Raw genomic sequence first — 288,358 nt, forward strand, 5'->3', positions numbered from 1 at the left:
AAAGTCTACATATGTATGATTCTGACTATGTAACATTCTGGAAAAACTATGAAGACAGTAAAAAGATCAGTGGTTACCATGGGTTGGGGTGGAGAAGGGATGAATAGGAGATGCACACAGGATTTTAAGGGCAGTGAAAATACTCCGTATGATACCATTATGATAGATACAGGTCATTATACATCTGTCCAAACCCATAGACTATATGGCACCAAGAACAAACCCTAAAGTAAACTCTGGGCTTGGGTGATAATGATGTGTCAATGTAGGTTCATCAGTTGTAACAAATGTACCATTCTGGTGGGAGGTGTTGATACTGGGGGGAGGCCATGCACGTTGGGAGGGTATGTGGGAAATCTCTGTACTTTCCCCTCAATTTTTCTGCGAATCTAAAATTGCTCTAAAAAAATAAAGTCTTAGAACAAAAAATGCAAGGAGGGGCCTACCGGATCTGGGGGCGAATTTATTCTGAAAAACAAGTATTAAGTGTGATTAGCCAAATTCAACAACAGGGCTGTGAAGGTCCTTCTCTGGTGGCCTGGCTGCTACCTGCATGCAGCACCCCAGTGGAGGCAGTCTCTCTGAAGAAGGACGGCTGTGTGTATAGTTCAATCAGCTGTGACACGGCTTTGGAATACCTCTAAGATATAGTAATGGAGGGGAGGACAGCTGTTAGATAGCCCAGCATACAGTGACAATTACAGGGACCCAGGGAGTGTGATTCAGTCAGTATCCAAGGGGTGGATGATGATGGCGGCTTGGGCCGTGCTCCGGAGGAGTGTGAAGATGGGCCTCAGAGATATGCAGTGGCAGCTGTGTGGCATGTGGGAAGCAAACAGGATTGAAATGGGAGTGCTGTGGGCTCTCCCCCATCCCCCCAGGGCATTGAGAATCTTGAAAGTGGGCCTTGGGACCAACCAAGTCTAGCTCTACTATATTTAGTAGAACTTAATTTTACCAGAGGGTAAAGGCCATGGATATCCTTCCCATTACTTCGGTAATTATGTTCCCAGCCAATCCAGCCCAACTGTTTCAGACAAACAGACAAGAACCTCAGGGAGTGCTGTTGGGACATCATCTAAGAACCCATAAGACGGTTGTATTAGTTATCTATTGCCGTGTAACAAATTACCTCAAATCTCAATGGCTTAAAACAATAATATATATCTCACTCAGTAGGTCACAAACATGGGAGTGGCTTAGTTGGGTGATTCTGCTTCAGAGACTCTCATGTGGTACGAGTCAAGAGGTTGGCTGAGGCTGCAGGAAGACCCACTTCTAAGATGGCTCCCTCACAAGGTTGGGGGCAACATCCTGGCTAGCTATTGGTAGGAGGTCTGAGTTCCTCAACATGAGAATCTCTCCATAGATCTGCCGTCATGATGGCAGCTGGTTTTCCTCAGAGTGAGTGATCCAAGAAGAAGGCTGCAGTGCCCTTTATCACCCAGCCTTGGAAGTCACATACTTCCCTTTGTTAGAAGTGTGTTACTAAGTCCAGACCACACACAAGGAGAGGAGTATTAAGCTCCATCTTTTGAAGAGAGAAGAATTGAAGAAATTGTAGACATATTTTAAAACCACCACAATGGTGGTTCACTTGTATTTAATCCCCTCAAGAGGTTAAAGGGTTAACAAGGACGTCAGGAAGCCTATGAGAGAAGGACTTTATTTGGAGAAAGGTGTGGATAAATTTGCTGGCCTGCCCAGAGGTGAAATCTATTGTGAGTCATAGAAATTCTTTTTTATTTATTTTGAAATCAAAAGATGGGCTCCAGACATGACTGCTTGTTAAATTGGATGAAATTAAAAATAGCTTAAATGTTTGAGAAGAGGGGGGAGCTGATTAGTTCTCAGGATATATTAAATGTCCTCACATGAGAAGGGAGTCAGCTATTGGGAAGGGCTGCTTTGGAAAACATATGCCGTGTCAAACTCCGCCAGCAGATGCAGAATCTGCTGCTAAAGTTAGCTCCCTGAGAACAGAGCTGGATGGGCTGCCATCACAGATGTCTCTGGAACCAGCACCCGAGACAAATATAATTCTTACCACTGGAAAGCAAGGCCTCACACAAGAGCCTTCTCGCCCTGGTGGAGGGCTTGGAGGGAGGTGCGAAGGCAGATTTATGACCCCAAATGTTGACTCTTCTGTGATTCTTCAGGATAACAGATGATTTTGAAGCCACGAGGCGTCCTGGTATTTTGCATTTCTAAATTTGAGAATCCCTCATAAGGTGAATTCACGTTACCTTAAGCAGAACCCATGCTATGTAAAAATCCAAGGCCTGATTGGAAAAGTTTTGAAATGTGTATTTTGAGATTTATAGTCTGAAATGTTGGAAGCAGAGGAGTGTTCCAAATGCCTAAAACAGTAGAGGGGGAGTTAGAAAACCACAATAATGAGAAATGATTTAAATTATTTCATTAGCACAAGAACCAAATGCTTTCCCCAAACAAGAAGGGGACCCAGTTTCACGGCCGATGATAGATGGATGATGTCATGTGCTGAGCTTCTAGTACATTACAGAGCAGGATTTCTCCAAAGTGGGTTTCACAGAATTTAGTCTCCAGGGATGCCTCACAAAAGAAGGATTCTCTGATAAATAATGCTGGGGAATGATGCAAACAGTCCCCCTCTTGGAGGGCACGGGGCACATCAGCCTTGTAATGGCCCTGAGAAGCCCTTAAATGAAGACATCTATTTAATTTTGTTTAGCTCCTTCATTCCCAAACATATAATCAGGGATTATATCGATTTTTTTCCTCCTCTATATTCAATTGATCTCTAGCTCCTATTTCTACCTTTTTAGAATATCAGCTCCACATGGGCAGGTCTTTGTTTTATTCATGATTATAACCCCACAGCCTGAAACAGTTCACAAAGGCACAGTGAGGTAATAGAGTTTAAGCTCTGGGATGCCCCTTCCAAGGCCCAGAACCTACTTTTGTATTCACAATTCTGTGTTCTTTCTACTAGAAGGGACCTCCGTGATTGTTAGCAGTTTCAGGTCCCACAAAACCTAGATCTGCCCCTGTCTGGAACACAGGAGTGCTCAATAAATCATTATGGAATAAAGGAATAAACGACTGGATGCTACAAAACCAGTGTTCCTTGGAATACACATTGGGAAGCACCTTCGTAGAGACAGGAGACTACGGCAGGAGGGCCCAATGGTTACTGTTCACATTAGATCGAGGAGGTGGGAGACAGGAATAAAATCTCACCTGGGAAAGAAAATTACTGCAAAATATTGGAGTTGGAAATAAAGTCCAATTGATTTACGATGGATGATAAGGGCTTACTGATGTCTTGTGTTCTCATCAGTTAGGATTTAACTGATACGGCGTTAGAGAATTTCATTATGAGGGCTTCGAGGGCCAACAAAAATCACAATGCAGTATTTAGTCATCTCACTTAGCCATGGAGTTTCCCGAGAAGCCAAGTCCTGGTGCTCCTGAACAGAGACCCTCGGTAACTCCCCGTGCAGGCCACTGCCTGCCAGCCGGCAGCGGGGTCCCTTTCCCATGCGGCAGCTTGGATTCTGACAGTGTTGGATGGTGACCAGAGTTCCACAAAACCCAGGGGCTGTCCTGTTCTGACCCTTCCACCAGTTTTCCCCCATTTCAGTTCTGAATGTAGGTTTGACCCTTAAGGAATGAGGCAGATTTTTAATAGTTCCACCAGATCTCACATGTCCAGATGAACATTGCCTTTTAAAGACGGTACTTTAGGGAGCAGTGCACAGGCTCCAATACAGCTGTTACTAATAAAAATGTTGGGGCCCTCTTTTAGAATTGCCACTGTGTCGGTTTTGAGGCGCATGAGATAAATCCATCCCCTCGGCCATATGTTGTTTTTGACCAAAAATGGTCTTACCCAGCTTATCTTGCAAAATGGCCCTGCATATTCAGCTGGCTTGATTTTAGAATCACTTTAGGATTTTTATTCAAACTCAAATCCACTGTCAAAAGACAAAAATTTGCCAGTACTGAGATCATTCCAAAATATATGCCATGTGGCCTGAAAGTAACTCCCCAAGAGGAGACCAAAACCAGTTTCAGCAAGGACAGTGTGGAGAGCTTCTGGGAGGGCTAGCATCACGGGGATAGTCTTTGCTGTCATTTGTCAAGTTCTAATAGAGTTTTGAAAGTTCTGATTCTGAATCCTGGCTACTCATCAGAATCACCTGGAGAGTTTTAAAAACCTCTCCCCAAAGGTTCAAATTCAACTGGTTTGATTTTGTATTTGTGTGTGTGTGTGTGTGTGTGTGTGTGTGTGTGTGTGTGTGTGTCTGTGATTTGAATGTGCAGCCAGGATTAACCTCTTTGTTAAAGAATCAATCTTATTAACTTTAGTCACAGCTGTTCCTGTTTAATTTTTCTGTTGAGATAAAAATCTGTTGTGACTAGGCCAAGAGGCACCACTGAAGGTTAATCAGATGGGGGACGTTTGGGGGGCTGAATTGTCATTAGCAAAACTGGCACTGTGTGCCACAACCACTAGAGGGCAGACTCTAACACTTATTGATAAATGTGCAAAGAAAGTAGCTTTCAAGAAAAACAAAAACCAAAAAAAAAAAAAAAACAAAACTCCAGGAAACAAAAGGAAAAGTGGTCTGAGTTTTTCTTTGTGATCAGATCCTCCCCTTAGGTGCCTCATTTTACCAAGTCTCCTAAATGCCATGATTTCTTCAAAGGTACCGGTCATGGACCTGCCATTGCTAACTATGGAAAAGGGACTGGCAGAGAAAGAAAAGCTACTGATGTATTTTGAGCTCTGTGGTGTGTCAGACACCATATTGAGTGCATTGCATCCATTATCTCATTTAATCCTGTATAACCCTATGAAACAGCAGATGAGGAAATTTTTTATGGATTTCTGAGGCTAGAGAGGCAAAGTCACTTGCACAGCATTACACAGCCATGAGGTATTTAAAAAATATATCCTATTTATTTGAGAGAGAGAGCATGCAAGAGAGAGCACAAGTGGTGGAGAGGGAGAAGCAGGCTACCCATTAAGCAGGGAGCCCGATGCGGGACTTGATCCCAGGACCCTGGGAACATGATCTGAGCTGAAGGCGGACACTTAACCAACTGAGCCACCCAGGTGCCCCACAGCCATGAGGTATTAACAATAGATCATAGTTTCAAATCCTGGTCTTTTTGGTTCCTAAGGTCATGCTCTTTCTTTATTCACACAACCTTTCTGGGGACAGATGGTGTTTAGGTGTATGAATTTTCGTTTTTGTTTTTGTCATCACAGATCAGATGGATTAAAGTGAGTGGTGGTGCTATTGTCATTCTTGTCAGAATGACTGTAAGTGATGTGTATCTCAACTGTAGATGTACCATCTTCTATAGATGAGGAGAGTCAAATTTGTTGTCCAAATACCAGCTGTGAGATTTAGAAGAAGAGCTCTGGGCTGTAAATCTTTGTGGAAATGGTCCACTTATGCCCTATGTGCCCTGAGAGAATAAAAGCTCTGAGGGCAGGGCTCTATCTTAGTTACCTACTGCTCAGCAGGTCATAGATACACAAAAATATTCATCAAATATCCTAGTTAGGGAATGAATGAATGCAAACATAATGAAAGTTTTGAGATCTAAATTGTATTCTTGGATCTAAATAGCCATTGTATAAGTCCTGTCTCCTCCCTGGACCACAGCTTCCTTATCAAGTGAGCTGAAGTGATGGTTCTAGCCGATATGTAAGATTCCTTCCAGATCCAACACTTCTAGGACTCAGCTTTTATCCCCTCGTTGGACAGACAAATATGAGGAAGGGCTCTAGGCTTCAGCTCTGGTGTCAGAGATCTCCAGACAGGGAAGTGGTGGGAGAGACCCTCAGAACGTGATGTGGAGAAACCCCACCCTACTTGCTGATGGTGAGGAGGCCTGAACATGGGAACAGGAAGCAACAAAAGAGGAACTGGGAAAGCATACTCACAACTTTAAATGAGTATTTGTTGCTTTATCTTTTAAAGTAAAAAAGAGATGGTGGGGCTTTAGAGGTTGAATTCTTTATATGAATTAATTTAATTACCAAATTTCACCATGACCTGAAGGAAAGGGGATTGGTTTCATTCTTTGCTTTATATATTAAGTCATGGTAAGGGAGGCCCAATTTCTCCCATCATTGGCTTCCCTGACTGCCATCTAGGGCTGAGCCATCTATGTGGGACTGTCAGTGAAGGTAGAGCCTGGAAAGAGGGACAGGGAGGGCATCGCTTATTACACTGGCTTAAAAGAGCTATTTCAACAAGTTCTCTACACATTCCTCAGCCTCCAGAAAGCTGGTTTCTGCAGAGTGTGCAGCACATACTGCGCCTTCATCATGTTCAAAGGGTCTGTGTAAACACACACTGATCACCAATAGACACTTTTGAAAGATTAATTTAGTTCTTATGGACTTTCTGATTTGTCTCCAGACACACCAAAAATAACTTCACTTCTCATCCTGTTAATGAGCATAATCACAAAAGCACATGGAGCATGGCTTTGCATCATCAAGGGAGGAACCTCCCAGGGAGATACCCCCAAACCCAAGTAGAATATAATTGAGAAGATATATTGGTCATTTTTTTCCCACCCATGGAGGAGAAGCTTAATAATTCAAGACCAGCTTTCTGAATTCAGCCCTTGTTTCTGCCACAACCAGCTCAACTTTCATTCATTCAGGTAAAAGTCATTAGTTCCTGACTATGTGTCAAACATGTTCTAAGCACTGTGAAGCTATTAATTAATTTAATTATCACAACAATTTTATGAAGTAAGTACTATTATTGTCCCTATCTTATGGATAAAGAAACAGGGAAAAGAGATGTCAAGTAACTTACACAAAGGCACACAGTAAGTGGTGGAGCCACTGGTTTCAGGGTTTGTACTCTGAATCGCTATACTAGAGACCCTCTCAAAAAACATTTAGTAAGCACCATTGTACAATGGACCAGGACAGCCTTCAGAGTGTTAGCCTTCAGAGTGCCAGGCCAAACAGGCTGGAGTTTAGGTCAGTGTCCACAGTATGCCGGGAGGTAGGAGACACGAAGAGTGGAAGCAGAAGCCCAGTTGTATGGACTAGGCATAGGAGATTGGAGATAGTTGTGAGAGGTCACGGCTCCGTGGACATGCAGACCTTTAGAAGCTCTCTCCAGGAGTAAGGCATAGACTACCCCAGCTCCCTGTAGATTGAGACTGCCCCCACCTCTGCTGCCTACCACCATCTCATTGGCTCAGGCCTTGGGGAGGACGCCTGTGAGGTGAAGGTCTTGGTAAGGTCAGCTTGCCATGCTGGGATAGGCAGGGACAGTTTTCTGTCCATGAGAAATTCGGGTTGCCCAGAGTTCCTGGGGCTCCATGCCTTCTTGACCTTCTGGAGCTCATGTCATTCTTCCAGTGCTGGGAGATCATGAAATAAGAGGAAAACTCAATGTCACTCCTTTCCCTGCAGCTTTGTGTCAGGGGCAGAAGATTTCATGGATTAGGGTCCCTTCTAGAAGCCATTGATGTGGCTGGGCTAGATTTTTTTTTTAAGATTATTTATTTATTTATTTGACAGAAAGAGAGAGATAATGAGGGAGAACAAGTAGGCAGAGCAGCAGGCAGAGGGAAAAGGAGAAGCAGGCTCCCCAGTAAGCAAAGAGCCTGACACGGGGCTCGATCCCAGGACCCTGGGATCATGAGATGAGCCGAAGGCAGATGCTTAACCGACTGAGCCACCCAGATGCCCCTCTTTTTTTTTTTAAACCAAATTAGCATTAGTTTTATTTAAGTTGATAAGGGAAAAAAACATACTTTGTAAACAAATATATTAAATATGACATACTAGACACTGTCTAGTGTGGTGACAAAATATATTTCAGTGTAGATTGAAATGTATTTATCCATTATGGCCTATAAACACACACACATTTTCTTGATCTGATATTAGAAATTTTTATATATTACATATGAAAATAAACTTAAAAAATAATTCCAGTGTAGTTAACATATAGTGTTACATTCATTTCAGGTATACAATATAGTGATTCAACAGTTCCATGTATTACTCAGTGCTCATCAAAATAAGTGTACTCTGAATCCCCTTCATCTATTTCACCCCCCACCCTGTACTAGATATTTAATTCTTTCCTCCAGATCTCTGCCTTCATCTGTGTCCTCGGAAGGCAACCTTGGCTGACTGATCACCTGGTTCCTTTGTGCTCTAGTTTGGCCAAGAGGAGTCACGGGTAGGCAGTCAGAAAGCTGGAGGACAGAGCTCTGGTTTGGGTAAGGGTTGTATCCCTCTGCGAAGTTAGCCCCAGCCAGGGGACCCCTCCTTATGTGGGGCCTCCAGTTCTCATTGGCTTTCAGCAATTCCTCCCCTGGCCCCTTGAGGGGAGGGATGGAAACCGCTGCCCTCTCTGGCTGCAAGCTGGGGCGTTCACACTCATTAGGGTTCCCTTACCTCTGATTACACCTCCCTAAAGAGGTCCTTCATTCAATGCTTCAGTCAAACCCTTCTAAGTGGCTTCTGATTCCTTCCAGGGCCCTGCCTGATATCTGGTCCTTGCCCTTTCTACCACAGTTGTCTTAACTCCAGGTCTGATCCCTGATCTGCTGAAGCTGCTTGGCCTGCTTCTGGCTGCTGGTGCACTCCTGGGAACACCCACACTCTTATCCTGGGACTTCTCTCCTCTGGCCTGCCACACAGTTCCATCTGTCCCCAGCCATCCCCCACTTTACTGGCTTTCTGCTCTGAAGTTTCTGTCCTGACTCCTGACTCTAATTCCTTATAATAGATCAAATATATCTATGAAGCTCCTGCTATGCCTGGCATTATACTAAATGCATTTATACACGTTATCTCATTTAATTCTATAATTGTCGGATGCAGTTAGTATTATACTAAGAAATGAAAAAAAAAACAAGCTTCTGTTGCTTCTGCCTGACGAGCATAATTTCCCCTTTTTCTGCTAATAGCATTCCCAGTTTCCTTTGGGAAACCACTCCTCCCTCACTCTCAGCCTTTGTGATTTAGGTGATGCCAACCTCACCCAGCTCCCTGACCAGTTAGAGACACTGTGATGGGCTCGGACATGTGCAGATCACCTATGTTGGACCAATCAGAGTTAACTCTGGGTCTCCGGTTAGGAGAATCAGAAAAAGGGCTCTCCTTCTCTGGGGGAGTTGCTAAATAGGCAGACTATAAGCCCTGCTGGTGAACTTGCTGCTCCTGATGAGAGAATCCACCTGGGACAGATGCCAACTCTGGAGGGAAGCAGAGTCAAAGACTGAGACGTAGCCATGTGGTTGTATACAGTCATTCTTGAAGCTAGTCAACATCTTAAACTTCTGGGTTGGGGCAAATCAGTAAATTCCATTTGTAATTTAAGCTAATTTGAGTTGAGTTTCCATCGTTTGCAACCATAAGTAAGTAACCCTAGCATCATACATCTGGTAACTGATGGAGCTGGGCATTGAACCCAGGTTTGCTGGAGAAACCTGAGCTAGGTCCTTCAAGGGCCTGAGAATACTAATGGTGGTGAAAGCTGCAAATGTTCAGCATTCCTCCCCAGTGATTTTCATTAAGCCTTGAGGCAGGTTGCATGAAATGGATCGTTTCTTGCCTGGCTGTGATCCTGCTTCCAAGTGGTAGAGTCATAGCTATCATGTCCATTTTTAGGACCTCACTGGGAGCTCTACAGTTTTCCTCAAAGAAACTTGAGTTCTGTGTCTAATTGATTCTTAATATACATATCCCCTCTTTCCTTAGTAATAGAACCTTTTACATTTAGTTGTTTGCATGGTTATCCTGAATAAAGACCATAGTTCTTGCTATGGCCATGTGACGAAATTCTAACCAATGGGAGGCAAGCATAAAAGATATGTGCAACTCCTAGGTACTATCCTTCAAGAGAAAAATATGCATGTCCTCCAGCGGTTGATCCTTTATGTTGGCTATAGATGATTGCTGGACCCAAGCAGCCATCTTGGGCCATGAGGCAGAAGCCATGTGTTAAAGTATGGTGGAGCAACAAGATAGAAGGAGCTTGGGTCCTGGATGATCATTAAGTTGCCATGTAAACCAAACCATCTACATTTGTATGGGGAGAAATAACCTTTTCTTTCATTTATGCCACTGGTTTGGTGTTGTTGTTGTTGTCATCACTACTGGCAGCTGAACCAAAGCCTAAGTAATACAGATCTTTTTTGTAAGTCAGATTCTGGGGAGGACAGGAGACTTTCACAGCTTTAGAGACGGATCAGCAGATGGTTTCTGAAAAGAGTCTGGGTCCTTATGAATGTCAGTGACTGACCAGAGGTGGGTTTATGTGATGCTAAAGATTTTTAGGGGCCTATCCCAGAGGGTCTGGGGTATTTTTATGTTTGTAATTTGTATTGTTTTTCTTCAATATTACAAATTTCAGACTCCACAAAACCTGGATCTAGTGATGGCACCAACTGTTGTTTTTGTCTTGACTTACAAGGGCAGGATTTGGGGGCACTTCAGGTCATTTTAGGGAGGAAGGTCTGGCCTTGTGCCTAAGACCTCCTCTTCCCTTTCTCTGACTCCCATCCATCCTGTAGGTTCTCCCCCCAAATCTTGTCTCTTTCTGGAAGCCTTCCCTGAATGTCAGAACCAGCTTGTGTCTTTTTCTCCCCTCACTAAATGGCCTCAGGATTCACCTTTTCCTTTTCTGTTCTCAGCTGGGTATTGCAGAAGGAGCACTGACCTTGGAATCAGAAGCCCTGGACTTGAGGCCTGGCTCGACTTCTAACTAGACCTAACACTTCAACAAAGTAATGGGCTCGCTGAGCTTCAGGTTTTTCATCTTTTCTGAGAGAACGGTAGCACTTGCTTCAACCAGTCAGCCAGAGGATTAAATTAGATAAAATATGTGTAATTGCTTGATTGATGATGAAGTGTGATAATATTATTTGATTACTAGTATCATAATACTAATCCCCAAGGGTTGTGCTCTTCTTTTAGCTTTAATGGTATCTGATGAGCCATACAGACACTCAATCACCTGCTATTGTATATTGTTATCTAATTGTTTTGTGTGTCCAATTTAATTTTTCCAAGTAGATTGGCAGGTATGAGACGTCAAGGACAATGCTTTACAACCTCTGGGCACCTAGAGTAGGGCTGGGCATGTGGAAAACATTTTAGACACAAAAGGGAGCATAGAGGGGAGTCAGAGTTGCTATCCGACCAAAAGATAATTTGTTGGTAAATGTACTGTTTTCTTGGGTCTGGCTCTTCACTGTATTATTATCAGGAGCTGATTGGACTTGGGGAGGCAGATTCACATCAGAGAAGCTCATAGGAGACTGATGTATAGCAGCCAGATGTCTTCTTAATAGTTTAAAATAAAGAACTGCTTTTAGATCACTGATGCTCGAGCTTCCTGCCCAGCCCCTTCCTGACATCTGTGCTTGGGAGGCCAGATTTGTCTTAAAAAGTCTGTTTGGTGAGCCTGGAATGATGGTGTGGAGAAGTGGACTGTTCGTGGGGAATATTCAGTCTTGCCCACTGTGTGGCTTCATGAGCCACTTCTGCCCCAGAGTCCACTTCTCCAGGTAATAGGAAGTTCACATTCCCTAGACTTAGTGCCTCTCCCACCTGAACACCCAATGAATAAACAGAGTCAATTTCCCACTCCAAAGACTTCTCTTCCTATGTTCCAGGCTTTCTCCTAACTAGGTACAATGTCATTGATTTTTGTGTCTGCTTATTAAATCACAATTGTATTCAATTCTGCTTCCCCAAGTGTCTTAGTCAACTCGGGCTGCTACAACAAAATATCATAGACTGGGTGGCTTAACAGAAATTTATTTCCCATAGCTCTTGACCCTGGGAGTTCAAAATCAAGGTGTCAGTTTGGTTCCCAATGAGAGTCGTCCAGGATGCTGACAGTCTCCCTGCTGTATCCTCAACATGGTAGAGAGGGAGAGAACCCTGGGGTTTCTTTCTCTTCTTATAAGGACACTAATCCCTCCATGAGGGCTCTCCTCTCAGGACCTCATCTAAACCTAATTACCTCGAAAAGACCCCACCTCCTAATACATCACATTGGGGAGTTAGGGCTTCAATATAAGAAATTTGGCAGGGAGTCGGGGGAGGAGCAAACATTCAGTCCATATCAATTATCAATTGGGGTTTGAGAGTCCCAAACTTCTCAATCCCTTGGCTTTCTCCCACAGGTGGATAACCATACCCAATATGTGCAACTTAAAAAAATTGTTTTAACTGTTTTAACTCTTTCAGAGAAACCTGATTTTAAGTTCTTAAGGATACCTCATTGCCATCCCTCCTGGAATCAGGGATTCTGGGACTACTCGTACATGGGATAACTGAATAACGTTTGTGGTGTTGGTCACTGGACTCTGTCCTGTCTTCTAGACTTATTGGCAAGGAACAACTTGTTGATTTTTATTGCCACCTGTTTTCAGCCCACCTGAAATGGATCTTCTGAAAATTTACCCAGTCCTGAGCCATAATCCAATGCAGTTAAAAGGCACTTTTTCTCCTGCTGAGAAATTAACACCTTCTCTTTTGTCCCAACTTTCTGGGATCATTTCCAATATGTCCTGGCTGGGAGTTAATTAAATCTGTGTTGACACATACTCAATTTCAAGTGGCTTTGCACATACAGGAAACCTGTTGAGATTTTCCCTTTTGAGTCCAAACCCACTGATCTATCCCTTTATCCCAGTTTTCGGGGTAAGTGTTCCACTTGTGAGGAAAGGATGGAATTTCAAGTGGGAAATTAATGGGATTCCCCACCTTAAGAAAATCATGGTTTCCTACTTTCCTATAATGCTTCCCGAATTTCGAGACATGTCTTCTGTGTGAAACTTGCTCTTTTCTATTAAAACAACTGGATTTATGATTACAGGAAACCCTCAGAGGCAGGGCAGAGGCAAATAACAAGCAAGGTTAGAATCCTCAACTCCACAGCAGCTGTTTCAAGAACACAGTACTCAAAACCAGAGTCAGAAGATCTAAATGTAGGTCAAGTAATTTTAAATTCCGATTGGATATTGCAAATGCACAGCCGGGAGTTTTTTTTTTTTTTTCTTCCCATCAAGAGTTAGAGATTTGGGTGGCTTACAGGAAAAGCTATTAGCAGCAACATCTAGAGTCTTTGGTTCACCCCAAGAGGCACATGTTAGTCTCATCTGATGCTATATGCTTATTTTAGTGTCCGGAGCATGGTTGGTGAACATCCAGGGAGAGAGCATCTTTCCACGCTGAGCTGTGGCCACCGTGCTAAAATTCCTACATATGTTGGTCCTCACATAGCTAGTTTGTCAATGCTGCTGTGTTATACTTTGGGGCCGAGGTTGCAAACTAGCCGCTGTGGGCTGTATTTGGACTGCAGGGTATTCATTCTTTTTAGAAAATGAGCTAACTTAAAAAAAATTAGAACGTTTTGTACAAAAATCATTATTTGTGGTTTTGTTTTGTTTGTTTGTTTGTTTTGAAAATTTGGGTGCTCTGGTCCCCCTAGCATCACTGCTTGGTAACAAAGAGCTGTTGCTGAGTGGGGTTGCCCACTTTGGATGGGATGTGTATCTCCGGTTTGCCAATTCCCATATGGCTTACTTCATTCATTTACATTTTCTGCTATATATAAGAATTTGCCACTCTGCCATCAAGTAATGTTCTACACAAATGGCCTGATACTCTTCAACAGCATAGGATAGATGATCATGGCCCCTGTTGGATCGGAAGATGCAAGTTATTCTCAGTTATTTACATGTAAGTCCAGAAGGAGTGTGTCAGAACAGTTGGCCTTGAGAAAATGAGTCAAGAATTATAGAGTAGGTTTTTTGGTGAAGTGATGGGGAAGGAAGATTGAGGTGTAGAGTAAGGGTGGGAAAGAAAAGGGGTGCCTCTGAGACCTGGGGAGGGTCATACCAGAAGGGAGAAAGGAAACTGAAACTTTTGCAAAGAGGACTCTGAAAAAGCATTGGGTTGTCTGGGATTATGCCAAGGAAGAGGTTATGACCATGGGATGTTGTGCATCATTATTTGAAACAGTCTCTTCTCAGGAGACTGTATTCCTCCAAGTCCAGAGCCATGGGCAGAGGCCCTGTTCCATTCATTTCTGTGTGATAGTGTCCACACTAGGGACTCAGTAAATGGCCTTCAAATGGGACTGAAACCTATGCCTGTGCATGTGTGCACATGCATGTGTGTGCATGTTGTTTGCATGTGCGTGCACATATCTGAGTGTGGGAAGGGGCAGGTTGAAGGGGTGGATGAAGGGGGGACATTAACAGAGACAGAGAGGAAAAGAGGAAAAGCATCTTGGGAATATATAATACATGCCAAGAAATACAGGGCTTTGTCATCAAGATGACAATGGTTCATTGAGAAATATTTCTCCTCCCTTCCTAAGGACAAGGAGTGGTGACGGTTAGTGGATTGCATTCTTGCCCCTAAGGCCCAGGAATGCACAGTGACAGCTCTGAGTAATGAAGGCTGGGGTGAGCAGCCTCACTTGGTGAATCACTGGATATTCACATTCACCAACCCTCCTCTGACATTCATTTTCTTTAAATCTGTCCCTGTTTCTAACTCCTAATACTCTCAGCACATCACGTGGCACAGAGGGGGCAGTGAAAGGCAATGTGGCAGTGTGGGTAAGACCATTGGACCTGAAGTCAAACAGACCTGGGTTCAAGTTTGCCCCACACCACCCCTTCCTTGCCTCCCCTTAGCTGTGTGGCCATGGGCAAACTGCTTGATAGCTCTGCTTTGGCTTCTTTGCTGAAAGTGGGGAGAATCATACTCTTTACACTCTTAGAGTGGATGTAAAGAGGAGACGGTGCCTGGGACTTGGTGAGTGCTCAATAAATATTCCCTGTCATTATTCTCAAGTTCAAAGCTAAGGGGACTTTCCAATCTCTGACTGTCCTCTAAGATGATTTCACGCTGTTCTGCACCATCAGAACACAATTGGCCTGGATGTTTTCAGAAGAAATGCAATAGTTGGTTCCCCAATACTGCAATTACTTTCCGTGTTTTGGGGTGTGGATGTGCTGTGGTGACCCATGGGGATATGACAGAACAGACTTCTATTTGTGTGCTCTGACCTTCTTTACCTCAGAATAAGGAGTTGGCTCTGGTCCCTGCTGTGTCATACCAACTCTCAGATCACTTACCCTTGTTAAAAAGTGCCATCTGCCTCAGTCCTCTTTGCAGAAAGCTTCCCTGACTCCCATCAGGGTGTCCCAGGGAGCTTCCTGACCACACTGCTCAAGCCTAACCATGCTGGCTGCCCACATCACAGCAGGAGGGGTTGGCTCAAAACCTCACACCAATTTTCCCCTCCTCCTCCTTTAGAAACCTGGGACTTCCCCCAAGTATAGACAGATACCCACTTTGGATCTGAACTAGAGAAAATGCCCTATAGCCCAACATACGAAATTGAAGACTCTTTTATGCTTTGCCCATCTCAGCCCCTCCCCCGCCCCTTCCCTATGGTAGAAAGGGAAGATGAAATGCGGCATTAGCCCTGTTCCTACAGCCCAGCTCCTTGGATGAGCATGTCAGGCTGGATACTGTAGCTAAACATAAATGAACGGTTATTAATGATGGGCATAATGTTTTCTAGCAGTTAGCTGGCTGTGATTCTAGGATTTTTTTTCCACTGTGTTTTGAAGGGTTAGGTTATTTAAACTTACCATCAAATAGAATCAAATCAAAGTGAGCTAATTTTTCTTAAACACTAATCATTTTAAGGCTATTGAACTAAATATAGAGGCAGTTCATTAAATCATTAAAACAGCCTGCAATAATGCTCACAAAGTCATTATGGAGCTATTCCCTAGCCAGAGAGGTAGTGTTGCCTTAAGCACAGTTTAATCAAATTAGATGGTGGGCTATGTCATGGGGTTTCTCCTATTGATATTCATTAAAAATACATGATTTATCACTAATCTCTGTGAGGTAGATCCCACTCTTCCAAATGAATTTTATAAATGTCAAGGGGAAGAAAACAGAATGGCGTATTGTTATAATAATTTAAGAGTGGTGTGATCACATTTACATTTTATATACTATGCAGTTTAGGAACAGATAATAGCTTTAACAAGGCTAAACTTCTTCTCTTAGTTAAAGTTAGAACAGAAAGGCTGAACCCTGAGGATTAGCCATTACGTTTTGTCATAGAATGGACCCCGACATTTGAATGATTTTTTAGTAGAATGGTAGCATGTCCCATTGTCCCATGCTTTTCTCACCTTCTTTGGTGGAGGGATTTCTACGTAAATGTATGCTGTCCTGTTTTCAGATCCTGTCCTGATTCGGCAGCTGGGAGAGGCAGGTTGTTTTCTGCCCCTGGGAACCCTCCTTCTGTGTTCACACTTCATTTGCTCCAGAGTTCTCTGGCTTCCAGACCTCTCCTCACAACCCTAGCGAAATTTGCCCGGATCCTTCCTTCTCAGTGGACTGGAAAGGGCTGATAACAGTTTAAAAGTGTTACCCCACCCAGAGGTATTTGCATTTTAACTGGGATCAAAGCTGAAACTAAAGGGATTAAGTCCTAATAGTAGAATTTTAAGCATCAACCAGAGTGGTTGGTGGTGGAAGAGGATTTTCTGCTGCTGGAAGAACCCTCCCTCTGGTCTTGATGGGAGAGAAGGTGGTCCACAGTGGGCAAGTTCAGACCAGAGATGGGTGGAGGGAAGTTTGGTGGTAGGCGGACTAATACTGCTTTATCCTTTTCCATGTTGTGCCTTTTCTTTCCTTTCTTTCTTTCTTTCTTTCTTTCTTTCTTTCTTTCTTTTTCTTTCTTTCTTTCTTTCTTTCTTTCTTTTTCTTTCTTTCTTTCTTTCTTTCTTTCTTTCTTTCTTTCTTTCTTTCTTTCTTTCTTTCTTTCTTTCTTTTCTTTCTTTCTTTTCTTTCTTTCTTTCTTTCTTTCTTTCTTTCTTTCTTTCTTTCTTTCTTTCTTTCTTTCTTTCTTTCTTTCTTTCTTTCTTTCTTTCAACTGGTAAATGAGCTTTCTGTGTTTCAAGAACTTCCTTCTGAAACAGATATCTTTCTAGGCGGTACACTTTGAAATGTTGATATTCTGACCTGTCCTCTAAGCATTTTTTCCTCCCCAAACTGAGGACTAACATTTGAAACTCAAAATTACAGTTTGGTGTAAAACTCTCAGCCTTGCCTTGAAAATACCCCGGAAGGAAGAAAGACACTTACAGAAGGAGCAGCAGTACCTTTTCCATATGAAAATGTGCCCGTTCTTAGCAAGACACATGAGATGTCTCCCTACACTTAAGACACTTATCAAAAGCTTTTCAGAATATGACTAACAGCCAGAATGGTCAGAATCAGCAGATAGAGGCACTCGATTTCTGGACGATAGGAAGCTTTTAGCATCTTGGCCATTTAACCTAATCTAAAAGAGAAACACAGCTTAAATGAAATCCTACTTAGTTTACTCTGCTATATGGCAGAATAATGGAATGCCCACCCCTTTTCTGCACAGGAGATCTCTAACTTGACTCTTGGCTCAGTGGGAGCTCTCAGAACCATTTCCAATGCCAAACTCAAGATACAATAGGGTCTGGCCGTTAGCCCTGGAATCTCCTGCCCGTGGAGTAATGGAGATGTGAACAGGACGGTACTGAATTATTGGCAGGAACTGACTTAACGTCTCAAAATAATAAACGAGGGTCCTAGCAAAGCCTCTTGTTAAGTAGCTAAATGTCTAATTCACCTGGGATATTGTTTCAAAATTTATTTCATCTTCAGTAATTTGATGAAACGAAGCTCTGTACTGGTGCTTTCTCTCATGCAAGGCTGCACGCACCTAAGGGCAGGGCACATTTATTTTGATGATTAATACCTGCAAGTTTCGTGGCTTAATGGGAAAATGCTAGATATATTTGAAATGATACTGCCTTCTCCCCCCTCTTCATTCATCAGGTAAACACCTTGATTACTTGCCTTCCAAGTTTGAGCTCAGTAGAACTTATGTTATCCACTGACACTCTGGAAACATTATTCTTGCATATTTGTGGTTGGAGAAGCCTGGGAGTCACATGGTGACTGATTTCAGGTGGGCAGTGTTGGGTGTGCATTGTTTAACTCACAGCTCTTTGCAGAGATGGATAACAGGAGGCTGGGAGAATAAACAGAATGCGATAGAATACTCTTCCTCCTGCTCTCTTGACACCCCTGAAATCTCACCCAGAACCACAGGGGTAGCTTCACTGCCAGTCACTTAAAGGATCTCGCCCTGATTTTCATAGGTGTATTAGAACTCTGTTAGAAATGAGAGGACTAAAATTAGAGGTCATGGAATGAAGAGGGTGGAACAGGACGAGCGTGAACAACTCATCCAGGTTTTAGCACAGAAAGTCCTGCATCTGGGGACAGCCCTCCGTCCTAGGCAAACCAGCATGAAGGGTGACCTTCAACACTCTTCTGCTTTTGTCCTCCTTAAACTCCATTTTAAACAACCTGCAGGAGCTGAGTCACCTGCATTTTAAATATTATGTATCCAGACTGAGAACATCTCCTTTTAAAACCTTCCACTCTTACCCTTAGTAAGTTGAAACATTTAAACAGAGAGCTAACCTATTAATAAAAATTGTTTACATCCATGCTCCTGTTAATAATTGAAAAGTATTTTCACGGTTATTGTCTCATGTAATCCTCAAAATTAAGGCAACAGCCCCATTTTAGAGAAAAGAAAGCTGAGACTGAAAACAATAGGCCGTTTCCCCACGGCCACACTCCTCCTGCCTTTGGGTAATGGAAGGCAGCCTTGCCCATTTTTCTTACATTTGAAGAGTCTTCGTTTGGCAAGTACTCACAGAGCACGCATTTCACTCCTGGGACATACTGAGGCGGACACAGTTTTCAAACCTGCCCTGTTGACTTCTTGCCAAGACTTCCCCAGTTCTGATGCGGAAATTATGACCTTGCTTTAAAAGAGAATCCTAAACCCTCTCCATGCTAGGCTGCCGCATTTTGGTATCTTCAAATGGGTTTCACACAACAATCAAAAGTTAAGTTCTCCCGGGGTGCCTGGATGGCTCAGTTGTTAAGCATCTGCCTTCGGCTCAGGTCATGATCCCAGAGTCCTTGGATGGAGCTCCCCATCAGGGTCCCTGCTCAGCAGGGAGTCTGCTTCTCCCTCTCCCACTCCCCCTGCTTGTGTTCCCTCTCTTGCTGTGTCTGTCAAATAAATAAAATCTTTAAAAAAAAAAGTTAAGTTCTCCCCATTTTAGCTGATGCCACAGTCATTTGAAAACCCAAGACAGTGGAATGAGTCTCCTTGGCAAAGTGCTTGGGGTGTGCACAGACGCATGGGTGTATGCGTGTATAGGGCTTTTTTTTTTTTTTTAGATTTTATTTATTTATTTGACAGAGAAAGACACAGTGAGAGAGGGAACATAAGCAGGGAGAGCGGGAGAGGGAGAAGCAGGGACCCTGATGGGGAGCTCCATCCCAGGACTCTGGGATCATGACCTGAGCTGAAGGCAGATGCTTAACGACTGAGCCACCTAGGCGCTCCCGTGTATATGGCTTCTAATAACTACCCCTTTCCACAGCTGTATCTCAGTGCACCCAAGGAATGGTTATGGTCGATTATGTCATTGTTAAAAAAAAATCTTTCTCTTTATTGATACAATATAGACTTTTCAATATATAATAGTGCCATTAACCTTCATGTGGTCACCTGGCAGTCCCTCCCCATAATGTCCCTGAGTGCAAGCTCCCTGGGATGTAATTAACCTTAGACCCATATCTGCCTCTTTTTCACACAGTGAAGCTTCGTCCAAGGCCCTGACCCCACACTCACCATGGGCCTTCGAGCTGCAGTTTCCTGTTAAGTTTGGTGCGTGCCAAGGTCCTGCAGGGAGAAGAGACACACACATGTTATTAGCAAGAGCATCTAGCACAGGGCTATGTACAGGTGGCAGCTTAATAAGTACTCTTGGGTGACAGAATTGAGTTGTCAGGCCCTCTGTTCTCCTGGCTATTAATCCTTTTCTGTCATGGTTTAAAAGACAGGATGAGACAGCCAGAAAAATAAGAAACCAAAAGCTCTTAAATCCTGGCCTTCAATTGACCAGAATAGAAAAGAGTATTTCAAAAAGATGAGTGAGGTTTGAGTCATTTGCATAGAATGAATGGCCAGTAGACTCCCAAAGCCTGGGCATGGTCTCAGAAGGCAAGTTTTTAAACTGAAAGACAGGGATTTCCTTTCTAAAATTTACCTCTTCCCCTTTTTTCTTACATGTAATAACTAGCTTTCATGGTCAATAGCATATACCCCCCTCCAGGATAGCAGGGATTTGTCTGTCTTTTCAGTGCTAATTCTTAGTGCTAACCAGTGCCTAGCACATAGCAGGTGCTCAATACATATTTGTAGAATGAATGAATGAATGAATGAATGAATGAATGAATATCATAAGCCCTGGCAAAAAAAGAAAGGAGTCAAGGTAGTATCTGTCGCTTAACTACCTATGCAATCCCACACTGACTAATGCTAGGCCGTAGTCCTAATTACAGACTACTGTATGCTATCGCAGGCAACAAAGCTGCATTTGTATGAAGCAAATTTAATGAAATCTTGACTGTTGGATGGTCACATTAACCACTGTTCACACTTCTTTATCTGCTCTAATTAAGCCTTGAAATTTCTTCTACTAAACAAATACACTCTGGGGAGCAGCACACGGATTCTCTTTAGCATTTGAACTACAATACAAATATTTACTGATGGACATGACATGGTATATATTCCTAGAATGTTGAGGGATAGAGAAAGACAAGTTGGTGAGTAACCTTTGGGCCAGACTTGATGAGGCAGGCAAGAAATCCTTAGCCAGGCAAGTGCCAGCTTCCTGGAATAAGGCATAAATCCATGCTTTCTACATATGTCTATCAAAAATAAGGGCCGTTTTTTCTCAATGTGGGCTCTCTTTATAACCTCCTGAGCTATTTTGACTTCCAGATCAGAATCAGTGTGTCACAGATGGAACCCTGACCAGAGGCATCCGAACTTGTTCTATTGGAAGGGGCATGGGAGAGTCCCCAGGGACAATGGTTTTTCAACGTCAAGTCTAAGAGATGTTTTGTGTTCCTGGCCTGAGTCCTTTCAGAACACAGCCTCTCATGTTCCTGTTTTCCTTTAGATGGCGGCAAAAGATGCGGTGAAGAAGAATATAATGCTGAATATTCAAGGGAAAGAGCAGTTGTTAAAGGAAGATGGAAGCAAGAATTGAATTTAGCTTAAAGGCCAGAGGGAGGAGAACCCAACCCAGAGGGTTCCACATCTTTGAAATTAAACACACAGAAAATGCAGTCGACCCAAAACAGACAAGGCCAATTTGGAGCTTTCTTCAACTACAATGTGTATGAACAACATTCTGAATTGCATCATCTCCCCCCCATTTTTTTTAATTGCATCCTTTCTTACCACCAACATCCCTCCTGTAGGTTAGAGTCTACCACTGGATTTGAGGCTGGGTGAGATCTGCCTACAAAGACAGTGTCACTTTTGTCTTCCACCTAATGAGACGGCAGTGTCAGGGAAGGTGAAGATGAATTCCTTCACCCAAAGGCACAAAAGCAATAGACAATCATGGCACCCCTAAGAGGACATCAAATTGTGGCTGCTTTAAATCTCCCTTCTCAAAAGGGAAGCCACGGGTATAACAGTGGAGCTGAACTCGAACCTTTCTAGAAAGTCTCTAAGGTTTATCTCTTTTCCCCTAGAATATGAATACAAGAGAACAGAAAGCTGCCATCCTCCATGGTCAGATCTCTCTGAAAGACGGACAATTTCTTCATCATCACAAGTGATGGGCAGGTGAGTCAGTGAATTTTCATGTCAGTTTGGAGAGAAGTTTTATACTAGATGTGATTCTTGCCATTCATAGAACGAAGAAGTTTACATTAATTGAAAATCTGAACTATGTATTTTTACTCAGTGAAAGCTCATGTCCTGATGTGAACAAATTTCTTTATATCCTTAATTCAAAAAGTTGGGAACAATTTATCAATGTGATGGAACTCCTTTATGGCATGTGAAAAAGATACATTAGTGTCAAAAACCCAAAGAACAGACACAGTTTTCGTAATCATTAAACATCTTCGTTCATAAATCTTTTTTCCTCCTAACCCTCAAAGCTGAACGAAAATAAATGCAATAAGGTCCATGATTCTTGGAACTTTGACACTAAAAACAAATGCATACACTATAGCCTTTCCATATTAAATATCCTCTTGGTTTCTAAATACATTTCCTTGAAAATGGGAGCAAAACGTGTCATCCACTGAAATAGAATCTTGTTTGCTTTACAAGATTACTCATTGAGAGTAATTAAAATATACTAACTTAGAAAAGTCACCACATAAGAACTATTTTTATTAATGTGTCTAAAATATAGGTTTTGTCTTTCTATATAGGAAGGCATTAGAACAACAAGGATAGTATAATCCCGCTCTTGTGAATTTAAATAATTACATGTGTGTTTAAAATGAGAGGAATGATCTACACCAAAGAAGGTACTGAGAGCGGTTGCCTAGGTGTATGGGATCATGAGCGTTTTCTGATTTCTTCTTCTTTTCTTGTTTTCTCTTTTATAATGAACATGGATTGCTTGCAGTAAAAATAAATCAGGATTTAAAAAAATAATACTCATAAATAATACTAATATTCATAAAAATTGAAAAATAATACATCATGGATTTGATATGTGTGACTTTTCTTCACTTACCTCCTGAAGTTTTCCTTGTATTGCCAGCCATTCCTTCTGCCTCATTTTCCTGTGACAGCAGACTTTGATGCTTCAATCTTCTCTAGTAGATTAGGAGGCGGGTCCCTAGAAATGGGAACCAGGACCTGGCCTGGGACAGGGGACAGCAGTTTACTTTGTGTCTTCATTTTGATGGTATTGGTACAAAAAGATAAGCTAAATCCAGTCTCCCTTTCAAAGCTTCACTGACACCAGTTTTTTGTTTGTTTGTTTTTTGTCTTTCTTTCTTCTCTCTCTCCATTTTCCCCTCCCTTTCATTATTTTTCTCCTACTAAATTTGAAGCTTCTTTAGGATAGGGGCCTCCTCATAGCTTGTTGTCATGATGCTTCATACAGGGTAGATAGGTAGATACTCAATAAGTGTTTGTTGAATAAAGGCCCAGAGATGTTAAGTGATTTATCCAAGGCCACACAGCTGGTTAATAGCAAGGTCAGGACTAGAATTCAGGCTAAATCAGGAAGCCCACTGGCTACAGAAAGCATACTATGCCAAAACAAAAGAATGTTGGTGTTGTAGGCAGTAGGGCTATGTTAGTAAACTGACAAGGACGTGGGTGAGATGACATATGTCATCAGGCTAAAGACAGAGATAAAGGGAGTAAAGGCAGGAATCAAGTTGATATACTTTGATGCATGTTTGCCAAAGCTCTGGTTATTATTACAATTGTGCCTTCATGGAATAACTACATTTAACTATTGTTTTCAACTTCTCATAGACGAGAAGGTATATGGCTTTGTAAAAAGTGCAGGCAGAACGAGCATTATATTTTTGCAGAGACCATTCATGATAAATTTATTCAGCAAAGGGAAAAAAAATAAATCCATCTACATTGAAATCACAATGAACCTATTTCCATTAAAGGCCCCCAAGAGACAGAGCGCCAAGTGCAAAAGCAACACGAGTATAGATGAGAGATTTCTCCCCACTGAACTGTCTACCCCAGGAGGCAGCCAGTGCAACCTTCAGACCCAGGAGGTGAGAAAAAATCATTTTGTTGGGTGAAAGTATTCTGAGTAACTGCCTTCTTTGGAAATGGAAGAATTTCATTTTTCTATCTGACAAATGGAGAAGAACCTGTTTTCAGTGAAGACACTGGAGTTAATCGTCCCAGGATAATGGCTACCTTTGACCAAAGACACAGCCCCAGGAGTTGTGGCTTCATTCCCTTCAAGTGTTGATCAAGTCTCAATCTTCGGGATGGTTGTGACATATTCTATTTCTGTAACTCCCTTTGAGAAAAGCATCCTATAATTTTTCTCTACTTCTTGTAGTTGCTGCTGATGGTGATTCGTATCTCCACTAGAACCATGCTGGGTGGAATTGACCCTTTGCAAGCATCCCTTCATGACACGATGAATAGGAAAATAGAGGGGTGGAAAGAGGAGAAAGCAAGCAAGCAAAGGGGGAGGTGAGAGAGAGCCCTGGGATGACAGAGCCAAGAAGAATCAGGATCTCTCAACAATCTGACCCTCACATGCCTCTGCACCCACATCCAACTTGTTTTATTAAAGACATGTTGTTTTTAAAAGCCTCTAAATACCTACAGAGCTGTGTTTAGGGTCATGAAATCACCCCAGGCATGCCGGTAATTTGATTTCCCTTTAGAATAATATTTTTTAAAAAATTGCTTACTTTGAATTTAATAGGATGTGGAAGACACTGATTTTCCAGAAATAAAAATTGTAGTCACAGGCCAATTTTCTTACTAATTCATTTCTACTGGCTGAAGTAGGAGCAATGCTCTGAAAGAAATCCAGCATAATGTTTTCTAACCTTTCTATTCTTGTCCTCTTTTCTGTTTTCTTTTTAGTGATTTTCTGAGCTTGACAACTTTCTGGAGGAGTCTTAAAGTGTTTAAAATTTAGATAAAATATATCATTTGTTCCTGAGTAGCACTGTGCTACTGTGTGCTATTACGTAGTTTTAAAACTTCCCTGAATATGACCATCAGCTGACTGACCTTGGGGGTGTCTGTGTTGGTGTGCTGCTTATATGGGAGCAGAGCAAAAATACTCAAGAGAACAACATCGGTAAGAAATGTCATTTTAAATACTTTTTTCAAAATCTTTCATTTTGAAATAATGACAGATGCCCAAGAATTTGTAAAAACACTAACTATCCTATGTACCCTTCACCCAGCTTACCCAAAGGGGATATCTTATGCAGCCATGGTATAATATCAAAACCAGGAAATTAACATTGGTGTATTTCTGTTAACTAGACTACAGACCTTATGCAGTTTCCACCATTTTAAAAACCTACACTCATTGAATGTGTGTGTGTGTATAGTTCTATGTAATTTTATTCCACATGTAGATTTGTGTAACCACCTCTATAATCAAGATCTGGAACTGTCCCTTCATCCCTATCAAACAACTCCCACATGCTACCAGGGATTTCTTTTAAAATTTCCTTTCCAGACAATTGTCTATTGCTGCGGGGATTAGTTTGCTAGGGTGGCCTTGACAAAGCACCACACACTGGGCAGTTTAAACAACAGAAATGTACTGTCTCGGGGGCCTGGGTGGCTCGTCGTTAAGCGTCTGCCTTTGGCTCAGGTCATGATCCCAGGGTCCTGGGATCGAGCCCCTCATTGGGCTCCCAGCTCAGTGGAAAGCCTGCTTCTCTCTCTCCCACTCCCCCTGCTTGTGTTCCTGCTCTCACTCTCTCTCTCGGTCAAATAAATAAATAAGATCTTTAAAAAAAAAAAAAGAAATGTATCGTCTCACAGTTGTGGAGACTGAAGTAAAGGTCAAGGTGTCAGCAGTGTTGGCTTCTCCTGAGGCTCTGAGGGAGAATCTGTTCCATGCTTCTCTCCTAGCTTCCTAGCTACTGGTGGTTTGCCAGCAATCTTTGGCCTTCCTTGGATTGTGGATGCATTTCCCCAATCTCTGCTTTCATCTTCATGTGTTCTTCTTCCTTTGGGCATATCTGTATTCAAATTTCCCTTTTTTATAGGAACACCAGCCATAATGGATTGCTCACCCTAGCGACTTTGTTTTAACTTGATCACATCTTTAAAGACCCTATATCCAAATAAATTAGGACTTCATATAAATTTTGGGGGGATACAATTCATCCTATAACAGGGACTAATTTATATTTCCACAAGCTACATTGAGTTCTGGGTGAAATCTGAGTTAACTGACATCATATTTCCAGAATATTCTGTGATGTTGAAATGCCCTATACAGATTGGTATTCTAAGCCATTGCCTGGAAGGCCTGATCCAAGTATCTCAATGAAGGAATTCTCTGGGATCTATGAAAATTCCAACACTCGAATAAATAAAAACAATATAGAGAAAATGATGTGTTTATTTGGGAGCTCAATAGTAAATGGAAACTTTCCATACTAGATTGCTGGTTCTCACCAAGCATGAGGTAACTTGAGGTCATTTCTATATTGTATGTTTCCAAGACACCTTTTTAAAAAAGAAGGCACTTTTTAGAAAAAGTTTACTTATTTTTTTTAGTAATCTCTACACCCAACATGGGGCTTCAATTCACGACCCCGAGGTCAGGAGTCACATGCTCTTCTGACTGAGCCAGGCAGGTGCCCCAGAAGACACTTTCAACAATAACAAAACAACAACAACAAAAAAACAAACAACCCAATTCAAAAATAGGCAAAGGACTTGAATAGATATTTCTCCAAAGAAGACATACAAATGCCCAATAAGCACATGAAAAGATGTTCAACATCATTGGTCATTAGAGGAATGCAAATCAAAACCACAGTGAAATCCTATTTCACACCTTCTAGGGTGGCTATAATTTTTTTTAAAAAAGGAAAACAACAAGTGTTGGTGAGGATGTAGAGAAATTGGAACCCTTGTGCACTGCTGTTGAGAATGTAAAATGGTGCAGCCGCTATGGAAAGCAGTTTGGCAGATCCTCAAAAAGTTAAACATAGAACTACATATAACCCAGAAATTCTACTCTTAGATATATATTCAAAAGGACTGAAAGCAGGGATTCAAAGAGATACTTGCACACCAGTGTTAATAGCATCATTATTCACAAGAGCCAGGAGATGGCAAACATCAACAGATAAACAGATATACAAAATGTGGTATATACACATGATGGAATACTCTTCAGCCAAATAAAGGAATGAAATTTTGACACATGCTACAACATAGATGGACCTTGAAAACATTATGCTTAGTGAAATAAGCCAGACACAGAAGGACAAATAGTGTATGGTTCTACTTATATGAGATAATGAGAACAGGCACGTTCATAGAGACAGAAAGTACAATAAAAGTTGCAGAGGGTGGAGGTTGGGAGAAGGGGAAGTTATTGTTCATTGAATCCAGAATTTATGCTGAGGATGATGAAAAAGCCTTGAGTGTAGACAGTGGTGATGGGTACATGGTATTGTGAATGTATTTAATGGCACTGAATTGTACACTTGCAAAAGGTTAAAATGATAAATTTTATGTTATATAAAGGTTTTACCACAATAAAAAAAATGTAGCAAACACATTAAGAAGAAGGCTTTGTTTTGGGGAAAACAGCTCATAGCCTAATCTGTTTCTGCCAAATTGGTTAAATGGACTCCTTGAAGTCCTATTTAGACATGGCTTCTCTTCTCTTCATTAATTTATTGTAACTAAATATAACAAATACTTATTCAGCACCTATTCCATACAAGGCACTGTCTCTGTTCCTAATTAATTCACTAACGGATGGGGCTGGGTGGAATAAGAGAAATACTAGCAAAGAACCATGGAAAAGAGAGGCTATCTCCAGTCCTGGGATAGAACCAGTTCAGGGGGGCGCCTGGGTGGCTCAGTCGTTAAGCGTCTGCCTTCGGCTCAGGTCCTGGTCCCAGGGTCCTGGGATCGAGCCCCGCATCAGGCTCCCTGCTCTGTAGGAGGCCTGCTTCTCCCTCTCCCACTCCCACTCCCTCTGCTTGTGTTCCCTCTCTCACTGTGTCTCTCTCTGTCAAATAAATAAATAAAATCTTTAAAAAAAAAGTTCAGGGAATCATAAAAGTTTTGAAAAGAAATTGGTCTTTTTTTTTTAAAAAGATTTTATTTATTTATTTGAGAGAGAGAGAGAGAGAGAATGAAAGATAGAGAGCACGAGGGGGAAGAGGGTCAGAGGGAGAAGCAGACTTCCTGCTGAGCAGGGAGCCCGATGCGGGACTCGATCCCGGGACTCCAGGATCATGACCTAAGCTGAAGGCAGTCGCTTAACCAACTGAGCCACCCAGGTGCCCAAGAAATTGGTCTTGAATGGTGGATAAGATTTTACTGTGCAGGGGTGAGTGGAGAGAGCGTTTTAGTCTAGAGAGAGTGAATACCATGAGCAGAGACCTGGGGAACAGCAGTCAGTGTGACTATGATTAGGGTGTACTGAGGGAGAGCGAGGAGCCGAGCCTGTCAAGTGTGGTTGGTGGCCTATCATAGAAAGCCTGGTCCCTGGGTTGAGGACATCATACTGCATATGGTAGCCAGTTGTGAAGATATGAAATGATTCTGCAAGACTCGGTGGAGTTTGCCGGGCTTAATGTGGTAGTTCAGGCAAGGGCCTCAAATAGGGTGATGGCAGCAGACACAGAACAGCCCAGAGCGAGATGACGGATGTTCCTCAGAGGAACATGACTTTGGGTGGGGGGTGGAGAAAAGGAAGTAAGAAAGTCTCAGGAAGAAGGCATTTGAGGAGAGAAATCAGAGAGTCTGATTCCCCAGCAGATGGATTGTGAGGGCTTCCCATATTGGAAGCACTACAAATGCATACTTTTAACCTTAACAAGGCCTTCGCCCTTCAGTTCTCTCTCATTCTCTGAAGAGCTATTTCAGGCCTTCTCCACCTTCCTCAGATTTCCTCCTGTTCCGCCATTTTCCTCCTCACTCTCAGCCTCCGACTTTGCCAAGAATCCTTGAAATCATCAAATCAGATTTCCTTCAGCTTCTTGCCATCCTGGCGACAAACTGACCTACATCTGACCCTGCTCTCTCTCCCTTCCCTCCTCCTGCCCCATGCACCTGAACCCTGCCCACCTCCTCTGGAACCTGGAATGATCAATTATTCCCACTGTCATATGAACATTGATCACTTCTCTTCTTACCTGACTACACTTGGGTTTCTTTTTTAACAGATTTATTGAGATATGATTTACATACCATACAATACATTCATTTAAAAGTGCAATTAGTATATTCACAGAGTTGTGTTAACTATCTCCACAATTAATTTTTTTTCAGTTATTGCTTATGTATCTTTTTTATTGTGGTGAAATACACAAAACATAAAGTTTACCATCTTAGTCATTTTTAAAAATATATTTATTATTATTATTTTTTAAGTAATCTCTACATCCATCGTGGGGCTTGAACTCACCACCCTGAGATCAAGAGTCCGATGCTCCACCAACAGAACCAGCCAGGTGCCCCATCATCATAGCCATTTTTAAATGTACACTTCAGCACGTCACATTGTTGTGCATCACCATCCATCTCCAGAACTCTTTTCGTCTTGTAAAACTGAAACTCTGTATCCATTCAACAATAACTCTCCACTCCCTTTTCTCCCTAGCCCCTAGCAACTACAATTCTATTTTCTGTCTTTATGAATTTGGCTACTGTAGGTATCTCATGTAAGTGGAATCATAAAATTTTTGTCCTTTTACGATTCACTTATTTCACTTAGCATAATGTCCTTAAATGTCATCCATGTTTAGCATGTGTCAGGGTTTCTCCTTCCTTTTTTAAGACTGAATAATATTCCAGTGCAACAAAATAGATATCATATTTTGTTCATCCATCCATTCATTGATGGGATCTTGGGTTGTTTCCACCTTTTGGCTATTCTGACTAATGATGCTGTGAACATTGGTGTACAAGTAAATTGCCATTGCCTAGTCTTGTTTTTTTTTTAAAGATTTATTTTATGTATTTATGTATTTAGAGAGCATGAGCCGGGGGTGGGGGGTGTGCAGAGGGAGATAGAGAGTCTCAAGCCGGCCCTGAGCTGAGCATGGAGCCTGACATGGGGCTCGATCTCACAACCCTGAGATCATGACTTGAGCCGAAATCAAGAGTTGGATGCTTAACTGATTGAGCCATCCAGGCGCCCCTTTATTCTTGGGTTTTTGACACTAATGTTATTCCTTCCTTAAAGAACTCTCTTGCATTGGCTTCTAGAAAATTACCCTCTTCTGGTTTCTTTCTACTTCTCTAGTTGTACCTTTGCTCCATTTCCTCTGTCATCAGTTAAACTTTGACATTTTTCAGAATTCCATCCTTGACCTTTTTTCCCTCTCATTCTACACTCTCTCTGGGTGGTCTCACTCATTTTCATGATTCCTATGGTGATTTCCAAATCTCTATTTCCAGTCCCAATTGCTTAAGACCACATCTAATTTGTTTACACTTCCTTGCTGGCTCTCTTTTATTCTTTTTTTTTTTTAAGATTTTATTTATTTATTTGACAGAGACACAGTGAGAGAGAGAACACAAGCAGGGGGAGTGGAAGAGGGAGAGGGAGAAGCAGGCTTCCCACGGAGCAGGGAGCCCAGTGCAGGGCTCCATCCCAAGACCCTGGGATCCTGACCGGAGCCAAAGGCAGACGCTTAACGACTGAGCCACTCAGGCGCCCCTCACTTTTTTATTCTAAATTCACTGGCTTCTCTCCATCTCCGTTGCACTCTCTGGTTCTCAACCATCAGCATCCATCATCTCTTGCCTGGATTACCTCATTGCCTCCTAACTGGTCTCCCTACTTCCTGTCTTGCCTTTTTCAAATATACATAGTTCCCAGAGAGATTTTCTACAGTGTGAATCTGATCATGGTGTTCCACACTAAACAACTGGTTCTACAGTCACTTCAGTGAGTTTTCTCTTGCCGTAAGGTCACTACACAGGCTGTTCCTTCTGTTTGAATGCTTTCTAAACACCCCCCCCCCCCCACCGCAACACCTGGTTGACTTGCCCCACCTATGTCGGCTTATACCTCACTTTCTCTGGAAGGTTTTGTCTTACCTCCCACCAAGGCAGGGTGGCTCTGCTCACACCCTAGTCACCCACTTATTCTTCTGCATCTCCTACCACAATGTAAGCTCCCTGTGTGCTTGAATGGCACACAGTAGGTCCTCAATATATATTTGCTGCATGAATTTGTGATAACTGTTTTCTAGCACAGAGTTGGGACTACTGCTCTGGAACTTGATGGAGAAGGCTAGGTTGAAGATCTAAATGTGAATCTGAGAACTAACTGCATGCAGGGGACAGTTGAAGCATTGAATTATATTCAATGTTTATTGAATATGAATATATATATCTTACTAAAAATAAGTATGTCAATATACTATTAGTACATATTACTAGTGTATGAAGGATATACTATAAATAGGTATGTATGTATAAAATAAGTATATATGTTATTATTAAGAATCTGAATATATATTTTACTATATAAACTTTGCTATAGTCAGATTTTTTTTAAGATTTTATTTATTTATTTGACAGAGAGAGAGACATAGCGAGAGAGGGAACACAAGCAGGGGGAGAGGGAGAGGGAGAAGCAGGCTTCCCGCTGAGCAGGGAGCCTAATGCTGGGCTCGATCCCAGGACCCTGGGATCATGACCTGAGCCAAAGGCAGACACTTAATGAGTGAGCCACCCAGGCGCCCTGCTATAGTCAGATTTTTAAGGCAATTGCAAAGAATTCTCAAGTCTCTCTGTTTTCAAAATTTCTATATTTATGTTTTAAGCCCAGAGTCATGAATAGCTATTTGGGCAGCTCCACATATTCCATGATCAGAATAGACTTGTTCAGTGCTAAGACTTAAGGCGTCCATTGCAGTGAGCTGCATGCTCACAAAATCACCTTTGCCTGTTGTCCTGGGGCACCTGGTGGCTCGGTCAGTTAAGCGTCCAACTCTTGATCTCAGCTCAGGTCTTGATCTCAGGATCATTAATTCAGGCCCTGCACTGGGCTCCACACTGGGCACGGAGCCTAATTAAAAAAAAAAAAATCTTAAATGCCTAGCCCCCAAAAGTATGATGATGATATTCCTAAGTCCTCACTGGGTATACTTTGTGTCCATGACTCATGTGGGCCTCCCAACAGCCCAAAGAGATAGATATCATTATGTACATTTCACAAATGCAGCTGCTGAGAGTTAGAGAGGTTATGTAGCTTGCCCAAGGTCACTCAGCTTAGAAATACGGAAGGCAGGATTTAAGCTTCAAGCTGGTCGGACTCAGTGCCCAGGCTCACCAGCCCTGTATTGAGCAGCTTCCAAGTGTGCTGTGAAGCAAAGCCAGGCTGCCTGGTGTCTGATGGCGGCATGGATAAAACCATATGATGGCAAGCACATGGCAAATGTACAGCGCTCCTAATTCATGATGGGCTTCTGCTTCCATCACTGCTTTTCGTCTTTGCAAGAACCCAGGAGTGCAAGGACAGGGCCATTATCCCCATTTTAGAGATGAAGGAACTGAGACACAGGCAGGTTAAGCGACTTGCCCACTGCCTCACAGCGAGGCAGCAGTACAGCTGATATTAGAACCCAGGTCTCCCAGCTTTTAGTTAAAAAGCTTTTTTCCATTACAGCACAACCTTGTGGCCTTCAGCTTTCAGACTCCGATTGAACAGCAGCATATGAATTAACTGAGGTTACTGTATTATCCCCTAAAATGACGGTTTCCCATTAAAAAAAAAGAAGAAGAAGAACAGCAAAAATTCACCAATGGAACATGTGCAAAATACATTTTCACAAGGTCATTCTTACCCAGAGCGGTTTTAAAAAAATTATTATTCTCCATTTGGGCTTTTGGTCTATGATCCCATGGTAGGTGCAGTTAAATGGTAATTTAAAATTTTAAACAAACAATGTTTCAGAATTGATTTCTGGTTAACAAGACTGGTTTGGAAAGATGGTGGGTTTGGAAGATGTATGCTAAAAGGAATTGAGAAATTGGTTGACCTGCACAGTTAGGGAATTTAGAGATGTTGATTTGGAAAGAACCACCCGAGGAGTTCTAGCCGCGGTTGGTTTGGTGGGCCTGCACGCCATCGCGATAGACACTGTGTGTTGGTGACATGTACTTCACAGGACAGGCACGCACAACGGCCCACAATGGGGACAGCGACAGTGACATGGTTACCAAGTACTGTATATAATGTGCACCCTTAGCACACTTGTTGGGATTGGTGTTGGTTTTACTGAACAACATTTTTGTTTATGGAAAGTACGATGTCTTTAAAACACCAACAGGTATATCTGTTAGATTATGATTCAGCAGATACTGATTGGGGCCCTGTTCTGTTCAAGATGAGGTGCCAGGTCTTGAATCAGGATTTTTGATGTTATGTGAGTCTGAGCTTCAGGCGGGGTGCAGGAGCTGCCCCGGGGCTGCCTGTGCCCCATCTCCTGCCCTCTGCCCTTTGCGGGGAGCCTAAATCCTCACTTCATCCATAAAGGTGTCTGGGGGATTCCCAGTTTCTGAGCTCCCAGCAATCCAAGAAGCAGATGTTGGAGGGGAAGCCCCACCTACCTTTCAGCTTTGTTCCCAGGCCAAATAAAACCAGAAAAGTCTTTCTATTTTGAGAAAAGCAATTTATTCTGGACTCATGTTTTCTCCCACACTTGGGCAGGTGAGATAATCTTAATGCAGTTTTATCAGCCTTAACTCTTGAATTCTTGGCTGTTAAACTTAAAAAAAAAAACCCTCAAAGAAGCATAAACCCCCCATTTCCATACCAAAGAGCACTAGGCTGTTCTTGGAAACCTTTATCTCTTTCATGGCGGTGCTTGTCTCATATTCTGTCACAGAATGGTGAGAAAATCAGCTATAAGAAGAGAAAATAGTGCGACAGAAACTTAAAACTAACTCACTGATAACAATGAAGCAATAAGCATATGTTCTTTCCTCCCCTTTCTTCAGCAAATATATTGAGAAGAAAACATGTCTTACATAAAGCAATCTTTCACATCTCCATACATGAAGACTCAAAAACGTAGATAGCCTTGACTTCACAATGTATGGATTCAGAACCACTTTTGTTTTTGATGTTTGCTCAGGTTCTTAAGAAATGCCTCTCCAGATGGATTTCAATACAAAACAGGAAAAATTAAAAGGTGCGTCTGAGGAAGTAGAACACAAATCAGGGTTCATCTCCCACCAGAAAAGCATGGGTGTTTGCGTGTGGTGAAAGTTTTATGGATGCTCCGAAGGTCACCCAGATGTTAAGGGAAGTCTGCAGTTACAATTTCACGTCTGTGCTTATGTGCTATATGATAAATCACATTTATCTCTCCAAACATTTCAGCCACTTGTTATCATTTTTCAATTATTTTTACTCTGTTCTAGGGGGCTTTCTCAGGGATAATTTGTCTCTTAAATCTCCTGTTTTTTATTTGCCCCCAGTGAGAGAAGCAGGAAGTACACAGCAGATCTTGGAAATGAAGGAGTTGGCTGTTCCCCACAAACTCTGAGCTGCTCTTAACCCCTTTCCCCCCACGAGGTTTTTTTTTTTAACCTGATGAGAGAATGGCCAACAATTGAATGGATCAAAGAATGGGAATATGAGTTCAAAAACCACATACTTTCCCGAAGAAAATAGTTTATACTTGGGGAAGAATCAAATATGCCCCCTACCCTGAGAACCCCAAGTACAATAAAACTAAAAACACATAAGAGAGTATGTGAAATTTATATTTATGATTTTCTATAGAGTCACAGGATTTAATTTCTATTTTTAACTATTTAAATGAAACTCTTTCCTTTCTCTCTGATTTGTGAATATCAATATTGTCATACTTAATATGTAGGAGATCAGTCAACTCTATTGAAAGTGGTAAAGTAGGATAAAAATAGGACCTCCATGGGGCTGTTGAGAGGATTAAAATATGTAAAATGCCTGTAACAGAGTAGCACAAAGTGTTCAATATTTATTATTATTATTGTTATTGTTATTACTTCTAAATGTATTCCCATATTCATTTAGCACACAATGGGGATCAAGTTATATGTACTCTTTTGCCATCTACTTTTTTTTTTAAATAATAGCTTTTAGACAACTTTCCATTGTTAACAATTGTAAATTTATATTTTCTTTTAAAAGAAAGAAACAACAAAAAAGAAAGCAGAGAATACTGGATATTTGTTGGACTCCACCAGTCTTATGAATGCCACAAATTCACCTGGTCATTCTCCTCTAGATTCCTATCATATGATTCAGTGTTGCCCAAAAAGATTAAAATAAATACCTCCAGGCTCTGTGACCTGACCTGGCAACCAGACCCCAAGTGAACAGAAAGCAGGTGGTCTGTAGGAGCATCTAAGTGGCTCATCTACACTGTGGCAGGCACAAGCACCCCCTGAAAATTTTGTGATATCCTAGGGTGACAACATGGTGGGATTACTTCTTAAGCAGAATTCACATTTCATTATTGTTTGGGGACTTGAACTTTCAACTCAGGTCCCATCCCCAGATGTAAGCTGATTCTGAGTGGTGGAAGCAAGATAATTTGGAAGCCAGCTAGCCTTGCTGCTTGTCATGTCCTCGACGCTGGTTTTGATCTGAGAGGCTTCTAGAAGGAACCCATGGCATGGAGCAAGGGGACGGACTACATGCTTGATGGTAGTTGCCCTCTGCCTGGAGTTGAATAGTGTCCCCCAAAAGTTAGTTCATGTCCACCTGGAACGTGTGAATGTGACCTTATTTGGAAATAGAATCTTGGGGCACCTGAGTGGCTCAGTCGGTTAAGCGTCTGCCTTCAGCTCAGGGTATGATCCCAGGGCCCTGGGATCAAGCCCCGCATCGGGCTTTCTGCTCAACAGAGAGCCTGCTTCTCCCTCTGCCTGCCACTCTGCCTATATGTGCTCTCTCTCTATCTCTCTGTCAAATAAATAAATAAAATCTTAAAAAAAATAAAAGGAAATAGAATCTTTATAGATGTAATCAAGTTAAGTTGAGGTCACGTCGGATTAGTTTGGGCCCTAAATCCAGTATGACTAGCGTCTTCATAAGAAGCAGGAAATCTAGACAACAGGAGTGCCATGTGACAATGAAGGCAGAGATTGCAGTTATGCTGCCTCAAACCAAGGAGAGCTGGCAAGGGACTTCTGGTAATGACCTGAAGTTAGGAGAGAGACATTGAACACAATCTCCCTCTGAGCCCCCAAGAAGGAACCTTCGATGATGACACCTTGATTTGGGACACCTGGTCTCCAGAACGGCAAGAGAATACATTTCCATTGTTTTCACCCACCAAATTTTTGGTAGTTGTGATGGCAGCCCTTGGAACCTAAAACACCTTCTTATGAATACATGCATATTGGAATGGAAATATGCAAAGAACATACCCTGTTTAGATAGACAAGTAAGAAAGGAAGGAAGGAAGAGAGAGAAGAAAGGAAGGGTAGAGAAAGAGCAAGTGTCAAGTTGGCCAACACTGTTCAATCAGAGGATATCAGATACTGCTTTGTTAAGATGCTAAGGCTCGGGGCACCTGGGTGGCTCAGTTGGTTAAGCAACTGCCTTCGGCTCAGGTCATGATCCTGGGGTCCCGGGATCAAGTCCCACATCGGGCTCCCTGCTCAGCGGGGAGCCTGCTTCTCCCTCTGACCCTCTTCCCTCTCATGTGCTCTCTATCTCTTTCTCTCTCTCTAAAATAAATAAATAAAATCTTTAAAAAAAAAAAAAGATGCTAAGGCTCAATTAACTCCTAAGAATCTGGCCCTGAATCCACAGCTGATGGAACACACAATCTGATGGGAACACCAGCCAGTGATAGTCAATATGTTTGATTAGCAGGGGATTTACCTGCAAGCAGCACGCTACTTAGATGCTATATGTAAGTTCACTCTCACACTGTTCACCCACAGCCCCCTGTCTTGAAGACCTAGGCACAAGTCTGGTGGCCAGGAGGAGGCCTGACTCTAAAATTACACGGAGCTCTCTTCTTTATGCAAACTGGGGGGACTTGACCCTGCTGGCGAGTGTGTTCTGGAAACATTGGCAGCCTTCCACCCAACCTCAGTGGAGTCGCAAACTTACCCTGGGCCCTGCTGCTGCTGCACAGGATCTGGGTGCACACTACTCACCCTTGCATAAGAACACTTTAGCCCCTGTTAGTTCAGACCCTGCAGACCTAGGATTTAAGAGTATTTGAATGAACCCCAGGCAGATATATGATCACATTTTCAATGAGAAACCAAGAATTTTTGCTAAATGAATTTTAGAGTGTCTTTGCTTTACAATGAGGATCAGTGACACTGTTATTTTGCTAGGGCTTCCCAGACAAAGTACTACAAATTGGAAGCCTTTGACAACAGAAATGTATTGCCTCACAGTTCTGGAGGCCAGAAATCTGAAATTAAGGTGTTGACAGAGTTTGTTCCTCCTGAGGGCTGTGAGGAAGAATCTGTCCCAGGCCTCTGTCCTTGGCTTGGAGATGGCCATCTTCTTCCCTGTGTCTCTTCATATTATCTTCTCTCTCTGCATGTCTGCCTCCGTGTCCAAATTTCCCCTTTTTATAAGGACGCCAGTCATATTGGATTAGGACCTACCCCAGTGACCTCACTTTAACTTGGTTACCTATGTAAAGACTTTATCTCTAAAGAAGGTCATATTCTGAGAGACAGAGGGTAGATTCCAACATATCTTCGTGGTGGGGGGGGTGCAAATTCAGTCCCTAACACTAACCAAGCTGAGCTAAGAGCCTGTACACTGCCCAAGTTCACATCCTGACTGCTCTTTACTCACTTTGAATGTTGAGGCAAGTTATTTAAGCCCACTGGGCCTTGTTTTCCTCATTATACATGGGATGGTAATAATGGAACCTCCCTTTTAAGGTAGCTATGAAGAGTACCTGTAATAGTATTGTCACATGCTTAGTGCAGGGCAGGAAGCTACTAAACACTCGATAAACAGATATCAGTATTAGTATGAGGGAGGTGACAGAAATGGACTGAAGAACAAGACATTAGTATGAAGACATCAGGCCAATCCGATGCAAGCTGACTTACTATGTGACTGTTTTCTAAGAGGGTGGCACCTGTAGGATCATCCCAGAGTTCTTAGGGCCCCAAGATCCTCGACGTGTCAGTGTTTTTGGAAGATTCCGGCAGGTAGTCATACTTACTTCCCTGAGGGTTTGACCTGAGTCCTAATTTTACAATCCCGAGCCTACGTTTGGGCTTTGAGGTGCCATTGGCTGTCTTAACTAAAATCCCCATCAAATTCAAAGCAAAAGGGGTTCTGTGTGCGTTTGTCCTCTTTCTTCTCCAGAAGATGACTGCGTGCCCTGCGTTGATATCAGAAGAGGCTCTTCCACACTCCAGCACACAAGGCACTTACTCTACGTTCCACCCCTCCATTTCTTTAAAATATATATAAACAGACAACACTTTAGATGCTAGGAAATGATGTGACCTAGAAAGTGAGATGACAGATAAAACAAGAGAAGGATCTCCAGGAACACAATCTTGTCGAGGTAGATCTTGTCAGAGCAGATTTTCTGTGACCATAATAAAGGGCTTTTAACACGAGCTGGGTTGCCTCATTTCTGAAGAGTAGAGGCTAGAGAGATTCTTAAAAAGGAAAAATAAATATTGCTCTAATTGGAGCCAGAGGTGAGGCAGGGTGGGACAATGAGCAAGCAAGGACTGTTTATGTTGGAAAAGGGAAAAGTTAGAAACGATGTAGCTGAGGAATTCAGGAAGATGAAGGGCTTGGTCAAAACCAAAGCAGTCCCTCTTGTTTGAGAAGAAAGGACGGGGTCCAGGAATGAAGAGGAAGAATCAAATTACAGGGCAGCGGACGTAAGCTAAATGAAAAGAGAAACCACTGGTTTCTGCAGGTATTGAGGCCAGGAAATTCAGTGTTAGGACAGTTTGAATCTCCAAAGCTTTGGGAAAATTTCATGCCAATGAAAAATGTGCGTGGTTAATAAAGATTAGATAATAGTTATCTGAGCAGAGGCCAGGAGTATTTTAAAAGAACATTGTAGACAACAGTGTCCCCCACCTGCCTGGAAATTTCTAGAAAGTTTATCCAATGTCCTATATTTTTCTTTTGTATTTCCTCATCCATAGGGAATGACACATTAGTCATTGCTACCTTTTTTTTTTTTAAGCAGATATTTTACATGTTTTATTTCTAATTCTTACCAACAGCCCCCTTTTATTTTTAGGGAAAATGAACAAAGCTCACAGAGCCAAAATGAGTTACTCATGGTCCTTGGGAGGCAGAACTGAGATTCAAACCCAGGTCTGTCCTATGTCTAAATGAGCACAATTTCTCAGTACATTTCTTAGAACTTAGAGAACTTGAGACATGAAGTAGAAATTAGAAACCATACAATCTAGCCACCTTTCCTCCTGTTTTACAAATGAAGACGTTCAATGTAAACGTGTGAAGGGATTGGTCCAAGCTCCCACAGGAAATAGCAGAGCAGAGTCATTTGCTGATTAAATTAATTCATGAATCTGTGGAATTTCTAGCAATTAGAAGAAAGATATTTGTAAACCTCACAATTGCAGGTTCCCTCAAAATGTCTAGGTATTTTCACATTTCCTAGGTTTCAAATAATCCATGTCTGGGCAAATAAGAAAGAAATTATGCCCTCCTACTTTTAACAAATCTCAAATAATAGCACTGGAGGAAGTAAAAGTTCTTTTGATCTTTCTGCCTCTGCTAGTCTCAGTTTACCAGGATTCAATTTATATCAGGATTCCTCTTGGGAGTAGAACTAGATTAAAGATGTAATGTTTGAATCAAACAAAAGTGTGAATTATAGAAATTTTAAAAATATTCAATGACTGGAATCTCATTCAGCTAGCACACTTGGTCACCAATGCTCTATACGTCATGCTAAGTGTTAGGGATACTAAGTGGAATGGAAGGAGATTTCTGCCTTCAAAGTTCTTGTAGTTTAATACAGATCTTTAGTACAAAGAGATAAGTTGTCACGTGGTCTGAAAAGTGTTATTTTAAAAAGGAGAGAATATACACAAATAAGAATTTAACCTAGTAGATGTCCTTAGGGAATCTGTCAAATGAATACAAAAATATTAACAAAGGTATGTTTGTAAATTAGTGCTCCAGAAGCTCTTCAAATGTGCTTGAAATTTTTCTTCTCCTTTTCCTTGTGAATATTACCTTATCTTGCTTATTGCATTGGTTGGCTATTACTGTATACCAAATCACCACAAAGCATATCTCACAGTCTCTATGGGTCAGGAATCTGCATGTGGCTTGGGTCTTCTGGCTCTGGTCTCTCACAAGACTGCAAGGTATTGGCTGGGGTGATAGTCACCTCAAGGCTTAACTGGGGCAGATCCACTTGCAGCCCACTCAAATGGTTGTTGGCAGGATTCAGTTGCTACTTTGGTCTCTCCCCATGTGGGTTCTCCATAGGGCAGCTTACAATATGGCAGTGACTTCCCTCAGAGTGAGTGAGTGAGTGGGAAGGCAAGAGAGAAACAGTGAATGATACCAAGACAGGAGTCACATGGTCTTTTATAACCTAATCTTGAAAGTGACATCCCATATCTATTGCCATATTCTATTCATTACAAACAAGTCACTAAATCCAGCCCACACTCAAGACAGGGGTATTACACAAGGGCAACAATGCCCGGAGGTGATCACTGGGGACCATCTCAAAAAACTGCCTATATACTTATCCTGTGAATTTATTTTCTCTATTAACAATGCTTACAACACCATCCTCCCACTGGCCCAAACCAGAAATACAAGACTTGCCCTTTACTCCTTTACCTCACCGTTCACCCCAGTGAATCCATCACGATGCCTTGCCATTTCTATTCTACCTCCTAAATATCTCTCAAGGTCATACAGTCAGGAGGTTCATTATTCCTATTGCCACTACCTTGGTTCAGGCTCTCATCGCCTCTTGCCTGGATCTAGGATGGAGACAAAAACCTCAGTGTTTTGCCTGGCTCCAGTCTGGGTTCCTAGAGCCATTCTGCATACAGGGCTGGTACCATCATTCTAAGGCACAAATCTGGGTAGGACAGTCCAGCTTAAAGTCCCTCAGTGGCTCCCACGGCCTCCAGGATAAAGCCAGAAGTCCTCAGCATGGAGAACAAGGCCCCTCATTTGGTCCTGCTGACTTCTCTGAGCTCTCCTCTCCCTGTACTCCAGCTTCTTGGAACAACTGTCATCTTCCAAACTGGCAGTGTATTCCCTGAGTCCTTGGGATAGCAGCTCCTTTTTCATCCTCTGAATAATTCTCGCTCAGGGCACTACTCAAAGAGGGTGTTCTCTGAGAAGCCTCCTCTGTCTTCCCAAAGCAGGTGAAGGCTCCTCCCAGGGCTCCCATGGTCCCTGGGCTGACTTCTCCTGATATTTGCCACCCTGCACTGCAGCGACCTGCCTTCACATATACCTGCTCAGCCCTCTCCAGTCTCAAAGTTTACTGACTTCCCCAACTGTTGAGTCTCTTTAGTCGTTTATCCCCAGGGTCTGTTAGGTGCTTGATAACTATTAGTTGGGGGAAGAGTGATGAAAACTCTGGGAAACTCTGCTTCTTGATTCTCTCAGCTTCTTTTGTTCCAGTCATTAGGGACAGCTGCATGATTTGTGGGCCTGATGCAAAATGAAAATGAGGGGGCCCTCGCTGAAAAACCGCAAAAAAGCCATTTCCTTTCTTATTCCCTCTCTCTTGATCCATTGAGGTGTTTTCTATTTGCTAGTTAATGTTGCACACCCTCATGCATGGGGATAGTTGCAGGGAGAGTGCAGACCCTTACAGGCAGCTGAGGGTGTGCACCTGACCCCCCCTCACTGCTTGCCCCCCCCGTCCCCCCGCCCCGTGCCCATACCCTCTCACTCACTCTCTCTGGGCCAAGCAGTACTTTCTGGGTGGGGGTGAGAGGGAGGGGCCAAGAGCCCATCCTGGGGAGGCAGTGGGAGGCAGGACAGCATTTGAGCCAAGGCTCCAAGCCCTTGGTACCTTCTCCATTGTCCCAACAAACTTCACTTACAAAACATAAAGCCAAAGATAAAATTATTGACAGTTTTATGACTGTGGCCACAGAGCATTAAGCCCCAAGCCCAGGACCCCTTCTGAGCACAGGGTGTTGTGTGACTGTATGGGCACACCCATGAAGCCAGCCCAGCCGGTTATCCATATGCTATTGAACGCCTTCCTATGGAATTTGGGTCATTCCCACTGTTTTTGTTTCTGCATCCGTCAGCTTTTGTAGGACCAGGCTTTGGAAACTTCCTAAGGCAGATAGATCTGCATGCTTGGGAGGAAGTAGCAGTAGCTTTTCAGGGAATAACAGAGAAAACCGGAAGCCTTCCTGCACTGGTGCTCCCATCATATCCCTGAACACATCCAGAAGGCTCAGAGTTCTCCTCCACATTAATGAATTATTAGCAAATATTATCCTCAAAGTATAATAAGATAAGATTAAGGCAGAATAGAATGGAAAAACCTATTCCCTCTGAAAGTCACTTTCCATTAATTTCTTCTGCCTTCTTCCTCATGTCTAAGCTAATCCCCCCCCCCCCACCCGCCCCCTGGGCTCTGGACTCTGTCCCCTGTTCCCTTCTTAGTAACACTCCCCTGATGTTACCCTGCACCTTTAATCTCAACCCTCTGTGGGCTCCTCTCAATGCTCCGGTCCCTTCCATCTCAAACCCCCAACCCCCTGTCCACCCAAAGTCTCCCTACAGCTAGCCATGTGTTTCTTTCTTTCCTAACCAGTGTCTTGTAAGATCTTCTGCTCTAGTGCCCTCTGCAGTCTACCTCTGCCCCCCAACCCCAGCAGCTCCAAGTACTCTTGCTTCTCCTCTTTCCTCTACAGTGCGCCTCCCTCTTTGCCTTCCCCGTCAGCTGCTTTTCCTCTCTATATTTTAGAACATAGTTTCCCCAGGGTTCTTGCCGGGCCTAATCTCTTCTTGCTCACTCTCTGGACCAACAGCCTGTATATCCTGCTTCCAGTTTTGCCGTGATGTTCTTAGTGCTCTTGTGAATCACTTAAACTCTTTGGGCCTCCATTTCTGTATCTTTAAAAGAGGATTCCTGAATCTTGGCAATATTGACATTTTGGCCAGACAATTCTTTGTTAGGGGAGATTGTTCTGTGCATTGCAGGATGTTTAACAGCATTCCCAGCCTCTAGCCCCTGGATGCCAGTAGCACCTCCAGCTGTGACAACCAGAAGAAATGTCTTCAAACATTGCCAAATGCTCCCTGGTGGGGGGCAGACTTCCCCCATTGAGAACTACTGCTCTAAAATGAAGAGTTGAACCAGGCCATCTGAATTTGTTTGCTACTGCTCCCATAGCAAAGTGACACAAATCGGGAGGCTTAAATGACAGGAATTTATTGTCTCACGGTTTTGGAGGCTGGAGTCCAAGATCAAGGTGTGAGCAAAGTTGGTTCTTGAGGGCTTTGAGGGAAAATCTCATCCATGTTTTTCTTCTAATTTTTGGCAGTTTGCTGGCTATCTTTGACATTCTTTGGCTGATCTCTGACTACATGTTCATGTGGTGTTCTCTCCTGTCTCTGTCCAAATTTCCCCTTTTTATCAAAACACAAGTCATATTAGATTAGGGGCACACTCTATTTCCGCGTGACCTCAATTTAACCAATTATATTTGTAATGACCCTATTTACAAATAAAGTCACAATCTGAAATACTGTGGGTTAGGACTTCAAATTAATTTTGGAGGCACACAATTCAGCCCATAACATCATCTTTTATACTCCTCGTGAGCTCTAATGTTCTATAATCTAATGAAAAGAAAGGAAATATTGGTCTTTGTGGACCCCAGCGTAGATTCAGATTCTTTCTGCTGAGTTTCTTCTTGCACCACCTACATCTTTGGACACTTCTCTTTGGGCAAACCATTCCTTCTGACTTCAGATAAATTTCAAAGGAAGCGATGAGGAAATGGGAATTTCAACTGTAGCTAGTCTACACGGAACCTGGTAGGGTAAGACTGACATGGACCTCAAAGAACATGATTGGCTACCATTACAAGGCTCATCTGCCATCCTTATGTTACTGTAAACCCACAGCACAGAACTAATAATATGAATTAGTCTGCATAGTTATAGAAACTATATTATTTTGGAATTACTCAATGACTTCCCTTCACCCCTCTAACCTGCATCCTCTCTCTCATCACAAAAAGGATACAGCTACAGATCTGCCCAGTCTGTCCAAAGAGACACTGTTTCTAGAGTAGAATGATGAACAACTTGGTGGAGGCATCAACGTTTGGGGACTGGTTGTGCTTATGTACTAATCACTCCTTTCTGCTTAGTCTAATAGGGGCTGACCCCAGGAGGTCAGGATCTTCAGGGGTGCTGATAGCCCTTAAGACATCATGAGCCTCAGACAGACTGCAAGTAGTTATTGTGGGAGGAAGCGTAGCATCCCAAACCAAGAGGCCTTTTCAAGTGGATCTTCAGTGTGATAGGGCTCCAACAGTTCCTGCTCAGATGTCAAAGGCATCAGGATGTCAGATCCACAGCCGTGTCTCTGACACTCTTTGTGAACACAGGATTTTCCCAAAGAATAGTAGCTCTTTCCCTCACCCATAATCTGTTCAGCTTGCTACCCTTAGTTGGCAAGTAGTATTTTGAAGGACTTTGAGCCATTATGATCTCATAGCCACGTCTCAAAGGCCATAAGATAAAATATTTCTGCTTTTACATTCTGAAGTATGCAGTTGAGCAATCATTTGAGTAAAGTCAGAAATCTTCCCTTTCAGTTGCTTTTGCCCTGAGTTGTCTGGAGAGTGCCCCAGACCTCAGCTCTCCTCCCTCTGTTGCTGTCTTAAAAACCAGAATACAAATAGCATTACAGGGGAGTAGAGAAGCAGGTGTCCAAAAGGGTGGCCTGGATATGAGGTGCTGGCACTGTTCATAAAAGGAGGCATCAGCTGAGGGCGAGCAGTCCCTGAGAACGTGAGGAAAGAAGGAGGGCTTCCAGAATCTTGCTGGAAGTGATAACTGAACTAAGAAAGGTCAAAAAGGCTCTTTCTAGTCTAGGTCAGAAGGAGAGAAGGACATATGAGACCATATAAAGGAAGCTGGGCTCCCTGGCAGTCTCCAGAGCCCACTGGTCCTCTCCACTCTGTGTGGATTTATGCCAGGCTTCTCTCACATCTACGTGCCCCGAAAGGACCCTACCCACTTTGGAGTTATAGGAACTGAGGTCCACACAAGGTCATTAGCCCAGAGTTAGACAGCTAGTTAGGAACAGAGCTCAGCCTAGGCTGGGCTGTCTGTCTGGCCCTATATTCTTAGGCACATCTTCAAAAGCAAGGAGGGTAAAGCCAAAAGGGAAAAGAAAGAACTACATGGAGGCATGGGGTGGAAAGGGCCCCTGACCATGACTTCTGTTATTACCTCCCACTCTTGTTTGTCTATGACAAACTTTATTGAGAATCTATGACCCATGTTCCCAGCCCTGTGCTAGGCACTGTAGAGGACACTGAAGATGGTTTTGATCCCCGAGGTGCATACACTATAACTGAGGAGGTAAAAAGATTGAACCAGTTAGGGAATAACACAAAAGATAATCAATCCACAGGTGATCCTTACCCTATGTAAGGATCACTTCTAGCTCTCAGAGTGCACCCTTTCGAGACCTGACATCCCAGAGAGGGATGACACTCCAGAAACATAAACAGTATACGTCAACAAGATAACTTCACATACAGAGAAGTCCTATGAGGAAGACAAACTAAGGTAATGCAGTAGAACATAACTGGGGGAGTGGAACTGGAAAGGATCTTTCAGGGAGGGTGACATCCAGTTGAGACCTGAACAGTAAGAAGGAGGGAGCCATGTGAGGATCTGTGAAAAGAACAATCAAAGCAGGAGGAAAAGCAGGTGCCAAGGCCCTGGGGCATGTACAGGCACATCTGAGAGTGGTACATATCTAAAGATAGACAGTAAGTGGGTGAGCATAAGGACAGGGAGCATCAGGGGCCAAACTATGTAGAGCCTTCTAGATTTTTGGATTTACATTTTGATTGCAATAGGAAGCTATGGGAGGTTTTAAAAGGCAGAGGGGAGAAGGTGTTGTGATTTAAACTCTAAGAAGATTCTCTGGTTGGTTATTGTGTGGAGGATGGACTACAAGGAATGGAGAGAGACGGGGGCTGGAAGTATAGTTGAGAGACTGTTGCAGTTGTCCATGTGAGAGATGGAGGTGGCTAGAACTCGGGTTGTAGCAGTGAGTGTGGTGAGAAGCAGTCAGGAGAGCAATGTAATTTGGAGATAGAGCTAATAGGACAAATTGATGGTTTCGTTCTGTGGTTTCCCTTGTGTTGACTGGGAAGGAGAAAACTGTGGGAAGCAGAATGGGGATGGATCATGACACAATTCTGCCTGGGCCACATGATGTCTGAGGTGCCTTTTGGACATCTGTAGCCCTCAGAGTTTAACCAGAGAAGTAGAGCCACTAGAATATGTATCTTCTATAGTAGGTATCCTGCAGAAGCTGGGGCCCTTTGTCACAGAGCTAAACAGACACCTGACTCAGGATCCAGAGAAGCTGAAGGAAGGTCAGGAGGAAGGTAGACCAGGTGCAGGCCTCATTCCTTTTTCATGCCAAAAACTGAGCCAGCAGATCAGCAATGATCCCTGGGAATTACAATGGGGTTGCTGCTTTCCTGCCACCCTCCAAAATCTTCCAAGAATCTCCTCTGTAGCCCAGCCTACCTGGAAATATACAAGGAGAGCCTGGGAAATTAGCTCAGGCTCGTCAATATGACGCATTACAGAGCCACCACCATATCCACGTGGACCGGTTGAGTGAGAGGTTGAAAATATGAGTCTGGAACTCAGGGGAGAGGTCTAGGCAGGAGGGAGACATTTGGCAGTTATCATAAAGCCAGGGTTCTTAAAGCCATGGGGCTGGAGAAGGTCCTCTAGGGAAAGAAGGTGGACAGAGAATAAGAAGAACAAAAGACAGAGCCCTGAGGTACTTCGACATTTAAAGGTTAGAAAAGGAGGAAACATCAAAGGAGAATGAAAAGAAGCCAGTGAGGTGTGAGGAAAACTAGGCAAGTAAGGTAGCACAGAGGTCCAGGGAAGAGAGAAGGAGGTGGTGGAGCACATCACGCACCTCCGACAACGGAAGTCGAATAAAGACTGTCAATACAACTCTGCAAACGTAACATCCAAGGGTTACTTAGGATGTCATCTGCTATGGTCTGTATGTTTGTGTCCCCCCACCCCAAGCATATATGGTGAAATCCTAACCCCCGAAGATGATGGTATTAGGACCTTTAGGAGGTGCTTAAGTCATGAGGTGGAGCCTTCATAATGGAATTGATGCCTTATAATCAAGGCTCCAGAAAGATCCTTAGCCCCCTTCCATGTGAGGGCACAGCAAGGAGGCACAAGCCATGAACCAGTAAGAGGGCCTTCAGCAGCATAGGACCATGCTGGCACCTTGATCTTGGACTCCGCAGTCCCCAGAACTGGTAGGAGTAGATTTCTGTTGCTTATCAGCTACCCGGTCTGTGGTATTTTGTTATAGCAGCCCAATGGACCAAAACATGATCCAAGTATAAGTACAGTACTGAATAAAGGGATCATGGGTGGTCAGCGGTGGGAAGGATCAATCCTCATTGGCCTCTGAGTTACTGGGGAACACCTCAGAAACTAGTTCACGTTTAAGAAGGGCTCAGAAGGTCAGGTGAAATTGGAGCATCTGTGACGAACAGCATCTGCAGGGGCTTGTTCATCTCCAAACAATTTCAAGAGCCGCTTAAAAGTCACAAATCCCTAACCATTTCCCAACAACCCACACAGAGACCTCTCAGCCTCCTATGCACATCTAAGAATAGCCTACTTGGCTGCAGTTGGCCTGAAATTCTTGCTTTTTGCGTCAAAACACTTGGCCACTATTTTCAGGCTGACGCTCCCGTCTACAAATGAGAAGAGGTGCCATTGCTCATTGGAAGTGTTCTCACTTATTTGTTGTTGGCAGAGGAATGTGTCAGAACCTGGACAGTAAGTCAAAGAGTTTGCTGAAAGGAATCACTTTGGTTCTCTGCCTGTGGGAGAATCTTGATTTCAGTAGCTCAAGAATAGGCAGAAGCAGGATTAAAAGATTAAAAAAAACAAAACAAAACAAAACAAAAAACCCTCTTAGTTTATTTAGCTTCCAAGTAATCCAGAAATGTCCAACAGGGCCTTTCAAACAAAAGGAATCCTCACTTATAAATGTGGAAACACCACTAATTTTTTGGGCCGCCCACTTCTGCACAATGGAAGACTATATGAGAAAGAAGGAGGCAGACCCAGCCTCCCTTATAAATAAGTCACTTGGATGTGTTTTGGTGAATAAATTTAGCACATTTTAAAATTCTATTTAGAAATACTGGTTTTTGATGGATTTATAGTAAGCAGCCAGAATGGCTGTTTCAAGATCAGTGGTCAAATGGATTGTTTAGTTCTGCTTCAGACTGTACTTTCTTATAGGTCTTATAGGTCTAGAATTGCTAAAGGAGGGGGGTCCTCATGATCAGTGCTACTTGAATCGAGGTTGCTTGTGACTTTAGTGGGCCCCTGACACTTTTGCCTTTGGGGACCCCTTCCTCCATTAAAACAAAAATCTGTTTTATAACTGCATTGGTATAAAGACAACTGTGTTAAGATTATGTAAAAATAGGGGCGCCTGGGTGGCTCAGTCATTAAGCGTCTGCCTTCGGCTCAGGTCATGATCCCAGGGTCCTGGGGTCGAGCCTCGCATCAGGCTCCCTGCTCCACGGGAGGCCTGCTTCTCCTTCTCCCACTCCCCTGCTTGTGTTCCCTCTCTCGCTGTGTCTCTGTCAAATAAATAAAATATTTTTTTAAAAAGATTATGTAAAAATATTTTCTTTAACCTAAAGAAATTCATTTTTTTTGTTCTTCTGAAAAGAAACTAAAACATTTTTTGTGGGCCCTGTGTTAGTTTCTTATTGCTGCTGTAACAAATTACCACAAATTTAGCAGCTTCAAACAACACAAGTTTATTATCTTACAATTTTGGTTGTCAGAAATCCAAAATCCATCTCCCTGGGCTGGAATCAAGTTGTTAGCAGGTCTGGTCGCTCCTCGAGACAATCAGGGAGAAACCATGTTAGCTTTGTCGAGCTTCTCGGAGCTGTCCACATTCCTTTGCTTGTGGCCTCTTCTTCCATCTTCAAAGCCAGCAGATTAACATCTTGAAACCTCTCCCTGACTCTGAACTCTGTTTCCATCAGCACATCTCCTTCTCTGACTCTTCCCCTCCCGCCTCCCGCTTCTAAGGAGCTTTGGGATTATTTTGGGCCCACCCAGATAATCCGGGATAATTTCCCCATCTCAAAATCCTTAATGTAATCACACCCACAAAGTTTCTTTTGCTGTGTAATCTCTACAGGTTCTGGAAATTAGGATGTGGACATCTGGGGTGAGGGGCATTATTCAGGCTACCCCGGTCCCTAACGTCATTGTGGGCCCGAGGCAGCATGCCTGCTGTGACTAAGGGATAGATTGGTCCTGACCCAAAATGCCGATCCAGGAACTGTCTGCCGCAGAATGTAAAATGCACTGCTTCCTTCACTGAGAAAGTGTTGCGATGAAAAAACCGCTTAGTGACACAGTCTATTTACAGTCTGGTGCAAGCTCCTCATCTCTTAGCAGGCCAGTAACCAACGATTAGGGGGCTGACAGACTGACGTAGGTGGATGAGGACTATGTCAAATAGCTACAGGAATCTTCCCATTATTTTACTCGTTCTCTTTCTCTACGGTGGTTTGGGCTATCCTCGGGTGCACCTGTGGGCACACTCTGTTTTCTTCCCAGCAGACTGCAGTGGCGATAATTCAGAATGTTGCGGAGCAGGCCTGATCTCTGGTAGGTGCTGGACGCTCGCTGGGGGTTCCACTGAGGCTTGTGGAAATGGGTGAGTGAATATATTCAAATGAATGGAATTCATGTATCCAGTGACTCTGGGCCCACCAAGGAAGTGGTCTGTTTACAAGCTGGTCCACAATGATCTTGAGAGAGAGTAAAGCTCTGTGCAGATGCCTTAGAGGCCATGCATTGGGGGAGAGGGCGAGCTTCTTGGTTGCCTGGATCGGAGGCTTCCAAGTGGTGGTGCCCCTGCCTCCCGGCTGTATCTCCGCGCGCACATGGGGAGAGGGCTCTCCGGAACCCGAGGCCAGTGGCGGCGGCCTGCAATGCAGTGGGGGGCCGGGAGGAGAGGGCGCGGTGGCCGCGGAGGCCTAACAACACGTAATTTTCTTCTCACTTCACGCGTCCTCCATCCGACGTGGCAGGTGCGCTGAGAAGGAACGGTGTGTGAATCGATTCGGAGAGGGTCAGGGACACGGCAGCGAGCCCGGGCCGCGCCCCGAGCCATCGATCGCCTCCAAATCAATTTGCACACCGCTCCCACTTAGGTCACCTGCCATTTCAGACAGGGACGCAACGGTGAAGTGAGAAGGAAATTATGCCAGGGAGTCCGGGGACCCTCTCAAGAACGTGGGGGTCAGCCTTCAGCTGCTCTGGCATCTGCAGCCTTCGGAGGGGACAGAGCTCCCCAGCCCAGGCCCCTTGCTGTTGCTCAACCCCGCCCTGAAGGGAGGGGAAGCTGGAAGGCTGCAGCAAAACGGGGCCACTCCGAAAATCTATCAGCCTTGAGCTCACCGCTGGGGTTTGGGCTGCCACAGTCATAATCCTAAGAGCTATTTCAGAAAACCCAAATTGCCAACAGTAATAATCTCTCCGCCGCGGGACTGGTTTTCATTTGTGCCTCTCAATGCACTTTACAATTAATTCTCACCAACCTCTGCCTCCCACGAGCCAGGCGCCCAAGGGGAGCCCAAGGCAAGGCTTGGAAGCTTCATGGCTCCCCCATTGAGAGGGCAAAGGGCTTTCCCACTGGGAAGACAGGCACCAAGGCCCAAGTCTTCCTCAAGGAGCCAATGACAGCAATCTTTTTAGAGGGGAGAGAAGGCAAGGCCATATGGGGGGTGGATAAGGAGCTGGAAGATGTCTCTGGCTCCTGGTGTGTCCAATCGGCCTCCAATCAGTTGAGGCAAGAGACATCGTAACTACTTACAAGGTGGAAGACCTGATCAGTAAGCGATTTCCAAGGATGCTGTCCAGCCAAACCCCGACTGTGCTGTGGCAATGCTATCTTCTCCAGAGCTATGGAGAGAGTGGGGTCCACTCCACCCTGTTAGATCACAGGAATCCCAATAAACAAAATGGAAGATGATTTCCTGCCTGCAAGTGCTTAGCACAGTGCGGGACACTGGGTGGGTACTCAAGAAATGGACACTGAATCTGAAGCTGCTTCATGTTGACTTGGTCCCCTTCCCCACGTGGCTGGTTTAGATTATCAGTACATCCCAGTTGGCTAGGCCGATTTTCCAGGCAGTGGGCTCCTTACCTTTACTAATTCCTTTTGTTTATCCCATCGGAAGCAGGACCAAGGCAGGTCCACGAGAGATCTTGTGGCAGGAGCAGAGAAAGTGCAAGGATGCACCCACCTTGAGTTCTAAGAACAAAACAGGAAAACCAACTCACCTGCCTTGTGCCTCATGCAGTGCTGAGGTACATCTGTAGTGCTTTCCCTCGCTATGAAGGAAATGCTGATCAGGTTCTCACTGTCCTGCCAAGCCCCTCCTGCTTGTGCTTCGGATTTGTCAGAGCTCCAGGAGAGGGATGGAAGTTAGGTTTTGCATTTTTGGAACTTGTATCTGGGGGATAGAAACAAAGCAGTAGAGACTGTGACTCAAGAAGTTCTCACTCACCTGCTCCCCAAATCAGGCCATTTGCTGCCAGCAGGTTGGTTTGGCGAAGCAGGGTTCCTGAGTGCTCACCGCCTAGACCCAGACACACTGGCATGCTAGCATGCACACGCACACACACACACACACACACACCCCTCTGCTCAGCCCAAAGTCATACTTTCCCAGCCCGGCTGGATTCTCTCCTGGGTGAGGACTTCTCTCTGAAATCCCTGCTCTCAGGACTCTAGCTGTTTCCACTTTGCATGGAGATTAAGTCTTCTTTATAATCAGGAGAGACTCATTCAGACCCTAAAGCCAGCCCTGCTGCCCAACATACTCTGTCCAGCCCAACTGCAGGGAAGCTGATCTTCCTGTCCCATCATTTCTTTGACCTCACGGGGCACTTTCAGGGTAAATAAAGAACAAGCTTAGAGTTTAGTGCAACGAAATTAGACTGGGCCCTGGGATCACCAAGAGGTTGCTGGTGTGGTCCCCGCCTGGAAGAGCTCTACTGGTCTGGTGCATATACCTGGACTCCTTGGCCAGATGTAATGGTCTTGGGGGCCAGGCTTGTCTGCATCCATGTCACAAGGCCCAATTCAGCAAATATGTGACAGAATCAAGGCCGTGGGGATTGGAAGCTTAACTGTAACCAATTCTAACTTGCTAAATGACCTCGTAGGTTAAATTTGTTGGAATCCATGCTGGAAGATGGAGTTGGAGGGTTAGGAGAGAAGACTGAGTTGGAAAGAGATAGAGCATCATTTCTTAGAGCTTCAACTCTATCCCTGCCTTCTAAAGGAAGCCAGGGGGTAAATGCTCCTCTTCTGATCTTCCCCAGTGAGCGTTTCCTGAGGCAAAAACCATGTAAGAGGCGTTTGGTCAACAAAGTGAAGACAACAGACAGATAGGTTTTGCATCCCCGCCAAGTAAGACACAAGAGCCTCACCCGCTGAACAGGGTCACCAACGCAGGAAAACCTCTGCTTGACCAAGGGCCATCGGACATGTGGGTTAACTCCCTTTCTGTGACTTGTTGGCTTGTCTGTGTAGACTCTGGGTCCCCAGAGGGCAGGAAGCTGGCATGTTTAACTATTTCCTCAATCTTTGGCTCCGGCAATATTTGCACATTTTATTAAACGTATCTTTCTTTATGTTACTAGACGCTTTCGTTTTGAACAGGAAACACATGCATTTGGCACAAGAGTCGGAACAATCAGGAGCCACCCCTTCACATTTGTTCCCTAGACACGCGGCTGGCTTAGGTCACCGGGCAAGTACTACACCCAGCTTCTTCTGTGACGCTTCAGAGACACTCCACACATACGCAAGCAACTGTACTAACAAGGATTCTTGATCTGACTGGATTATTTTTATTCATTCTCCATGGACAAGTATGTCCACTTCCGTCTACTTTTTCTGTTGGCATTGCCTCAGATGCCTTTCCTAGAAGAGTGATCTGTTTACCTCACGCACAGCACACCTAGTAGAACGCACGCGAGCCGCTGAAGCAGTCGCCGTCGCGAGGACACCGCCGGCCCCGCGAGGATTCCGGCCAAGCTTGGCGGTTCCGGCCGCGCGAAGGTCGCGCCGCGCCGCGCCTCCGGGGGTGCAGTGCCCAGCTCCGGCCGCACGATGGCGCGCGCTTCCTGCGGACCCGGCCCTCCGCGGTGGCGCAGACAAAGGCGGGCGCCGAGCCTCCCCCGCCGGGCGGCGGAGGCGGCGGGCGCTCCGGGTGGCCGCGGCCGCCCCTTGCGCGCCGATCCCGGCAGCTGCCGCCTGAGCCTTTGTCCTGCGCTGCCCGCCCTTGTGCTAAAGGACGGGCGAGAGGACGCCGGGCGCACGCGGCGCCGGCGGGCGTCCGCCCGCGTCCCGACCCGGCTCCCACGCTCGGAAGCTCGGCCCGGCGGGAGCTTGGGTTAAGGGCAAGAAGCTGACAGCGCCCGAGTGGGACCCAAACGCCTGCCCAGGAAGCTTCACCTCCTTCCACCCCTTAGCAAAGAATTTGCCCCAGAATTCCGCTCTGTGGAGGTTTTTCACCACGGCCCCGTCTCCCCAGTTGAAACGCTACAGGGTCTGGGTGTCACAAACGCAGGGGAAGTACTAGCATTTAGATTTAAGTGGAAACTAGTGAGCGCCTGGGTCTGGCTCCCCAAGCTCTTGTCTGCAGGGTCCAGGAAAACTTCCCTCCTCTCCTGTCCTCTAGTCTCGCGATCTCATAGAACTTTCTGTGATGGACATTAACTGTATCTTCACGGTCCAGTCTTTGGTAGCCATGAGCCACATGTGACTGTTGAGTGCTTGAAGTGTGGCTGAAGAACTGAATTTTTGATTGTATTTAATTTTCATGAACTTAGAGTAGCCGCGTGTGCTTGCGTGCGCGTAGGTACATAGCCGCCCCCTTTAGACCATGCAGCTTTAAGGACTCAAGTTCATCTGGGCGGTTGAATATGTAGTTATGCTGTTAACAGCAAAATTGTATAAAGAGTCACAAAAAGGATGGAGCGTGTGCCTGTTGCACCTGAAAAGATGCCTGAAAGTAGCTGGCCTGGGAGAAAGAAAAAGTGGTGTTGGTTGAGTTTATTCTGGCTGTTTGGGGAGATGAATAGGGGGTGAGCTCTGTGCAGGGTAAGGTGACCTGGGAAAAAAGCTGAAGAGGACATGAATCTTTAAAAGACCTTGCTACTATTGCAAGTGGGACTGGCCCAACTTTGATCTGTATTTAGAGAAAATTGGGGGACATAATCACTGTCATGTGACTGAGCATACAACTCTCACATGCTGGGCTTCCTGCAACAAGTGAATCAAACCCAGAAACAACTTGGACAGAACTTGGGTAGAACTTGGGTTCTTCTTTAGTACTGTGTGCTTGTAACCAGGCCTGGAGGAGGGCCTGTGCCTGCATCACTGGCCAGTGGCTGTTGGGGTTATGTTGCTGCTGTACTCCCTGGATATGTGATAAATATTGAACAAAGACAGTAAGACAGTATCATTGTAGGTTAGGAGAGCATGTATCTGTGGGATAGAAGACATTCCCTGATAGGGAAACTGGAGGATTAGAAGTGTTTCTTCATGGGCAGAATGTCTTAGGTTGCAAGCTGACTTCTCACTCATCATCGTCCTTTTTATGTTCAAGGAGGTAGTGAAATGTAAAATTCACAAGTTACCTGCAGCCCAAGACTGCCTAATCACCAGTCTCCTCCAAGAGTGTAAACCAGTAGATAACTTCCATTCATTTTATTAAACATAAACATGTACACCTCAGTAGGTTCCCTGGTCTAGTTTATTGAACATTTCCAATAGCAATCCAATGCTGTGGATTCTAAAATCTGAAGTAGATGCTTCCTTTGATCTTTTAAGTAACACTGGGGTGTGTGTGTGTGTGTGTGTGTGTGTGTGTGTGTGTGTGTGGTGGAGGTAAATGGGGGGAGGGGCAAAGATGGACCAAGAAATCTTGTATTATCTTTGCGGATTCGGCATGCCCTTCAACCTATTCTAAAGTATCCAGAGATCGACCTGTGGACGCTGACATCTTGGTAGAGGGAGAGCTGGTGGAGGTCTCCTGGCAGGGCTCCTTGCCCGGAGTAGACATTCAATAAATATTTGACGATTTTTTTCTGATAAGGGAAAATGGGCTGTGATACCATATCCAAGCTATCTTTGTGGGTTGTCCATCCCTTTTTGTTTTGTTTTGTTTTTCCCCTGGAGATGTTCCCGACCACAAATAAAGGACAAGGGGGAAAATAGTTAAGCACACCTAGAGCTGCGTCCAAACAAAAGAGGCAAGAGACTAAACAAAACCAAGGTTTTCTATTTCTCCCTGAGCCACGTAATCCCTTTGATTACATCTAATACCTGCCAAAACCCAGATGGTGTGCCCACCCATCTCCCGTGTGATAATGCCACATTGTGAAATCTACCCATTAATATTAATTGTCAGCTAGAGAATCTGTCTGAACTACTAAAGCTTGAGATTGCCTTGAGAAAGCAGGCCCTGCTTTAGCAGGGATTTTAAGATAATTCTCATTCTTTCATTCTGTATCTCACATATGTAGAATGTTAAATAATAGCCAAGAGAATGCTTTTCTAATTTTGGCACATGTCTGCCTCTCACAATCCAGGTCTTAAACCACTGTTCATTTGGGGTCTACACCTGCTGACCAAAATATTACCTTAAACTGCTGTGGGCTTGCCAGCGACATGTAGGCACCCACTGTTCGCCATATAGAGAGAATTTTAACTCCCTGGGAGCTGTTTGAATTGAATGTGCCCTAGCATGCGATGCTCAACTAGTTCCCCTTTATTTTTCTCCAAGTAATTGACTTGGTAATCCTTGAAAAGTATTACAAAATCTCGGGTTTTTTTTTTTTCCCAATTATTGCCTGGGCATTCCTGAGGAAGGAAGGCAGGGGTAGGAGAGAAGGCCTGAGAAGAGAATTTAAGGTCCAGGTGCCTTTGGGGTGCCACTCCTGGCTGATAATCCCATCAGTGGTGCGTGATATGGACTATGACCATAAACATTCCCAGGGAGGCTCCACCATCCGATCGGAGCATCCAGGTCTCTAGGTTGAAATGTCTCAGCGTTGCAGTTTCTGCTGTGTTCACTGAACTTTTTTTTTAAGCCACAAAATTTTAGAATCCATTTATGCCTGAAGTAGATATGAAAATTTAGTAGGTGTGAGATTGAGTTTTTCCTCTGGAGTCTCCCCCCCTGCTTAATTCTCATGGGTTATGGTACAAATGCCTTTTGACAGTCGTTCTTATAGCCAACACCTTAAACTTTATGAGTAAATGCAGAATCCAGCCCACACACTGCCTTTGTTTTTGCTAGGAGCATACAGGGCTGGTAAAAGGAATGAATTCAATATTCTGTGTCCCTTGTTCAAGGAGGTAGCTCCCCGTCCTCTGGAGCTTGCTGCCCAGCTCCGGCCAGTGCAGCCGCCATGCTGATCGCTGATGGACTGGGACGGAGGCACAGTGCACAGATGAAACCTGGTGCCGTTCTGTTCTTTTGGGTACATAAATGAATGTTTACTTCAAAGCCCTGACAGTTCTTTTATTAGCAAATATTAATTTCAACTGAAAAAACCAGAAGACCTTCCTGGAGCAGCATGTCTAAATAGACATTGAGATAATTTTAAAAACACCTATTGGTATGTAAAGCAACCTTCCTCATGAAAAGAACTAACCACGCAAGTGGCAGGAGCCAGTTCACACAGCTAAATATTTTGATTATTTAATTTATTGCCATTATTTTACAAAATGTAAAAAAAAAAAAAAGAAAAAGCTTGAATTGCGATTTCATTCCCATTCCTGGCCAACTTCCGCAATTCTATTTTGTATGAATGCTGATTTTGGAAAGAGATGAGGGATGAGGGAGCACATGGCTTTCTGTAGAGAGAGGTGAGTCCTCTTGGCCACTTACTATTCTGTCTCCATGGGACTGGTAAAGGTGAGTTAGGGTCCTGCCGTGAGGAGATACAGTCGCTGGGTATTCATCAGAAGGCACTGTGACATAGTGGTGTCCCTCCACGGCTGTCCTGTCTGTGGTGATTTCGCCAAGAATTCTCTGCCTCCTTCAGGTGGGAGGCACGTGTACAGGGTGAGGGGGATGGCTCTCTCTCTCTCTCTCTCTCTGTCTCCTCCCCTCTCACTGGAAAGTCGTTCTCTGATGCCAAAGATGGGGACAAGTTGTTCTAAAGGCCCTCAGAAGGCAGAAATTAACACTTTTAAAACTGAAGGTGAATCAGAAGGCCTATTTCTGCCTTATGTGCTTCTGTTCAGCCATTTAAAGGGACCAAAATTAACTTCTGAACACATCCATTCGTTGCACAAATAATAGTGGGAGGTGGACCAAATCGCTTTGTGAAATAGAAATCCTCTCCGAGGGTTTGTTTCCAGAGTATATGTTTTCAAATGATCAAAATTCAGATTCTTAATGGTGTTTGAAAGAATTCACCCGCAGGAGCAGACCCTAACATTTCAAACTGAGCTTTGAGCAAATTTTTATGGCTGGCTTAGAGGCCTTTGAAAAATACACTTAATTATAACAAGGCGGCATTGTGCAAACATGCGAGGGTGATGTTTACACTACTCCATTCTTATCAGTTAGAAGAAACACAACAAAAATATTAAAGAGCAAACAAGCCAAAATCAATGTGAAAAGAGATGAAAGTATACTTAATTGAAAAAGAGAGTGTATGTGAAAATACTGTAAAAATTGTAAAGTATCATGGCACGTAAGGTAATATCCTATTATCCTAATCATCTCTAAGCCTTAAGAGAGAGCACACAGTGCCAATACAACATGTTTCCTAATGTGCGGGGGTTGTCTGCTGTTTATACATTTCAGTTGCCGGACACTGAGCCATTTTAAACCTCTTGGTAGACCGGTCTGTACCTTCGTTTTATGCTGTGCCTTCTCAAAGGAATTTCCTGAAACCTGCAAACATTTCCAATGCTCCTCACGAGAATTCTGTATGGCCAAGTCCAAATACAAGCATAAGTGGTTCTAACTAAACATTCCTTTTTAGGGAAGAGCATATCTTGAGATGAGAAGGTCAATTTGAAAAACAGTGTGAAGAGTATTAGAGGTGCATTATGTCTGAGTCTATGGATGTCATTTAACACCACCCTCCTTCACCCCCAGGCCAGTTTGTTTGATTTTCCCTGTCGAGGTCACCTACTGAGGTAGAGTTAACCCCTACCCACACACACCCACCGTCCTAAAGCCAGAGCTGAAGACTGTAAAATTCAAATGTCCTGGAGGCCTTGGGTCTTTAAAATATTTGCAGTTCCTACTCTGGTTGGAACAGAACCCAAGGCAGGGCCTCTGAGCTGATACCCTAGGAGTTCTAGGGGCTCCCCGCTCCCGCTCTAGAATGGAGCTGCTGATATGTTCTTATAAATCCAAATGAAAAGAAATCTCTTTGATGTCTAATCTATAGTATCTGAAGCCAAGTTTTCTTTTACATTGAGGGGTAAAAACTTTGAAAAAAACCTACTTCCTCCCAAATCAGAAAAACAAACAGACATGAAACAGACTTCTATACTTCATTGCCTAGGACCTTGACATTTTTAATTGGCTGGCAGAAAGTTATCTAATTATAATGGGCAGGGCAAAATAAATATGTAATTTGATAGTCTGTTAGCAACTCCTTTTACTTACCACATGCAGAACATTTTCTAATTTTCCCTTTGATTGTAAATAGAAATCTAGTTTATTAAGCAGAAACATAGATTATTAATAAATAAACCACTTGATGCCTGTAAAGCATTTTGAGGGTGAAAAGCCCCTACTAAATGGCAAATATTATTATTTTTATTGCAAGCTAACAGGAGGAAAGTAAGCTAATGAATGCTTACAGAGCCCAGAAGTAGTCAGCACACTTAAATTGCCATATACTGTAAACTATTAAACTTGTTTCTTAGATAGAGATGGGTTTAAATTTTAAGTTGATACTTTTTAATTTTTGCCAAGGATGAAAAGCAACACTTATGGGTCTGTAATTTAAAGAAGAATAACTCAAGGGATTAATCAGCTTTTACATTTAAACAGAAGTTGCCTAAAACATATACCACTTTTGAAAGTACAGCTAGCAATAAAGAAAAATAAAAGACTGAGACTAATTTTCTGAGTTAAGTTGTTACCAAGGGATATAGCTCTTTATAAGTATCACTTCTTTTGAATAATATCGTATCCATACACCAATCTACATTAAAATAATACCCTAAACAGAGAAAGTGAAACCTGATGTCTAGGGTTCAGGCTCAATGCTTTCTCAGGCTATCCTCTTTTGCATTTGGCCTTGACACTATGGTATATATGATATGGAAGATGAATGAAATCTTCCACTATCTGATATTTGAAGTAGGGAGCCATATAAAAATAATACCAAGTCACAATGGAATAGTTGAAAATGGAATTATGGATGTAAGTCTGATTTTCCTCCTAGCATTTTTCAAAAGTCAGACCATAATTATTCACTTTTGATGTTAAAGTGGACATACTGTATATTTTAATGTATTATGTTAAATTTGCTAATACACATATGAATATGTGTTTACATAACTGGAATCCACACTTTTTGCTCATTCTTATTGACAGTAGATTTAATTTAAACCAAAACACAAAATTTAACAGAGAAACCGATAATAATTGTAAATGTTACAATAGAAACGACTTTGTTTAAATCTCATATAAATATATATTTTGGCTAAATCCTGCATGAGAAATCCATATGGGTTACTTGAGATTTTCCTCACTGAAAATGTCAAAGCAAGTCTTCAATCTCAAGAGAACTAGGTTCTGATCTGGGATCACAGCGAAGGTGTGCTGAAAGGAAAGCATTTAAAGACAATTTTCTTGTCTCTCCCCCACCTCCACACACACACACATTCCAGGCATTTTAAAATGACACCATTATGCTCCATGTCCAGGACTGGAAAACAAAGTCTCCTCCTGTTTGACAAGATTCAGCCTGCAGTGATTTTAGCAGCCAAGATACAAGATTTTTAAATTAGGGCCTTCAGAATGGAATATTAGCAGACCCGTATTAAAACAATGCTGGCAGCCCTTATGATGAGACAGGGTAATTTGCTAATTAGCAGAAGGCTATTTGAAATTCAGCATGGTGTCCCATTTTTCATACTGGTATTTTCTACTGGGTGGAACTAGAGAAATGAAACAAAAGCCACGAAACCTCAGAGTCAAAGTTCTATAAATTGGTCTCTCCAGCCCTGTAAAGACAGAATCTAATTTTAAAGGGTTTTTAATTTACAGAACTCAGCTTTGCTGCACTAGGAATGTTGTGCTAAAAACCAGAGCACCATTTGACCAGTGATCAGATCACAATAGCTACTCTCCTGTTATTTGATTTTAGCGTTTAAAAAAATGGATAATGGCCTGTATTATTCATCCTGTTTCCTTAAAATCTGTGTTTGGGTTCATTTTTTAAAGGAGGTTTAGCAAAGGGCTGTGCATATAGTGGATGCCGAATAAATATGATTGGGTGGTTCAAAGGCTTAGATACCTTCCGCTCTTTATTCTTTCCAGATAGAAAAGAAGAGGTTTCCTTCATGAGTTTGGGTCTTCCTTTTTGACAGATTGGGTCAGGGGAAGGAGTAAGGGTTGGAGGTAAAAACTTTTGGGACTCACACGGGGAAAGGCAAATTAGATTCTTGACATTAAGATTTCAAATATAGAAGCATTCAAAGAACAGATTTTTATATGTGAAGATTTCGAAAGTCAGTCATCCTGTGCATGTAAATAGAAATCACTGTCGAGAGCATCATCTTCAATTATGAAGGAGAAAGCCACGGTAATGTTCCATCCAAGTTGCATCATTTGCATATGGACCTCTTCTTCTGCAGATTGGCGAACGGGAAAATAGGTTCAATGGCAGAGAACAACTTGCTTCAAGCCATCCTCCAAATTGCCTCCAGGTTTTATTTCTCCAAAGAGCATGTCACCCCCACCCTTCTCAAAAGCCTCAAATGGTTTTTCACTGCTTACGGAATTCGGTCAAGACTGTGAAGCCTGACATTCGAGGCCCCTCCCAAACTTGCCCCAACCTCTCTCTCCAGACATCTTCCTGCCACACCACTCTATGCTCTAGCTACACCAAGTGAACTACAGCCCCAAGCTCACCGCTCCTGTTTGTGTGCCTGGTCTTGACTCAGGCCAGTCCTTCCTCCCTGAGTGCTCTTCCCACATCTTCCCACCAACCAGAGTCCTGCTCGCCCTTCCCCAGGAACTGAGCAATCCTTTGCTTTGGGACCCCCTCCTTGATCTCTTCTTTATTTCCTTAAGTCAGTCTGACTTGTTTTGTGGCCACATGTGTGTCAATTTCTCCCCTGGACTGTGAAGCACTTGAGGACATGGGGACGTGAAACTTTTTTTTTTTTTTAAAGATTTTATTTATCTGACAGAGAGTGAGTGGCAGGCAGAGGGAGAGTGAGAAGCAGGCTCCCCACGGAGCAGGGAGACTGACGCAGGACTCGATCCCAGGACCCTGAGATCATGACCTGAGCTGAAGGCAGACACTCAACTGACTGAGCCACCCAGGTGTCCCTGTTTTGTTTTGTTTTTTGTTTTTTGTTTTTTAATTTGTCTTCAGTCCCCTACACACTTGGTACAGGAGCCTGGGTGTGGTAGACAAAAGACCTGATATTACACTGACTCTAAATAAGAGGACTGCCTACTTCACATCACGCATAGCATTCAATATTCTATAAATTAGAGAGATCGGTTATGAATCAAAAGCAAAACGAAACAAAAGCAACAGCTGCTGTGTCCCAGGAATCACACTTGAAGGAGAAAGAGAGAGAAAGCAGCTGATGTTGAGGGTTATCTGGAGCCCCTTCTTCATGCCCTTCCATCTCATTCCAAGGGGATGAAAGCAACTTCTCCATCCTTCCCGGGGCCTGGGGATTCACAGCCTGACTTTTACCTGCACTGAACCTGGACAGATTTGGCCCATTCTTCCCTCTGCCTGACACAGTCCCACAAACGCAGACACCACTTAGGAAGTTTAGGCTTTGAGATCATGGTGCAAATGTCTCTGTACAATAAAAGGGGGCGCTTCCCCTCCCACCCCCTGTCCCAGAGCAGGCAGGGTTTAAGAAAAGAAAAAACAAAAAAGAAAGGAAAAAGAAAAGTGATCATAGTATTCTATGATTAACTGAACAGAATTGGAATTCTTTATTCTTAGGATGATTAAAAATCAACGTGCTTATCTGTCATGTCTGAGCCTGGGATATGGTTTAAACAGCAGTACATTCAACTCTGTGCTGGATCTCCTGTTCGACTCCTTGCCCTGATGATTCCTGCTTATTCTCTTCCTTGCTTGAAAGCCAACAACTCTGTCCATCCTAGATGATTTTTCACAGTTTCTGCTGGTAGAATAGTAAATTCCACTGGATCCTGTTTGCCGGGCTGTCAACAATTGCTTTCAAAAGCCATGGATGGCAGATCTACCCGCCAGCTTTCTTTCCCACAAGTAATAAGCTAAATTGTTTATCATACTTTGTTGTATTTATGTCTCTATTTGATGGGTTACCCCTTTTCCCTCCAGGTCTGGGTTCATGGAAATTTGTTTCATTTTTCTCCCTACCCTCAGAGGATACTGTGAGTGTTCTCACAGGTCTCTGATGTAGTTGACATCTATGACCAAGTTGGGGTTGTTGCACATTGCAGTCTACTTTACCCCATCAACTCAGGGGCTTGCTTGTAATCTAATAGATAGAGCTAAACAGATTTGTACAATATGCAGGAAAAGCACAAGAACCTGCATCTTCTGATAGAACATATGTAAGTAATTAAGAAAAAAAATAATTGCACGTTTGAGAAGGTGGACTCACCAAGCAGTTGTTGAACTATAAAAATGCATTAAGTGTAGTCAGTTTCTTTTTTTAATTATTCAGGAATGTTGTTTATGTTATCATGAAAAAAAGAGGTGAGAAAATATATTCGGCAATTTTTGGTTTTTCCCCATTTGAGCAGATGGCGATTTGTAGTTCAAAATTTGTAACTCAAATTATTTCACATTTTTATTAATCAGTACAATATGTTTTTAAAACAACAAACTGCACTTAGAAATATCAGTGTAAGTTCCCCAATTTGCCGAGTTCCAACAGAGAGCAGTTTAAGAATTAGAGAATTTGTTAACAATATTGGGGAAAAGGACATTCTAGTTCAGTATTTCAATTGTAATTATTTTTATTCCAGTCTTCAGAGTATCTCATAAGGGGGAGGGGGCAGTTGAAAATAGTACAGAAAATTGCAATGGGGAGCTGTAAAAAGCTGGGAGAATCTGTTTCAAGATGTTTGCTTTTTTGGTAGAACAAAAAGTGCATTTTGTTAGAGACAAATATTTTTGTGATAAAAAAACATTTTATGTGAAGTGTAGATTGGACTTTTAATATAAAAAAGAAATGTTAAGCCATTCTATTTTAGGAAGCTTTGCCGTCTTAGAATGAAAGCTGTTAGAACTGCATATATTGGAATGTTCTCACAACTGTTGTCATCCTATGTTCCTCTTCAAACCTGTTAAATTACATGAGTGTAGGAATAAGGGATCTTTTTTATTATTATTAATTGACACTCATTTTTAGCTGGCATGTGCTGGCAGGTCTTTCCAGACAAACCTCAGACCGTATAAGGCAGAGCTTCAATCTGAAAGTTTGGGAGTATTCTAAAGCTCTGTAATATGGAAGCTAGGAAGTGTAATATTAAAGTGATAAACATCTTATATTCAGTGTAATTCACAGTTTCTTTCATTCTTTTTACTATCTATAGATCTAAATCAAAACAAATTCCATAAAAGAGGGGGTTATTTTCAAGCACATTTTCCTTCAGAGAGCTCTTGAATATTTTATCATATCTATTTCTATACATATGCTATACATTTCTAGATCCCTGTTGAACAAAATCCAAGGTGATGATTAAAAAAAAAAACAACTATGACATTAGAATTCCCAGGAGACATAAAGTTAGCCTTTGTAAATGAAATAAACTTTGGGCAATTAAGGAATACACAGGGATATTAAGTCAAAGAACAGTATGTCTGAACTATTAAATTGTTTTTTTTTTCAGGAGGTTATTAAAAATGTATTTCAAATTACCAGAGTGGCAGGAAAAAATAAAAAATAACAACTTAAAATGGTTACATTTTCCTTTGCTGTTGAGAAAGCAAAATGGATTTCATACAGTTTGATTTCCAAGTAGAATATTTCCAAATATCCACTTTAGGTCGCGGTGGAGAGGTTCACCCCCCACATTCCCAATAGTGAGACCTTTTGAGCTGTCACTGCAGCTAAGTGTGAATGGGTGGGCACTTCAACTGTCATCTGGCTGTGGGAATATATGGATTTTCTGGGCGTCCCTCGAATTGTGCAGAACCCCGGGTTTAGACAAGCTCTTCACAAGGTCAAACAAAAAACCAGACCCGGATCACGGTGCCGCCCAGCCTCAAATGGGGCAGGAAGTATAAGCTTGTGATGTGAAAAGGCAATCTCTGGTGCCTGAACAGCGTCTGTGTCCTCAAATGGTTAATTCCCCCAGGCTGTCATATTGCATAAACAGATCCTCCTTTAATAAAATTAATTAGGTTCTGAGCTTTATAGGGTGATGCCCACTGACCCTTTACATGCCTATTGTTCCCAGATCCAAGCGAAAGAAAAAAGAGAGGCTGCCCAGTCGACAAGAGAGAGTTCCAAGTTGAAAGATTAGAAATCTCAAGTAGGAGCCGCGAGAGGGGGTGGCGGAAGCTAGGTAATGGTTGCTTCTGCACCGAACTTAAAAACAAAACAAAACAACACAACACAAAAACCGGCGCGGTAATGGGATTTTGCTAATTTCGCTTTTGTAAGCGCCACGAAATTCAGGCTGTGTCGAGCTCCTGAGAAACATCCAGAGTAATTGCAGATTGCAGGGATGCGCTGCTTTAGTTCAAAAAAGACCCGAGGCATAGGGGCAGGGTTAGGTGGAGGGCACCACAGGATCTGCAAAAGAAAAGCAGGAACCTGCAAACCCACTTAGATTCCCCCTACATCCCTCCCTTTTCTTCTGGCTACCCCCTGGCGCTATCCCGGGCATTTCATGGCACAAGTTGCTTCTGATATTCTTTTAAGTTTGCTAAGGGAACTCCTCGAGGGTGGGAGCGGGCGCTGGGATGGACAAAGGTGAGAAGAGGACCGTGTCTTTCTTTTTTCTTCATCGCAAGGGGCTTGAGGTCCGGGTCTTGAGGACTGAGTGAGCGCATCCTGGGCGCCTGTGGTTGAAGAAAATCTGAGGCACGACAGCAAACACTGCCCGATGTTGTTAGAAAAAAAAAAAATTAAAGGGAAAGAAAACAATCGTCGTCGACCGGATGTTTCCAATTACAGGGGAGCCAGAGAACAGAAAGTGGGGGGGGGTGGCGTTTGGCGAGGATGCGCCAATATTTGGAGAGGGTGGGGGAGGGTTGCAGGTGAGAAGAGACGCAGGAGGGTAAAATACAAGAAATGAGGCTTCTGTGAGAAGAAGAGGAAAATAGGAAAATGAAGCAGAACTAGAAAAATGACAAAGTGTTGAGTGCTGATTTATTGCAGAAGCCTCTGGTCATTTCCATATATTGAAATGCGCCCAAGCGGCCAGTCAGTCAATTTCTTTTGAGCTGCTGCCGCCGCTGCCCACGGGCTGCCCACGTGACTCCCCCTCAGTCAGCCTCTTTACCACCCAGCCCCTGAAACAGACAGAAGAAGAGGAAAGAAAGAGAGTGTGAGGCAGAGGAGGCATCTGTGTACTGTAGTGGGTGATTTGAGAAGGAGCCATTTGGGAGGGTTTTGGGGAAAGGAGGAATGTGGCCTGGGGAGGGGAGAGGTAGGTTTCAAGCTCCATTCAAGTGTTACATCCAGTTACCTCTCTGTTTGGCATCTTTCCATCTCTCTCTCTCTCTCTCTTTACTCTATCTTTTTTTTCCCTCAGTCTCTTCTTTTCCTCTTTATCTCTCCCCTATTAAGCAGTTAAAGGGGACAGAATACACGGATAGAAAAAAAAATCTATCTACAAATACATAATGGAGATGGGTGTGGAGATGTAGGATATTCCAGTCGGATTTGATTTGGGTGTCTTTGATACTGTCCGTTGCTTCGGTAGATTTTTCTTAAGGAAGGGCGCGCACGCGCACACGCACGCGCGCGCGCGCGCGCGCACACACACACACACACACACGTCCTAGATAAAAGCCAGTGAGTTGTTAAAAATGAATTTGCAGCATTAGAGCTGTTAGCATCATTCAGCAAGCAGCAAGCTTGATAATTTCCAGGTGTTGGGGAAAGCCGTTGTCCGGGAGCTCTTACAGAGCTTATAAATCCCTGTTGGGAGGGAGAAAAAAAATCTTTAGAGGTGAATGAAATATCAAATCACAAGACTCCTATGTAGATTTATGATTGCATAAGAAGCTTGATCATTTCCATATACTGAAATGTGCTGTCCTCCTGAGCCTGCCCAGCCCTTCCAGGAGACGAGGCGCTCCGTTCTGCCTTGATCAATGTTGACTATGAAGCAAGAAAGGGGGGTGTGTGTGTGTGGAAAGCAGGCTGGCACCAGATGGAGCGGGGTCTCGGGAAAGGTCAAGGTTAGCCCAGGCTGCTATTGAGTCGGTAGCAGCCTCACAGATAGATCTCTGCCTCGAAGGCACCCACTGGGGCTTCTCAAAATCAAATCTAATAGAAAAGGCAGTCACAGAATGAAATCGCTTCATCTGAATGCTAAAATTGTTATTAGGCTACATTAGAGAGATATCAGGCACGTGGTTACCAAAAAAGGGAGCATGCCTAGTAGTTTGTGTCTGAAAGAAAAGCTATGAATATGTTGATAACATCAGTAATGGGCAAGTAGAAGAGATGGATATCTTTTTTTTTTGTCTGAAGACCAGATTAACATATTAAATGAACACTTTTTTCTCTTTTCAGCAGAACTACCTTATATTTTGAATTGCTTGGAATTCTTCTTTGGGAGGGGGGTGTGTGAAAACAAAGCCATTCAATCCAGAAATAGGTGATTTTTACTGATCAAGAAGTTTGACTCACTTAAGGAAATTTGTTAGCCTCTTCCGCCAGGTGTGTGACTTCGGAAATTTATTCCTCAGGCATTACATTAGGGGTTGACACTACCATGGAAATCAGTCTTTCTGGCTTTGGCCCCCTGGGAATCTATCAGAGGCCTTCCTCCTCTCCCACTTCTTCCTCATGCTCTTTGTCCTTTTGCATTCTCTTTAGAGACAGAACTGTTTCTGGAGAAAATTTCATCTCACAGGCAAACCCAGCCTAGGAGTGCTTGGGACCAGACATACATGGCCTGTTAAGGTAGCTGCACTGGCATTTTTCAGACAGTCTCTCCCCCCAATTATCGTAATGAAACCCACATTAGCTGTTTTTAACCTACAGCACAGCCATATCTTAAAGAAGGATTTAGTCTTGTAAAATAAATGTGGGCTACACTAGATTAAACATGATGACTGCACTCCAAGGGTTAATAAATTTAGAATTAACAGATCATCCCAGCTTGATACAGCTACTATAGATGATTTAATATGCAGCCTAAGTAGGTTGACAGTCAGCTCACAGATGCAGATAAGATCAAACAGTCTCTTGATTCAATAGATTGAATGGTTGTACTGAGTGTCTAGAAGGTGAGTGACAGAACATATATGGCAGGGGTTCTGGTAAAGAGGAGCTTCGATTCCCAACCGCTGTTTTGTGCACTGGTTTTCTTTTTTTCACAGTTCACCTTCTGTAGCAATAAAGCCCAGAGCAGGGGCTTAAAAATGCTCCTCATCATATGGAATAATGGGAGCTTGTTTAAGTTTTGAGTAAGGAAAAGATGGATACCTTTAATATCAAGATCTATTTCTAATTAGTTCTTCCTGGTAACTAATATCCACCAGTTCCTCTCCTTCTCTCTCCTCACAGGCTCTCAGGTCAGGGCTCCACAGACAGGATACAAGATTCCTGGATGATGCAGAGAAAGGCAGACTCATTGCTAAAATTATATAGGTAATTTCCCCAGTCCTCTACTGTGCTCTAGCTGCGAAGATCTGAATATGGAAATGAAGTGCGAAGCTAAGGTGAAATTCAAACTCCAGTACATAGCCCCTGTAACATGTTTACACTAGGAGAGAGCCTACAGGTCTGAAATTGATGGTAAAAAATAGCAAAGCTTGGGGGTGGGGGACTTTGGGGCGTTGGGGAAGATTGGGGAGTGTCCAACAGAAAAAGCATCTGTGTCATCACGGCTTGCCCCGGTGGCTCTATCTAGAGATTCTAATACCTAACTGAGGGTTTTGCTTTTTTAGGTTTAATTTCCTTTATGTATTCTGATTCTAGTATTTAAACAAGACAAAAACAGTTTTAAAAGAAGTGTGTGTGACCTGATGTGATAGACAAGTTTATAACAGTTTTTATGATTTATCAAGAGCGGGGGCTCCTCCTAAACCCATTAGATTCTGTCATATGAATACATATTCAGGCAATTTAAAAATGCATATTATGTATTCAATAGACCGGCACAGGTCTGAAATGTATCGTGTTATTCTGTTCTATGACCCCCCCCGCAAAGTCTTCATATGAAAATCTGTAACAGAGTGACTATAGAGCTACGGCAATCAGTTTTCCAATGTTCCTAACCTGGTTGTTTTGTTTATTTTATTTCATTTTATTTTTGAATATCAAAATGTCCAGTCCACCCTATGAGTTAATGTCCCACAAAATTTCCTTCAATAAATAAAGCCATTTAAAACTGAATAATAGCTCTACACACTGTTAACACGTTAACTTTTCCCTTCCTACTCCAATCTCCTAGTGGGTAGTGTGATATTCTTCTCATTCAGAATTTATTATCATTAGGTAACCTCCAGAAAATTCTTAAAATATTTCATTCTTTAAAAAATGCAGTGGCAGATCTTGGGGTGGTATGCTTTTTTGAGAAATAAAACCTATTCCTATGTAAACTGCATATTTAAAGGTTTTGAGATAAAGGGAAATCTTCCCAATTTTAGGCCGGGGACAGTGTTTCAAGTGTATTTGTGACTGGCAGAAGGAACTCTGAACGTGGGTATGGCTATTTCTGGAGCAGGGGTGGTGGGCATTTATTTCACATATTAACCAGACCTAAATGCTTCTGCATTTTATTCTCCCTTTCTTGGACAACCTGTGATTGCAGCAGGGGGCACTACCAACATACGAATTACTTGGAAGTAGGCAGCTCCAGCTCTCCTGTTTCCCGGACTACTTGGAGGCATAGCCACTGAAAACAGTTATCTCTCAGAAATTTGCATATTTATGGTGCCTCCTGCAGGTTCTTGTGATTGCTTTACAGTCAGGAAAGGTAACAGAAAAATATATATCCTCCTTTAAAACATGAAAAAGGATCATATAGGAACAGTGACTCTAATAGGAGACTAATCCTTGCAAAGCCTGTAGCATGAAATTTGTTTCTGGAACATTTTTGTTGTGGTTTTGTTTTAGGATTTAAAGGGAATATTTTGGAAGTTATTGGACTAAGTCCCTGATTCCTTGAAAATAGATATAGGAAAATACTTAACATCTTGAGAAAAAAATTAGCATAGACTTACTTATTCATTGAATGAATACCTCTAAAGAACAGAAAATTCCTTACAGACACAGAAAAGCCACCCAATAGATCATTTCAAAGCCTGGTTCCATGGCACATATATTTTCTTCGTCCTAGTCATAAGCAATGAACAAATGTGCAGTGTAGCTTTGGATATAAAAGTTAATTAGGTCTCAGAAGAGAATAGTTTCCTTTTTATTGGCTCTGAGTTCCAAGGATACCTTTGATACACCTTTTCTCGCAGCCCTTTTTGACCTTCTTTGGGGAAACTCTACATGGGCCACTCAGACGTGTTTGGTTCTGGATGCCAGATTTCTGTTACTCTGTTCACTTCTGAAAAGCATTCTGCCAAAGTAAGCATCACAATTGAAATTACACTCAGAAAGACCTAATGTTATCTCCATCTCAGGACCAAGAGGCAGTCCGTGTGATATTTGATTAGGGGTTTTAGTTCAGTGAGAGGCTTTGTGCAATCTTCAGTTGGCAATACCTGGACACAGGAATATGGGGGCTGAGACTTGAATTCCAAGTCGTTCGGTTTCCATGGATCTTCATCAGGACCTCATCCTGATTTTATCACAAGTCTGTTGGACTTAATTTCCTTCCCTCTCAAAAGGCCAGTAAACAGGGCTCCGAGAGCCGTTATCCCAATCATCAGCAAACCTTACTGATGGTGGGACTCCACAACACACAGCCTTCTCTGTAGCCTGTCCTTTCCTTTCGATAGCCTGAAGTGTCTATCAAAATCTCAGGGATGAAAATAATTTTTCCTGCAATTCGGCTTTACAAAATAAAGAGGCCATGTAGTAAAAGTAATATGTGTTATCAATAATATGTGGTGACAAAAATGCCCAAAATGCCGGCGGAAGGATTCTCTTAGCACACATTACTCACCACGGCGGTATGTGTACTTAGGTACTACTTTTCAGCGCAACATTAGGTGAAATATCTGTTTATTATTCTGGATAGGGAAATTCTCCTTAAAATAATTACTGCCGTCATCTTATTATTTCAGCGCTAGTGTATCCACAATGTTAAGGCATTTGGTATTATGTTGAAAAAAAATATATATATATATATACACCTCAGGATTCAAATTTATTTACTTGGTACTGGCGAATCCCTAAAAAAGGAAGAAAAGATACCACCTGAAATCAGGGCTCTTTTGCCCCTTTCAGCTCCCATAGTGAAAAGTGTCTTCCTTCCAGAATATTTAAAAATTGGAAGTAATGAATCACAACTTATTAGCATTGTCAGAAGTATATTAACTTGGAATGTTTCTACAAACAAGATATCATGTTAGTCTCACTGAGGATAAATTAGCTAAAAACACAAGCCTGAACTCAGCTTAAAATTTTTCTCTTTGTCACATTAGCTTTAAAGAGATTGAAACACTTAAATGTGAAGACCAGTGGAAATAAAGCAATCCAGCTTTGGAATTCTAAAGATGTTAGTAGAACTAAAGTTATATCAATTTTTTTTTAAAGAGTAGTTCCGTTTTGGTTTGCAGCTGCTTTTCAGTGTGATTTATTTATGCTAAAATAAAAGAAAAAAACTAAAAGTTGCAGGTTTCCATGAAGAAGAGTTGACTTCCTGTAAAACATGTTATAGAAGGAGCATATTTAAATTTTCTAGAATCTTTAAATCAACACAGGCAAAAGACCTATAATCTTTAGCAAAACTCCTTAATATTCAAATAATTAATATGTATGCTTTCCCCCCTCATGTTTACAGTCCCAAATGGAGTTTCTTTTGAAAATCCACTAATCTTGTATTTTTATCTACTAATTAAGCTTGGAGTTCAAGATTCAATCTTTTGAGGAGAGGGTCATGATTCTTTTTCCCATCTTATGTGAAAAGCACATGCTGATATTTCCCTGTTCCCTGAGCAAGACCACATAAAATCACTGTTTGGAATAGGTAAGAGGGTGGTGCCAATATAAGGCTCTATGAGCCTTGCTTCCTTCAGGTTAGAACCAGCTAGAATAGGCCTTGATATTTGAAGAAGGTAGTATGTGAAGAATCAGGCTCCAGAATTAATCTCACAGAATTACTCTGTGTTACAATGCACTTGGATTTGAGCTGTTTGAATATTTTATTGCGTTTCAAAATCTGAGAACTGAGAACAATGAAGAGGACATTGTAATTCAGGGTAGATAGGATTTTGAAGTTCCTGAAAGTTTGGTCTACTTTGTAAGTCTTTATTCACGTACCAGACATTTTCCTAAGGTCCTTCTCTGTTTTGGGGGGTGGGGTGGGGGGAGATGATGAAAATGACAGAGGCTCTGCCCTATAAGCACTAACTGCCCAGGACCTGAGTGAGGTTTTTATGACATAAGTTATTATGTGAAATATACACAGAGACATGCAATTGTTTCCACCTGATACAAATGGGCTTGCAGTTTATGTGTCAGTTAGATAGTGCAAATGGCCTATACTTCTTAACTATTTAAAAAGTAAAATAATATAATTTTCCACTGTATGCATATTTAATTTATTAGTGAGCAGACACAAATACTTGTATCTTTCTCACCTGCAGCAGCATCTGTGGAAAAGGCATTTGTGGAATTCATTCCTTGATTCAAGAAATGTATTAAATGCCCACTCTGTGTTAGGGAAGTGAAACAGTGTCATTTTAAAAAGGATACTTTCACAAATGCATGCTAGAAATAGCTTATAATATTGCCTACAAAACAAATGTAGTACAGAAAACTCATTTCTCAAAAGTAACTAGTTATTTTATAACATCATAAAAATTGAAAACAATAGATTATCACAGATATTCATGACTAGACCTCATTATTTACCATTCTTGTTTCTGGGAAAACAAGTTCTTTCTCTAGAAAGTAAAAATCTTATGTCAGAAGTGACCAGAATGGTGTTCCCTCAAACAGGTCCTTGCCAAAGGTTTAGAACTATTCAAATCAGCAATGTGAAGCCAAGGCTATATAAAGCAAGGATAATAGTGTGCATCAGTATGGCTTTGGCGTGTGTGACTCATGAACTTTATGTGATATGCTTGTGTCTGTGTATGTGCATCCTAGTGCCTTAAAAATAAAAGCCATCCAAGAGCAGGAACCATGTCTCATGTCTCGGTGCAGTGCTCCATAAAAGAAAGAAAGAATAACAATTCTTAGGACCAGATTCTTCATTTTATAGGAACCTGGAGGCTTAGATAATTGACCTTGTGCAAAGAATTTTTTTTTAAGAGAAAGAGAGAAAACAGGCAAATTTTATACAAGCAGAAATGGGAGACTAGAGAGATTTGTTTATTCTCTACTGGGCTGCCAAAGAAAGATGAAATAAGAATCGGCATTTTCTACCAGAAAAGTTCCCTTTGCTGAATTTGGCAGGAAAAACAAATACTGATGATTAACTATTAGGAAAAAAAGGTGTCTTAATTTCTGGAAAAGGGACCAGAATAGTCCCAGCTATTCAGTGATCTCTGGGAAGGGTTGGTACACATCTGGAGTGGTTGTGGGGCTAGGCATATGCGGGGTTTATGAGAAATTGGCAGAGAAGGAACTTGAGCTCGGTGACATGTCTTGATGACTACTTCTGTTTTGTCACCTAACTAATGCCAGAAGAGACTAACTAAAGCTATTGTGAGGTGAGAATTATCAAGGCTGTAATGATAACTGATAGCCTGGTTTGGTGGTCTGATTTCCATAAGAAGGAACAGAGAAAAACTGCTCTTCTTCTGGATGTGAAAAGATTTCTGAATGCAGACATGGTGGCCACACTGTTCTTGGTGGGTCCTTCAGTATGAAGTCAGTGACCTTAGGGCCTGCCAACAATACCCAGCCATGGCCACATCTTGCTATGTGTGTGGGAGGGGCACATTTGAAAACTTCATTTGAACTCATCGACCACCTGCTCTTCATGGAACAGCTAAAACAACAAGAATTGGAGAAGCAAGGGCTTGAGCTTTTTACCTTCATCTTTCATCTCATTTTTACTGCCCTCTCATGGACATGTTAACTAGAGAAACCACCACCATCCTTATCTCTCACCCCCATGATCATCACTAATCTCCACCACCATCACCTCCATTACCACCCGCCATCCTTGTTTTCCTTATGATAGAATCAGCCACATCCTCACTAGCAAACTTAAATTACATATTATATTGGTGGTATACCAGGTTAATAGAACATACTGCACAACTCTGACCCATTAGATAATCCAAGGTATATCCTCCATTTATTTGTGAACAAAGTCAAGCAGAGAAATATCTCATGTTTGTGTATACGTGGTCCTTGGGTAGTTCAATGCTGACTGCTACTTTCTGAGCAAATCAATTGATACCAGGAAGACACAACTTTCCGAAATAAGATGTTGTAAATACCTCTTTTATTTTTACCACATAGTTGATAGAATAGATAAAGAAGATCTTAAGTGCTTTATTTCTCTTTGGTAAATTTATACTTTTTATCAGAATGTAACACAGAATATATACATCTGTGTATGTATCTGAGGTTTCAACATTCCTTCATATATAGTCTGAATTTTAATTGTTTCTCTCCATCTCTCTCTTCCTCCTCTCTCTCTCCCTCCCTCTCTCTCTGTATGTTTGTATGTATATTCTAGGATAATAAAATAATAAAAACTTGTAATAACAGCAAAGAGTACTTGTCCAAATAAAGGACTAACTGCCTATAAAATTTCCTTTTAGACAGTGAAGTCACAGCTAGAAGTTGGCAATAAGACCATCTGAAACCACTAAAAATGATTTCTGTGATGTTCTCCGAGGTAGAGAAGGAGGAGAAGAGGGAAGGAGTGGGGTGGGGAAGAGGGAAAGGGAAAGAGAGAGAGTTCTCCAAAAGCTTTCTCAACTGAGTTATCCTGTCTTTTATAAAACAACCTCACATCTGGACTGATAACTTGAATTCCACCCAGTGCCATTTAAATAGCCCAAGTTATAAACCTCTTAAACTTGAGGTTTATAATAGAAACACTGACAGACCCTTAACTATAGTGCCTCTATAGTAATGAAAGCACAACTATTTCATTATAGCAGTGTCTGGCAGGGCTGCTATAATTAAGAGTCTGTCAGCGTTTCCATTATAAACCCAAATTTTAAGAGGTTTTTAACTCACATTGTTTTAAATCACATTGGGCTGAAACTTGCTGTACAAAATGTCAGACCAGATGTGTGTGTGTGTGTGTGTGTGTGTGTGTGTGTGTGTGTGTGTGTGATGTTGCTTTTCCTCTTATTTAGCTCTCCCCCTGCCAAAAGAAGCAAATAGGTGAGGCTTGTTTTGTGATTGGGCGTGACTGGGTGTGAAAAACATGTCCTGAAAAAAATTATTCCCTAGTTAAAAGGAATCAAAGAGGGGGGAAGAGAATTAAGTTTGAGATACTTTTTGTTTTTGGTTGTTCTGATAGTATTTTTTCCTTTAGAAGTGCTCTCCTTTGGGAAACCAGATTTGTACAGATTCAAAAAACAGTGTTAAAAAATGAATCTTTTGATACTGGATTCTTGATACTGGTTTATTTGGAAGATATTTGATAATGTAGACTGCTGGAGATGATGGAAATATCTTGCATTATATCCTGAATGATTGTTCAGTTCCTCTAATATTTGGGATGATCTTTTTGAACTCACCATCTTTGCTGGGAATCACTTTTAGGCTATAATAGCTCTTATAATAGGGTTGCCTGATCAAAGCCTTATTGGTCTCTGGGGAAAACTAGTAGAATTTGAATGGTTATGTGGGTTTCATTCACATGGTAATAGGATTTATTCACTTATTCACTCCAAAACCATTTATTGAGCATCTACTGTATGCGAGTTTTGTATGTTTTTAATGCAGTACATTGGACTGGCTTTATTGCCCAACACCTATGTGTCTTTGATGTCAATGTGAGGGAACTGAATTGACTATTTTACCTAGCAGTGTTCTAACTAGAACTCCTTCTTGTCTTCAAAGGGGCCTCTTATTTAAATGGTGAGACTCCTTCCCCGGACCCATACATTATTGACTCAGCACACAGCAGCCCAGTGTAGAGGCAAGTAGAGACTTATTTAGAGCAGATTCAGCTTTCTCCTTCTTTCTTTTCCTCCCTTTCTCCCTTCCTTCCTCACTGCCTCCCTCCCTTCTTCCCTCCTTCTTTCCCACCCTACCTACCTTCTTTCTTTTCTTTCCTCTTTTTGGACAGACCATCCAGGTAGGTGAGGTAGCCTGCCAGCCAGCTAAAGACCCAGGGAGCCTCTGGAGAAATGCCAGACAAACTGTTCCCCCAGGAGCCTCCTGGGGGATGTCTGCCCTTGCATAAGGTGTAGACACTCCCCCCCCCCCCACCCCAGGGCCTCCTTAGGTCCTCAGCTCTGGATCACAGTGGCAGGAGAGGGGGAAGAAATGTTATAGAGAGGTGGAGGCTGAGGGAGGCTGGGGAGAGGAGGGGTCCATGGCCCTTCTTTTCACCTTTCTCTTTAGGGTGCCCCCATAATGCCCACCCCCTTTCTCACACCCAATCCCCTTTTTTAAAATTAATTTTTCCTTTGTCTTAAAGACACCCTAGCACTCCCACCGTCAAGAATCCCAAATGCAAAGCCTATGTCAAGTATAGAATCTAAACCCAAATTTTATTTTTATGGAGATGACTGCCCATTCTCTATTTTCTGAACTGCTATTAGGACAAAAAAAGAAGAATAAAAATAAGAAGAAGAAGAAGAGAAAGAAAGAAAGAAAGAAAGAGAGAGAGAGAGAGAAAGAAAGAAAGAAAGAAAGAAAAGAGAAAACAGAAAAAAAAAAAAGAAAAGAATGAAGTCAAAAGTAAGGTGGGACTGACGGTAACAATTTTCTAACCATTCAGTCATTCATTTATTTATCTTTAAGCCTATAAAGGTGTTTCCCCCTAAAGGCAGACAGTGAATATTTTATTTTAATCTTGTAGTTTCCATCGAGACAGACCTTTAACCCTTCATTCTCCAGCTCTGCCCGAGTCCCCCGTGCCAGGCGATCCTCCGCACGAGGGCTGGGACTGTAACTCTCCCTCTTGGAGCTGTTTGTTGACCACATTCACGTTCAGAGCCCTGGAGCTAAAAGCACTTTACACCATAAAATAAAAGCACTGTCTTTTTTTCTAAAAGGTTACGTCTGGAGGCCACGCGGCTCATACTTCATACCGAAAACTACTGAAAGGACTATGAAATCCTCTATGATTTACACTCTCTCACTGCATTAGGGTATAGATCTACTCGACTCTAAAAATACGGTGGGTTTCTAACCGACGTGAATATATGTGCATTATTTCAGAAAGTCTGTTAGAAAACTTGTCAACACATTATAAAGCATAAACCAGGACTTGGCTATTAAGTACGGAGATCAGAGGCAGAATATATACTGCAGGAAGTCCTGGGGAGTCTCCTCCGCGGGCAAGATAAAAAGGGGGAGGAGGGGAGGGGAGGGGTCGTCTGTTGGCCTGGAGTTTACATTCAATGTCGTCACCAAAGGTTTGGGAAAGAGCCCACGGAGCGTAATTAGCAAAGGTTCCACAGCTCCAAATTAAGTTAACTGAACGGCCAGAAAATAATTTTAACGTTGTCATAATTTATTACTTTCTAAAAGCCACTTTGGGAAAGGTAAATGTACTTATTGTGTATCCAAGTGTGCGCGTTTAAGGTGACCTTTCACCCCTCTACAAAAGCACCTGCATCATTAATCAGTACTTATGTAATATTTTTAAGCCTTTTAAAACAACACATTTTTCTTTCTTTAAACACACGTACAACCTTCCCCTCCCCCCACTTTTGAGCGCTTTAGCGAGCATCCAGCAGGAATGAGGGAGGGGGCGTCACTCTTAGGGGCGAGCACGAGGGACCGGCAGTGGGGGTCTGCGACGAGGAGGGATCAGATGCCAATACACAGCCCAGGTTCTCTGGACTGGGTGAAATCAGGCTGGGGGAGGGGCGGGAGCGGAGGGCAGTTCCTATTTCACTCTGGGCATTTTATGGTGGTGAAATTAAATATATGTTAATGGTGGAAACGTCGCTGCTTACTTCTCCATTGGCACCCAGGGAAAGCAGCTGCAAAACTGGGTTTTTAAGGTATGTTTTAAGATGTGGTTTCGGAAGGAACCCCCTGGAATCTGAAACAAGTGCAATAACATAGCAGACCTACTTGTAACTAAGTGCTTAATTTCCTATGATTTTTTTTTAAAGAAAATCAATAAAATGTTGCCAGTTACTTATTGGAAATAACCACAGATAGCGGCCCTGATAGGGTGCCGGTTTTAGAGAGCACACAATTGTGTAATGAATTGTAATTCAGAAGACTGTTAAATGTGAACCACAGAACCTTTCAGAGGTAATAAAGTCATTACTTTTTACACTACAGCCAACCCTGAAAAGCTTTATACACACCATTATATATAAATCATACATATATATTTCCATAACACACATTCGCCCATGTATATGCCTTCCCTATATATGGACTTTTATGGATGGATGGGGGAAATACTTAAATTTGAAAAACTCGGTTCCGAAAGAATCTGATTCACTATTGTTACCTGAAGAGGCTGTTATTTTATTTATTTTTCAAAAACCTCCCAGTTGCACTTTATTCTTTCTCTCCTCACCTTCCCTCCAACCATTCTTCTCCACGCAGCCCCCCTCCCGTGCAATGACACTCTTTTGGTCGTTCTAAAGCTAGTTTAAATGGACGACGACGAAGAACAAGAAGGGGAGGAGGAGGAAGGACAAGAAGAAGAGGAAGAAGAAGAAGAAAAAAGACAGTAGTGGGAGATGCCGACCTGCTCTGAAGAACTCATGAAAAAGGGGAAATGGTGTAACGCACACACTACAGAGCTTTACTGCAAGTGACTCTTCCTGCTTCTTAAACAGGATTTGAGTGCCCCCCCCAAACTGGAGAGAAACAATAACAACAAAACACATTTACACAAACCCAGTTCAGCACACATCTCTCCTAATGTTGAGCATCAAAAACCTCTCTTTCTTCCTTAGTGGGGCCCGAAGCTTCGCGGAGCCGGGCAAGCCAGTCATTTTCTAATAGGTTTGAAACTTTACTAAGACAACACGAGAATAAACAGCCGCTTGCCGGCACCGCAGGGAGGTGGGTGTGCGCTTGCAAGCCAGGGGCTTCAGCTTAAAGCAATAAAGCCCCCAGCCGGGTGGGTGAATTTACGGAAACGACGTCCTTTAGACTGAGGAGGGGGAAAGAGAAGACGCGAGCGGTTGTGGAGCCGCTTGGAGGAGAGGGAAGGAAGGCTCCTCGTTCTGCAGACACACACTCACACACGTCCACCTGCAGCTCGGAGTCTCGCGGACCGCAGCGACCCGCCTCCACCCTGCACCCTCCGCGTCTCCTTTAGACTTGAGTCCGTTTGCCTCCCCCCCCGCCCTTCCTGATTTGGAATCGCAGCGCGGTCTAGGCGGCGGCGGCTGAGGCTACAGGGTGGCGCAGGCAGGCGGGGAGGCTGGGAGGCGGGAGACGCCGGGGGACTTTGCAGACACGTTTCTGAATAAACTTTCCAATCGCAGGGGGTGCTGTTGCTGTACATTTTACGTAAAACTGAAAGTATCCCACGCCAGAGTGAAGCCCGCTTTTTGACAGCGGCAGCACGCGCGCGCGCGCGCGGGTGTGTGTGTGTGTGTGTGTGTGTGTGCGCGCGCGAGCGCGTGTGTGCATTAAAGAGACAGGGGTTTATTTCCAACAGGTCTTCTTTAATTTCCCGGGAACGTCTGTAGAAAGGCCGGAGGGGCCTGCAGGCTCCAGGGTGTGCGCCTTGGCTCTGGGCGTCTGAGCAGCACGGCGTTGACCCAGGGCGGTCACCCCACCACCGTGGTCTCCCCGCCGCTCCTGCGAGCCAGTCGCTCTCTCTCCATTCCCCATTTTCTTTCCCCGGGTAACAGCACAGGCATAGTTGTGCCCTGCCTGTAAGAAACATTTTTCTTTCCATGCCTCTATGCTTTAGCAGTTGCTCTTGAGTGGGAGGGGGTGTGTCCATCCCTGGGACCCGGCCCGAGGACCTCCCGCGGCGCCGGAGCACGTTCCCAGGAACTGGAACGCTCGGGACTACCCCTGCTTTGTCCTCTGGCCCGCGGCCGCTCGGTGAGGTGGACGCCTCGGCGCCTTCCTAGCCCCGGGCCGCGGCGCTCCCCTCTGGGGGCTGGAACGTGCCCCGAGTCTGGCTCCTCATTCTTTATTCCTTGTCCTTTCTATTTTCGACCCTTGGGAGCCTCAAGTCCGTGCTCCCAGTTTCATTCAGACCCAGTCACTTGTCAGGGCGCTCAGATCCCAGCTTTCCCCCGGCCTCGCCCTCGGCTCGGCCTTGGGGGTGCCCTCCAGCCCGGGCCTGCGCCGCCTCTCTCGCCCTTGCGCCCTCTCTCCAGGCTGCCCAGGCACCTAGAGGCCCTGGAGCTGCCTTTCCGGACCCGCAACCCTCCAAACTTGGGCTGGACTCCGTTTTGCTGCGCGCTTCCTCCCGCCTTCCCTCGCCCGCTGCGGAACTGTAACTTGGAGGCTCAGTTCTCAACTTCGGGTGATTTTTCTTTGCTATCCTCTCCTCAGGCAAAGTTTCCCGAGCGCAGCCCCGAGCTCAGGGCTTTTAGTGCAGCCCTGGGCGTCCGCACACGGGGAGCGAGCGCGGCAGCCGCGCGGCGGTGAGGGGAAGTGGGTGTGCGCACAGAGGAGGGTGTCCGGGAGCAACTCTACCTGGCTTCCCTCCGCCCGCGCTTCCCGGGACCCAGGCTGCAGCCTCGCCGTACACTCTTGCCTTTTTTTTTTTTTAAGTAATCTTTCATTTTGGGGTCCGCGTCCGGGGGGGGAGCAGGGCGCACGTCTCGCTCCCCCCACCCTGCTCCCCCCCAACCCCGCCGCCCCTTTCTTCTCTCCCGGCCACGCTGCCGCCGCGGCGCTAGCTGCGGCCACTGGTGAGCCCGCGGCCCCAGCGCCCCCTCCCCTCCGCCCGCCCCTCCCCCGGGGGCCGCGTCTGGCGTCTGCGGAGCCCCCCGCCCCGCACCTCCCCCGCCCCGCACTGGCCATTGGCTTGTCCTGGTCTCTTTTTCATGTCCAGCCCCTGATGTGTGTCCATTGGTGTGAGCTTCCCCTTCCCTCCTCCCCTTCTCTCCTGCTCGCCCTGCCCATGTTTTGTGTGTCTCTGTCCATCCAGACTCCTGACGTTCAAGTTCGCAGGGACGTCACGTCCGCACTTGAACTTGCAGCTCAGGGGGGCTTTTGCCATTTTTTTCATCTCTCTCTCTCTCTCTCTCCCTCTATCTCTCTCCTCTCTCTCTCTCTCTCTCCTTTTTTTTTTTTTGCTTAAAAAAAAAAAAGCCATGACGGCTCTCCCACAATTCATCTTCCCTGCGCCATCTTTGTATTATTTCTAATTTATTTTGGATGTCAAAAGGCACTGATGAAGATATTTTCTCTGGAGTCTCCTTCTTTCTAACCCGGCTCTCCCGATGTGAACCGAGCCGTCGTCCGCCCGCCGCCGCCGCCGCCGCCGCCGCCGCCCGCCCCGCAGCCCACCATGTCTCGCCGCAAGCAAGGCAAACCCCAGCACTTAAGCAAACGGGAATTCTCGCGTAAGTAACCCAATAATAGTAATAATAATTATTAATAATCACGAGAGCGCGCAGGACGAGAAGTAAGAGCGAGGGGGAGAGAGGGGTGTGTGCATGCATTTTTTAATTTTTTCACGAGATGAACCTCCGAGAGTCGGGGTAAAAGAGCTTAAAGGGAGAAAAACAAACAAACAAACAAAAAACAAACCTCATCCTATCCCGAACCACAGCCGTACGTACACTTTTGGGATAGCACGCACCTTTTAATTTTTATTTAATTTACAAAAATTTGACTCCTCCTCTTTCATGCTTTCCGCTGCTTTATTTCGCTTTTCGAAAAGGAATGCAATGATTTCCCCTTCAATTTTGCAAAATAATGAACAATGCTATGGATGCGAACAACTCTCTTGCAAACCTAGAGGAGGGAGCTGGAGGGGATAAGGGGGGTTGCTTCCACTCACCGAAGGAAGGAAAACGGGGCGGGAGGAGGGAGCCCAAGCCAAAAAAACAAATCCCTGGGAGAAAAGAGGTGAGACTGGCCCTCGGATAGCAGCGCGCTCACGGTCAAGTGTGCCATCAGGAGGAAAGTAGTCATCTCCACAATAGTGAGAAAGTGGGATTGTGGGAGGGGGCCCCCCGGCGCTCTGGAGTCTGCCGAGTGTGGAGAGGGGCCGCGGCGGCTGGGAGAGCTTGGCGACCGGGAAGGACGGGAGTCTCGGCCGGCGCTGCCGCCTTTTGTTCCGGCCCGAGGTGGGTGTTTGTCCCGCTGCCTTTTGTGCCGGCTCCTCGCGCTTGCCCTTCCGCGCCTCCGCCGCCGAAGTGCAGGAGCAAGGGCCCAGGGCGAGCGGGAGATGGAGGGAGGGCGCTCGGGCCGCAGCCGCCTGGGTTCCCGCTGCCCGCACATCCCAGACAAACCTCAGTGGCGGCGAAAAGACGTGAAAAATAAAATAAAAATAAAAACAAAAATAAAACAAGGCAAGAGGATGTAAAATTTCTTGCCCCCAAACAGAAGCCAAACGCTCAGCCAGCCGTTTTCTGCAACGCTCTCCTCTGACTCCCCCACCCCCCCTTAAAAAATCTCAATCTTTATTAGAGGGGGAAAAATACAATTACCCCCTTCCCCAAAACCCCTTTGATTGCAAAGTTGGAGCGCCGGCGGCGTGGAGAGGGAGCGAGGAACTCCCTCCTCTTACTATTTTTTGGAAGATTTTCAAAAAAAGTGGAAGTGGATTTTGATTGGGAAAAATCTCGTGTCTGAATGTTTACAAGCACCGCGTGTGCGGGAGCCTCCTGCCAACAAACAGACAGAGGACCGAGCGCCGCGCGGCAGCCCGGGAGCGGGCGGCGGCGGCGGTCGGGCCTCGCCCGGGCCTCGCCGGGCCTCGCCGCGCCCCCGCCCTGCTCGAGATCGCCCACCCCGCGCCAGCCGTCTGCCCGCCCGCACAGCGGCAGGCCGAGCGGCGACTCCGCGCCAGCCGGGTCCACAGTGCACTCTCGCCCCCAGCACAATGCCTAGACCTTCTCCGAGCCCACCAGACTGCGAAATCGGCTGGGGAGAAACTCAGCTTTGCGAAGCATTTTTATTTTTCAAAGCAATTGAAAAAGCGCGTCTGCCGCCCCCTCCCCCCGCCCCCGGACGTTCTTGTCCACTGCTCCGGACCGCGGGGAGGTCACCACGTGCTTTCCTTGCCCCCCTCCCACTGGGTCTGGCCACTAGCCCCCGCCTCCCAAGCGCTGCCAGACCAGGTGTGGGGGGGGTGAGATGGGGGGGTGGGAGGTGGGCATAGTAGTATGTGCGAGTGTGTGTTTGGGGAGTGCTGGATCCCGGTACTCCGTGCACCCCACCCTTGAGTTCCTACTCTCTAACCCGGGCCTGTCTTGGTCAGCGGTGAGGGGATGGTGGTGGTCCTTTTGAGTCTTTATGGGGTGGCGGGTGGGTTACTGGGTCCTGGCTAACAGAGTGCGTCTGGAAAGGCGGGCGGTGGGCACTTAGGAAAGTTTGGCAGCCGGGGAAAGAAAGGCGTGAGAGGGCCCACATCCCTTCCCCTCCTCCTTCGTGACCCTTACTTTAATTTCTGATGCAATTTAAAAACACCACCTATACCCAATTTTGTATTTATTAAAGGGTTGGGGGGTGCGCATAGGGAGTTGAATTTTTCACTAGGCCCTGGAACTTGTCACACACTTCGGAAGCTCCCCCGCCCCGGCACGTTGCGGGGCCCTCCCTCTCCCCACCCCCGCGCATCCCTCCCTCGTCGCTCTCCCCCGCCCCCCACTCCCCCGGCCGCGCCGGATGCGGAGCAGACGCGGCGCGCGGCGGTGTGAAGTTACAGCCCGGCCAGGTACCGGCGGGAAGGAAGGGCAGTGTTCGCAGGACTCGGGAAAGCCCGGCCCTTCTTCGGAAGGATGCACTGGGGGCTCAAAGGACCGACTGAGGCGTGCAGTCCGGGCTGCTCCCCTGTCCCCCACCCACCCGCGGGTCCATCTCGGGACCCTCCAGGCTGGGTGGGTTTAGCCGGCCTCTAGCCTTGTCTCAGTGCGGTCTTTGGGTTAAGGGACTAGTATGGAGGGGGTGCGGGGGCCGCTTCTTTCTCATTCTCTGGGTGCGCAGAGGGGGCGGGAGCCATTCCGGTCTTCAAGACCCCCCCTCCCCCCCAATCCTCCGCTTCTTGGGCTGACTGAGCCATTCGGTCGCTAGGAGGCAGAACAAGATCAAGAAAGCTCAGCGAACTTGAACCTGTACCAGAGCCTCCCCCACTCCCTGCTCTGCGTTTCTCGGCCCGGGAGGGACGAGCTTTGCGAGGGTGGGGGTGGGGGAAACGGACGGTTAGGCAGAATTCCCTTTCTCCCCCCATCACCCCTTATGTCTTTGTTCTTCATTTTGACTTTAAAAATGCTCCTGGCCAGGGCTGCGGAGAAGCGCTCGGGAGCGCGGTGGACAACCGGGTGCGCCGGGCGCTGAGTGGGGTGCAGTTTTCGCTTTCTTTTGGGGCGGGCATTTTTGGTAGGGGGGAAAAGGGGAGTACGCACTTTCAGCTTTCGAGGCAAGGCCAAAGGGCGGTATCCAGCAAGTTTGCATTTAGTCTCCCGGTTCACTTCTTCTACCCCACACCCCCGCGCAAAGCACGGACAACGGCGGCTACGGTGGGCTTGCACGGCGTCTCTGCAGCCCGACCTCTGGCTCCCCCGCCTCCTGCAGCTCTCGCCTCGGAGCCCGAAATCACAACAATAGTAATAGTTATCATCATAATGATGCGGGCTAGCAGCATCATTAATAATGAATAACCGCAGCAGCCACCGCCGCCGCGCTGCGCACACTCGTGCCCGGAATTGCGGGAGAAATGCATTTGCAGAGATTCCCCCAAAGTAAAAAAGTGTAAGCCTGGGGACACAGAATGAATTTCGGGGCCCGCGCTTGAGGTGTGTGTGTGTGGTGATACCGAGACTGCACCAGGTTAACCAGCCGAGTTTTCCAAGCCTCACTTCCCATTTCTCCAACTGGCGGGGCCAGGGAACGGTGGTCACCCTGAGGCCGGGCTGGACGGCGGTGGAGGCGGCAGTAGGGGCCCCTGGCTGCCCGTCGCCTCCCGGCCTGGCCCGGGCCCCACGGCCCGGCAGCCGCCGCTGCACGTGTTTGCAGCCAGCGCGGCCGGAGGCTGCAGCCAGCAAGCTGCTTGCTTTGTGCCTCAGAGTCCCGGCGCCCAACTTCACTTTCGGCAAAGCCCGCCCCCGCTGGGCCCCCTGTCCCGGGCCTGTCGCCCTAGCCTTCGCTTTTGTTTCTTTGCTTTTCCTCTCCGCATTTCAGACTTGGTGTGCTTCCTTACCCTGTTAAGACAATCAAAAGGAAGGACTTGGAAAGCAAACTTGAAGGCATAGCTCCTTTTCCCCTCCCCCTTCCCCAGCAGCCCTCGTTTCCCTCGCTCCTTCCCTACATTTCTTCTAAAGCTTTTTTTTTTTTCTTTAAATTTATTCCTTTGCAACTGCAGAGAGGAAGGAGATCTCAGTCAGCCGCTGGGGCATTGAGACGTTCCAGTCTGTTTTGCTGTTTCAACGCAGAAGCATTTTATTTCCTATTTCTTTCTCCTCTTGTAGAGAATTCGCGGCTAATTATTATGATTATTTGCCCACTCCCTTCCACTTCAATCCTGGACTCCCCGCTTTGTAGCGGGAGGTTTAGGCCAGAGCTTAGAAAGGATGGTATTGTGGGGGCGAAAGAGGATGGAGTTGAATTGAGGGAGGGGGTAAAATGGCTGAGGTTAGGAATGTTTTTAGGGAAAGAGGAATTTGCATTAAAATACAGAGAAATTATCAGATGCCCAGAAAGGAAATGTTGATTACCACTGAGAAAAGATGTCAATGCAAATCAGTAGACTACACCAAGAGAATGGTATTTTCATATTTTCTTTGTGCCTCACTTCGTCTTATTTTTAATAATATAGCAGCAATAATAAGAACACGTTTTGGTATTTCTCTGAACATTACTAGCCAAATGTTTTGCAAGAAGCCCGATGTTAGACGTATTTCATACATTAGGATATAATTCTTGTTAATTAGCAATAATTTACGTTAAGAGCATAGAAAATGTTGAGGTTACAGGTTTTATATCTGTACATTTGATCATCTTGTTATTTTCAAGAACTTTGCCTCCTATAAAATTAATTAGGTGAAATGTGGAGGTGTAATCAGCAACCTCTGAATTACCACTTCATTTCCTGGTTTTGATTGTAAATCAGTTCAGTCACTACATTTAGAAGACTTTAACCAAGTCTGTTTGCACCGCATTACCTTTAACTATTTGATACCTAGGAGAATGTTTCCTTTTGTTCCTAAATAATATTTCCACATTCAGAAATATGTCAGGCCTTGGGGATAAAAAAAAAAAAAGAATCTTAATGGTGGAGTTTAAAAAAATGTTTGTTTTTTTTTTGGAAAGGTTCTACGTAGTACTAACTTTAATAAAGCAAAGAGTCTTTCTTTAATCTCTGAACCTCAGAACTTGTAGTTAATGCTGAACAACAACAAAAAGCCACATTTGTCAATGTGTCCTTAAAAATCCTTAATTCAAATATCAGTGATCTTGGAGATGACTTCCCTATTCAGTTCCTCACTTGGTCAAAATGAAAGCAAATGTAGGAGAAAAATGACATAGAGGCATAATGCAAAAGCACTTCCGTTTATCTCCTTTTATTTAAAAAGCGTGCATGTGTATTCTGTATTTGTCTTTTGGTCAGTATGTTGGGCAAAGAAACATAAGTGCTTACCTTGCTGCCTTTATTAGTGGGAATATAACCTTCATATTCCTGTGGTGACCTTATGTTAAATTAGGAGGAGTACCAGAGGCTAGAAATTATGACATGTCCTACTTGAGCACAGGTGCAGCTAGGCAGGGCTCTCTCAATATTATTTCACCCAGCACATCTGGGAGTTACTCCAGATCTTCCCCCTCAATATTCAGCCTGGGTAGGGTTGAAATAAATTTAACCTGAGTTCACTGGATTTTTGCACTTTATCAAAATCGGTTCCAATATTCTACACTCAAATTAAAATCTATTTTTTGATTCTCTGTGGCTTTAAGTTCATTAAATGTGAAATTGGCAGCTTGCTAAAGAAGGTCAGACTGATTAACTGTTTAAGACTTGTACATTTTCTGCTTCAGTTTTATTAACTGGCAGCATCCTGGATGTGTTTTGTATTTTGTGATTTTTTTTGATAGAGTAAGCATACGGTTTCAGAAGCAGAGACTTAACCAACTCTCTTTTCCCCTTTGGAAGGTTAAAAAATGATAGAAGCTGTTCAAATGAGATGCTGAAGTATTTTGGTGCAAAGTTAAAAAAAAAAAAGGAAACAGGAATGAAAGACATATCTACCTTGTTATACCATCCACTGGTGATTATGTGTGTAGAAATAGTCCCATAATGAAGCGTTTTGGAGCTCATTCAGAAAATTAGTCAACTTTGACAACATTAGGCGAAGTATTTCAAGTCTAAAGAAAGGACTTCTCAGCCTTGTTCTGAAATGTGGCGTTTGCTTGACCATTCTGATTTTTATGTGATGGAGGCCACCAAGTGCAAACATGTTTAGAATATTTTAGGCATTCCTTTCTTCAGAATGAAAAAATGACTAATTGGCTTATTTTCTTAAGTACTCAAAAGTATCCCATTTAGCTAATGTGTCTGAGAAGAATTGTCAGTGAATTTGGTATTTCTTTGATTTTGTGGCACTGCTGAGAGTGAGATCAGAAAGGTTTTTGGCAGTATGAATTATGCTGCGTTATGATTATTATTTAGATCCGTTTCACAGGTGAATGCAGTCGTTTTCTTATTATGACGGTGTAAATGTGGCACATTTTCTGTGTGATATAGTAGCTTTCTAATTTATGAAGCTATGTCTCTGTATACTTAGGAGTATATACATTCACACACAAAGGGTGTGTGTGTTTATTCACCTCTCTTTTATTCTTTGGCACAATGGACAACTTAGTCTATAGGAAAAAAGAAACAAATTTGGTTTCAGTACATGTTTTTACCAGTTTGGGGGGGTAGTTATTATTTAAGCTTTCTTTATATTCCCTGCGTGAGGATTTATTTAACAGTCAACATTGTTTCTAAACTCGCAAACCAAACACAGTTTATAGTGTGTGTGTGTGTGTGTGTGTGTGTGTGTGTGTGTGTGTTCTCAGGAGTTAGGCAAGTCAGAGAGTTTTCTTTAAATATATGATGATTTGCCTCATTGATAAATTTGCTTTCTTGTTGATCATCTTCACATCCTTACATGTTTTAGGTGCTCATGTTTTCTGGGTATTATATGAAGGAGCCTAGAAACACTTTATATAATGTGGTGGGATGGGATGGGGTTGAGAATGTGTTTCCCCCTTTTCTCTCTTCTCTGGCGCTCTAATAATTGTGCTTTTGTTTCTCCAACCACAGCCGAACCTCTTGAAGCCATTCTTACAGATGATGAACCAGACCACGGCCCTTTGGGAGCTCCAGAAGGGGACCATGACCTCCTCACGTGTGGGCAGTGCCAGATGAACTTCCCATTGGGGGACATTCTTATTTTTATCGAGCACAAACGGAAACAATGCAATGGCAGCCTCTGCTTAGAAAAAGCTGTGGATAAGCCACCTTCCCCTTCACCAATCGAGATGAAAAAAGCATCCAATCCCGTGGAGGTTGGCATCCAGGTCACGCCAGAGGATGACGATTGTTTATCAACGTCATCTAGAGGAATTTGCCCCAAACAGGAACACATAGCAGGTAAATGAGAAGCAAGGAGAAAAGCTGTTTGCATGTTTTCTTTTCATTTTCAGAGGTGCTGTAGCCAAGCACTAAGGAGTGGTGAAGTGCTTTCTGTATTTCTCCATGTGACTGTCCCTGACAGCCCTGTAATGTTTAAAATAATCAGTCCTATTGCTTACATCCAGAACACAAAAAAATAAATATTTTCCACTTCACTGAGTCAGATGTAGGGTGGTACACACCTGATGCCCTCTCTCTGGATCTACTGATACTGAATTTCTTTTCTTTTTTTTCTCACCTTATTTTTAAGTGTTGAACCTTACTCTACGTGGCCCAGTTTCCACCGTCCATTTCCAGTCATGGTGACGAGTCAGAGGCAAAAGTGGCCATACAGGCATTTGGTGGTTCGGCCGATGACCTCTTTGAGTCTGAATACCTGGTCAGACCTCCCTAGGGTTACAGTTAGTTCTCAAGGCTTCCATGAAGTGGGGTGGGCTGGCAGGATGTTTTGGAGTGGCTAGAAAGAGTTAACTGAGCTTCAGGGCTAGCCTTGGATCCATATTGGCTGTCAGCCCGTATGGGGCTGTAATTAAACACAGCCCCGTGGTGGGATGACACTGTGACCTTGACTTTAAGATGCCATTTTCGACTGGCCAGGCCAGAGTAGAGAGGGCAGTTGCTGAAGCGCACAGACATGCTTACTCGAAAAGTTTAAGGGCATGTTGGAAATTTCAAAAGGTTGGTTTGACAGGAACGGCTGCTCCCTGCAGCCTGCCTCCTCAGCTAAATGATAAATGCTTCTCTGTGCTCCCTCTTGTCTCTGATGTGGTTTTGACAGATGTATCTTGATTTTGTTTGTGGTTTACACAACCACATGTCACCCTTACAAATGTCCAGTCCAGACTTCCCCTGTTTCTGCTATAACACAACGTAAAAATTCTATTGGAAAAACACATACCCATATTCAACAGCTCTCCTTCTTTCGGTTAATTTTAGCAGAGAGGTAGCTAGGTGTGTGGGTTTCTCAGCAGCTCACGGGGAAAAGGAATTAGCGGGCTAACAGAGGGACTTAAATCCCTACTCTAAGCGATAAACAGCAGCCCTATATAGTGACCCTTAAAATGTGTTTTTGTGAAACAACAGTGACTTAGCACACAAGACAGAGTGAGTGCAGAGTCTGTGGTGACAAAAATACCAAGGCTGTTGGTGGACCCCTTTCTTCTGTTTCCCCCTGCCCCCTTCCCTAAAAGGCAGAAGGTTTGTTCAGTTTTAGGAAAGAGTGCATATAATCAATTGATTCACTGAAACTTGTCTTTCTGACCTAGTTTGACCATAGAGTTGAACTGTAGTAGGTCAGTGGTCCAGAGGGGATTAAATGTCGTATTATTTCTCCTTTTCCCCTCTGGAATTTGATCATTAAAATGAAACGTGGCATTTTCTTTCTTTCTTTCTTCTTCTTTTTTATTTTAATGTTTCCTGCAATAACACTCAGATACTTTTCATTTAGTGAAATGAGAAATCTGTACCAGAGGAGCTGCATTTACAAAATATTTTTCTAGACTCCACCACATTTAGCTTAAGTGACATGTAGGTTAAGATTTTATACCCTCGCTCCCCCCACCCCCCCAGTAGGATATGGCAATGACCATTTCCATGTGCTGTCTTGTGACTGGAAGGAAAACGTAAGGCATGATTAATGAAGCAAGAGCCGGCAGAAGGGGATTTGTCGACTTCGGAGATCCAAAGCCTTTCTAAATCACCAAATATGGAGTAACACTTGCGTGATGTAACATCATATTTACATATCGAGCTGCTCGTTTAAAAGACAAAACACAGTGTCTGTCAAGCAGGAATTAAAACCACACTTCTTACTGAGGTCCCAAATAGGTTATTCACTCTCAGATTAACCAGCTCCAAAATTCTGTGCTTCTGTACTTAGAAGAGGAATCTAAAAGCTGGGGGGAAGGCACTGTAGTGAAAGCTTTTTACTGTGATAGTTGTGAATCTACGTAAGGAAAGAAAAGATATTTTCTTTAATTTCTGGTTGTCATAAAGGTTTTTTTTTTTTTCTTAAAACCTGGTACAATAGCAGAGCCCAGAGAAGCACCCCGCCCTGCCAAAAACAAAAACAAACACAAACACAAAAGAAAGCAAAAAGAAAAGAAAGCAAATTTAAAATATGTTTTAGAGTGCTAATACTAAATAATTTCACTGAGATGAAAAGCAGTGTAAGGTATCTAAGATATTCAATGGGTGCACCAGCGCTGCAACCCAGGTGAGGTAAACCTTTCATGCACAAATAATTACAAAGTCTTGATTCCTTTCATTGTGTTTAATCACCTGTTCCCACCCTGGAATTGGCTGAACATAAATAGCGTGGTCACATCTCAAAGCGAGATGTCAGTAACTAGAATCACGACTTCTCATAATTCACAGTAATGAATTAAGAGTTTCCTATGGTGAAATTAACATTCTACCATTGCACATAAATTAAGATGCCCTGGCCCTCAGGTGCCTCTGAACGGAAGTTCTGGAAGACGGCTGTGCACAACTAGCCCATTTCTCTCCAGCCCACGTCTTCCCAGTTCCAAGTCTGCTTTTCTTTTTATGGTGAGGAAGGAAACAAGAAGAATAATCATTCAGTAGATATTTGAATTGTGTCACAAAAAGAAAGGAGAAGCAATACTCCATATTAGGAGAGAGATCTATTGATGAATCTCTAGAAGAATATGTTTGGCAACCACATAAAAGGTAGTCATTTAAGTGCGCTGTGTAGGATAGGCTTTATTAAAGTGATGTAAGTTGGATTTGAGCTCAGTGTGCTCTGTGCCATTTTATAGGCAGGAAGCAGGAATAAAACAATGACAGATTTTCCTGAGATAAATAAAGCTTAGAATTTGGGGCTTTCAGATAGGAGAATAAAGTAGAGTTCTTTAAATCCTTAGTAAAGTGATATGCATTTTGACTGTACACAGGCTTCTCCAAGATCAGTATTTTTTTTTTTTTTTTTTAGGAAAGGATGGTTTTTACCTGGCAAATAGATGGGTCTGTGCTCCAGCACTTCACCCACGTACGTCTGTTAACACATTGACGTTAATCAGTTTGGTTTTTCATTTCATTCAAAATTAAAAATATTGCGTGACTGTGATCCATTGAGACCATTGAAATAGTATTCACTTAACTGGAAATGAGCAGGTTATATTGCGTGGGGTCCAGTGCATGTATTTGTGTTTCAGATACTCACCACGAGGTATGAGCAGCCTGTGTGTGACTGGCAGTCAGGGCTTTTAATAGGAGTGTTGTTGTGTTTTCTAGTCTCCTGTTTTATGATGGGGGAAATACTCATCAAAGACTAGTGAATGGGAAACTGCTGTTCACTTATAGAAAAGGCCAAAAATATAATCCCACAGTGTCAGATTTGAGGTTTTGGCTTCTTACACACGAAATCTTCAAATTAGGGTTGGGCTGTCATGAAGTTAGCTTTCTAAGAGAATGGGAGAAAATATGACCAGTGCTATAAAATGTAGTCAAGTCTACTGCCATTGATAAATATTATTTTTTTCTCCTTAAAATTGTGAACATAGGCCTTTATATCAGATATTTCAAAATATTTGCTTAGGCAATATACCTCATCACTGGATAAAAATATGTAAGACAGTTACTCTAATGGGAGGGAGAAATACTAATTCAAAACAAATACATCAGCATGTTACTTAAAGGTAAATCAAGTATAACATGCTTTTCAGAATCTAGAAAATCAACTTGCCTTTTCCTTTTGTACTCATTCTAATTCTCTAGCTCAGACTGGATTTGGAATGTATTTGTATACTTCATGGTGTAACTGTAAATGAGACTATAAATTGTAGTATCCTAGTATGACTACTTATTTTTAATTTCTCTTTATTCAAGTGATTGTGAATAAAAACCACTGACTTCTGAAGTGAATTTTTAGCATGGCAGCTGAAAAAGAAAACAACAAACAAAAAAAACCCCAATGTACTGGTGAACATTTTACTTACCTTCCGAATCCAGAGAATAGAGAATATTGTTTCCTTATATATATCTAGGATTTTCATTGGGAGCCTGTGTTTGTGAGGCCACTACCCAAAGACTCATGTTCATGAGTTTGGGAGTCCTGTATACAAGCTGTATTTGTAAATAAGACCGAGAAAGGTTGTGAACTGGCAGCTTGGATGTTTTGTCAAAGTACAATGTCAGAGAAACTCTCTCTAAGACAAATTGTAAATAGAACTGTCACAGTGATTGCATGATTGAGCCACAGAAGTGTCTTACAATTGTTGGCATTGTCAGAGGACTTTTGAAAGCTTAATTAAACACAGTGGCCCGCATGGATGCTAAATTTACTTCAGAAAGCCAAAAAGGAAAAAAAATTTTTTTAAATGTGGAAGATCCCAAAGATCCCAAAGTTCTTCAGACACTACCCTTTCAGTGACACAGAAAAGAGGCATTGTGCATTTTCCTACTTGTCTTTTATAAATAATAGTTTTGAGAATAGGGCCACGTGATATGAAGATCATCCTGTGTGTGATGTAGAGATTGTGTTAGTTTTTCTGTCTCCTGCTGTTACAGACAGTTAATGTAAAAATGGCCTTTTATTGGAAACACAAATATGTATTCACTTCAAGAACAGGAGCAGAGGGGGAAAGTTTCCCTCCCATTCTCTGTGTTCATTTTGTGAAAGCTTAAAAAAACAGTGCTGTAATTTCTTAAATCACCCCATTCCTTGTGTTGCAAGTTGTGCCTTTTACTTTAAAGGATCTGAAATCTGTTTTGCACACCTTTCTCCGAGTGAATGTGGCATTTAATTGTGGAGCTGCCCATGGGCTGGAAAATGCAACTGGGTGTAGAAATGTGCAGGCAATGTCAGGACAGCGAAACTTAAGCTCAGGGAAGAGGAGAGTTGGATGCATATTAATGGCACATTTTCGAGTCCTGGAAAATCATTAATTTCACACCATAGCCTCAATGTAGTTTGGCTAATGTGGGAGGACTAAATTGGAGTATATAACAAACGTGCAGATCCTAGGGAAGCATTTTTCAGAATTTCGTGATTTCTTAAGTGAAAGTATTTAAGAAAGAAAAGAATAGATGAATGGTGGCAGTGCACACTAGTCAGTAAGAAAGGAAGAAAAGTTTGGCTTTCCTTTGGGGGAAAACATGAAATCGAACCAAAGTAGCACAGCTAGCGAGATGCACCGAGACTGCGGCATTCAATGTGAATTTAATGTACTTTGGTTGGTCTGTTCACACCCTTTACTGCACAAAGGAATCATTTGACAAAATTTACCCCAAGCCCAAGTCTGTTTTTACATACCATAGTACTAGCTTCATGCAATAAAAAGCACTTAGCATCAAACTGGACCCAGCCTGGCACCTTGCCACTTTTTTAGAAACAGATTTAATCACCAAGGATCTTTAGTACCTTTCTGCTTGTTCAGATTTCATTTGGGTCATAGTTATGTCAGCAGTGTTGTTATTACAAGGATTAAAAAAGAAAAAGATTTTAACTTAGTGCCCATTTTTAAAATTGTCTCAAATCAAGCAGGTTTTTATATTATGTGTCAATTTGGAGGACATTAATAAAGTTCATAAATATGTTCAGACCATGTAATTTAATGGATAATAACCAATACTTTTATTTGTAATGACAAATAGAAAATTGGCCCTTGTATCCCTCCGTCCTCTGTTCTTTCCTCCTACCCAGGTAAATAAGCATCCTTAAACTGCTTCTCCCCTTTACTTCCAGGGTATAGAGGCTCTGGCCAATATCAGTAAATTTACTTTTGTAATTTGCCATGTAGTTTTTACAACAATGACCTAATTAATTTGAGCACGAACCATATTATTGCTACTAGAGTCATTTTCTGTCACAAACTTAATTTCCAGGAAATGTAACCTGACGAATAAGAATGCTTTAGCTCTCCACATGTGCTCCTAGAGACCAAAGGCAAATTTAAAATAATAATAATAATAAAAAAATGCCAGCGTTATTAAAGCCAGTATGCTTGATGCCAAACTCAATTTGAAGCCAGTAAACATAAGACTGTATTTCTAATCAGTTTTAGAATGTAACGTATTCCATATTGGGTTCACTGGAATCTGTCTCTCTGCTTTTTACTGGCCAGCTGCACTCCCTATGCATTTTTAAAACATTTCAGCAAAGGCTTTTGCCGTTCTTAGCAGGGTTAGTAACTTGGGGTCTATTTCTGAGCTCATTCGTCATTCTGCGATGGCATTGAGTTAGGTTGGCAAGGGAAGGATTTGAAGCATGGGGGGTGGTGAGGTCACTTCTGACCCCAGCAGGGAATAGGTGAGCTTCATTTGCCTTTACAATAGGCGCACAGTTACTGCACCTTGGAGGAGCACTCAGGTGCTGCTCAGATGGGCGCATGTAAATGCCCTGTCAGATGCGGAGCCGGAATATTAATGCTCCTTCCACCACCGCACCATAATAAAGCTGTACACAGCAAGCTTAATATGCAGCTAGTCTGGGGAATTGTGTAAACTTAGATAGCCCAGTGTGAAAGACAGCAATGTAAAAATGCTCGATATGCTACAGTTTCCATTCTTGTTCTCCTTTGATCTATAGCAAAATGAAAACATCATCCTTTCCTCCTCTTGGAGTTGTCTCCCCAACTCTGCCACCTCCCAATCCACCACCAGAATTTTTTGCATGTGTGGTATGGAGAAGTGCGACATAATTTGTTTCATATGGTTAATTACAGGCGTTTGAATATTTAAAATTTTAAATAGCCGCAGTTCCAGCTTTTCCTGTTAAAAGTATGTGATTTGAACAAAGGGAATACAGTGTAAATATTTGTGGTGATTTGCAACACCCCTCTCTCCCCATTAAACACATACACACACACGCGTGCGTGCGCACACAGACATTCAGTTTAGATCTAGTGCTGACTTAAAAGACTTCTGTACCTTCATTTATACTTTTTTTTTTAACCAACTCTCAGTTGGAACTCCATTAAAAACATTTCGCCATTATTTTTGAGTCCACTGTTGCTTGAGGTTTTTAAAGAGGATTTTTATAATGTGTTCATTTAACAGAATCAACAGCTGTCAGAACCAGTTGTGGTAAATCCACAAAACGTACAAAAGAAAATACACACGTTTCCTGAAACAAAACACTTGGAAAAATAAGCTGCCAAGAACTGGCGAATGAGAAGTTTGCAGACAGGGAACCGGAGTGTTTCATCTCTGGGTTCACCCTGGAGACTGATGTGAGCGGATCTGATGCAATGCCCCTGGAAGGCTTACCTGACCAGGTGGCTGCGCTGGGGTGGTGCTCCCCATGCACGCAGGCTAGCTGGGGCTCCAACTTGCTCCTTCTGCCCTCCTTTTTTTCCTTTTTGATCTCTCTACAGAGATAAAATACCAAGTTTGTAGAGTGCTAAGCAACAAATTCTATCCACTAAAGGTGAGATGATCAGATTTAAACATCCTGTAAAAGAGGTGAGAAGGCACCCAGCACACCCTTTTCCAGATAGAGTTGGCTGTGTGTTATGCCGAATGGAATCGGCCCCGCCAGGGAATTCCCAGTGGGAGCGTGGAGCAGGCCTGCTGATGAAGGGGATACCTGGGGACCTTGGGTCACTCACAATGCGTTTCTGTTTGTATCTTCACTCTTGTGAGCATTGGCGATGAACAATTACACCTACAATTTGATCTGAGTTTTAGATACAGGTGAGTCCACTGATTAAAAACTCCCATTAAAATGAAGAATGGAATTATTGTGAAGCCTTCGAAGGTGCTTTTGCAAAAAGAACACAGGTGCTGTTGTGTCCCCCGCCCTCTGGTTTCTGTTTTCTTTTTGAATTTTCTACAAAACACAAGGAAGCCTCATGCTAAGCATCAGGGCACTTAAATTCATATTCATCAGTTGTTCATTTTCTTGATATGTAATGATGCATAAAAAAACTGCAAAAAACATCACATCTGTTAATTTTTAGAGAAAGAAGGTGTAGCTTGGATTCTTACCTTAGTTGGAGCACAAGGCCCTACATGCCATGTTTGATCTTTTTACGTTTTTTAAATATGGAGTTTCTCTTTGGGCCAAACAACAACAACAAAAAAACCCCAAAACAAAACTCTGAAGCATTTCCCTTTACTGACTCAGGGGATACCACGATTTCATGATTGGTTTACATTTAGGGGGCAGCTCACAATGAACCATTTACGGCTCCTTTTAGCCCCCTTCTCCACAAGTCTTTGAGTTCTCAGTTAAAACAATACATTAACCAATGTTAAATTTTAAAACTCATGAGTTTCTCCTACTCCGTCCTATCCTAAGATTAAAAAAAAAAACAACACAACTATTCTTTTACATTTAAAAGTGAACATTGGCTACTGAAGAATGAGTTAAAGGCTGCGAAAATTTTTAATAATAAATCGTAACCTTCTCATGTTATGTTTTTGTTATGTTAAGGGGAAAAAATCAATAAGGAAAAATTTAATTCTGATAAAGATACTCTTGGATCTTTGAAAACAACTGCTGTCCTTTTAACTAAAACATTTGAGCAGCTTCAAAGACTATGTATTTCTTCTGATCTTGGAACTGTGTGACTGGTAGCAAGAAAGAAAAAAAAATCTTATTCTACATACAAGTGGATTGCTTAACAAGTCTGCACAGACACGTACTTGTTTGTACAATAGAGATAAAAATTCCTGTATAAAAATAATTCAGCTGCTGACAGCAGGCATTGTTGTTGGACCTGTCTTTTGTGCTTGTCCCAGCTCTGGGCCCCCTCTCCCCCCTATCTGCTTGGGACAGCTTGCTGCCTGCAGACTCCTGACGAGAAGTTAATTGCTATATATTAAATGTATAGGTATCGTATCTAAAGAGGAACATCTCAAGCCTTCCTGTATGCATTCCACTCTCCTTTCTGATGTGATTGCGGCGCTGCCAGCAAAGGGGTGGCAGGCAAATGCTCTAATAGGGAAAATGACTTGAAGGCAGTTAGGGGAAATTTGGCCTTCAGGTCCCATTTGCTCTGCAGTGTAGCATCAGTTTCTAAACTTTTGTTTTTAATCTAATTCTGATTTACTCTGTCACATCCCATATCAACCCGCATTGAACTCTACTCATGTAGAGTAACATTAGTGTCAAACGGAATTGGTCAGGACTGTGGACCTGTGGCTCATACAGATGGTTGTGAATGTGAGTTACATGCAGCTCTGCATCCGATTCTTTCTAATAAACGTTAAGATGGGGCATGTTTCTGAGCAGGGCCCATGGATAAGCGCGCTAAAGAATCAGGGATAGTACCTGGGTATTTTCCCCTTCTCTCTTCTCTTTTCTACTTCCTTGGTATACCTGCCTTTCAGGTAGGAGGATCAGTTCTAGGAAAACATCTGAGGCTGGGGGTGGGAGGGGGGAAAGAGTGGCAGAGGGAAGTTACTGGAGTATTTTCCGTAGGGGTTCAACACAATCACCAAAGCAGAGAGTCTTTTGGGTCCAGAAGCGGAGCAATAAGCACGGGCACGTGGTCCTGAGCTGTTATTCTCAGTCTGACTTGCACACTAGCCGAGATAGGACTTAACATGTGCTTTCATCTGGGTTGGGTGTATGGGATGGGGGAAGAGGAGACATTCACTGGGAATTCTATCACTAGAATTTCTTAAATATCATGAGGTTAGTAAGGTGTGAGTTAGCATTCGAGGTGTGAGATAGATTCTTCTCCATACTTGTCATTGGGAAGCATGAAAATTCAAATACCCACTATGTAATAACGGGTGGGGGGGGTGGACACAACGACTTTCTGAATGTCAGCTGATGTCTGCATGACCTGTTCTTCTTGAATTAAATGCTGCCAGTGTAGGATGGGGGGAACCCCCAGGAAGATAAATACCCAACGATAGGATTTTCAGTCCTCAGAAGTAAACCAGATCTCGCTCCTCTGCCTCATATCCTCTCCTTTCTTGTTCTTTTTCTTTTGGAAGCAGAAACTTCTAAAACGAATGCCACTCCAAGGCGATGAAAAAGCTGTTTTTATACCACAGTGGATGTTTACACAGGAGACTCAACTTGAGGGGAAAAAGGCTTTTTGGGAGGGTGGTGGGACTCGTGTTAATCTGTTTTGTTGGAGGCCTGTGCAGTATATTGCCTATGAGCAACTCTGGGCTGTTTTTGATAAATTACCATGTTTAGAGATAGGTTTGGCTCTTAAGGGCTTAGTTTTATGAACAAAGTCCGTAACGATGTTTGCAGCCTCTGTTTGTCTCTTAGCCCCTTTGGCTTCACTAGAAGCTCAATGTTTAGTTTAAGCTCAGTCTGGAAGATATAACAATTTTGCATTAAAAAAATGAGGAAATCATAGGAAGAAAAACCCTTTGCTTTTTGGATGAATCTTACTGATAATTTGCTAAAGCTCATTTGAATTTTAAGCACTTCTTTAATCTTCAAAGGCTAAATTGCTTTATGAATATGCATGGTGTGGGCAGACTTCAGTTCATTACCTAGTTGTAAATTCTAATGACCATTAGGTCCTTCCAGTAATTGCGAATTGTTTTGCATTTTTGATTGGCCTATTAACATGTACATTCGGTGCACATCAGGCTGGCCTGTCAGCCTGCTGAAGGAGAAAAAAAAGGTGAAAATTGTTTATAGCACCAAGATTCTTAGATTTTCAATCTTGCAAAATTGATGATGTAAAAAAATTAAAGCAGTGTTTTTTCTTCTCAAGATTGAAAGTTCACCAAGAGATTTGACATATTTAATTTACATGATGACTTTGCACTCCTTCATTAATGCAATTTGCATATGAAGCTGTTGTTAATCACTTTTGATCATGTTTTGTGTATTAGCTGCCTCAGTGGCTCTCCTCCTAGGATGCCCCAGTAGAAAGGAGCAAAATGATGCATCTTCTTGCCAAGTTTCCTTTAGTGAATTGAGGAATTAGAAGTCTAACCTTGAGTAATTACATATGTTTTATCCGTTTTCTTTTAACATTAAGTACAGTTTGTGGAAGTGGTGGCTGGAAGTTGTTCTCGTTTGGGGAGAAGACTGTAAAATTCAAGTGTATGATTGAGGCATATCCAGATCTGTGCGGAAATATGTGCTGCCTCTCCCTGTTTCCCCCGTGAAAGTTGTCGGGCAGTTTCATTGTTAAGCGGTTTGATGTCAGGGAGACTTGAATTTTCCAGCGTATTAAGACATCAGGCTTCTCCTTTGGAAGAGAGATGGCTACAAAGTACGGACAGACCTTTGCAACAATGCTTTGGGTTTCTTCTTTCAATAAGTGCCTAACACCCACAGCCCTCCGTCTTGGGCCTGGGCTTGGCTGACTTCTTTACCTTTGAGCTCAAGGAAGTTTTCCTGTGGCCTCGTCTGGCTTCTGCTCTCCGCTGCTCTGTCTGTGTCCTCCCCTAGTCACGAGAGTAAATCTTGATCCCTGGGCTCCCGGGTGCCTCCTTCAAGGTACACAAGTGCCCTGGTTGTGAAAACAAGCTGCTAACTAACGGTTTCCGATTTTTGAGAGCCTGTGATTTTGGTATTTGCCCTTGCTGTTGAATAGCCCGTGCTGTATTATTGATGCTCATCTTTGGTCTATGAGTTTATCACTGGTTAACAAGCAGAATCAGAACACGGAAACTGATATTCTGATTAAAAGGAATGTTTAATGAAAGAAAATAAATTGTGATGGAAAATGAACAGTGTGTAAGAAACGTAACTACAATTTTAACCTCCGAGGGACCCTAGCACTGCCCTACTGTGACTTCCATCCATACCATGCTAAAAGCATGCTTCAGTTCAAAGTTGTTAATATTCAGCTGGGAAACAGTATCCAGAACACAAATAAATTATTAAGTGCATGAACTTTTTAGGCAGTAAGATGAACTGATGGGGTCCATCTGTGAGATCCAGGGGCTTTTTATTTGTGTGTGTCGAGCGATTCTGCCCTCTCCGACTTCACAGCCTTTGGTCTCCGGCCAACTGCATGCATAATTGATTCCACACGCACTATCATTTTCTTGATGTAATTGCTTTACTAAGATATGATGAAATCTAATGGATAATTTGCTATTTGAAAATGGGCAAAAAAATGTTCATACTTTTTATTGGGGGGAGGGCAACAGAGAAGGGCGTATTCAGATGACCGGCTATTTAAGAAAACACAACAAAACGAAACAGGCAAAACTAACTCATGCACTCTGCTTCAATCATGTTGCTTGTGGGTAGGAAGGTCTTTGTGACATATGGAAGCCAGTGTGTAAATCTCTCTCTTTCTATCTCATATCACCCTCCTTCATTCCTTCTTTCTCTGTCTCTCCTCCAAACTTTACAAGAAAGGGATCCTAACAAGGTAAAAAGTAAACAATTTAGTCATCACAAGCCTTATTATTCAGTCTATCCAGGAGTTTTGCCATGTCGGTTTATTTAACTTCCAGGAATGTAAACACTGACACAGCCCTAGAAGCAGCCAGAAAGATTACAGTATTAGAGTTAAAAACCGTGAGCACGGAGTAGCTGTGCTTTATACTCAGCTATAATAACACTTTACATTGAAACATAATGGTAAGTCAAAACCGACTGGAAACTTCTGCTTATATGGAGTACAAATTTCATTCTAATAGATTGGCATAATCTAGTGTACCCGGAGTAGATTGTTATATAATGGAGAAACTGTATAAATGTCAAGTACACAAATAATTCTACGGGAAGTAAATGAAAAGTATTAGAATTTCTTAAATCACCATTAAATTTTGTTGGTGGGACAATCTCATTAGGTCCCTCAAAATCATGTGTGGCTTTGCATAAGTCTTTTAAAAATGTATTTTGAGAGAATTTATGGACATTGAAACATTGTTTTAATCCAAACCAGTTCATGCTTTAAATATACCTTAAAAAAATTGTACTGTTTTTCAAAGTACTTAAAGGGAGTGGAGGGGTAGAAAGCATATAAAGTGAATCCATCTCACTGTGGCAAACTGTTTTTCAAGTAAAGTCATAATAATGAACAACACATGATCTGAAATTTGATCAGCAAACATGTACTTATGCCAAGGAATTTCCTTTCTTTCTTTCGTTCTTTCATTCTTTCTTTCGTTCTTTTCTTAATTTCTTTTTTCTCTCTTCCCTTCCTTCCTTCCTTCTTCCCTTCCTTCCTTCCCTTTTTCCGTCCTTCCTTCCTTCCTTCCTTCCAACATTCACATACCAAGGTTCTGCAAATCAGTAAAGTAGGGGGAGATCAAATCATAATACACAGAATGGCACAGCTAAGCTATCTTTTGGAAGAAACATTAAATTCACCACCACTAACAACAACAACCACAAAAAAACCTTTTTACAAAACTGGAAATGACAGAATAGTTTTAAAAAGGAAAAAAAAACCCACCCCACCTTCTGATGCTCAAAACTTCAAACTATTAATAGACCACCAGTAAGATAGACTGTCTTTGTGCCTTGAAATGCAAAATGAGGGAAATAATTAGCAGAGGAACAAAATTCTCAAAATTTGAAGAACTTCTGTGATTACTGGGGGTACAGTGAAAAGAAAATGCAAATTTCTTCCTGATCTTAATTAGATTCGATTGTGCGGTGGGTGTGTTGGATTTGGGGGGAGAGGCGGGGGCAGGGAGTGGGGGAGGAGGGAGTGGGGGTTGAGGCGAGGGGCTGTGTGATGTGGAGACAGGTTAACAGGGGCCTGGTGGTGTGTGTGGGGGGGAAAGTGGTTTCTGGCACTTGTGCAGTAAAGGGTGCTGATGGGGTGAGAATCCTGAGCCCTTAGTTTAGCTGGGCTCATTTCCCTCGGGTGTAGGAGATTCATTTGAGGGGAGGGGTGGGCCCTGAAATAAGAGCCAGGCTGCCTTAGGAAGGGGAAGCTGCCTGTGGGTTACTTTCCCCGACCACATGGGAAAGCTGTGTGAGACGCTATGGCCTCCACCTTGTGCTCTGTGGCCATCGCTCAGTCTCTCAGAGGGGAGTCTACACAGAACCCCCAACACCAGAGCATGGCCTCCCGGCCCCCCTCCCCGCCCCCCTCCAAACGCGCTCTTTAGAGTTCACTGGTGGTGGTTGGCCAGAGTCCTGCCAAAGTATGTGCAGCAAGTTTCACTGGCTGGATTTCCCCTTGCGTGAAATAATAAAAGCCCTGGCCAAGGCTTATGAATCTATTTTTGTTTCATTAATATTATTTATTATGTATTTTATTAATATTTTTAGGAGGGACTGTGCTCTCATTTGACCATTTGTAGTTATAATTAATACATTCCGTACTGGTTGTAAAAAGTATATTTGCATTTAATTGCAAGTCAGGCTAAATTAATGGATATGATTTAAAACAAAACTCAACTTAAAATAATCTTGCAGGGAGCAAAAGAAGGAACGGTCCTTGCATTAAATTTATTTTCTGGGTGTCTGTGGTGAGAGGGTGGAAAGGATTATGTGGATCTAACGGGAATCGTGTGTGTGTCCGAGGGACATGGGGGCCACACAGGGGAAGGAGGAAAACCTGGGCAGTAGGAGGGGCAGCCAGGAGCTCCGATCCTTTCTTTAATTTCTGAGGTTACCAGGAGGGGCTTAAGCAAAGTGGTCAAGTCCATCTGCTCCGGAGAAGGTGGTAAAGAAAAGAGGTTAGTGGCAAGAGGGAAGAAGCACAAAGGGAAAATTGTACATTGGGAGCGTTGCTCTCGCGGCTCTGGTGTAGCCAGACTGGTTTAGCAGACAGAATGATAGATTGTTTTGTCAAGGGTCCCAGGGTGTGCCCTGAACTTGAAGCACTTTGTTTATCTTGAATAGAAAGGGAAAAGCACAGACATAATCGATGTCTAGTTTTTAGGAGCTCGAAAGAGGTAGGAGAACACAGAGGAGTCGGGGAGGTGGGGGAGGTGCAGGCCTTGGTTGTGGCTGTCCATTAACAGATGAACTTGGCCTAGGGCCAAGCTTTAGATGAGAGCATGTCAGGGCCCCAGTGCAGCCAAGCCTTTTCAGTGTTTTTTTTTTTTCCTTCCTTTTTCTTTCTTAAAAAAAAAAAATACCTGCTGACTGTACATCAAATGCTCCCAGGTCTTTGGCCAAAGGCAAGGAAAAAAAAAAAAGACACACAGCCCAATTTTTTCCCCTCTGAACCAGTTGAGGCCAGTCTTTTGGCTACACACACAGGTTCTATCATCTTTCCTGGCTTGCCATTGGGAAAAAAAAAAGAGTTGTGATAACGCCAGTAACCCGGGGGCCCGGGCCGGAAAGGGTTCGGTGTGTTCAGGAGAGCAGCATGTGTGAGCGCGTGCGCTGGGGCCGACGTGTGTGCGGAGCCGGGGCGGGGCGGGGCGGGGCGTGCGGGCCTGCGGGCCTGCGTGCAGGTAGGAAGTTGGTGCGAACGAATTTTTTTTTTTTTTTAAATGGCTGAAGTTAAATTTCTTGTTGGGCAAGAGCTGTGAACTAGACTGTTGGTGGCTTGGAAGGATAATACACCAGCAAGGCCCAGGAAAGGCCAGGGTGGGGGGAAAAGTGCCCCCGTTGGAAGCGCCGCATTTCCCGTGCAGGGCTGATGGCAAACCCATGTGTCTGGGCTTGTTTTATTCTCAATTATCTTATCTTCTTTGGTCTGTTTCTGTGTGTTTTAGTTTATTATAACATTATGCATTCACTTATGAGTGTTGGCAAGCAAGAGTCATCAGCCCAATAACTTCCTGACATTTTTAGCTCTTTTAATGTGCCGTCTTTGCCCTCCTGCCACAAGTGGCGAGGTAATTGAATTTCCCTGTTACTTACTGGCGGGGGGTATGTTCTGGTTCCCACCAGAGGAGCTGCTTGCGCCAAAGCTGGGTTCGTAGCATTCTACCTAGGGGACACCCGGGCTTCCAAGTAGTTTGGGGGCCTGTCCGAAATGCAGTTCACACAATAAAAGATGTTTTTTTCCCATCATAGACTTGAAAAGGCACCATTGTGAGCAGCCACATAAAATGGGATAAAATCATGTTTACTTCCCCAGGCTGAAACCTCAGCAGGGAGGTGGACTTTTTCTCCTCCTTATCTAGTAGCAAATAGAAACTGGGAAAATATGGAGGCCTCTGGGCGCATCCCACAGATAACCCAAAACATTCAGCCAAGCCCGTTAGATGCTGTTTTCACTCCTACCTGTGTGCTTTTTAACCTGCGTGGTAACATGGGGGAAGGCTGGGCTGAAAGAGGGGGAAATAAGCCCTTAAAAATATGTTTATCTCCTTTCCTTTTCTCCCTGTTCTTCAGCTTCTGGGCATACATGAAATAAAATGGTGAAGAAATGCTGCCATTTCTAGTTGTGTGAGCTTGGGCAGATTTCTTCATCTCTCTGAGTTTCCATTTCTTCATCTGTAACATGGGGGGAGTTGCAGGACCCCCCTCCCCCCAATGGGGACATCATTAGCATTGCATGAAAACGCTTGCCTGGTATGCAGTAAGCACCTGAGAAAAGCCAGTTATTATTATGATTCTGACTCATGGCTTAGCACTTTTCTCTCCTATAAGAACTGGGGTCTCAACATAGTTCCTCACAGTGTGGGGCTAGTAGCTTGGGATGAGAGGTGAGCAGGGCAGGGGGGGGTTCGAATGGGCTCAGAGCCTCCTTCTGCCTCAGGGTGGGCCCCTGCTGGAGCCTGTGGGCAAGGCGCTGTTGGGTGGGAACAGTTGAGTAGCCGTTGTAGATCTGGTGAGGTGGGGTGATTGGAGGGGCTTCTCCCCATTGGCAGCTCCCTCAGTGCTTGGCCTCTCTCCCTAGAGACATGGGCTGCATCACCAGGAGAGTATGCCTGGGTATGTGACATAGTCACTCTGGGTTCAGATTCTTGCTTCACCACTGACTGGTTGGGAGAGTTTGGGCAAAGCGTTTAACCTCTCTGCAATGCAGATAACCCAAAGCACCTCCCTCATAAGGTGGGTGCGAGGGGTAAATGAGAGAAAGCACATAAATTACCTGCTACACAGGATGCACTCAGAGAGTTGCCATTGCTATACTATGTATCTGACGCATTGTCTCTCCGTTCCACAGCAAACCCAGAAAGGAGGTCCTATTAACCCCATTTGGTAGAGGAGGCAGTTGGTCCTCCCCAAGGGTTAAATAACTTCCCTGAGGGGTCACAGTCATTAGGGGCTTAATCCTTCGGCTTCCAGTCATTATCCTCTGTCACCTCCTCAAAATGTTAGCAGCTTTCTGCAGTGAAGCTGGGCACCAGTTGGGTGGGAAGCTCTGGTGCTGGATGGTTGGCCCTCCTGTGGGTTCTGTGGTCAAGTTTTTTAGTCTTCTGGGAAAGAGAAGAATGTTCTCATCCAGTTCCTGGGCGGCTGTCCTGGGCATATTGGCGGAGCCTTGGAGCTGTTGGAAAGAGTTGCAATGTGAGGAATTCTGCTTTGCAAGTAGTCACTTCTCCATCTGTCCAGAGTAAGGCAGACATGGGGCGAGGGTCCTGTGAAGAACAGGAAGGAGGTTTTATTATTTGCGCGTGACTCAGTTAGGAGATAGCAGTAGGCTGACCAAGAAACCAAGCGAGGACTTTTAAGGGCTGGTGAACCCTGTCTTCCAGCATTTCTGTTCTGCTTTCTCTCTGGCATTCGCTTCGTTGACCACACCTTTAAAGGGCGGAGAGCATCAGAATTATGCTCTGAGCGGGAGAGTGTGTGTGTGTGTGTGTGTGTGCATGCCCGTGAGCGCGCACATGTGTGCGCTGGGAGTGCTGCGGGGTAATAATCTGCTTCTAGGAGGTTTTCATTATTGGCTGAACAAGTGCTGTGGTAAGGCAAGTCCAGAAAGCGGGCTAAGAGACCTGAGAAAATTCTTGAATGGAAACTACAGTCACCAACTCCATATGATCCACATGTGGCTTTCCCTGAGGCAAGTTTTCAAGTGCATGGTGGCCTCCCCTCATCACTCTGCAGGCTGCTCTGACTCCATTAATATTTGCTGAAGCAAGACCTGAGGTTCATTGCAGACGGATTACATAATGTATTCCAAAACCAAATGTCAGGGTTTTCCTTTTTATCACCCATTCTTTTGAATTGGCTGGGCCACCATGGACCACCATTGATATAATTTCAGAGTCCACTGGGTAGTTAGGAGGCACCTACTGTGTGCAGGAGTCCGATGGGAGACCTGAAGAGTTGCCTCCAGCAGTGATGAGGGTTGGCTGGGAGTTCTGCTCACTCTTTTATGCTCTTCTATTCCATTTGAACCAAGGAGGTTGTTCAGATCAGATCCACCACCAAGTAGTTGTCATGGGCCTGGATCCAGGAGGTCTTCTGAGGTGGGAATGGGGGTGGGGGTGGCTGCTGAGAACACATGTGGGTGAAGAACTCCAAGCCTTACACTTCAGTTCTCACTCTGCCCTGGGACTGGATCCTTGCTTCCTTTGCCCTCGCCTCTTCCCCTGGTTCTCCATGTTGTGTCTGCCTGCCCCCAGGTCAGGACTGCAGCAGTCTTCCCCTATCACCCCAGGAGGGAAGCTCTGAGTTTTATTCCTAGGCTGAAAGGCAGAAATGATAAAAGGAACACCATTGCTTTCGAGGCCCTATTTTTCCCCTCTCGTGTTCTCCCCATTCCCTTGAAAATCAGGCCAGCTCTCTGATGGTGGCCTTTTGTTTCTTTTTCTTTTTTGGTTCTGCCTTCATTAAGGTAAGCTCGAATTTAATGTCCCAAGAGGCAGGCCGGTGACCCTTCAGGCCAAGTGCCTGGATGTGGCAACGCTATAATAAATTTTGAATGGTGAGAGCAATGGAAATTTAACAAAGCCATAACTGAGGAGACCGCAGAGGGGCAGCGGACTGGTTAAGAGGCTGTTGGATGAGCTGGGTAGTATTTCTACTTCAACCTGATTGAAATGTCGACTAAAAATCAATGCTGTTGACTAGTGATAATTTACAACGTTCCCGGTGCTAAGTAGTTCCCCGCTTAAGAATGCGTTGGTTGGGCAGAGATTAGTGCAGGGAGTTGTGTGTGTCACAATGAATCAGACGCATTATAGGTCAGCCCTTTATTTGTTTCATCATGACTTTTACACAGTTGTCATGTAATTTATGGCTGCTTTCACGTTGTCAAACATTTTCATCGCATCTTCTTCTTTAACACACTCCTGACACAGACGCGCCGTCTTGGAAGGCTTGGTATTATTTCATAATCCAAGAGGAGGCCTATAAACCATCAAATTACACTATCTTCGGGCTAATCTAAATGCGCTGCAGATTAAAATCAGAGCTCATTTGTCCCTGATGCAAATTATTAAGTTCTAATTATAAATATCCATTTAATTACCCCATACATTTTTATTTTGCGGACCCTTTTGAGCCCTGCTGTCTGTGACGGGGGTGGGGGGGATGCACAGGAGACAATCTGCAGTAATTAATGTACACTTCCCAAATGTACAGGATAAACATATGCTGCTTTGTTTGTCTTATTTATTGATTGATTAGATGTATAGAGACTTTGGCATGGGCACAATCCAAAGTTGAAATCTTTGTTTTAAAAATGAAAACTATTTAAAAATCTTTTGGGGGGAAGACAAAGCAAAATAGAGCCAATCCAGAGCTTTCTGCTAGAATACATCATCCTCAAATATGGGATTTTCAACCAGATTCGAATTTGAGTCAATCTAGATTTTGCAGAAGTTAAGGGTGAGAGAAACCCTACCTCTTTTGTACCTAGAATATGAAATCATCATCATAGAAAAAACTGTAGTGTTTAAAAATAAAAACAAAGTCATCCTTATTTCCAGCCCTGTTGCCATTTAGGAGATAACATTTTCTGCCTGTAATAGGAAGACAATGCATTTGAGAGCATTATGATAAACTATTTTTGATCACTAAACAATAAAGTAAGACAAAAACAGAACATAAAAATTTGTGAAGACCCAAGAACTAGATGCTTACTCTTCCATGAAGGCAGTGGAAAAATGACCAAAATGGGTTGGGAGGGTGGGGTAGGGATTAAGTGAGAGGTCTTTGGGGACTTTTCTAGAACCAAATTTTGACTTCTAATGATAGCGGGAAGATACTGGTCTGGGAACCAGTGTGCCTGGGTTCTAACTCTGAGCAGTGAGACTTTGGGTTCCCTTCATTTTAGTTTCCTTGTCTGTAGAATGGGTAGTTTGGAGTGGGTGCATCTCCAAGCCCCCGTCCTGTACCAGTGTACTCTGAACACCATAGGGAGATTCCCTGCTTCCTCTCCTTTCTCCTCTTTTTGGAACCTCCTTGCTGAATGGGGCTCGCCTGCAAGAGAGGGCAGAATATTTTCTTTATTTGCCTCAAAGGTAGGAGCTACGGTGGAGATTAAGGGTTGGGCTCATAATCCCTCTGCAGAAAGCTTAAGAGCAACTTTCAAATTGCTGGAAGCAAAACTGAAGCATGGTATAATGGAATGGTGATAATTCACAGAAGTTTCCAGCCTTACAAGATTTCTCCATCTTTTAATTGTTGCAAGCTGTTTTTTTTTTTTTTTTTAATATAAACTCTAAGGAGTGTAATGTATATTTTCTCCAAGCTTGCTTTTTTGGGCAACTGTAGCTATGTCAAAATAGAAATACGTTTGACAAAGAAATCAGTTGAATTTAAACAACCAGGTATTTTAAATTCAATTAACTGACTGAATTCAGTGATATTTTCCTTTTTCCTCCCCCAAAAGCTGGTTTCTCTGTATGGACATAGCCTACATATGCTGAGTTCTTGGAGTTACAAATTCTTGCTTGTTAAAGGCATCCGATGCAACATGTTTAGAAGAACTCTCCCTCTGTTAGTGTTGAAGACAGCATAAATTGAGGGAAAATGTTCTTTTTTTATTCATCATGTAGGTAAAAGCATATGGCCTGTTCTGGGACATGTGATCTTTGCAATCCATTTTCTAAACTTGGTGTTTACCATTGACTTTTAGCACGGATGTTTCTGTTTTTCACACTGTCCAGCAAATACCATTTATGCATGGCATGGAATTAGATATAAAATGATGTTTTCAGAAGCATGCTGATAAACAACATTCAAAGTTACCCTTTGGATAATGATTATTTAAAACTTTCTTTTATTATCCCACGTGCTAAGAGGAAGGGGGAAATGAACCAGTTGTGGGATACATGTTCCTTGTAGAACTCAGGCACTCTTGAGATCTATAGCTTCCATAAAAAAGCAATTTATTTAAATTACTGCCTCTTTAATTTATAATGTTTTGGGGATTTTTATTAGGAGTGCTCTATTAGGGCACTGATAATCAGCTGTTTCAAATTTTGCCTACTCTTCTGTCTGTGGCAGAAAAACAAAACAAAACAAAATGCTAAAAAAACCAAACAGGGAAAAGGAAAAAGTTGAGCCCTGACTCAACCCAAAGGAAGATAACGGGCAGACTGAATGAATGGCAGCCACCCAGAGGTACCCCTTTCTCCTTCGGTTATTACTTGAACAAAAAGCACAATAGCATTCATGCCAAAGAGATAGGTGACAAAATATGTATTCAGATACGAAGTTTAGGATTCATAGCCTGATAGTCTCTCTTCTCCCCCAACCCGGCACTGTATTGTGCAAATGTATCAGCATTGTATTGTTAATGTGTGATAGGATGCTACCGCTAGGACAGTCTTGGCTCACTAATGGGGTCAGCTGTGTCACAATGTGATATATGGATTATGTTTACCATGGCATATTTTGTTTGCGAGCTGGGCTGTGAGACTGGAGCAGATGATAAATGAAGATACCCTACAGGTTTTCACATGAGGTCCTGTCATCCGGCATCTCCAAAACAATCAAGCACCACTGGTGATGTAGAGGTAGTTGTGGGGACATAATTGACTTCAAAGTTTGAGATCTCCAGCTGAAGTTTAAGATGTGATAGTCCCTTACATTAATGTCTTTACTTAAAGCTCCTGTTTGACTTAAATAAATTATTTAGGATTTGTTGCTATTACCTGGGTAAATTCATGAATTGTCAGGCTAGTTAAATAACTTTCCAGTGGCTTTTTGTGCCTTCATGATTCATTTGCTTGGGCTCCTGTGTGTTTGTATGATTTCTAACAAGTTTCAGTGGCAATGAATGATTTTTCTTACTGGAGTCTCGTGTGGTACACCTATAAAAGACTTATCTCTTTGGGGAAAAAAAAAACCCCTCCAAATACAGTGAAACGATCATCCCAAGATGTAACACACACATGCTTATACATATGTACCACATGTACACATATATATAATGTGTGTATATATATCTAGAGTGTGTATATGTATAGCGTGTGTGTGTGTATATATATATATATACACACGTATGTACATGCACTCTATATATAGGTAGAGAGAGAAGGAGTGAGAGAGTGGGAAGATCTTCAGATTTACCATTAAGTTAATACAAAAGTTTTAAAAAGTCATCCATATGAATACCTCTTTTCATTAAATTCCAGCTTAGGCCAATCTGTTTCATGCTGTTTCTCTCTCAGGGTCGGTTGCTCACATAGACCTGGATTGAGGGGCACAGTTTCTGATTCAAGCTGAAATCCTGGATGGTAGTCTGTCCCCTTTGTGTTCGCAGAGCTGAGGAGGCTGGTCTTTCTCTTGGTGGCGGTGACACTTGTTGCCACTAAGTCCCCCTCTGCAGAGTTCTTCCATGAGAGTGTTTCCTGACCCCCCTCTGCATCTGGTTAAATGGACCTCAGTAATCTGTGCACAGTTACTTCTTACTTATTTTATATCCTGAAAGATATTAAGTCCAACAAGCTTTTACCCACTGAGTCTACAGAGAAAATGGCCAGGCAATTTTTGTTTCAATCTCTGTCTCTCTGGAGCACTAGTTCCAGAGGCTGATCAATAGGTTTTATTGTAGACCTCACTGTCTCTAAAAGCATTGTGACCTTATCCTGTCTAAAAATAGTATTTGCTCTTGCCTGCAGAACCTTGACCTGTGAAAACCCATTTGGAACATAACTGACATATCTAGTCAGCTGTATATCCAAGACATGCTCTGTGAATGAATTCTGTGCAGAACTGTCCAGGAGAACACGTTCTTCAAAGAAAAATAAATACCAGTCCTGAACACTGGGAATGTACCTGCTCGCCTAAAGCGGTGATGGGCCACAGAATGGAGAACGAGGAAGACTCAGGAATTAGGGGGATGTTGAGAGGGGTGAGGACTCTCATGGAGGACTCCCAGAGAGAGTATTTGGCCTCCAATAGGGCAAGGGACTGCAAGGAGGAGTTTGGGCTGAAGTGCAAGGTGGTTTAAACAAGGTCCATGACCCTTTTTAGAGAGTGTGATTCTCCAAATGCTTTTCTTGTCAGCTTTAGTCTTGAACTTGGTGGAAGGGATCCTCCAAAGCAGGACCTAGATGCAAAGAAGTATTTCTGAGTCTAAAGTAACTCCCCTATTTAATGATAAGGAATTATTGTCACTTTAATTTTTTAAAGTGTGTGATAATGGTTTTGTGGTTAAAAAAAAGTCTTTAGCTTTTAAAAATACATACTGAAGTATTTGGTGATGAAATGATAGGATGTCTAGAATTAATGTGTATAATCCAATGGGCAGGATTGGTTTTAGAGTTATAGATGAAACAAATTTGGCTATGAGTTGCTAGTGGTTGAAGTTGGATGATGTGTACTTGGGAGTTGATTTAAACCATTCTCTGTACTGCTGTATGTATGTGAGATTTTCCCAAAAATTAAGGTGCTGCCTGACTGCTCAAGAGCAAAATGGCCTTCTTCAGTGGATGTTGTTTCTTTGCCAAGGGTTCAGCTCAGAGGTAGTGAGGGGACAGGTATCCTTTAGGGAAGAAAGTACTTGTGAACTCAAGTCTTGTATTTGGAAAGTTCACTTTTAAAGGGGGGTTCTTCTTGGGGTGCCTGGGTGGCTCAGTTGGTTAAGCGACTGCCTTCGGCTCAGGTCATGATCCTGGAGTCCCGGGATCGAGTCCCACATCGGGCTCCCTGCTCAGCAGGAAGTCTGCTTCTCCCTCTGACCCTTTCCCCTCTCATGCTCTCTCTCTACCTCATTCTCTCTCTCAAATAAATAAATAAAATCTTTAAAAAAAAAAAATAAAGGGGGATTCTTCTTAGTGTCTTCACTGTGCTTCATTCTCCTGGAAGAAAAGAGCTGCCAAAATTTGTTTCAGCATGTGAAGAGGAGTTGGAGGTGGAGTTTAATTGAGTTCCAGCACCAGTGCCTCCTTTTTTTGTAGTGGGTGTTGGCAAGAGCAGGTGGGAAATGCCCATTTACCTGGCAGTATTGAAGAAGATAAGTTTCTTGGGCCTTCCTCTGGCCATTGAGCTCTGGCTATTTGAGAAAGATGGTTTCCCCAAGAGGAAGCTGACCATGCTCTTAAGGAAGAGGGGGACCAAAGCACAGTGGAGGGAGTTCTGGGGCACAGCCTCTGGAAGATGGGGGGAGCAGGCCGATGATGGCAGAGCTGTAAAGGGGCATCTGTTCTGTTCAGCAAAAGCCAGGGATGTGGCTGCTTAGCTTGAAAGTGAGGTTACTGGGGGCCCTAGGGCAGCTGGTCTCATTAGAGGCGTGGTGGGCCTGGTCTCGTGCGCATCTGCTGCCTGGGAGCTGAGACCAGCCTCACCGAGCCATTCCCAGGCAGAGGTCCCTCTGGTTTCACAAAATGTCCACTCTTGCTCACTTCATGGAGAGGCTATTATTAGCAAGTGTCACTCAGTTATCTGAGAGTAGTGCTTTTAGCTGCCATCGAAGTGCCTGACACTTGGGTTTACAGCAGATTAAATTAAATTTTAGACTGGTTTGGCTTCACTGGCATTAGACAAGAGGACCAGCTGTCGTAGAAATGCAACCTGGCACCATCAAGAAACTCTGTGCAGGCGCTCCCATGTGCACCTATTGGGGTGCTGAACTTGTAGGTGACTCTGGGGCAGTGAAGGACCTGACGAGCCACTGTCGTGGGGATGGGGAGAGTGCCATTGTCTGAGGCTGACCACCGTGTACACCTCCCTATTTTCTCTTCTCTGTGTTTCATCCCTTCCCCAAAAAATGTTTGTTCAGACAAATTGTCTCTCCGACTTGGTTTTATTGTGCTTGTTGACAGAAGGGAGTGTACAAAGCTGGAATAATCTTTCTACTGTTTGCACATCCATGTCACTGTTTTTCTGCAAAGGGGCTCAGCTTGCGTGAAAACACCAACGGAAACCAGCAGGAGGGTGTAGATGATCTCAGGCTCTTTACAGCATGGTGACCAAGCTGATTTGATGGGTGGGATAGGTGGAAGGTCTGGCTGCTCCCCTGTCCTGCTTTCTATCTCAGACTCCCATAGGTCCAGCAGGCACACCAACATGGGGCTTGTGGGGAGGGAAGGTCTTCTTTTTTAGAGGCGAATGTCTTTGCTTTCCTTGGTGCTTGGTTGTGGTTGTGCCTGTGAACTTAGGACCTTTAGGCCTCCACTGTTGAGTCAGAACAAGGCAGTGTACATCAACATCACTTACTTAAAATTCTTCAGAAAAGTCTGTGTGGATAATTTCTCCTTATAAACAGAATGCAAATGTGTATATTATTCCACCGAAGGGCGATGCTCTTTGCTTTTATAATCTGGATTTTAAAAATTCTGTGGCACTTGATTTCAGTTCCTCAGACTCCAGAATTTATACTCACTGATTAGAAATACATTATGCAAATAATTCAGTTTACATATCCAAATACTGTTTTGCATCATTCACACCTCATGTCTTGAAAAAAAAAAGTGAAATGTTTCCTCAAAATAAACAAAACCTGCAGAAGAGTTTATTGTAAGGGTGAAAATTAAAGAGGCACCCATTTGCCTGGGAACTTTTGAGGAAAATTTTAATACTCATGCATAAATAATTTTGCAGGGTTTTTTTTCTTTTTTTGGCTTCTACCTGTAGGACATGCCATTCAAGGTATATTATGTTATCTTTGGCTTTGTGAGTTTTTCAATTTTTGGAAAAAAGAAGCAACACGCTACATCAGATACACATTTGTGTATCTGCATGTACAGCCATAAATGAGAAGTTAAGTGGAGGAGGTTAAAGGAGGTACAGACATTGCTTACCGGTGACATGAGTTTTCTGCTAGAGAGAGGGGAGAGTAGGGAGATGCAAACTTTTGATAACCCTTGTCAAGAAAGAGTTAACTGGGCATAGCCATGAAGGCTTAAGCTAGAGATTGACAAATGGCAAGGCCCTGCAAAAGTGTCTCTGCTTTCAGTGGGTTTTTATTGTCATTGGAGTAATTCGGGGGAATACAGGATGTGACCTGGCAGCCTCGTCTTTATAAGCACGTTCCCATGCCCACTTGAATGTCTAAAACAGTGGCTTTGGCCTCGTGTGGCAGACCCGAATTGGCGTCAGAAATCTGCCCAGGATTCCAGTGGTTCTAGCCTCACTCTCTGGGGCGGTTAACCTACTGCTGTTGCAAAGCATGTCAGATTTCAGGAGGCATTTCCCTCCGAAGGAAGGAAGGATGGCAGGGAGGGAGGCAGGCGGGCAGGGACCTGGCCTTCTCTCTGCGCTGTGAGTGCCGTCATCCTTCTCGTAGGGTGCTCCACACCCATCTCCCCTAACAGGTTACAGACACATTTTTGGCACCGCATAAAGTAAGCGTTCCAACATGTTTTTAATCTTTAACTTTCACGTCGTTAAAAGTCTGATGTACTGACTTTCAGCTGCCTGCAGATAGTTCAGGGCACAGCACCTGACAGGTGTAATGTTTGGTGTTTTATGTCTCTCGATATGGAGGTTATAGAATCAAAAAGGCTGCAAAATGCTTTAAAGCTGTTGATACACATATACCAAATTCTCTTGGTCCTTAGGCTCTTTCTTACCCCACTTTCACACCTACATTTTTTTTGTTGTTGTTTGTTTGTTTGTTTGTTTGTTTTGTGGCCTGTATTCGAAAGGGGCCCTTGGTGTCCTGGGGAGACAAGAAACCTCTTGGCTTGATGTTACCTACCAGAGTGTCAGGACTGAAAATCCCACTTCTCTTCATTTTTTCCTCAAGGGTTGAGAGACGTGTACCATAGCTCTTTCAGAGAACCAACTGTCCTTTTGTTGTGGGTCATGGGGAGACAGATTTGGTGGTACTGTGGCTGCAGGTCTCAACTCAAATGGCGGAAGGTCAGTGACAAGCAGCCCCACCAACTACCCTGTGAGCGACTGCATCTTAATTTTTGCCTATGGAGCAGTGGCATGTTGATGGTCTGCCCAGCTTCCTTGGAGCCTGAATAATAAGTACCTGCTCAGTCCTCAGGATGCCCCATGGCACCTCCTTTTACATTCCAGTTCTGGATGGACTTTTAAAGGAACTTGGTGATGATAAGTGGGCTCTTGAATTTTCCTCACCGTTCTCTGATGGGTTTATGTGTCGTCTCTCACCCACCCCTGGTGGGTGGTGATTCTCAGATTGTGTGCGATGCTTCTCGCCTTGTTCCCCGCCCCCCCGCCCTGCCGTGTCTGTATGTGTGAGAAACTGACATTCTCATGTGTGATGCCCTCCCATGGGCAGCTTCTGGCTGGCCCTACCTCCTAGTCTCCACTTGAGTAAGCATATTGAAATTCAGGTGAATCCAAATGTCATTTTGTAGGCATCATCTTGAGTTGGCTCTAACACAGACACTTACAAAGTAAATACATTTTATCTGTACTAAGTAGTAACAAAATCATTTGGACTCACTTCATGATGGGCTGCAACACTTCCATGTGGATCTCGAGGTGTGATGCAGTGGGCCTTCCCCTCAGTGCCTTATGCGGTGGGGGAGCTCAGCAGATGTTGATGGAGGGACCCAGACAAGATGTGCGGAGGCCCACCCAGCCTTGCTGGATGGAGTCTGGATAGAGAAAACCCATGCCTCATTTTGCCTTTTTAAGTTAAGAGAGCTACTTTTTTTAAAGTGCTTTAAAGAAATGTCTCCCTTTCCCTAAAATTGACTCTGAGGGCAAGGCTCTTGTTCCTTTTTTGACCATAATATCTGAGCAATCAGAGAAGAGAGGTTTTTGAGCCTAGTGTTCTTCATAAAGGGGGGAAGTAAGCATTTATTGAGCATCTCCTTTGCAGACATAGAGTCATGAAGTCCTATCATCTACCCTCTCATTATACAGACAAGGAAGGTTGAGGCTGAGGAGGGGTGATGATGGCCCCTAGGCCATTCACTAGGCGGTGATAGAATTGGCCCAGAGCCCGGGCCTCACACCCTTGCCCTGGCTCACTCGGTATACCAGCTCGTACAGCCTCTCCTCACCCAGCAGGGCCCGGGGTGATCCTCCTGTCCTTCTGCCGAGAGACTCGTGCTACCCCCGATGCTTTTATGTGTGATGGCTGGAATTCTTCTGAGAACTGGAGCTTTGCTGGGGAAGACCCCAGAGAGTGGTCGGGTGCTGTACCCTTTCGTCAAGGCCTCTTTCTTTCCCTGCCCTGTTTTGGGCAGGCATGGCCACCATGTTTCCTGACAGGGCTCACATAGAGTGGTAGCACCATGTGCACATGGAACAGCTTGGCATTGTTACTCGGATCATTGAACATACGGGGTGGGATGGAGCTGTGGTGCTGGTGGAAGTTGGACCCTCTCAGAGGCAGACGGGTCTTGAGAATTGGCCAGCTCAACCTCTTCCTCCTCCACATGTGTTCTATTTTTAAAGACATCTCTCAATAGCAGGAAATCCTTCCTTTTGTCTACCTTAAATCTCTTATGCTTCAGTTTAAACCCATTTCCTCTTCATTGCAGAGAAGATAGAGTTCCTTATCACCAGCTTTGAGCTGAAACCCCTCATATTTTAGAATCCTTTGCTCCCTGCCACTTCTCCTTCCTGAAGAATCTCTGTTCCCTGAACTTGAATTCATAGATCTGTTATCTTTTAACCCATTTATTATTTTTGTACCTCTCTTTAGAACCTCCTGGTTCTAACCTTCCCGGATCTTTTACTCAAACACCGTTCTGATTACTGTAGAGTATACTGGTGAGATACTTCGTGTTTTCCCCATTCCCTACTCTGAGATGTGTACTCAGGTATCTTGCTTACTTTTTTAATAAAAAGCAGGCATTCATGTTCAGCTCTACATCCCTGAGGAATTCTAGAGCTTCTTCAGCCAACCTTTTTTTTTTTTTTTTGCAGCAAAGTTTATTGAGCGATAGTAAAGTGATAGTACAAAGCTCCCGAAGGGGGAGGGGACCCGAGAGGGTTGCCATCTTCGGCCATCTTTGAGTGCAGTTAAACTTGCCCTCCCAACCGTCCTGAAGCCACACCTCTCCCTTCCTAGACTCTCCTCTCTGTCCTTGTTCATACTGAACCTAATTCTCCACTCCTGTCCCAAGCCCCCCGGCCACCTCTCTGCTTCATCAGGTGGCGGAGGGTTATGATCCTGTCTCTGAGGGTGCCTCCTCCCTCTTGGCTCCTCTCCCAGTGACTCTGTTCATGGAGGCTGAGAAATACAGTGAGTGGCCTTTCTTGCCTCACTTACTGCTGGTGAGCGTCTAGCTGTTCATAACTTTTTGCTGACATCTGGAGAACGTAGGCTTTGGAGGAGCAGAGCCCAGATTTCCCTGGGAGCCAACAAAGCCAAGTCTTTTATAAGTTTCCAGCACAACCTATGTTATAGTAATATGAGTTGGTCATTGTGTTTAATAGTAAAACAAAACCGGGGCTCCTGGGTGGCTCAGTTGGTTAAGCATCTGCTTTCGACTCAGGTCATGATCCCAGGGTCCTGGGATCGAGCCCCGCATCGGGCTCCTTGCTCAGCAGGGAGCCTACTTCTCCCTCTCCCACTCCCCCTGCTTGTGCGAGCGCTGTCTCTCAAGTAAATAAATAAATAAAATCTTCAAGAGAACCATAGTAAAACAAAACCTAAGTGCACATGAAAAGCACATTTTCTCTGCGTGCTGGGGTGAGGCAGGTGACAGCGAGTGTGTAGGATGATCTGAAAAGCATTACGGACATGGGAAAGCATTTCAGAGCACACAAACATGGCATGAGTAATGGCAGGCTTATAGCCACAAGGCTAGATTTTCAGCCCTGCCTCCCTTCTTGGTACCTGTTCCATCAGTCAAGATGTATACGATGTGGTGAGAAGGGGGGCCGCCTGCCCAGGACCCCTTCATGGGTGTTGACCCAGCAGAGCCCAGAGAACATCCCCTGACTGGATCTTTCTCAGACTGACTTGCTCAATTCCCGTTCGGCCTAGCCTGGAGGTGACTTGGTAATCCCCACTGTATGACCTCACAGTGGGCTAAGTGGCTTGGGAACTTTAGCCTCCAGTCTTGAGTCAGGAGCGCAAATAGGGAAGCTGGGAGGTTGAGGGATCAAGAGTCGGTAGGCAGGCCCTGCATCCATTTCAGAGCCTGCTTCCACCTGCCCCTCTCTTCGCCACCACACTCTCCTGGCCTGAAAGCACCGGGCTGTGTTTTGAGGAACAGAGAGATGGCCCGGTCCCATACACGGGCACTGAGTGCTTGTTTCTGGCTTGCCTTTCCCTGAGCTGGGTGGCTCCAAGGCCATCCCCCCAAGTCACTAGGAATGTATGAGTGGGGACCCAGCAAAGGCCTGACTCCCGTCAGGAAGTGGCTGCAACCCCTGCGTGCCCTTTGGAGGGAGTGTGGCTCTGAGACTAATGAGAGGGCATTAGTAGTATTCACGCTGCCTCCTGGGTGCTAGAATTTTCTGCTGCCAAAACTATAACCTTTTGGAAGCTAGGGATCATGTTTTATTTTTTGTATTTTCATGTCCCACATAATGCTAGTTCAGATATAGTGTTCAGTTCGTTATTTGTTCTGACTGATTGATTGAAAATTGAAAGGCCAGGCTTTGTACTGGGGCTTGGCTCCATGTGGGAGAAAAGTGCCAAGGCTAGGTGAGTTTATTTTCCTCTTTCTCCCTGTGGACAAGATAAGGAGGGGTTGGGAGGGGTGTGACATCTTCGAGGCCTTCACTTGCAGACACCTTTTCTCCTGACCAAGCCGCGAGCTCTTTGCTTATAGCTCTGCCCCTTCTTGTCTGGAAGTTGGTGTGGGAGAGGCTCCTCAGGGCTGGGCAAACAGAATACCCTGGGAGTGAGGGAAGCCTGGAGCAGAACATGCAAGAGGGAGCGTAGCCTGTGTTCAGAAGGGAGTGAGTACTGCTTTTCTTTCTGATAGCTCTGGCTGATGCTGGGTTGGGTTGAAATGGGGATTTTCTCTTTTTGGTGTATGTGTTTGCAGGACCTTTGATATTTGGGTAGGGAAATCCTCTCTTATCCATGGAATTCACTAACTCTTGTGGCGTGTTTCCCTTGCAGTGTTGTGAAGAGCGTCATCCAGACCAGCTAGATTTATTTGTACAACTTTGATTTCTTTCATAAGAAAAAAAAATTCCAATTGAAGTTTATGTTTAGATGGTCTGTTCTCCCAGTCCCAGGATTGTCCAGAAGTGGGTTGCTCAGCAGGACTGGGCTCAGTGCTGCTGTCCCATCTGTGGCCAGGGCAGCTGTGACCTATCTCATGATACTGGAGGGGGTCCAGCATGAAAACATTCCCCTTGAGAACCTTTGGGAGCACTGCTGGTTGGAAGTGCTCTTAGGGAAGTCCAGGAGGAAATGGCTGATGTGGCCAGAGGTCCCTGTGCTCTGCCTTTGCCCCAGCCCAGGCCTGCCCGCCTGCCTCTCTCAGGCCAGGCTGCCTTCCTCCCTCCCTCCCCTCCCCTCCTGCTCCTTCTTTGGAGATTTAGGACTGCGGCCTTAGAGAATTCAGGATAGTGGAACTCGAATCCAGGTCTTCCCCATAGGCCAGGAAGGTTCTCTTCTGTGGAGGTGCCTGTCTGTGGAAGGCAGTGAGTTGCCGGCCTGTTGACAGAATGGGTCCCCTGCCCACGGGACTCCAAGGTGTTTGTAACACAGGGCTGCCTCGTTCGTGTGGATGCAGCTGTGCTCTCTTCCAGAGCCAGGTCTTACTTCTCACTTCCCAGGTATTGGTATAATGGGAGTATTAGTTGTGGCAGGAGACATTTTTTTTCCATCCTGGCCAGGGATGAATTGATTCTATCATGGATGGGAGCAGGCTGCCAGCCCTTGGATGGGGGTGGGGTCTAGAAGGGAGAGGACAGGGAAGGTCCCAGCAGGACTTGAAGGTAAGCTCCAACAGGAGAGAAGCAGCAGGAGTTCTTGCTAGAGTCAGAACCAGCACCCACCCCTGGTGAAGATGCTCCTATGGGTGCTTGGCCTTACGGTGCCTGGCCAGTAGCTTCTGCAGAGTAGCCTCAGTGGGGGCATGGAAGCAGCATCTCCCTCACCACCTGGCTTTGCGTGCCCCTGAGGACTGGGCCCTGGGGGCAGGAGCTCCCTTTAGTGTCACTCCTAGCATGAAATTCCTTGTTCTACCTTCTGACATCTTGTTGTGTCGACTGCGTAGACGCGGGACTGGGGCATGATAGGGGGTGCCACAAACCTAATTAGCACGTGAGTCCCTTACTCTGGGCCTCCTCCTTCCAGGGGAAAGCATTTCAAAGAGTTGTGGTGGATGAGAAAGACAAATTCATTTACCCCCTCCAAGGATTTGTGGCCCGTGGATTTTGGTGCTGGTGGGGATAGGTCCTCCCTATCCCTGAAACTTCTTAAAGGGTGACCGTTTGGTGGGCTGCCCATATGCTTCCTCTCTCGGGGGTAATCAGAGGTGGTGATGTCGTCAGGTGCGACTTCTGAGTTGTGCCCTGGGTGTCTGTTTTTGGGCAAAATTCATCTCTGAGATGGCTAAGTGGTAAAACGCCTTTCTCCTGGGTCATCCAAAACGATATCATGTGGGTGGGCTGTGTGGTCAAGTGTGCTCCTTAACTTTAGATGTGTTGCAGTAAAACCTGCCTGTTCTCCTAACCCTCCTTCAAGGTGACTCATAGTTGAGAAACCGAAAGAAAATAAACCGTCTTCACCAGACTGAGAACCTCTCCAAGCACTGAACCAATCTCAAGTAACGGGGATGCCCTGATGCCTACATTACCGAAGCCTCTTAAATTAGATAAACAACATGGACTTATTCAGGGCTTTTGTTTTCACAGGACCAGAGAATTAGAGCTGAGAGGAGAGGCAGATGCTGTCTCATCTCATTTTAGTTTTTATTCAGCATGTGTTTATTGAACACTTACTATATGCCCAGCACTGTGCTGGGTGCTAGATGTGCAGAGATGAGCAAGACCAGGCAAGTTTCCTCTGATGAAGTGTTCTCATTTGGGAGATGGGTGTGTGTGCCGGGGGGTGGGGTGGGGGGGGATGTGGGAGGCAAATTCCTTATACCTGACGGCCAGACGTGCAGCCAGAAAATCTAGAGCATACATGCGAAGAGAGGGCAAGTGACTTGGCCCGGCCACCCTCAGCCACAAACCCAGATAGGTTTTTCTGAGTCTCAAACCCATGCTTTTTCTAGCATGTCAAGGAGCTGCCTTTAGCAACTCAACCTTTATAGGTGGGGATCTAGGTGCCTCTGAATTGCCCCTTTGAGAGCATCCTGGATAAGCAGGCTTCCTCTTCTGATAGCTCCCCAGGGAAGGTGAGCACAAAACTTCCTTTGCCGCGCCCACTTCAAGTGTTTCTGCGCCTTCCAAGTTGTGTGGATAAAGTTGTGGCCCCAGGTCGCTGCACACATACTCATTTCACCTGAGGCACTTGTATGTCCTGGGAAGATTTCCTGTATCTTTGGCCCAGTTAGTAGTAAGCACTGAGCCATATCCTTTCTTTGGCATTTGAATACCTGTCCCAGTTACTGGAAGGCCAGCTTGGTGAGTTGGGGGCAGAGAGTACAGCATCTCAACTCTTACTTATTTGTTTGTTTGTTTGTTTTGAAAGAAAAGAATTCTCACTCGCTTTACCAGTCCTCCTGTTCTTGCCTCCATGGAAACGAAGTGCACAAAGCTTGGAAAAGAATTAGTGACACTCCTCCCCACCAGTGTCTTACATTATGAGCTTCTTCTATGCCTCCTGCATTTTCAACGTATTACAGCTTTTCTGTGGCTTGGAAAATCCGTTGACTGAGTGATGATTGTTTTCATGAAACGGTGCAACACGTAAAGCAACGGTTGTCATTAATAGTGCAGTTATGTAGAGAGTAGCTCTTTAAGCCTTCAGTTTCAAATCAGATTAGCACTCTGTTAACTTAAAATAGCCCCAAAAAAGAAGAAAGAAGAAAAAAAGAACTGTCGGAAATCAGAGGGAAATATTAGCATTATGAAACATGTTAACAAGTGGCCATTAGCACTTTATGTCTGCATGAATAGCATCTTTAAGTGTTTTATTGGTAACAGAATAGAGTCGAGTCACATAGAATGGCATTACTTTTCAAATTGGCAAGTTCTTTTAATTCAGACTTCCCCTTGTTATTGCCTACTGGGGAGCATTTATTCACCTGTCAAAATGTACACCAGGGTGGGAAAAGGTACTTTAGCCGTTTTGGCTGATCCTGGGCTCTCAGGTGTGAGTTTTGTCCCTCTACCGCCCCCCTAACACCGCTCCCCCACGGGAGGGAGGGTGAGTCTGAAAGCACAAATGGGATGAGTGATGCTCTGGAGGAAGCTAGCCCAGAGCCCCCACACAGCCTCGGGGGCGAGGACGTGCATCTCAGTGTGCCTGGACACGTGGCTGGCTGCGATGAGGTGTGTTTGTGCGGGTCGCTGAGCTGGAGGGAGCTCTGAAGAGCTGCTGGTGGTGGGCACCTCACCAGGCTCTTAGCTTCTCCTACGCCTTAGGGAAGAGGCTCCAATTTGGTCTTGACTGGCCTCTCCAAGAGCGCCCCCCCATTCTTTCTCCTTTCCCAAACCAGCTGAACCCCTTTATGTTATAATGCAAAATGCTGTTCCCTCTGGGCCTCAGGGCCTGTGGGGAAAATGGAATTTGGCAGAAACTCAGACTCCAAAGCCAAAGTGACCCCAGGTCTGGCTGCCTGATAGTTTTATAGATAATGGTGTTGAGTGGCCTCCTGGCAGTTTGGGATTCTAGAGGTTCCCTCATTCATTTTTCAACACAGTTTTTGAACACTTGCCATGTGCCAGCAACTGTTCTTGGTGTTGAGCACAGAGCAATGATCAAAGCATTCAAAAACCCCTGACCTTGTGGCGCTCCCATTCTAGTTGGGGAGAAGGATAGTAAATGAATAAACATTTGAATTATATAGTGTGTCAGAATATGACCAGACTGCTTTGGAGAAAAATAAGGCAGGGATGAGGGATAGGGAATGTGTGGTAGGCACACTTCAAATGGGATGGTTAGGGATGGCCCCATTGAGAAGCAAAGGCTCCAAGGAATGAGACAATCGGCCATGTGGATTTCTGGGGGAAAGAGGGTTCTGCGCCAAATGAATAGCAAATGCAAAGACTTTGTGCGTAATCTGCCTGATTGTTGGAGCCGGAGCAAGGGGCCTTTGGGGTCCAAGTGGAAAGAGTGAAGGAAGTGGGTGGGAGCTGAAGCCCAAGGCACAGGAGTCCAGTACCTTGTCAGCCATTGTGAGGACTCTGGCTTTGACTCCAAGGGAGATGGAAGCCACCAGAGGAGTGGCATCATGGGACTTAAGTTTCCAGAAGGTGACTTTGGCTACTTTTTGAGACTTGGGGGGTGGTGGCGGGGGGGATGAGGCAGAAGTATTACAGGAATCTGTTGCCAAAATCCAGGCCATACGATGGCAGTTTGGACCAGGGGGGATGGGCATGTGAGAGGAGGCTGAATTCTGGAAATGTTTTGAAGGTAAAACAAAGAGGATTCGCTGACAGATTGGGTGTGGGGTGTGAGAGTTAGAGGAGTCAAGGTGGACCCTAAGATGTTCGGCGTGGTGACTGGAAGGATGGAATTTCCTGGGGTGAGGAAGGCCCTGGGAGGTGTTTGAGAGGATGGAGGTGCTCGTTCCAAGCTGTGGGGCTCCTCTTCCTCTTCCACTTTTTTTTTTAAGATTTTATTTATTTGACAGAGAGAGACACAGCGAGAGAGAGAACACAAACGGGGAGTGGGAGAGGGAGAAGCAGGCTTCCCGCGGAGCAGGGAGCCCGATGCGGGGCTCCATCCCAGGACCCCGGGATCACGACCTGAGCCGAAGGCAGATGCTCAACGACTGAGTCACCCAGGCGCCCCTCCTCTTCCGCTTTGGCCACAGGTGGCCGTTAGCCTGCTCTGCTCAGGGAGGGTTGAGATGGAAAGGAGTGTGACCCTCATGGGGCAGCTGGGAGACCTCCAGTAGACTGCTGGGAGCTGAGATGGCTTAGGTCAAGCTCTAACTTGTAGTTGTTTAGAAAAGGTGCTTTTTTGAGCTGTTTTGTTCAGTTTCTTTCTCTATTGTTCATTAGCTACCAAAGACAACTTGATCTTTTGACTCAGAAATATGTGCTTTGTGTCTTGCATTTCTTTTCCTTAGCTTTTTTCCTCAGAGCTCAGGTAAATTATCAGGGGCTGCTGGTGAACCATGGGATTTGGGAATGGGTAACTAAGCTGCATCTTGCCCTGGACTTCACCCTCTCCAGGTGCTGGAGGATTATCAGGAATCCACGGCCACTGTGTCTTATACCTCTAAAGAGTCCTTTTCTGAAGATTTCTCTGTGGCTCTGCTGTACCCAGATCTGCCACTCAGCCTGGGCTTTGGAATTACTTATGGAAATCTGTTGTCCTCCTTTCCATAGGTCCTCCTCCTCCCTTTCCCCATTCCTGGAAAGAAGTTGGCTGGCAGATAGAGTGTTTTTCCTTGAAAGGAGAGAGGAGAGCCCTCTAATGGAAAAGTAAAATAATTCTTGGAATTCTTGTTACACCCAAGCCAGCCAAAGCCGAGACCAAGTAAATTATTTGGGGGTAATTTGCAAGGGCCTGAATCAAACAAATTGCTTTCTTGCACTGACCTCCGCTTGAATCTTTAGACCAAAAGCTGGCGATGTTAGGAGTTTGAAAGAGTGAGCATTTTTATCTGAGCCTTCTTCAGGGTTTTTTTTTTTTTGGTGGTGGGGGGGGTATCTTCTAGGCTTTAGAGCTCACAGGTGAACATCTTTTGCTAGCAGCAGACTCCTTATCATAGGAGGCCCTCCTTTGCCCTCAAGTCTCAGAAGAACTTATTCAATAGCAGCATTTAGAGCATGAGTTTACTAACATCCATTGAGGTAGGCCTTAGTTTTCTCTTTACCTCTTCCATGGTGCTGGCTTTGCTACATGTAGAACAAATTATTCTGGAATCCACGGTGGCTCAAGGGAGAGCCCACAGAAGAGTCTAGGTTGCCAGCTTGAGGGTTCAGCCTGTTGTCAAAGAGGCTCTTGGGGAAATCCAAAGATCTCCAGCCTTTCCCGTGGTCCCAGATGTGTAAGCACCAGCCTCTCGCTGGGATGGGTTCCTGACATCTTCCTTCTCATAGCCCTGTCCCTCCTTGACCAGTTTGCTGAGGTGCCTGAGATCCTTTGCCCACCAAGCAGATCCTTCCCATCTCGGAGGAAAACAATGTCCTCTTCAGAAAGGCTTAAAAGCCCAGCACAGTTCCACATTAGCTGTTCCATAAACTTACAGCAGCACTCCTTTAAAAATGTGTCTTGGGGATGTTTGTCTTGCAGCAGCTGGTAACCTACTTGTTTTTGAAACTGTCAGACTTGGGCTGGGCTGCCCTATTGGCCCCCTTCACGACTGCAGGGAGAGTGGCCTGCAGCGTAATTCCGTGTCCCCCAAGAAGCTTTTCTCTGGCACCTCTTTCACATCTTGCCTTGTCTGCCACATTTGAAAATAAGTGTGGCTGAGTTTGAGTTTCCTCCTATTTTTTATTTATGTAACTTTTTGTAGTTGTTTGGATGGGGGGGTGGGTAGACAAGCCTAGGGCAGTCAGCATGTTAGGTTGGCTCTTTGAGTTGAATAACTACTTAGCTGTTGCTCAACTACTTTTGTCTGTGAAATAAAGGGCAGTAAGCACCATGACATGAGAGAATTTCAGGTTTATTGTGATTTCTTTTTTGTGTTTGCATCTGCCCTGCTCAGTTAGGGCATTACCCGTAACCCCATAGGAGCGAACACCGAAGACCATATGATTTTAAAGCTTTAGAAATCTGCATGTGTAATATGTCTTTTGTGAATTTTTTTTTGTTGTTGTTCTTTTGCTTTAGAAACAGTAATAATAATCCATAGTAATTATCCCATAGTATGCTGTCCTTTGTTACCGGAGCACTGGATTAGTGTGAAAACGTGCCCTGTATACAGTTTCAACAGCTTGATTTTGCTTCTTCCTTCCCCCTTCCACCCCCCTTTTCTGTCTTGTGCTATTTGGAAGACAATTTCCACATTTCTGCCATATGTCTTAGAAAAGCTCAGGACTTAGAGGCAGTAGCAGACTTAGGACAGCAAGCTTAGTTCAGGTGGGGAGGCAGCCCTGTACGGCAGACACTGTTAGGCAGACTGAGAGCTGTTGAAACAGCTGCATTTGGAAATCATGCTTCCCCTCGCCTGCCCTCTTTTCTTGAGAGATTCCCAAACATCTGAAAATGCAAAAGCACTTCAGGTTTTAACTTTTCTGGCTCAAACAGAAGCAGCTTCAGATCAACAAGAGCACCACAGTCTTTGTATGTTTTATAGACATTTTTTGAGCTTTTCAAGCAAGACAGCACCCTCCCTCCCTCCCCCACTCACTTCCTTCCTTCCTTCCCTCTCTCCCTGCCTTCCTTCCTTCCCTCCCTCCCTCTTTTCCTTTCCTTTCCTTTCGTTTCCTTTTGTTTCCTTTCCTTTCCTTCCCGTCCCTTCCTCCCTTCCTTCCTTCCTTCCTTCCTTCCTTCCTTCGCTCCCTCCCTCCCTCCTTCTTCATCCCTCCCCCTCCCTCCCTTCCTTCCCTCCCTCCCTCCTTTCCTTTCCTTTCCTTTCCTTCCTTCCTTCCTCCCTACCTCCCTTCCTCCCCCCCTCTTCCCTCTCCTCTCTCCCTCCTCCCTCCCCTCCTTCCCTTCCTTCCTTCCTTCCTTCCTTCCTTCCTTCCTTCCTTTTTTCTTGGTGCCTTGTTTTGCATTCTGCTCAACTGGCAGAGCATTTAATCCTTGGCCTCCTGTCTGTTGAGATATTATGTTTTTTTAATAGTGCTTGTTTATGACTAAGGTCAAAGACAGTATTTCCGAACAAAAATTAGAGTTAGTTCATAATTGAGTACATATGTATGTTAACTGTTTATTTTTATAGTTTGCTAATTTATTTTTAAACCGCTCAGTTATGCCAACATGTTTATAGCTCTGTTCATCACGTGCCTTACCAGTCAGGGTGTTAAAAGGCACATGCTTTTCAATAGTTTGGATCCCAAGTTAAATTAGATACTGCTACCAGGTAGCAATTTAATTACATTAACTGAATGTTTAGGTGGAAAGGTAGTTTGTGGCTATAATGAAATAACATTTATAAGTACACATATATAAATCTCAGCATTATAGACATTATTTGAGGTTGCTGACAGAAAAATGGATATATATCAGGCGCTTAGAAGGAAATGTGAGGGGGCTCTGTCATCGGTGGTAAATGCTGCCTTCACAGTTTCAGAGGCTGCTGGGCACGGCTGTTTCCTTTGTGCGCTGCCTTTGTCATTAGGCCTCTGAGCAGAGATGCACAAAGGCACCTGGGTGGCACTTCCCTGGTGGCAGCCGGCCAGTTTGGGCTGGCTCACTGAGCTCTAGGAGCCGACACACAGTCCTGTGAGGCCTTTGTCACCTTGGAGGCTCGAGGCTTGGCACACTTGGGTCCATCTCCCGGGCCCTCCAAGCCAGCTCTGTCCAGAATCCGAGGAAGGCTGTCTCAGGGTTCCAGGGCATTTTACAGACTGGGGTGGAAGCAGTTGGCAGGGAGAGCCCTGGCACGTAAAGTGTGGCACGTCAGCCCGCAGCTCTTGCCTGCGAGGGTGGCTTCCTCCGATGCAGAGGGAGTTGGAAGAGGGGGCCAGAGCGCCAGGCCCCGGTCAGCGGCCTTCCCTCCATGCCCTTGGACAAAGAGGGAGAGTTGGCATTTGGGTAATATGACACGTTATTTGGGGCCCGGGTGCTCCTTCCCACCTCTCTGTGATTTAGTGTGGTGGGTGTCGAGTGATGGCTCGCAAAAAGGGATTTTTAGGTGTGCTAACAGCAGATTCTTTGCCTGTGAGTCATTCATTGTCTTCTGACGCCATCTGGTTTCACCGGGCTGCAGAGCCTAGTGTGGTGTCCCGTCCCCTGCAGCACCCTATGTGGGTTATTTACCAAATGCCACTGTGCCTCCCTCGCAGCGTCTGGCAGATAAATCAGGTGGGCCTGCCGTTGCTGCTGGGTGTTCTCTGGATGCGGAGTTTTCTGCCCACCGTTGTTTTGGGGGATACTGTCCCCCTCTCTCAGGTGGGTTTGTTTCTGGCCATATCTGTAGTTCGCCTTTCCCCTTGGGAGTCAGCCATGAATGACTTCACCTAAAATTAAAGACCCAGCCGGAGGATTACCCTCCTCATCACAGAGTGGCCACCTTGGGTCCCTTGCCTCTTGGAGGTGGGGGTGGGTGGGACGGCTTGTGATTTCAAAGTACTCTTGCTTTGGTGGCCAGGAGGTCTCAGCCCTCTGAAAGAAAGCTGGGGAAGCTGGAAGGAAGGGTGGGCAGCTGTGCCTTTGAGGGGAAGGAGGCCTGTTGGTTGGGACAAGGAGGTGAAGGAAGGTTGGTTTGGCCCCCCAGGGAAGGACAGGAAAGCTCTCATTCCTGGTTGCAGATGCAGTGTTTGTCCAGCTGAAAGCAGCCCCACTTGGTTGGCTACCTGATGAGTGATCTTCCCCAAGTTAACAGCTGCTCCAACACATTTCACCCACAAGTCCTGACAAAGTGGTGTGTTCTTTTGGGCCTGTTATTACCACAGTAGGCATTTGGAAGAATCTAGAAGAATAGGGTTCCAAGGGACAACCTTGAAGCAATTTTTCGGTATCTGTTCCTTCCTTTCTTGCCAACCCTCTTGCTTTTTTGGTTTATGAAAAATTGGACCCCTCCCTTTCAAATATCCACTGTGCTGTTAATAATGAGACTAGCAATAAAATCACAGTATGTTTATGTAGTTCTTGAATAAGCCCTTTGATGGGCATTGTCAGATTTGAGCCTTACCTCATGAGTAAACTTGTGAAGAGGCAGGAGAGATGGTACATGAAGCCCAGAGAGGTTAAAGGGCATGTCTGGTCTTACACAACTACGGGATGGACTTAGGGTTTGGATCCAGGACTCCTCCCTCCTGTCCCTCCATCCGTTCCACAGTTGGACCACCGGGCAGACAGTTGGGGCTTGCAGAAGGCTGCTTTCTGGTGGAAGGTCTGTTTGAACAGTTAGGAACAGGGACGTCGGTGGGAGTGCTCCCTGGTAGGGGAGCCAGGTGATGGGAATTAGGATGATCTTTGAGGGTTTGCAGGGGCAGAATTGCGCCCGACATTCAGCCTTTCTATATACTTTCAAGAGTTTCTTGCCATAGCCCCTAAGCATCAGGGGAAATGCGAAGTTGGAGAAGCTTCTCAGTAAATACCTCAGTAAATACCTACAGTTCTTAGTGAGCAGCAGTAGCTGTTTCTTGGGCTCACACCTGACTCCACGTAATGCCGAGGGAAGGCTCGGAAGAGGAGGGTTTGGGGGAGACAGACATGGAGCTGGTTGCTTTAGCACACTTGGTCTTCCATTTGCATTTTGTTTGACTTGACTTTTCCTGGGTTCCAGGATGCTGAGCTCCCATCGCAAGGAGAACATTAGTGTAAATATAAAAACCGCAGGTAGTTAGAGGTTGACTTGTTTGTTTTATTATACCTTCCTCTTTGGGAAAGCGGGCTGGCAGGGTGGAAGGAAGGGTCAAGTGTGTGTAATATTCTGGTGTTCAGACTGGTGGCCTCCTCTCCCTCTGCAGTGGGTGACTGGGCTGGGTGAAGCCCCGAGGCAACTTAGAAAGGGCAGGGTGGGCCAGACAAGCCTCTGGAAAGCTGTGTGCCTTCATCATCACTCCTGCATGCATGCCAATGGGCAGCCACCTGTGATGTCGGGGAAGTCGCTGTGCGGTGTGAGCCCCGGGCCCTGTTTGCTTGTGTGAAGGCTCAGTGGGCATCTCTGTTTTATGTAAGGAGTCTTGCCAGGCAAGTGTGAATGGAAAAAGAGACCAGAGACCTGGGGTCCAGGGATGGTGTAGGCTGAATGATGCTTTTCAGAGTTCTTAGCATGTGCCACCCAAAGCCCTGAATGCTTCCAGTAGGCAGTGGCAAGTGTGGGGTTTTGGTCTCATTGGGCCTTTCACTCAGTGTCTTTCATTTCCTTCCTTCTTTCCTTCTTTTTCTTTTTTTTCTTAAATCAACAAACAGTTGATAATCAGTTCTCAGAAGGGTTAGGTAAATGCACATTATTGTTGAATTTTAAAAACTTCACAGAGAGAATTAAACTCTGACGAGAGCTCCAGAATGCTGTCCCTCTCAGTGGGTGCTGGGTTTGTATCTTGTCTTCCAGATCTTCTGGACTGGATAAATGAGTCCTTACAAAATGTCACATTTCCCTGGCAGTGCCATCTGGGTGTTTGAAGAAGTCTTTCAGAGCTGGGTCGGAACTGTTGGGTGTGGAAAACAACCGTAAACCTGTAAACAGCACTGGGGTGGGAGCTTGGACGGCACACAGGCCTTTCCAGCCTTGGGCAGTGCTTGGGGAATCTAAGCCATAGGTGGGAGGCCTCTGCCCTGTCCCAGGAACAGATGGGGGAGAAGGTACAGGGGAAGTTGTTACGGCGCTCAAAGTAAGCAAGGGACGGCTATCTCCCGGGGAGAAGTCTGGGTCCTCAAATGGTTGCCCAGGCTGGAGTGGGTGGTGGCAGTGAGGGTTTTAAGAGGAAGCCAGTGTCCCTGGAAAATTGGGGTTCCTTTGCAGCTGTCTCCTCTTCTCTCTTGGTTCTCCTGGTCAGACCTCAGTCTGTCCTCCCACCTGCTTGGAGACTGCCGAGGCTTCAGAATGGGGCCAACATGATCAGGGTGATGTGGCCCCTTCCTCCTGGGCCTGGGGGTGACCCAGTTTAGAGGAGGTGGCCCCCATCCCTGAGGCAAATGTAGTGAGTGGATCTGGGGCTGATCCCTTCCCCATAGATACCTTCATGACTAGCTTTGATCCTTATTTAATCACATTCCATGCATATTAACATGACAGACATATTGGTTTTACCCCAAGCAAGTAGCAGTCTACCCTAGATGGGCCCTGGGCCGTTCAAGACAGGTGGGTGTTGGAAGACAGTAAGCAACAAACCTCACCATTCTGGGAGCCCCAGATGGACCAGTGTTTGCTCCGTGTCTTGCTCACTCCATCCCCCTCACACCCCATCTCATTTTACTCATGAGAAACTTGACTCTCTCAGAGATTAAGTGCCTCCTCCTGGTCATATAGCTTCTTAGTGACAGGACTAGAATTTATGTCTTTTGGTTACCAGTCGAGTGCTTTTCTGCTCTATTACCGCGATCAGAGCTAAATTTTTTTCAATTGGTCTTTCTTGAGTGCATATTTTAATACAAGAAAGCCTGGGATTGGATGTGAACACTACTTTTTGATGTAGGAGGAAGATAAGGGGAGGAAGCCGCCTGGGGACAGTTCTGGAGCAGTACCTGAGATCTGGGAGTCGTGCGTACGAAGTGTGTGATAGCAGAATGCACATATGTGCTAGCAAGAACTCCCTGTGCTACCCTTCTGAATTCCACCAAGAAGTTATTCTGTCTGTAATTTTATTAGGCTGAGACTTTTTCCGAGGGTTTATTTTTCCGTTTGCTCACAGCCCATAGAAGAGAGCCAGGGAGGGAAGCCAATGCGTTTGTACTATTTACCTACTCCCTGACTCTGGAACTCAGCAAGAGTTGCTGTGTAGTGCTTTGTTGCACCAACTTGCACAGATCGGGACAATAAACTGTAAGCACATCAGCTCACTTGGAGGGACCTGATATCCGATTGTTGCTCTGATAAGTATCTGTACAAATATTTATAGGATTCTGATAATCTTGGGTTGTGTTGTTATAACAGGCAAAGCTGTCAGTTTTCCAGGCCTGCTGGTGGTAGGGCTTCTCCGGGGAGCGAGGCTTATTTTTGATCTGGCCTTTCCTCCCTGAAACCCTGTCAGCCTGGGATTTCACCTCGTGCAGCACAAGTTTTGTAGAAAGAAACGTGACATTACCCCCTTCCATCATTCACTGGTAAAATAACCAGAAGAGGCCCTTCTGGAATGCAGAGAGGCCGGCATAACTTCTCAAAGTGGGTCTTCCTGCTCCCCTTGCTTAAATTTTCACGTGAGAGGAGCCCATTGCTGTAATTAAGGAGGCGATATTGCATTTTGGAAGACCTTTATCTCTTCAGGTGAGGACCTGAAAAAGAACTTGGAAGTGGCTAATCCCTATTACAAAATCGTACATTTCCCCAAAGTATCCATGGCTCCTTGGGAGATTTAGGCGTCTATTTACAGATCATTGAGGATTAGAGCTGCTAGACTGTGAGCTCCTTGAGGGCAAGGAATGAGGCTAATTTCATTTTGTTCTCGCTGCCATTAACAATACATGTGTGGGACAAATGAATGAAATTGGCCTCCATTGAATATCAAGCAGAATGAAGGAAGAGTTTCCAGAACAATGATGTAAATAAGTGCAAAACCGGGTAGTTAACTGACACTTTTCCAGAAACGGGTCTTGTTTTGGAAGATGCGCCAGAGGCGTCTTGTTGGGGAGGGGCTCATGTAAGTGTTTGGAGACCTCTGTTGTTGATTCATTCAACGGTGATTGGGCCAAGCGGCACAGGTTTTCCCCATGGCTCACACGAGAAAGAAGTGCTTGTGAGCCCACTCTGCTAGGTTACCAAGCTCCTGAGCTCCAGACACTATTTTTTCCCTAGGTCATTTCACCCTAAACATCTTCGCCATAGACGTCTTTGCTGCAAGCATTTTTGCTGCATAACTAATTGGCCCTAAGGCAGTTATGCCATAAAAGGTAAAAAACAAAACCAAACTGGTTGACAGTTTGGTTTCATTTCTCCATTGAGGCAGTCCTCCCATTTTTATATGATATAAATCTCAGCTCTCCTAATGGTCTCTGTGGTGGCATAGAGTTTTGAACCCACATTTCCCATAGAACTTCGGAACAGCTATCAGCTGACAAGTGACAGTATGCCAAGGACGAACAGCAGTGTAGAAGGCTTTCACAATGCAGTACAAAGCCCAGTTACAGATAAACATTCTAGTATTTGGAAACAGATGCCTCTCTTAATGAAGGAAGAAAATTTAGCAAGGAAAGAAGAAGTGGGATGGTGAACGAGATGAATCAACAAGCAAAAATATGTATAATACTATGAATGAAAGACTTCGAAGACAAATGTTTAGGTATAATCCACAAAATAAAGTCAGTTATTTGCACCATATTGCCATGAATCAACACTATACATTTTGAATGTATTTGACTATTTTGTATTTTGCAATAAAGTCTTTTAAATTTTGTTACTCATTTTCCATGTTTCGTTATGTCCTTCTCAGTGACTGTCCCTTTTTTATTTTTTTGTGATTTTATCTTTTAAATGGCAAAATCGCCTTACGGCCAATTAAGTTATGGGGTGAGAATGTTTGCTAGAAAGGTGTTTATGGTGAAAATATGCAGCAGCCCCCAGAGGCTGGCAGTACAGTGTGGTCAGGCACATTTTACTGATGGACAGACTGAAGGCTCAGGGACCTTAAAGAGCTGCTCTGGGTCTCACAGCCGGGAAGGGTTGGGCAATGAAGATTCTGGAGTCTTCATCTACCTAGTTCAGGGATCCTGAGTGCTCACCCTGCTGACCCACCTGAGCTTGAGCCCACGTGCCCTGCTCTTAGCTCTGGGCTGATGTTCCAGGCTGCCAGGTGCTGCCTCCTGGTTCTGGACTTGGTCCCGAGGGGTGGGGAGGAGGGGGGGTGCCCTCAGTCCTTCCCACTCTCCCCGCATCATTCACAGGGCCTCCCCTTCCTTGTTTCCCTACCACAGAGACTGTCTGCCTGGCTCTGCTGTAGGCTGCCTGCTCCACTGTGCCTCCCCGCCAGGGATTATTGCCCTGGTCAGGCTGTGGCTGCTCCCCCACCCTGCTCTGAAGGCATGTCTGTCAGGCCACAGGGGTGCGGTTCACGGGCAAGAAGTCAGAGGCGCTCTGCCTGAAGGAACTGGTCCCGGGGAGCCTCACCTGTTCCCCTCCTCCTCCCCGCCCTGGCCGGACTTGGGGAGTTTTACTCTCAGGGTCACGTCTCCAACGCCAGCCCGTCTGCCACCTCAGGTGTACCCCCCAGACCTTTCTGGGCCTCTGGGTCTTCCATCCTGGGCAGAGAAGCAGGACTGTGGGAGTCCCAACGCTCAGCGCCCTGGGCACAGCCCCGACATGCAGTCGCTCTGGCAAGCAGCCTCAGGCAGGCCCGGGCAGAGGGCCGAAAGGAGGAGAAGGAGCAAGGGGAGACGCAGCAGACCAGAGTGGAGACAAAAGCCAGCTCCCAAGCAAACCGCCTGGCAGTGGGGCGGGTGCCCTGGCTGGAGGGCTGGCCCGGGCTGGCTTGCCCTGGGAGGAGTCAGGTTGGCGCCTGCTCTCTCACGGGCTCCGTGCTGCTGGAGGCCGGCCAGCTGCTGAAGCCGTGTGTGGGCGACGAACACAGGGTCTTGGAGTGTTGAAGGTTAGGGGTTGGGAAGAGGAGGAGAGAGAGAACTGAGGGAGGCCTCCTTCCCGGCCATGCCGTGGGGCCCAGGCGCGGTCTCAGAGCTGTTTCACAGGATCTTCCCCGTTGCAAGCGGAGCGCTCTTCCTCACTGTAGTCCACGCTTTGGTCTTGGGGATCTCATGGTCCCTGTGGCTCACCGACACCCCTACCTGGGGCCGATGAGTAGGTCAGCCTGGTTAGCAAAGACCATCTTCAGAAGGCCACATTTGAAGGCGTTTGGGCCTGAAAGCCGGGTATATCTGGGTTCTTTCCCCCACCGGCTGGGTGCCCTGAAACAAGTTGATCAACTCTGTGGAGCCTCAGGCTCCTTGTCTGTAAAATGGGGATAATTAACTTTCCTGTCCACTGGGAAGAAATGTTCTGCTTGACTCTCTCTCAGAGGTGTTAAAGAATGTGTGTCTTCCCCAAAGGGTATTGTTCCAGAAGGCACAGTCCTGGTGGCCTTCTGACTTCAGCCTCAGCACTGGAGGGCACCGTCCGCTGACGTCGTGCAGTGTGGCCTCTGGCCCACACTCCCCCTGCTCCCCCCAGCCTCTGTGGCCAGACACTGTTCTCCAGCACACTGGCTTGGCCCGGCAGGCGGGAGAGGATGATGGCAGCCCTGGGAAACTGAGTCCCAGGGGACAGGCCACAGGGTCACCTCCCAGCAAAGGTGAAGGTAAATCGGTTTGTTGTTGTAGTGTTCTTCACTTTCCATGCCCATTTTTGGAAAGAGTCAGAGGAAGGGAAAATGGGGAAGGTAGGCTGGCTACCCATGCCTCACACCCCTCGCCCTACCTGCTTCCTGTTCTATTAAAGAAATGGTGTTTCTGCATGAGTTGGACGATCATCTGAGTTTGATCGAGGTTTATTGGTGATTCAAATCTATGTGTAAGGTACATATGTCTTCGTACATAAATTCAAGAGGCTTCCCTCAGCAACAAAGTCTCCAGGCCCTTCGGAGAATCAGCCTCCTGGCCAACAATAGGGTGGGTCCAGGACAGCCTCGGACCTAGAGATGACCTCTGCAGCCCCATTGGCTTCTGGCCTCCTTGTCCCCCATCGGCCTGTTTCCCGCTCTTTCCTGTTCATACCATAGGTGAATAGATGAGTAGGTCAGATCACCCCTGCTCGTTTCTCTTCAGCGCACTAAACCTATGTGCTATCAAAATTTGAAGACAAATGCAGGTGCCAGAGGTGGCTGTGTTATGAATGTCCCAGGCTGCTTCTAGGAAGAGAAGGGGTTCGAGGGGAGCCCGGTGCCTTATGGTGCCTTCCTGGTATCAGAATGGTGCAGTGCTTGGAGGCTGTCCCTCCCCGTGTCCTCAGTGTGCACCCTGCAACCTTGTAGGGACCCCTGTGTCCAGCCCAGCCTGGGTGTGCATCTTGTGTGCTTGGTCGGCACTGATAGGGGTCACCGTGGGGAAGAGATCTCCTGAGAGTGCACTGCCACCTGGCCTGTGCCCAGCCTGCAGTGTCCAGGCTCTCTTCTGCCAGGGCCCTGCTGCTTATCACTGTGGGCATTATCTGTATTCGCCACCTCTGCACTCAGGGCTGTGGTGTCCCCTTGAAGAACCACACACCCATCGACCCAGGGGCCCTTCTTGCTTAGAGTCTGACCCAACTCCCCCTGCCCCGCCTTCAGAGACTTCTTACTCGCCCCCGCCTTTCTCGGGACAGTGTCCTTTCTTCCCAAAGGATGAGACCCAGCTCTCTGAGGGCTGCCCTGTGGGTCCCAGGCCCTCATCTCCTCGGGCCTGGCAGGTTTTGTGCCCAGCAGTCTTCAACACCCAGACCTTTGTGGGTTCTCATGATGGCCCTCAGCCGTTGAGGTGGCTGCAATTGGGACTGCGCACAGGACCCTTTTGAGCAATTCTCTAGGCTTTGGTGAAGGGAGAAATGGGACAAAAGAGGCCATGGAGTACTCTGGGGGAAATATGTGCTGAGGATAAGGTAGTAGCACGTGGAAAGGGGGAGCAGAAGATGGCCTGGAAGGCCTTCAAAGGAAGTAAAGTTTGTTAAATTGCTCCATAAGCTGCCAAGTGCCATTCAGTGGAAGCTGTCATCATCATCCTCACCCTCATTGTCATGGCCATTATCATTACCATGCAGAAGAGGTAGGTGTGACGGACCAAGTCTCTAGCTGATTCCTGACTTTAGAGGCCATGAATTTGTTTCCTTGGAACATTCCAGTTCAACGCAAGAGCTGGTGTTTGAGTCTGGACGTCAGAATTTTCTGATATTCCCCTGACTTACTCAATTGAGGGCTAGTTTCTAGGATGGGACTTGAAAATGGCTTCTATATCCTTGAATATTAGTTATCCATACTGTGAAAAATCAGAATGTATCACATAGAGCAGGAAAAAGGTGATACTTTGTTCTACAAAAGATTTTTTTTTTTTTCACTTTACAAAAGGACCCACGATGGTATGCTTTGCAGTGGAATGTTTCTGTAGCCGAGTAAGTGTTTACAGGTCATTAACTACTCCATGGAAGGACTTTGGTAGAGAAAAGGAAGACTGCAAGGAAACAGACTCCTAGCTCTGGTGCAGAGATGCTAATTAAAGAGAATTAGAATCTGCTGGCCACCGTGTGTCTGCTAAGCATTCTGTGCACTCAGTGTTGGGAGAGAAGTAGGGGGCATGCTTCCTGCCCTCTGAGAACTTATAGTCCCTTTGGAAGCAGAGACCTCTGGTGAACTAACCATGAAGACACTCATGGAGGCAGAAATCAAGTGCTAAGTTGTGTTTCTTCCCCTCTTATCATTGTTGATCGGAGAGTGGGCCATGCTTTACAAAAATTCCGTGTACATACTACTTTTCAGGACTCCTGCTATTGCATATGGTGAGGGAGGTTTGAGGAAGGACTTGGCCTAAGACTCCTCCTGGGATCATGGCTTCCGTTGGACTGCAGAGGGTTGGTTGTCCCGGAATTTCATTTGGAGTTGGCACTCCGGAATGGCCCAGGTCCCTGATGGATGGTGGGAGTGAGAAGGTGGTGAGGAGAGAGGGTCATACAGGAGAGAAGAGATGTACTCAGCAGGCTCTTCCAGAAGGGGTAGCTGGCTCAAATCTGTGTCTTGAACCAGTGGCAGAGTGGAAGGTGGCCGTCCTCCTTCTCCCTTCCCGCTCTCCCGCTTGCTGCCTCTCTGAGCTCACTCTGGCCACGTGTGCGGAGCCCAGCAGAGGACAACAGCCGACCTGTCATCAGATGGTCAGCACCAACTCTGTCTGCCTGGGAAATGGTTTCCAAGAGCTCCTGGTTGTGGCCTTGACACTTGCGTCGCAGGGCTAGCCGCTGGCCCCTTTGGGAACCCCTTTGGGATGGTCAGCTCTCGGCCTTTCCCCTGTCTGTGGCAGTCCACACCACCTTGCCAGGCAAGGCATTCTCTAAACGGCTTTATTGGCCTTCCACTGTAGAGGTCATAATCTGTTCGCCCGGCTTCCAGGGGCCCTCCATGGTCCTAGTATTCTGGGATTTCGTGAACAAGTGTATGTTCCCCATCTGTTTCCTCACAGATGCATACTTTTCATTCATCCCTCCTCCTGTTGTCCTAAAAGCCTTCATCATCAATCAAGTTTTCACATATGAGGGTGGCCCTGGCCTCCTTCTCTAGTTTGTTCCTCCCTTTTCTGGCAATCTTTCCCAGCTCTGTAGCATGTTTCTTAGGTGTTCCAAAAAACATTCAAAGAAGAATGAAAATGTCCTTGTACTGTGGAGACCGCCAGAGAGACGGTAGTACCACGTAGAGCGTGGAGGGTGTGGTGCGCCACCTCTGCCCCGGGCTCCCACAGTTGCGGGGTTGGGGGAAGAGTATCGAATTGCCTGTTCCTGAGCAGGAAAGGACTTGGAGTTTGCCAAGCATCTTTTATGTCTGTGTGCCAGTGGAAAGTCCCTTTGGAACATTTTTACTTGCAGGTAAGTCCCAAATTCTCAAACCACAGGGGCCACATCAGACACATAATGTCTGCACCCCAACCTGAAAGACAACCTGACTGCTTCCACTGGCCGAACTGGACTCATGTCTCGGGGGTCCTACTTTGAGGTACTGATGGATGAGTCGTGCCATGAGAAGAGAGGACGCTAGGCAGGACTTGGAAGTTATCTAGAGTGATGCGACTGAGAAGAGATACATAGCTGGTGTGCTCCAGGTGCATAAGTAAGAACAGGAAGCTGGTGCCGGTGCAGAGGAGTCCCAGTATTGGCCAGAAAAGAGATATGGCATCCCCCCCTTAGAGCACACCAGGGTCAGCACAACTGTAAGAATTGGTCTGGTGCAAGCTAACAGTTGCTTTTATCAAAGGCCCCAAGGAAGGGTTTGGCCTCCGATTGGGGTGGGGGTAAGGGTGGGGTGGAAGAGGAGTGGTAGATCTCCTGGTCTGTGGCTGTTTGTTTGCTCAGGTGGCCACTTTCAGAAGACTCTCTTGTTGGTAGAAGGTTAGATTTTATTTCTCAATGGGAATAAAATTATTTGTATGCATTGCCATGTGGACTAAATCATCCCTCCTAAAATTGTAAAGGAGGTTAAGACCTGCCCCCCCATCTCGTCACTACCCATTCATTTTTCCTCTGTCTGTCTCTGTCCATCCAACTTGCATATATAGGTACCTATCAGGTTCCAGCTATTCTGCATTCCCAAATGACCCCCCCACACACACACACACCCAATCTCACATCCTTTCCTCTGTTCTCTCCCTCTTCCCTTTCTATTACCCTTGGGAAAGGGGCTGATGACCTCATTTCTGCTGAGGTGTAACTAATAAATACCAGGAGGTCTGTGTTTTATTTCAGAAAGCACTTACTCTGTTGTAAGTACTTCCCAAATAGTAACTCATTTTATTTCCATAGAAACTCTATGAAGCAAATGCTATTATTATTCCCATTTTTCAGATGAGTCATTTTTTTATTCTCGCTGAAGAAATGCAGTGTGGTGGTGCAACACCATAAGCCAGGAATTATTTGTCATCACAGAACCAGCATCTATCTTCCCAAGTCTGGCTTTACCAATCAATGGAGGTTAGGTAGTTGGAATGAACACTTCTCCTCCCTTTTGATATTTCATCTCAGCTAGGGCCATTTTCACTGTCCTCTCCCCATACTCCTGTCTCTGCAAATCTGGCATGAGATTGATAAGACATTAAGGACTTAGAGATCATTTTTTCCAACCTCCTTGTTTACAGTGGGGTGACTGGGTTTCCAGAGAGGTGACAAGGCCAGGCATGGTCACCTGGCCAAGTAGTGGCAATGAACAGATGAGGAGCCAGGACTCCCAGCTCCTGGCCCCATGTCTTCCACTACCCCATACCATTCTGTCAGCACCACCATCTCCCCACCTCACACTTCCTCAGTCTATTTAGCTAATGGATCTGTTGCCCCAGGAATAAGGATTTGCACAGGTGTCTTAAGTAATGTAGGTATGCGTCACTCATGGGGCTTCATTTTCTCTTTCTTAGTTTATTGAGAATAAATATTGCCAGTAGCAGTCTTTGTTCTGTTTTCTTCAGCTTCTTCTTGAGTTCTTGTCTATTTAAGATGACTGCCCCATCTTGTCCACTTCCCGCCCCCCCACCATTCCCCCATGTCTTCCCTTAATCTGCTTCTGCCACTGCCTGGGGCCGCTGTGGCTCCTCTTGTGAGGCTCTAGCTCCTTCATGTATCCTTCTGCTTCCTGTTCACCCATTTTCCCCCAGCCCTGCCCTGTTACAGCTGAGGAGGGTGGGGGAGGGGTGAAGAGGGCGAATCTTCATTTCCTCCTCTGGCTCTCTGCTGTCCACAGCACTGGGCGGCAGCTGTTTCCCCCTGGGCTGTTGTCTGAGAGAGGCCTTGATGTTGTCTTTCTTCCCAAGGCCTTTGGCAAGGTAGAAGTTATCTCTAGAACCCTTGGCTGCTGTTCAACTATACAGCTAATGGGGGAGGTCAACCGTCTCCTTCTCTGACCTAGTGGGGGGCTCTTAGGCCACTCAACACCACATTTAATAGTTACCCCTACTCAGAAGGGGCCTCTGAATGCCCATTATAAAAAGGTTTTGAGGTCTCTTTCTATCACTTCCTTGGGGTAGTGGAGAGGTTTCTGCTTAGAATAAAGTGACATTTGGTAATTGAACCAAACAGATGGCTGGGATACAGGCTTTGGAGCTGAACTCCCAGGGGAGTGGGGTAGAGGTGGGGCTAGCTGAAGGGTGACAAAATGGGGGCTCCCTGGACTCTTAAATTCAAAACCTTTTCTGTGTTCTCAAAACTTGAGTTGCCCTAGGTATTTACCTAAGAGAAATGAAGACATACATTCATACAAACACATACATAAATATTCATTATAGCGTTGTTTTTAATAGTCAAAAAGTGGTAAGAACCCAAATGTCTTTCAGTAGGTGAATGGATAAATTATAGTACAGCCATACAATGGAACACTCAGTATAAGAATGAAATAGTAATACATTTCAAAAACATGGAGTCTCTGCATCATTCTGCTCAGTGAAAGAAATTAAACACAAAAGGTGACATGTTGGGACGCCTGGCTGGCTCAGCCAACAGAGCATGCAGCTCTTGATCCCAGGTCCCTGAGTTCAAGCCCCACATTGGGCATGGAGCCTACTTAAAAAGAAAAAAAAAAGTGGCATATGGTTTGATTCCATTTATATGAATTTCTAGAAAAATCAAAACTATAGTGACAAGAAGTAGATCAATGATTAAAAGAGGTCAGAGAATTAGGGGAGAAGACTGACTACAAAGAGGGGCATGAGGAAACTTTTCAGAGTGATGGAAATGTTCTCCATATTGATTTTGGTGGTGGTGAGACAACTGTATACCATGGGCAAAATTCACTAAACTGTACACTTAAAATGAGTGACTTTTATTATATGTAAATTATGCCTCAATAAAGATGAAAAATAAAAATGAACCACTTGAGTTGGACCAGCATGGAAGGCTGTCCGTCTCTCTCTAAGTCTTTAACTGTTTGCATCTTCTCAAGACTCAAGCCGTCTCTGAGTGGGGCACCAAAGCACATTTTCTAGAACTCGGAATGTTCTTTGGATTCTGAGGAGATTTCACAGAAGTTGGGAATGACTGGGAGAGAGACAGAGGCAGGCTGAGATGGTGTCATCCGCCACAAGCAGAGCATGTGGACCTGTGTGAGAAATGCATGAGCACTTGTGTGTCTGTCAGGGAAGGAGAAAGTAAAGGGAGGGTGTTTATTGCCTAGAATTCCACTGGGCTTTAATAAATAAAAAGGGGAGAGGGCACCTGAGTCGGTCTTAATTCATTGATAATATCTTCTCTTTGGGTGAAGATCCCAGCTGTGTAATTGTCTGGGGAATTCCTGTAAAGTGAAAATTTTTATTTGTTTTTCATATTCATCTTTCTCTCCAAATTTGTGTCTCAGGCAGAGTTTCCAAGGTAGTGAGCATAAATGTGATATTGGAACTTTACTCATTTATTGGCAGACCTGTATGGAGTATGTTTTCTTTTTTTAAATTTTTTTAAAATTTTTTTTTTTAAGATTTTATTTATTTGACAGAGACACAGTGAGAGAGAGAACACAAGCAGGGGGAGTGGAAGAGGGAGAGGGAGAAGCAGGCTCGCCGCGGAGCAGAGAGCCTGATGCAGGGCTCGATCCCAGGACCCTGGGATCATGACCTGAGCCGAAGGCAGATGCTTAATGACTGAGCCACCTAGGCGCCCCTGGAGTATGTTTTCTGAACCCAGCTTGGTGCTAAGGCTGTGTAGATTTGGGTCCTTAACACAGAATACCTCCATGCATACATAGTGTTGGGTCCCACCTGGCCACGTGGCCTGACTCTGGGTCTTGGCTGTCAGGGTGGAGGGGGGGATGCCCATGGTACTTTGATATGAACAGGCTGCCCAGCCTGGAGAGTTACTGGCCACATTTCAAATAATAGTTACATTAGCTGCTACCTTAGTTTTTGCTAGGCCTCCCCTTTACCACACAGTGGCTAAAGGGGGCCAAGAATGTCCATGTTTGCTGCTCTCTGGCATCAAAATGAAGTCCTTTTTAGTGATGCTGGATTTAAAGTCATATTAAAACTATGTTTTTGGAACTTAGCTTTTTGCTGAGCCTTACTCCTTTGCAGATGACCGTGGTTAAAATACAGCTAGAGAGTGCGGTGTCTCGCTGGCTCAGTTGGTAGAGCATGTGTCTCTTGATCTTGGGGTCATAAGTTTGAGCCCCATGTTGGGGGGTAGAGTTTACTTTAGAAAAAAAAAAAAAAAACATGGCCAGAGAGTTGCACAACCTTCAAGCTGGTTTTTCACATTGAAAAGATATTATTTTTGGTACCTCTGACAGCCAGACTCAATGGGCCTGGCAAACGCTCTGGTCAGCACACGAACTTCACTTCTGCTCTTCTCCAGGGTGTGGGGTGGCTGTTTAAAGAGGGTGGATATTAATGCTAATCTTTGTGTAGCATAACGTGTTACTGCCACTTGCCTTTTTTTTATCTGGACGTTCAAGCAGATATCAGAAGGGAACTGTTGGTGGGTACGGAGATGGTTAAAATTACCATTATGCACAGAAATGATATTTGGAAAAAATAACTTCCCTTTTAGGAGGTAAATCAGTTATTTAAGCATTATTTGTTGAATTCCTAGATATGTGTTTATCATATATCACATGCTGTGCCAGGTACTTTGAAATAAAATTAAAATAAGTAGAGGCCAGGGTCCCTGCACTTAAGAAGTGCTTTGAGAAGACAAGGAATTAAGTAGAGGCATGGAGAGATAACCAGTGATGTAAGGACTGGATATATGAGTCCAAAGTGGTGCAGGCAGTGAGGCTGGAGAAGGAAGAGATTGACTCTTATGCTAAGGTGACTCGAAGACCTTTAGCTGGGCCTTGAAACATGGGCCAGATTCCAGGAAGTCAGAGAGGAAGAAGAAAAGCCAGAAAGGAAATGAGAATGGAAGGGATTTTGCACTTGAGCAGAGTATTTTCACTGGTGCAGAGAGGAAGCTAAGCCTAGAATAGAAGTGTCAGCCTGGGTTATGGAGCTCTGAAAGGTAGCTTAAGGAGCTAGACCATATCCTGTTGACCATGGGAGGCTGTCAGATCGTTCTGAGCAGAGGATGAAGGCAGCATTCTAGTAGACATAAATGGAGGATTCTGCCCAGGGGTGGGATGGGCAGGTTGTTGGAATTCTCTCTATAATGTCCTTCATGCTGAGTTCTCCTTCTTTGTCAATATATATATTCTCGAGGATGGAGCTGGTTGACGGTAGGGTTTCCTTTCACAAGCAGGGTGGAACCAAACATTGTAGGATACGAGCAAATGGATCTGTTCTCAATGTATAGAATCATTTAGGTCTTGGGAAGTTTTCATTTTGCCCACATCATGGATGGAGAGTTGACAGGAATGGAGTTTGGAAGCAAAGGCAAAGGCCCATCAGCTTCCACATGATTCTCTTGTCCCTCTCCTCCAGACCATCCATTTTGAGGAATTGTTCAGGGCATGGACGTTTTCCATGATGGCATTTATCATTCAGATGTGAGGAAACAAGGCAGGCACTAAAATCCCTATCCTTCTGAACTCTCTTTAATAGCATCTTCCTCCTTTGGGCATCAGTGAGCTAGCCTGAATTTAAAGAACTTTTTTGGATGGAGTAAGAGGAAAGTTGAGAAAAGGGGTGGTAGATAGGCATTTGGAAAGGAAAGAAGGTCTGTGGGCTCAGGAGATTAGCCAGGGAAGCACAGAAAGTCAAACAAAGCATAGACCCTAATGAGCCCAGAATATTCGGGAGGAGAACTCACCTCTTTTTGGATTTGAAATGATCAGAACATCTCTTCAGCCACCTTTTTTGGTACTTCTTCCTGCAGGCAGAATTTTCTTTTGAAACAAGTGTTAGTCAAGCAAGCATTTTTTGTTTGTGGTTGGTCATTTGGCATGCAGCATGGCTCCTTGTCCTGGACAATGAGGAAGCCATTTTAATGGCAGACAGGGCAGCTGTGTGTTCACTGTAAAGGAATAACAGCTTCTAGGAGAATTGGTGGCTTTGGGGAAAAACTCACAGTGGCAGAAATTAATTGGAAAGTAGAGTAGAACTGACTTCCAAAGGCTGGTATTATGTGGATTTGGATGTGCTGTGGGCAAAATGACATAAAGGAAATGGAATGAGAAATAGTGTAAGGGACTGGCAAGGACCCTATTGGCTGGTAGACCAGTGTTGACCGCTCCCCCAATGTGAATTTAGTGAGGTGTTTCCACTTTATCTTCCCCAAACTCTCTAAAGCAACAGTGTCGTTGGGGGCTGAGACATCCTTCAGAAACTTCATGGCCACCTATTGTTTTATAACTGACAGTAATCTTTTCTTCTTTCTTTGAAGATAAATTCATTTTGGGTGGTAGTGACTTCAGGCTGTTTTTGAATCTTTGGCTATTGGTTTGAATTTTTTTTTTAATTTTTATTGTCACATCAACCAAAGCTAGGAAGTTTTACTGAGTCCCCTTGCCGTATAATTGGTGTTTCCTTTCATCGGGGGAGCAAACTATTTACAGCCCTAACAGGGTTTAGGGCTGTGAATTGTATAAGTGATACTGACTTCTGTGTCAGCAAAAAATGAAACAAAAACTGATCATAGATGACATTACCTAAATGACAGTACCTCTGTGTGTCCTTTCTTTCACATTTGCTGTAATCCTGTTACTGCATTGTCCTATTACCCCAAGTACTGTCATCTTTAAATGCTGTCAAATCGTAACTGGATTGCCAAGGACAGAGGAGAGGAATCAGAGAGAGCACAGTGGCATTCCCCAGCACACCACAGAGACGGCTCTTTTCCCATCCCATAGGCTGAATTCTTGGAGAAATTGCTCAGTTAAAATGATGACTCAGGTGTCTTTTACAAGCTTTGACGAAATAGCCAGATTCACTCGTCATGTTCCTAGAAGGAAAGAAAGAAACATTCTCTTTTAACAGCTAATGAGACATACTCTTCCAGGATAATGTTCATGTTTCTGCATAATGAGAACTCCTGATAAGTATTATTATTGTGTTTTCAAAACCAGGTCAAAAGTAAGAGCAAAGACAGGGCTCTATCTAAGAATTTAAAATCCAGTTGTTTCTCAATGTTTTCCCAGACTTGGTGAGAAGATTCCATTTTAGAAATGGGAAACTGAGTCATAGGACATTTAGAGGCAGATGTTATGGGACAGCTGGAGTTGGGAACATTCGTATTTTGGGTTTGTTCCACATGTCCATGTTCCTCTTTATATATTGGGACCAGACTAGTATCCAGATTTTGCATAAAACTTTCATAAATTTCCAGTCTTCACCTTTCTGCAGCTTCTGTAGGTAGACTAGTTGATGGAGAGATGGCTCCATTAAAATTAAGCCTCTTGCTATTTGTACTCCATTGCACCTAAATAAGGGAGTGAGAAATGGTTACCCAAGCACCCTTATTCAGCCTAGCTTGGCTGCCCAAGAAGAGGGCTAAATTTAAGGGGCGCCAGCTAACACTTCTTTCTCATACCTCTTTGTTTTTTGTTTTTTGTTTTTTTGCTTTTTATTTTTTAGCTTTGGATTTTATCATAGTATCACTTAGTCTTTCCTTGATCTGATTCTGTATTCGTTTTTTAATATATAATGTTGAATAGTGTGTTCTATTATTTATAGCTCTCCAGAAGGATCCCAAGGGAAGATAATCTCCATTTGAGGAGATGATTTCCCAGTCTCCATTCAGATGACGAAACAGTAACTGCCCACTGCACGGCCTCCCTCCGGAGTGTTTTCCTTATGCTCTCGGTGTGTGGCATGCGGGCTGCAGACACCCAAAAGCCTGACTGGAGGTGCAGCCTGGGATGTGCTGACATTAACGTGAAAGGACTGGCTAATTGACTTGCAAAATATAGGTTAGAGAGTTTTATGGGATATCAAATTATTCTACTCTTTTTCTGATTAAAGACAAAATATTATATTAAGTAGATCATTACATGGGTAAAAGGTTAGACCTTCACACACTTAGAGGTGTAGTGCTGGTGTTCCCCCTGCTGCTCCGTGGCAAATAGCGGACAGAGGGCCGGGAGACTCACTGTTCACAGAAATGTGGACTGTGGACCGTCTAAAGAGAGAAGTTCCATTTATAGGAGGGATGTTTGCCCTGGCTTTGAATGTCCTGAGTCTTTTTGATTCTGATAGACTAGAATCTCGAAATGAAATATTCATTTGTTCTGATTCCATTGCTGTTAGCAGGGAAAGGGCGAAAACATGAAAGGGGGAGTGAGTAGCGGGCAGAGCAGCGCCCGGGTTTCAGAGATGGGGTCACTCCCGGTCTGCCCGTGAGGGGCATTCACAGGGCCATGGAGTGGAAACATCCGGTCAAGGGATGCGGTCGTTCCATGAGTACCAGCGCCTTGGCTGTCACCCCATGATGCTTTGGTCAACTGTCTAATGGTGTCAGGTTCTTCCTGAAAGAAATTTCAGTCCTAATCCTGATGTTGAGGTGGAGCTTCCGTGTGTCTGATAATCATCTGCCAGCTAATCCATCATGCTGCCCACTTCTGTGCATTATTGATTTCAAAGCCTGAGGACCTCAGGCCACCACAGGGCTTGTGATTTGTAGAAAGGGACAATTTCAAGGCTTTTCCAGGCCAGATGTACTGTAGACAGGTAGGTCTTTAGAAATTATTTCTTAAAATGTGTGTGTGTGTGTGTGTGTGTGTGTGTGTGTAGGGTGAGTAGAGGTTTCTTGAATTTCTCGCTTCAGTACTTAACTACACATGTGTGCATCAGGTGAACCGTCAGTGTTTGCCACCCCATCTCTTCCACTGTGTGAGAAGAAGTCATGGTTGCCAAAGGGGAGGTGGGCAGTGTGGGCCAGTAGAGCTGTCGTTGGTGTCTTGATTTGTTGTATGGGGGAGAGAGCAGACCACAAGTCATTCTCTGGAAATGAGCCAAGGTCCACCTGCAGAGCAATGACCCTGAAAGCCCCAGTACCAGCATCCCCAGGATGTCTTGACCTTCAGCAGCCTTTTTGTCAAATCCACTTCAGAATGGAGAACAGCTTGCTTCTGTCCTATCCTGTTCACCTGCTAACAGACGGGAGTGTCAGAAACTTTGGAGAGATATGGAAATAGAGCCCTAAAAATACTAAACAGACCTTGTGTGTTGCCGGGGGTGGGGGGTGGAGGTGGGGAGCAGAAAGTTGGAGAAAGTAGAGGAAATGCTAAAATGTGCAGCCTCATTCCCTAGCCTTCCTGTTGAAAATGGGGATCGGATGTAGCAATATCTATTTCCCAAGAGAAGACAAAGCCATCTGTTGGGCGAGGGAGTTTGTCTGGAAGGCCTGGAATTGCTGTGTGACCTTAGGGAAACACTTGCCTTCTCTGGGTTGAGCTCAGCCCGTGGCTCACAAGGGGTGGTGCTGGTATTTATAGACCATGTTTGAGAGTCCCGAGTGGAAGGCAACTTCACTTCTCAGCTCAGAATAGCAAGTGTTGTTTCTTATTTCTAGGTTGCTGGGACAGCTTCCTAGGAGCCTCATAGTCGGCAGCTTGGTGACGTTGGATGAAGGGTTCGTCTTTTGAGTCGATTGGTTTTTGCCACTTTCCACGTATTTTCTGGGTCTAGGTTTTTTCTTAGTTTTTCCTCCCAGGCAGTATCTTAACTGAATAGGGAATTCTGCCCGGGCTCACACGATCCTGTTTTGTTAGTTGGCTTTAAAGGCACTGAGGGTTTTCCTGGGACTGGTGTCTGGAAGCCGATGGCCAGCCCGACAGCAGCAGGATGTGGGTGGAGGCATGGGCCCCTTTGGGGTTAGCGGCCCACTGTGGCTGTTGAGGATGCTGTCCTTGGGAATCTTGCTGGGGTCGCCTTGCTCCACCCTGCCGGGTCGCTGTGACTTTAGCTAATTCTGGGGTTGTGTGAATTCATCAGTCTGGCCTGTGGCATCCCATCCCATCCTGTCCCATTGCATTTCAGAAGCTGGCAACTTGCAAAGCCAGGCTCCCATTACCCTCAGCTGCGTGTGTTTGTTTGCACGACCTCAAGGAAGAGCTGGGTCTTCTTAGGGATTTGGGTTCAGTATCAAACTTGGAGTCAATGTGGGAACTATGGCAGCAAGGGATAGCTTGTTTTTTCAGAGCTGTCCCTTGTTCTTGGTGGGGGTGTGCAAATAGTTTTTATATTGCCTATTTTGCCTTAAATACTGGTCTCTTTGTTGGCCAAGTCTTAGGCAAGTGCCACAGAGCATTTCCTTTTGGCCTAAACGTGATGACATCTAGATGAATTTGATGAAATACACAAATGTGCATATGCACGGTCATGGACGCATCCCCCATCCTCCTGTCCACCCCAGCACATATCCCATAAGGAGCTATTCCTAAGTGAGAACGCCTGTAATTTTGAGGTCTTTCATTGGAAGGGTGATCAGGGCAGAAAACCTCCGCCCCATATGCATTCTTGCTTGAGTTGTTAACCTTTCCTTCCTTCCCCCTCTTTTTTTCCTCCCCCTCCAAGGTCCCCCTTCGCTTACATATGAGCCAGCCTGGAAGTATAGACTTGACCTCCACCTCACCAGGTGCAGCTGCTGACCAGCGCAAAAAAAATAGGAAATTTTTTTTTTTTAAAGAAGTCCGGGGGGCGGGGGAGTTTCTGTTCCACAATCACTGCTGTTTCAATAAAAAGCAACCTGGTTTATCTGTAAAACCTACTTCCCTTTCTGCGAATGTGACCGTTCTCAATAGCAGAAGACCCTGATGTGTGTGTGTGTGTGTGTGTGTGTGTGTGTGTGTGTGTGTGTTGGGGGTAACGGGATGGAAGGTGACAAAAGGGAGATGCTGGAGAGAGGATGGAAGGAAGAGAGATGAGAGGTGGAAAAGAGAAGGGAAAGGGGAGGAGAGAAGGCAAAGAGGCAGGTGGAAAAGAAGATCGAAATTTGAGCTATTTTTAGCTGAATGTGAATGCAGATTTCATCAGGCTTGTTGGCTGTGGGGAAACACTGTGTGGGGACAGTCACCTTGCATGTAACTTCCTGCAAAGCGGCCATGGTGACTAAATTTTCTGACACTGTCAGTTTGGACAACCCTGCCAGCTCCTGGAACTGTCACAGGCAAAGCATCAAAAGCATGAGCTGTCGATAGTGACCTGCATTTGCAGAAAATCTGAGAGCTTTCTAATTAACAGGGGAGCTCTAAATTAGAGTAAAGCTGTTCGACAAGCCCCCTCAGATGCGGTAAGTGTCACGGCTCAGATAATCATTACATCTAACAAGCTTCTGATTTTTAACAGAAGCTATGAGATGAACTTGCTTATAATGGTTCAGTTTAAAGGGGAGAAAAAAAGCCACTCCCCTCCCTGAAAAGGAAGAAAGAAAGAAGGAAGGGAAGAAAGAAAGAACAAGAAGGAAAGAAAAGGTGGGGGGGAGAATGAAAAGAAATTCTCACGTGAGTGCTTTGGGCAAATGCTCAGATCCCATCCCTGAATTCTTGCCTTTGTTGCTAGCCGAAGCATTCAGATACATCTTCTGTTTTAGATTCTCCTTACTGTAATCTGTGTCTGCTAATAGGCCAGCTCAGTTCATTTGATGTTTCCCGGAGACAATAATCGTCTGTGAGTTATTTCTGACCATCGCGTATTCCGCGGGGTCTGAATTGTTGAAAGTGGGGCCCCAAACTGTAACAACTTGAACATTACAATCAAAACACATAATATGGACGGCAATTGATTAGGGTTGTCCCTTGGACGGAGAAACAGACTAGGGGCTGGTGGAGACTGCAGCTGTACCTGGGGACTTGCCTGAGCTCGCTTGGGGTTCATCTGAGCTCAGTCCTCCTGACCCTGTCCGGGCTCTTTGCACAGGGCTGGGGGATTTGAATCCCAGTGTAAGGCATTGATTTAAAGCAGCTTTCAGAGGCCCGAGTGGCATGGATCATTTGGGTGCCTTCCTTTGTGGGTGCTACCCTTGCAAGACCATTTCTCTACCACGGGATATACTTTAGAGGAGGAGAGGGCCATCAGTTCTTTGGCTTGTGTGGATTCCCCCCAAACTACCCACACCATCCTTGCAATTATTCATGGGAAATAAAATAACGTAAATCACGCTGCCTGATTCTTCTCAAACAGCTTACAAAGTAATCACAGGCTGAAGTGCAGGTTTTCTTGTAGTGTCTTTATCAGTAAATCAGATTTTGAGCATTTATCAGTGAAAGTTAGATTTAAACATCATTCCTGTAATGTTTGAAAGAAAGATTTGTTTCAGTGGGGACTCTGCCAATCAGTGATCTTCCAGCTTGACTCTGCTATCAATTATTGCTGCAATTATTTGTCTAGTTAGATATTTAAAATGTCATCAGAAAGAGATGATTACATATTCCAGAAAGCAAGGCACTGTATAATCAGATGAACTGAATCCAGTTAAATGTAGTGTGGTACCAACCTGTCCTTCAAAGTACGATTGTTGAGCTACCACCAAAGCAGCAGTCTTCTGCCCGGTTTTCAGGAAGCTGATCTTAACCTTGGGATGCAACATGCTGCTGGGGTCGGGTGATCCTCAATTATGGGAAACTTTCCAAGTCTGAAAATGGAATTGCTCCTTCAGATACACGAGAAGTGCGTTTTGGTTATCTCATTCAATTCATCTGCAAATCTATAAATAAGAAGTCCCTCTATTCTTCTTGCTTCCTGTGGATTTAAATGCCAAATCCTGATTTGTGGCAAAGTTGTCACATGCCCCTTTCCCACTCTCTCTGCCTGGTGCCCAGGATCTAAGCAGTGGCAGTAGAAATTACAACTGTTTGGAAGCCAAGAAAAAGCTCCACTTCTCACTTTTCTCCAATTCCGGATATTCTCGGCCCTGCTCCATCTATCAGTCTACTCCCCACACACCTCCTCCACCGCACACCCTCCTTCTGTCCGCTCCACGAACAGGAAACAAATACAGCTTCAAATTTATTTATTTATGTAGGAAAAGAGACCACAACCTGAACAAACAACAAAAAAACTCCAACCCAACTAAACCCAATGGTCCCAAATGTATAGAAATTTCCCCCTTAATAGTCTGACCCCATTTCTGGGCATCAGGAGTGCCTCTGATGGGTAGAATGTTTGATCTGAAAGTGACAGCCAAGCCCTCAGCTGGGAAACCTTAGTCCCTCCCCATTCTTACAACTGACTAGAGGTTGCAGGGACTGTCTCTGTATCTAGGTGGGTTTCGTGAGTTAGAGAACATGGTGGGCTGGCTGGGAGGGTTTTTTTCCCCAGTTCACTTCCTACACAGCATGATGAGCTCTTACGTCTCCATCTTGGTGGTCAAAAGGCTCTCCCACACTAACATAAAATGTATGGGGGTGGGGGGTCTGTTAAGAAATTAATCTCAGGATGCCTGGGTGGCTCAGTCATTGAGTGTTCCACTCTTTCTTTTTCTTTCTTTCTTTCTTTCTTTCTTTCTTTCTTTCTTTCTTTCTTTCTTTCTTTCTTTCTTTCTTTCTTTCTTTTTAAAGATTTTATTTATTTATTTGACAGAGAGACACAGCGGGAGAGGGAACACAAGCAGGGGGAGTGGGAGAGGGAGCCCGATGCAGGGCTCGATCCCAGGACCCTGGGATCATGACCTGAGCTGAAGGTGGACGCTTAACGACTGAGCCACGCAGGCGCCCTGAGTGTCCCACTCTTAATCTTGGTTCAGGTCTTGATCTCGCAGTTGTGAGTTCGAGCCCTGCATTGAGCTCTGTGAAGGGCGTGGAGCCTACTTGAAGGAAGGAGAGAAGGACGGGAGGGAGGGAGGAAGGAAACATCCAAAAAAAAAAAAACACCAAAAAAAAACTTTAAAGAAGTCACAACCCATTGAAATGGAGAAGACACACTGTCCGTGCTGCAGTCAGTGTTGGCCCAGGAGCTGGCAGTGGACAGGCCTGTCACCTTCATCCCCTCTCCTCCCTCACTGGCTGTGCTCCAGGACCTTGGCCTTGCCTGGGTGTCCCTGCCAGGCCCTGCAGTGTGTGGCCTGCAGTCCCAGCCCAAGGTGACCCAGGTCAGCTGACCACACTGCCCTTTTGTGGGGGGGACAGATATTGCTTTGACCCTTGAAAGGGGGTTATCTGCTTGTGGTGGGTGAGGTGTAGTGTATTAAAGCCACAGAACAAAGGTGCAAAGGGCCTGGTTTAGTTCTTGAGTGATGGAGAGGAAGCCCTGGGTTCTGAATGCCTGCACCATTCTTGGGATTCCTGCTCTATTTTTAAGGGTGTACATTTCTCTCTTCGCGCCCCCTACCGTATCCCAAGCAGAGGTGGGGGCCTGGGCCGGTGGGTGGGCAGAGAATCTGTGGGGCTGTGTCCCAAGCCCATGGCCATGGTGTCACACGCCAGGGCCCTTGCCAGGCCATGGACTGCGGAGCCGGGGCCTCACGAAGCACGGCAGGCCTTTGCATTCTTTCTTTCCCAGGCCTCCCCGGGGCCACGCCAGGATATGGTGCAACTCCTGGGGGATGAGGTGTGGGTGGCTGCAGGTGTTCTCCTGCATCTGAGGCAGGGAGGCAGCTGAGACCAGCCCGTCAACCTTTTCTGCACCTTCCATGGCCAGCTTCCTAGCTTGTTTTTAAGCCCTTTTAGTGGAGCAAAACCATGGGTTCTAAATAGAATTATTTGAACTGAAGAACTTCACACTGTTCTTTCTCTTGGGGCAGAAAGATAGGGGTGTAGGTGGGGGATGAGAATAGAGGAAAGTGTGGGAGATTACTAAAAAAAAAAAAAAAAATTGAGAGAGGGAAAGGAAAGGGACCCAGATTAGGTAATTGGGGCCAGTTCATCAGAAGACTTAAGAAAATTTGACATCTATTGTAACTCTTCTAACTGTAATTATACGGCGTTTGGAAGGTGAATTATTAACCTGATTGTCCATAACAACCATTGAGTAAATACACAATTACAGATTGCCAAAATTGTACAGTGAACTGACGGGCCAGCAGCCACTTTCAAGGGGCTATAATCATCTCCTAGGTCAAGGCTGACCCGGAGGTTCCTTGGTTAGTGAATCATTTACTGGAGAAACCTCAATGACCTCAGGGAGGGAAGGTTCCCCTGGTCACTGCTGGCTCCTTCCAGCCAGCTCATTGACAAGAAAGAGTTCTCTAACATGAAGAAAAGTCCACTGAGCAGCACTCAAGTTTTGAGTGTTTATTGAGAGCCTTTTCCCTGCCCAGAATGGTGTCGGGCCATGAGAGGTGGACAATGCAGCCTTGGTTCTCAGAAGCCTGGGAGTTTAGTGGAGGAACTGGGGCCGATGGATGCACGATGATCACAGAGGGCCCTGGACCCAGGAGAAATGCAATGCAGAGCTGAAGACGGAGGAATGGCACAGCCTTTGTCATCCCCCTCCATTGTCTAACCAGGGCCCTTTGTGAGCATCTGTGCCCCCAGCCCTAGGTGCAAGGGGGGCGGTAATCTCAGTGGGGCTTCCTCCCGGGGAAGTCCACGGCCCTCTCACACTGAGGAGCCAGCCTGTGTCAGCCAAGAGCCGCAGGCCATAAATGCAAAGTATGGTTGAACAAAAGCAGCTTTTGAGTGAGAAAGCTGAGTGGAGTTGTCCCAACCTGTCAACTTCAGATTTCTTTCCTCCTCCCCATAAATCAAAAAACGGCTGGTGGAAGGGAGGGACAGAAGCGTTTCATTTTCAGATTTTGTAAGAAAATAAAATCAAATCAAAAGAACCTGTCCCACGCTGATACCTTACATGCCAGGTTTGAGCCTGAGGCAAATTTTTGTGGCCATGTAATAAGCCTCTTTAAAATGGTGACAGACCCTTGACTCTTTGCCTTGAATTACACTGATAAAAGACATTTTATTGCGTTAGAGCTGGGGCAGGAGTACAGGACCGTTCTTGCCTGGTCGGCCTCTTTGAAACCACGTCAGCCCTGCTGTCCACACTCCCCACCGCCTGACAGGGTTTGAGCACCATGGCGGCAGAGATCTGTGGGCCCGTGACAGAGGGGGCTTTCTACCCAGCAGTCAAAAGTTGAGGCTCTGGAAGTAAAAGGATTTCAGCCTGAGGGGCTTGTTAGGGAGAGTGGAGTGTCTCCGTTCTTAGTAGACATAAGAGATCTTGACATTGGTGGCTCTAGGTTGGGACCGCCCGGAAATAGAGGGCAGCTGGGGAAGCGAATGTTCTCAGACCTCATTTCCCCCGCGGTCTTAGAGAGATTCCAAAGACAAAAGGATTCCGGGGTCTGCCTTGTAGCGTAGGGTCCCTTTATGCCCCCTTGATCCCTGTGGAATAGGGACAGGGGGCTTGTGGCCCCTTTGCCCAGGGAGGCCAGGTCTCCACCAGCTGAGCTCCCAAGTGAACCTGTTCACTGGGTAGAAAGGAGTTGAGCTGGTGCATTCTTGGTTTGAAGAGCTTGGAGGTGTCTGATAACTTTGGGTGTTACCCTTGCTGAATCAACAGAATTAGTAAACCCAAGAACAGCTAGCAACACCCACCCGGTGGCTGGATTGGGAACTCTTGAATGAGTGCAGATGATACATGTGGGCATCTCTTTTTTATTCAGGAAATTCTTTCCAGGTTGGTTAGTGGTATAAACGAAGGATTAGAAATTGGGTAAAAAGCCAGGAAAATAACTAGCAAGCCAAGAAAATAGGCCTCAGATAAATAGGCTGTGTCCACCTCTCACTTGTTCTGTGGGATTCTGTCACGGAGGTTAGGGCTGAGGCCAGAGCTTGGCTGCTGTGTGCTCAGAAGGAGGGAAGGTGCTGAGGGACTGAGGAAGAACAGTAGCAGAAGTTGGAGGAGCCTGTGGGCGGGCAGAGGCCTGTTTCTGAAAGAAGGACTAGCTGCCTTGGGATGAGGTCTGGCCTCACAGGACCAGAACCCTCCTTGATTCAATCTCACCTCAGGCGAGAGGGCAGCCTAGTTTTGTTCCTGAAGAAATGTCAGAGCCTGACCTGCTAGACCATTTTTTTTTTCTTTTTAGTTTGTAGAGCTTTGAAGCCTTAAATTAGTTCTCATAATTTCTGAGCACTTCTGTATTAACCATAGGACATAATAGGTTTTAATTCTGGAGAATGGCCAATTCTGGTTCTAAGAATCTCTTGGCCAAGATTATCGTAGAACATTTGGCCTGTAGAGTATGGCTTCCCCACTGCCTCAGACACACACACACACACACACACACACACACACACACACACACACACACACACACCACTTTATAGAGTCAGGAAGGCAAGTGATTGCCTGTAAATGGCATTAAGACTTGTGTCTAGACAACACGCTCTGCCTTGGCTCACCTCGAGGGCCCCTGAGGTGAGTGCTGACAAGGGACAAAGCTTGTTCCCCGGGAAGATGGACTGGACTCTGAGCTCCAGCCCTGCCTGCATGACCTGCAGCAGGACGCTCTTGACATCTGCTTCCTTGCTGGGGAGGTGAGGATAACACCTTCCCTCATCCCACAGGATTACTGTAGGGCCAGAATGTGAGGAGGATGCTTTGGGAAGAAGAGAAACCTACCCACAGAGGCCAGGACATCCTTCCTTAAGAAGGGCCAGCCTGGGACGCCTGACACAGCCTTCCTGGGGCTGCCTATTCTTTGGGGCCCCTTTACCTTTAATGGTTGCATAGATCAGTCCTGGAAGATAAGACCAGAAAATTCTCTAGCTCCCTGGGTGGTCAACCCATGCCTCTGCCCTCCCTTGTCTTTCCAGTGACACCGCTGCCACACACCACCCCCCCCCCGGCCCCCGCCTGCCGACTTCCTCCTCCACAGTACCCAAGAACACCTGAAAACATCAAGGATCTCTATCTAAGTGCCAAGCTTAGTTTTCTTAAACTTGTTCTGGTATTTTCTTGAGACTGATGAAAATGGTGGTATGGAAGCATAAATTACATTTGCCGTGAATTAACACAGATAAAAAGGCTCGGGGTGGCCTCTTCAGAGTAATTTGGGAGTTGCTTGTTCTGCCAACTTTGACAGACAAGTCCTCTGCTCTGGCCGGTGTTATCAGAATGAAACGTTTGCTGAGCAAATGGTCAGTCTCATTGGACACAATGTTCTGGCCCAAATGCCCTTCGCTCCCTTTAGTGCAAAATGTTCATTCTACCCTCTTCAGACATCTAATACTTAAGTCAGGAGAAACTCAAGTGTGGTTTTCAAGGCTTTCCAGGTGTTGGGACCGTGATTTTCCGTCCTTTTCTTCATTTCTCCTGTGGGCGGTGGTGGGGGGAGCGTGAGTGGTATCTGTGAGTGTATTTGCGGGAAGCTGGACAGTTTGGGTGACAGAAAGGAATTCAGGGCAGCTCCTTGGATCACTGCCCCCTTCTCACCACAAAGGTATTGCATTGAGCCCCACCTTAAGGAAGCCTGATACCCACAAAATCTCATCAATGGCAACTGATAAATTAGAGGGTGATTTTTCACATTACAGAAAGATTGTTAACTTTTCAAAAGGTTTCGCCACAGGGTTCCTTTAAATAGTGAGCTCCCCCACTGAATTTAAAGTGTTTGTTTACAGATCATTAACTACTTGACAGAGAGGTTGGGGAGGGGGTGGAGGAAGAAGCACTTAAAAGGTAAAATGTTAGAAGCCCTGCCAATTTTCGATGGGCCTGGAAGGGTGATGAAACATCTCTGAAATTATGTCGGTTAGCAAATGTGATTCTGTTTACAGAAACTCACTTTACACATGGCTTTCCAGGAAACCTTCACGTTGGTTGAGGGCAGGGACCACAGGACCCCAGGGCCTTGCCATCCTGGTTTGAGGTGGTTGGGAGAGGACTCTGGCTTTCCTGAGAGTCCTGTGTGTACCCTCACGAGCCGTGGGTGCCAGGCTCTGGCATGAGGCCGAGCTTTGCCACTGGCCGTCTGGCACGGACAGCTGAGACCTTTTCCCTTGACATTTAGCCTGAGTTTGTGGAAAGTTTTTTCCTGGTTCTCTGTGACCTTCAGTCTCTTTGGCTCTGGACCCACCTAGGTTTCCTCCTTGAAGCTCAGACGGGTGAGCTTGGCAAGATTGTGCCCTAGGAAGCTGAAATCCACCACCAGGCCTACCTTCTGAGTCTAAGAATTAGGCCGGCAGCTGAACCTAGCCCACACTGGCCTGTAGGTTCCTCCTAGTCCTTTCGTGGGCACGAGGGGCACAGGCCCATCCTGGCCAGCATTTAGGATGGCCCATAGCAGGTCTCTTCACTGCATCCCAAACTCCTGTCCTAGATCTGGTCTCAAAGAAACTCTGACTGGCCTGGGAAACAGGAGGGAGAAGCCATCCGTCGGATCCAGTCTTCTCTTTTTAAGGACAAGAAAACTTAGGGAAGAGATTTACTCAAGGTCATGCACAGCTGGTGAGTGGCAGAGTTGGGACTGAAGACTCTGGATTCCTGACTTTGCGCCAGCAGCCTATCCAGAGGAGCGAGTCCCTGATGTCCTAAAGGAAGAAAAGAATCTGGAGAGTAAGGGTCAGTGTGGTTCATGGGCCCGGGCATCTCTAAAAGTAGTTCTTATATCTCCCAAGTAACCTGAAAAAGACCCCAGGTAGAAGCAAACCTGCATGTGCATGTGTGCAAACACACACACACACACACACACACACACACACACATACACTCATGCACACCCCACCCCAGAAAAACAAAATCCTCAAATATGGACTCGGAGAGGGGGTGAGGGTACCCCCCCTTCCCTGTGGCTTTGAAGAGAAGAAAGGGGGGAAATTTGGAGGGAAGGTCAGGCCGATGATTGAAGAGACAAAGCAGAGGAGGAAAATCTCCACATTTCTTGCACAGTCATTTGTTGAAAATGTGTCAGCAAGTACAAGCCCATCTTAAACTGGCAATGATACATCTGAAATAGATTATTTAAGCCAGGGAGGCAATATTGCAAAGAAGAACGTGGCTATCAACACTTGTTTGTCTGACTTAAAGGAATAAAGCAGTGAATTCTGCTTCAGCGGACCACCCACCATTCATCAGGGGAGAAGAATGGAGGAGGGGGAAGAAAACAGGACAGATGAACTTTTCATGAAGAGTTTCACAAGCGTCCACGTGGCTGTGTCCCTTATTTTAAGAAAATGTGATATTTGGAAGTATGAACTTGTCAAAGCTGAAGACTTCACCGAACTCCTCAGAGGGTTTATTGAGATGAACAGATCCTCTGTTGTCAACCGAATGGATCGGTGTACAATATTTTGATTTAAATGTGACTACCTGTTGGGCCCCATTTGCTCAGTGCACTCCTTGGCTTTTGCTCCGCTGAGCATCTGTGCCGGCTTTTGCTTTTGTCTAGAAAGTCCTTCCTCTTGGCTCTCCAGGTGCAGTTCATAAGTTACTGCTTCCTGAAAGCTGCTCTCCTCCCTTTCAAGTGGAAGCAATTTCTCTTCCTTTGAATTTCCATAGCAGTTTCTCTGTGGCTCTCTCATGACACACTTTCTGCATGGGAGTAGAGCGATTTCTGTCCAGGCGTTATCTTCTCTACTAGGTGAAGGCTGCCGCGGGGAAGTCTGGGTCTGGGTTTTCTTTGTGTTACCCACAGACGCTGGCCCATTGCTTTGGGCCTCACAGGCCCTCGGTAAATAGTTGTCGAATGAATGCCTGAAAGAATGAATGCATGGAATTAACCTGGGTGACACGTTTTGCATAGTAAGGTACACAGTTAAACCAAGGGAAAAAAAACTGTCCTGAGACAATTTGTCTTTATATAGCTGCCCTTCCAGTCTCCTTGATAAGTTCCACCATTCTAAGGCAAAAGCTTAAAGTGTAATAAAAATTTATCTAATTCACAATCAAGTGAAAATACTTTGGGCCCAGAGCCAAAGAATATTATTGGAGTGCACTTTTTTCAACACCCTAAATTTAACCAGCTGGAATTCTTTTTTTTTTAGTACCATCCTATTCAACCTTTTGAAATGAAGGATTTGCCTTTTAGTGGGAAATCTGCATTTCAACACAAAGATGGAGCACAATGTCTTTGGTTTAGTTATTCTTCAGAAAAGCAAGCTCTTTTTTTTTTTCTTTTTTGAATTATATGCTTTGCTTATGTTAAAGACACAGATTGCCAAAAATTTTGTTTAGGCCTGACAGATTGGTAGCTTGCATTTTTTGCATTTTTGTAGATAAAGGGGCATGAAAGGTGTCATCTCTCCTCCCCCTCATTGAGTGAATTCCTAGGGTAAGAACTCAAAAGGTGAAGTTAGTTTTTGGATAGTCAAGGCTATGATAAGAGGATAGAACTGGTCAAAAAAGAAGAGTTTTTAAATGAATAATTGATGAAATGGAAGTCCCTGATGAAGTATCGGGGAATGTAGAGGTCATGAGCAAGTTTCAGCACAGAAATTCTGTTAAGTGTGGTATCTCTAGAATTCTCGCTTGCTTTCATTTATACAGGATACACTTTTTTTTTAAGATTTTATTTATTTATTTGACAGAGAGAGAGACACAGCGAGAGGGGGAACACAAGCAGGGGAGTGGGAGAGGGAGAAGCAGACTCCCCGCCGAGCAGGGAGCCCGACGTGGGGCTCGATCCCGGGACCCTGGGATCATGACCTGAGCCGAAGGCAGACGCCCAACGACTGAGCCACCCAGGCGCCCCCAGGATACACTTTTTAAAGAGCATCACAATTTGGTAAAACCTTAGCTAGTAAAAAAAAACAATGATGGAAAAAATGCTCATGTAAATGCTCATTTCTTAGAACAAAAGGGAATGCAATTTTGACAATATCCAAAGGTTAATTAAGAAGTCTGTTAGCGATGATAAACCTGGCACATTTTCAGTTTAGGTTGACATGACTCAAGACATAGGCATAGCTAACGTTTGCTCTATAATACTGTGATAAGTCACAGAATCTGCAGTCAAATGCTCTACCACTGAGCCACATCCCCAAGTCACAGAATCTGAGAGAGAGGAGCCGGTATTTGTTGTAAACGGAGGGTCAAGAGCTATAAAGACATTTAGTGGATTTGCTTTCCGGTTAAAGAAGGCTCTGTCCCAGACTGGCTGCACTGTTGTTATTTTTGTGATATAGATCCACTAATATTGATAGAACTGGAATTGGTTCCGCAACTGTACAAACTTTCAGGATGCATTTGAAGGGCAGTCTGTAAGTTGGCTACTGGCTGGGGAAAGAGGGGATTTGAGAATTTTGGAGCTGGAACAGTGGGTCAAGGTCCTTTATTTTGGCGCATCACCTAATATAGAGATTCCCTCCACATCATGGTGGGTTGTCACTCATTCTTTTCTTGAAGACCCAGAGTGAATGGGACATTATGGCTTCCTAGGGTAACCCGTTCTACTTGGGGACAACCCTACTCCTTTTGTGCCCTACCTGGTTGGAAAAACAGGGAAGTTTTCTAAAAATACATGTTCAAGGGGTGCCTGGGTGGCTCAGTTGGTTAAGCGACTGGCTTTGGCTCAGGTCATGATCCCGGGGTCCTGGGATGGAGCCCCCCCCACCCCCCTGCCGGTCTCTCTTCTGGGTGGGGAGCCTGCTTCTCCCTCTCACTCGGCCTGCCGCTCCACCTGCTTGTATTGTCTCTCTTTCTCTGTCAAATAAATAAATAAAATCTTAAAAAAAACACATATGTTCAAGAAAGGAAATATATATACATGCATATACACTGTAGTAAACCTCAAACATCTATACGTCTGTGTACTCTTCTAGAGAGGCCTGGGGATTTAATACCTGATAAAAGTCGAGCACCCAGAATAGCCATCAAGTGTGTTGGAAATGATGCTTTGTGCTTAGCTGTTTCTGCACATTTGTAGACAGCAGTATTACTTGTCGATGAGGAGACTATAATGTGGCTGCGTTACATACCCAGTGATTAATTTCAGAAACAAACAGCATGTCAGTAATAAAGGAGTCTTTGAGATGTTCTTGAGGAAACCTAAAACTTGATTTAAGGACCTTAAATTCCAGGGACATCCCACAGGGCTCATAGGGTTCTGCATCAAAAGTTGGTACCCATTGTATATAGAAATGTAAAATGACCAATGTAAAACATTAAATCAAAACCATTTCCAAATTTTTGCAGATTTTTAATGAGACCTGAAAAATAAGATTCATTATTTTTTATTCAGCCCAAGGAAACATTGCAACTTAATAATGCATAAGGCATTTCCAAGGCCCCAAGTGGAAATGCTGGGTCTCACGAGACCTTTATGAACCAGAAAAGGTTAAAACACCTTTTGCCAGAAGAGTACAGGCATTTGAAAAGACTGATCCAGAAGAGGGCAACACATCCCATTTGTGAGTCCAGACAAGGAAACAGAGTCCAGTTCTTACTCCATCCATGCCGTGTGCCACAGCTGCTGTCTCAAACATTTCAGCTTTTATGGAAGTGGTGAGGATACCATCTGTCTGACATAAACTGGTATGGATGTTGTCTTGTGCAAAGAGCATTCCCTGTTTGATGGAAGGCTCGGCTCTATTCTCTGTCCTGTGAACGAGGAAGGGTGGCACCTGGGATTCCACATGAAGGGATTCTTAGGTATGTTCCAAGCTTGCTCTGGTTTTGACTGTTCTGAAGGAGGTGAGTCCAGGCAGAAGGGACGACAATCTTGTAGCCATTCTGGCTCTCTGCCAGAGCAACATGCTTCCAGCTTCCATGCCTCCCCTCGCCCTAAGACAGCAGTATTAAACTGGAACTGTGCCTACACATCACCTGGAGGAGCTGTTAAACACAGATTGCTGCATGGCCCCCACCCCCAGGTTTTTATTCAGCAAGTCTGAGATGGGCCTGAGAGTTTGCATTTCCAACAGGCTCCCTGGGCCTCGGTCTGCACTTTGAGAACCACTGCCCTAAGAGTACCACCAAGGAAACTAAAGAGAACATAGCCAAACTGCCCACTTTCCAGCCCACCACTCCCTGGGAAAGAGAAAAGACCCTCAGCCAGGGGTGGTTCAGGCAGGTAGAGCTGCTCGCTGAGTGTGATGCTAAGAAGATTCATTGTGAGACTTTGCCTAAAACATGTTGAAATAATTGAAAGCATCACAGCAAAAAGTTAAACCCTAGGGAGGCTATTAACAATTTAGCATTTCCAGTTCCTGTGAGAATGTCGACTACTTACCAAGGGGAATGTGTTCAGTGGGAAAGGCTGCAGAATCAGCTGGGGTTCCCCATTGCCTTTGCTTCGACGCCCTTCCTGGAGGAAGAGAAATGCAAGGATGGGTCTCTTGGAAAGACAGTGTCAGTAGCTTGTTAAGCTGATAGGAACAGTTTGTCTCTCTTCAGCTGGCCAATTCTGCAGGGGAAGCAGAGGTAAAGGGTGAAAGCAGTGAGGTCTGGGTTGGGGAGAGGGTGCAGCTAAGAGGCTCAGGAAGCAGATCAGGTGTTGTTTTCCAATTTTGAAGCCAAGTCTGTTTATTTGGATCCTTCGAAAGGCCCACTCAACACCTCTGGGTTGGACTCTCTCCCAAGAGGTTGTTACGAGAAGTTGTTTCTCTTAATGGGTCAGGTGAAAGAGAACCCTCCCCACTGGCACTTCTTGGGCAGGAACCAGGGGAAGAGATAGATGGATATCCCAGAAAAGAGCACTGGATGGGAAGTCAGGAGACTAATTCCAATCTTCACTTTAGCCGTCAGCATAGCCGTGGACCAGCCACTTGATTTCTCAAGGCCTCAGTTTCCCCATCTGTAAAATGAAGGCATAGACTTGAGGATCTCGAAGGTTTTTTTACAATTCAAAAGCCAAAAGCAGGGTCGTGGTGCCAGATACCCAGATACTGGCCCTTGCTTTGCCACGTGGCCTGGCCCTGTGGAAAAGTGAACCAGGCTGCTGCCCCCGGAAGCTCCGCTTGCTCGGGGCCGACAAGTTTGTAGACAGGTTTGCCCAAGGAAGGTAAGTGCGAGCGGTCAGGCCTGGATTAGGCTAAGAGCCCTCCCATTTCTTGCTGGAGGCCTATCAAGGCACCTCATGGCTCTTCTCAGAGGAAGTGGCAGGGAGTTTGAAATCAGACCATCCCTGTGCAGGGGTCCAGGTCCCTTGCTGTATTTCTGCTAGGGTCACAGAACTACCTCAGCTGTGTGGGTCTCCTAAGAAAAATATTTCCATCTTGGTCACAAGACAAACTTAGGAAAGGGCTAAGGCAAGAGCAAGTACAAAAATGGGTTCTCAGACTTCTTGTTGAAAAACACAATGACTAAATCCGTAGTTAATTTTACCCTCTATTCTCAATACCCTGTTTATAATATAAACAGTTGAATGAAGATATACTTATTATTATTTTTCTTAAGTCCAGTCTTTGCACTTTTCACGGGTTCATTTTGTGGTATTTATTTATTTATTTTTTAAAATATTTTATTTATTCATGAGAGACAGAGGGAGAGAGAGAGGGAGAGAGAGAGAGAGAGAGAGAAGCAGAGGGAGAAGCAGGCTCCCAAGGAGCAGGGAGCCCGATGCGGGACTCGATCCCAGGACCCTGGGATCATGACGTGAGCCGAAGGCAGACGCTTAACCATCTGAGCCACCCAGGCGCCCTATGGTATTTATTTTGTTTGGGGTAAGAGCGGAGGATATGCCTCTCGAGATGGTTGCCGAGAGCAGCCCCCTTTGCAGGCCTGGTAACAACCGAGTATAAGATCTTGCACAAGCACCACGCACGCCATTGTTACCCACCGGGCTCCCCATGAAAGGGAGCCTTGTGCTGACTGCCCTGGCTGTTCTTGGCAGCATGAATCTCTATAAGGAGAACAGGATGTATTTTACACTTGAGACCTGCTATCCTAGAGTCTAACAACAACACTTTTAAGTGCTCTTAATATTAAGCTAATGGAAAACATACTCTGTTTACTCACCATCAAAGTCTGTTTTTCTTCTCTCCCTCCTCCCCCAGTCATCACAACCTCCCAGCCTCTAGAACATACTGAGTATCTCCTGCTCCATCGATCCTACACTCCATCTCAAGGTTGACCTCTCCATGCTTGGTTGGCTCAAGGTGGACTTGGAAAAACTGGGAACTTACCACATAAACCATATAATCCCCAGGTCGCACAAACCAAATATTTCCTTTCTCACAAAAGTCTCAGTGCTAGAAATGCTTGATTTACTGCTAGATTTATGTTTACTGGTGTGAGAAGTCATTTCTCCTCACCAGAGAGAGACCAAGTGCGGGAGAATGGAGAAGGTGGGCCACTTTTTCTGGGTGCTGGTTCTCTCCTTGTCACGTTAATAGTAGGATTCCTTACCCTCAAGATGTGGACTTGGCCAAAGTTATTTGAACCCCAGAAGTCTAATCTTTATTCTCCACTGCTTTGTGTTGTAAGAAGCCGTGTCTAAATGGAGGATTCCATTGATCCGATTCTAGACTGTGGCCCAGCCCACGATTTCCCTTTCCCTGAAGGTGCTGTCGTAAGTACAGCTTGGGACGAGGGAGCAGTGGGTCAGGGAAGGCAGAATGGGCCTCTCTGTTCTAGAAGAAATGATTCACAGATCCACTCATTTCCTACTTGCATATTGTTTTTTGCTTGGGCTTATCTTGTTAAGTAAATGTATGCATGTAAACCAGCCTTGCAGATAAATCCCCTCCATTTTGCCAGTCTACCCCCTAATATTACCAATTTCCCCCTTGCTGTGTATACATCTCTTATTATAAGACAATAAACAATAACAAAGAAGAAAATGAACCAAAGACCACCCCCCCCCAACTAAAACCCCTTCTCTTTTGTCTAAAAAGACCAAAATCAAAAACAAAACAAAATTGTGTGGAAATAACTTCATCGCTGTTTTTTTTTTGATACAGGCCTTGGGCCTGTTAACTATCTGCAAGGCTGTTGTAATGATGTTGATCTATTTTAATGGAATTGAAATGTGATATCCTGTGGTTTACGATGCACATTGTTTATAGCTTTAGTGCTTGATTTTGGGTTTCTTTCACAGATAAACTTCTGCACTGGAGGGGCCTGTCCTCCCCTCGTTCTGCACACGGAGCTCTAATCCCCACGCCCGGGATGAGTGCAGAATATGCCCCGCAGGGTATTTGTAAGTTGAGCATTATTTTTTCTACAAATGTCCATGTGTATAAAGTTGAGAGTTTCTGGAAATTACCCTTACTTTTTAAGTACTGGAAGGAGTTACTTCCAAAATAGATTGGCATCCTCATCAGCATTATTCCATTACTCACTTGGCACCCTCTCCCCCACTCCACTCGACCCCCTCCTCTTTTTCGTTTCTTTCCTCACTGAAGACATGGAGCTGACAGCAGCTCATCCCTGGGGGGGGGGGGGGTCTTTGCCCCAGGGTCTTATCTGGCTCCACGGCTGGTGACCATATACCATCTGTGTGTTCAGGGCCCATTTTATTGCTGGACATTTCACTTGCATGGCCTCATTTAGGACTTGGAGTTTATTCCATGGCGTACGTGTTAGCAGAGGCCAGAACCAAAAGAAGTCAGTTTAGAGTTACTCTAGAGTTGTTCTCATGCATGTTGTATATGCATTTACATGTGAACTGAAACATGGTATATTTGTATATATACATGGTGCATTATATATGTGCATACATATATAATTTCTCCTTATTTTTCTCCTAGTTTTAGAGAAAAATGCACAGCATTGTTGCTTAAAATCAAAGATTCCACCGCCACCCCACCACTACCATTAACACCATCCAAGTACTTGTTCAAACCAACTTTTATGGTGGGGAAATGTTTATGAAATGTAGATTTGTATGTTCGTGAAAATGTGTTTGAAAGACGTTGTTCTAGAAGGTAATACAGTTTGCTCTTCTATGTAGTAAAAGATAATATGAGTCATGCACGGCTACAGAGTCGGATGGGGGTGGGGGTTGATTCTACCCCAAACATGAAAAAGCAGCTTCCAGAAAAAAAGGAAGTGTGGCATCGAATTTTTATTTAAGGAATGTATGTTCATTTTGAAAGTATGTGAAAACTAACCTGTGGAAAGAAGAAAAGAAAGGGAAAGTGTCACGGAAAGAAAAGAACAAGATGCAGGTGTTCAGCTAGAGAGGGGACTGGTTTTTAGGCGGGAGAGGTCAAATAGACCTCACCATCTTGTGAATGGTGTCTGCAGGGCAGGGCATGCACCCTGAGACCAAATTTGAAGCCAGTTGTTTGTTTTGTTAACTCCTAGGTAATCCTAGGCAACAAAGAGTTATTGTGTGAATTTCACAAGTCCTCAAGTCCTGAGGGCTGGGCGGTGCAGGGGTTAAAAAGTACCTCTTCTGCCACCCCCTCCCCAACACCAACCTGGGCCTAAGCCTGGCTTAGGTCACAGATTCTAGAGAGTTTAGGGGGTTGGACTCTTGGTTTCGAGTCCCTACATGCTGACTGGGTGGGGAGAGCGCTCCGCGTTTGGCTGGGGGTGCCTGGGGCCCCGCATGGGGCCGTGGGAACAGAGCCACCCGTGGAGGGAAGGGAAAAGAAGGGAGTGGGGCAGTAGAGAGGAGCGTGGAGCTGAGTGGCCAGGGGCTGCTGGCCTCCCTCTTCCGCTGACCCTCCTGAGGGCAGGGAGTTGGATTGGAGGGGTGGGAAACTAGGAGCCTGATTCAGAGCCCACGTCTTCTCCCCCTCTTCCCGCAAAGGGAGGGTGCCCAGTTTGCTGGTGCCCGTGCTGGCAGGACCAGTTTAGGAGTGACCAGACAAGGTATGTGGAAATGGGTTGTGGAGTTCCAGAAAGCTCTCGAGCAAAGCTGACCTCTAGGTCACTCAGCTGCCTTAACCGGCTGCCCTTGGCTGGCAGAGCATTTAGCACTTAACCTTGTGGCTTCCCTGCTGGTGGACCACAGTCGTGGGCCCTAATGTGGCCCCCTCTTGCTGCCTTCTAGCCAGGGCCTCCCCTTGGCCTGGGCTGAGGCCTGGATTCTGGATTCCAGCCTTCTTCAGGAAGCCCTTCTGGGTGTACAACATGGTCAGTCATCATGCTAGGTTAACTCACCAAGCCTGGGAGTAATGAAAACTCACATTCACGTCGGACCTGGTAGTTTACATATGGCTTTTATATACGTCTGTCATCTGAGCCTCACAATTCTTTCAGGTACTGTTTTTATGCTCACTTTACAGATAGGAAACCTAAGGTTCAAAGAAATGACATGACTGGCTCAGAGCCGTAAGCTGGTAAATAGTAGAGCCAGGGGTCTGGTGTCAGACCTTGTTCTTCCAAATCCTGAGGCTTAGATCACATTACTTTTTGGCATTGCTGATAACGTAAAAATGGGGTTATTCCTCCCCATACAGTAAAAAGAAATAAAATAAAAGCCGGTAGGTGAGCTAATAGCTGATTTTAACCGTTTGATGCCTGGAGTTCCTACGCTTGGGGCCAGGTCTCAGTTTATTGCTCTAAATCAAAACAATCCCCGTGAATGCCCAATGAGGCTCTCAAATTGAGAAGTTGATTTTCGTCAGAGTAAATGAAGAATATTATTATATTTTACACGTCAATAAATCAATGTAGCCCTAATTTTGCCACGCAGGAAATCAATTCTGGCCTTTCTAAACCATCAAAGATGTTATGAACAAAGTAATTTCACAAATTATGGCAAGTAACACATTTATTGATGACTGCAGTTTAGGAACTGAGAATCTGTGAGCACCGTAATATAATATGGTGCACTGGCGTGAGCTGAGTGAAACACAGATTATGTGGTGAAACTGTAATGCATCATTTGCTATTAGTGGACTAGTAATAATTACCAGTTTCAAAGCTGCTCTTTCGATGTAATCTTTAGTCTCAATCGTAACAGCCCCTCTCATTGACATTATGATTACACTAGCTGCCCTCATGATCTAGAATATCTAGTTGATAGGATACTAAAATGCCATAGTGAAAACTGTATGTTGTGTGCTCATCATAAGATGAAATGGCATCTTCTCTGACCTGATGTATGAGAGGGGAGGGTAACAGCATAGCGTGAACATATACTATAAAGTGATCACATCAACTGGCTCTGAAAACAGAATTTTAGGAAGGTTCAGAGCAGCAAAATAAGACAGACTTTTCTCGTTTAAGTCTTTTGGAGAGGATACAGGTGCGCTTCCTGACGCAGTGCTATATAACTTTAGCACGCACCAGTCGCCATCCCATTCACGGTGCATGCGAAACCGGCATTGCTAATTATGGGTCCAGTCCTGGGATTCAATAGAGTATTACAAGCTAAGATACAATTTTAAGGCATTTGGACTGATGAAAGTGTTAAGGACTTGTTTCAGCTGACAAATCTCCTTTTTACTTACCCAATTCAGATTGTCAGGCTAAATGTATGATAATAACACAGAGTCCTAGGGAGGCAAAGGAGAAAGCCACGGAGGGTCACATTAGTTGGAACCAGATAGTTTTTTTCCTGCCTATTTAGGACCCCAGTCATTGTTCAACAACAACAAAAAATTTATGAAAATACTCCCAATGCTTTTTATTTCCCTTTGAAGAGAGGAGGAAAACAAAAATAGGCAGATAATGTGATCCTAATGTCAGCATTTTCTTTCAAAATCTTTCTGCCTTTTTTTCTTTTCTCCCTCTACATTAGGCAAATGTTGGAAACCTAATTTTGGTATCTTATCATCTAATCTTGTTAAAGAGATTTACCCAGGAGTGGGATACATTGAGGGAGATTATAAATGCATTGTAAAGTAAATTACAAGGTCAGGGCAGGGAGTCCATTATTCAGACAAGTGCTTGAGCAAGCGGGCTTGTTTTGGAATGCAAGTGTTTGGGGCTCCTGAGAAGACCCTGCCAGCTTTTCTTTCTGACTTGCTAAATGGAGGAATCATAATTGATTACTTCCTCATTCCCACTCTTTAGCTCCATGGTGGATTTTTTGCTTTTAAAAAAAGTTACTGACATATACTAGCTGGGGGCCTTAAGCGACTCGTCTAGTCCCCCTTTTAAAAAGACAGGCTAAAGTTTATTTCTCATTTGTGTTTTACACACTGTCTTTTTTGGAATCCCTGGGAAGTTAACTATTTTTCTCCTCCTTCTCCTTTGGCCACCAACATTTGTGCCCTTTTTAATGCTGTAGTTGACTGGTAAACTGTTAGTTACTCCCTTGGTGTATATATATATTTAAATTTAGCTATCTCCAAAAATGAATGATTGTGAAGTCAAGTTGGCCCCTCTTTGCCAAAGTGGCATTTACCACTCTCGGGTTCTTTTCAGCGAGAGAGAAATAATGTGACTTAAGCAGGGCCCCTCTCCAGACGGCTTGGCTACTGGCCAAAGAGTTGACTAGCTGAACTGTATCTTTCTGTTTCTTTCTCAACTGGAGCTGAGGCTCAGCCGAGGGCGCAGGATGTTGTATAATTTGGTTCGCGTTGTTAGCCTCTCAAAATAATGAGGAGGAGGATAGTGTAGCATTTCTCAGCCTGCTGCCCGTCATGGTGCTGGCTGCTTTAACTGTTCTTAAACTAGGATGCTGTGTCTGCTTAAGTTGGCACCAGCCACTCCTCCTAACTTCTCCAGACTTGCATTTGTTTGACTGGGGGACAACTCCTAAAGATTCGATATGGCCTGTTGGTTAAATCCGAATTAAATTTCTCTTTTGAGATTTTTTGCACCATCCCTTGAGATAAAAATGGGAGTCCCTGTTGGGTGTTGTGGGACCAGGATTGGGACTCACTGATCCTCACGCCGGCTGGGATGTGAGAAGGTTGCTAGTTTCTCTTCCTGGAATTATTTTATGAGTATCTTCTCATTTTTAACAATATCAACAATTAGTGTGTTTCAGGCTAAGATTAAAAGCATCTCTAGGGCCATAGAGAATTGTAATGAGTTGACCTTCTCTTTTTTGATGTCTCTATGAAATGATTGCCTCTTTAGAAAGTTCACCTGCCACCCAGGGGAGAATAGAACGATGGGATTTAGGAAGCAGAGAAGTTTCCCTTAGGTTACCTTGTCCAAGTCCCTCACTTAACAAATGAGGAAATGGAGGCACAGAGATGAAGTCGCTTGCCCCAAACCACAGCTGGTGAAACAAAGATGTTTGCTGAGTTTCCCTAGAATGTAGGGATCCTCATTCTTAAGCTTGTCTTGGTCCAGATTTTTCTGCTTTGGAGATTGGATTTAAAATTCTTAGAACTGAATGAAATGGCAGAAAGACTGACTGGACAGCTATTTATTGGGCACCAATATGTGCCTGGCACCAGATGTGCCAGGCACCAATGTAGGCACGGGCAATAATAGGTCAGTTAGGGTTTAGGCCTGTGGGGTTGAGGGCTGGGGGGCAGGGAAGGCAGGAGGTGAATCATAAAGAAGCAGTTGCTAACGCCCTCCTCTGTGATTAAACATTGATGTTGGTGTTGTATTATTTTGCAGGTAAAGATGAGCCCAGCAGCTACACATGTACAACTTGCAAACAGCCATTCACCAGTGCATGGTTTCTCTTGCAACACGCACAGAACACTCACGGATTAAGAATCTACTTAGAAAGCGAACACGGAAGTCCCCTGACCCCGCGGGTTGGTATCCCTTCAGGACTAGGTGCAGAATGTCCTTCCCAGCCACCTCTCCATGGGATTCATATTGCAGACAATAACCCCTTTAACCTGCTAAGAATACCAGGATCAGTATCGAGAGAGGCTTCCGGCCTGGCAGAAGGGCGCTTTCCACCCACTCCCCCCCTGTTTAGTCCACCACCGAGACATCACTTGGACCCCCACCGCATAGAGCGCCTGGGGGCAGAAGAGATGGCCCTGGCCACCCATCACCCGAGTGCCTTTGACAGGGTGCTGCGGTTGAATCCAATGGCTATGGAGCCTCCCGCCATGGATTTCTCTAGGAGACTTAGAGAGCTGGCAGGGAACACGTCTAGCCCACCGCTGTCCCCAGGCCGGCCCAGCCCTATGCAAAGGTTACTGCAACCATTCCAGCCAGGTAGCAAGCCGCCCTTCCTGGCGACGCCCCCCCTCCCTCCTCTGCAATCTGCCCCTCCTCCCTCCCAGCCCCCGGTCAAGTCCAAGTCATGCGAGTTCTGCGGCAAGACGTTCAAATTTCAGAGCAACCTCGTGGTGCACCGGCGCAGCCACACGGGCGAGAAGCCCTACAAGTGCAACCTGTGCGACCACGCGTGCACGCAGGCCAGCAAGCTGAAGCGCCACATGAAGACGCACATGCACAAGTCGTCCCCTATGACGGTCAAGTCCGACGACGGCCTCTCCACCGCCAGCTCCCCGGAACCCGGCACCAGCGACCTGGTGGGCAGCGCCAGCAGCGCGCTCAAGTCTGTGGTGGCCAAGTTCAAGAGCGAGAACGACCCCAACCTGATCCCGGAGAATGGGGACGAGGAGGAAGAGGAGGACGACGAGGAAGAGGAAGAAGAGGAGGAAGAGGAGGAGGAGGAGCTGACGGAGAGCGAGAGGGTGGACTACGGCTTCGGGCTGAGCCTGGAGGCGGCGCGCCACCACGAGAACAGCTCGCGGGGCGCGGTGGTGGGCGTGGGCGACGAGGGCCGCGCCCTGCCTGATGTCATGCAGGGCATGGTGCTCAGCTCCATGCAGCACTTCAGCGAGGCCTTCCACCAGGTCCTGGGCGAGAAACATAAGCGCGGCCACCTGGCCGAGGCCGAGGGCCACAGGGACACTTGCGACGAAGACTCGGTGGCCGGCGAGTCGGACCGCATAGACGATGGCACTGTTAACGGCCGCGGCTGCTCCCCGGGTGAGTCGGCCTCGGGGGGCCTGTCCAAAAAGCTGCTGCTGGGCAGCCCCAGCTCGCTGAGCCCCTTCTCCAAGCGCATCAAGCTCGAGAAGGAGTTCGACTTGCCCCCGGCCGCGATGCCCAACACGGAGAACGTGTACTCGCAGTGGCTCGCTGGCTACGCGGCCTCCAGGCAGCTCAAAGATCCCTTCCTTAGCTTCGGAGACTCCAGACAATCGCCTTTCGCCTCCTCGTCGGAGCACTCCTCGGAGAACGGGAGCTTGCGCTTCTCCACGCCGCCCGGGGAGCTGGACGGAGGGATCTCGGGGCGCAGCGGCACGGGAAGTGGAGGGAGCACGCCCCATATTAGTGGTCCGGGCCCGGGCAGGCCCAGCTCAAAAGAGGGCAGACGCAGCGACACTTGTGAGTACTGTGGGAAAGTCTTCAAGAACTGTAGCAATCTCACTGTCCACAGGAGAAGCCACACGGGCGAAAGGCCTTATAAATGCGAGCTGTGCAACTATGCCTGTGCCCAGAGTAGCAAGCTCACCAGGCACATGAAAACGCATGGCCAGGTGGGGAAGGACGTTTACAAATGTGAAATTTGTAAGATGCCTTTTAGCGTGTACAGTACCCTGGAGAAACACATGAAAAAATGGCACAGTGATCGAGTGTTGAATAATGATATAAAAACTGAATAGAGGTATATTAATACCCCTCCCTCACTCCCACCTGACACTTCCTTTTTTCACCACCACCCCTCCCCCATCGCCCTCCAGCCCCACCCCCCCGTAGGATTTTTTTCTAGTCCCATGTGATTAAACAAACAAACAAACAGAAGTAACGGAAGCTAAGAATATGAGAGTGCTTGTCACCAGCACACCTGTTTTTTTTTTCTTTTTCTTTTTTCTTTTTCTTTTTTTCCTTTATGTTCTCACCGTTTGAATGCATGATCTGTATGGGGCAATACTATTGCATTTTACGCAAACTTTGAGCCTTTCTCTTGTGCAATAATTTACATGTTGTGTATGTTTTTTTTTTTTAAACTTAGACAGCATGTATGGTATGTTATGGCTATTTTAAATTGTCCCCGATTCGTTGCTGAGCAAACATGTTGCTGTTTCCAGTTCCGTTCTGAGAGAAAAAGAGAGAGAGAGAGAAAAAGACCATGCTGCATACATTCTGTAATACATATCATGTACAGTTTTATTTTATAACGTGAGGAGGAAAAACAGTCTTTGGGTTAACCCTCTATAGACAGAATAGACAGCACTGAAACAAAATCTCTATGAGCTAAATGTCTGTCTCTAAAGGGTTAAATGTATCAATTGGAGAGGAAAAAAAGGCCTTGAATTGACAAATTAACAGAAAAACAAAACAAGCTTATTCTATCATTTGGTTTTAAAATATGAGTGCCTTGGATCTATTAAAACCACGTTGATGGTTCTTTCTACTTGTTATAAACTTGTAGCTTAATTCAGCATTGGGTGAGGTAAGAAACCTTAGGACCTAGCATATAATTCTATATTGTATTTCTCACAACAATGGCTACCTAAAAATATGACCCATTATGTCCTAGTTAATCATCATTTTCCCTTTAGTTTTAATCTTATAAGCAAAACTGATTATACCAGTATAAACGCTATTTTGCTCCTGGTGAGAGCTTAAAAGAAATGGGCTGTTTTGCCCAAAGTTTTATTTTTTTTAAATGATTAAATTGAATGTGAAACGTGCAAAAGCCCTGGAATACAATTAAATGCGTTAGTAAGGAATTCATTTTATGAAGATAACTTGTTTTAAATAATGTCTGTCAAAAAAAATTCTGGCACCAAAAGAAATAGATCCAGATCTACTTGGTTGTCAAAGGGACAATCAAAAGATAAACTTTAAGACCTCGTAGACCATATTAAAAAGAAGAGACTGACAATAAGGTTTGACAGAGGGTAACAGGAAAAAAAAAATGTGATCTTTTAGCACAATGTGGTACTATTTGCCATTTTAAACTAGAACAGGTGTATAAGCTAATACTGACACAATGATGATTAACTATGAATTCTTAAGACTTGTGTTTAAATGTGACATTCTTAAAAAAGAAGAGAAAGAATTTTAAGAGTAGCAGTATATATGTCTGTGCTCCCTAAAAGTTGTACTTCATTTCTTTTCCATACACTGTGTGCTATTTGTGTTAACATGGAAGAGGATTCATTGTTTTTATTTTATTTTTTTAATTTTTTCTTTTTTATTAAGCTAGCATCTGCCCCAGTTGGTGTTCAAATAGCACTTGACTCTGCCTGTAATATCTGTATCTTTTCTCTAATCAGAGATACAGAGGTTGAGTATAAAATAAACCTGCTCAGATAGGACAATTAAGTGCACTGTACAATTTTCCCAGTTTACAGGTCTATACTTAAGGGAAAAGTTGCAAGAATGCTGAAAAAAAAAAATTGAACACAATCTCATTGATGAACATTTTAAAAAAAAAAAAACTAAAAAAAACCTTTGCCAGCCATTTACTTGACTAATGAGCTTACTTACTCGGACTCAACATTGCAAGCGCTGTGAATGGAAAACAGAATACACTTAACATAGAAATGAATGATTGCTTTCGCTTCTACAGTGCAAGGATTTTTTTGTACAAAACTTTTTTAAATATAAATGTTAAGAAAAAAATTTTTTTAAAAAACACTTCATTATGTTTAGGGGGGAACTGCATTTTAGGGTTCCATTGTCTTGGTGGTGTTACAAGACTTGTTATCCATTTAAAAATGGTAGTGGAAATTCTATGCCTTGGATACACACCGCTCTTCAGGTTGTAAAAAAACATACATTGGGGAAAGGTTTAAGATTATATAGTACTTAAATATAGGAAAATGCACACTCATGTTGATTCCTATGCTAAAACACATTTATGGTCTTTTTTCTGTATTTCTAGAATGGTATTTGAATTAAATGTTCATCTAGTGTTAGGCACTATAGTATTTATATTGAAGCTTGTATTTTTAACTGTTGCTTGTTCTCTTAAAAGGTATCAATGTACCTTTTTTGGTAGTGGAAAAAAAAAAAGACAGGCTGCCACAGTATATTTTTTTAATTTGGCAGGATAATATAGTGCAAATTATTTGTATGCTTCAAAAAACAAAAAGAGACAAACAAAAAAGTGTGACATTGTACAGATGAGAAGCCATATAATGGCGGTTTGGGGGAGCCTGCTAGAATGTCACACGGATGGCTGTCATAGGGGTTGTACATATCCTTTTTTGTTCCTTTTTCCTGCTGCCATACTGTATGCAGTACTGCAAGCTAATAACGTTGGTTTGTTATGTAGTGTGCTTTTTGTCCCTTTCCTTCTATCACCCTACATTCCAGCATCTTACCTTCATACGCAGTAAAAGAAAGAAAGAAAAAAAAAGGAAAAAAAAACAAAAACAATGTTTTGCAGTTTTTTTCATTGCCAAAAACTAAATGGTGCTTTATATTTAGATTGGAGAGAATTTCATATGCAAAGCATATTAAAGAGAAAGCCCGCTTTAGTCAATACTTTTTTGTAAATGGCAATGCAGAATATTTTGTTATTGGCCTTTTCTATTCCTGTAATGAAAGCTGTTTGTCGTAACTTGAAATTTTATCTTTTACTATGGGAGTCACTATTTATTATTGCTTACGTGCCCTGTTCAAAACAGAGGCACCTAATTTGATCTTTTATTTTTCTTTGTTTTTATTTTTTTTTATTTGGATGACCAAAGGTCATTACAACCTGGCTTTTTATTGTATTTGTTTCTGGTCTTTGTTAAGTTCTATTGGAAAAACCACTGTCTGTGTTTTTTTGGCAGTTGTCTGCATTAACCTGTTCATACACCCATTTTGTCCCTTTATTGAAAAAAATAAAAAAAATTAAAGTACACAACGTAAGCTTCTTGTGTCCTCATTTGACACACTCTGTAAATTACTTTCAAGAAAATAACAGGTTTTAAGAGAAGGCCAGTCAGTCTTTTTCAGGATTATTTCTATGGGCATTTTGATGCGTGTATTATACCCTAAGGTGTATATATACTCTACTCTATTAATATAGACATATCTCAAAACATGGAAATAGTTTTTAGATTTTATAGTTCTAGAATAATTTTCAAGAAATGGAAAGTGTTTTCAGTCTGATGTTAAAAACTTTCCCTTCATCTCTTAACGATAATCTATTCAGATATAAATGAAAAATTTACTGGTAATAGCATCTTAAACTTTTATTTCCTTTGGATTTTTTGCTGTTCTTGTTGTCTGAAAGTTCTTTTCTATTCTCCCTTCCCTGCCCTATCTTAGAACATAATGTAAAAAATCAGCTCTTTCGTTTCCATATGAGTCTTTCTTCATACCAAAAATAACCCCACCCTCCCCATAAAAATCCAGAAACAAAAGCATCAGGTTAACAGAGAGAGAGAGAGAAGTAACCAGTAGTTTAGCCAGATGTGGCAAGAATCTCTGGAATCAGCCACTGATTTCCTGAGATGGATGGTGGTTTGCCTTGTGCTTCTGAGGTCCTAGGGACCAGAGATGGGACAGATCTTTTAGGTGTTTTTATAGTGTGTTCCTGGCTGATAGCAAATGGCCAGGGGCGGGGGAGGGAATACCCTTCAGTGATCTTTTGCCCAACCAACAGATTTATGAAATGAAACATAGTCTTTGGAAAGCAGGTTAGGTCCCTTATAAAAACCCCTCCTTAGAAATCTGTGTTGTCAATTTTACAAATACTGCATGCTGCAGCATCTATTTGCTTTATTAAAACACATACTTCTGTGATACTGTCTCCCTGTTCCCAGTGTAGATGAATGGTTACAACGTTGTTCTTCTTTTTGTAAAAACCAAAACAAAAGCTGTTCTGTTGTCTTGTGGTAGCATTTTTGTTGCTTAGGTCTTATGCCCTGGTGCCTGTGAGGTGGCCTTTTCATGTAATGCCTTTTATCTGAGGCAAGAATAGTTTTATCCTTTTAAAATACACAGAAAGTAGGTATATTTTTTTAAAGCCAGTTTGGGTGGGAAGCAGGGAGTGAAGGCAGAGAGGAATCCCATACGAGAGGATTTGGGGCTGGGTATGGAGCTGGGATGAGATGGACGTATTTTGCAGGACTTGGTAATTGGCAGTGAACTGAGAGGCGATATTTGTGTTTTGAATTAGGTTACTTCACAACTGAATCCAGAATACTATGCAAGGTAGAAATATTCCCCAGGGCCATGCCAGTTTTAGATGTGGTGACTTCTGCTCCACCATATCAAATGTCCATAAAACTGATGTGTGTCCCCTATTACTCTTTTATTAGGAGCTATGAGTGCAGCTGTGCAGGTTTTGTATACAGTGTTCGTTTTAATTTTTCAGTATATGATGCTCTTAGCATAATTAGGTTTTGTATCCTGACAGACAGAATTAATGGTGGATACTGTATACTTACTTATATGTTCAAATTTCTTAAATGGGGAATGGGGAGGGGTGCAAGCATCTGGTGATAAATCACGGATTATGTTTGATTTACATGGTCCCGAAGTTAAATAAATTTACCGGGAGACACGTTCTTCAGGGTACTTAGTCTTCTGACTTATTGAAGCCCTCTCATAAAATCTTATTTCTGAAGCTGAGTGAACAATAGGAGCCTGAAAACCTAGGCAACAGGAATATAACTTAAAAATGGCACCTGTATCCGGAACCCCAAAATTAAAAATCTTAATGCAAAATAACAAAAAACATTTCCAACTGAGGATAAATTCATGATATTTTTTTTAAATGAGGAAATACGAAGGATATTAACGTTTTTCAGAATTCTCCAGTTTATGTGATACCCCTGATGTGTTGATGCAATGTCCTCTACATACGTGAACTCTTAACGCTTAAATGTTCCCTTCTATCTTCATTTGGAGAACAACTTAATAAACAGGAGGACAGCAAATACTACTTCTCACAGATTTTAACTTAGAAACCCTTCCAGTGCATGGACTACCTCTATCCTGAGACCGTTTCCCATCTTCTCTTTGTTTAGGACCTACAAAAGGACTGAAGCCAATACATTTTAAAGGTGGCTGAGAAGTGGGGTGAACACTTGGTTCTTCATTTGTACCAGCCTTGGCAGGAAGTGTGAAATAGTTGAATTTTTCCCAGGGCCTTCTGTGATAGAACTGTTTATTTAAATACCATTTTTGTATATGTAATGAGTACGTACTGTATATGTTCATAATGCTTGAAGTGAGAATTTGAAAGGAAGTGGCAGTGGGGGTCAGATATCATTTCATTTGGAGCAATAAGGAAATGAGGTGGTTTATTCGCAGACACTAAGTTTGTTAAAAGGTACTGGGATATTTCAGGCTTTCCTGAGAAGGAGTTGAGGAGCCTCAGGCCCCATCCTGTCCTGCTTTGAACACTTTACTCTCAGAGCATGAGGGAGGAAATACGGTGTTTTCTTTTTTTTTTTTTTAAACCTCTTTCGCCCTCTGTACGCACACACAAACATGATTTCTTATGACTGTGTTGTAGTCGTGTGTTCTTCATTATGATTCTGTTAATCCATTGTTCCCGGGCCTGGTGTGTTCAAGAATGTACCCATCCCATTCTCTTTTCTTTTTTCAGACAACTTCCCATTAAAAAAAAAAAAAAAAGAAAAGAAAGAAAGAAAAAGAAATGTGGGAGTTTTGCCAGTGTGAGGATGGGATTGGCAGTGTTCTTTAAACCTGCTTGGAAAAATGTTCTTTAAAAGACTGTTAACTTTTTAAAAAGGCATGAGGCACTTAGCAAATTTTCCTAAGTGTCTCCTAAGGCCCTGCAGCTTTCCCAATTAAGAATAAATGAACCCATGTTTAGAGAAATGGACATCAGGACACATAGCCAGAATTGGGATTATGTACATTTATTTCAGGGCTGCCATAGCTGCAAATGGTAGACATGGGTTGTTGGGTGTGCGCTTTTGCTTGCTGTCATCTTGTTATCCCATTAGCCCTCTGTTTCATTTAGTACAACACATGGCCAGTGAATCAGCCTTTAGGGGGATGGGTCTGTTTCTCTCTCTCTCTCTGTTTCCCAGTGTCATCTATGGTCATGGGATGCAATAATTCCTCCCTTTCAAACGGGAAAGGAGACCAGTTCAGTTCACGTGGGTCATTGTACTTAAGAACTGAAACTTGCCTGAACACAACTCCAATGGTTGATCCAAATACTGTTTTTTCTTTCTGTAAAGTGGCAAAGACTACTTAAAGGGAGCGGATATCAGGTCCTTGTGATTCAGCAGAAAAGGCAAATTAAACGATTTCCCCCAAGTCAATCCTCTAACGCAGCATCCACTCCCCCACCCCCAAACCCATAGGGGGTTGTGCTGTGCTTTTCAATAACGGTGAGCGGGGTACATGCCCAGGCTGTATTTTGTCTGTTAGGGTTTTCAGTACTGGTAGCAGGTCGGACAAAGGGGTTTGATGGGGTTATCAGCTAGAGGGGCCTCAACGACAGTGACAGGGCTGGACTGGGAACGGGGTTCCCCAGAACCCACCTGGACACAGGAGGCCCCTCAGTCCAGGTCTCCACTGCGCAGGGGGAATTCGGGAGAGCAGCTGAGCTCCAGACCCTGGGCCTCCTGCGGCGCCAAGTCGGGGAAGAGGAGGCCCCAGGCCCCTGCTTCGGGTCGCCATGGCAACGAGCCCTGGAATGCCACAGTGGTAGCCCTCTTCCTCGGCACCTCCGGACTCCCAGTTCTGCTGCTTCAAGTCAATGTACACAGCAAGGGAGGAACCCCGGAGGAAAATAACCACTCCCTTCTTCCCTTCACCATTGCCTTTCCCCCTTACCAAAAAGAAAAAAAGGAAAAGAAAACTGCATGTTTGAAAGAAACTACAGGCAGTTTTTGGTGCAATTTGGGAGCAACTATTTTGGGTTTCTGGTTTCCTCTTCAGAGATTTGTTCGCCTCTTGTAAATCGTTGGCTGCTTTGACGTTGAACTTGATGACATTTCATGTTTTCGTTGTGCTGCTTTTACATCAATTTTGAGTTTCTGTTTCTTTATAATTTTATTATTTTAAGGAAATGTCCCCCTGCCCCCCTCCCTCCCCTGTTCTCCTCAACCAAAGGACTGTTTCCTACTCAGTTTTCTCAGTCATAAGGGAAAGTGTTTCCTTCCAGGTGTGTCCCCAGTTTATTAGGACTATCATATGAGCGGGTAGCGGGTCTGGGTCCCTGGCGGGGGAAGGCAGGGAGGGAGGCATGGGAAAGGCACTCAGAGGTCAGAGATGTGGGGGGAGGGGACTGAGTTTGAAATCATGTTTAAGATGCCAGTGGCTCAACCTGTGGTGGATTTAAGTTATAGTTTTAAAAAGCTAGTTAGAGAACAGAAAATCACTGGGCCAAGTCACACCTGTACTTTTTTTTTCCCCTCCTCTGTCTCCAACCTCTTTCTAGGTTCTTCACACACCCCCATTCGGCGTAGTACCCAGAGAGCTCAAGATGTGTGGCAGTTTTCGGATGGAAGCTCGAGAGCCCTTAAGTTCTGAGAAAATTTGAAGCCCCCAGGGGCGGGGTGGACGCGAGCCGCCCAGTCGACATCTGCGTGGTCTGTCATCCTGCTAGTTTGTGATGTTTTCTGACAGTAGCCTCCAAGAAGCCGTTGTGCGAAGACAGAGTCCTGCAGAGTCCTTCCTGCCCGGGCCTGCAGTGCCATTTTATTTATATTTTTTAATAAAAAGTAAAAACAAAAAAACAGACCCACATTGGAACAGTGAATCAGTCCCATTACAGAGGGCCCCTGGACCATCGCTGTCCTGAGCGGCGTCCTGGCCCTTTTAAAAACCAGCCAACCTAATTACCCGTATTGTGGAAATGAGCATGAGACCCCCAACCCCTTGTTTCTATACATTCTATGTTGTCTTTTAAAAAGTGTGCTTAACATTGACACAATAAATGTTGGAGCTTTAGGTGGTGTTTGCTTGTTCTTTAATTATTAATGCTTATAAGACAATGCCGCTGCTTATGACTTTGTATTTCTGTACCCGTTTCCTGCAGACGTCCATTGGGTGGGTAGGAGGAACAGATTTGAGGAATGGGTAGGAGGTGTAGGAGGGGAAAGAGGTTACTGCTTATCAGATGGCATAAATTTTCAAGGAGAATCAAAATGCAAAACTTGAGAATAAATCATAGCAATATCATAATTAATGTAGTAGTAGTGTTGGTGTTTATTAATGCTGAAGTGTGGTTTTCCTAACTGTCTGACTTATAATTTGCATACCATTAAATAATGCATAATATGGCATGCTGAATTCTGTTTTTCAAATATATGCTTTTGGTGGCTACCAAGCAGGATTTGAATTTGTCTTTTAATTTAGCTCAAGAAAGATAACGTCACTGGGTTAGTGGTAAATCCCAAAGAAGGTGATAAATGTCAATAGTGGCTTATTAAATATTCTAATTTTAGGTTCCCAAACCTTTAGCAAATATATCTTAATACAGACAAACAAACACACATAAAACTTCTTTATTACTTACATTACTTGTATCAGGAAATTTGGGGCAGATTTTATACGGCAGGGGAGGGAACTGTGGGAGGAAGGAGGTTCACATCAGAACACACAGTTAGGATTGTGGCGTCCATTCCTCAGAAATTAGTGACACAAATAAATTAGGTCTACAAACAGGTGAATAAAATCCCTTCTGGTCCAGTTAATTTACAAAGAACTTTTCTCAATTCGGTGTTTTCTATTGCCTGGAGAACCAGAAGAGAACTAGAAACAATATAGCATATTAAAATAGGTTTATAAATAATAGAACTCAGACACCTGTGTATTATAGATTTACATATTGGCTGTGAACGTAAGTGGGGAAAATCTTACCCACTCACTACCCTCTGGCTAGATTACCTAGCCTAGCGAGAAGATAGCAAAATAATTGGCATCTGGATTCTTTCCTGCTTATTCATCATAAATAATGACTTCTTACAGTAGTGTACTGCCTTCTACTTTATACAGTGCTTTCATGAACATTATTTCATCTGACCATCATCAGGACAGATCTCACAACTTCCACTTTGTGGGTGAGGAGACTGAGGCTCACCAGGGTTAAGGGCTTGCCGCAGGCAAGGACGATGAGAGGGAGGGACGGAAGCCAGGTGTTCTGGTGTCTAGTCCAGAGCTGATTTCACTGAACTCTATAACTGATCAAAGAGAGTGTCTCCCTTTGTTAGCACACAAGCCATAAATGTTCATAAACGCACACACGTATGACACACACACACACACAGATCAAGGATGTCCATAGGTCAGGGCATGCAAAATTGTCCCTTCCTACCAATAGCCGTGGGCACTGCAGGAGGAGGTTGGAGCAAGGGTCCCTCCTTGCTGTCTTTTCCCAGTGTCTTTTCCACAAAAGATAAACAACCCTGATTGACTAGGTGGCCTGGATGAGTTTTTCCTCTCACCTAGGTGGGATGGGGCTTCCAGACAAGAGTTATTTCCTGGAGAAACACCCTCCCTGCCCCATGCTCTGCCTTTGTGTTGTTGAAACCTGAGACCAGTAGGGATTCTGTGACAGCATCCTCTCTGAATGTGCTGAGCTCCATGCTGATACTTCCAAAAAGTGACACCATTTCCAAAGGGAGACCCGACTGAGATAGAACAAACAATCAAGATTCTTTTGGACAACGTCAGCCTTGGTTGGTAACTGCACTTGGTGTTCACTACACTTTCATTTCTGGTCTACGTTTCTGCCTCTATCTCTTTTTTCTTCTTGGAGTCAGAAAGTAAATGGGTAATTATAAATTATTGGATAATTGTAAATAATTGGATCCGTTATAAATACATGGCTATCTCTAGAAGTGGGATTTTTGTTTTTTTGAGGGGGTGGGGGAGGAGAGAGGGCGTGGGTAAGGGATATCTTTTCTTCCTCCCCCTTTTGGGGAAAGAAAAAGACGTCTCATTAAAAAAAAAAGAAAAGACCATCTCTTTCTACCATATCTTTTTCAGTTGGAAGAGAATAAAAGTTCATTTATGAAATTCATTATGAAATGATGGTGTTGTGCTAGGGCTAGAACTTTTGAAAAATCCACACAGGATTGATGATTTGGGAAGACATCTCCCTGTGCGATATGTCAAGGTCGTGGCTATCCGTGAATGGTGGAAGCCGAAGAAGGGACTGAAAAATCTGACTGGAGTCCTCACTGTGCCCTCTCCTGAGAGTGAAACTTCAAATTGCAGAGAGATTAATTGGTTGCCCAGCATGTACTGAGCATGGATTAGAGGACACAGTCTCGGGTGTTCGGGAGGGTGGGGACCAGACATGGGACATTGTTCTTACCCTCCCAAGCCTGGTCTATGAACATTAATTTTGTGGTCTGTCCAGATTGTCACACTAAACAAAAAAGTCTAGTTAGACTTCTGAATCCATGATGGCAGAGACTTAGCAGCTCCTGCAAAAACTGGTGGTAGTTTAAAGAAAAATTTAGGCAAGGCAAGCAAACTTGGATTCTACTGAGGTCTAACCGAGTGCCCCAAACCTTGGCAGAATGTTTCCCTGGTATTTTTGCTTGGAGTTTTCAACAACTTTCGTATTAGAGTCAAGCCTTGCAAAACGTGAAGAATATCTTTCAAGTATTGTGTGCACTGACACGATTTTCCTTTTTTTGAGGGCTAGTTGAGATTAATGTTGAAGAAGATGATTATCAATATTAACATGTTTCCCTTCTACAGTAATGTTTATTTCTATCAAGAATTCTATCAAGAATCAGTGTCTCCAGGAAGTGGTGGTAGAGAGCATCAGAATTGAAGTATTTTGAGGACACCTGGGTGGCTCGGTTGGTTGAGCTCTTACCTCAGCTTGGGTCGTGGTCCCAGGGCCCTGGGATAGAGTTCTGTGTCGGGCTCCTTGCTCAGTGGGGAGCCTGCTTCTCGCTCTGCCTGCCGCTCCCCCTGCTTGTGCTCTCTTTCTCTCTGTCAAATAAATGGATAAAATCTTAAAAAAAAAAGAATTGAAGTATTTTGTAGGCTGTTGTTTCTCTTCTTCCATGCCATATAGCTTTGGCTTCTTTTGGGATATAGCATGAGGAAACAGATTCGAGGAATTTACATACTGGCTGTGAAGTCAATATGAAGTTGAATTGGAATTTCAGAAACAACGAATGTTGCAAGCACACCTTCCTTCTTCAAGGATTCATTCTGTCTGAGTTCTTAACCAACAGGGAAACAATAATGCTATTTCTTTTCTCTGAGTCTCTAGCAGAGACAGTACTCCTCAGTTTGCACTCCCCCAGGGTTACATTAAGACAAAGTACTTCACACTTCCAGCAAAATCCAGAAACGTAATCGTTTTCCTTCCTATCTTAGTGTAATTAAGATACCTTCTTGTTAAATCACATTACTTTTCCCCCTGGCTTTATATTTTTAAGAATGCTCCCAGAAAATACCTAAGGCTTATAGAACACTTTTATAGATATGATAGAATCAACTTTCCTAGAGATTCTAGAAAGGTGGGCCAAGAACCGACTATAGCAGAAAGGAACCACAGCAATCATCCATTTTACAGATCGGGGCAGCAGAGTCCCAAAGATTAAGCAAAGGATCTAAGGTCACACAGCTTGGGGAAAAAAAAAAAAAGTGAGAGCCAAGCTCGAAATCACACAGTTAGTGGTTGAGTCAGAATTGGAACTCAAGTCTCCAGCTCCCGTGCAAAGGAATTCAAGCGGCAAATCTCTCCCTTGTGACCTACTAAATTCAGAAGCAAGAGCGGCAGAAAAGTGTGCATTACGGAAGGTTTTAAGAATAAAATCAAAAGCTTGTTGTGGTGCCAGTCCTGGTGGGGAGCATGTGAGCATGTCCCATATTTCAAGGGTTTCTAAGCAGCATCCCGATGGCAGAGAACATTTAGGTCACTACCTGAAAGCATTCCTCCTTTAATTCACCCCTCCAATGGTAGAAATAAACTTAGGGACCCAGAATTGCTGCGAGACAGCTTTTAAAGTTAAAAGGGCATAAAAAAGAGCTACTCATCAAACCAAATTCATCTCGAATGACTTAAATAGATTCCACAATCTGTTCCATTCTCTAGACAGAATTTAAGAGAAACACCCACTTAATTTGAATTTCAAGGCCGCATCACATCCTGTTAGAGAATCCAAATAGCCAATAGCATGACCTGAATCTTGTTACTGGGGATATTTAATTTTGAGTTCAAAGGTGGTGTAACAGCAACGAACGGCAGGGAGGATCGACTGAACGGGTATACAACTCTGTGTGGTGAGGATTATTTGCCTTCACATGCTAGTTAGGCCACGCGTTCTTTTCTGTGCAAGATGAAATCCTACCCACTTGCCCCTTCCTTCGATCAGGGGTTCCTGCCTCTGTTCAGAGATGTACAAATCCCGCCTCACCCTTTATTAGATCTGCTGCCTTCAGCTCTTCTGCCGCCATTTCTTTTCTCGCCAGCCATCCTTTGATTCACATTCCCTTCTTTGAATGGACAGGGGTTGACTCCGAATGTCCCCGGGCCTGATGGGGCTGCAGTTGTGGGCAGCAACAAAGTCATCCCTGAAATAGGAGCGGGACAGCGGGACGTCTCACAGAGCTACAGCCAATCAAATATTCCTGTTGAAGATGGTCTGAGAGGAACTAATTTGCCTGATTTTTTCCCCCCTGGCGATATAGTCCCTTGAATTTCCCGAACTGGCACTGCCTACCAGCAACTTCTGCTGACATCGGGGTCCCTTCCGCTCCTCTCTCCGGGTTGACTTGTCCTCTCTCCTCAGACACAGAGAAAGCCTGCTGAAAGGAACGCGGAGATCACCTTCCTACGGGCTCTGAGGTTTGCAGAGTTGCTCACACCCCTGTTTCCGAGTGCCCGGGTGCTCACCTGTTGCTTGCCTCACCACGCGAAGGGGAAAAACCAAAATGCAAATCCTCCTCCTCAGAAATTCACTCAAAGCTCAGAACTCTGAACACAAGAGATTTCCCTTTAAAGCGGTCCCCTTTGCGTGGATTTGCCTGTAGCCTCTAACGCCTTATTTGTGGAGTTCTTTTTATTTTTCAGGTCCTTTGGGATGATGTACCGTGGATGGACTCCTGGGCGTTATGGTCCAGGCCAGCGAATGGTGCCAATCTCTGAGTCAGCATCTCTGGGCGGTGATCCTGGCTTTATCGTTGCCATGCTCACCCACCTGGTGTCCCCTCTCTCTGCACTTGACCTTATACGGGGCCCATTCCTCCCTCTAAAAAAAGGAAGGGCACTCCCTGCTTTCTGCCTCCTACGACCCAGCGGGGCACAACAGTCACAGTTCTATGAGCCACCCGTATGCTCCGGACTCTGGGTAGGGGTGGGGATGATGACATCCAGTCTTGATGACTATAGGCAAGTGGGGTTGGGGTCCATCTCAAAGGGGGGCTTTTCTTTGTTTTTAGTTAGTAAACCCATTTTCTTTATAACTTTATGGCACAGAAAAAAAAAAGCTGTAGCGATTTTTGTTTGGGATCTAAAGCTGTCATCACATTTTTGAAATGGTTACATGTGCAGTGCTCAGGGTGCATTTTATCACTTTGGTACACCTGAAGGTTGGTGGTTCCTCTCTGCAACTTGCGCTGCTGGTGGGTGGCCCTGGAGGGCCTTGTGCACCTCCCTGAAGGTGGCAAAGCACCACACATCTGCTGCCTGAAGACCGAGAGCCAGGACAGGTCTGAAATGTGATCGCTATTGAACACCGAACCCTTTTCAGCTGGCCAACTGCCTGGAGTTTGGTAAAAAGCAAAATATAGGTTAAAATAAAAACAATAAAATTAGCCAATGCTTATCCAGAATTTACTATGTTCTGGGCATAGGGATGAGTTTTCCGTGCATGTTCTTATTTCTTCTTCATAACCATCTTATGGGGGTAGTTACTGTCATTATTCCATTTTACCAAAGCCAAGAGAGACCGCGGGACATATCCAAGGTTAAACTCCTGGCACTGCCATGATATGACTCCAGAATCCTCACTCTTAACCTCTACGTATTTAGACTTCCAGGTTCTGTCTCATTGTAGAATTTTGTCATCATATGTAATGCCGCCGTGGAGGATCCCCTATGAAAAACAGTGACAACAGTGCAGGGCTAATTAAACTGATTAGAAAGCATACTCATAGTGGTGTTGCCTTCAGGGTTCTGGTCTTGTTAACCACCGACTAAGGTTGGTGTCAGTATTTCTCACAGCGCTTGCATTTCTGTCTGTCCTTGGCGCTGGGAGGACCAGTTTGATTCTGTGAACCATACCTGAGAAATTCACTCATGCATCTTCTCCATCCGCAGTAAGGCTCATTCGTTTGTTCAATCAACAAATATTTATTAGGTCCCTGCTATATGCAACCTACTGAGCTAAGTGCTGGGGAAAAGAGGCAAAGAGGTAAAGGGCACAGTTACTGCCCGTCAGAAATTGCCGCCAGTTGAGAACGAAATTAATTAGAATCCTACTGAAAAACTAGTTAAGTTGACAGTGGTGAGAACAGTGGGCCTTTTTAAATGCTAATATATGATTCACTTTGCCAAAGTAGACAACAGGCCAGGGGCTTCAGCACTTCCAAATGAATGGGAATGTTATTCTTTATACCTTATGAGTAGGACATAGTTAAAAGTTATTTTTCAAATGACGGGGATGAGTATACACTGATGTTTCCTCGTGTAGCTGGTCCAGTCCTTCTGGTAAATAATAACAGCAGGGGCGCCTGGGTGGCTCAATTGGTTAAGCGACTGCCTTCGGCTCAGGTCATGATCCTGGAGTTCGGGGATCGAGTCCCGCATCTGGCTCCCTGCTCAGCAGGGAGTCTGCTTCTCCCCCTGACCCTCCCCTCTCTCACCCTCTCTCTCTCTCTCTCTCTCATTCTCTCTCTCAAATAAATAAATAAAATCTTAAAAAAATAATAACAGCAGGTAATTTAGAAGGAGAGTAGCTATAGAAACACAGTTTCTTGTCCTGTGGATGGAAGATAAGTGTTACTATATCCTGTATATCCTGTGTGTATATCTTATATAAAGGATAAATCTATGTATTTCCACTCTCTGGGCTGACCTGTCACTGGTTACCTGCTGCTAATTCATTCTAAATGAAACATGACAAAGAATTCTTTACTTCTCCTATGTGCAGTCCTGTGATCTCTTTCAGAACATCAGCATAAGCCAAATTCGTTTTCCCCCCCTACAGCGTACAAGGTGGTGTTCTAGGCACTCTGGGCAACTATCAAGAAGTTTAAGACTCAAGCCCTGTCCTCAAAGGGAATATAGTCAGTCCCATTAAGAGGGCAAAATTATAAGCATAAAAGCAGGTCATTAACAATGAAAGGGTGCAATAGGATTAATTCAGAAGTGAGAGATACAAACTATAGGAATCTGAAGGAAGAGGATTTCTCTGGGGCCCACAAAGATGCTGGGCTTTTAGTTGGTCATCAAAGGCAGGCTAGAATTTGGACCATAAAGAGAAAGGATGAGGGCAAACCAGTTCAAGGCAGTCCTGTGGTGTGTGGAGGGCAGGGGCTAGATCACTGTGGCAGGAAAAGGTTTATTTATGGATATAATGGAAGGTAAACTTAGAAACTAATTTGGAACCAATTATGGAGGCTCTTTAATGATAGGTGATGGGGCCTGTACCATAGTCAATAAAAAGTTTTTCAAAATCGTGTCCATAGAAAAGATTTTAGGAAGAGTATAGCAGAGTATGGAATGGATTGAAGGGGAACTCAAAGGTGACCAAGAGACCAACAGGAGGCTGGTCCTTGAACCTTCAAGGTTCAAGGTTGCCAATTTCCTGGAGGGAGGACTCTGCCATGAGTATAGTATTTGGGTCAAGCTATGTAGTCATCTTCACTGCATGCAAGCACGCAAGGATGCCATTATTTGATGGTATATCTAAATTCCCCATTTACCCTGGTCTAGATCCATCCCAGAATGCCTATGGAGAGCTGACAAAAGATCTTCCTTATGTGACGGTTGTTAGAAGCCCACACAATGAAGACCCTAAAGATAAAGACCTTGAGGCCCAAACCACTCAGTTTCCTAGAGATGAACTCTTTTTACAGTAGGAAGGGAAAACATCTCATCTCATCAGGCATTTAACACTTTAGCAGAAAGTCTCAAGCACAATGATAAAGTTAAGTGGAAAATGAACAGAAAACTATAAGAGTTTTGTAGTTCAGTGGGCTCCAGGGATTTCCTTTATTTGAGGGGGAAAGATTAAAGATTTTTTTTTTTATTATTTTGACTATTTGTAAAAGTTGAATTATGTTGCTTTTTTCTTTGCAATATGCTTGTTGATACATGCCAGGTACTGCAATAATACGATTTTATTGTCATTTGGCCACAGCACTAGATGAATTTCATAATGAAGGCATGAAGTGAAAGTAAGCAAGCATGTTTACGCAGAATCAGAGAAATGTTCTCTGCACCAAAGTGAGGCTGAGCAGGCTAGGGCTTTACTCTCTTGGAGCTTAAATTTCAAAAAAAAGAGACCTTTGTATTATTGTATGGCAGTCATATGATCTGGTATCCTTCCACACCTCCCTTCCCCCTGGCTACCATTCTGTTCTCCCTGGAAGCACGATTGGTCTATGACTGTCCAGGGTCATAAATCAGGACATTTAAGGCACACAAAGAATTCGTTTTTGACACTGGGTTGCAAACTCTCCATTTTACTCTTGAGTTTCCCCTCGAACCTCCTCCTCCTCACCCCTGTGACCTGTCCATAGCCACAAGCCCCAGTGCTGGCGCCAGTTCTCAGGAGGATTGTCAAAGATGTAAATACAAGCTAAATATCAGGCATGAGTGAGTGGCTGGGAGCCGCCCCAAGGGGTTCAGCACACGTGGAAACATTCCCCTGAGGTGCGAAAACACTTTGACATGACGGGTATGGCTCGTATTTCCCTCCCACCGAAATAAAGTATAACTGAAAAAGTTAAATATTCCCTATAGACCTTGACGTGGGACAGGGAGGGAAAAAAAGGTCTCTGGGAGATGAATTCTGTGGAGAAGACAAAGCTCCCTTCTCTAGCTACGCTCCCCCTCTTCTATGGCTCAATTCACACTTCAGCAGATAATCACTGAAAGTCACAGAAAGAAGCCCCCTCCTCATCTGCAATTTTGCTTTCCTCAGTTTCAGGTGCCCATTGGCAACCACGGTCACTAAGCGGGTGCTCCTTCTCACTCACGGTGGAAAGCGCCATAGCAGCCAGCGCTACGTCAGGACGACGCCTGCGCCATTCCCCGGCGTCACTCCCCTGCGTCATTCACTGACGTCATCTCATCATGCCGACATTTTGCCATCTCACATCCTCCGAAGAAGAAGGGTGAGTACGGTACGTAAGAGATTTTCAAATAGACCGTGTTCACATAACTTTAATACAGTGCAGGCATACCTCGGAGATACTGCGGTTTGGTTCCAGAGCACTGCGGTAAAGCGAATATCGCCATACGGCGGGTTAAATGAATTTTTTTTTGTTTTCTCGTGCATATATAAGTTATGTTCACACTATGCAGTCTATTAAGTGTGCAGTAGTGTGATGTCTAAAAAAGTTCATAGCTTAAGTAAAAAATACTTTATCGCTAAACAATGCTAACCGTCATCTGAGCTTTTGGGGAGTCATCATCGCTGGTCACAGATCACCATAGCAAATGATAATGGAAAAGTTTGAAATGTTGTGAGATTACTAAAATGTGACATAGGCATGAAGTGAGCAAATGCTGTTGGAAAAATGGCACTGATAGACTTGCTCCGCGCCGGGTTACCACAGACCTTCCATTTGTAAAAAACAAGTATCTGTGAAGTGCAATAAAGCAAAGCACAGTAAAACGAGGTATGCCTGTATATTTTTATAATTATTTTATTTTATTATTAGTTTTTGTTGTTAATGTCTTACTGTGCCTAATTTATAAATTAGACTTTACTGCAGGTATGTATGTATAGAAAAAGACCATAGTATAATAGGGTTTGGTACTAACTGTGGTTTCAGGCATCCACTAGGGGTCTTGGAATGTATCCTCCATGGATAAGGGGGTCTACTGTATACTTAGTTAGGAAATGCAAGTGTCCATATAATATATTTAAATGTTTAATGTAGTAGTTGTAATGCAGGTGTTTAATGTAATAGTTTCACATAATCATTCTTTTCATTTTTCCCACGAGTCAGAAGTATGGTGTATGTATAGGAAGGCTGTATATATGCACAGTTACACTTCTAATTTCTTATGTATACACCTATTTATAACATATGCATATTCATGTCTTGTGTATGCTACCAGTATGCACACAGCCAGACAGGAAAACATGCCTCATCTATGACTGTGTTGATCTCAAGGACATTATTGGGCTTTGATCTTTGATATTCAGCACCCCCTGGTTTCTAGAATCTTATCTTCAGAAACTGTATTCACTCTGACCCCTCACTCTTCTTCTCCAGGCGTTAAAGGTAAAGGCTACAAAACTGGACTAGAGAAGGTTCGTTTATCCTCTCCTGGCCTAAGGAGTCATTGTGTCTGCAGAACAGATGTGGGATGGGCAGGAGTGGAGTAAACCTATCCCCTCTCCTACTGGAAATCACATTTAATTCTGACCCAGGGGGCCTCTGTGTTGCAAATGGAGAGGTAATTAAGCCTCCAGACTCTGAGCCTTTTGGGGTGAGAGGGCTTAGTTTTTCATATATACATCCAGTATATTTTTGAAGAGCAGAGGGTGGAGGCCAGAGAGGCAAGCCTTGAAGAGAATGGAAACAAGATGACAGGTGTTGGGCGTATTGCTGTTAGGTGGCATGGATAAATAGAACACATATTTAAAGATTAATTCCAGTTTTAAAAAGCTGAAAGAATTGTACCAGCATTCTTGGTAGTGTGACAGAGGAATGGGGCCACCACCTTGCCAGTGAGTGCTTATGGGAAGGAAAGGGGGCTGGAGTGCCCCTTCTGCTGCCATTATTATTATTATTATTAAAAAAATTATGATTGAAGTGGAAAAGTTCCACCTGCAGAGACCTGGAGTGAGAGCTCGAAGGACAGGAGCCCTCCGCTGGTAACGACACCTGGTTGTTAACCAGCACAGCCAAGGACTGAGCCCAGTGACCTAGAGGGAGATGGCTGAGGTAACCAATCCCCAGGAGTGGTCCTCCAAGGAGTGTGTTGGTCCCATTTCAGCCACTGCCAGCTAGGAACATTCCACCTGCTGCTGTTCTGTGTTGATTTAGACCATGCCTCCTGGGTGTGTGGCTGCAGTAGAGCTTGGAAAATCTGAAGCAAGCAAAAGGACTTGGGATTTCCATTTAGGAATGTTGACACCTTCCCCTAGTCAAGGGACATGGAGTGTGTGTGTGTGTGTGTGTGTGCGCGCGCGCGCGTGTGTGTGTGTGTGTGCCTGTGTTTGACTTGTGTAGAGGGTAGGGTCAGTCCTTTCTCTACCACCCCACTGTGTTAGGGCTGGTGAAGTGGAAGGTGCTGTTGTACACTGCTCCCCCTCCCCTTCCACCACCCTCTTTTGGAACCAAGCTGAGAGAACTCTTTAGCATGGGCACCCTTGGTTTTTTTTTTTTTTTTTTTTTTTTGATGGGCCAAGCTTACAGTTTTCAAAGTGCTATGACAGGATGGTTGCAAAAATAAAAAGCTAGTGAAAGCTTAGTCACAATATTTCTATAGCTGGCAATCAAAAGATCATATTGCATGCAACTGGCAAAATCATCATAGGGAAATTATGCATTTTCCAGAATACCTTATTCCCTTCTGTGTATTAAACATTACTTTAATATTCTGGTGACAATGTTTTATAATTAATCTAAATGTAAGGGAATGAACACACCAGAGATTATGTCTCAGTGCAAAGAGGTGAAAAAGGCTTTTTTGCAGTGGCAGACCGGATTACTGACTCAACTCCTTTCACTTAAGAGCAGCCACGGATATCACTAAGGGCTAATATCCTGCCCCATCCTCCAGTGAATGCAAACATTCCGTACACTTTGGGGAGTAAAATCTCTTTACTCATAAGGGTGTTAACACAGAAGAAAAGCGTTTTAAAAATTGCATTAGTTCATAGACTTACATTGAACTCATGAGGGGGAATCTAGCCCCAGAGAGATAAAAACTAAAGAGCTGAGCCATAAACCAGTATGATAACATCCTTATTATAAGATGCAAATTGAGGGACCCAATTCACTAAAACACATGTTACTGGTATTTAATTTTGCTTGTGGGAATATATCAGAAGTTGGCCTATGCCTTTTGCACAATGTACTTAAAATGAGGGCGAGTAACTTTAGCTATTAGAAAAAGTGATGAAGAAGCGCAGGGCAAGCCAGGATTGAGAGATAATTGCAAGGATCTAATTTAAGTGTCAGTGTACACAGCTTTCTTCCTTGGCTTGGGCTTAGAGGCACAGAACTGGTGTAGGAAGGCAAGTGGGGCTGTGCTCCTGGATGGGGAGGCTGGGGTCCTGCAGCAGGGCAGTGGAATGGCAGCCTTGCTTGGCGTGGCCTGGGCCCGTGGGGCCGTAGTCTGTGGGCTGGGGGCCAGATGAGGCTGGCCCACGCCCAGTGGTCATCGCAGGAACTTCACTCGAGCTAGTATGTTTGGGAGCCTGTGGTTTGGAGAAGAGAAGATACACTTCCCCATGAGAAAAAGGTCAGTTCCTCTTTCCTCGGGTGGCACAAACAGCCTGCTGGGTGTACTTGGACTTCCTGCCACCACTTCCACCCCTGGGTAGGTGAATTATGCTCCCCTTTCAGGGTGACATGGTGAGGTTGTCCCCTGGGTCTGCCCAGGTGGCCGTTCCTGTGGCACCGCACAGACAAGAGAACTATTGCCCAGCTGTCACCTCCTTTCAGAAGCCTTCCTCACCGGGGGCTCTCGGGAAGGGACATCTCCCCTTGAGACTCAAAAGTGCTATCAGTGGACCCCAGGGTGTGGGCATCATCATCTGGGAGCCCATTAAAAATGCACTATCAGCAGCCCCTCCCCAAAGCTATTGAGTCATGGTCTACATTTTAACAACGTGAATTAAGTTTGAGAAGTGTGGCCAGCCCCATCGTCTGGCCTACTTCATGGGCCCCTCATTTGGCATTTGGCATTTAGGGCTTGCAAGGTTTGTATAGTGGGGAGAGGGTTCTCCAAACGTCTTTTTTTTTTTTTTTTTTTTTGGTGGGGGAGTCAAATCTTTGTGATTAGAAAAATATCTTCGGAAGCATAGGGATGCATTGGAAGTTGTCAGGGCACAAGCATGATGCACTGTGAGATGCTACCTTAATAACATCGGGGTCACCTTGATGTTGGCTGGGGAGGGAAGGGGCGTCCAACTATGGAGGGGTGGAGGGTCTGCTGAGGGGATACATTGTTCTGGAGATGCATGGTGGTGATGGGCATACAGCATTGCCAAGTATACTTGATACCTCTGAACTGTATAATTACGAATGGTTAAAATGGTAAATACTATGTTATATGTATTTCACCCTAACTAAAAAAACTGTTTAAAAAAAGCAAGGAAACAAAACCAAAATAGAAAATAACAAGAACAGGGGCACCCGGGTAGCTCAGTCAGTTAAGTGTCTGCCTTCAGCTCAGGTTATGATCCCATGGTCCGGGGATTGAGCCTAAGTTGGGCTCCTTCCTCAGCGGGGAGCCTGCTTCTGCCTCTCCCTCTGCCTCTTCCCCTGCTTGTGCTCTCTCTCAAATAAATAAATAAATAAATAAATAAATAAATAAATAAATAAAATCTTAAAAAAAAGAAAATAACAAGAACAAACGGCAACAAAGTAAACAAACACAAAAGAGGAGGCGAGGCTAGCAAGAGCAAGCAAAGGAGAAAGGACAGGGGTTGATATGAGAGAGGCAGTGGCAGAGAGGGAAAGGACGCTTATGTGGGGACAGAGGCACTCTCCAGAGCCTGGGGCTCCTGCAAACTGTCCGGTCATTTGCAGCCGGAGAAGGGCTGATTTTCTTTTACTGCCTAACAGTGTGCCTGGAGTTTAGGGGCAGGATCACCTCCCTGGGGTGGGAGAAGTGTCCACTTCCAGTTTATTTATGTGTGTTATCCCGAGAGTAGGATAAATGGCTGTGAAGCTGACCTGATATTTATGTCCACTTTAAGGCCGGTGGTTGTTGATATGAGTGCTTTCTAGGTGAACTGCACCCTCAGAGTCATTTTACTTTATGGACGGTTTCTGTTGGGGAGGACTGGGAAAAGTCATCAGATTGCATGTTTGCTGCTTCCCCTCATTATACTCTCACTTTTGAATAATTTCTGAGGACTTTGGAAGTTTAAGAAGGGGGACCCCCTTCAAGGTGTGGGAGCATTCCAAAGACTGGTAAGATGTTTTCTGCCCCAGATGGGCTCTTTACTATTCATTTGTGAAATCTACTATTACCATTCTAAAAGTTTCCTGTTGTTCATTCTGCCCATTAGAAAAAGTAGAAGATCTGGCTTTCAAACATGTGTTTGAGCTGGATCAGGGAAGACATATTCTAATCTTGTCTGGCCTATTAATTTGTTTGGTCAGTCCTTGCTTGTTTAGGATTCCCTCCCCTCTCTTTTCTCCCTCAAGCAACAACATGGTATAATCATAGCCCTTGCCTGTAGAACTCCCTGCTTGTCAAACACTGAAGGTTCAGTCTGTAGACAGAAAGAGGCCGGAATGCAAGGTGTGAATACTGAGGTAAAACAGAGTGTGGGCAAGAGTTTTGTCTGGTTGCTATTGGGTTTTAAGAACTTGCAGGTCAAGAACTGGCCTCAAAAGCAAAACTTGAGAGACTTGAAGTTATATTCTGAGACCAGGGCAAAGGACTCCAAGCTTTCAACTCTGTGACTTGCTCTCAGGAAGATGCAGCTGGCGATGGAGGCAGATGCTTGGAATTCATTTTTCGCCAAATGATTTGGTTTTCTGAGTCTTGAGTCCTGGTCAAAGCTTCCCTTTTTATCTTATTTTTTAAAAAAGTCAGTTGGTACAAACTGGGCTTAACTGCAAGGGAATTTAAACAGGAGGGGAAGCTAAATCTTTCAAGCTATCTGGTAAATCTGAGAGTTCTCTGAAAGGGTTCCAAAGAAATGTGAGTAAATGTTTGGGAGGAGGACAAGGAAGTGATTGTATTATTACTAATAACATAATGAGATACTCATACCTTTGAAAACTATTTTTACCTTCGTTGAACAGTTTTTATTTGCTCATTTTGTCCCTATTCTATCAAGGTATTGCTGTTAACCTCACCAGTGAGCAAACTGAGGCACAGAGCAGTCCAGTGGTTTGTTGGGGGCCATAGAACTGGTTAAGAGAGTAGGCAGGACTTGGGACCCACTATGACTCATTCTGCAGACTTTCCATGAGGTTTTTAATCTTGTCCTTTCTGGACATGCTCTCTCCTGGGTTTAGACTCATGCTAGGTGCTAGGTGGGAGGGTATTGGAGATAGTGGGATAACTGTGGGTGTAGGCTCTTGAATGTGCTAACATGCTGAGGCTGGAGCTGGTCCTAACCTTGCCACGGTGAGGTGATGGGAATTGAGGATTAACTCCTGGAAGGGAGGAGTATGAGTGTTGGATTCATGATACTGGTATGTGGTTCCCAGTAATTCCACTCAGGCCAAGAAAGCAGGTGGATCCACATACAACCTGCATTCTCTGGGCCATTTCTGGGCCTGGCCAGTTCCTACACCTTACCTCTAAAAGGATGGCTTGCTCCATCACCCTCTGAGTTCAAATATCTTCTTTTAAAGATGCTGTGTTGGTCTGGATAGCAAAGCCATCAGAAGGCCCTTATTTTAATATTCTCAGATTATCTGGGAGGAGTCATTAATCTCCTTTCCTCAGGTAGGCTGGTTTGTCAGATATTGCTCATCTCACTTAAACTATTGCAGAAACAAAGAGTCTGACCTTGAGAAAACGAAATACAGGGAAGTCAGCTAAGACAAGACTGGAGTCTTCGGGGTGATGGGTGGGAGGATGGCAGCCACAGGGAGCCTATCCACACAGATTTTGGAAGCCAACTGAGGCACTCAAGGCAAACTCTCTGGAATTCCCAAGCTACCTTCCTGGAATGTGTGCTGGGGGAGGGGCGGCTGAGGATGACTTCAGGTCTTGAGCCTAGCGGCCCAGCTCTAGATTCAGAATTAAGACCCTTGGGTTCTATCTAGTCCCCGCTCTTTCTGTTCATTTTCTTCTCCGGATCTTATTTTTCTCATCTGTAAAATGAGTAGATGAATTCCAAGGTCACTTCTGACTCCACGATTCTGTGTGACTCTCCCTGAAAGAGAGAACCTGAGAGGATAACCGGGGAAGAATGCAGTTCAGTGGTGGCCAGGTAGGAAGTCACCTTGAGCAGCCATAGGAGGAATCAGTGGATGGCGGCACAGTCACTGCCATGAGCAATCTGTGCTGAGAGGAGTAAGCTCAGACCTGTCAGGGAAAGAAGGCCACTCTACAAAACACCAGGGAACCTATATAAGGTGGTTTTGCCCAAGTGACGCGCAAGTAGGTGCTGGTAGCAAATAAACCAGTTCAGGGTCTCAACTTGGTCGGGAATGGAATGCCTTTTTTTTTTTTTGTAAGGAAATAAATCCAGTCAGGTCTTTTATCTTGTTTAGAAATCATAAATTTAACATGTATTGCGGTTAGTAGACCAGTTCAGGGGCTGTTTGGGGGCATGGATTCATTAGGCTGAGAATATTTATGGGGCAGGGTTTAAAGGACACCATTCAACAATCCGTGGCCCAGGGCTGTTTCGGCTGTAGCTTTGGGCAGTCTTTTGGAGTTCTGTTTTGTTGAAATATACTTTAGGACACAAAGAATTAAATGGCTTTTGAAAACATTTCCCTACTACTCCAGCTAGTTAAATTCCCAACACTTTGGAATCATGGCTATAATTCAGTTTTTAAATACAAATAGAGTGCCTGCTATGTCTTAGTACGTGCTGGACACATTTTGAGGTATTTTGAAGGAAACAATGGTGAATGATACTAGGGCCATGGCAGGTGACTCAAACAACATTTTTCGTTATAATAAGTTTGGGGAATTTTTCTTCTATAAGAAGGCAAATCAGCACACACCTACACCTCCCCATGTCCTTTTGCTACAGGATTTGGTTTTGATTTCTGGAAACCTTTTCACAATCAATAGGCTAAACCTTGTCCTAATCAAAATATGGTAGACATGTTTCAGCATGAATACTGCTGAAAAAAAAAAAAGACTGAAATATAAACTGGTTTAGACAATCAATAAATGAACGCTGACTCATTGTGCACTTGGTGAAGGTAAAGGGCACACTCTGTCCTTGACCACCTGTTATGTGTATTTTATTTATTCCTCTGAGCTGTGTCATATTGTCATTTTCCCGATAAAGAAATAGAGGCTAGAACTGGTTAAGTGACTTGCTAAAGGTCATCTAGCTAGTAAGAAGTAACGTCCGGTCTTTCTAACTCCAAAATCCGTGCTCTTATTTACCTGTTCATCTAACAAATGTTAATTGAGCATTTCTCATTAACATACTGCCTTCATAGAGGGCATTCTGTATGCGTGAATCATGAAATAAAAGCGCAATAGAACATATTTTGTAATTAAGTGCTACTTTAAGAGCTACATGAACTCAGAGAAGGGAGAATGATGTGGGTTGTAGAGGCTTGGCAAGATGTCTTAGGAGGATCTTAGGCTGGGTCTCAGAGCATGGGAAAGATTTGCAGGGACAGAGAACAGAGTGGCAGAATAAGGTGTGTTTTGGGGGGGGCATTGAGGTGCAGTGGTAAACCAGAATAGGTGGTTTAACTTTGCAATGTCACAGCCTTTTGGGTTCAAATGTATCTACCTGAAGTAGACTTCCAATCCCTCAAATATTGGAGAGGTTGGAAGTACCTGCACTGTGTTACTCTCATCTGCCTGAATAGCAACTGTCTCTAAATCCAGAAAAGAGACCTGGGAGGGGTGAGAATATAAAATAATTATTCTTTTTTTTATAAAATAATTATTCTTGATGGCAGTTTCCACATGCTTCCTAAACCTATATCCAACCTGAATTACCTTAATAAATCTGAAATAATAATGGGAGAAGCCTAAGAGTAATGATTTTAAAAGCCCCGTGTTCCCAAGAGGCATATGCTACCAGCTGCACAGACTCTTTCTGTGTGTGATCAAAACCTTTTTTGTTCCCTTTAAAAATAAGACATTTGTAAGTAGCTTCATTGGTTGAAGAAGTAGTTGCTTGGTTGCTGGTTTGGTTTTTGAGAACAGCAATGCCGTATCTATAGAATCAGCTTGAGCAGTGTATTTCATTCAACTTCTCAGAAGTTACCAATTGGGGTGCTGGGTGGCTCAGTCAGTTAAGCATCTGCTTTTGGCTCAGGTCATGATCCTGGGGTCCTGGGATGGAGCCCCCAGTTGCATCTCGCTCCCTGCTCAGCTGGGAGTCTTCTTCTTCCTCTCCCTTTGCCCCTCCCCTACTCGTGCGCACCCATGTGCGCGCGCGCTCTCTCTCTCTCTCAAATAAATAAATAAAATCTTAAAAAAATAATAACTTTAGGGATGCGTGGGTGGCTCCGTCTGTTAAGCGTCTGCCTTTGGCTCAGGTCATGATCACAGGGTCCTGGGATAGAGTCCTGCATCATCAGGCTCCTTGCTCAGTGGAGAGCCTGCTTCTCTCTCTGTATGCTGCTCTCCCTGCTTGTGCTCTCTCTCTCTTTCTCTCTGACAAATAAATAAATAACATCTTTGAAAAAAAAAACTTTAAGGAGATTCTCGGTGAGGCTGTTGTAGTGACTCTGACTTATTTCATCCCATGTGCCTCCTTGCCCCTCTTTTTGTCTTCTTTTCTAGCCCCTGTATAAGCTGAGAAGGTGGGATAGAAAGGAAGTACAGAAAAGTTTGGGGCCCTGATGTTGGTCAGGAGGGTTTGGAGGCTGGGAGTGGAGCCCCAGAAAGACATGGCAGCTCATGGTGGTGTGGTGTGGCCTCCTAGGCACCACCTGAATCTCCCCAAGAGGAGGCTGCCACTGCCATCCTCTCCTTTGCCACTGGTGGTGACTATTGGGAGCATTTCTCATAAGATTTGGAATGGATGTCCAGAATAATATCTTGGGGCCCATTAACTCAGTTGCTTGGACATTCTAGTGACAGAGTTGTGTGTTGCAGCGGAAAGAGCACCAGATTGGAGAAGAAGTCTTGCCCTAGACAGTTCTGCTCCATGTCCTTAAGTGTTTCTTAAGATTTCTCCATCTCGATTTCCTTATTTGTCATGTAGATGGTCACTAGATAATCTCCAAGCTCCTTCCTAAGCCTGTGACTGGAGGCCAAGTTGTAAATTTAGTCTCCTTGTGAGATAGATAATGTTGTTTTGTGCCAGGGTCACAGACAGCAGCCCTGACCTGCCCTCATCTTGACTTCTCTAGAAGGGAGAAAGTCAGTGGTTCAGCCCAAATCCTTTGTTGTTTTGGGTAAAACGGCTCCCAGATGATGCTGTTAGCAAAATTGTGTAGAAGAATTAGTGTGACCAGCCATGCTGGTTTGCTTGAGATGGAGGAGTTTTCCTCATTTTTAAAACAGGTAAAATCTTGGGCAAATTGGGACAAACTGGTCACCCTAAGAGGGACAGTCCTCACCAATTTAGCATTAAGATGCTGCTCAACCAGGGCCAGTGAAGGTATCACTAAGAAATGTAAAAAAAAAAAAAAAATTATAAAAAATTCCAGTTTCTATTGGCAATTACTATAATCCCTGGAAGTCTCTCCAGGTCTCTGTGAAACAAATATTGAAATCTAAATGATGAAATGTTTTCTTTCCCTGGTCCCAGGGCTGTGTAAGCAAGATACTTCCTACCCAGAGGCCTATCCTAGGGTCTTTAAACAAATGTCTCTTTTCACTCATCACAGACAGTTCTCTTTATCCAGCACCCACCTGTTCAGGGCAGGAGGGATGATCTGGATACATCTGATGGCACCGTGGCCAAGCCTTACCCTGGTTCCCACATTCCCTCCCACTTCTCACTGTGGGCCTGGGAACAAGTAACCTTTCTTCCAAAACTGATGCTCTGATTGGGCTGCTAAATTAGAAATGTAGGGCCACAAGAGAGCAGGAGCCATAAGAGATTGGGTGTTTCATGCCCAAGGTCTAAGATGTCCTAATTCAGATGATTTATTTTGGGAGGGAGGGTTCTAAGAGTGGCCATAAGAGTCTAAAAGAGCCTTTTTGGGCACAGCCTGTAACCTGTTGCCAGTAGCTATTTTTTGTAAGATATGGCAACTTCTTTCTAGGACTTGGATTCCTTTTCGCCTTCTAAACCTCTTTTGAGTTAGGGAGCAATGCAAGTGGTTCCCCCAAGTCCTTCTCCTGTCATCTAACCCTACTTTTACTCTTAGCTTTGTTTACCTTCTCTATCTGCTCTGGGGGCATAGAACACTAAGCAGCTATTTTATAATTTCTAAAATCTACTCAAATCACACAATTTATATACAGATACATTTTTTTGTTGTAAAAATTCAAATTTTGTTAATCCAATGGATGAGAATGGTATGTTCTTGGTTTAATGCACATTTGCCTGGGTCCCTGAATGACTGTGTGGAATAGGTCCTCCTTCATCATCCCCCACCCTCTGGACAACCTACACCAGACTGTGATATAAGGCCCTTTATGATGTTAGGCCACTGAAATTGGGGTTGTTTGCTACAGCAGTTGGCCAACCCTGATCAATGCAGGGCATTGCAAGTAATGGCAGAATACCAAAATCTTTTTGATCTTTTAAAATCATGCCATCTAGGCCCTGCCCTACTTGGTGTGTATATGAAGTTAACTTCCATTTCTTAAGACCAAGACTATGGTTTGAAAACCCAAGTAACTGCAGAGAATTGAAATAATCTTTTATCATCGGTTTCTGTCTCCTTCCTGTAACCATCCTTTCCCCCCCTATCTTTGTGAATATTCTTTTCCTTTCTCCCAATTTGTAGAAGTAAAATGGAAATGTTCAAAGGTTAAAATAGGCCAATGGTTCTTTGGCTATGTCAACACATAACAAACTGGGGTGGAGAATTTTAACAATTAAAAAAAAAACTCTTCCTGAATTTTCCTTTGGCCTTAAATACCATCTAGATAATTAATGCCACTGTGGTATCTTTTCTCCACTCTTTGTGTGACTAAATATTTGTACCTCAGCTTCCTCCTTCTCTTTGTGTATGTGTATAGAAATAATTTCAATGCCCTAGCTTAAGATCTGGCAGAGAAAAATATTCTTATCCCCTTGGAGAAGGTCATCCTATTCTGGAAAAGCAGCCTCAAGAAAGGACCATATACATGTTTTGTAAAAGCATGATTATTAAGTTTCAGGTTTATTATCATGCAAATGCTTCTATTTCCCCTCTTACCCCACCCAATCCCCTTCTATAACTGTGAATAAAATGACATCTGGGACATTGGGAATTTAACCAGCCAGTCAGGAAGGCGGAACAGTGTTTCCTCAGCCAGTGGTTCATAGGGGTTCTCAGAGGGCCTTTGCAGGGAACTTAAGGAGTTGTTCCTTTAAACAAGGTGCCAGCTTATCTCACATTTTAAAATTCCCTTTGCTTTCAAAGTTAAGTGTTTATCTCCCTAGGAATATGGATTGGTACAACCTTTCAGGAAAGCAATTTGGCAACATGCATCAGGAGCCTTAAAAACGCTTATAAACTTGACCTGGAAGTCCCACTCCTAGGACTTTATTCTATGAAAATCATCAGATATGATCACAGATGCTTATCACAGCATAATTTATGAAAGCAAAACATCTGGTAATAGCCTAAATACCAAAAAATAAGGGTAGGGGAAATCTGCTCCATAATGGAATATTATGCTGCCTTTAAAAATAGTGTTAAAAAATTGATAACATGGGGGAAATGCTCATGATAAAGTGTTAAGTGGGAAAAAAAAGGATACAAAACAAATTCTCACTTTATTTAAAAAAATTATTTAGGCACACATACATAAAAGACAAGGATCAAATACAAACAAAAAGAGTTCTGTTCTAGAACCTCAGCTAACCTAAGCACCCTAAAACAAGTGACTTAAACCCTCTGAATTCTCTTTTTCAGGGTTGTGGTGAGGATCTGAAAGAATGTTTTCAAAGTTCCCGCACATAATGGTTGCTCAATAAATGGTAGAAACTGTTATCATTCTGATTCTTACCACTATTATTTATTAGTGGTAGGAGTTGGTCTGTGACAAAGCTCGTTAAAGAATAGTTTTGTGGGAACAGTCTTCCTGTTACTGACAACTAACTTCCCATCGTTGTCTACCCACTATCTTCTGTGAGGTGGTCCTGCCGATAATCTTGACAAAACAAACCCCAAGCCCCAAAGTGAAAATTGCAACAGGGATGAAATTCCTGGAAAATATATGAATGGGGACATTTGGAGGAAGCAGAACTTCCTTTGGCTGTTCAAACAAAGCAAGTTAAGCATTTAGGAAAGTGAGTTATTTATTGGGTTGAAAACAAATGATAATATACATCTGTATGGTGCTGCACTATTTTAAACCCTATTATCTCAAGAAGAACATGTTTCAGTGAAGTAGCTTATAAGCTTTGATATCCTATATAGGTTATATATTGCAATATAAGAGATTACCCTAAAACTTAACATTGACGTCAACACACATTTATTATCTCACAGTCGCTGTGGGTCAGGAATCTAGGTGCAGATTCGCTGGGTTAAGGGTCTATCACGAGGCTACAATCAAGGTTGTAGGCCAGACCTGCAATCTTCTTGAGGTTCAAATGAGCAAGCTCACTTAGTGGTTGCTGGCAGGATTCAGTTCCTTCTGAGTTGTTGGACTGAAGACCTCAGTTCCTCGGTGGCTGTTGGCTGGAGGCCATCTTAGATTCCTTGCTATTTGGGCCCCTACAGGGCAGCTCACAACATGGTAGCCAGTTTTATCACAGTGAATGAGTTGAGAGAGAGAAAAGTCACAATCTTTTGTAACTCAACCTTGGAATTGACATCCCATTACTTTTGCCATATTCTTTTTGTTAGGAGCAAGCCACTAGATCTAGCCAACGCTCAAGGGAAGGGGATTACACAAGGGTGTGGATACCAGAAGGCGGGGCATTGGGGCCATTTTAGAAGGCAGCCTACCACATCCCCTTTTTACAGCAAAGGAAACCAAGTCTCAGCAAGGATGTGTGACTTTCCCCAAATCATCTACGAAGGAAGACTCAAACCAGGGTTGTTTAGGTTCCAAAGCCTATATACTCTGTTGTCCACTCTATCATATAAATCTCTACTCATCTTCTTCTAGCATAATCTCATGCATAAAAGCACATATGGTGTAATTTATTGAATGCTTAAGGATTTTTATGTAATAAAAACATCCTAAGAAACCTACAGCATTTTATGATATTTTAGGATGGGGGCACATTTTGGAGGCAAATAGAAAAATGTAATGATAATTAGAAAAATATACAGAGGCTCTATTACCTACAAATGCCATCCAGAGTTTTCACAGATAAGGGTCTGGAAAATAGTTCTTTAGGCCATCCAGGGTAGCAGCTATGATTAATTCCAAGCTGTTAACGCATTTTATTATGCAAATACTCCAGCAGCTCAGCCATGGAGAAAGTCGGGCACCGCCCCCACCGCATTCACTCTGGACACTCAATTTGCATGGAAATGTGGCACTCTCACTAGGAGAGGAGACAGTTTGGTTCTCCTTGGAGGGCTGAGGGGTTAGGAGGTAGGTGGGGGAGGTGGCTGGAGGGAGATCAAGCTACCCATTAGTGACATTGATCATTTTAACACCATTTGTGGTTAGAAAAACAATGATATTACCTTAATTTAGTAATTAAATTGCTTCAAGCAGGAGAGATAAGCAAAGCCTAGAGTCAATTGCAGTCACACTGAATTTGGGGCCTTCTAGGAATGGGAGTTGAATCTTACATTACCAGGAAGAAGGCTATTCCACGTGAGCAGTGTTTAGTCTCAGCAGAAACAGGGGGATCTCCTTTCTGGGGAAAGGAAGGCAAGCAAAAGGAGAGTGTCTCGGGAAACGAGATGGAATTTTACCAGGGAGATTTTACTATGGGAAGTGTTCGATATCCAGGAAGTGATCATTGATGACTCTTAGAGTTCTTTCCCTTGTAGTAGTACTCGGATGGGCTCAGAACTCTATTCAATGACTGAACCATCTTAGTTTAGGCGTAGCTGACTTACAGGGTAATTTAGCCCTGGGTTGTTGGAGATAGCTGTTGAGGAGGCAAAGCAGGGGCATGGATTGGAAGCCTCTCAAGAGATTGGCCAGGACACTGGGCTAACTTTGGAGTTAGAGTAGGGGTGCTGCAAGTTGAGGGCTTAAGCAGCACAATTACCTGGGAGTGGGAAGGGCTTCCAAGACCAGAACAAAGATGCACTTAAATATCTCTGTGCAGGTTGTATTTCCAGATAGAGAGAAGAAGGTGGAGAAATTGGCAGAGAGTTGGGATGTCCACTCACCCATACACACACATCTTCTGTAGACACTGGGAATGAAAGGACCAAATCAAGTTTTCCTACAAGCAGAGAGGAGTTCCATTGTGGGGAGAGAGTGTGCATGCAGGACATGCCCCTAAACCTCCTTTGTAATTCCTGCTTCTGGCAGTGAGGCTTCAGAAAAAGCCTGATTTGGTACGTGTTTTCTTCATCCCTGTACCTTCTACTATATGCCAGTTTATAGGTATTGGAGGACACTTCCGCTCTGTTTTCACTGTATCTTCACAATGTCTTTAAGCCAATAGTGTAAGTGTTATCATTCTTATTTGTCAGAGGAGAAAAGCTATGGCTTGGTTCAGTGATTTGTCCAGTGAGCTGGGGGCAGGTGGTTCAGAGGCCAAGTCTCCTAACTTCTGGCTGAGAGCCCTTCCCATTTCACCAAAGTACCTGGGAATGCCAAACCTGGCTTGAAGCAAGAGGCAGAGAAAGAGAGCTTGGTTGTAGTGGGGGCTTTGAAGAGAAGCCACTAAGGTTTCTTGAAATGGTTTCTGCTGATTGGTGGACAAAAAAGGAGGTAGCATGTGGAGAGATCTGTAGACCACCCTCTGACTTTTTGGAACAACCATCTGATTAACTTCTTAGAGCTCTAGCTCTGGAAGCAAATGGCTCTGTTAGTTGACAGGCAGGAGAGGATACACATTGCCAAAAAAAGAGGCTGAGATATGATGGAAGGGTCTTTGACCTTGGAGACAAAGACCTGTATTATTTTCTAATCCTAGTTGTGCTATTAATTCATCATTTAACTGTGTGACCTTAATCTCTCTAGTTTTTGTTTTGTTCACTTGTAAAACATAGACTAGATGATCTCTAAGCCCTTTCCAACTCTTGTTAGAGGGAAGCTGGAGTCAGACAGAAATGTAAACTTCCATTCCATTTCTCAGTGATTGATGACCAGATCCCAGCCTCCAAGAACCCGTTTCTCCCTCTAGAATTTCCAAGTTCTGGACATCTTGGAACTTGCTCTGATTGTGAAACACAGGCTATGAGAGAAACTGACTTCTTCCTAGTCACCACTTTCCGCTGCCAGTCCCAGGATGTGTGACACCACCCAAGAGTTCCCAATCATTGTCCTCATGTCTGCATTTGACCCCACACCATTCCTGACCCGTGTTCCTTCAGCACTGCCTTCTCCCATTCTGCGCTCAGCCTTTCCTGCCCCAACTATAGCCACATTTCCACTGAAAGATGGATATTTGACCATCACTCAGGAGCCATGGGGAAATGTAAGATAGGTTCCTTGTCCTGCAGGAGCTTAAAACATAATTGGGAAAGAAATCAATAGATTTAATGCATTTTCAGTCAAAATCCCAGCAGGAATTTTTGTTGAAATTGACAAACTGATTCTAAAATCTATATAGAAATGCAAATACCTAGAATAGTCAAAACAATTTTGAAGGAGAAAAACACAGTTGGAGGACTTATACTACCTGATTTTAAGACTTTATGTAAAGTTAGAATACTCAGGACATTGTGGTGTTTGTGTACAGATAGACATGTGGATCAATAGAACAGAATAGAGTCCAGAACTAGATGCCCACATATGATTAGCTGATTTTTTACAAAGATCAAAGGCAGTTCAATGGGGAAAAGATAACTTTTTCATCAAATGAACTGGAATAATTAGAAACCATATACAAAAAAGAAATTCAATCTTTATTTCACACCATACACAAAAATTAACTTGAAATGGATTGATCTAAATGTAGGAGCTAAAACTATAAAAGAAAACATAGGAAAAAATTTATGTGATCTTGAAATGGCTTCTGCTGATTGGTGGACAAAAAGGGAGGTAGCATGTGGGGAGATCTGTAGACCAGACCACAAATACACACAACCAAACTATAAAATAAAATATTGATAACTTGAGCATTATGAAAATTGAAAATTGCTCTTCAAAAGACACTTAACAAAATGAAAAGACAAATAGCAGGAGGCGAAGAATGAAGGGGAGTAAGTCGGAGGGGGAGATGAACCATGAGAGACGATGGACTCTGAAAAACAAACTGAGGGTTCTAGAGGGGAGGAGGTTGGGGGGATGGGTTAGCCTGGTGATGGGTATTAAAGAGGGCACATTCCGCATGGAGCACTGGGTGTTATGCACAAACAATGAATCATGGAACACTACATCAAAAACTAATGATGTAATGTATGGTGATTAACATAACAATAAAAAATAAAAAGAAAAGACAAGATAAAGACTGAGACGGGATGCCTGGGTAGCTCAGTTGGTTAAGCATCTGCCTTCGGCTCAGGTCATGATCCCAGGACTCTGGGATCAAGTCCGGAATCGGGCTCCTTGCTCAGTGGGGAGCCTGCTTCTCCCTCTGCCTGCCGCTCCCCCTGCTTGTGTTCCCTCTCTCTGACAAAATAAATAAATAAAATCTTTAAAAAAACCCAAAAAGATAAAGACTGAGAGAAAATATTTGCAAATATTTGCAAAAAATATATCCGATTAAGAAATTGTATCCAGATTAAAGAACTCTTGCAACTTAAAGGAAACCCACAACCCAATAAAAAATGGGCAAAAAGATGTGTACAACAGACATTTCACCAAAGGAGATATACAAATGGCAAATAAACACCTGGAAAGATACTTAGCGTTAATAAACACAAATTAAAACCGTAAAGAGACACCACTATATATACAATCAAATGATAAAAATTAAAAAGACAGAAAATAACAAAAACACTGGTGGAGCAACTAGAACTCTCATTTGTGGGAATGCAAGATAGCACACTCACCCTGGAAAAGAGTTGGTCCATTTGTGACCCTGTAGCAGTTTCTCTGCTGATGCAAGAAATGAGAACATATGTCCACACAGAGACTTGTACTTAAATGTTCATGGCAGCATTATTTGTAATGGTGAAAAACTGGAAACAACTCGGATATCCATCAACCAATGAATGGGTAAACAAATTGTGATCTAGCCACGCTAGTGGAATACTACTTGGTAATAAAAAATATAGAAGTACTGATGCCTGTGATGATAGGGTTGAATCTCAAAGACATTCTGCTGAGTAAAAACCAGACACAAGAGTACGCGCTGAATGATTCCATTTAAGGGAAATTCTAGAAAAGACAATCGTAATAGAAAACAGATCACAGGATGCCGAGAGTCAGGGGCCCTGGATAAGGGGTTGACTGCCGAAGGACAAGGGAGAGAATGTCGATGTCCTATACATGATTGTGGTGGTGGTTACATGACTGTATACATTTGTCAAAACTCCCTGAACTGCACACTGAAAATTGGTGAGCTTTATTGATGTAAATCATACCTCAGTCAAATTGATAATGGAAAATATCACGGGGAGAGAGAAAACATGTTGGCATGAAACAAGCAATGTCAGGTAGAATAAGAGAGAATGTCCAAACATGAGGGGCAGAGGAAACAGTAGGGAAATGTAAAGAATGAAACCTAGCTTCCAACTGTATGTGGGATGGTCCCGGGAAGGTGGGGAGAAAGGAGGCTTGTGTGGATGAGCCTTCGGGCTTGGTCAGGCTGGCACAGGAGGAGGGGAAGGGCAGGGGCTTAGCTGTGGACCAACCCCTGGGGAATGCCAACTTCTAAAGGGCAGCAGGGGAAGCGGTTCCGGCTGTGGCGGTTTTGGTCAGCACCTTTACAGTAAGCTGTGGGGAAGTGTGGGGTTGCTCGAGTGTGGCGGCACTTTTGGCCTTGAGCCCCACACGCGGGTCACTTTCATCAGAACAGGAAAACGAAACAGGCTCCCCTGAATGATTTATGGGAGGGCTTGTATTTTGGGGATGTGATACTGCAATTTGTGTTATAGGATCAGGACATCTGTTTCCAGGGAGGTGTGTTCTCTTACCATGAGTCTTTCCCACCAGGGATCTTTTGCCCCTTCAAATAGTTACACGTTTTATCTTGGTTGCTTGTTAGCGTAAGGGGGCCTTCTGGTGACAAGTGGCATCACCAGTATGTGAGTGTGAGTGGTCTGGGGCCAACTGGGAGGTGAGCAGGAATGGCTTTGGTCCCACCCTGCCCCTCAGATGGCATCCAGCAGTGCAGTAAGCTGTAGGATTAGGGAGTGTGCCATCTGTCAGATGGCATAGGCAAGCTCCCACTTAACAATTAAGTTTTAGCCATTTATTTGATTAAATTTCAGTTATGCTAACTGTCCCCTTGTGGATTAATGTCCCTTGCTGGGGAACTCTACTGCCAGCAGATCTTGGCCTACAACCCCTTCTCACCAGGAGGCACATTCCCTTGGGGAGGTCTGAAGGAAGGAGGTATAGAATCAGAGTATCCTGGCTAGAGGAACTTTGGCAAGCTTCCTGTTCAACCCTGCACTTCACAGATGACAAAATTGGGGCTAGCTGGCCACAGGGAGCCAGTAGTGAAGGGACTTGCTCAATGTCACACAGCCTGTTAAGTGTTGAGCAGGACCTGGGGCCTCCTGCCTCACAGTTCTTTGTAAATCATGCAGACTTATCCCTCTTGGTTTACAGAGGGTGCCGGTGCATAGCCCGGCATATGTGTAGATGGAAACATGGTGTGTACCTATGGCAGGCAGGTACCCTACTCCTGAGGAGGGTAATGTAGGACCTTTGCTTGCGCTCACCTTTCTCTGCCAGGCTAGTTGAGGAAAAAACCCTCATTAAAAATTCAATTTGAGAGGGAGGCTCAGTACAAGCCACACCTTTTTTTTTTTTTTTAAACCCTACCCCCTTCTGCTTTTAAAGGAAATACAAATCTTCAATTCTTAGTGAGGAAGATCTTTTTGTCTTGTTTAAATCTCAAAGACTTTGTTTTGTCAAAAGGGTGTTTGAGATTCTGGAAGCCCCACCCTGCCTGGTTTTTAATATTCCCCACTAATCCCTTTTCACCCCAAGGCCTTGTCCACATGGTGTTCATGGCCTCCTAGCTTGTCTGGGTGAATCCTCCCAGCTCCCACCCTGAGAACCTCCTGCAGCCCAGGATCCCTGTGAGCATATTATGCAAGAATGTGTGTGTACAAGCACCTCCCCCCACACTGTATGTGGGATCGAATATTCATTGTATAAGTCAAATTAAAATGTATTAACTTTCCTTCCAGATGCCCCCTGATAGCAAGTTTAATTACTCTGGACATAATTAAATGAGTTTAGGAGATTAGAAATATAAGGGGGTAGTGAAGAGCATAAATTTATGGGGAAAAAAGGAAAATTTAATTCTGAGTCTTTTGTCACTTGGTGGGTCGAATGCTGTGGACAAGTGAGATGGAGGAGATGCTTGGGTAGAGGTGGAATGAGGAGGATTTTTAAGAGGGTTGAACCAGTTTGGATGTATTAGGATGTATCAGTCTCTTGACCCACAAATGTAGAAATGTAGGAGACCCTATGCCTGGGCATCTTTCCCTTGATTCAGGGTGTTTTTTTCCTGCAGAAATCCAGTAAACTTGAGGCAGACTGACCAACTAAGGAGCTGGGCAAGCAAGCAGCTATACTGAATCCCGCTCTCTCTCCTGCTTCATTCTGGGACATGGCTTCATCTTGCCATAGGCTTTCCCTCCTGGGGTAAGCTTTTCCAGGGACTTGAGGTCAAGTTCATAAACCTCAGAATGTCTTCAACAACAGAAGTGGATCCCTAGAATGTTTGCTGCTTTGTGTTTCTGTGGCCCTTGGCTCATTGCACACCTCCAGGTACTTCAACCCCAATCTTGCCCTGACTGAAGGAGCAAGGGGTGGAGGGCAGGTTCCAGGTGCAGCCAATAGGCCCCTAATCCAGGTCATTAATTAGATGCTGGGTTACTCCATTAAAAACCCAGGCGCACACACACACTCCTATGGGCACACATGCATGCACACAGATATACTCACGGTGACATACACTAGCACATTCACACATACATACGTACACTCACTTGCATGAACATGCACTCACATATATTTACACACTTATTCATAAACCCACACACATGAACATACATACACTCACTTGCATGAACATGCACTCACATATATTTACACACTTATTCATAAACCCACACACATGAACATACACCAACACACACATATACATACATACACTCTCATGCATATAAATACATTCACATAACAACACATTCATACACATGCACACACACTTGTACACACATAAGTCACTCATTCACCTATACACTCTCATCTGTGCTTATTCACTTTTACATATTTGCAGAAATATGTATGTATGCATACACATATCTATACACTCAAACACACACACAACTAGACACTCAGAACTCAAAGGTGAGTGTTTTGGAAGAGAAGATATCCTCTTTGTGATTAATCTTCCTATAGGTCCTTCTCTTCAGAATCCAGTTTTTCAACTGGAGGGGATGTCTTGTCTCTGAGTGGGAAAGGCAGTTGTGGTTTGTTAAATTTTTCAGCTGCACAGGGCGGAAGGATATTCTTCCTTGTGGTTTAGAATTACACTCTAGAAAGTTGCAAACAGATTTCCACACCCTTTCTGAAGGTGCCTTCCCCTGCACTGGGGCTGTTTTCAAGAAGCTGGACAAAGCTCTTTAAATAAGGTCCTGATATATCTATATCTATATCTATATCTATATCTATATATACACACACACACACAAAATATATATATTTATTAAAAATATATAGATTTATAAAAGATATATATATATTTAAAAAAGCCAAAAGAAAGCACCAAGACACTGAATCAATAGTGAAAGTGAAGGCAAAACAAGCCTGAGGAGATAAAGTGAAATTCTCTTACATTTGAGCCTTGGGTTGGGGGGTTGGGGACTGCGAACTGCTAGAATGGTGTTTAGAAATAAAGAGTCTGTGTTATGTCTAGTGGTCCTAGTATTTTGTGTTACTCTGACCCCAGCATTGTATCATTTCAATGCAGTCGGGTGTGCAAATGTTCAGTTCTGGTGGGTGAAAGGTATTTTGTATTCAAGCCAAATCTACATTTCAGATTTGAAATGGGGGGAAGCTGGGAGAAAAGGGGGTGGGACTGAAAGGGGGCAAAGGTCAGTGTTCACAGGTCTGAGACCATGTTTAATATCACATGACACCTTTGTCAAACAGTGTGTCACTCGCCCTCCCCTCCGTATGCACAGGCTGTCTGGGTTTCTGTACCTAAGGGAGCTTTCTCTGTGTTGTCTTCTCGTCCAAACTCTTGAGATTTGCTTTCCATAAATCAGAAGAAATGAATGAAATTTGATCTATCACCTTTTTTTAATGTGGTGGCAAGAGAAGCCCTGGAGGGTCATGTGCTCCCTTCCCTCCCTGATCAGGCCTGTCTGCATCCCCTTCTTGGGCTCCTGTGGGCTGTCTGAGGACTTGGGGATTGACAGGAGGCTGCGGGGTGGTGGCGGGGAGGGAGTGGTATTATATTTCTTACTTATAATCTTGAAGGTGAGCCTCGGTCTGCAGCCCAGGGTCAGGTCATCCCCTGAAACCTCAGAGGTGATGAATGATACCCGGGCAGTCAGACACGTCTGAAGTGGCTTGAGAGTGGCAGTGAAGACTCTTTGGTTCTGAGGCCATCTGCTGCCCTCCTGTGTAGGGGAGACCCAGGGTAGCATGGGCTGATAATGGCCTACCTTTCACCTCGTGGACCAGAGTTCACCATGGCTTTGATCTTCACCTACACCTTGGGGTGGACATCTGTCCCTGTCACCACAGTCCCCACATAAGCTGCTCTGCATGAGCATCCTAACTGGGATGGTGCAGTGACGCGGCTCTCTGTGTCTCGTGTCTCTGGGTCTCCCCAAAAATGCTTTATAAAAGGGAAAGCCTGGTGGATATTGTAGTGACTTTCCTCCTTCATCTTTTGGACACCGAGTTTTGAAGACCAGGGAGAGGGAGAATGAGCCACCAGAATAAGCAGTTTCCCTGTGAAACTTTATCCACGCTTTATGAAAGAGGGATAGCTCTATTAATAAGCATAAATCGGTAAAGGCAGGAGGACTTTGGAAGCACATAGACCCGGGTTCAAATCCAGAGTGTCACTTGAAGTGGTAACTTCTCTGAGATTCTTCATTTCTCATCTGGAAAATGGGGATAATAATAACTCAACTGTGAGGTTATTATGAGCATAGTATGAGTTATTGCATGCAAAGTGCCTGACATGAATTTGGCTCTCAATATATGTTAGTCATTATTTATTTCTTAAGATTTATATTTAGCCCTTATTTCAAAGAGTGAAGCAGTTTCTACATAAATCTGTGGGGCAAAGGCAGAGTTTTAAAATGGGCATTTGGAAGAGGGAAAACAAACATGCTCAGGAATGAGGCTTAAATTCTTCGATCAACCAACACTCCTGACCAAATCATGATTTCCCTTATTTTTAGGAGCTGAGAGGAATCTCTTCTGCTTGGTACATTGTGGTGGGAAGAATCCCTGCAGAAACCAAGCAGTACTCTCGGCCACATGAAGGCTCAGTGCCCTGTTTATACCAGCTGCCATTTTGATAGTTGTTCTTAAATGGATCAAGGTCAGTTTTACCTGCTTAATGATCTGCTTACATGAAGAAATGAGATGCCAGGAACAATTTAGGAAGACTAAACACCATGCAGAAAGGTCACAGCCTTGACCTCCCCACCCCCCATCTCCCAAGCCCTGCTTCTAGGCTGTAGAGGTTACTCTTAAAAATGAGTATATAATCTTCACAATATGCCCGAGATATCACAAATCACCCAGCAAGCCACTAATTCCTATGTATATGAGCTTCTTAATTTGTTAGTTGTTCTTAAAAAACTTCAGTCCCTTTCACTGTGGGAGGTATCTTCTCACTGCCAATTTTGAAAGTCCTAAAATCAAGGGAAAAGCAAGAAAAATTGTGTTATGGTGGAGGGACCAAGAACTGGATTTCACTTCTGACTCTGTCACTAATTAGCCAAAATTAGCCATCCGATCTTGGGCAGGTAAATCTCATTCCTGCCATCTCAGTTTTTAGATTTGTAAACCAGAGTGATGGTATCTGCTCTATCTCACGGCTTTGTTTGGGCATGCACAGAGATAAAGGATGGGAAGGGGACAAATTGCTCTGCATGTTGTTTGCCACCCTTACCTATGAATCTTCCCTGAAGAAGGTAAACCCAGCTTCAGTTCACATGGCCAGTTAGCCTGGGGTTGGGACTCGGCACATTTTCCCCAAGTATTAGCAGTAGTCACCAAAACCCTAATAAAAGTTGACTTACTCAACCCAGGGGCAGTCTAGAGGGCTTAACAAACTGATGAATGTGCCCATGATTCTGTTTTCCTTAATTCTAGTATGGAGACTCTGGTCCTCCAGACTCAAGTATAGAGTATGGCAGAATCTTCAGAGGTAGTGCTGTGATGCTCAACAGAAGCCACAGAATGAGGGACTTGTTGATGTAGAACAGGGGTCAGCAAACTATAGCCCAGGAGCCAAATCCAGAGCATTGCCTGCTTTTATAAATACCATTTTATTAGAACACAGACATGCTTGTTCTTCTATGGATCTATGTCTGTCTAAGCCTCTGGCTGCTTTCAATGGCAGGATTGAGTACTTGTGACAGAGACTGGCCCTCAACGCCAGCAATATTTACTACTTGGCCATTCACAGGAAAAATCGGCTGATCCCTGGTATAGAATATAGATTAAAGTAGGCTGTCACTCAAGATCCCTGTGAGTTTGTGGCTTTCCCAGTTATTCAGCTTATTTTACTAATGAATTCCTATCTGTATCTCAGGAGGGGTTAATACTAGTTCTGGGCTCAATGGTGAGACAGGTAAAGGATTGTATTCTTCCCCCCCCTCTTTCTGAGAGTTTCCTCCCTGTAAGAGACAGAAGAAAATTGACCATTTACACACCAGCCACTTTACTTATGCCATTACCTTTACTTTTTATGCTAACCCAGTGAGTTGGATATTTTACATATGGAGAAGCTGATCTTCAGAGATGTTAAATAACTCAGCCAAGATTACACAGCTAGTATGGGGTGAAGCCAGGATTTCAATGCAGGTCTGTCTAATTCCAGATATCAGAATCTTCCCATCAGAGGTTGCTGCCTCCATGCCTTCTGGCCCTTCCTCTGAAATTTCCCCAGAGGCCAGTTCTAGATACTACCTATGCCTTGTTGGCATGAACTAAAGTCAATGAGTTACTTCTTGAAGGATTCCATAGTCTCAGCTCCAGTTGTGGAGTATAAGGCCTTCTCATTTACGGAAGGGAATTTAGGCATCAAATTGAAAGATGAAAAGGGTGTTTTTGGGAAGAGGGGATTAGGAAAGCGTGGCAACCTTCCTCGAATCCTAAAATCACCTCGAGGGGTGACTGCTTTATCACTTGTGTGAAGAGCAATTTAGAACTGTTGCTAATTTATATGAATTGTCCATGTAACTACCCCAGTCCCAAATGAATCACACAGTTTCACTGCATTAGTAATACTTTTTAAACCTATATTTCTCTCAGGTGAGGGGTAGAGATCTGATAAATATGGCCTGGGAGGACCCAGGATCCAGTAGCTCCAGCCTCGTCCCATAAACATCTGTCAGTCCACGCCATGGCCTCTCTCTCTATAGCAGAGCAAGCGTCCTTGCTGGCTTTGCCATCTAGGGTCTTGTCAATGACTCTGTTTTTGAAGGCAACGGAAGAGTCTTGGGTTCTGGAACCAGGCTGGATATGGGGAACTGTCTGCGCTGGCTAAACTGAGCTTCTGGACTGCAGCCAGTCCAGGAGAAGAGGCATCTGATCTGTGATAAGGAAGAGGGGCCAAAGGCGGCTGTAGCTGCCCTTGGTCTGGCCCTTTTGCTTAATATATGGTCAATCTTCTGATGAAAGGGCTGGGAGTTAAAGGTCAGCACTGAGTTGACTGTTAATACACCTGCCCTCCTCTTGCTCCCTGGGGGAGGGTTTTTTTTTTCTGTGAGGTTAATTCAGGGTAAATCCTTTTTAGGGAGAAGCAGGAATGGTAAAGACATTTCTTAAAAACTTAAAAAAAAAAAAACATGGAGAAGGCCAATGATTAATCTGTTGTACTCTGGGTTGCAGATCTTAGCAGTACACATGTCTAATTCTATAAAGGCTCAAAGCTCCCAAGCTTATGAAGGGATGATAAATAATAAATAGTAATTAAATTAAAGCTGTGCACATTGGCCCCTCTGCATTCCAGGAAATTTGAAAATGGAGTCACCCTTCATCATGATGGAGACCCTTCCTGAGGATGTTCTGGTGGTACTGAGTGGAAGAAGATGTCATGGGAGCTTCCCTACAGACTTCTCAAGCTGTCACAGTTTAGCATCTCCTTTGGGGCAAAGAGAGGTAGAGAAAGAGAGGGCCCTGGGCAGGGGCTGAGGTGGCTGTGGCTGCCTGGGCAGCAAGAAGGAGAGGCATTCGTTTGTGGGAGGCGGTTGGAGCTACTGGATCCTGGGTCCATATTTATCAGATCTCTACCCCTCATCTGAGAGAAATGTGGTATATAAAGGACTGCCAAAGCTGTGAAACCATGTGATTCATTTGGGACTGGGGTGGTAGTGGAAAGTCCACTTAAAAGCTGAGCTGACTCCTCTGGAACAGTAGCTCCGCCGTAGGGGGGCCACAGCAGGGACTGAGGGGGCCACTCCTTCAGCCTCAGGTGAAAACCTTGAGCCGCCCATTTACGTACCCAGTGTAACATCGGGAAGACAGGCCATGGCTCCGGGCACAATCAGCCAAGGCCACTGCAGCTCATTTCTCAGGTTATGTGGTTTTGAACAAGTTTGAAACACAGATAATGACTCCTGGAGGGAGGAGGCCCTGCAGCCAGAGATGTGAGGGTCAGTCTTCATGCAAGAGAAGGATCAGAAGCGTTGATAACATCTGGATGGGTGCGGGTGAGGAGGGACAGAGTCATGGGAAAGTCTGTCTCCTGCAGTCACTAGTGGGGCTGAGGGAATTGGTGTGTGTGTGGGCTGAGGTGGGAAGGGCTGAGCCTCTGACCTCTGGGTCAAGGAAATGCCATTTTCTTTCTTTCCTTAAAGAAGAAACACACACACTCACACAAACACTCATACCAAAAAAAATTCCAACAGTTCATGGTCCTGTTTATTCTCAGACAGGGAGTGGATGGCCATTCAGAGGTGTCCGACTGTGCCGTCCAGCCAGACTGACATCTGTGGGAGTTCAGGGTTTTAAATGTTTAGTCTGCACAAGACCCCCAGGTCCCAGTGGGCTCAATTCCTGATAGGCCTGACTTAGTCATCCACCCCCAACCCCTCCTATGAAATGGAGGCCTGGGGGTTTGGACAAGGGAGGCTTGGTTCCCTCTCAAGTCCAAGGGGAGGCCCAGGCACAGGGTTGTCATCAAATTTGTCAGGAACCTAAGCCTGGGGACTTAGTTAAGGCTAGGTCAGCATCTGCCCTCCACTCCTCTTCGGTCGGGAGCCACCATTTTCTTCTCTGAGGGGGCATGATCAGGGCAGGGCCTCTCTTTTCATTTGGCCCTTCGTACTTACTGCTATCACTGTACTTACACACAGCCCTGCAATTAGTTATCAGCTTCCCCCTGCCCCCATGGTTCTGTTCTCTATTTCTATTTAAATCTTCAGCTTTGAACACAGTGCCTGGCACAGAGCTTTTGTTCAGTAAAAACTTTTGGAATTGGCCTGAGCTGAACTCAACTGAACATGCTTCTCAAAATCCTGAAGATTTCACTGGGCATGGTGGCGTGTGGGACATACACAGGGAGAGAGCTTTGCAGGTCTCTGAGCTTGCCACCTATAGAGTTCCTGGGCCACAGTCATGGAATACCCAGTGGGTGGGGGTAGCCCTCTGACACCTTCGCTGTGCTGGGGGTAGTTTGGCAATGGAAGAGGGACACCTGGAGTCCATGAGACAAGGAGGGGATGACTCCTGCAGTGCCACAGCTTTTTTAACTGGCATTTCTGCAGGGCCTGGGATAGGGACACAACGGGAGTGACAGCGGTTAGATCTAATAATCACCTATTCAGTTCTTGCCTACTCTGGAGTAGCAGCAGGTGAACCTCAGTTAAATAAGTCTGGTTTAAAACATATGTTATTGCTGAAAATAGGCTTTTTAACCAGTTTATGTAACACTTTGCCTCTTCATAGCTCCCAAGGACTAAAGTGTGTGAAGATCCACAAAGCAGAACCAAACAAGTTCAGAATGCAAATTGATAAATGTAATTTATACAAATCAATTAGCAGAATATAAGTTGCAGGAAGGAAGGAAGGGAAGAAGGAAGGAGGGGAAGGAGGGAGAGAGGGAAAGAAACCAAAGTTTGAACTGTGTATTGAAATAATGTCTAATATATTTAGCTAAATGCCTAATTTAGAGGTAACCTCCTGGAAGAGTGCTTGTCCTTCTGGAGTTTCTTTTTGGTGGCCCCTGCAATTTAGCCAGTTGTTCTCTGGCTACGGAAGCTCTAGGTTTGGAGATTCCACATTGTTACGTGCCAACATCTCAGGAGGTAAGCTTAGTTTCACTGTTCTTCAGTCTGCTTTGATGTTGATACATGTGTCTCTCCTTCTATCTAACATTTATAGTGGGCCTACTCTCTGCATTGTTGGCATTGTGATGTTTTGAAGGGATTCTGAAAATATGGAATGTCCTTACCCTGAGGAACTTACTGTCTAAATCAGGATTTCTTAACCTCTGCACTATCAACATTTTGGGCCAGATAATTCTTTGTTGTTGGGGGCTGTCTTATGCTTTGTAGGATGTTTAACAGAATCCCTGGCCTCTGCCCACTAGATGCCAATGGCACCCCCTCCCTGCTCTGCCTCACCCTCAGTGTGACCACCAAAAATATCTCCAGACGTTGCCTGATGCCTCCTGGGGGCAAAATCACTTCGGTTGAGAACTGCTGGTCTAATCAGAGACAGGCACTCCTGACATAGAGCAATGTGTTAAGTACTTTAATGGATGCATGTTCAAAGGATTATGGGATGAGAAAGGAGGGAACAGGGGATGTTTGTGCTGTACCTTGAATGGTGCGAAAAGGTTCGCCAGGCACGGCACTGAGGAAAGGGCATTGCATGCAGAGGGAACAGTGTGCAAGGTGCAAAGGTATTACAGAGCATGGTGGGCTTGGGCAGCAGAAGGAGCTGGATGTGGCTGGTATGTGGGCTGAATGATGGGGTGGGAGGCCAGAAAGGAGACTGGTAAAGTAAGCCAGGACCAGGTGGAACGGGGCTCTGCAGGCAATGATACACTTGGACTTCACCGTTTTTTGACAGTGGAACCAATACAAATCTTCACACGTGGTCAAGCCTAGGGTTGGGTGGGGGGCAGTTGAGACACTGCTCATGCACTAACCAGCCAATCAAACCAAAACAAATTAAAGGGAGGTATGTGACTTATACTTGGCCTCCCTCTTCCTTGATCACTTCCCCAACTTTTTTTTTTAAAAGATTTTATTCATTTATTTGACAGAGAGACACAGCGGGAGAGGGAACACAAGCAGGGGGAGTAGGAGAGGGAGAAGCAGGCTTCCCGCTGAGCAGGGAGCCTGATGCGGGGCTCAATCCCAGGACCCTGGGATCGTGACCTGAGCCGAAGGCAGACGCTTGATGACAGAGCCACCCAGGTGCCCCGATCACCTCCCTAACCTTAAAGAGAAGTTAGAAGTCAAGTGAACTGAACATAGTCTCTGTCTTATTCATCATGTGTAAACCAAGATTTTTTCCTGGGAGCATAAGATTCTGAGTTACTGTGGAAAAGATAGTCATTTTCCATGTTATAGAGTTGTCACTGAGAAGGCGCTACATGTCTCTGTCCCCTTGTTGCATCCACGTTAGAGACATGACAGTTTCTCATCAGGGAATGTGGGTGGACGTGGACTGTGCCCCTTCCTGGTCAAGACTCTCTCATGTTCTTTTCTTCTTTCACCAACTACGGTCGGGAATGAAACTTCAAAGCATGGCAGAGGCAAATGACAGAAGGAGCCTGGGTCCTTGAATGATGGTGTGGGAGAGAGCTGCTCACAGACCAGAGCACTCCTCCAAGATCTTGTGTGAGCAAGAAACAAACTTCTGTTGCGTGAAGCCAGTGCATTTAGGGTTCATTTGCTCCTGCATCTAGCCTATCAAGTCAAACTCAGAGGCTGCATTTGCTAATCTGGTTCTAAAAGCACAGATGTGCACTCTGTTGCCAGTGCTAAAGACTGGACTCTGAGGCTGAACACCACATTTGAAATGGTGATGGCTCAGGTGATGTGGGGGGAGATGAGGTGCGGGCTTGATCTTCCTTTCCATTGCTTGCAAGAAGAGTCCCAGATGGTGGCTTCCCTCTGGACTTACACCTTTCCCTCCCCACCTCCTTTCACCCCCCACTATTCTCTGCATTCCCTTTCCCCCTGTTTACTAGCAGACCTCCCCATGAAAAGCTGGGAGAACCCAACCTTTGGTTTTATGCTAAGTCACCAGGCAGAGAGCTCTGTGGAGCTCCTTGGAAGATGTAAATGTCCAGTGCTTCTCTTTTCGTGGTCTGGGCCCTAGCACTCCAGGCAAGTCTGTTCCATTTGCAGATGTATCTCTAGCCCGTGGCATATAGTAGGTACTCAGTAAATAAATGTTCAGGGCACCTGGGTGGCTCAGTTGGCTAAGTGTCCAACTCTTGATTTTGGCTCAGGTCATGGCTCAGGGTTGTGGGATCGAGCGAGGCATGGGGCTCCCCACTCAGTGGGAAGTCTGCTTGAGATTCTTTCTCTCTCTCCCTCTGCCCCTTCCCCTGCTCTCTCTCTCAAATAAATAAATAAATAAATAAATAAATAAATAAATAAAATCTTAAATAAATAAATAAATGTTTAAAGGAAGAGGGAATGATTGAGTGACACTGCTTCTCCATGTCTTTTCTTTTCTATACTTCAAGTTGTCTGTCAGCTGTCTAAGAGAGCAGATTAAAATAATTTTGCCAGCACTCTTTTTAAAAGGGAGGGCTAAGTAGCCCTTTTATTTTTTTTAAGATTTTATTTTATTTTTTTAAAGAGTTTATTTATTTGTCAGAGAGAGAGAGAGAGAGCACAAACAGGGGGCGTGGCAGGCAGAGGGAGAAGCTGTGTTATCTGGTCCAGTTTGCTGCATCTAAGTAGTAGTTGCTTCTCATGCTCCTGAAAACAAGAGAGCTGCCTGGGGTGTGTGTGCGCATGTGTGTGTGCATGTACCTGCAGTATATGTACTGTAGGCCTGATATTAGACACAGGCCAGTGAGATTTTAGTGTTGGGGATCAGATGACTGGTTATGGGGAGTTGCAAGAGTATATGCACTGATAACTTTTACCTTTTGTCTCCTGGGGTAAATGACCTCTAGGATTTTATATGGAGCTTTGTATATACATATTAGTGACTGTTGGCAACAAGATGGCATGAAGAAAGGCATTGCTTTCTGAACCCCCATTCCCAAATGATCCTTTTTACCCAGTCTGCCTTACCTCTTTGCATACTGTTCATTAGAGGAGGAGTAGAAGGAGAAAGCAGGGGTGGTGGTGAAAAATAGAAGGCAAACTTGAGTATGCTTTTTCTTCTTTTCCTCTTTCTCCACCTTCAGCCATCATTAGCAGAAAAATGTTTTTAAAAGATCCCTTGATGGCATCCCCAAATGCGAAGGCTGACATTTTCTTAGCTGATGGCCTCCTTCGTGAAGGTATTTTGTGTCCTCCCAGCATGCCTGCTGGATCCCCGGTTTGCTGCAGTTGCTAAGGTAAATACTCTTTCCATTAAGCACCACAGCCCAGGAGTGGCCTAAAGCTCAAATAAATGACCAAGGAGCAAGTTAAACATTCCCTGGGGTGATTTTAACCTATGCAATGGCTTTTTGGGAAAATTGCTTATTTTTTCATGTTTTGGCCAGGCGGGTATCTCTTGTTCCCTTCTTTTTTCTTTCTTTCTCTCTTTCTTTTTTTTCCCCCTCAGCTGAGTACACCTTTTCTTTCATTTATTCATGCATTGGATGAAGGGTGGAAGCAGGATTAATAAATCACAGAGGACTGCCCTCCCCCCTCCTGTTACCCCCCATCTCCCATCTCAGCTCTGTATTTGTAAAGAAAGAGCAGAATACATGCATTATGTTAACTTTGGGGGGACCTGGGGCATGTAGCCAATTTGAAGAGGCCCTGCTTCCCTTTCCTGTGAAAATACCACAGCATAACAGGCACTGGAGAATGGTGTCCTTCTGGAAGATTCCTCTGACAGGAGGAGGATTCAAGGATCCTGGTCCTCAGTGACATTTCGAGAAATGTGTACCCAAAGCTTTACAGGATGGTTTAGTTTTGCTTGTTTTCCTTTGCCTCAAGAAGGATGTGTTCACAGGCCTCAGGGGGAAAAATAGTGTCCTGACAGTTGTCATGCTTCGTCATTTGATTAAGAGGCCATGGAGACAGCCTTATTTTATTTCAATCTTTTGTAGCTGAGGAGTGTGACTGCCTGGTAGAGAAAGCAGTGCTTGACCGAGTGAGGGAAATCAGGAGTGGACAGTGGCCTCTTGCTGCCTGCCAGATCTCCCAGGAAGAGAATGCTTCCCCGGAAGTCAACTCTCAGTTTTTGCCTGATTACTGCATTTGGGGATTTGCTACTTTGTGCAGCCTGCTTGACCTTCTGCTAGATGACACATTCCTGTGCCCCAGAATCCTGTCTGTTCTGTCCATATTCTTGTGTGTCCACTACATGTGAGATTCTTTTTTTTTTTTAAAGATTTTATTTATTTATTTATTTATTTATTTATTTATTTATTTATTTGAGAGACAGAGGGAGGGAGCACGGGAGCAGGGGTAGGGCAGAGGGAGAGGGTGAGAAAGAATCTCAAGCAGACTCCACACTCAGCGTGGAGCCTGATGTGGGACCCGATCCCACGACCCTGAGATCATGACCTGAGCTGATATCAAGAGTCTGATGCTCAACCAGTCACCCCTACACGTGAGATTCTTAGCAAACCACCTGAAAGCACCTCTCGTGACCACAGAGGTCAGGCTCTGAGGGGACTGAAGACCATGATCGTATTTCGCCAGGTAGGTGATGGTTTTCAAACCATGTTTCTCAGAGCTCCCAGGACAGGGAGGGTTCTAGGCTGTGGGTGGTTAGTTCTACATGGGCCAGTGTGATCTTTTTAAAAATGTGAATTGGATCATGTCAGTCCACTTATTGTACTTAGAAGAAAACTGTACCCTGAGTTTGGCAGCCAGACCCTGTATGTGGGGCTCTTCTCAAACTGCATCTCATGCCCCTTTCCCTGTGTGGAGCTGTGGGATGTTGGCCTCCTGCACAGTAATGGCCTCTGCCTGGAAGGCTCTTGCCCCTTGCTTCCCTGCATCCTTTGGGTTCCCCTTATATGTACTCTGAGAGGTCCTCCCTGACCCAGAGACTAAGTTGGTGACTCTGAGGTACACGTTCATAGAGCCCTGCACTTTTTTTCCATTGTGTGATGCTCAACTGAAATTACATATTTGGTATGATTATTTACTGTCAGTCTTCCACACTAAACTATAAGAGACACAGGGGTAAGGGCAAGTCTGTTGCATTTGCAGATGTATCTCTAGCCCATAGCATATAGTAGGTACTCAATAAATAAATGTTCAGGGTACCTGGGTGGCTCAGTTGGCTAAGTGTCCAACTCTTGATTTTGGCTCAGGTCATGGCTCAGGGTTGTGGGATCGAGCGAGGCATGGGGCTCCCCACTCAGTGGGAAGTCTGCTTGAGATTCTTTCTCTCTCTCCCTCTGCCCCTTCCCCTGCTCTCTCTCTCTCAAATAAATAAATAAAATCTTAAATAAATAAATAAATAAATGTTTAAAGGAAGAGGGAATGATTGAGTGACACTGCTTCTCCATGTCTTTTCTTTTCTATACTTCAAGTTGTCTGTCAGCTGTCTAAGAGAGCAGATTAAAATAATTTTGCCAGCACTCTTTTTAAAAGGGAGGGCTAAGTAGCCCTTTTATTTTTTTTAAGATTTTATTTTATTTTTTTAAAGAGTTTATTTATTTGTCAGAGAGAGAGAGAGAGAGAGAGAGAGCACAAACAGGGGGCGTGGCAGGCAGAGGGAGAAGCAGGCTCCCTGCTGAGCCCGATCAGGGACTTGATCCCAGGACCCTGGGACCATGACCTGAGTGAAGGCAGAAGCTTAACTGACTGAGCCATCCAGGCATTCCTTTTTTTTAAGATTTTATTTATTTATTAGAGAGCACAAGCAAGGGGAGTGGCAGGCTGAGGGAGAAGCAGGCTCCTCATTGAGCAGAGAGCCCGACGTGGGGCTCGATCCCAGGACCCTGGGATCACGACCTGAGCCAAAGGCAGATTCTTAACTGACTGAGCCACCCAGGCATACCTGAGTGGTCCTTTTAAAGCAATTGTTTAGGCAGCCCTCAAAGAGTATAGTCTTTATTTCCCTTCCTGGTGTGGGAAATTGGAGCTTCTTTTTTTTTTTTTTTTAATAATTTTTTATTGTTAGGGAAATTGGAGCTTCTAATTGGTATGCACAGGGTCTGGATCCTGGAGATCTTGGAAGTGACCTGGATGTCCTGGAGGCTGTCCAGGGCCTGGAACTAGATGAAGAGGCCCCACTGCCCTTTGCTGAGTCCTGAACTCCTTGTTCAAGCAACCCCTCTGCCAAACCACCTCGGGCTACAGGACTAGACTCTGGAGTAAGACTTGGATGGAGATATTAGAGAATAGTTCTGACACCCACCTCTTTTTTCTTCTGAAAAATCCCAGCTTTATGGCCCTTTCAGGAAATAGGGGGGGTGAAGGCCCAGAATGTAACTGGGGCAGGAGTAGGGGTGGGGGCGAGATGGAGGAGAATTCTTATGTTTTTCGTTCTTGACTCTAAGTCAGTCTGTTTTTGTACTTGTGTCTTTTAAGCTTTTCCACATGTGCCCCAAGGGCCCATCGGTGAGTGTGTTTTATAAACTGGAAAAATGAATAAAAATAAGACCCAGAAGGGAAACACCAGAAGGAGTGTGAAGAGAAAAGTGTTAGTTCCTTTGTACCTCCCAGCTAGGCCTGCCCTGCATTTGTGGGAGTCCCAGGATCAGGGTTATTTGGCTTTATGGGTAAAATGTGGAGTCTTCGCTTAGAGAAAGCCTCATCGGTTTTGTACTTGGCCTGCTCCGTTCAGCATTAATTAACTTTAGGAAAGTAAAGAGTGATCCTTTTTTATTTGGCTATCTGGCTCCACAAACCTCATTGGCTTCCTGTCCCATAGGTGTTGGATTGATGGGACTGCAAATGTGTAAAGTCTTGCACAGGAAGCCCCCCGGCACGGCCATTCAGAGGCTCTCACCTCCTGCTGGACCCCAAACGCAAGCAACCAGGAGGCCCAGACCCCGTCTCTCAGTTTGCACCTTAGGAAATAGTACCTGAAAGAAAACTACTTTCTTCTCCTAACACGCTTCGGCCAAAACAAGAGCCTGGGGAAGCGGCTACCTGGAAAATAAATTCTCCAAATTGCCTGAAAAATTAATCACAGCCAAAGCCCCAAATATTTTAAAAAGCAGCATATTTAGGAAGTTTGAAGAACTTTGAAATAACTCCAGCAGTTATTTTACCCCACCACAGTCTCTGTCTGTGACTCTAAACCCTGCTCGAGCAACTTTATCAGTAAAAACATTTTTGAGAATGTATGCTTCACATATGTTTGTTTATTTATACTTTATGTACACATACATTTTGTACTTACATGTTGCATATATTTAAAAACAAACTCCTAAATAAAATTTTAGCAATTGATATAAATGAAATAAATATTTTAAAATAACAATTTTAATCTCTCAACAATATGAAAACCTTTTTGTACTGAAGTATGTTATCAATAATCATATTTTTAGTGAGAGCAGTGGGGTTGGATAGGCTCATTATTTTTGAAAATCTTGGGATAATGTTCTGTGACATAGTGAATCAAAAGTCTGCTTCTAGATATGTTTTTTTCAATACCTGGGCTGTAATAACTAACAAAGTATAAGATATATAAGCCCAAATGAAAGATGAGAATTGGGGCTCTCATTTCTGAATCCCAGCCTCTGTGGAGGCATAAATTTTAATCTGTCATACTGTGCTAAAAGCAAACAAACGAGTGAGGGTGTTGTTACCAACTCCTCCTCGTATGGGATTCCCACCTTTTCCTAAAGACACTGTTGGTACCATATTTGACACTGATCCTCTCTCCCAGAGCAGCAATCTATCAAATATTAGTAAAGTTTATTTTCTTTATAATTGTGATAGGCAGAAGGTTCTCCAAAGGTGTCCTTGCTCTAGTTCCTGGAAACTGAAAACTTGTGACCTTACTTGGCAAAGGAGACTTTGAGATATGATTAAAGTTAAGAACCTTAAAATAGAGAGATTATCCTGGAATATCCAGGTGTGCCCCATCTAATACCATGAGACCTTAAAAGCAGGGAACTTTCTCTGGCTGGGGTCACAGGCATGTGGCAAAGGGGAGGTCAGAGCGATTTGGAGTGTGAGAACAAGTCAGCCCACTGTTTTGAGAGGAGTCACCATGGAAAGAGTGACTAGCAATGCCGGCAGCCTCTAGGAGCAAAGACTGGCCCGCAGCTGACAGCCAACAAGGAAACAGTGACATCAGTCCTATAGCCACAAGGAACTAAATTCTGCCAACCACCTGAATACCTTGGAAGAGGATCCTGCCCCAGGGTCTTCAGTAAGGAATGTGGCCTTGCCCACACCTTGATTTTGGCCTTGTGAGACACTAAACAGAGGACCCAATCAAGTCCAACTGGACTTTCAACCTCCAGAAACTGAGATAATACGTTTGTGTTGTTTTAAGCTGGTAGGTTTGTGGCAATTTGTTATGTAGCAATAGACAACTAATGTAATTATATATTAGAAAAACTGTAACTAGAAGTTCTCATCTTTTCTTCCCACACCCCAGTGGTTCATCTTGTGCTCCTCTTGGGGTGTGGGGACACCATTTGGAAACTACTACCTTCCAGAATTGTAGCCCCCATGTGGGAAAAGACACAGAGAACACTTCTAGGTTGTATTTCTGAGCCATTCCCAACAAACCTAGAGAGAAGAGATGTCCTGCCCAAGTGCCAAGCAGCATGACAGTAAATTATGGATATAACATCTTTAACAATTTTCACCAACTCTCCAATTGTCCACCCATCAGCTCCGTCTATCCTTTCTGTCCTCACAGCAATGAGAGGGAAGTAGTGATGAGGCCCAGAATCCCAGCCGTCATGGTACCTGTGGCTGAAGATTCCATTTTAAATGGAATGCCCTTCTTGCTTATGGCCTGATCTCATCCTTTCAGGTTTTGTAGCTGGTTATACTCTTGATGTTCACATGGCAATCTTTTACTGTTAGCATAACAGATGTGATGATGACACAAGTCTGCAGGACTCTTTCCTACTTACAGCGACTCAGTGTAGGCTCTCTCTGATATTTACAACAGTGGGTGAGTGAGGGCACAATCCTCAGATAAGCGGAAGCTCAGAGAGGGTGAGTGACCTGCCCAAGCTAACAAGGCCAATAAGCCACGGAGTCTACGTTGTCGGGGAACCTGGCTCCCACAGGGGTCTGGGAGGAGGCAGCAAGGGTCAGGGCTTACAGCACCAGGATAGTGGGGAAGAGAGAGTATTGACACATGGGGCAATGAACATCCCTCGGCCAGGACTGTGTGGCTGTGTTCTGGTGAGTGGAGGAGCCCGCAGCACCAGGCCTCACTCAGCCCAAATGTGCCTTGCTCATTTTTACCGTGGTAAACCTGCTTATTCCAATCTGTCTGTTTGGGATCCCCTCCTGCTTTCTCTCAGCTTCTCAATCCTTCAAAAATGCCTCCATGAAATGCCTCTCCTAGGCTTTCCCTAACCTTTCTTTATTACCTTGAATTCCCATTGTGTTAATTGTTCAAAAGATTCTGACACTTACCATGTGCTGCTTTGTATTACTATTAAAAAAAACAGCGGCTGTCTGGCTGTCTTGACCTCTAAGGTGGACTTTCTGCGTCATGCTTTATACGTTGTTGTGGCCCTACTGTACCTGTCACAGCGGCACATGCGAAAGGGGCTTAATAAATATGTATATGTTGAATGAATGAATGAAGAGGTGCTATTGAATTTCTTCTTCTCTATCTCCGATTTCATGTCTTAACCATGGTTTCCCCCTTTAAAAACAATAATTGTCTGACTTATGTATAGGTTAAAGTGGGAGATCTAAGACTGCCGTCCTAGCTGGATGAATAATAGTATACCCATTTCTGCCTGAAGCACAGATGCTAAATCAGTTTAAAGGCACTGCATGAGAAGGCCAAGCTGGCTTGCAATGGGCTCAGCCTTGGAAAGAGCCACAACACAAACACACCAGTTTCCGTGTTGTGTCTGATTTCGGGCAGCAGCTTTGTCCATCCTCCCCTCACCCACAACCAGGACCAGAGTGTGGAATGTGCTACTCAAAGACTGGCTCTCAAATAGAGCTACCCTATGACCCAGCAATTGCACTACTAGGTATTTATCCAAAGGATTCAAAAATACTGATTGGAAGGGGCACATGCACCCTGATATTTATAGCAGCATTATCAACAATAGCCAAATTATGGAAAAAGCCCAAATGTCCATCAACTGATGAATGGATAAAGAAGATGTGGTATAGATATACAACAGAATATTACTTAGCCATAAAAAAGAACAAAATCTTGCCATTTGCAATGAGGTGGATAGAGCTAAAGTATATTATGCTAAGTGAAATAAGTTAGAGAAAGACAAATACCATATGATTTCACTCATATGTGGAATTTAAGAAGCAAAACAGGTGAACATAGGGGAAGGAAGAAGAAAAAATAGAGGGAGGCAAACCATAAGAGACTCTTAACTGTAGAGAACAAACTAAGGGTTGCTGGAGGGGAGGAGGAGGGCAGGGGATGGGCTAAATGGGTGATGGACGTTAAGAAGGGCACGTGCTTTGAGCACTGGATATTATATGTAAGTGATGATTCACTAAATTCTACTCCTGAAACCAATATTACACTGTATGTTAACTAACTAGAATTCAAATAAAAACTTGAAAAAAAAAAAAAAAACCTGGCTCTCAGCCTTGGCTCCCAGCAGAACTCTCTGAAGGTCCAATCTAGCAGGGTGATGGTAGCATTGACCACTTGAGACCTGCAAATAGAGGCTACTGGAGACTCCCTTTGGGTGATGAGGCTGCCAGTGTTGTATTTGGCTTCTGAATGCCCTGACCTCACCTCTGGCTTGGCTCCGTCAACTCTCAGGGTTCCACCAAACAGGCTGAGTTAACACCCCCTCCAGGTAGCTCTTGCCCTTCTCATTGGGATTGGCCCTTCCTTGACTCCCATTGCCCAGCAAGCCAAGCCACATACTTCTGCCTGGCATTCAGAGCCCACCAAAAGAGCTTTGCAAATTTTCTCTCTCTCCTTTCCCACACAGCTCCTGAGCTCCTGAGCTCCTGCCAGCCTGGTCTGGATTTCCCCTGCACACCACGCCACACCTGACACTGAGCCTATGTCATCACCTTCATGCAAGCATCCACATTCCCTGTATCCCTTCTAACTTCAAGCCCCACATTGCTGAGTACCCTAACCTAGCTGGCAGATTCCCTCCTTGGTTGCCTGTACATCCCATTATTTGTCCCACACATTTTGCCCATAATAGTTTTGAATTAAATTTAAAAGTATTTATTTTAAAGCACTTTTTAAAAACACTTAAAATTATTAATAAATCCTCTGCCTGGTTCTTTTTTTTTTTAAAGATTTTATTTATTTATTTGAGAGAGAGAATGAGATAGAGCATGAGAGAGGGGAGGGTCAGAGGGAGAAGCGGACTCCCCGCTGAGCAGGGAGCCCGATGCGGGACTCGATCCTGGGACTCCAGGATCATGACCTGAGCTGAAGGCAGTTGCTTAACCAACTGAGCCACCCAGGCGCCCCCTCTGCCTGGTTCTTAAGGGGGATCCAGAGGAATCCTCTGAAGCCAGAGGGACATGGGCCACCAGTGTCAGGCTTAGTGCTGAGTTCTTTACGATTCTGGCATTAGATGATCAAAAAATACCCCATGCCTGGGCAGTTCTACTTGGAGGAGCAATCCTAGAGAAGGAACTCTGGTGCCTGTGCACAAGGAGGTATATGTGGGGGTGCTTTTTCCAGCTTTGTAGCTGTAAAACAACAGAACCATCGGAATGTCCATCAAGATAAGTTGTGGTAAATTAATCTAGTGAAATCCTATACAGCAGTTAAAATGAATAGTTACAGGTAACAACTCAGATAAATAGCAAACATAGTGTTAAAAAAGTCATCAGTTGTAGAAGCAAGTGTACCATAGAGTACCATTTATATGAAATTTTGAGACACACCACACAGTAGTCTATATGGATATGCACATATGGAACTGCAGCATTAAAATACGTGTGGGAATGATATAATGCCAGGGATTGACTGGCAAATACACCCACTGGCCCAGTCCAGCCTGCCACCTTCTTTTGTATGGCCTGTGAATGAAGAAAGGTTTTTACAGTTTTAAGTAGTTGGTAAGAGTTATAAGTCAAGGGGCGCCTGGGTGGCTCGGTGGTTAAGCGTCTGCCTTTGGCTCAGGTCATGATCCCAGGGTCCTGGGATCAAGCCCTGCATCGGGCTCCCTGCTCAGCGCAGAGCCTGCTTCTCCCTCTCCCACTCCCCCTGCTGTGTTCCTGCTCTCACTATCTCTCTGTCAAATACAATCTTTAAAAAAAAATAAAAAAAAAAGTTATAGGTCAATTATATCTTAATAAACCTGGGAAAAAAGAAGTAGTTGATAAGAAAAAATCAAAAGAACAATATTTTGGGGTGCCTGGGTGGCTCAGTTGGTTAAGCGACTGCCTTCGGCTCAGGTCATGATCCTGGAGTCCCAGGATCGAGTCCTGCATCGGGCTCCCTGCTCAGCAGGGAGTCTGCTTCTCCCTCTGACCCTCCCCCCTCATGTGCTCTCTCTCTCTCACTCTCTCTCTCAAATAAATAAATAAAATCTTAAAAAAAAGAACAATATTTCATGACACCTGAGAATTATGTGAAATTCAAGTTTCAGTGTCTGTAAATAAAACTGATTGGAACACTGGACATGCATTTGTTTGTGTCTTGTCTGTGGCTGCCTTGGTGCTCCAAGGGCATGGCTGAATACTTATGACAGGGACCCTGGAGCCCACAATGTTGAAGATATGTAATATCTGGCCCTTTATGGAAAAACTTGACCAACTTTTGTTCTATATTAAATTCAGGGGACTGCTTACCTCTGGGAAGGGGAAAGGAGGAATGGATGGAGTGGGGTACAAGTGGGGTGTCAGTGATTATATTTTATCTTTTAAACTGCTGATGGGTTATATATTATTACTTATATTTTCCATGTTGAAAATAGTTCATAATGTTAAAAGAGATAAAATACTCCCCCCTCCCACTGCCGCCAAAGAAAATTCCCTTTAATAAGTATTATTACTGTTCCTCGTTCACAGATGAGGAAGCAAGGTTTGGAGCTGGCATAGACAGTGAACGCTGGAAGAGGAGTAAACCCAGGACTGTCTGTCCTGAAGCCTCCAAGGCACTGATCTGTGCTGCCTGCTGGGGCCCGCAGGCCGGCCGGAGGAGAGACTTCATGTGGGACTGCTCTGGAGCGAACGTTTGCCCCTAGAGGACAGTTGTTTTGCGAAACGCACGTTACTGGCATCTTCTGTGGGTGAAATGGGTAAGATGGACAGGCCGCCGTCTGGGTTGTCACCTGTGACCGATTGCCTAGATGGTCATAACATCCTCCTGGGCTTTCCCCGAGCTGTCTATTTCTCCAAGGTCATTCCCATAGATTCACTCGGGAACCCTGGGAGGAAACAAGGCAGTTGTTATAGCCTGCGTTGTGGAGATAGTGAGACAGAGGTTCTGAGTGGCTGGTCAGTTCTTTAATATCCCCAAGGGCTCAGTCACGGAAGCCTGACTTCCAACCTCTGTGGTCACCCAGCTGAGTGCCCTTGGACAGGTCCCGCCTTCCCTCCAAGCCTCAGGAGCCACATCTGTAAGACAGAGACAATAATTAGTTCCTACTGCATGGGCCTGTTGTGAGGCTTAAATGAAATCAAGCATGTCACGTGCTCAGCACTGTTTCTGGAATGTGAGACTCCCTATATGCCACCTATTGCATCGCTGTTGTTTTATTATTACTCAAAGACCATTCTAGAATTCCTCCCCACAGAGCCGTTTATCTTTGTCGACTTGATCGAGTTTGGGATGATTCATCCTGGACATCGCTCTGGTGGTCGTTAATGCTACGTGATTCCCAGCGTAAATATAAGGAAACTGAGTCTCAGAGAGCAACTGCTGTGTCTTTGCTTTGTGTGTGGGAATGAGTGCCCCATGTTCCGGGCACTGGGACCTACCTGCTTTTCTTGTGTGAGCATCACAACCCAGAGTGTCCCAACAGGGCAGCACAGCCATTACAAAGCAGTTACAGGATGTTTATCGAAGCAGGACATGGTTTCCTCTCACGTGGTACACAATTTGTGGCAGTTATTCTTCTTTGAAGGAGGGTTATTTTTTTTCCCCTGGTGAGGAACTTATAGCAAAGATGGGCAGAGAGAGGCACTGGAGTGAAGGGTTAATGGTGGGTGTGGGGGAAGTGGGATGGGATTGGTATCGTTTGAAGGCTGACAGGCAAGACCAAGGGGGTGGCAAAGAGACGCAGGGAGGGACAGAGGGATGAAGTACTTACTTGCTGTGCTCAACTGGTCTAAGAGTTTGTGTTGTCTGGTAGTCAGTGGTCAAATGGAGCAAGGAGCTTGTTATTCAAAAGCAGTGGCTGCAGGTTCTTCAAAGGGGCTTGACCAACTAAGGCAAATGCCTTGGCTGGGATTTGTAGGCAGGCCTCTTTAGGTTGCAAGTGGCAGAAACTCAGCTCAAACTAGTAATAAACAAAAAAGGGAAATTACTTGCTCTTGTAACTAGGGATGCAGGTGCGGCTGGATCTGGGGGCTTCACCAGGTTGTGAGTTCTGTTCTGCTCTCCGTCTCTCAAGATAGTTCCCTGAGGTAGGCAACCCTCAAACTCACAAGCTATCAGCTGACATGGGGAGAAACAGTCTTTCTATGTGATGCCAGCAGACTCTACTGGAGAGGGTCTGGCTGACCTGGCCTGGGTCACTGAAATATCTCCTTTGTGTTAGGAAAGGAGATATTTACTATAAGTATAGGGCAACATGAACTTCATGCCCTTTCTGCCACCTTGCTATGAAAAAGACGATGATTTTGGTGGTAAGCACATTCCTTCTTAATTTGTCTCAACATCCGCTGCACAAACAGGAAAATTCAAATGTGCATGTACTTTTTAGCTGTTTTTAAAGGAAGGAATGAGTAGAATCTGTAAAACTGGAATCTTAGAACAAGAAAACCTACTGTGTTCCGTGTAAGGTATACTTAAGTTACCTCACTCCTTGAGGCCTCCTTGCTCTGCTCTCCTCTTTTGGCCTGAGTTGGGGATGAGTTCTAACTTTAGTTTTGCTTATAAATGTAGACAAAGTCTGACCTCCCACCCCCAGTACATCAGAGCTGTGCCCACAGGGACCTAGAAAATGTATGGCTTTCCCTAGAGCCCCAACCCAAGGTCCCTGGAGACCGACTGGCTCTCTGGACCCTGGGAAGGGATCCAACTTCATTTTGTGGTGTGGACGGGCTGCTCCAGGGAAAAGCTCTGGTCCTCCTATAGTAAATCCTCTCTCTTCTTTCCTTCTCCTTCGATAGGGGATAGAGCTGGTCCTTTGCATGAATGTGAAAGATTCTAAATATGGGTTCCAAGAATTTGCTTTTGGAGGTTTTTAGTTATGGAGCAGAGTCTATACATGTGGCTCAAGTCTGCTGACTGCCCTATTTTGGAGGTCCCAGGATCAACAGGTAAGTCCATTCATTTTCTGGAACAATGTCTTGTAGAATCTTCACAAATTTTGCTTTGAGGCTGCTGGAAAGTTCCTTTGTGTCCTTCATTTGCAGCTGGCTGGAAGGTTTATCTCCCCACAACTGGCATGTCCACCTGGAGCCACCTTGGAGTAAGTTAGAAGTATTTACTTTTTATAGGGCAGCCTTGAGTCTCATCTCCTGAGTGATGGCTAACACAGCTCTTTTCTTTCCCAAAAAGCTGTTTGTGGAGCCCCAGCTCTTCCACGGTGGCCGAGAGGACTCTTCATCCTCAGCCTGCCCGTCCTTTCCTCTTCTCCCTCTTGCCTGTGCAAATCCTTTCCATTCCTTTTTTTTTTTAATTTTATTTATTTATTAGAGAGAGAGAGAGCATGAGCAGGGGGAGGGGCAGAGGGAGAAGTAGACTCTCCGCTGAGCAGGGAGCCCGATGTGGGGCTTGATCCTGGACTCCGGGATCATGACCAGAGCCAAAGGCAGACGCTTAACCAACTGAGCCACCCAGGCACCCCCAGTCCTGTCCATTCTTTACTGCTTTATTTCAGATCTTCATAATCTGAACTTCAAAATCATTTCTGATCTGTGCTGCCTCTTATCTTCCAGGGCTGTTCTCTATTTACGTGGGCCCCCTGTGTGTTTTTACTACTGTGCTAAGCTATGGGATGGCAGGGGTCATGGCTTTCCCTTTTCCCACCTCCCCACATCCTGAACTCACCTTAATGTTGGGCACATAGTAGGAGCTGAGGAAGTACTTGTTGACTGAGATTTAAAAAAAAAATGCAACAGAACTCTTCATTCAAATAGAATCTAAAGTGGAAACTGAAATGTGTAAAAAGAACAAGTGGAAATGTTCTGATGGAATGAGAAGCCTGGAGTTCCACCAACTTGACCCTCTCCCTATCTTATTACTGACCCCTCCCCAGACCCCTCCCCACTCCAGCTGCCAAGCAGCGCTATGGATGTCTTGGGGACTGGCCTGTAGCTGTGCTCACTACACATCTATTGATTTGCTTGATTGATGTTGATATTCATGGCACATAGCTTCTGTGGCTTGACTTGCTGGCATGAGTTCTCACTGTGCTGAATGCTTTAGCTTTTATTTCCTCCTTTAAGACTCAGAAGGGTACACGAGGGCCTTTTAACCTCTTGGAACTGCTGTTTTCTCCTGTCCCCACAAGCCACATTTTTGGGACTTTTGTGTCTCTATCAGCTAGATGCTTCCAGTTTATGGAACTATGACATCACTTTAGTTGGTGGAGGACTACAAGAAGGACATACAGGGACACAGGGAGGTGAGGAAGAACAGAAAATCTGAGCAGTCACAGAGCAGCCTTCACTGAGGACCAGGACATGATCATGGCCATATGAGAATGTAACCTAATGAATGAAATCTCATGTTCCATAATCACACTGCCCAGTGAAAATTCCAACTCTGCTAATTTAACAGCTGTGCTGATTCCTTAGCTTCATTTTCCCTATCTGCAGAATGATGATAATAATGGTACTGACTGCGTAGGGTCCTTGTGAAGATTCACTGATACCACATGTATAATAGCCTAACACTGCCAGGCACAAAGTTGTGCTCAGCACGTATGGTTGCTGTTGATAGTGACTCTATGGACCATGTTGTTATTAATACTTGTTATTAACAGGGATTCTACCCCTCTGAGGTAGATATCCATTATTGTCCACTCCAGTGTTGGGTAGTTGGAGCGATTCAATTACTTTTTTCTCTTCTCCTGCATCACCATTACTTGCAGATGATGGTTCCTCATGTCTCACAGGCACATGTCCAAGAGAATATCTATTGGCTCTGCCAGATATGGCACAGTTTTTATACTAGGCCACTTCATTGGCCCTCCTGGCTATCTATCAATGAATACCTTGCTCTGTCAGTAATGGCCAAAACAACCCATGACAGGCAACCCCCTCAGGCTGTGGGCAAGAAGGCACCCTGCAAAGCCTGTCCAGCATGACACTCAGGAGGACCCAGTTGCCCATCAGGAGCCCTACCTGGGTTATATGAAGGCACTTGTGCTCTGCCGGTGAGGACGCCATTTCCATCTCACACAATAAGCATCCCTCCTTGCCTCTATTGGGCTTCCACTTTCACTTTTCCTCTCACATGTTCTCAGCCTAAAGTGAAAATAAAATATCTATATTAGAGGCTAGAAATGTTGGGTCCCAAAGCAATTTCTTCAGAGAGAGGGTCCCCTTATAGCAATGTCTCTGGACTAAGGAGATGAGGATGGAGGGGTGATTTTGGCACATTTCCTAGGGTGCCCCCATTCTCTTAACTGAATGTTCTTCCCCTAGATGTTCCCTCAGTCACTGAAGTGGGAATTGTAGGTAAAAGGGGTGGGTGGCATAACTTTGAAAATCTGCGAGCTCTCTGAAAACATGCCCTAGTGAATGAGCAGGGAGTTTTCTAGACCTGGCTTCTTGGAGACCCTTTTGGGAGTTGCCTCTAGGTAATATGCTCTTAGGTTCTTGGTACATTTTAGTTGAAGCTTCAGAATCTCCTCTCTTTTATTCCTTCAGCGAAGTCCCAGCCTGTTGACCTTTGGGTCCCAGTGCTGAGCCCAGCTCTGGATTTATCTACCTCACTGGGGCCAAATGCCTGACTTGTTAGCCATGCTGAATGGTTTTATTTATTTTCGTTGTGCATTTTTATCATTTTTGTTCATGTGTCTGGAGGCTTTCCTTAGAAAATGATGGATGCGTTTTCATAAATCAAAAAATAAATGAGAAAGAATATAAAGGCAAGAAATAGACCCAACCCTGGAATTTGCCTCTCTAGGTCGGAAGGATCTGCTAGCTATTTCCCAGTGAGAATGCACTTTTAATTTTACAGGGTCGGATCCTGACTTATTTCAGAGTCCAGTTTTCAGAGTATTTCCTAATAAGAATGCCGATAATAATGATACGATAATTCCAACTGTGCCTACTACAATGCTAAGTGCTTTACATACATGATCACATTTAACTTTCACAACTACCCTGTGAGCTAGGTTCTGTTATCCCCATTATACATATGAGTAAAGAGAGGTTCAAGTGGCTTTGTTATTTAACCAAGATCCCATGGTTGTTAAGGAGTGGGATTAAAACGCAGGTTTCCCTGATACAGACCTCATGCTCTAAAGTGCTACATTGAACTCCTTTTTAGTGCTTGCTGGATATACTGAAGTGTTGTGGGTTGTGGCTTCTCCTGCCAGCTCTGCTGAAAGGCAGGTGGCTGGGAGTGATATGGCATTTCCCAGCTGGAGGAACTTATGGAGCGAATCTGGTCTCATTGGCTCTGTTCACAGAGTCCCCCTGAGCCAGAACACCAACCTTGCTGGGTGGCACATTGGCAGACTTCCCCACAACTGTTTCCCCATGACACCTTGGACAGTGTCACTGTCACCACCAGCAGAAATACCCCCCCACCCCCACTTCCTCTGAGAGAGAACCAAGTTCCCTTCTTCCCAGGGTGTCCTTTAGGACCTAGTGGGAGGTCTGATACAAACCAGAAGGCAACTGGTAAGAGTCCACATGCTTACTGTATTAGTTACAAGTCCTTTGGTTGTTAAGTCACAGAATTACCATTGGGATCAGTTTAAGAAGAAAGGAGGTATGGCATATTGATTGGTTCACGTGACCCAAGCAGAAGATGGTTCTTCTTCCTCTTGGGGAAGGATCCTGATTTCCCTGCTTAGTCCTATGCCAATCCTTGAATCAATCAGATGGATGGGGAAACTGATTGGCTCAGTCCCGGTCATGAGCTCATTTCTCTGGCAGGAGGATGAATAACTATGATGAGCTGCTGGAACCCAATCTGGATGGAGGAGGCTGACAATAAAGGGGATTGCTCTTCTTGCAGACAATTAGGTAAATGTCCAGGACGTTTTCTATTGCTTTTCTTCTATTCCATGCCTCCCTTCTTTGTCTGGGCTACAATATGTCCAGCCCAAGTAAAGTTGTGGCATAAATCTCTGGTGAATTTGTTTTTAACAATCCCATTTCTTGTTTCCCTACCCAGAATGATCCTGAGTACCCCATCCCACTGGGTTGTCTTTTGCGGTAGGTGTCCATATTCTGTCTCAGGGCTTCTCAGGTCAGACCCTGTTCTTGGCTCAGGCTTGGAGATCTCAAGTGGTGTCATTAGAAACTATACAGGATTGGAGAGGGAATTAAGCCCATAGGGTTTCTAACTCTATGGCCAAGTTTGGAATTTTCCATTCAGCAGAACTATACCTCTGTGAACATGTGGTAGAACCTGAATTCTGTCGTGATTCTGTGTTCTTTTTTTTTTTTTTTTTTAGAGTTGGGGGGAGGGGGCAGTGGGAGAGGGAGAGAGAGAATCTTAAGCAGGCTCCACACCCAACATGGAGCTGGACGCAGGGCTTGATCTCACAACCCTGAGATCATGACCTGAGTCGAAATCAAAAGTCAGATGCTTAACTGACTGAGCCATCCAGGTGCCCCATGATTCCATGTTCTTTTTTCAACGTTTGAAGAGCAACAACATCTGTAGTTTTGCAAAAGTTCTTTCACAATTTTATGAGTGTGTGTAAAAGGCTAATTAGCACAACCACTGGCCATTTCTTCATCTGTGTGGTACCACCAGGCCCAGGAGTATATCACCCCTTATGAGCCCCAGACAATGAGACAAGGCAGACAACCACCTTGACAGGACTTGGCATTAGGAATTTCAAGACCCTGCCTTCGAGCTTTGGCGAGCAAGGATGACGTTTTGGGGACTTTCTAAGCAAAGTACGTATTTTTTTTAAGCAAAATATTTTTAAAAGCACCTTAAAAGAGAAAACCAGGAAACTTTGAGTAGCTATCATGAACCTTTAGGGTAAATGATTCTCTCACTGTTTCCTACCCGGTGACACTGTCACACAATAATGTATCAGCTGCTCTGCTCCACCCAAGAAGCAGTTTAGAGCCTTGGTCAAATCCCCTCTTGTATTGTTCCAGTTTGTTTTTCATGGTTGATCTTATCTCTCCAAAGGTGTCATAAGCTCTCTGAGGACGGGAAGTCTATCTACTATTTGACTCACCAGGCATATGGTAGTTCTTGATAAGTCTTCCTTGGCTGAGGAGTAGTAGTTGTGTGTGTATTGGGGTTGGGATAGGGGTATGTATTAGTTCACTGAGGCTGCCATAACAAAGTACCACAGACTGGGTGGCTCAAACAACAGAAATTTATTTTCTCACAGTTCTGGAGGCTGGAGGTCCTGTATTAAGGTGCTGCCAGAATTGACTTCTGCTGAGGTCTCTTTTCCTGGCTTGTAGACAGCCACTTTCTCATGGTGTCCTCACATGGCCTCTTCTCTCTATGTGCATGGAAAGAGGTCTCTGGTCTTGCTCTTCTCATATGGACATCAGTAGTATCAGATTAGGGCCCCCCACCTTTGTGACCAAACTGAACCTTAGTTACCTTCCTAAAGGCCCTATCTCCAAATACAGTCACACTGGGGGCTAGCACTTCCACATGACAATTCAGTCCATAACAGGGTGGCAACTACAAGCAAGTTCTCTGAGATTCCTGTAGACCTAATCTGCTGGGGATATTTAAATCGTATGTATAGATGTTTTAATTTGGGGGCGTGCTGTTTCCTAACCGTGCAGATTTCCAACTACTCTTCCCCTGTCATTGCCAGGTCAATGCGAGCTCTGAACTGTGTGTTGAAAATGTGACTGCTCTCCAGCACAGTCATGTATTTACATGGGACAGAGTTGAGGTCAGACAGTTCTGGCAGTTATTCAAAGCCTTCCTACCAATAACCTCCTGAAGTTAAAGGCCACTCACATGCCTGACCTGTTGTTCTGGCTTCTCTAAAGCCACATTGCAGCCTTGGCTGATTTTCTGTCCCTTTGAAATATATCTGTATGAGATGTAGGTGTATGTCATGTGAGAGGGCGTGTGGGGAGAGCCAAGTGAGTTAGAAGAGAAGAAGGGGGATCTCTCCCCCTACATTTCTACAGTTTGCTTTCTTCTGATGAGTCTAAATGGGCTTATAAGATTTGATGTGGCCATATGAAAACATGCCTCAGAGAAAGCAAAATGTCAGTGTTTTGAGGCCTTTCCGTTGGGGAGGGTGGGAACACGGTGGTCACTGTGTGTTCTCCTTAGACCAGGCAGGGGAAAGGGAAGTATGTGTAAGTCTCTGATAATTCTCTTCTCTTTCTTCCCCTCGTTTTTGTTCTTCAATAAATCACTCAGGACAATCTGCTTCTCTTTAGTGGTGTGTTTCCAAGGGTTCAGCCTTTGTTTGAAATTCTAGAACAACAGAATTGCAGTAAATATGGTCAACCTACGTGTAATTATGCTGGTATGTCAACTTTGCCCCTCAGAGTTGGGTCTACTCTGGTTAACCAGAGGCCCCCCTGACTCAGAAAGGAGACCTCCTGCAGAACCCTGTGGAGGGCCGACCCCGAGCCCTGCATTGGAAGGCGGTAAGCGAGCCCATAATTACCCTCATTGTTTAGGTCGGAGCACAGGAGGGTTTACATTAAAGACCTCAGCTGGCACACACAGCGTGCCTATGGAAGAAATGAACTGGTCTCCTCCTCCTGCTCCTCCATCCCAGCATTGCCTGTCCAAGGGCTTAGGGTTTCACAGACGCCTTCCGTGACTCCACTTTCTGACCACTCCTGATTAGAAGCTTGGATTCCCCCAGTTCCAAGAGGCATCTCAGCCTCGAGGTCTGGAAATGGAGCCATGAGCTGCCTTTTGGGAATCACAGAACTGAGGTCTTGGGAAGGACCTGGAGATGTCCTCAGCTGTATCTCAAACCTTAATGTTCACATAAATCACCTGGAGATCTTGTGAAACCTGCAGAATCAAATGCAGCAGTCCTAGCGTGGGGCTGAAAAATCTGCATTTCTAAAAAGCTCCCTGATAATACCCTGCAGCTAGTTGTTGGACTACAATCCGAGTAACCAGATTCTAAACTAAGCTTTCCATTTTACAAAGAGTAAAAGAGAAGCCCAGAGACCTGAAGGAGTTTGTGGGGCAGAGTAGAGATTTGAACCTTTTTCTCATCCACGGCATGGTCATGCTTCTGTGCTGGTGCTGCTGGCAGGGATGGGGTGGGTTTTAGCAGAGAATACCCTTCTGTGACCACACCTGGAATCTTGAAGCATGGGCCTCTTTTCCAGATGCTCTGCGGTAAATGTGGATCCCCAGAGTACTTGCATGATCCTGCAGGCCTCAGCAACTGGGCATCTGGATGGAAGTGGATCCCTGTGTATTCTACTTGGTCTTCCAAGGGGTTTGGGAAGGGAGGATACTTGAAGCATGTTGTCTATTGAGAGATATGTGCATTCCCTAACCCCGGCCGCTCTGGGAAATGCTAGGTAGGGCAAATGGAATTTGGAAGGGAGTATACATGGTATCATGGTAGAGGGGAATGTGTTTTTAGTAGAAAGCAGAGGACATGAGGCTTGATGTCTGTCCACACTTTGATGAGACCTTAGGCAAGGGAGTTAAACCTCTCTAAACCCCATCAGTAAAATAGGTGCCTTGTGTTAACCTGCCTGAACCCAGGGACTTGGCCATGTGCTCTTTTGAAGTTTATTTTGACCTTAAAATTGAAATTGTAGATTTTGTTTATCTATCTATCTATCTATCTATCATCTATCTATCTATCTATCTATTTACCTATTTATCTATCTATCATCTTTTTCTACCTTTATCTCTGTTAAGGTACATGGGTATCAGAGCTCTGGCCTTTGCCCTTAGCTGCTGGGAGGTGATCTCTAGGCCCCTGAAATGTCCTGCCTGAGAAGAATGTCTTTGTCTGGGGGCTTTGGCCACTAGACAGTATAACAATGTTGATTTATGGTGGGTCTTTGGGACATGCCCTATGAATTCTAACTTCCAGAGAAACTAAAAACTCAAGGTATTGGCCTGAAGCTCCAGGGAGGGTTGGAGACTAAAGTTAAACCACGTAGGCAGTATGTGACTGGGCCTCAGTAAAAGCTGTGGACAGTAAAGGCTTGAGTGAGCTTCCCTAACTGGCAGATACTCTGCATGTATTGTCACACATTGTGGCTGGGAGGAGGTAACACACTGTCTGTGACTCCAAGGAGAGAGGAAAGCTGCAAGCTTTGCATCTAGACCCCTATGCCCTATACATTTTTTCCCTTGACTGATTTAAATTTGTATCCTTTCACCATAATAAAACTGTCATTGTTAAGTATAGCACTTTCCTGAGCTCTGTGAGTCATTCTAGTAAATTATTGAATCTGAAGGTGTTTAAAGGGACCGCTAAATTTGTAGCCAGCCTGTCTGAAGCGAGGGTGGCACCTGAACTTGCAGCTAGTATCTGAAGTGAGGGCAGTTTTGTGAGGACTCTGCCCTCTAACTTTGTAGTTGGTTGAACTCTTAACAACAGCAATATGTCTATTTAGTAAATATTCTGGGAAAAACAAGGAAATAAATCAACTCCTTTAAGCAAAGCCTGCCTGGTTGTAGAGCAGATCAAGGAGTCTAGGATATTAGTAAAGAGCCTGGGCTTTGGAGAAAGACAGACCTTCAGGTGGAGCTAGGCATCCCTACTTATTGGTTGACTTGGGCAGGTTACTTAATGTCTCTGAGCCTCAATTTCCCCATCTATAAAATATATTTATATTGAAAGCATGTTGAGAAGATGAAGTGAAGTCATATACACAAAGCACAGGGCATACAGGAAGCACCACATACATGGTGGTTGTGGTAGTTACTGCTATTATTATTATTTCTGGCTTTATTGGTGGTGTGATTTATGTGTTTACTTAATTATATACTTAAGTAATGTTTTACCTTGTTCAAAATGTGTTTGAGTGGCTCACATACATGGAAATAAGCCTGATAAACTACCAAGAAATAGAAAAGAAAGTGATCTTCCTTGACTTATGAGGGGGTTACATCCCAATAAATCTATAGAAAGTTAGAATATTATAAGTTGAAGATGAATTTAATACACCTAACCTAGTGACCATCATAGCTACACATCATACCTTAAATAGCTCAGAACACTTACCTTAGCTTACAGTTGAGCAAAATCATCTAACATAAAGCCTATTTTATAACAAAGTATTGGTTATCTCATGTAGTTTATTGAATACTATACTGAAAGTGAAAAATGGGGTCATTATATGGGTACAGAATGGTTGTTAGTGTATTGGTTGATCATCCTCATGGTCGCGTGGCTGACTGGGAGCTGTGGCTGCCTGCCACTGCCCAGCATCGCGAGAATGTATTGTGTTGCCTATCCCAAGCTCAGGAAAAAGATCAAAATTCAAAATTTGAAGTATGGTTTTTACTGAATGCATATCACTTTTGTACCTTGGTAAAGCTGAAAAATCATAGGCTGAACCTTTCAAGTTGGGACTGACTGTATAGGGTAAATGGCAGTGACAGCTGAAGAAGTGATCCCTCCTTTTGTGGGTCTCTGGGAGGGCCAGTTCTGGCTGAGGGGTAGGCTGTGAGATTGGGCCTGCTCATCTACGACCAGGAGAGCTGCCACCAAAGGCATGGTGACATGTCCTTTATGTCAGGGTAGTGGAAAATCTTGTGGGGGCCAAGAGTTGAGAACAACAACTCCTGGCCTGGAAAGGAAAAGAGAGGCAGACTTGTATCTTTGGACTCACTCGGTCATCCTTATAGCTTCTATATGTTTCTATTTGGTAAGTAGACTGTTCATTAAGAGAGGTATGAGTTGTGCTATAAAAAGCCGTGGAGAGAATAGAGGTGACATCTGTGTTTGGAAAACTTCTGTCTTCTTTCTTTTCCTGTTGTCACCTCTGGGGATTGTCAAGTCTCTCCAGAGGCTATACCTTTTCTCATTTCTATATTTCTATTACTTGATAACTAAGAAGTTAACTGATAAGGGTTTTAGACATTGCTCCTTCCAAGAAGATTTTGTTTTTGATGGAAGTGGAGAGGGGTCTCCTTCTGAGGCAAAAGAATAAAACTGTAGTGATAAGAAAGGGTGATAAACTCTATTGATAAAAGATGGTGAAACTTAAAAAATAAAACACAACACTACTGTCCCCAAACTCTCAAATCCAATCCTGGAGAGCTTCTACTGAAGAAGCTCTTAATTGAGCATTGCAGAACCCACAGATAAGAGCAGAGTCCAGAATCACAGCTCTGAAATTGACTAGCAGACCACTTAACTTCTCTGTGCCTCAGTTTTCTTTTTTCTTAATTAATTTTTTTTGATGTAGTGTTCCATGATTCATTGTTTGTGTATAACACCCAGTGCTCCATTCAATACGTGCCCTCTTTAATACCCAACACCAGGCTAACCCACCTCCTTACTCCCCTCCCCTCTAGAACTCTCAGTTTGTGCCTTAGTTTTCTTATGTGTAAGATGGGGATAACAACAGTATCTACCTCATAGGGTTGCTGGGAGGAATAAATGACCTAATAATATAATTATATATAGTTATAATATATTTTTATTTATTTATTTATATTTATATAATTAAATATATAATAAAAATAAATAATATAAATATATAATAAATATAAATAATATTTAAAATATATTTTATATTTAATATATAATATAAATATAATTTATATTTAAATATAAATATAATTTATATTATATTTAAATAATATTTAAAATATAAATAAAATAAATATAAAATAAATATAAAAATAAATAACTAAATATTTATATAATTAAAAATATATAATAATAATATAAAGGACAATTAGATTTTGGTGGCCAGTGGTGTTTTAATAAAAACAAAGACACCATGTTAGTGTAATTCAGTTTTTGATCACAAAATTCTTCAAATTGCATAAGTTGACCACTGGCATCTTGGGGTCCCTCAGAGTTTTAACAAGTGGGGTGGGAGTCAGGCAGAACAGAATAAAAATTTGGAAAACAATGTTCTTTTGTGATTCATCAAGTCTGATTAGCAGTTGGAATGTGCAGGGATCCTATTTGGTTAATAATGGAAACCAACATTCTCTTGCATTTGGCAAGGATACATTGAGGTGTTGGGGATGAGTAGGCCCTGGTTTGATGGCAGGTACGGATTTCCCCAGCCTTGTCTTTGACCTTGAACTTCAGTTGCTGGATCTTGAACCAGAACACAATTGAAAGAGCATAGTGGAGAGAGCTGGGGAACAAACGTCAAAACTGAACTGGGCCTGGATTAATCAACAGCTTCTGTGAGCCTTGGTTTCTCCATCTCTAAAATGAACACTACAAAACTTCCTTCGTAGGAGGACTAAATGAGATGATGCACTTGAAATGTTTTGGAAATGATTAAGGATAAATGCAAATGTTTATTATTGTTTTGTCCTTGAAATGTATTGACTTAATGTCGTTGCTTCTAGAAGGAGGCCCAGAAGGGTTCAGTGCCTTGCCCAAGATGAATTAGAGGGGGGATGCAATGTGCCTTGGGGCTACAACTGGTCTGAGTTTAGCAGTCACCTCCCACACTTGTCCAGCATGTGGGCTCAAGTGTCTGCTGATCAGGAACACACTTGCATCTGTGGGTTTTTTTTTTTTTTTTTTTTTGTCTGCTTGGTGGAATTATCAGGGTCTTTGCTGTGTGTCAGATTAGGTTCCATTCTGTGTCTAATCACCGATTAATTTTGTGACTCCATTAAGTCATGTAGGTCTGGTGTCTTCATGAAATGGGTAGCCTTGGCTCTCCCTGACTCAAAGGGAATTTGGAACATAAAGCACTGAAAGTATAAAGCACTCCTTGGAAGACACTTCCATTCTGGGAGCAGGATAGCATCATGATTAAGTGCACACTCCTGAGTCAGATGCTCTGACACTGACTACCAAGTCACTTAACTTCTCTGTGCCTTGGTTTTCTCATCTGAAAATTGAGGATAACCCTGGTAAATTGGGATTGTTGTATGGATTAAATGGTGTACTAATGTAAAGAGCTTCAAATACTGCCTGGCCTAGCCAGGTGCTCTGCAAGAGTCAGCTGCTGTAGAGTAGGGTCTGTCCTTTAGGTCTCCTTTGAAGGTAAGATTCCTGCAGAAGAAATCAGTACAGGCCTGTCTGGGACCCCTTGGTCCTTATTTTTCTGCAGTATTGCCCTGTAAGGCACTGATAAGGGGACAACTGGCCAAGTGTTCTGCCATTCTTTGTAAAAAAGCCAGGGGGGCAATGTTTAAAGATAAATTCCCGAATGTTGACCCTTCTCTGTCTCTTCATAGAGTCTGAAAAGCAGATTTGTATTTATATGAACTTATGGGGAAAGAGGTTGTTAGTGGCTAAATTAATGTATACAATGATTTGTTCAGTGGTGCTTGCCCCATCTCAATCAAAATCTCCTCTCATGTTTTAGAATGGACGGTCATGCTATAAGGTTGGTCAGTTAGTCTACTTTTATTCATAGTCTGTCTTCCCAAGGCTGAATTGCTGTCTGTTTTCTGACCTGTTCTTCAAAGTTCAGTGCAGACAGGTAGCTGCCCATTTTATATACCAGGAGCCTGAGACCCAGAGGTACATTTATTGGCCATTTTCACCACAAGTGCTGATAATGGTTGTGTTATTTTGAAACTAGTTGGGACAATTTTGGACACTTCTTACTGGATAGAAATCCTACTTAGAGGAACTTTGTAGGGTTTTATAGGAAAGCATGCTGGTCCAGGCCTGTTTAGAAAGGTTCAGTTTTATTCATTATCGTTGTTTATAGGAAAATTCAATCAATATGACACTTCTGACACAGTGTCACCCAAAGAATACCAATGTTGATGTAACATTAAAACACTGTTCAGATGCCTGGGGTCCCAGCTTGGTCCTGGAGCTGTACCTGCCCACATCAGGTTTGGGTGTCCTTGCTAAGCTTAGAAGGAAAGAACACAGAACCCGATGAGCAGGATCACCAGGAACTCTGGATTCATGTGTTTGCAAGGGCTGCTGGGGGTGGGACAGGACTGTGAGTGTGTGCCTGGCAGTTTGCTCCTGGGGCAGCAATGAAGTTCCTTAGAAAGCTTTGCCTTACTCTATCCCCTCTCCTAGAATTGTTTTTATTATTGTTCATGAAGAAAAGAATTAATTTTTTCCAAACACAGGTGAAATTTGTCCAGTGGAATTCAGTGCTTTGGGCCAAAGGGGAAGGAAGTATCATCCTAACCATTTCTTATTTGCAACTGTAGTTACGGTCTGATGTATGTCATTGTCTAGGGTATGGCATAGTGCAATATTCTTGGAAATTGTGGGAACATTAGGTACGAGTCTTGGCATTTTAGATCCAGGAGCTGTGTCAACATTTGGGCTGTGGCATTCTCTTATCTGTTCACTCAGTAAATTTTTTTCTTCCCATTTACTCCTCATCCTTTCTGGAAGAGATGCATCCTTTCTAGAAAAGAATGTTTTGGAACATCTGAAGGTCTTGTAGTATATGTGATGGTGGGCTACCCAGCTTCTGCTTCAAGACCAAGAGTGTTGGCTGTGGCTGATTGACAATTGTACTCTCTCTTGAACCAGCCCTGGAAGAAGGAAGCTGCCTTGCCCAATCTTACTCCCTTTCCGTTGGGGGCTCCCTGCATCTAATTATTAGTTGACTTGAGAATAAAAAAGCCTGGCTATGTTGCTTTAACTTGGGACAGTTCACAAGGACATCCTAAGTCCAGAGCTCCCTACGGGATTGGCTGCAGTCTTTGTTATGTACAGCTATACCACAGCTCAACTCCCCAGCCTATCCATTTCTGCTTTCCCCTTTCTCTTGCAGGTATCATTCCCAAGAGTGCTTCCTAATTTGCTCTGCACCCAAATCTTTGTCAGAATCTGTTTCCAGGGAATCTGATCTGAGGTAGGTTCTTTGGAGCCATATGATTAGGGATAAAGTGGTGGCACTGGTCTCTGACTCCATCTTTTCTGGAAATGTTCCCCAGTCATTTCTTTCCTACCATGATCTTGGAGGCAGGGACTTCTGGACCTGTCTAGGTCAATACTGTGTACACACATATATGTGGAAAATCTGGAAGAGTACCCACTAAGAACAGTTATTGTAGGAGAGGAGGCGAAAAGTGAATTTCTATTTCAACTGTATAAACTTCGATGTTATTTAAATATTAAAATGAAAATGCATTAATGTATCACCTGTATAATTATTTTATTTTTTGCTTATTCATTGTCCTTAGTATCTGAGGGTGACCATCACACCAGCCCATGTACTCACCACCCCACCCTCGCCCTTCCTTCCTTCCCACCTCCCTCTGTTCTGTTGAGGCCATGTGTTGCTGGTCCTCCAAGTATTTAGTGAAGGGGCTGTGATTGGATGAGGGATGGGGAAGTGGGGATGACTCCCAACCATGGGGGTCAGCTTCCTTCACCTGCTTATTGAGATGAGTCAAAGCAGTCTGATGCTCTATACCCTTTACCATGATGGGACCCTCCTACCTCAGTGTTTGAGGAAGTGTTTGCTAGTTTGTTATAGCAAATAAGATAACTGGAAAATATCTCATGTGGTCAGGAAAATACTAATGACCGTTGTTTTACCATTATTATTATGATGATGTTGTTGTTGCTATGTTTCAGTTTGGCTCACTAGCTCTGAAATTTTTACCAGAAGGGCTCCCCTTCCTGCCTCTGGAATTCCATGTTGAAGCAAGAGAATTTAGTGTAAGCTGAGCATTGTGCTGGGTGTCTGTCCCTCCAGTTTCTTCATGGGGCAAAAGACTGTGTGGGGTCCCTGGTCTGCTGATGAGGAATGGTTAGGAGGAGGGAGCTGGGGAAAGCTGCCCTTCTCCCTGCAAATTTCCTTCAGGGTTTAGGGCTACTTCTTTGGCCTTATCTATAATGCAAGGTGTCAGAGACTGATTCTTTTTCACTGGGGCAAGGACAAATTGTTTACACTTTGGGGAGGGGGAAGAAAGGTGAATCATACCCTCATATACCTCCTACCTCCCTCTGTCTCCCCCCTGTGTGAGCCCCAGTTTTCTGTCCCTCTCTTTCCCAGGTAGCACTGGGCACAAGATGTCAAAGGACAAAGATGCTGCAGAAATTGAGCCTGTTAAAATAACTTACCAGTTCAACAGTATTCTCCCAAATGGAAACCCAGATCCTATACCTTGTTCTGAGAAAACTTACCCCCACCTCCCCTTGTCTCAGTTTATTCATGTGGGAATTGAAGAAGTCAGATAGAAGCTGGAGGGTTGGGGTATCTGTTTGCAAAGTGAGACCTGGGGCAAATTCTTAAACCTGTTCTGCCTCCCTCACAGTGCTGTTTGGGGCCTAACTGGATTAATGAATGTGGCTGTATAAAGCAGAATGTATGTAAATATAAGATAGTCATCAATGAAAAATATGGTTTATTTGCTTTAAATAAGCTCTTCAAATAAATGTCTTCCTGGAGGTCAAATGCTATAGTGCAGCATTACCATGATAGGTAGATGTGGATAAAAAGGCTATTTTGCTCTGGGGTACTGTTTTCCAGATGTGTTCCAAGGAACCTTAAGCACAGAAAATGTTGCTTTGAAAAAAGGCTTGCATGTATTTGTGTGTGTGTGTGTATGTATGTATGTATGTATGTACGTATTTGTGTGATTAACATGTTCAGGAAATAATACATACAAATTTGGAACGAGGGGAGCTATAAAAATGATTTCATATATTGAAGGAGAATATAAATAATAAGTTATACAATTATTAAAAAGGCTGACAAATGCTACAAACATGATGGAATCTAGAAACTAATATAATATTTTATTTATTAATTACTTGAGATATTTCTATGATATTTTTCTTCTACATTTTATGGCTACACCTTCTTTGTTCACCTCTTCATATGACAACAATTTTGTAATATTTTTGACTGAGAGAATAGAAAGATGATTTAGTTTTTCTCTAACATGGTTGATGGAAATTAGTCTTTTACTATTGATAAGTAAGAAAATGTCAACTTTGCCCCTTGTTATTGGTAATGTCATGTAAATTTTTAGGTTGTTGACAAATTTGGGACAACCTCTATCAAGTTTCCTTTGTGAGCGTCAAGATTTCAGGATGTTTCAAGTTTTCTGATGTAGTAACTCCTCTGGCTCTTTACATCGATAACTCTCATTAACCTACCCAGGTCTTAGAAGGACCCTGTCTAGTGAGGGGCCTTGATACTTAAGCTTCATCCACTTCAAAGTAACTTTACCCCTTCCCATACCCCAAGTATTTATTTGAAAAAATTTTAAACCTAAGGAGAAGTTGAAAGACTAGTGCAATAAACAGTTGTATACCATTAACCAAGATACACCAATCAACCTTTTACCACCATTTGCTTTACTTGGTTCTCAATCTTTACTTCTCCCCCTTCCCCATGTACACACACACACACACACACACACACACTTCAGACTATATCTTCTAGGAACAGGTCATTTTCCTACATAACTACAATACCATTTCCATGTTCAATAAATGTAATATAGATATAATACTGTCTAATGTATACCCCACACCACGTTTACATGTCACCAATTCCATCTAAAAATTCTTTGTAACCTTTTACTTCCTTCCTCTCCCCTCCCTTCCCCTTTCCTTCCTTTTCTTCTTCTTTCCTTCCCTCTCTCTTCCTCCTTCCCTTCTCCTTTCTTTCAGCTCCTCTATCCTTTTGTCATGTCTCTGTTAATTTTTGTGTACTACCTTGCTTTCTGGATCAAGCTATTCTATGATCACGTTGTACTTTTTAGCTTCAGACCTAGAATCAGTCGTTTGCCCCAAGGAATTCTGGTCAAGGACCCTTTACAAAAAGAAAATACCTGCTAACATCTCATGGTTGTTAGGACATCACACTCTGTAGGGTGAATACCATCCTGTTCAATCTGAATCCATGTGCCCTTCTCCCCTCCTTTGTGAGTCAAGTCCTTAGGCTAGGAACTTAAGTAGCAGGGAAGCCACTGGTGCCCATGATACCTGGAGACTTTTTGTCAGGTATTACACGGATACAACTTGCTCCATGGAACAAAGCTGAACGTACACACCTGTTAATCTTCTCTTGTCTACTCCTCCTGTAGTTGGGGGAGTGAGAGGAGGGGAGTGTAGACCAGAGAGATAGCCTATAAAGGAGGACGATGTTTTTGGAAGTTTTCTTACTATATCCAAACACTCCCCCTCCACACACAATGGCCACGCCATTGTTTAAGGTCCTATCTGGTGTTATCTCTTACAGCTTCAGTATCATGTGTTTGAAAATCTTGGGAGTCAGTCTTCATCTGTGTCTGTGGAGCTTCTTTATGGTGGAAACTCATGAAGAACAACAAGAAGGTTTGCCAAGGCCCCCAGCTAAGAGTTTAGATATTTTCCAGGAAGAGCAAAAAGTTTCCTCCTAGAACCCCTGGGAGGACAGCTTTGGAAACCTGAGAACACACCCTGAGCTAAGGAGAGCCAACAGGCCTGGGCCCTATGGGGGCAACTAAGGTGATACAACTAGGGTGCCTTACATGGACTTGCTTCCCTAGAGTCACTTCGGAGTCATTAATAAGTTTCTTTGGAGAACTACCCTTTGAAAGAGCTCCTATGTGGGGCTGATTCTATAAAGGTGGTCCTACCCAGAAATCAGAGGGTCAAATGAGCTGGCTGAGGAGGTGAGGAACCCTGGGGATGTCATGCAAGTATTTATTGGCATGCCCAGGAGAGGCCCTAGGGAGGCACTGATGAAATGGGAATGGAGGTGGCCACTGCTGAGAGCTGCCAGGTGCAGGGACAGGACAGGAGAAGCCACTCCACCTGCTGCCACAATTAGGAGCTTACCTTGAGACCAGGGACCCTGGCTGAAGCCCTTCCACTGGAAGCAGAATTTCCCATTTTTATTCTGCCTGGGCAAGTGGTTAAGGGAGAAAAAGAGTTTTGTTGCTGTGGCTTCCGTGGGGGAAGGTTAGCCCAAGACATCATTAAAGGTAGAATTATGACCACTTAGCAACAAACTTCACAGCACAAATTGATATCCACTGAGAAGAGTTGTGCTCCCCACTCCTGCCTGGCCTCCAGTTGTAACTGCTTTTCTTTTCGCTCTCTGGGGCAGCAAGATGTGGCAAGAGTTTACAGACCTGAATAAAGCTCCTAACTCTGCTGCCAATGGGTTATGTGTCTTGGGCAACTTCTCTGAGCCTCAGAGGATATTGGACTACATCGTTGTTTCTCAAAGTGCCATGCTGGGGCCACCTGTTACAGTTGTGTGTGTGTGTGTGTGTGTGTGTGTGTGTGTGTGTTTCTGGGTGGCTTCTAGTCCCCCTACACCGAAGCAGAGTCTCTGGGACTGGGTCACAGTCTCTTCTGGTGATTTGGTGGCCACCACTAGGCTAAAGAGTCCTAGTTGTCCTTCCAATTTGATAGCTCTTTTCAGTTAAACTTTTTCCAATATGATCTCCTTGCCTATAAACCAGGGGACTGGATAAGATGACTTTTGTGCCTTTTTTTTTCAATTAGCAAAATGAAGCCTTCTGTGGAAGTCTGATGAGGTAGAAGTGCAGCTGCTCTACTTGAAGAGGAAGTTGGGGCCCCAAAGCCTTCCTAGAAGCCCCACCCCTCACCTTCCTCCATCCCTCCTCAATGGCCCCTGAAGGGAGCTCTGGGTTTTTACAAACAGATTCCATCTGGAATAAAAAAACGGAGGTCTAAAACATCTTCCTCATTTTAAATCTGCAAATGCAGGCAGAAAATCGATTATTTGGAAACCTGCATGGAATGCATTTGTGAGTGCTGGTATAAGAGGAACAGGAAGTGCCTTCAGCATCATATGTTTAGATAGCTGGGAGGAGAGCCATCGAAGGGCTCTAGAATCATTAGGACCGTTGGCTCTGACCAGGTCTAAGTGAACGAGATAAACCCACGTCCTGGGTCTTGGCTATAGGAAGTTAATGGAGCCAGATGGTCCAGGTCTGAATGCATCCCCAGTATCTTCTAAAGGCTTCATAACTTCTGTTCTGCTTAACACAGCTCCATACTGACACTATGTAGAATGGCTCTAGGCTTCCTAGAAAATATGAGCAGTTCTGGTGGTTTTGAGAAGCTCTATTCTATCCAATGTTTGTCTTAGAAGAGATTTCTTTCATCCTATTTTTGCACAAGACCCGTAAGGACTATGAGAATACTACATAGGGCCTTGTGCTTCTAGAAGGTTTTAATTTTCGAAGAATACCCTATGATCTCATTTGATTCTCACAACAAATCAGAAAAATAGGCAGGGTAGGCATTAGGTTCATTTTTCAAATGGGCAAAAGGAAGCCTAGAAGTGGCAAGTGAATTGCTCATAGACACGTGGCTGGCATTTGGTGAATCTGGGACCTGATTTTCCAATTTTGCTAAGTCAGTTCCAGAAGCCCAGTTCTGTCTAAATAATGTAGGTGCCTAGAAAAGAGTTTTCTTGCTATGGCTTCCATGGGGGAGGGTTAGCCCAAGACATCATTAAAGGTAGAATTATGACCACTTAGCAACAAACTTCACAGCACAAATTGATATCCACTGAGAAGAGTTGTGCTCCCCACTCCTGCCTGGCTTCCAGTTGTAACTGCTTTTCCTTTCGCTCTTGGGCAGCAGGATGTGGCAAGAGTCTATAGGCTGAATAAAGCTCCTAACTCTGCTGCCAATGGGTTATGTGTCTTGGGCAACTTCTCTGAGCCTCAGAGGATATTGGACTACATCATTGTTTCTCAAAGTGCCATGCTGGGGCCACCTGTTACAGTTGTGTGTGTGTGTGTGTGTGTGTGTGTGTGTGTGTGTGTGTGTGTGTGTGTTTCTGGGTGGCTTCTAGTCCCCCTACACCGAAGCAGTGTCTCTGGGACTGGGTCACAGGCTCTTCTGGTGATTTGGTGGCCACCACTAGGCTAAAGAGTCCTAGTTGTCTTTCCATTTTGATACTTCTTTTCAGCAATAACCCTTTGCCTTGACCTTGGGAGAGCTGAGGTTTCTGTAGGGAGGAGGTGCCCTTTATTTAACTGTAGATTTAAAAATCTGTTTCAGGGAATGACTTAGAAGAACCTGAGAGTATAAGGGGGAAGTTACTGAGCAGGTGGTACAGGTTAGTGTGTGGTGTGAGATGTTCTTTGTGCTTGTTTCAGGAACTGATGTAAATTCTTAAACTCTGCTCATGCCAAACAGAAGTATGAAGACTTATTTATCACTTTTCTGAGGAGTTGTCTCTTCTTGTTCTCCTCCGTCTAGCTCTCTTAATGCAGCTGCTGTCTAGGGCTTGCACCCAGAAGAAGAGCTAAATTCTTCCTTCCATTTTCCTGGAAGACTTACTGAAGTGACTTACTATGTTGACCAAAGAAGTGAGACCAGAAGCACTGAGATGAGGAAGGAGGCCAGCAAAAGAGTCACATTTTAAAATATGTGCAATACTTATTATAATTGTTTTGTGTACCCTTATGGTGTGTTAAAAGATTTTACACTTTATAAGGTCTGGCTTCCAAACTGAATATGATATTGTCTTGTACTCAGGTTGCATATAAAAGTAGCTGTAACAGCTTAAAGAGCTAGTCTTAGGAGGAGACTCACGGACCAACATTATGCTCTATGCTTATGAGCTTAAATTTGGATATTTTAATACCCTGGGGTTGATAAAGTCATCAAAAATATCATGGCAAGAAGCCAAATCCTAAAGGGAAGCCATTGTCTTAAAAAAGGATTAGCATTTATAGCTTGTATGGGAACATTAGTTCTGCTCACCCAAGACTACAGAAAAGGTAGTTTTGTTATACAGAAATGTGTGACCTGTATGAATTGCTATGAAGTACTGAAGTACAGAGAGTGTAGCCAAGTGAGTGAGACATCCTGCTGAATAAACTTATGGCTATCCAAGTTTTCCTTGTATAATTTAGAAATTTATTTATTGTTAGCTAATGTCTGTAGATTATTACCAGCTGCCTATGAGATAAATTTTAGGTATACTCTGTTCTGGGGTCCAGAAGATAGGAGTTTGGATCAAGAAGTGGGCATGATCCATTTTGACAATGAGAGGTACCATTTGGAAGAAAGAAATAAGATTGTCCTCTGCCAGTGATGCTTTTATTTTCATTCTTCTTAATTTTTCAAAGATCATGCATGGTGAATCCAAGGCCAAAGCTGTAATTTGTTTCAATATCCTGGGATCTTATTCGACAGAGCCAAGGAGATTCAAGTTTATTTTAAATTGTGAGGCTCATATTCTCAGCCACTTATCTCTCCTATGTGGCCATTCCAGTGTCCACCCACGAGCAGTCTCTCTGCAGTTGGCAACCCAATAGCCAGCCAATGGGATGCCAGCCTCTATGGGTAAGCAGACTTCTATGCCAGCCCTCAGTTCAGCTCCTGCTGCTTTCTCCCATCCAGTGAGTATACTGAAATAAACTGTTCAGGTGGAATGAAAATATCTGGAAAGAGGACAATTAATATGAGTTCATGAAAGAGTCTGCAGAAGGGAAAGCTTTCCAAGATGTACGCTAGTGGTAGGAGCAGTAGTATGGGGTGATGTTCATCCTGCCAGGGTCACTATTTCCATGTGGAACATCTTAATTTGGGTTTAATGTGGTTAAAATAGTTTGCATATTTCTGTTCTTTATTTCAAAATTATAGCTACTTTAAAAAATAATAGTTCTTAAAAATTTGCTGGGTTTTCCATTTATTTTTTAAATTATAAAGGACATATAGCATTACTGATAGTTTGAGAGGTAAGGATAAGGGAAAATAATCACTCATAATCCCTAACACAATTATTATCTTTGTTTATTCCCTTCCAGTCTTTTTTTATAAGTATGCTTTTATCTAGTTGTAACCACAGTGCAATACAATTTCTAGTCCCTTTCCCACTTAGCATTTGTCACTTGCATTTTCCATGTTGCTATATGGTCTTTATCCTCCTAATGGTGGTATGATGGTCCATTGTAGTGTATCATAATTTACTTACCCATTTACCTATTGTTATCATTTTGATTGCTTCCAATTTCCCACTGTTACGAAGCATATTGTGATAGGCATCTTTGTGCATATTGTTTTCCCGTATTTTTGTTATTTGTTGCATTTTTTAAAGTGTCATTCAGGATCTAAGATATTTACTCAACAGTGGGAATCACATTTGAAGCTAATGGGGAAATGGGGCATTATTTAACAATTACAGTGGGAAAATAGGGCATCATTTAACAATTTGTTGGGTCTTTACTATTCTATAAATTGAGGGGGAACATGCAGCATTATGGTATTAGCACAATCATAGGTGTTTAGACACCTTAAAAGTACCTCTGATTCATTCAGAGGTCTTGGGGTGTTGTTAGGACTCTTCTGTCCTTAGCAACATGATTAAGTACTTTAGTGGTGGTCTTCATTGCAATTTCAGAGCCATATGCAGATACACAAGAAGCTATGTGGAAGGGTGACAAAAAATCAGCATATTTTGGTCAATATTCTGCAGGAAGGATACAAGTACGTGATATCCTATTTATCTGGACTTCACCTAAAGGTGTGGGTTTTGTGGCTGTAAAGCAATACCATTCTTGTAATGTTCAATGTCAATAATATGGTACTCAGTGAGATTCCAAATGAAGGCTGTGAACCTTTGCTTAATACTCCCGAGGCACTGAATGTATTGGTCACTCACATGCCAAGTATAGGCCTGTAATTACAGTGACATTCTTGATGTTTTTTTCATCATTGCAAAAGTTTTCTTTAATGAAATGTACTTAAGACTAACTAGAACACTTTTTCTGTCTATCTCCGTTTTCTTGACTCCTGAACTTCATTCCCTCAGTGTGAATGTGAAAGGGTAAGTTTTGGGAGGCAAGAAAGTAGGGTTCACGTTGTTGGGTCTCTGCGAGCTAATAGCGAGGAAGAAAAATAAGCATTGCATTTTTTTTAAATGGGGGAAAAATCAGGAAAAAGGCATGCATAAAGGATTTATCCTTTCCATGAAAACATTGATTAATGAAATCTAGTATGAACGGGGTGTCATGCCCTTTAAATATTAGATTTCATTACTTAGTGGATGGTAGGCTTCTGAAAAGGGATATTCTGCCTCTGCTGGCTTTTTAGGGACACAAATGTTTCATGCCCTTGCAGTGATCAAGGATGAAAATGTCTCAGGTAACCGAATCACTGGATGGGGTGAAATAGTGTGCTGGACAGATATGTTGTCAGGAAAGGGCTTTTGCCGATAAAAGGGACAGCTGCCCTCAGGATGGGGTGGGGTGGTGGGGAGTCAAGCAAGAGGGAAGGAAGTATGCAAGGGAAGGTGACCCAACCACACGAAGCTAGTCTCTCGAGCCCCCAGCTGGGAAACTCCACCAGCTTGCTAGGTCTTCCGGTGCTAGCAGAGCTGGCCAGACATCTGGCCTCAGTTCTAATTAAAGTGGGCAACCAGTTTGGTGGCTGCAGTGAAGGAAACAGCAAAATCCTGATGGCCGTAGGGTCACAAGAAGCCCTTCATATTTCTCCAAGACTGAGGCTTTACCAAATTATATCCATTTCTGAAGGGTCGTACAGTTTAATTCCACTTAGACTTATTGAGTGCCAGGTATATACAAAGCCCAGACCTGGCCCTCAGGAACCCCTTGTTTATTGGGGAAGGCAGACAAGGGGACAGCTGACTACAGTATCAGGGGAGAAATTAAACGCCATGTGAGGGACACATGCAGGGTTCTGCAGGAGTGTAGAAGAAGGAGCAATCTGTTCATACTGAGAGAATCTGGGAAGGCCGCCTGGGGGAGTTGACATTTGCTCAGAACTCGGAATTTTGAAGTTAGGTTCTAGGCAAACATTCTGGAGGGTTGCCATGAACAGAGAAACATTCCCTATATGGAATTTCCCACCCAGAATTCTCCCGTCTCTTCATGGGACTGGGACAAAAGACTCATTCTAGTACAGTCACAGAATTTCTCACATTTCATGGGTGGCAGCTCAAGGCCCTGTGACCTCTAAGACTAGGATTTAGACAGAGGCAACAAACCAAGAGCGTGGCTTTTCACCCAACTCGAGTTGTTGGAAAAGGATCAGTTCGGTGCCTCGGTATCTGACTTATGTTTATGCCCCAAACAATGCGTAAGGTAGCCTGTTACTAGGAGGAATAATTAAGCCCAATCTTCCCAGGTTATCTCCTGCTAGGTAGTTAATCTGCACTTGGCTCCATTGGTGGCATTGGCTACAGGCAAAGTGAGAGCTGCCCATCTCCATGTAAATGAGCCAGTTGGAGCTTATTTGTTAACTATTTTCTTTCAGTGTCCCCTCTGATACTCCTCTTCATCCCCCTCTTCTCTCCAAGTGCCCAATGATCGGTTGGCAAGACTGTGCCAGGGACCCAAAAAACTCTGATTTTTGTTACTGAAGGCAAGAATGATCTGCTATGTGTATTTTATAAGAAAATGTGTTTTGTTTATAGCTCTACAGTCAGCCCTCCCGTCCCCCCCACCCCTGCCCCCACTTAATTAGCTCATGTCAGAGCTCTGAAGTAAGTTTGCCATAATGGTAGCCTAAAGGACGTATTTTGTAAAAATGAAAAATGCACATATTATTTATATATCAATAGTGTAAAAAGCATTGATCAATGCAAAGCAGCCTGATGTTTTGTTTTTCTATTTCCCCTCAAACCTTCTTTTGCCTTCCCCTGATTTCCCCTCCCTTGCCCCAGGAGCCTGTGACACTCCTAACATTTAGGAAGAGAGCCTGTCCTGGTCACTTTGTGCTGGGATTCAGTGTTTAATACAGAGCCTTCAACGGCTGAGCCTCCAAAATGACTCTCTGACAGCCAGCCATTAATTACCATCATCCGCGTCTAATTCATTCATCCCTCTCCCTCTCATGTAGAGGGACAGCTAGGGCTGAGGGCACTCAGGGAAATGTAGGCATGATTCCATGTTCTTTATGCAGAGAGGGCTGCCGGAGACTTTGTTGGATGCAGGGGCTTTAATTGAATTGGCTTGCCAATAAAGCTGTTGTCATTCAGTAAGTGAATTTGTTGTACTACTCGAACCACAGCTGCTGCAGACAGCCTGGAATTTCCTGAAGGCAAGCCAGACCCTGGGCTTGCCTGGGTTCAGCCTTTTTGATTGATCTCAAAGGCCAGGCATCGTGTGTCCTCCCCCCCTCCCTATGCCCCCTCACCGGTGGGGCTTGGTTTTGGCACCCATTCGGATGGCAGCGAGTTGCAGAGGCAGGATTGAGCAGGAACCTGGTGAGCCATTGGGTGTGACCTTAGGGGGTCTCATAGGGAACAGGGAACCCATAGGAATGTTAGAGATGTAATTGGAGGGTAGGAAAGCCTTGCCCACCACAGTTGGGTGTTTTTCAGTCCCTAGACAGCTGCTGCCCTGGGCTCCATCGAGCTGGCCATAAGAGGTTATCACTTCCCATTGTAGAAAAGAAATTGAGAATATGACAGTTAATATATTTGTACAGCCTTGTTTAAGAGGTCGGGTGGTATGGAGGAAATACCACAGCAGTAAAACTGGCATTCGTTATTGGGAGATCGTTGGGCCAGAAATGCTCTACCTCTCCCCACAGTTTATAAAACATGGCAAGATTGGCAGGTTGTGTGATTTATGATGGCTTTAAAGTAACATCAAGATTAAGGAAAGTTTTTCAAGGCAGTGCAGGGCCATTTTTATTTTCTGTGTCCAAGTGCATGCATGTAGTGGGCTCAAGTAAATGAGTGCAGGACCTGTAGGCAGATTTTCATGTTTTTGGTATCTTTACAACTTATACAGATTGAGATCTCTCCTTGAGCTCTTCTTTCAAGGGATTTCTCCCCTTGTAATTTGGAATTCTCTGACCAGTGCCCAGATCTTTTCGGGGAGCCTACTCTCCAATTGTAGAGAGTTCATAAAACAGAAGGATCTCTAGTCTGCCTTCAATTATTCAAGAACTGAGGATTTTCCAGCTCTTTGCTGGAAATCTTGCCTTGTAGACTTGTCTCCATAGTGCACCTACCTGTTGGCCATTTCATTGTACCTTCACCGGGGAGTTGGAGGGAAAACACCCTCTAAGTCAAATTTAGTTTTTGTTTGAGTCCTGAAATTCTGACAACTCAGAAACTCTTTAAATTAAACCTATGTATTATCCCCATTCTTGGCCTGACAAGTGAGAACTGAATTGATATATCATGCACATGGCTCTAAGATTATAAGGAAAAAGAGATGGGGGTGCACAGGTGAAAAAGACTTTGGGACTCTCTGTCAACATGAATACATGGAGTGAGAGAGGGTGAGGTGGAGTGTATATGGGCCCAAGTGTGTGTATACATGTGTGTGTGAGAGAGAGAGCGAGCAAGCGAGAGAGAGAGAGGTTACTTTGATGTCTGACTTGGGGGTGAAATAGAGAAAACAGTGCTTCTAATTCTAATCGGTAAATCCATTGACCATAACTTTCCCTAGTATAATCTTGCCTTGTAGACTCTTCCCCCAAATCAAATAATGGCAGAAGATATGATCATGGAAATATAATAATTACAGTTTTGTTTCATGGAGGTGGATTGAACTACCAATCAAATTTAAGGTTCATCTTCAGAAGCTTCAAATTGATGCTATTTTTTTCCCCAAAATTGGTTAACTCTTAAAGTCATAACTAAATTTTTCTCTTTTCAAATGAGAAGCTTATCTGTCCAAACCACAGATGTTCTGAAACAGTAAGAAAAAGACAATACAGATTAAAGATATTCCTCCACATGGCACAAGTATGCCTCCTGAGGAAAGGATTTTGGTGGCTGCTCTTCTCTGTTCCCATCACCTGGACTCTTCCCGCACTTCCTGTTCTTTGTCTTCTGGGCTTTGCATCTCCCTGCTCCCCCCTCCCCCCCGGCCCCAACTTCCTACTTTGTCTTTCTCCTGTATCTCTCAATCTTTTCCTCCTGGTCTCATCCCATCACACATCAAATTATCTCAGAATAATATTAAAATTTTAAATGGTCTTGTCTTTACATATATGATTTCCTTAATCTGTTTCCCAAAATGATTATTCCTCCTTCATTCATGTTGGGAGGTTACACAATTTGTACCCAGTGAAAAGGCTACTGGGACCCTGGTGATTGCTCCCAGATGCTACTTTCCACTAGCTACCGTCTTGGTTGGAAGTCTTAGATCTCTGTTGAACTTTCTAAGGTAATAAATTCAGGGGAACTTAGCTGAGACCAACCCATAATATACTTCATTTTGGGTTTCTGCTTTTCATAATGAGTGCCTTTTTTACTTTTCTTTGTCTCCACGTGAAGTGGAAATGCTAAGTTGACCACAGTCTCTTGAGGATTTTGCGTCTTGCTCTGACACCTTTAGTGACTTCATCAGAATTTAGGTGTATTAAGGGATCAAGGAGCTTGGCTTTTATGTATGAAGTTCTCAAGGTGTTCTCAGAGCATGTTTCTAAGCCAAGTTCTGATGGTCCCCAAGGAAGAAAACTTTCTATGTGCCAAATGAACACACTTCAGTGTGGAACCTCATGACAAGCCAGCATAATATTTTAATCATTTTCTATCTATGGCTATGGAAAATGGTTGTGGAAAAAATATAATCAGTATCCTTTGTTCTTCCCCTGCTTTGGTAAACATTATTTTCACTTCTCTTTCCAAGATTCAGAATTCTACTTTGGTTCCCCTGTTGCTTTTCTTCTCAAACCAGGGTATGTGGGGTGAGGTGGTGGTATGCTGGATAAACCTTGGGGCTGTAGGATCAGCATGGTAATTTTCTTGGAGCATTTATTTTACTTTAGAATTTTTGAGGAAGTGTTGCTGTTTGTAGTGGGCATGTTGTCTTCAAGGTTACTTCGTGGATTTGGAGCACAGGCATCGCAGGCCCTCAGGGCCTGTGGTCCCAATGGAGTCACCATGGTGTGCTCCATGGCATCTGGAGGTGGTGTTCCTACTGATGATGAGCAGGTGCCTGGGCTGGAGAGGGAGGTCATGACGGCTGCACGGAAGGGACTGGACCCATACAATATGCTAGCCCACAAAGGCAGCTTCAGGCATCAAGGAAGACCCTTATTTAGTCCCGTCTGTCACCAACAAGTAAATAGTGGGCTGCATCTTTGAAGAGCACAATATTGCCGTCATCTGGTTCTGGATACACAAAGTCGAGACCCAGTGATACCCTAGTTTTAGAACCCATGGGAAGCTGGTGGCCCACCAGCTGGCCCACAGAGCCTTTGCACTAACTTACTCAAAATGTGCTCTAAAGTTTCTTCTTTCCAATAAGGACTAGCTATTGAATTGGTTCCTTCTTCCATTAAAAAAAAAAAAAGAATTTTTGAGGAAAAGTTAATTAGTGGAAAGATTATTATTACATTATGGAGTTGAAGTTTACATTAATTTTAAATAAATTATAAAATTTACATTGATTTTAATAAGATCAGGAAACTTCAAACTTCTGCTTGGGACTTTATATCAACCTCCATCTTGGGGTTCCCAGAAGTATTCACTCTTCTCTGAGTGAAGGGTAGAAAATCACATGACCCTTGAACCAATCACCCTACTGAGTTCCTTATCAGAGCTGAGAAAGATTTATTTGTCTGACTGTGAATTTTAATATCTTTAGAGTATGGATCTTATTGTATGTATAATGTCAAATTCAGTCACCCCCAATAATGGTGCTAGATATTAGTAGTCGTATTATATGCAAGTGTAAGAAGGGGCAAGACTTCATTCAGTCAACCTTAACTCTTTGTGGTTTAAGATAATGTCTGGATGTGCATATAGTCAATCCATAGTCATTTGAAGACTTGTCATTCGTATGTGGGTTATCTCAGCTTCTTAAGTTCCAAATTTCCACTTACTAGCTTTCTTCCTATTAAATTAGTTGTGATGAGTTGAAAAGCCATTTAACCAGGATCTTAAACATGAAACCTTAGATCAGGCTTAAGGGAAATATGCAGAGTGGGCACTCTTGGCAAAGGCATCCTGTTGATTTCCACAGGGCTTTGGCCCCAGGCTCTGATGTGAAACTCCCATTCTTGCTGAAATCCGCTGCACCAAGCATGGGCCACATGGGCTCTGTTAGCCCTTCTGGCTGAAGGCCTGGCCCCAAAGTAGGCTAGTAATGTCCTTAGCCCTGTAGCCCCATGCTCTGAGCTTGATCTTTCAGTTTTGCCTTTTGAGATGAGAAAAAGCACGGGTCCTCAAGGAAGAGCCAGTGAAGAGGAAATTTCTCTGTAAGGCTAGAGTGGAATTGACCTAAGATGCCCACCTTGGCCAGCCCGCTAAGGTAATGGTCCCAGGCTCACTGGCATGGGAGTGCTAAGAGAGAGAAGTATGAACAGATGAAAACAGAAAGAGCACCAGACCTGGACACTCCACGCTTCTTTACCCTTCTCTCCTCACAGGGTTCTCAGGGAAGAATTCAGGCGATAAGGCAGCTAGCGTGGAGGAGGATGTGGAGGGAAGATGAGTGGAAGATGCTATCAGGTTTCTCCTGATGGCTGAAGTGCGGGACTAGCATTGTGTCCCCGCCAAAGGAAGGCCATTGCTGAGAGAGGCAATGATATTACGTACATTGCCTCCTTTTTATTGTTGTTGTTCCTTTTCAGGTTCTTAGATATGGTAAAATGGCTCCATATCAATGGAAGATGCATTGTGTCCCAAGGTGGCATTGGACTATGTGTGTGCTTTCCTGGCATGGCACCTGGTGCTGATGTTTGCACAATCCATGAGGAAAGCAGATTGACGGTGTGAACAAGACTGCAGGAGGGACCATTTATCTGTGACAAACTGTTTTCTAGCACTTTAGTAGTACCACTTACATACAATTTTAATGTGCTAATGGCAAGTAGTTATTATCAGTTAGTGAATCTACTTCAAAGATATAAAATAGCCTTTACCGTACTCTGGTTCAGACACCTCACTAAGTCGGACTTGCTAGGTGCTTTGAACTGGAGCGGTGTGACAGGAATGTTCTCTTGAATTTTTGGTGTTGAGCATGCATGCAAGCAGCGTTCCTTTCTCCAGACGAAAAATAAATGATAACATTCTGTTTTGGGTCTTGAAACTGTATGACTGAAAACATAAAGGCGACAACCGTGATATGCTTTTTTAATGAGGGCAGAGATGTTAAGAGAAACCAGCCTTCTAGGAACAAAACAATACTCTATCAGGTGCAGTGGACTTAAGACTTTTTTCTCTCTTGGAATAATGTTCTTAAAAATAACCAAATTTTCCATTCTATAGAAAAATGTTCATACCTCCCTCCCCATCAGTATGAATGGTTGTCATCAAACATGGAGCATGAGCAAGCCATATTGATTTTGGAATTTAAAATGGGAATGTTCAAGAACGTTTTCAAAGAATTATATGGGATTTTAGCCTTCTGAATGGCTTTCTTTTTAGGGTCAGTGAGAGTATTCTTGCTAAAATGTAGCCCATTGCTTTAGAAATAGTTTCCTTAATGTCTTTCCTGTCGCCCCTGCTGGGTCTGTGCAGGAAATGTAAACCAACATACAATATGTGTGTTTATTTTCATGTCCCATTTTATGGGAAATCGGATGGGATATTCCACTGAGGCTTCAGCTATGAATTGTTGACAATATGGGGAGAGCAGGGTAGGCTGTTGCTGAAAGAGTTTGCAAGGGGAAAAAGGGCTTCCGTAACCTTTGTGAGCTACGGGGAAGAGCCAGGCCTGCCTGTAGGAGTTCTGTTACTCAGAGGTGAGGAGGAAGGTGTTCAGTAATGAAACTGGCCAGTGAGTTGCCGGGCCATTAAATGACATCCTCACCAGCCAGCCCTAGTTGCCAACACAGTAGGTCTGTTGTGCCACACCTCATCTTGTGGGATGTTATGTCTCGTACTGTGTGGTCTTCCTGCCCCTGCTGGCTACAGGAAACTCAGGATACCAAACACCCAGTCCAAAGCCCACAAGGGGTCATTAACCAGGTGGGGGGCAGAGTTACCCCGAGGACCCCTGCAGGACCAGAGAGGCGATAGATTGTCAAACCAGTCATATCCTGGCCATGTGCAGGGGGTAGTGAAACGGAACCTTTTCCTGGGATCCTACTGGAAAAGCAATTTAGAAAGTGTCTGGATAGAGTGGGGCCTGAGCAGGGTGTGTGTGTGTGTGTGTGTGTGTGTGCGTGTGTGTGTGTGTGTGTGTCTGTGTGTTTCCCATAGAAGGTTTGAGATCTCAGAGTTAGGCCCATCTGTAAGACAGCAGTAGGTGTCAGTGGGGAGGCGAGTTCTTCCCACAGAAGAAAGGAGTTAGTGTGTTTGCATTCTAGGCTCGTAAACAGCTGCTGCCTGGATCATCCCCGCAAGCGCACTGGGGCTGGAGGCGCTAAGGGCTGCTATTTGCCAGTGCACTGTGACAATTTCCAAGTTGTAGACTGAATACTGTATAAACTTCCAATTGATTAGGATTTGCTTTGTGTTTCTAAACAAGGAAATTGAGGAGTGTCAAATTAATTTCGTAGTTTTGGTCATTTTTTAATTCCAAGTTGGCCATCCCAGCCTAGATTTGTGCAAGTACTGATGATTCCAGAAAATAGTTGAAGGACGGAACTTGGTAAATAAATGTGTTTATTTTACAAATGGATTCAAGATGAAACACCCAGCACTTCTCCAGGGCATTTCTGTCCCTGCCTGTTCATTTTAGCATCTTGACCAAATGAATTTCCTTCCCTTAGTATAATATTTAAATGGACTTCTGGCGTCTGATGCATTGCCGGCTGCTCCAGTTCCCTGAGAAAAGTCATTTAAATAGACTTTGACTATCTTGCATCTACTATGAAAGCCAATCTATTAAAAATCCTGGTCACTTCTCTCTCTCTAATTTTAGACAAGCCATGTGGAATTATTGGCATTTGAGAAAACTCATCAGAGCTGAAAGTTTTGGATTTAATTTTTAACAATCTTTTTATTTTTTTCCTTTTTTAGCTAGAAAAATGAACACAAAGTCAAATAAGAAAAATTTGCCATGAGAAGTTAGCAAGCTGTCAATAGAGATTTCACTACTAAATGAAACTTTACTTCAGCTTTTTGGGGAAGATTCCCACCTCCCCTTCTCCCAATTCCCAACCTTCTCTCACCCTCACTCTTCCCATGCCCAATATAACAAAGGAAAAGAACCGTTTTTTTTTTTTAAAGATTTTATTTATTTGACAGAGAGAGACATAGCGAGAGCAGGAACACAAGCAGCGGGAGCGGGAGAGGGAGAAGCAGGCTTCCCGCAGAGCAGGGAGCCCGATGTGGGACTTGATCCCAGGACCCTGGGACCATGACCTGAGCCGAAGGCAGGCGCTTAACGACTGAGCCATCCAGGCGCCCAAAGGAAAAGAACCGTGACAGGTGTCCTGCCTTCTGGGAATTTGCCATCTGGTCAAGGAGACAAGCTCTACTCATTCAGAGGGTAGACCATGTGTGTTGGGTTGTTTGTCATGCACAGATGAGGGGTGCAGAGTGGAAAGAGATTATTATGTACTGGTCAGGGACCAGGATGTGGTGGAAGTGGCCTGAAGGGTTGGTGAGATGTGGGTATGTGGAGAGCAAGGAAGGAGATGCTGACAGCACAAAGATGGTGAATATGAGTGGAACAGTGGCCTCAGAAGAAATAAGTGGAAAGCAGGGGTGCCTGGGGGGCACAGTCTGTTAAGCATCTGACTCTTGGTTTCAGTTCAGGTCGTGATCTCAAGGTCATGAGACCCAGCCCTGGGTCAGGCTCCACACTGAGCGCGGGGTCTGCTTGAGGTTCTCTCTCTCTGCCCCTCCCACTGTGCACTCTCTCTGTCTCTCTCTCAAATAAATGAGTAAATCTTAAAAAAGAAGTGAAAAGCAAAAGGTAGAACTGAGGGACAGGGACTTGGCCAGTTTGACTGCATCCCCAGAAAGAGGGGGGAACATGCAGGAGAGTGGTAGGAGATGGGGCTCGAAAAGAGTGTGGGGCCAGGAGGGAGAGGCCTTGGGGTCGGGCTAAGGAGTTTGGATTTTGTGGTGTGACCAGTGGGATGAGTTGTGCCAAGAAGTGGTGGGGACAAAGGAAATCCAAGGTGGAGACTCCTATTCTCAGTGTTCTTGGGCTGTGTGTGGTGCATATATTAAATCACAATGTGTGCCACCAGGATGAGAATGTCCTAGGGGCAGGAGGCTGAAGCACTCCTCTAAGGGGGGGGGGTGGATAGAGAATGCCATAGACTGGGGTTGGCTGGGAAGGTGTAAAGGAAGAGCAGAGTACTGCAAGGTGGAGGGAGCAGTAATAAGTTGTACTTAGACCCATCTTCTACCACAGGAAGATGACTACTGAAGCAGTACTAGGTCCTACCTTGGCAGTCAAGATGTATGAACAAAAATACATTGGTCACCAATTTACTTCCTGTTCGCTTTCTTCCCGTTTAAAATAGTTGATGTTTTTTTTTTCCCCAAACAGATGTTCTTAATTTTTTAGCACATTGTGGGGTTGCAGAATGTGTGTGTGTAGGGGGCAGCAGCTGGTGATAACATCTTTTATTTTTGATTTTCTGGCTGTGGGTTGGAGTCAGAATGAGGATTTAGAGATGGGGAAGCAGCGACTTGTGGCCCTGGGTTCCGACACCTTGCACCATCTCAGGTAGCAGTTGTCTTGATGAGCCAAACCTGCAACCTGTTGACAAGTTGGTGGCGTCTTTATATTACATAAGTTAGACCTGCTTGTGGTGAAGAACAAGAAAATTTCCTCTCCTCCAATTTCTTTCTCTGGAGGAAGTCAGGGTTAACAGTTTGGTGTTTATCTCTTGTCTTCTTTTCTTTGCAGAGGGTAATACTGATGACAACTAACTTCAGTTGGGGGCTTTCTGTGTGCCCGCCACTTTTCTAAGTGCTTTACATGTCTGAACTCATTAAATCATTTAGTCCATACGTTAGTACTATGAGATGGGTGTTATTACTCTCTCCATTAGACAGATGAGGACACTGAGGCACTGAGAAGTCAAGTAATTTCCTTGGGGTCACATAGGTAATGGGAGATGAAGCCAAATTGATACATAGTTAGTCTGAATTTGCAGCTGTGCTCTTAGCGATGACTCTATGCTGCCTCCATGAATGTGTTCACTATCTAGCAATACAATTATAAATTTAGTTCTTACTTAAGAAAATAAAATCATATTCCACAATTTGTTTTTTTTTTGGTAAGCAGTGAAAGTGTGGATATTTTACTACGTCAGTACATATACATCCACAGTCTTTTTAAAATCTGTAAAGAATTGTACCATTGTTTATTTAATGATTCTCCTATTTGTGGCTATTTGCACTCTTTCCAGGTTTTTGCTATTATAAACAATATTGCAGGGACCCTCCCAACAATAGCAGCACCAACAGCTATCAGTAATTCTGAATAGCATACTCACTATGGGTTTTAGTCTAAGCTCTCTCCATGTATGAACTCATTTAAATATGTGTCTTTGTGTAAGTGAGCAAGTAGATCTATGGGCTAGATGACTGGAAGTGGGATACTAGGTTAGGGGCCAAGTGCATTTAAAATTTTGATTGCAACTGCCCACTTTTCCTCCAAAAAAGTGGTAGTTATTGACTGTTAGATTTCAACTCAAGACCATTAGGCATTATTTAGAATGCACAGACACATAAGAGAGGGGGACTCCTAGGGGTCTCCAAGGGTGAAGAGACAAGTCACCAGGTGATTGAAGCAGTCTTTCCATGGGCAAGGCTGTGGTGTAGCTGGAAACATTACAGGAGTGCAGAGAAGGTAGGTTTGTGAGGGGCCAAAGGTTTGGGAGAGGCTTCAAAGAGGCTTCAAAGAGGAGGTGGGCTGTATGAGGCCTGGAGGAGGGGCCTCCAGGATGGGATGGGGTGGGGGAGCAGTCCTCTAGCTTCTCTCTCCAGAACAAGAAGAGAAGAACGAAGCTGGAGGAGGAGCTGGTGTAGTTTAAGGATGAGCCATTGAGTCAGTGGGATTGTGGTCTGGCTGAAGCAGAGGGTGTGTGTGGGAAAGTAACAAGCCAGCCTACTGCCAGGAGAAGAGTAGGGTAAGAGTAGAAATGGAAGCCACCTGTCCTATGTCTAAATTTTTTAAAGTTACACACAAAGCTAATATGTTGCTACAATATGTCCTATTCTTCTGCCTTGACAGAAGAATCTTCACAACCACCTGAAATACGTTTGAATTTAGAACTTGAGCTCCATGGAACATGGCACCTGAGGGTGGTGAATTCTGTTTCTAGATTAGCACAATTCAGCCAGGCAAGCAAGCTTGTGATAATCTGGTATATTTGCGGCAGTCCCTTTGATTAGTTCTTCAGTTCTGCCAGTGTTGAAACATGCTGGTGGTAGGCTGTTTGCAGGAGCAGGATGTCACAGCCCAGAAAAGGTGAGCAGGTGCCCTGGACACACAGAGGTTGGAACTCCCAATCTCTGACTTGAAGCCGAGATGTGGGCATGGAAACATTCCCCTTCGACCTCTGTCCTCAGCCCACCCCCAGCCAACAAAGAGAGAAATGCAGGTGTCTGCTGATGACTTCCTGTTCTGCAGTGGAAATGGGCTCCTGTGTTTTTGTTTCACAAACACAGTTAAGGTTTGATTTCAGTGCTGCAATAGGGAAGCGAGGGTGATGGTAAGAAACCCAGAACTTGGATGCAAATGATGGAGCCATTTTTAATTTGTTCATTGTAATCAGGTAGGGGAAATTCTATGTTTAAATATAACCAACCACTTCGAACCACATATGGAAGTAGCTATGTAAGAAATAGTTGGTGACGTATTGCCAGAGTTGTAACATTTGTACCCTTCAAGGCAAGGACATTGAGAAGTTTCTCACGGTGATGCTAACACATCTGCATTGCACCGTGCGTGCAATTTCACGTCATAAATAATGGATTTACTGGCTTACCTACTACTCAGGAATATTACACGTGTGGAATGTAGCTGCATTAATGTCACCGTGAGACCCTTACCTTTCGTCAGGAGGCTTTCTCCTCCATAGGCTGAGGCCAGGCGGGGCCAGGCTGGAGAGAGCCGATGCTGCCTGGCCTTGCAACTTGGCCTAATGAGCACAAACACTGTTTTGGACTCAAGGATCTTGAGCTCCACAAGCCACAAATCACTGGGAAAGGGAAATCAAGCTTTAAGATCGTCCCCAGATTATTATTGACGGTCTGGAAATGGTAGGGTCTTTCTAAATGTCGACGGGGGCCTCTATGAGGTCCAGCGATGCGGTGGTGTTTGCTTTTGCTGCTGCAATTTCTCCATTTCAGGTTTTACTTGCTCTGATCCCCTCTCAGAATGGGTGTAGAGAGCTGCTCTCACCTGGCTTTTTCCTGGAGCTGGAGGACGTCCTGGGGGAGAGTTTGGTGCAGGGTAATGCATGCAGACTGGGGCATGGCTTTTACTCAAGTTCATATGGGCCCTAGGATAAATCACACCTGTCCTAATTTATCCATCGAGGAGGACTTGGGTGAAGAGAGACTTCATGGGTAGCAGAGTAGAGAAAACGCAAGGACATTGTGTGTGTGTGTGTGTGTGTGTGTGTGTGTGTGTCTTGTGATGACTGGAGGGAGGGGGAAGGTGGGACTCACAGGTCCTGCTACCCTAAGTCTGGTCCCTGAGGCCATGTAAAGCCCACCAATATGGGTTCTAAGGCTGACCCCAGGACCCCAGATGGTGAGACTACTTGCCACCATGCTCTTCTGTCCCTGTGGAACCAGCTGGGCTGCTGGGGTGTGGCACATGGGTTGATTTCACTTTCCTTCAATGGGAAGAACTGGAATGGGTTGACCAGTAAGTTGCTATTGTGCACCTTTTGTACGTTCTGCTAGGCTAGGGGCTGTGGACGACACTAAAGAAATAGAACACCAGCCTCTTCGTGAAGACTCCCAGCCTTTGGTCATATGATTGTGGGTATCCACACATTCTAAGGAGTGGTCCAGGACACATCATGGGTGCCTGGTTCAGAGGATAGAGACCTTGTGGGGCGGAGGAGGGGGGGGTTGTAGTCAGGGAAGGCTCCATGGAAGAGAGGCTGGGCTGCTTTTCAAAGAGAGAGGATTTTAGACAGGCAGAGGGAAATGAGGATAACTCAATAGATGGAGAAAATTCTATAAGCCCTACGATCACTAGCCCTATAAAGAGCAGGGCTCCTAGTGATAGCTTTTTCAGTCTGAGTTCAGGCTCCAATTTTAGCCTAGAGGCTAAAGACAAACCTGTTACCTTGCTCTCCTCCCTGGCTGTCCTGTTTGCAACTGTCATGATAAATTTTAATCACATTATATCCCCACAGGCAGGCAGCCAACCAACCAGCCTTTGTCACTGGTGTAGAGAACCAAATCAACCAACCAGGGTTCCTGCCAGAACAGGAAACCATGAGAAGTGTCTGCCTGGCTGCATCCTATGAAGCACTTTCCCACCCTGTTGCTGCTGAGGACAGCCTTGCTATGGCACCTGCCTCACTGTGGATGTGCGGATGAGGCCCCCGGAAGGCAGGAGAGAGTTCTGGCTGGCTTTTCTGGTCCTTGTTGGGTGGTTTGTCATTCAAGACTGTGCCCCTCAGGCAGCTGTGTGCCCTGGGTGAGTGACTTCCTCTCTCTGGACTCAGTTTCTGAATCTGTATACTGAGAGGGGGGGGCAGATGGCCTTGGAGGTCCCTTCCAGGTCAGCTCCTTCCTGTCCCTAAAGACAGATGAAGGCAGGTGGGGAGGGCAGTGGAGCAGAGAGGAATTGAGAGGAATTCCCCAGCAGAGGCTCTCAGGAACCACACAGTTCCCCATTCTGGTGCCACCTGCTCAGAGGGTGTGGGTGACAAGGGTACTGGTCTTGAAGGCTGCATGGATGGGTGGTCTTGCCTCGCCCGACATGCCGTTACGTTCCTTGGGGTTTATATCTGGACTAATGTGGAGCCCTTAGTCACACCCGTCTTGATTTACCAGGAAAACCTCAATTTTGTCTTGTGTAGTCTCTGGTGTCTGGGGAGGGAACTGTTGCCCTGAGTTGTTCACACTCTGTCTTGTGACTGCAGCAAGGGCTCTGTCATCATGGCCAGGATCAGCAGGGGAGCAGACACAAGTCCAAGGAAGTGCCCCTCGTGCCTCCCATGGACTCCTGGTGCAAACACATCCTCATGTCCATGGTACATGATGTCTGCAGAGCTGAGGCTGGAAGACCCTGACGGAGGGGTGTGCTGATGCTGGGAGGAAGGTCCTTTGAAGAATGAGGACTGGAGAGGGCGGATGACTTGACCAGAGTTACATAGCTACTTGGGGACACAGCTGCTGCTAACTCCAGGTCTCCTGACTCTCAGTCTATCATGCTTTCTCTTCCACCAAATTGAAAGGTGGCAAGAGGCTTGGTGTACCGCAGATTGAAACTTGGACTGACCTCTGGGAATCAGATCATTCTCTAAAAATGTGTCAGAGGAAGTGAGAGCTCAGGGCCTCTCTTCACATGGAGCCATAAGTGGGGCACGTGCTCTCAACTCCAGGCAGGGCAGAGAAAGTTGTGGAAGGGCAGCGGACCAAAAAGAACTTATTTAATCATTTGTGTGTGCCCAGCCTTGAGCTAGGTGTAGTAGGGCATGAAGGAGCTTTGAGGTTCACACCTCACACAACAATTTCACTGCAGCTGGCAAGGCAAATTTAACCCCCAAATTAATTGTAAAAGCAACTGACTTACTGCAAGCTCCTGTCTGCATGATGAAATAGAAGAACATACATTTGTATTTGCATAAAAGAAAATCTGGAAGGATAAAAAACCTAATAAAAGTGGTTAATTGAGCCGTCACCTGTTAGGAGTAGGGGGTGAGATGTTGCCATTTGTACCTTTTAATTACAAAAGTCTTTTGAACTCTGTGAATGTATCATCTTTGCAAAAAATTAAATATAAACAACACCACCAATCAATAACGTGCTGAATTGGGTGACTAGTAGCCAAAGGAATTCAGAAAAAAACAGAGTTCAGGATTTTTGTTTTTTAGAGCCTTCTCAAGCTCCTGGAAGATTAGAACTGGAAGGGACTCTAGGTGCCATTGTGTCTGACTTCCCACTCAATGCTGGCATGTCTTGTTCAGCACAAGATATGGACCTTCCAGTGTCCCTTACTAAGCCCTGTAACATGCATGGACAGTGCTGATCCAGGGATCACAATGCATAAAGAGGGTCAGTTTCTGTGCTCGATGGCCTTATAATCTCCAAGTGCACCTTTAACTGAAATGCCATGAAGATAAGAATCCCAGGTTAAAAAAACAAAGTGATAAGGGGCTTAGAAGGATGATAAAATTAGGGAAAGCAGCAGAATTAAGCAGTAAGTAAGAAAGAAAAAGAAAGCAGCAGCATTTGAAATAACTCTTAAAGGATGGGTCACGTGTTGGCAATCAGAGGGCAGGAATACCAGGTGGAGAGAACATAATGTTTAGGAAATTCTCAGGATTGACTGGCCACAGTGGTAGAATAGTGGCATGGAAATCTGAATGGCGATCATGTTGTAGACTGAGTGCAAGTCTGAGGTATTTCTTTTTTTAATTCGATAGAAAATGGGGAACCTATAAAGATTTATGAGCATGTGCTTTAGTTATTCTTCTTGGAGATTTTCAGGTGCGTGAGCATTCTCTATTCCATCTAAGAACCCATAAAGAGAAGCTCCCTGGAAGCAGTAAGAATTGAACTGGGCCTTCAAGGATCAGTAGAATTTAGAAAGCATTCTTTTTTTTTTTTTTTTTTTAAAGATTTTTAAAATTTATTTGACAGAGAAACAGCGAGAGAAGGAACACAAGCAGGGGGAGTGGGAGAGGGAGAAACAGGCTTCCCGTGGAGCAGGGAGCCCGATGCGGGGCTCGATCCCAGGACCCTGGGATCATGACCTGAGCTGAAGGCAGACGCTTAATGACTGAGCCACCCAGGCGCCCCAGAAATCATTCTTGATAGAGGGAAGATCCTAAGTCCAGTATCGATGGACACCACTGAAGGACTTTGAGCAGGAGAGAGCATGACAATGCTGTACTTTGGAAGGGTAGCTGTTGTGCTATTTAGGATAGGAGGGATGAAGGATTGCCTAAGGCACAGTGACAGGTAAGGAAGCTTTCTCTGTAGTCTCAAGATAAGAGACTGAAGGTCTGACTTAGGTGGCAGTAATGGGAATGGAAAGAGGTAGACCCACTGATTCCTTTCCCATTCCAAAGGTCCTCTTTGCTTGGATTTACAAAAAGGAGCTTTTGACTCATTTGCTAGTCCTCAGAGAAGAGACCATTCTTAGCTCGACGCTCCAAGTTTTCTGCTTACCAGATGTTTTTCTGGATCATCTATCTCTCCACTGCAAGAGTGGCAGCTATACTCATCCCAGCCCTACTGTTCTTTGGCATTTTGCTGCAACTTGGGTTGCATTTGGATTATGTTGATGGTATGATAAACCTTTCTATTCTTGGACATCTGCCAGGCTGGAGGAGAAGATGTTCAGTTGGTGGTGAGAAGTCACCAATACTAGATTCAACTTTCTCATTTTACATGTAAGGAAATAGAGGTCCAGAGAGTTAAAGGAACATGCTCAAATCACAGAGAGAAGGGGGCATTTAGGAACAGAACTAGGTCTTTTGACTCCCAGGTCCTACACATTTTTAGTATACCTTACAGTTTCTGCTGAGAAATGCTAATATTTACTGAAGACATATGTGTTATGCACTATGTTAAAGCTTTGATATCATCATTTAATCCCCCCAATGACCCTATGAGGTAGAAACTATCATTATCTCTACCTCTTCAAATGAGAAACTGAAGGTCATATAGACAAAGTAATTTTCCCAAAATCAAACAGCTAGGAAGTTGCAGAGTCAGAATTTGAATCCAGATCTGTCTGACTCTAAGTATTTACTCAAGTATAAGAACCCCCTTAAAATTATTTATTAAAAATAATTGACAGCCTGAATAGAAGTTCTACTTTTAACATTTACTGTTTGAGAAGATTTAGTGGGCTCAGTAATGCCTGTAATTTAATCTGTATTTGAATAATTAGTGTCTACATACATTTTGGAAAATATACATTTAGAAAATAATAGTATGTGTGTATATGGTATGAATTTCAGAACTCATCAGTGGGTAGAAGAGGGAGTTGGTGAGGTGTGGGAAGGTGGTGGCTTGGGAAATACGGTAAGATGAGCAATCTCACTGGAGTGAAATTTTAAAGCTTTTCAGTTCTTTGATGTAACTTGATGCACCAACCGGCAGGTATGAATGAAGTCACACATTTGTTTGGCTCGTTACTCCTACCTGCAAAACGCATGACCTTGGGCCCCCCGGCAAAATTTCCTACTTACACTAGTACTCCTGGGATGCTCTGAGGCAGTGAATAAACACACTTGTACTTGCTGATGGACCCTGGATATTTGTTGTCTGTCTTGCTGCTTTCCCCAGTGTCCTGCTCAGTGCTGCTGTGTGCCAATATACTGCTCACTATGGGAGAGTGGGTTGGGGGGGTGGGACAAAGCAATGCCTTAATCTTCTTTGTTAGAACCAATGTGTTACAGAGTTTAGAGAAACATCTCTTTGTAATTTTTAATTGAATATCATTTATATAGTCAATAAAATGCACAGCATACAGTGTTCAGTTCAATGGATATTCACCATTGTATGTGCTTGTGTAATCAAAAAAGATAGAATATCCCAGAGGTTTCTCTTGTCCTTCTCCTAGTGTCAATTCCCTGATCCTCCAGAGGCAACCACTTTCTAATTTGTCGTCTTAGATCAGTTTTAACTTCATCTAAATGGAATTATATAATACAAATCCTTTGTGTTTGGCTTCTTTTACTTAAAAGAATATATTCAAGATTCATCCATGTGGTTGCATATATTAATAGTTCATTCTTTATAACTGTTAGGTCATACCCCATTGCATGGATGTGCCGCAACTTGTTTTTCTATCTTCCTATAGATGAATATTTGGGTTGTTCCCTGTTTTTTACTGTTATGAATAAAGTTGCAATTAACATTCTTGTACAAGTCTTTTTGGGGAAGCATGTGTAAATACCTAGTAGTGAAATTGCTGGGTCATAGGGCAGATGTATACTTAACTTTATAAGAAACAGCCAGTTCTCCAAAGTGATTGTACCATTTTATACTTGGACCTAGCAATACGTGAACATTTTATTGGCTTCGCATTGTCTCCAACATTTGGCATTGCCAGTGCTTTTTATTTTAATCATTCTTGTGGGTGTGAAATTACGGTTTTAATTTGCACTTAAAGATGATGTTGAGTACCTTTTGTGTTTAATTGACCATATCTTATTTTGAGAGTTGTTTTTTGGGTTTAAAAAAGAATAAGGCTGCTAGTTTTAAATGTTTAATTTGTAGGTATTCTTTGTAGATGCTGGATACGCGTCCTTGTCGTGTATTGTAAATATTTTTTCCCAGTCTGTGGATAGCCTATACATTTTCTTAATGGTGTCTTTTAACATCCAGAATCATTTTTATTTTGTTAATGCTCCAGATACTCTGACTACCCAAAAAACTATCCCCCAATTTCTTTACTTAAAATAATGACAACATTTATTTTGCTCACAAATCTATAATTTTGATAGGATTCAGTAGGAATAGCTTGTCTCTAGTCTCTGGACACTCTTTGGTGTCCGCTGGGGTGACTTAATAGCTGGGGGCTGAAATAATCTGAAGCCTTGATCGCTCATATGTCTGGCCCTTGATACTGTCAGCTTAGACCTTAGATGGAGCTGTTGGCAGGAATGCATACCATGACCTCTTCATCTTGCTTTGTTCCAAAGGTGAGAGCATCTCAAGAAAGAGAGTCAAATGGAAGCTGTTTATTTTTTTCTGACTTAGCTTCAGAAGTCACATAGCATCACTTCTGCTTTACTCTAAGAATTGGAGCAATTACAATTACAATTGTAATTACCCTATTTCCAGGGAAGGGTTAACTGACTCTACTTCTTAGTGGGAAGTGGCAATGTTTTAGAAGACCATGTGTGACTGGATATATTGCTCTAGCCATTTTTGGAAAATATAATCTACCCCCGTCTAATTCTAATATATCAGTTTATTCTTTATTGGTTAATGCTTTTTACTACCATCCTAAGATTTTTGCCTACCTAAAGATTATAAAGATATTCTTTTATGTTTTCTTCTGACACTATATGGTTCTACTATTCATATTTAGGCCTGTAATCCATCTTTCATGAGTTAATTGTTGTGTAAGGAGTGAGGTAGATATTGAGGTTGACTTTCTTTTTCATACAGATATCTAGCTGATTCAGCACCATGGGTCAGACATTCGTTTTTAACAAAAGTTGAAGTCAATTGACCGCATATGTATGGGTTGATTTATGGAATCTCTGCATTTTTCTATTGATCTGTCTATTCTTTCATCATTATCAAACTGTAATCAAACTATATTAAACTTTATGATAAGGCTCGAAATCATGTAATAAAATTCCTCCCAATTTGTTATTCTTTTTCACATGTTTTAGATATTCTCTGCCCATATAACTTTTAGACTTAGTTTGTAAATTTTTCAAAAAGACCTGCTGGAATTTTAGTTGAAATGGCATTGAATCTATGGATCCATTTAGATGGAATGAACTTTTAACAGTATTTTGTCCTCTAACTCATGAGCACAGTATATCTCTCCATTTCTTTACCTCTTTAATTTCTCTTGTGCATCATACATTTTCCAGTAGATTTATTTCTAGATATTTAATGTTTTTTGATGAGGTTTTAAATAGGATTTAAAAAATTATCTTCTTTTTTTTTAAAGATTTTATTTATTTATTAGAGAGAGAGAACATGAGAGAGAGAGAGTATAAGCGGGGGTGGGGGTAGAGGGAGAAGCAGACTCCCTGCCAAGCAGGAACCCCTGGAACTCGACCCCAGGACCCTGGGATTGTGACCTGAGCCAAAGGCAGACGCTTAACCTACTGAGCCACCCAGGGACCCCTAAAAAATTGTTTTCTAATTATTCATCAGGACTATATTTATATTAAATTGCTTTTTGTATCTTAGGCTTGTATCTTGTAACTGTGCTAAATTCATTTATTACTTCTGCTCTTTCTTTTGTAGAGTCCATAGGGTTTTCTACTATGCAATCACATTGTCTGCAAATAATAATGGCTTTACTTCTTTTCCAGTATTCATGTATTATATTTTCTTTCTTGCCTTATTGCACTGCCTTGGACTTCTAATATATACTGAATAGAAGTGGTAAGAATGGATATAAGTATGATATCACCATAAGTTTCTTTTAGATTCTTTTTATCAAATTAAGGAAGTTCTCCCTCTCTTCCTATCTTCCTGGTTTGCTGAGAGGTTTTATGGGTTTTTTTTTTTTTTTGGTTATTTTTTTTAATTGAATGGGTATTGAATTGTGTAATTGCTCTTTCTGTATCTTGTGAGATGATTATGAAATTTCTTTTCTCCTTTAATTCCATTGAGCAATTTTCAAATGTTAAACCAATCTGGCATTCATGAATCAAATTCATGGAAAAATCTATATATATATAATCATCTATCCATCTATATATGTAAATTGGTTTTGCTAATATGTGGTTAAGAATTTTTCATTTATGTTCATAAAGGATATTTGTTTGTTTTTCTTATAAAGTCTTTGTCAGGTTTTGATATCAGTGTTATATGAACCTCATGTAATGAGTGGGGAAATAAGCTCTGTAATTTCTGAAAGTGCTTGTGTAGGGTGGGTATTAATTCTTCTTTAAATATTTACATAATTAATTGGCAAAGCCATCTATGCCTGGTGGTTTCTTCATTGGTAGGTATTTTATTATGAGTTTAATTCTTTAATAGACATAGGACCTTTTCTATTTTCTTTTACTCCTTATCTGAATTCTAGTAAGTTTTATTTTTCAAGGAATTTTTTGATTTTATAGAAGTTGTTGATATTTTAGCATTCATTTGTATATAACATCCCCTTATTATTCTTTTAATATATATTTTTAAAGATTTTATTTATTTGACAGAGAGAGCACAAGCAGAGGGAGAGAAAGGGAGAAGCAGGCTTCCTGCCAAGCAGGGAGCCTGATGCGGGGCTTGATCCCAGGACCCTGGGATCATGACCTGAGCCGAAGGCAGTTGCTTAACCAACTGAGCCACCCAAGTGCCCCTTAACGTTGGTTTTAATTTGCTCCTTTTTTCTTGATTCTTAGAGTGAAAATTTAGGTCTTTGATTAACTCTTTCCTAATATAGGCACTTAGAGCTCTAAATTTTCCTCTAAGCTCAGCTTTATCTGTATCTCACAAATTTTCTTGTGTTATATTTTCTTTGTTATTCAGCTAGAGATATTTTCTAATTTCTTTTTTTTTAAAGATTTTATTTATTTATTTGACAGAGGGAGAGCACACAAACAGGAGGAGCAGCAGAGGGAGAGAAAGAAGCAGGTTCTCTACTGAGCAGGGAGGCTGATGTGGGGCTTGATCCCAGGACCATGGGATCATTACCTGAGCCAAAGGCAAACGCTTAACCGACTGAGCCACCCAGGTGCCCTGAGATTTTTTTCTAATTTCTTCTTTCACTTACAGGTTATTTAGAAATGAGTATTTAAAATTTGAGACATTTCAAGATTTTCTGGCTTTTTGTAATTCATATCTAATTTAATTCCACTGTGATCAGAGAGTATATTTTGATACTTTGATATGATTTTTGAGCCTTGATAATTTTTTCAGATTTGTCTTATGGCCCAGCATATAATCTCTCTTGGTGAATGTTTTAGGTGTACTTGAAATTAATGAGTATTTGCAGGTTTGGGGAATAGCATTTTATATTTGGTGGTGTTGGTTGTGATCTTTCCTCTTTCATTCATGATTTTATCTATTTGGGTACTTTCTCTTTTCTTTTTGATAAGTCTGGCTAGGGTTTTATCAATTTTATTAATTCTTTTAAAGAACCAGCTCTTAGTTTTATTTATCTGTTCTATTGTTGTTGTTTTTCTATATTGTTTATTTCTGCTCTAATCTGTATTATTTCCCTTCTTCTGCTGGCTTTAGGCTTTATTTCCTGTTCCTTTTCTAGCTCCTTTAGGTGTAAGATTAGGTGGTGTATTTGAGAATTTTCTTGCTTCTTGAGGTGGGCCTGTATGGCAGTATACTTCCCTGTCAGGACTGCCTTTGCTGCATCACAAAGGTTTTGGACTGTCATGTTTTCATTTTCATTTGCTTCCATGTGTTTTTAAAAAATTTCTTCTTTAATTTCCTGGTTAACCAAGTCATTCTTTAGTAGGATGTTCTTTAACCTCCATGTATTTGAGGTCTTTCCAAATTTTTTCTTGTGGTTGACTTCAAGTTTCATAGCATTGTGGTCTGAAAATATGCATGGTATGATCTCGATCTTTTTGTACTTGTTGAGGGTTGATTTGTGTGATCCAGTATGTGATCTATTCTGGAGAATGTTCCATGTGCACTTGAAAAGAATGTGTATTCTGTTGCTTTAGGATGAAATGTTCTGAATATATCTGTTAAGTCCATCTGGTCCAGTGTGTATTTAAAGCCATTGTTTTCTTGTTGAACTTCTGCTTAGATGATCTGTCCATTGTTCTGAGTGGGGTGTTAAAGTCCCCTACTATTACTGTATTATTACCAATGAATTTCTTTATATTTATTATTAATTGATTTATGTATTTGGGTGTTCCCAAGTTGGGGGCCTAAATATTTATGATTGTTATATCTTCTTGATGGATTGACCCCTTAATTATGATATAATGCCCTTCTTCATCTCTTATTACTTTCTTTCATTTAAAATCTAGTTTGTCTGATATAAGTTTGGCTACTCTGGCTTTCTTTTGACGTTCATCATTAGCATGACAGATGGTTCTCCATGCCCTCACTTTCTATCTGCAGGTATCTTTAGGCCTAAACTGAGTCTCTTGTAGGCAGCATATAGATGGATCTTGTTTTTTTTTGTGTTTTTATATTTTAAATCCATTCTGATACCCTATGTCTTTTTTTTAAAGATTTATTTATTTATTTTAGAGAGAGAGTGTGAGTGAGGGGAGGGGCAGAGAGAGAGGGAGAGAGAAAATCTCAAGCAGACTCCCTACTGAGTGTGGAGCCTGACTCGGGGCTTGATCCCATGACCCAGAGATCATGACCTGAGCTGAAATCAGGAGTTGGATGCTTAACTCACCGAGCCCCTCTGATAGTCCCCTGATACTGTCTTTTGTTGGAACATTTAGTCCATTTATAGTCAGAGTGATTATTCAAAGACATGAATCTAGTATCATTGTGTTACCTGTAGAATTGGTGTTTCTGGTGATGTTCTCTTCTCCTTTCTAGTCTTTGTTGCTTTTGTTCTTTTTTCCCCACTAAGAATTTCCCCTTAATATTTTTTGTAGGGCTGGTTTGGTGGTCATGAACTCCTTTAGTTTTTGTTTGGGAAAGTCTTTATCTCTCCTTCTATTCTGAATGATAGCCTTGCTGGATAAAGTATTCTTGGCTGCATATTTACCCATTCAGCACATTGAATATATCCTGCCACTTGCTTCTGGCTTGGTTTCTGTGGACAAATCTGCTGGAAACCTGATCTGTCTTCCTTCATAGGTTAGGTACTTTTCTCCCCCTTGCTGCTTTCAGGATTCTTTTCTTGTTTTTGTATTTTGTGAATTTGACTATGATATGCCTTGGTGATGGTCAACTTTTGTTGAATTTAATGGAAGTTCTCTGTGCTTCTTGGATTTTGATGCCCATATCTTTCCCCAGATTAGGAAGTTTTCAACTATAATTTGCTCAGATAAACCTTCTGCCCCTTTTTCTCTCTCTTTATCTTTTGGGACTCCTATGACATGAATGTTATTCCATTTTAATAAGTCTCTGAGTTCTCTAAGTCTACCTTCATGGTCTGTTATGTTTGTTTCCCTCTTCTCTTCAATTTCGTTATTTTCCATGGTTTGTCTTCTATATCACTGATTTGTTCCTCTGATTCATCCATCCTTGTTTTTATGACATCTCTTCAGGTCTGCGTCTCATTTATAGCATTTTTAATTTTGGCCTGACTAGACTTTTAGTTCTTTTATCTCTGCAGTAAGGGATTCTCTAGTGTCTTCTATGCTTTTTTCGAGCCCAGCTAATATCCTTATAATTCTTGTTTTAAATTCTAGTTCAGACATCTTATTTCACATTGATTAAATCTCTGGTAATCATTTCTTCCTGTTCTTTCTTTTGGGAAGAATACCTCTGTCTTGTCATTTTGGGGAGAAATAGAGCAAAATAAAACAAAATAAAAATTAAAAATTAAAAAATAGATTGGAAAATAAAATAAAATAAAATATATAAAGGAAGCTAGATCCTAAGTGTGTTTTGGTCTGCTTGTTGTGAGAAAGTTGACAGAAAAAAGGTGGAAAGAAAGAAAAACAGAAAAGAAAAAAATTTTAAAAATATATAAAGTAAATTAAAAAATAAAAATTGCTCTTTCTGTATCCAAAACAAACAAAAAACAAACAAAAACAAAGATTAAAAACAAAAAACAAAAGAAATAAACAAAGAACACCCAAAGGACACTAGATCCTGTCTTCCCTAGAGCTGAAGCTTTGCAGCACTCTGTGATCAGTAGACTTGGTGTGGGCGAGGGGTTTGTGCTGGTCTTCTGGGGGAGGGGCCTGCTGTTCTGATTATAAGCCCTGGTGGAGATGTGCCTTCCCCATGCAGGGGGGCGGAGTTTGGTGTAGCATCTCTGTTCTCCACTTGGTGATGCTGTTCAGTTCACTGAGGTGGATCAAGTTGGTGGGCCAGGGAGAAAATGGCTTTGCCCTGTTCTCTCTCTCCTCTGTGGAGCAGGAAATGCATGTCATCCCTCTTCAGTAAGCCCTCACAGATGCAGTAACCCTGCCTTTGTCCTTGGTTTCTGTCAGATCCCCGTCTTCACCCTGTCTGTGTCTGAGCTGTCTCCCTGCCAAATGGTGCATCACTCCTGTGTTTTATCTCAGGCACAGCTGTGTTTCACGACCCCACACTTCAGAGACCCTGAACTGTGGACCCCCACTGATCCTCTGGGGGAGGGTCTCCCTGCTTTGTGGCCATTGCTGGCTTGTTACAGAAGACAGTTGCATGACTGTGCAGTGGTTCAGAGTTTATGGTAAATCACAACACAGAGCTGGTGCCAAGTTTGCAGTTTTGCATCAGTGTCTTTGTTCCTATACTGGTGAGTGGGATAGCTCCATGGCGCCCACAGTGTCCTCTGCCCAGGGAGAGGCCATATGGTCTATACCAAATGCATTCTAAGCAGCGAAACCTCTTCTCCCCATGTGACCCTGGGGATCCTCAGGCTGCCCTCTGCTGGGGCTCAGCTCTGCTCTCCCACCAGAGCACCACTCAGCTTCCCAGGTGTGAACATGGCAGTGTTGCAGACTTCTGAAACTTCACAATCTGTGCTTCACTGTTTTTAGAAAACTGGTGGTATTGTAACCCTCTCCTTTTCCCCCATCCATGGTTTTGGGAATGGTTTTCTTGTGCAGTCCCCTGACCATGTTTTCACTCTTCCCCCTCACCCCCCACACACTTTTTCTCTCTCCTTCTCTCTTGCTCCTCCCCACATGGTCAGAGCTCTCTCCCCTGGACAGAGCCCATGGCTCTTTTCTCCCACAAACTCTCTGCAGTTCCTACCTTCCATGGGTCATTTTTTGGGTTTGTAGATGTGCAGCTTTGTTCTCTACGACTTCAGATCAATTTCTTGGGTATTCAGAATGATTTGATATTTATCTAGCTGTGTTTAAGGGAGGGAGCAAGCTTAGGGTTGCCCTATTCCTCCGCCATCTTACCTCTCTCTGGCCGGAAAACAGCATTATATAAATGCCAATTATGTCAAGCTGTTTGAAAGTGGTATTCAATTCTTATATTCTTACTGATTTTTTTTCCTATTATATCAATTACTGAGAGAAAGGTGTTAAGATCTAAAACTATGAATGTGGATTTCTCTTTAGTTTTGTCAAGGTCTGCTCTTTGAATTTTGAAATGCTGTTATGACTCTCCACACATTTAGGATTGATTTTTAGGTATTTCTAAAGATCCTTTTATAATTATGGAATGCTCTCTTTATCTCTGGTAATATGTTTTGTCTTGAAGCTCACTTTGTCTGATTTTAATATAGCACACTAGCTTTCTTATACTTAATGTTTATATAGAGTATCTTTTTCTACTCTTTTCCTTTTTTATTATTTTTAAAAATTTATTATTTATTTAAAATTTTTTAAATTTAAATTTTAGTTAACATACAGTGCAATATTGGTTTTTGGAGTAGAATTCAGTGATTTATCACTTACATATAACACCCAGTGCTCATCACAAGTGCCCTCTTTTTTTTTTAAAGATTTTTTTTATTTATTTGTTAGAGACACAGCAAGAGAGGGAACACAAGCAGGGGGAGTGGGAGAGGGAGAAGCAGGCTTCCCGCTGAGTGGGGAGCCTGATGCGGGGCTCAGTCCCAGGACCCTGGGATCATGACCTGAGCCGAAGGCAGACGCTTAATGACTGAGCCACCCGGGTGCCCCACAAGTGCCCTCTTTAATACCCATCTAGCTTATTCCCCACCCACCTCCCTCCATCAACCCTGTTTTTTCTCAATTGTTAAGAGTCTCATGGCTTCTCTCTCCTTTTTTTCTTTTCCCCCTTCAGATGTTCATCTGTTTTCTTTCTTAAATTCAACATATGAGTGAGATCATATGGTATTTGTCTTTCTCTGACTGACTTAATTTCGCTTAACATCATATACTCTAGCTCCATCCATGTCATTGTAAATGGCAAGATTTCATTCTTTTTGATGGCTGACTAATATTCCATAATATATATATATATATATATATATATATATATATATATATATATATATCACATCTTCTTTATCCATTCATTAGTTGATGGACATTTGGGCTCTTTCCATAGTTTGGCTATTGTTGATAATGCTGTTAGAAACATTGGGGTGTATGTATCCCTTTATATTCTTTGGGTAAATATCTTAAATATCTAGCAATGTAATTGCTGGCTCATAAGGTAGTTCTATCTACTTTTTTCCTTTTAATATACCTGTGAATTTATATTTAACATATGTTATTTTTAAATAACATATAGGTAAGTCTTACTTTTTTATTGAGTCTGACAATTTTTGCCTTACCCTGGGTGTGTTTAATCTGCTTACATTTAATATAATTAATGTATGGTTGGGTTTAAGTCTACCATCTTGGCTTTTTACCATCTGTTCTTTGCTCTTACTTCCTTTTCCTACCTGTATTCTTTTGGATGAATCAAGTATTTTTTGGTCTTCTATTTTGTCTTCTCTATTGCTTTATAGCTATGCTTTTTTGTTATTTTTATAGCATTTGCTCTTTAGAAATTAAACTTTGTGTCTTTAAATGGTCACAATGTGTTCATACTATTTTATGAACAATACAAAAAAGCAACGATTTCATGTACCTGACTCTTGCTCTTTATCCTCTTGTTTTTATATATTTTACTTCTATTTATGTTATAAATTTCATGATGTATTATTATCATTATATTATTCTTGTTTTAAAAAGTCAACAATTTTTGCAGAACTTAATATATAATATACAGTACAGTATATATTATATATATATAGGGAATAAAAATATGATATATTTTATACACACACACATAACTTTGGGGGGATCCTTTCTTGTGGTACTGGTTTGCTGGAGACAGATTCTCTCTGTTTTTATCTATCTGAAAAATGTCTATATATTGCCTCTATTTTTACAGGATATGGAACATTAAGTTGATAGGTTTTCCCCCCTTTCAGTGCTATAAAGATGTTTCAGTTTTCTATCCTCGTTCTTATTGTTGTTTCCTCTAAATAATATATCTTTTTTCCTCTGGCTACTTTTGTGAATTTTCTTTTTATCTTTGAATCTCAGCAGTTTAACTGTGACATTTTAAGGTGTGGTTTTCTTTGTGTTTGTCCTGCTTGGGTTCACTGAGCTTCTTGGATCTACACGTTGATTTTGGAAAGTACTTGACTGTTATTTCTTAAAAAGAAAAAAAAAAAAGAAAGAAAGAAAGGAAAGAAAGAAAAACATATTTGCCCTGTTATCTTTCTTTTTTTTCTTCTGGAACTTCAATTACATGTTTTCTAGATCATTTGAGATTATCCCTCAGTTCTGGTTTTTTTCCCCCTTATTTTACTTTTTGTTTTTGTTTGGTTAATTTCTATTTTGTCTTCAAGTTTATTAATCTGTTCCATGCTATATCTAATTTGATGTTAAATTTATTAAATACATTTTTAATTTTTGATCTTTTTTTTTTCATTTCTCTTGTTTCCATTTGGGTCTTTTTTATAGTTATCTTCTGTTTTCCGAAATCCCTAATTTGTTCATGCATATATTTTTCCCCCTAGATTCTTTAAAATATTTGTCATTGTTATTTTAAAGTCCCTACCTGGGTCATTTCTGGGTCTTATTCAATTGACTATTTCCTCTTTTGACCATGGGTAAGATTTTCTTGCGTCTTTGTACCTTTCATATAGCTTGATGTTTGGGGTCATTTTGTGTAGAATAACAGTAGAGTAAATAATATTCACCTCCAGAAAAGGGATTTTTTTTTCCCTGAGGGCATTTGTGGGAGAGTTGAGTCAATCTTGTCTGTAGTTCAGCTAAGTCGGCTTGATTTCAACTTAAGTTAGATTCATTGTGCCACTGGCTTAAAATGGTTTGAGAAAAATATTAAGACTCACTTTAGCAAGATTTAGGATCTGAATACTGGTGAGATTCCAGAAGATTCTTTATGCCTTAGAATCTGGCTGCCAGCTTCCACCTCCCTCACTGGAGAGTATTCTTTGCTTTCCAAATTTGCCCCCAGTTTTCTGCATCTTGAGAGTTCTCTGTCTCCCTAGATGTCCTGTCCACATCTTCTGGAGGATGGTTGCAGTGTACTTGGTGGAAGCCCAGAGCACCTCAGGGTGATTTCTTTCAGATCTCTTGTCCCACCCTGAGCTTCAGCCTTGTACTTGGGGAAGGCTGTGGATACCTCAGGGGATCTGTGTCAGCCTTCTTGCACTCCCAGTCCTCATCATACTATCTCTGGGCCTACATGAGAACAAAGGGAGCATATTGGTGGGTAGATACAGATTCACAGTTTTGCTTGGGTTCCTCAAGGTCCTAATCTGTCATGTCAACCAGCTCACTGCTATGTTTGTTGTAAGTTTGGTGGATTTCTCCTAATCCCCATCCATGGCATATTCCTCTTTCTCTACTCCTTCACTAGTAATGAAAGCATCATAACTCTCTTCTTGCCAGGAAGGAACCAACACTTTTTGAAATTTAGTTCATTTTCATTTCTTTGCATCTTAGCTCTCTGATTTTTGTGATGTAGCTTATCTGGCCTTTTTTCATGGTTAGGATGGAAGCAACAGTCTCTTGTGATTTTCTGCATTCTAATTGGAAGTGGTGCTTAGTTTTTTCTATTTTTATTTACTTTCTGTGTCCAGGACCTAAACACTTATCCATTGTAGCTGGGATATGGATAGGTTTGATTGATTCTAACTCAAAATCTTTACGCCCTTTCTTTGTGGAAGGCTTTCTCTTGGGTGAAGCTCATAATTTCTGACTCCATCTCTCAGGAGGAGTTGTCCCTCCAAGAGGTTCTCAATCCTATTAAATGCGTTTCTGTTGGGCCCACCCCGTGTCACAGAGGTATCTGTATCTCACTATTCAAGATGTGGTGAACTCCCCCACCCCTCAGGTATGCAGTGTGTCACATTATAATGAGAATACCTCAGAGAGGGGTGACATTTTAGGAACATTTTCAGGTTGGTGACATCAAGGCCTATGGGAATGGGAGAGATCTCAGGGTCCGGGTGGGGTTGGAAACTCCTACCTACTAACATTTACTTGGTATCTACTTTGAGTCACCCTCTTTCACAGCAGTGGCACTGACATAGATTTTCTCACTTTACATATAAGGAAGCTGAGACTCAGA

At 43.9% G+C, this 288,358-nt stretch overlaps 1 protein-coding gene, 2 long non-coding RNA genes and 1 pseudogene across 11 annotated transcripts; 3 read left to right on the top strand and 1 right to left on the bottom strand.

Moving 5' to 3' along the window:
- The first annotated feature begins 80,727 nt into the window (after positions 1 to 80,727).
- Positions 80,728 to 181,345, top strand: BCL11A (BCL11 transcription factor A). 9 transcript variants are annotated; one of them, XM_028089686.2, is made up of 5 exons: positions 80,728 to 81,177; positions 88,083 to 88,412; positions 165,717 to 165,818; positions 171,101 to 172,843; positions 180,834 to 181,345. In XM_028089686.2, exons 1-5 carry the CDS (start codon positions 81,123 to 81,125, stop codon positions 180,923 to 180,925), a joined length of 2,322 nt encoding a protein of 773 aa, XP_027945487.1. In that variant the 5' UTR covers positions 80,728 to 81,122; the 3' UTR covers positions 180,926 to 181,345. The 9 variants fall into 9 exon arrangements, with proteins under 9 accessions (XP_027945487.1, XP_027945484.1, XP_027945488.1 ...); XM_028089683.2 differs by having other exon boundaries at positions 80,970 to 81,177; positions 171,101 to 172,995; XM_028089687.2 differs by having other exon boundaries at positions 80,970 to 81,177; positions 171,101 to 171,243.
- Positions 181,346 to 181,912: 567 nt separating this feature from the next.
- LOC148163546 (uncharacterized) lies at positions 181,913 to 186,323 on the bottom strand. The gene is made up of 4 exons (XR_015768953.1): positions 186,091 to 186,323; positions 185,785 to 185,941; positions 184,230 to 184,348; positions 181,913 to 181,964 (listed from the first exon to the last, which is right to left on the bottom strand). It is a non-coding gene; the product is annotated as an uncharacterized LOC148163546 (long non-coding RNA).
- Positions 186,324 to 219,059: 32,736 nt separating this feature from the next.
- Positions 219,060 to 238,504, top strand: LOC114198288 (uncharacterized). Its single transcript, XR_003607080.1, has 5 exons — positions 219,060 to 219,235; positions 222,313 to 222,465; positions 232,205 to 232,434; positions 234,473 to 234,622; positions 238,421 to 238,504. It is a non-coding gene; the product is annotated as an uncharacterized LOC114198288 (long non-coding RNA).
- A 23,787-nt stretch (positions 238,505 to 262,291) lies between these two features.
- LOC148163547 (cytochrome c oxidase subunit 5B, mitochondrial pseudogene) lies at positions 262,292 to 262,745 on the top strand (annotated as a pseudogene).
- The last annotated feature ends 25,613 nt before the right edge of the window (positions 262,746 to 288,358 follow it).

The sequence above is a fragment of the Eumetopias jubatus genome, unplaced genomic scaffold (genome assembly GCF_037043125.1).
Source record: "Eumetopias jubatus isolate StellerSeaLion01/CBP00866 unplaced genomic scaffold, mEumJub1_p1.0 scaffold_9, whole genome shotgun sequence".
NCBI lineage: Eukaryota > Metazoa > Chordata > Mammalia > Carnivora > Otariidae > Eumetopias > Eumetopias jubatus.

Coding starts and splice junctions, on each gene's coding strand:
- BCL11A (XM_028089681.2), top strand. CDS start 81,123: ATGTCTCGCCGCAAGCAAGGCAAACCCCAGCACTTAAGCAAACGGGAA. Junction 81,178..88,082: donor AAGCAAACGGGAATTCTCGC/GTAAGTAACCCA, acceptor CTCCAACCACAG/CCGAACCTCTTGAAGCCATT. Junction 88,413..165,716: donor CAAACAGGAACACATAGCAG/GTAAATGAGAAG, acceptor TTTCTTTCACAG/ATAAACTTCTGCACTGGAGG.